Raw genomic sequence first — 288,358 nt, 5'->3', positions numbered from 1 at the left:
CCTCTTTCACTATGTTTTACCCTGATCGGTTAGCGAGCCCCCGACCCTCTGCTTTCTGCGGAAAGAATCTACAACAATCCGGTTTATATATCTAACATAAACAGTCACACAACATAAACATGAATATCCAGAGCTGTTTCTAATGTCCCCGTTTAATTAGGGGGCTATAATTAAGTGAAGTCATACCCCCATCCTCCCCCTCCCTCCCCCCCCCTCCACCCCTCTTCTGAGCGATTGCGAGAGGGGGAGGAGAAAGAGGGAGGAATCTTAACTTATTTTCACTTCATTTTCACCTCCTCCCATTTCTTCATTTCACATGGGCTGGAAGGGCCGGCGGCGTTCTCTTTCCCTTCTCCAGAGCAAAGTGAATGTGACTTTTCTAAGGGGGTCACAGGATGCCTGCAGGCCCTGTGGGTGTTACTGGACTGTTGCCTGCTCTCAGCTTCACTGAGGGGCTTGTCATAGATTTCATCTCCACAGAAATGAGCCGGGGGCCCTGGCCAGGAGCAGGCAGCAGAGGCAGGCAGCATTATGAAGGAGTAGGGCCCACGCTGCCTGCCTGGCTGGCTGATTACTTCCCTCTGACATCGCATCCTGAGCTTTCCGCATTAATCCCAGACAGACAAAGGCAGCCCTTCAGTGCTGCGCCAGAGCTCAAATTAGGAGAGGGAGGATAATGACCTTCTTGAGATCCTGTTCTCTGTTGCTCCGTTCTGTTATAGTAGAGAGAGTTCCTGTTGAAACTAACAATCCCCCCGTCTCTACCCCTTCCGACGACCCTTCCGCCGTGTTCCGTCCGTGACAGAATTCAGGTGACACAATTTCGGTACATGTTTTTTTTCCTACCTCCTTTTGATGGTGGCTTGGCCAGAGCTCTGCTGTGCTAGAGCCTGGTTGACTCGACTAGACTGCCAAAAAGTCTGAAACTGATAGCCAGTCAAGACTGGAGTGTCTGTCTCCAGCCTGATCTGGTCTGCAGGAGGGAACAAAGGGGGACTTACAGGGCTCCGCAGGGCGGATTAGTTACAGGGAGCCAATGGCAGGGCCTGTTCACAGGGGCAGAGAGACGAGGGCCTAATGTGGCCCTGACTGTGGGTCATAGCACAGACACCGGTAGCACTATCCCCCTACAACCCCTCAACAACCCCTGCGCTGAGAAGGATGGATTTTGAAGTGCTCTACTAAGCCAACTGGAGGGCTAGAGAAGGATGAAAGAGGACTAGAGGAAGGAGGATGTCGAATGAAGAAGGACTGGTGGAGAAGGACTGGTGGAGGTGAATAGAGGCTCTTTACCTTTACACCTTCTCAAACATCAGCCTACAGTATCAGCCCTGACATGGCTAGCCTCCAGTAACTATGGGACATTTACAGCTAATGGGTTAGCCATGCATCCCAGCCTGGCAGACTGAGCAGGGTCACTGTCCAGTCACCCAGACAAACACTGGATTATTCCCATTTTCATTACATTATTCCACTGTCACCATCACTTTGTTACTATGTTGCATCACTAGTCTCCTTCCTTTCACAAACAGAATAGTTTCAGAGCAGTAGTAATTCATCGCTAGTTGTTTGGGCGTGAACTGCCCATGTTGTGGTTTTATCCCTTTAAAAACAAGACTACAACGTTTAGTATTGTTGGGGAGAGTGTCAATGTAGGATGAAATTTCAGAACTGTAATATTGGCCAATATCAGGACACGCTTTAGCTTTTAAATGTAAAGATCCCAGTGCCTCTACTATGATGGAACATATTGTAGTGTAAAACATGCTCTGAGCTCTGAAATATCCTTGACAGGTTTACGAGCACACAGTTATCATCATCTAGACAGTTGGGCCATTTATCACATCAAAGGAACAGCCTTGTTTGTTGACGTACAACAACAATGGCAGCTAAATTGCCTGGACTTGTACAGTACTGTATAACCACACTGTCATCCTCCTATCTGTCTCTCCCAGGCAGTGCTGGGTGGAAAAGGTAAGGCAAGAAGAGATTTAATAGCAAGCAGTCTATTTTTCCATTTGAATTCATTTCACCTTCTTACTTTCAGGGTGTAGATCAGAAAAATGGAGTGAGGCAATAGAGCAAGAGGCATAGGAAGAGAGAGGGGAAAAGCACAAGGAAAACTGATGCCCTTTCCTACAGCTAAATTAACAGGAATCACGTGGAAAACAATCTGAGCCTCCAATGAAAGGGGGAACCATTAAAATTAGCCCTGAGCTATGGACTGCACCCAATATCACTAAAGCTGCACTCACTACAGATGTGGAGGCTGGCTTACAGGCAAACTATGCTCTGTTCTATAGCTACAATTAAAATCAACCTCTCTGCCAAAAAATAGGAGAGGAGAAGAGGGGGAGAAAGGCAGACATGGAACATCAAAGACAGATTGAAATGTGTAGTCAGTAATAAGACTGGTCTCCAAGCCCTCGGGTTCTCCACGGTCCCCTTGTTAATGAGAAATTTTGACCTCTGGTTTGTAAGTTAAACTTGTAATCTCGGTTAATGAAGTAAATCAATCCCAACTTAGAGAGTGCAGTTTCTCCCCCCCACCCCCCCTTCCTTCTATCCTCCCCCCGTACTCTCTTCCCTTCCTTTTCGCTCTCTTCTCCTCCTCTTCCTTCTCCTTCCCTCCCAACACGCTGCCTGGGAGTAAACGGCCAGGTCTTCAGCCAGACAAACAGGAAAGAGGCAGAGAGGAGAAAATTGTTCTGGGGGGAGGAGGGGACTGGGACTGGGCAGGCAGTCTGGCTGTTTGGTTAAGGCATGCAGGCCAGCTGCTTGGTTAGAGAGAGGGGACATCCACCACTCCCTCCCTCCTCCTCTCCTCCTCTCCTTTCCCCTGCCCATTCCATCCGTCCAGTGGGATTTCACTGAGAGCACAGTGGAAGAGGCTATAGGCGCGCTCCTCTATTAACCGTCCTTAAAATGTTGCTCAGGGGAGTAACTACTGTATTGCATCAGAGTGTTTTTCCCTTTGCTGTTACCATATGGAGGGTTTTAATGATATTTGATTGGTGCAGTCAATGTATTCATTGGCCTTGACCTCCAATTGGCTGTCATTTGAATCCCTCAACAGAAAGGAATGCAGCATGAGTAACATATGGAATTTTGAAGAGGTTCTGGAATGGAGCCCACATTTACATATGTAATGTGATGATATAATGAGCCATGCAGGAGGACTCCTGTGGGTTATCTCTACAGCTTTAACATGGAACATACATAGTCCTGATTAGAGGGGGCACCAAGAGGCTGTTATTGGCTGCGTAATGTCAGTAAGATCGTAATGCTCCTTTCACTTTTTGTCTTTAGGCAGTTCTATTTCTTTTTCCAGAGCGGGGACAAAGAGAGGAGATGAAGTTGAGTCTTTAAGAAGTGTTACAGGAGCTGCTGTACTTGGCCAGATGCCATGTTCTTAGAGCTGTAACATACTGCACTTTGCCAGCCAGCATCCCTGGCATCACAGTGCAATGCTATAGTACTATAGACTACTGATCGTAGGCTGACTGCTGGTTAAAGTCCTTGAATAGAAATGCAGCTACAGTTAACATCTGTTTGGGATCTTTGTCACTTGGAAAATATTTGTTTTATACTTTTGTCCTCTTAATAAGATTAGCTCTGTTATTGTGAGACAAACATCAGGCAACTGAATACAGTTCGAATTGAATACCATATTTTATTATCTTTCATATTTAAATGTTTCAATTTTCTCCAATGTATTTGTGTCATGCTCTTTGAATATGTATGGAATGCAGAACATATGAATTGATGAGATGGCCATCATCATGCATGCTGGTTAGGTTTTTTATAAAACTGTCAACACGGTTTAAAATCAATGTTTTTAATTCCCACATGAATGGAAATAGAACTAACAGATTCCAAGATCAGAAAGAGTTAAATAGTGATGAATCATGGTGTTAAAGATATGACACTCTGTGTGTGTGTGTGTGTGTGTGTGTGTGTGTGTGTGTGTGTGTGTCTGTGTGTGTGTGTGTGTGTGTGCGGCGAGTATATTGTAGACATGTGTATCTGTAGACATGACATTAAGTATCATTAATTACACTATGGGTCATTGACTATTACCAACCTTGGATCATATTCAATCAGGTTTTCCATGATAAGAACAACATTCCTATTGTGCTGATTAATGCACTTCACAAAACAATGCTTACAGGATGAAATAAACATTCCATAGTGATTACTCAACCCCTTACACATGTATAGACTTGGTAGCCTGTTTGACTGTGAAACTCCAAGGTAGTTATGTCCTTCTGTACATGGCCAGTCTGGAGGCCAGGTGGCTGTTGTAATAGGTGACAGTGTGTGGCTGGGGGCTCCTGTCCTCCTGCAGCTCCTGAAAGTTCTGCCCCCCTCCACACCACACTCAGCCCTGAAAGCCCTGGCCCCCTCCAGTCCACACTCAGCCCTGAAATCCCTGGCCCCCTCCAGTCCACACTCAGCCCTGAAAGCCCTGGCCCCCTCCAGTCCGCACTCAGCCCTGAAATCCCTGGCCCCCTCCAGTCTACACTCAGCCCTGAAAGCCCTGACCCCCTCCAGTCCGCACTCAGCCCTGAAAGCCCTGGCCCCCTCCAGTCCACACTCAGCCCTGAAAGCCCTGACCCCCTCCAGTCCACACTCAGCCCTGAAAGCCCTGGCCCCCTCCAGTCCACACTCGGCCCTGAATTCCCTGACCCCCTCCAGTCCACACTCAGCCCTGAAATCCCTGGCCCCCTCCAGTCCGCACTCAGCCCTGAAATCCCTGGCCCCCTCCAGTCTACACTCAGCCCTGAAAGCCCTGACCCCCTCCAGTCCGCACTCAGCCCTGAAAGCCCTGGCCCCCTCCAGTCCACACTCAGCCCTGAAAGCCCTGACCCCCTCCAGTCCACACTCAGCCCTGAAAGCCCTGGCCCCCTCCAGTCCACACTCGGCCCTGAATTCCCTGACCCCCTCCAGTCCACACTCAGCCCTGGCTGCCCACCAGCTTCGACAAGCACACCCCACAACTAACCACCTCATAATCACTGAGTAATAGAGGCTACAGGTTTCCAAGAAATTAGACCACAGTTACCATGTAGTCATGAGAGGCTACTGCCTAATGCCTTCAAGCTCAGAGGATGATAATGGCTTGTGAGGTGAGAGGAATGCCGGTGAAGATTTTGCCTAAAGGGTTAAAGAAGCACTGTGAAATTAAATGGACAGTTGCACCAGATTCCCACCTTATTAGCTGGATTCTCTGATGGCCCTATCATAGACATTGCAGTGTCCATGCTGAATGTATTTGCTAGCTGAGAGGACTCTGGACATAGTAGCAGCAAGGCTATTAGGTGAGTTGTCTCAGTTGTCCGGCAGACTGATGAACGGTCCCTGTCCAGACTTGCAGAGAGAGAGAGAGACATCAGGGAAGCTTTTCAACCCTTCCAGAGTAACACGCCTCCCACTGGCTCTGTGCTTGTAAAATACTTAGAACAGTCATCATCGCATCACATCGTTGAATTGAATGATCTTGTACACTGAGGAAATTGTTCAGTCAGAAACATTTACATATCGGAAAACTTATCATGACAAATGGTTTGATCACACATTGTTCTGTTGTAGGGTTTCAAACAGACAGCAGCGTACTCTGTCTCCTCAGACAACAACAGCTCTGTTACCTAACCACATTCCCTTGACTGTAGTCGTGTTTGTGTTTGTGTTGTAGAGCAGTTGGCTTCGTTTCTCAGACAATCTGCTGGGCAGTGTGAGATCCTGGCCTGGAGAAAGGTCCAGAACCAGACAATGGGCCAGTGTTAGAACCTTGGATCTATGACATGGAGACCAGGTGTGTGTCCAAAATGGCAACATATTCCCCATATAGTGCACTACTTTTGACCAGAGCCCTATGCAGACCCTGGCCAAAAGTAGTGCACTATACAGTGGGGAGAACAAGTATTTGATACACTGCCGATTTTGCAGGTTTTCCTACTTACAAAGCATGTAGAGGTTTGTAATTTTTATCATAGGTACACTTCAACTGTGAGAGACGGAATCTAAAACAAAAATCCAGAAAATCACATTGTATGATTTTTAAGTAATTAATTTGCATTTTATTGCATGTCATAAGTATTTGATACATCAGAAAAGCTTAACTTAATATTTGGACAGAAACCTTTGTTTGCAATTACAGAGATCATACGTTTCCTGTAGTTCTTGACCAGGTTTGCACACACTGCAGCAGGGATTTTTGCCCACTCCTCCATACAGACCTTCTCCAGATCCTTCAGGTTTCGGGGCTGTCGCTGGGCAATACGGACTTTCAGCTCCCTCCAAAGATTTTCTATTGGGTTCAGGTCTGGAGACTGGCTAGGCCACTCCAGGACCTTGAGATGCTTATTACGGAGCCACTCCTTATTTGCCCTGGCTGTGTGTTTCGGGTCGTTGTCATGCTGGAAGACCCAGCAACGACCCATCTTTAATGCTCTTACTGAGGGAAGGAGGTTGTTGGCCAAGATCTCGTGATACATGGCCCCATCCATCCTCCCCTCAATACGGTGCAGTCGTCCTGTCCCCTTTGCAGAAAAGCATCCCCAAATTATGATGTTTCCACCTCCATGCTTCACGGTTGGGATGGTGTTCGTACTCATCCTTCTTCTTCCTCCAAACACGGCGAGTGGAGTTTAGACCAAAAAGCTCTATTTTTGTCTCATCAGACCACATGACCATCTCCCATTCCTCCTCTGGATCATCCAGATGGTCATTGGCAAACTTCAGACGGGCCTGGACATGCTCTGGCTTGAGCAGGGGACCTTGCGTGCACTGCAGGATTTTAATCCATGACGGCGTAGTGTGTTACTAATGGTTTTCTTTGAGACTGTGGTCCCAGCTCTCTTCAGGTCATTGACCAGGTCCTGCCGTGTAGTTCTGGGCTGATCCCTCACCTTCCTCATGATCATTGATGCCCCACGAGGTGAGATCTTGCATGGAGCCCCAGACCGAGGGTGATTGACCGTCATCTTGAACTTCTTCCATGTTCTAATAATTGCGCCAACAGTTGTTGCCTTCTCACCAAGCTGCTTGCCTATTGTTCTGTAGCCCATCCCAGTCTTGTGCAGGTCTACAATTTTATCCCTGATGTCCTTACACAGCTCTCTGATCTTGGCCATTGTGGAGAGGTTGGAGTCTGTTTGATTGAGTGTGTGGACAGGTGTCTTTTATACAGGTAACGAGTTCAAACAGGTGCAGTTAATACAGGTGATGAGTGGAGAACAGGAGGGCTTCTTAAAGAAAAACTAACAGGTCTGTGAGAGCCGGAATTCTTACTGGTTGGTAGGTGATCAAATACTTATGTCATGCAATAAAATGCAAATGAATTACTTAAAAATCATACAATGTGATTTTCTGGATTTTTGTTTTAGATTCCGTCTCTCACAGTTGAAGTGTACCTATGATAAAAATTACAGACCTCTACATGCTTTGTAAGTAGAAAAACCTGCAAAATCGGCAGTGTATCAAATACTTGTTCTCCCCACTGTATAGGGAATAAGGTGCCATTTTCAGACACAGACTAGCTGTTCTGTCCATTCTACACAGCCCATTAGCTTAGTACACTAGATGGCCATGCCTGTAACAAGCCAGTGGAATGGAGCAGTCTGTCCAAGCTGTAAAAATATACAAACTTACCACACCTCATTATTTTAATTAGAGTGAAACTCCAACAGATTTTTATGGAATTCACAATATTCTTAGTCGACTTCTTTGTGGCATTAATAAATACATTTTTACATCTATATATGTACATAAATGGGTGTATTTGTGCTAATACTGTAAAATAATCGTTTAGATAAGAAACTCCTATATTTCCATATTCATGGTGAAATCAGTGATCCTCCGCTTTTCTCTGCCTTTAAAACTTTGCCCTGAAATAATGGTTAAATATACAGTTTTGACAACAAAGTTGAGCCCCAGGCAATTAAAAGATACCCATCTTAAAGAAATTAATTACCTCCCTTGTTAATCTTGATATAATTAAATTTCTGAAGAATGAAATTTGCTGCAGTTTTTCTTGTGCTACTGGTGCCATGGAGACAGGGCCGATAACGCCTGGTTCTTCAGCCCACAGACGCTGCCTGCTGGCCAGGGACATAGGGACATCCCAACATCCAGGGCCCCATCCAAACCCCCTCTCCCCATCCCACTGCCGTCCTCCAAACCTCCTCTCCCCATCCCACTGCCGTCCTCCAAACCCCCTCTCCCCATCCCACTGCTGTCCTCCAAACCCCCTTTCCCCATCCCACTGCTTTCCTCCAAACCCCCTCTCCCCATCCCATTGCTGTCCTCCAAACCCCCTTTCCACATCCCACTGCTGTCCTCCAAACCCCCTCTCCCCATCCCACGCCTCCAGTCCACTTACAGAGAAAGAATAGATAGAATACCTCTATAATAGCCGTCAGTTTCTAGTTTCTGGCTTCTACCACAGTCTCTCTGTTTCTTTCCCCAGTCCCAGAGGAGCTAGCTAAGAGCTCTGGGTCTCCAGTCTAAATTGCGCCTCTCAGTCTCAGTCAGTGATAACATAACGTGGTTGTATGAATTGAGGGTTTGGGAGGGCTGCTAATGAAGTTGTCGATATGAAGCGGCCTAGGCAGCCTGTGTAACTGCAGTGGCAGGACCCCTGAGAGATCCGTCAGAGAGTATGCTCCCTCCTCGCTGCTCTGACTCGCTCCAGGAACTCCTGTGTGTGTCTTTGTGTCACTTAGTGGAGTTATTTATAGTGTGTTTTCTCTCTCTCTCTGATGTTAGAATTAGCCGTGATTGGTTTGTGCAGCGTAGCATTGTGACATCACCGGGAAAGCGGTTGGATTTCTTGTTACTATTTATTAAAGTTAGTTTTTCTTTTGACTGGATTACTTTTGTCAGCTACATTGTCAGCTCTAAAGGTTGGAGCCTTGGGGAAAGAAACAAGTGAAAATGCTGCAAATGATCTTTCATTAAAAGCTGTCATGGGGCAGAGGGAACATTTTGTTGTTGAAATGTATAGCAGTAGGCAGAATAACTAGATGGCAGGAATGCCAACATAAACATAGAGATTCAAGTTTTCCACATCAGGATCTGATTTAGTATGTTTCCTTGTGGAGGTTAATGTATACCGCTCTAACTGAAGAAAAACAGCAGATCTGGCCTCAACTTTCTAGATAAGACGAGGTGACTGTATAATGAATGTTCCATCGTTATATAGTGTACTTATAGTGCAGCATTACTTACATGTGCTCTTTCTCTAAGCAGACTAGAGACACAAGTAGATGCTTTTTTCAGAATTAACATTCCACATACAGACAGGCTTAGTTTGCTTATTAGGATTTTTAATTTTTCTTTCGTTTTGGTTGATCTCAGTGCCTCGTGTCCGCAGCATGAGTTAGAAAGAGCATTCCTGGATATTACTTTTAATTTGAAGGGCCTTTGGTCGCTTGCCGGGGAAGGTTTGATTAAAAAGAAGGGCACCATATTGTTTGCAGATGGAGGCGCTTCAGGAAGACTCTAATTGAATTTATGCATTGAGATGCCAGGCTAGTCAAAGCACCTGTCTGGTACATACTAAGACAGCATGCATGTGGAAGTATTACTGGAAAATCTGTCAGCTGGTTCTCCACTATCAAATTCATGATATATGTTACTGTTTGCAATGCAGAAGAACTCAAAGAAGAACCAATGAGTAAATAGATTGTTGCTGGTGTGGTATGTAGATAATTCCCTCTCTATTGGAATAATTTGTTGTGGGAGTAGTCTTGGGTATATTTTTTCCATACCTTGCTTCACATCTCAAACATAAACATACTTCAATCATAAACAATCCTTTCAGCACCTTCTCAGTACTACATACTCTACACACAGTGAACAGTAGACCCCATCCACCCCCCTTTCACTCTCTAGCCTTCCACTGTAAGAGAACTTGCCTTGTTCCGGCAATTACTCTGCATCACCCCTCTAATATAGAGCCAGCCACCATTCCTTTATCTCATATCAATCAGTGCTTCATTCAAATGGCTGACATGCCCTTTAACAACCAGACTATAAAGAACCTTTTACATGGTTATGTATTGTACATTTCTATACATTTGTTGTGATGCAATTTATTCCTCTCATATTGTTATTTTTTATGATAAAAACAGTGTGGCTAAAATTAGCCCTCTAGAAAATAGAAAATGGTGCACGAGAATAAACAAGGCAGCGAGTGGCTCCGTTAGTGAGGATGGGTTATTGGCTGACTTGCCTCTTCTCATGGCGGCCCATTAAAAGTGGTAATGTCTGCCCGCAGCAGCGCCTGGGGGAACAGAAGGAGGCCATGAAAGGCATATTTCACATGCATCAGACACTGGAATTAAATAGACCAATGTTCCCTAAAAATACTGAAGTACATCTCTTTCTGATGTGCGTCCCGGGCAAAAATTCATTGATCTTGGAATGTCCCTTGGCAATTATAAAATATTAAATCCAAGTCACACTTTTCGGCTCCAGCTTAATTTTTTTTTTTTCTCGCTTTTCCACTGCTCTCCCATTTGATCAATTTAAATGGAATGGATGGAAATAAAAACAGACTGCACTAATAATAATACCATGCTCAGAACTGGACGTCCTTGTTAGGTTCCAGTGTTGTTTCTTCCTTCTTTTTTCCTAGATATTCCTGGACATTAAACAAGCGATATCTCCAGCAAAAACAGAACGGTCTACACACTTCACACTAGAATACCCCCGCAGTTCTATCAAGCCATGCAAATGACTTTCATTTCACCACACTGGTGTTTGAGACGTGCGTGTATGATATATTTATTTCTAAACACAAAGTCTGCTCAGTCTCTTATGTTCCAGAACTCTGGGGACGACAATTATTTGTCAGCTGCTTTTCATTTAGGTCGGTGGCCCCGGTGCCTCCCTCCCTGTCCCCTCAGTGTCCTCTGATATTAGAGAAGGGGTCCACAGTTAATTGCCCAAATCATTAAATGTAACGTTGATCTCAGTAAATATATTCACCCAGCTGTTTGATAAAGTACACGGTTCATCAAGCCCTGCACTTGTTTGTCGTTTGCCTAATTAAGATTTAGAATCGATCATTGAGTGTCGTAATGTACAGTGTAGTATAGCCTAGCCAGGCTTGTTGTACAGAGCCTGGGTGCCTGTCTTCTTTTTCTTGGGTGTTAAGGAAAGGCATCCGCTTGATAAAGCTCTACCATTTAGCATACTGACTGCAATGGGAATTAGACATCCTGTGCTAATTAACAAGCCCAATTAACTGTGAAATTCAGGCGTTTTTGACAAATAATCTCAGCAGAATTCAGACATCATCACCCTAGACGGTATCATCATCTACCTCTCAATGAAGAGAAAGAGAGGGAGAATAAAAGACTTGTGATTTTGGAGAGGTGCTCGACAATTGTTTGTTTTGCTCAAAGGTAATCATTTGTTGTAGAACCCCATAGGTTAAGTTGTTATTCGTCTAGTATATCACATTACAAAGGTTTTCATAGTCTGTCAGGTGGGTTGGATCAATGTAGCACACTTCCTTAAGAGGGCCACCACATACGTTACTGAAAACGTCATTTCTATTGGATGATGCTTTTTTTATCTGGTTGAATAGCCTAATTGCCGTTCTAGAACTGAGAGAAAAGAATTCAAATAAACAGACTGATTGCTCCTATTTCTGAGTGAAGCATTAACAAGCCAGAGGGAGCGTTAAGTCTTTGTTCTCTGAGGAGAAGTACGGTACAACAGAGCTTTGTTGTGGTTGGAAATGGTTGGAGTGAGATCAGCTGGCCAACATGTAACTAACTAACCCAAGGCTCTCCTGACCAGTTCTTACAAGTTCATTTACTGTTCACACGAAACAAAGAATTGTCATCGCCCGAGAGAACTTCGCTCTGTGGCTTTTGTGTCTCATTCCCATTTTGATTCATTATCACATGTATTTTTTAGATTGCATCAATTATGTATTTGTTGGACTAATGAACACTCTCTCGACTGATAGAACTTTGGGAGTTTGAGTTGTGAGTGTGAAGAACCGGATTTGGTCTGCCCAGATTGCGTCAGTGCGGCTGATTACATGTCAGTTGAGAGCAATAGATGTGGTCTTGCTGCAAGGCTTGGTGGGTCTTTGTCAGTGTTTATATAAACCCACAATGAAGGAGAGGGAGCCAGGGGAAGTAAACATACCTTCTGGGTCAGACTGGATTACTGTATGCACTGTGTGTGTGTGTGTGTGTGTGTGTGTGTGTGTGTGTGTGTGGTGTGTGTGTGTGTGTGTGTGTGTGTGTGTGTGTGTGTGTGTGTGTGTGTGTGTGTGTGGTCCCCGGTTGAGGGGCTGACCCGTTGACAAGCATTAAACAGGCCCCTGCTGGCTTTATTACCTGTCAATTACATCCACTCTGCTGTCTGACAGAGGACACTACTACGGTGTAAACCAGGCACATTACATCCACTCTGCTGTCTGACAGAGGACACTACTACGGTGTAAACCAGGCACATTACATCCACTCTGCTGTCTGACAGAGGACACTACTACGGTGTAAACCAGGCACATTACATCCACTCTGCTGTCTGACAGAGGACACTACTACGGTGTAAACCAGGCACATTACATCCACTCTGCTGTCTGACAGAGGACACTACTACGGTGTAAACCAGGCACATTACATCCACTCTGCTGTCTGACAGAGGACACTACTACGGTGTAAACCAGGCACATTACATCCACTCTGCTGTCTGACAGAGGACACTACTACAGTGTAAACCAGGCACATTACATCCAGTCTGCTGTCTGACAGAGGACACTACTACGGTGTAAACCAGGCACATTACATCCACTCTGCTGTCTGACAGAGGACACTACTACAGTGTAAACCAGGCACATTACATCCAGTCTGCTGTCTGACAGAGGACACTACTAAGGTGTAAACCATGCACATTACATCCACTCTGCTGTCTGACAGAGGACACTACTACAGTGTAAACCAGGCACATTACATCCACTCTGCTGTCTGACAGAGGACACTACTACAGTGTAAACCAGGCACATTACATCCACTCTGCTGTCTGACAGAGGACACTACTACGGTGTAAACCAGGCACATTACATCCACTCTGCTGTCTGACAGTGGACACTACTACGGTGTAAACCAGGCACATTACATCCACTCTGCTGTCTGACAGAGGACACTACTACAGTGTAAACCAGGCACATTACATCCACTCTGCTGTCTGACAGAGGACACTACTACGGTGTAAACCAGGAACATTACATCCACTCTGCTGTCTGACAGAGGACACTACTACGGTGTAAACCAGGCACATTACATCCACTCTGCTGTCTGACAGAAGACACTGCTACAGTGTAAACCAGGCACATTACATCCACTCTGCTGTCTGACAGAGGACACTACTACGGTGTAAACCAGGCACATTACATCCACTCTGCTGTCTGACAGAGGACACTGCTACGGTGTAAACCAGGCACATTACATCCACTCTGCTGTCTGACAGAGGACACTGCTACGGTGTAAACCAGGCACATTACATCCACTCTGCTGTCTGACAGAGGACACTGCTACGGTGTAAAGCAGGCACATTACATCCACTCTGCTGTCTGACAGAGGACACTGCTACGGTGTAAACCAGGCACATTACATCCACTCTGCTGTCTGACAGAGGACACTGCTACGGTGTAAAGCAGGCACATTGCATGGCGCTGTGCTCACGGTGATTTGGATGCTGTGCAGTAGCAGTTTAACAGGAAGTCTACCATTGACTGGGAACACAATGGCTTTGGGTGTGTTTGAATATCAGGCAGCGCTGGAGGTGTTAGTTGGCAGGGCGGGCGCCGGTGGGCACTCCCGCAGCCGCCCGCCCCTGGTGCAGGAAGAATGAAGCACTTCCTTTTATATGATATGTAATTATTATGGCAGACAAGGGTGTGGGTTTAATACCGAGTCAATATGTAGATAAGGTTTTATACATACACACAGTTAGATTAGCTGCCTGAGAAGACAAAATGCTGTTACTGTAGAACAGGTTGCCAAACGCTGTGCAGGTATACTGAGGAAGCCTTTAGGGCCACTGCAGGAGAAATCTTTTGAAAGAAATTAAGCTTCCAGTGGACGTGAAGAGGGCTGGGGGGGAGTGTGAGGATGAGTCCCAATAACTGAAGACAAACTGGGAGCTGCACATCTCTTCTTAACCTTTGACCCTGTGGGGGTCTCTCCTAATTGGCCTGAATGGAGCCTAGACTCATCCCCTAATCGCCTACAGTATGCTTCTCATACTCTAGAGCACTGTTCACTTTTTTCCACCTAGTCCCACAAAGCTGAACACCATGTCAAGAAAATAATGATTTTTAAATTAGATGGAAAATGTGCTGTAAATGTCCCAGGTTTGACAACCCCTTTCAATATGACACCCAGACTTGGGTAGGTAGGTCAAACATGCACATGGAGTTGCTCTTTAGAAATTAACTCCTCAAGTTTCAGTTGGTTCTTTCTGGGGCATCTATATAAAACATGAAGATCATCTCTGTCTGTCCCCTGCAGACCCAGGATGTTAATCAGAGCTGCTCTTCAGACGTAACCTACTCCCCCTGCCTTTAATGATACACTGTAGCTACACGCTTTATACACGCTTTTCATCAGGTGGGGGTTGGTGACAGGAGCAGTACAGGGACAGAGCGTACGACGGCTAAGGCGATAGTTTGCAAAAAGGACCCATTTATTTGAGATCAAGGACCTGTTTAGAGTTTGAACCTCCACTGGAAAACTCCTCTCTAATATCTCAGTGATCTGCATAAGCAGTCCCTTGGTGCACTGGGTTACATTATATGTTCCTTGGAAGTGAAAAGTGTCGCTTCTCGTATGTGGTTTTATGGGAAAACATTGACAGTTCTGGGTAGATGGGTAGAGTGTGGTGCTCTGGGATCTACTCGTGTGCCTATAGTTTCCTTCCCATTACACTGTGAAGTCAGGATCTATTAGTACCACAGTACGATGCTCTATAGCTCTCTAATGTTGGCCACCATTACGCTAGCCTACTTTGTTCTCCCCAATTAGGCCATTTCTGTCTGGGGCGTGTTCAGTAATGTGTTCAGTGTCTGGTCATCCTTTATTCTTTCCTGAGTAGCTTCTTTGTTTTTGTTCGCTGGTTCCTGTCCCTTCCTGTCCAAGTTTAGGAGTGATTCACTTCAACAAAGGCATCGGACCACAGCCCTCATTTGACATCTTTCTTAAAGGCCCAATGCAGCCATTTTTATATCAATATCAAACAAATTCTGGATAACAACATACTGTCCCTTAAAATGGAAAAAAATTGCTTTTTAGCAAAAACTTTCTCACGCAAGAATTTTGCTAGTACAGTCTGGGAGTGGTCTGAGTGGGGAGGGGAAAACTTAAAACAAGCTGTTATTGGCAAAGAAGTTTGGAACTGTCTTTCTTATTGGTCTATTAATCAATTTACTGAATGGTGATGTCATCATGGAAGCCGAAACTCCCGCCCTGTGTAAATTGTATTTTCAACCAACAATTATCACATTTTTTCACTCTTTCACAGTGTTAGCTTCATCTGGTGTTGTACAATATAATATAAAATACAGGAAAAACTGCACTGGGCCTTTAAAAGTAGCTAACCATCAGTTGAAAAACACCCCAACCAGTGCCTTGGTTATTTACTCAGTCACCACCCTCTCATTCAACTTGAATAAAAAATTTAAAACAGCAAGAAATGACACTGCCACACCATTTAAAGTGTGTAAAAACCAACAAGGGCTCATTAGCAGAGTACTTCTGAAGACAAGCATTCTGACTTGAGACTCATTACACTTTCCCCATTTTAACTCTAATTGGGTTCATTTTATATATGAAACGCCCTGAATATTTAATGCAGAAAAAGTTTGGCACAACTGATACTTTATGAACAGCAGTTCTGAAGATACTTGCTCCGATACATTACCCAGGTTATCAAGCATGTACAGTATTATCCTATTAGTAGTCTGTTGTGTTGCTCTAGATAGAACTTCAGAATGGGTTGCTAGGATGGATGGTGGTTCCATGTTCAACAGTTTAATAGTCTTATTGTTTAAATGTCCATGTCTTTTAATGTTAAAAGACAAAGACATTTCATGTTGGGTCTAATCAATTTGATTTAGGTAATAACAGCTCTGTTGTTGTACCACTGACAAACAATAGAGCTCATCTGACCATCAACCCCACAATGCTATTACCAACTTTAACATTGAGGATATAACCTAGTTAATATATTAAAGTCTCTTCATTTGGTAAGATAGTCACCTAGTCCAGCTAAGAGCAATGCAATTAAACATTAAAAAATGTGTTATGTTTTTTGTTTTAGTTTCTGCCATCTCCGACTCGCTCCTCAACCAAAATCTTTTGTTTCTCTGAGGTTGGAAAATAAAAAACAGCCCAGATTCTGTTTCCAGGCAGGGAAGTTTGAAGTTCTTTGTTTGGAAGGAAGGTTCCGGGTGCTGCACACTGTTTAGCTTGGTGACCCTGTGACTGTCTTCTGAGGAGTTGTATGAGCAGCCCTCCAGAATACTGCTTCAGGTTCAGCTTTCATCTTAGCAGTAACCTGTGGACTTTGAAACTCAAGGCGATGGAATTGCAGCTTTGTCAGTACACTACTAATTAGAAAATTCCTGACCTAAAGCAAGATGTTTTAATTATGTGTTGTGTCAACGAGTTTGCAGATTTAATCCATGGTTGGTACACACTCAAGTGTACCTCGAACTGTGTTGTTGTACTCACACCGTAAATCAACTGTTAGGGATTTGTTTTAAGGCTCTTTTTCCCTTTCCCTCTCTATCTGCCCCTATAACCTTCTACCTTCTCATCCTCCATGTTTGTTTTAAGCCATCACATGCTTAAGTAGCCAAACTAGATGGTGAGTTAATGTGTTAGCTCGTGAAAAAGCTGGTCTGATTTGCGTTGGTTTGTGTTGTGTGTGAGGCTGAACAGTGTGACAGCTAGGCTATAGAGCTGTAGCTGGGTGTAGACTACAGCGCTGGTCTGTTGCTGTGAGTCAGTGTGAGGAAAGCCAGGAAAGGGTTAAACAGAAATTGAGTGGGGATGCTGGGGGCAGCAGTGCTGCAGAACATAGCAGTGTTCGTGCGAAGGCAAGTCATTTCCCGAAACACTGCAGACACATGGCCTGCGGCGCTCTGAAACCTTTGGAGACCAAAATGGCTTGCAGGAGTTAGAAGTAATAAGGTGTTTTTTTGCCTTCTTTCTCCTTGACTGAAATTCTGCACGGTTGCTATGCATTATTGCCATGGAGCTGGGTAGCAGTTTTTATGTTTTATGTGGGTATTAAGATGCTCTGCAACTGGCATTTTTTTGTGGATTTGTTGTTCTTTTATCATGATCAGAATCCCAGACCGGAATCTTTTTCTCTCGTATTTGTTCAGGACAAAGGGAAAATATGAGACCCTTAAAATGACTATATTTACCTAACATGGTTGAACATGCCCCCTCACTCTCTCTCTCTCACTCTCTGTCTCTGTGTCTCTCCCTCTCACTCTCTCACTCTGTTTTATGATCATTGTCATAGTGCTTTCCTGCTGGTGTATGGTTTCCTACAGAATAGGACCTCTCTATGAGCCCTGACCCTCCACAAGGTCAGATAAAGAGCAATCTGTGTACGAGTCTGAACATAAACCTGCAGTATTAGTCCAGTCTTCCTCTGTCCTCTCTCCCATCCTGACCCCCTGATTACCAGCAGACTGAACCAAAGCCTTTTCATCCCCTGCCCTGGTTGTGTTAATCTTGGCTTGCCTTCTCTTTGTGGTTCAAAGAGGGGCTCCGGCATATAATCTGGTGTATGGTACATCTGTGAATTATTATTCTAATTCTTTTTACGTTTATTAGAGCTGAATAAACTCCACATCAAATACATCACTTGGGCGATGTCAAAAGGCCCGGGGCAAATCAGCCGACATCTGTTAACTCTTTCAAAATGGCCTCATCCAGCATGTCTGTGGGCGTATAGGGGAGAGAAAGAAAGAAGGATAGAGGGAGAGAGAGAGATGGGAACAGAGAAAACAGTGGGTGAGAGAGAGGGAGGGAGAAAGAAATGGAGGGAGTGGGAGAAAGAGAGGGAGAGAAAGAGAAAGAGAGAGAGGGGCTCTGTTGCTGATTAATGGCTGCCGTAGGAGAGAGGGAGAGGCGGTTGGGCAGACGGAGAGTGCAGACCGAGCGTGGAGAGAGAGGGACTGCACTCCCACGGCTGGGCTACACACTATAAACAGAACTGAGGGAGGGAGGGAAGAGAGGAGGAGAGGAGCGTTCCCTGGTTGAAATGCAGCGTGGAGGTGAACATGTGGGAAAGCTTTGTGTTCCTGGCACACTGTCAGTCAGTCAGTACGGTGGTGATGGGAGGGCCTTTTCCTAACTTCACAGAGCAGGGCGGCGGGCCGGGCTCTTTGACTAAGAGGGACTAACACACTAACCCTTTCAGCACCGTCTGACCACTGGTCCCCCATTAGATATTGCAGCCTCCTCTCCTCCCAGCCCCCTGTCTGCAGCCTCCTCTCCTCTCTACAGAGTGCTGATCCAGCAGTATTGGCTCTGCTGGGCCAACCAACCCAACCCTCTCTGTGCTGTGTAGAGCTGTGTGTATGCCAGGAAAAGTGGACCATTAACCCTCAGCCCTAAGGTGTGACCTGAGCCAAATCCAATATTGGCTCCAGCATCAAGGCCCAGTGCCACTCAAGTTCAAAGCTGCTGATCAGCAGAAAGACCCTAAACAGTAAAGGACCAAATGCTAATTCCTAAGACACCTAGGAGCTTCAACACCACCAGACAATTAGCCAGGAGAGGAGAGGAGAGGAGAGGAGAGGAGAGGAGAGGAGAGGAGAGGAGAGGAGAGGAGAGGAGGGGAGGGGAGAGGAGAGGAGAGGAGAGGAGAGGAGAGGAGAGGAGAGGAGAGGAGAGGAGAGGAGAGGAGAGGAGAGGAGAGGAGAGGAGAGAGAGAGAGAGAGAGAGAGAGAGAGAGAACATACATTATTAATCAAAAGTAAATTTAGTAAAGTGGGGACTAATCGTGGCTCTCTCTGCACCCAAGGTTGAACAGTAGATTAGGGAAGATAGAAAATATTGAAGGTAGACTGACCTGAGCTCAGTATTTCCTTACTGTGGAAGAAAGAAATCCTCCCTTTATGGTATAGATACTATCCTATGGTAATGAGTGAATAACACAGCAGTGTATGGAAGACAAATATCTAAATGATGGTAAGCATCCTCTTGCTGTCTTCCTGATCAGTTTGTGTGCTGAAATATGTAGGCGCCATAATGATACTGATTGTACACTATGCACATCATGTTAGTTGTATTGTACATGCACATCCACGCTCCCTGGTCTCTCCCAGCCAGGGTGAACTGCAGTGTGTCTATCCCATTGGCACAATGTCATGTAAGAGTGTGGAGGTGAGGAGGTAAGGGCTGTAGCCAGTGTTAGCGGACTGGGGCCCTTCTCTAGAGTATCCAGTCTCTATAGTCACCTCTCCTCTCAGCCCCCTGTCCTCTCCTCAGGTTCTCCACAGCTCTGTTTGTCTGTGTGTCTCAGGGCGCCAAACAACTGAAACGTCTGAAAGGATGTATCGAGGTATCCCTGTGTGTGTTGCAGGATGGATATGTCATGTGACATAATGCCTCGCAGCACCCATCACAGATAAAATGACAGATGCTGCTTTTTGCCTCGTGGATCTTTCTCAGCAGCAAAGACGATTTTGCAAAGACGAACTCTCTCTGTCTCTCTCTCTATCTCTTTCTCTCTATCTCTCTCTCCACGGTGACCTTACAAAGCGTGCCATTCTGCCGTTCATTTAATGTCAGACACCCTTACTATATAATTGCTGTTGATGGGAAAAGCGTGGTGTTTTGACTTCTCGCCTCTCCTTATATCTGACACTCAGCCATCTGCTTTGTTTTGTGTTTGTGAGTGTATTTTCCTATTTCCCCCCTTAACATGAGTCAACATGCATTTGAAAGAGGGATTGGTCTCCATAGATACAGACAACAACAGACCGTGTGTTTGGGTTGCTGGCAGGTTGCAGAGGCTTATTAAGATGAGGGGAGGGGAGGAGGAAGAGAAGAGGCTGCCTGCGACTCTGCTGCGTTAGCTAAGTGAAATCAGCTTGGCTCGCTGGCAGCAGGCTGACCTTTCTCCCTGTATTTGGATCACTTACCCAGGCTGAGGCTCGCCATGAACCGGGTCCCCACAGGAGCTGAGTGAGGCATTCTGGGAGCTCCAGACCACGAGGCCAGGAGGCTAGTAGTGATGTCCAGGGCTACTGCCCATCCCCACCTCCCTCCTCACCCCTCCATGCCAGCGGCCACCCGCCCCGTCTGTCCAGGTGGATGGATGGCTTTGATTGGTGGAGTGTGTTGCTGTGTCGCAGGGCGGTGGGGTGAGTGGCAGTAATTGGCATGGCAGCGGGCAGGCCCATCTTTCACGTGTGGTCAGTCGTGATTGGCCTGATGAGCCAGGCAGGGTGAGGGTAGGGGCGCTCCTTCCCAGTGAGGACCCTGGGGGCGAAGGAGACAGACGGAGGCCTGTCCCGTGTGCACCTCCACCCCGACTGGCCCTCCCGACTTGTCAACATCACTGACAGGAACAGATGTGTGGAGGGAGACATGGAAGGGACAAATGGAACTCTATTCCCTATAAAGAGCACTACTTTTTTCCAGAGCTCTATGAGTACTATAGTGCACTCTATAGGGAATAACTTTTGACCAGAGCGCTATGAGTACAATCAAATTGTATTAGTCACATGTGCCGAATTCAACAGAATTCAACCTTACAGTGAAATGCTTACTTACGAACCCCTAACCAACAATGCAGTTAAAAAAAATATGGATACGAATAAGAAATTAAAGTAACAAGTAATTAATGAGCAGCAGTAAAATAACAATAGAGAGACTATATACAGGGGGGTACTGGTAGAGAGTCAGTGTGCGGGGGCACCGGTTAGTTGAGGTAATATGTACATGAAGGTAGAGTTATTAAAGTGACTATGCATAGATGATAACAACAGAGTAGCAGCGGCTTAAAGGGGGTGGGGGGGCAATGCAAATAGTCTGGGTAGCCATTTGATTAGATGTTCAGGAGTCTTATGGCTTGGGGGTAGAAGCTGTTTATAAGCCTCTTGGACCTAGACTTGCCGCTCCGGTACCGCTTGCAGTGCGCTGGCAGAGAAAACAGTCTATGACTAGGGTAGCTGGAGTCTTTGACAATTTTTTGGGCCTTCCTCTGACACCGCCTGGTATAGAGGTCCTGGATGGCAGGAAGCTTGGCCCCAGTGATGTACTGTGCCGTTCACACTACCCTCTGCAGTGCCTTGCGGTCGGAGGCCGAACAGTTGCCATACCAGGCAGAGATGCAAGCAGTCAGGATGCTCTCGATAGTGCAGCAGTAGAACCTTTTGAGGATCTGAGGACCCATGCCAAATCTTTTTAGTCTCCTGAGGGGGAATAGGTTTTGTCGTGCCCTCTTCACAACTGTCTTGGTGTGCTTGGACCATGTTAGTTTGTTGGTGATGTGGACACCAAGGAACTTGAAGCTCTCAACCTGCTCCACTGCAGCCCCATTGATGAGAATGGGGGTGTGCTTGGTCCTATTTTTCCTGTAGTCCACAATCATCTCCTTTGTCTTGATCACGTTAAGGGAGAGGTTGTTGTCCTGGCACCACACGGCCAGGTCTCTGACCTCCTCCCTATAGGCTGTCTCGTCGTTGTTGGTGATCAGGCCTACCACTGTTGTGTCGTCGCCAAACTTAATGATGGTGTTGGAGTCGTGCCTGACCGTGCAGTCATGAGTGAACATGGAGTACAGGAGGGGACTGAGCACGCACCCCTGAGGGGCCCCTGTGTTGAGGATCAGCGTGGCAGATGTGGGGGCAGCTCGTCAGGAAGACCAGGATCCAGTTGCAGAGGGAGGTGTTTAGTCCCAGGGTCCTTAGCTTATTGAAGAGCTTTGAGGGCACTATGGTGTTGGAACGCTGAGCTGTAGTCAATGAATAGCATTCTCATATAGGTGTTCCTTTTGTCCAGGTGGGAAAGGGCAGTGTGGAATGCAATAGAGATTGCGGCATCTGTGGATCTGTTGGGGCGGAATGCAAATTGGAGTGGGTCTAGGGTTTCTGGAATAATATTGTTGATGTGAACCATGACCAGCCTTTCAAAGCATTTCATGGCTACAGATGTGAGTGTTACGGGTTGGAAGTCATTTAGGCAGGTTACCTTCGTGTTCTTGGGCACAGGCACTATGGTGGTCTGCTTAAAATATGTTGGTTTTACAGACTCGGACAGGGAGAGGTTGAAAATGTCAGTGAAGACACCGGCCAGTTTGTCAGCGCATTCTCGCAGTACACGTCCTTGTAATCCGTCTGGCCCTGCAGCCTTGTGAATGTTGACCTGTTTAAAGGTCTTACTCACGTCGGCTGCAGAGTGTGCGATCACAGTCTTCCGGAACAGCTGGTGCATGCATGTTTCAGTGTTATTTGCCTCGTAGCAAGCATAGAAGTAGTTTAGCTCGTCTGGTAGGCTCGTGTCACTGGGCAGCTCTCGTCTGTGCTTCCCTTTGCAGTCTGTAATGGTTTGCAAGCCCTGCCACATCCGACGAGCATCAGAGCCGGTGTAGTACGATTCGATCTTAGTCCTGTATTGATGCTTTGCCTGTTTGTAGGTTCGTCGGAGGGCATAGCGAGATTTCTTATAAGCTTCCGGGTTAGAGTCTGCTCCTTGAAAGCGGCAGCTCTAGCCTTTAGGTCAGTGCGGATGTTGCCTGTAATCCATGACTTCTGGTTGGGGTATGTACGTACGGTCACTGTGGGGACGATGTCATCGATGCACGTATTGATGAAGCCATTGACTGATGTGGTGTACTCCTTAATGCCATCGGAGGAATCCCGGAACATATTCCAGTCTGTGCTAGCAAAACAGTCCTGTAATTTAGCATCTGCATCATTTGACCACTTTTTATTGATCTAGTCACTGGTGCTTCCTGCTTTAATTTTTGCTTGTAAGCAGGAATCAGGAGGATAGAATTATGGTCAGATTTGCCAAATGGAGGGCGAGGGAGAGCTTTGTAAGCGTCTCTGTGTGTGGAGTAAAGGTGGTCCAGAGTTTTTTCCCCTCTGGTTGCACATTTAACATGCTGATAGAAATTTGGTAAAACGGATTTAAGTTTCCATACATTAAAGTCCCCGGCTACTAGGATCGCCGCCTCTGGGTGAGCATTTTCTTGTTTGCTTATGACGGAATACAGCTCCTTCAATGCTGTCTTAGTGCCAGCCTCAGTCTGTGGTGGTATGTAAACAGGTACGAAAAATACAGATGAAAACTCTCTAGGTAGATAGTGTGGTTTACAGCTTATCATGAGATACTCTACCTCAGGCGAGCAATAGCTCGAGACTTCCTTAGATATCATGCACCAGCTGTTATTTACAAGAATACGTAGCCCGCCGCCTCTTGTCTTACCAGACGCCGCTGTTTTATCCTGCCGGTACAGCGTATAACCAGCCAGCTGTATGTTGATAGTGTCGTCGTTCAGCCACGACTCTGTGAAGCATAAGATATTACAGTTTTGAATGTCCCGTTGGTAGTTTAATCTTCCGTGTAGGTCATTCATTTTATTCTCCAGATTGCACGTTTGCTAGCAGAATGGAAGGAATTTGGGGTTTATTCGATCGCCTACGAATTCTCAGAAGGCAGCCCGCCCTCTGGCCCCTTTTTCTCCGCCTCCTCTTCACGCAAATCACGGGTATCTGGGCCTGTTCCCGAGAAAGCAGTCTATCATTCGCGTCGGGCTTGTTAAACAAAAAAAAGGATTCTGCCAGTCCGTGGTGAGTAATCGCTGTCCTGATGTCCAGAAGATATTTTCGGTCATAAGAGACGGTAGCAGCAACATTATGTACAAAATAAGTTAAAAAATAAGTTACATACAATGCAAACAAACAAACAAAAAAACTAAATATGTTGGGACACGTAAAACGTCAGCCCTCTTCTCCGGCGTCATTTTATACTTTAGTGCGCTCTATAGGGAATAACTTTTGATCAGAGCACTATGAGGACTATAGTGCACATGTCTCTGCTAGGTAAAGCCCCGCCTTATCTTAACTCACTGGTCACCATAGCAGCACCCACTTGTAGCACGCGCTCCAGCAGGTATATCTCACTGGTTACCCCCAAAGCCAATTCCTCCTTTGGTCGTCTTTCCTTCCAGTTCTCTGCTGCCAATGACTGGAACGAACTGCAAAAATCTCTGAAGCTGGAGACTCATATCTCCCTCACTAGCTTTAAGCACCAGCTGTCAGAGCAGCTCACAGATCACTGCACCTGTACATAGCCCATCTGTAAACAGCCCATCTATCTACCTACCTCATCCCCATACTGTATTTATTTATTTATCTTGCTCCTTTGCACCCCAGTATCTCTACTTGCACATTCATCTTCTGCCCATCTACCATTCCAGTGTTTAATTGCTATATTGTAATTACTTCGCCACCATGGCATATTTATTGCCTTAGCTCCCTTATCTTGCACTCACTGTATATTTACATTTTAGTCATTTAGCAGATGCTCTTATCCAGAGCGACTTACAGTAGTGAATGCATACATTTCATTTCATGCATATTTTTTTTTATTTTTGTATTTTTTTGTACTGACCCCCCGTGGGAATCGAACCCACAACCCTGGCGTTGCACACACCATGCTGGCGTTGCAAACACCATGCTCTACCAACTGAGCCACAGGGAAGACTATATAGACTTTTTGTTTTCTTTTGTTCTACTATATTACTGACTGTATGTTTTTGTTTATTCCATGTGTCGAATTGCTATGCTTTATCTTGGCCAGGTCGCAGTTGCAAATGAGAACTTGTTCTCAACTAGCCTACCTGGTTAAATAAAGGTTGAATAAAATTAATAAATAAAATATAGTGAATAACTTTTTACCAGAGCCCTATGTGTACTATAGTGTACTCTATAGGGAATAACTTTTGACCAGAGCTCTATGTGTACTATAGTGTACTCTATAGGGAATAACTGTTGACCAGAGCTATATGAGTATTATAGTGCACTCTATAGGGAATAACTTTTGACCAGAGCTCTATGTGTACTATAGTGCACTCTATAGAGAATAACTGTTGACCAGAGCTCTATGAATACTATAGTGCACTCTATAGGGAATAACCTTTGACCAGAGCTCTATGTGTACTATAGTGCACTCTATAGAGAATAACTGTTGACCAGAGCCCAATGTGTACTATAGTGCACTCTATAGGGAATAACTTTTGACCAGAGCTCTATGTGTACTATAGTGCACTCTATAGGGAATAACTGTTGACCAGAGCTCTATGAGTACTATAGTGCACTCTATAGGGAATAACTGTTGACCAGAGCCCAATGTGTACTATAGTGCACTCTATAGGGAATAACTGTTGACCAGAGCTATATGAGTACTATAGTGCACTCTATAGGGAATAACTGTTGACCAGAGCTCTATGAGTACTATAGTGCACTCTATAGGGAATAACTTTTGACCAGAGCTCTATGTGTACTATAGTGCACTCTATAGGGAATAAGGTTATATTTGGGACGCAACCTAGAGACTACGGAGAGGCTGTGGCCACCCTTACTCTGCAGGGTATTTGAAGCTAGATACTGTCATGTATACAAAGTCTATAGGGTGAATTTGTACAACTGCACTGTAGTCTTGGGTCCTGTAAATCCATACCTTTCATATGCTTGCAATTAGGCTCTGTCTATACAACTGTATGTTTATAGAGCACTGCAATCAATGTAATTGTGGGAGGGTGTTATGGGGAGTTCCTAACGGAAATGACTGAGTGGGCATTTTGGTGGATTTGCCACCTGATGTTTTTCGTTTGGAAACGTAAACGGTTGTCTGTGATTTATATCAGGGTTCTGTATACACTCATTCTATATTTTAATATAATTCTTTGCATAGAATTGAACAAACAAGGAGTTCCTTTTCAGAATGGAAAAGTCAGCTGAAAATGTGTTCATTTCCAGGGCGACATAAAGAGCTATGAAGACAGTTAAATATGAACGATGTCTTCTCCCTCAGTCTGAGCACATCAAGATTGTTTTCATGATCTTCACATCCTGCTAGTTTAAGTGCAATGTAATGCTATACATTATTTCTTTGTTTACTAGAATGCACGTAAAGTTCTGGACTTTATTAATGAATCAGCGTTGATCTCGTTCTCTTACTCTACGAGAGGGTTTTACTTTGTTAAAACTGAAGTAAGGGCTTGTAAGTAAGCATTTCACTGTTCTATTCGGTGCATGTGACAAATCAAATTTGATTTGAATTAAGTGTATGTGCCTAATTGTTGAGAGAGGCTAGCCTATATGCAGCACTCAAATATTTCCTGTCTAACAAGGATGTGTTCATTTTTAGACATGGGAAACAGTCAAGGTATATCTTCAACAGCTTGGGTGACTTAGACACAGAGCAGTGAAGGCGTTCACAGTATTGAAAGCCTTGTCATGATTGGATGATATTGATGTTAGAGATATGTTGTCCCTTACCTACTTTACCTTCCCCTCTCTCTGTCTCTTCTCTCTCTTCTCCCTGTCTCTTCTCTCTGTCTCTTCTCTCTGTCTCTTCTCTCTCTTCTCCCTATCTCTTCTCTCTGTCTCTTCTCTCTGTCTCTTCTCCCTGTCTCTTCTCCCTGTCTCTTCTCTCTGTCTCTTCTCTCTGTCTCTTCTCCCTGTCTCTTCTCCCTGTCTCTTCTCTCTGTCTCTTCTCGCTGTCTCTTCTCTGTCTCTTCTCCCTGTCTCTTCTCCCTGTCTCTTCTCCCTGTCTCTTCTCCCTGTCTCTTCTCTCTGTCTCTTCTCTCTGTCTCTTCTCTCTGTCTCTTCTCTCTGTCTCTTCTCCCTGTCTCTTCTCCCTGTCTCTTCTCCCTGTCTCTTCTCTCTGTCTCTTCTCGCTGTCTCTTCTCTGTCTCTTCTCCCTGTCTCTTCTCCCTGTCTCTTCTCCCTATCTCTTCTCTCTGTCTCTTCTCTCTGTCTCTTCTCGCTGTCTCTTCTCCCTGTCTCTTCTCTCTGTCTCTTCTCGCTGTCTCTTCTCTGTCTCTTCTCCCTGTCTCTTCTCCCTGTCTCTTCTCTCTGTCTCTTCTCCCTGTCTCTTCTTTCTCTTCTCCCTGTCTCTTCTCTCTGTCTCTTCTCCCTGTCTCTTCTCTCTGTCTCTTCTCTCTGTCTCTTCTCTCTGTCTCTTCTCGCTGTCTCTTCTCCCTGTCTCTTCTCCCTGTCTCTTCTCCCTGTCTCTTCTCGCTGTCTCTTCTCCCTGTCTCTTCTCTCTGTCTCTTCTCGCTGTCTCTTCTCTGTCTCTTCTCCCTGTCTCTTCTCCCTGTCTCTTCTCCCTATCTCTTCTCTCTGTCTCTTCTCTCTGTCTCTTCTCGCTGTCTCTTCTCCCTGTCTCTTCTCTCTGTCTCTTCTCGCTGTCTCTTCTCTGTCTCTTCTCCCTGTCTCTTCTCCCTGTCTCTTCTCTCTGTCTCTTCTCCCTGTCTCTTCTTTCTCTTCTCCCTGTCTCTTCTCTCTGTCTCTTCTCCCTGTCTCTTCTCCCTGTCTCTTCTCTCTGTCTCTTCTCCCTGTCTCTTCTCCCTGTCTCTTCTCCCTGTCTCTTCTCCCTGTCTCTTCTCCCTGTCTCTTCTCCCTGTCTCTTCTCCCTGTCTCTTCTCCCTGTCTCTTCTCCCTGTCTCTTCTCCCTGTCTCTTCTCCCTGTCTCTTCTCGCTGTCTCTTCTCGCTGTCTCTTCTCCCTGTCTCTTCTCCCTGTCTCTTCTCTCTGTCTCTTCTCGCTGTCTCTTCTCGCTGTCTCTTCTCCCTGTCTCTTCTCCCTGTCTCTTCTCCCTGTCTCTTCTCCCTGTCTCTTCTCCCTGTCTCTTCTCCCTGTCTCTTCTCCCTGTCTCTTCTCTCTGTCTCTTCTCCCTGTCTCTTCTCCCTGTCTCTTCTCCCTGTCTCTTCTCCCTGTCTCTTCTCCCTGTCTCTTCTCCCTGTCTCTTCTCCCTGTCTCTTCTCCCTGTCTCTTCTCCCTGTCTCTTCTCCCTGTCTCTTCTCCCTGTCTCTTCTCCCTGTCTCTTCTCCCTGTCTCTTCTCTCTGTCTCTTCTCCCTGTCTCTTCTCCCTGTCTCTTCTCCCTGTCTCTTCTCTCTGTCTCTTCTCCCTGTCTCTTCTCCCTGTCTCTTCTCCCTGTCTCTTCTCCCTGTCTCTTCTCTCTGTCTCTTCTCCCTGTCTCTTCTCCCTGTCTCTTCTCTCTGTCTCTTCTCCCTGTCTCTTCTCCCTGTCTCTTCTCCCTGTCTCTTCTCCCTGTCTCTTCTCCCTGTCTCTTCTCCCTGTCTCTTCTCCCTGTCTCTTCTCCCTGTCTCTTCTCTCTGTCTCTTCTCCCCGTCTCTTCTCTCCGTCTCTTCTCCCTGTCTCTTCTCCCTGTCTCTTCTCTCTGTCTCTTCTCCCTGTCTCTTCTCCCTGTCTCTTCTCCCTGTCTCTTCTCCCTGTCTCTTCTCCCTGTCTCTTCTCCCTGTCTCTTCTCTCTGTCTCTTCTCCCTGTCTCTTCTCTCTGTCTCTTCTCCCTGTCTCTTCTCTCTGTCTGTTTGAGTGCCAACAGAAACATTTTTAACTTGAATTGGTTATTTAATTCTTACCAGCTACCTACAGCCGCTAGCCTTGGAGCAGACCCTCTACTCCTCTGCTCCTCTCCTCTCTCTGTCCTCAGGTGTACATGATGTTGAGATGGATCTGTTGTCCCAGGACTCACCCCCTGTCCTCTCTCTCTCTCCCTAGGTATCAGGCAGCTCAGTGGGGTCGCCGGGTGCCGCCTCCTCCCCCTCCACGTCGTCACAGCGGCAACGTCAACGCATCACCCGCGTCAACCTCAGGGACTTCATCTTCTACATGGAGCAGGAGAGAGACACAGCCCACTCACTTCTGCTCTACCGGGCTCTGCTCAAATAGCACCCTCTCCCTCCCAGCACCCTCCTCTCTCTCCCTTACCATCTCCTTCTACTCCTGCAACGTGCCTTCAATCGGGTCAGATGTTTCAGCTCAGTGTCTGTGTTGTGATGTTGATATTAACGTAGCTTTTGATATAAAGGCGAGAGAAAATACTCACTAAAATGTATTGTATGTGTCTTTATCTGTTTTAGCTTAATGATAAATACACTGAGTACCAAACATTAAGAACACCTTCCTAATATTGTCCTTTTGCCTTTTGCCCCCAGAACAACTCAGTTTGTCGGGGTATTGACTCTACAAGGTGTCGAAAGTGTTTCACAGGGATGCTGGCCCATGTTGACTCCAATGCTTCCCACAGTTGTGTCAAGTTGGCTGGATGTCCTTTTGGTGGTGGACCATTGTTGATACACATGGGAAACTGTTGAGTGTGAAAAACCCAGCAGCGTTGCAGTTCTTGACACAAACCGGTGCGCCTGGCACCTACTACCATACCTTGTTCAAAGGCACTTAAATCTTTTGTTTTGACCATTCACCCTCTGAATGGCACACATACACAATCCATGTCTCAAAAATCCTTCTTTAACGTGTCTCCTCCCCTTCATCTAAACTGATTGAAGTGGATTTAACAAGTGACATCAATAAGGGATCATAGCTTTCACCTGGATTCATCTGGTCAGTCTATATCATGGAAAGAGCAGGTGTTCATAATGTTTTGTGCACTCACTATTTATGTATTTAGAGTGTTGAATTTAAGGCCATGGTGATGCAAACTCCTTGGGTATTATTGGGACTGGGTTTTTAAGGAGAGATGTGTTTTTGTGTCTAAGGACCTGAGCCAGTACTTTTTCCATGTCAGTTGTAAATTTGATGTCCCAGGCGAAATTCTGAATGAACCATCTCAAAGTGATTTTCTTTAAAAGAATCATATTCTGAACTTAATACAGCCTACAATATTCTCTGAACGTATTTGTTGAACAAAGTTCAGTGAATATGGTTACACACAACTAACAATTCATAGAGTAGTCTGATTCTTTATACCAGAAAATGACCAGAGCAGCTTTTTGGAACATTTATCTTCAGAAAATGAATTATAGCAGAACAGAAATCGAGCTCTTTAAATGTAAATAGTCATTTTGAATACTTTTAAACAGCATGTATGATATTTCTACCACATGTAATGTTAATTACTCAGTACTGAGATATTCTGTAAAATCATGTGCATTGAAATTTATGTTATTTTATTTGGATCCCCATTAGCTGACGCCATCACGACAGCTAGTCTACCTGGGGTCCGACACGAAATGAAAAAGACATTACAGACAAAAATACTTTATAATTTACATACAGTACACTTAAAAAACATGAACAAATGTAAAATACCTGAAAGGTAACATTTAACTGTCATTAGGAAAAATTGTATTCTTTGTATTCTTTCACTTTATAAACTTTGTTTTAATGCAATGCAGATAGTCTTATCCAATCCAACAGGTCAATAATTAAACAATGATCAGAGTTACCACAGTCCACCAATATGGTGGATTCTGGCATGTCACCCTCACTGAGCAATGCACAGTAGTCTCTCTGTACCCAAACTTATGGAGAGACTTGAGAGACTCTTTTTTTCCTAGATGTCCCTATAGAATTTAGATGTTGGCCATCTGTCTCATTGTTTGTGCCCATTTCCACAATACTTTAGGTTGTCTGAAGAACTTATTGTGTGAAGCCAGGCCCATACCCTCAGCAGACGCCCAGAGTGCAGTATGGTCGTTCGACAAGCAGCTCCCATCTTAGGGTTTCCTCTGTTTCACTTCATGACTATTAACAATACATATCAGATGTGTGAGGACTGGACAGTTGTTGGAGTACAGTTTTGAGAATTCTTCATTTTAGCCTAATATTGACATTGCAATGTTTTTAGAGTTGTATGTTTTTATGTTCTCTCTAGAATGAGAGATAGGAGAGTAATGCCTCTCTGTCAGTAGCTATAGATCCTTGTCATTAGGGTCCAACTCTGCAAGGCCTCAGTGTTGTCACCTGTTTCTGACCATCCTATTATTAACATGGCCTTTCTCTTATTGGTTGGTTTTGAATACACTAGCCTCTATGCAGCTTCTGTCTTGTGTCGCTTTGTCATTTATTTGTTGAATGGGCAACATTTGAAATTAATGTGCATTGAAGATTTTTTCTAACAGCACTATTATATACTGTTTTTTTTATTACTTATACAATGAGAAAAAAACAGAACGCCGTGTTACCAATGTATAGAAAAAAATAGTTCCTGTCTCTTAAGCATCAAACAGTATTGTCAGTTGGTGTTGAAAGGGAAACGTATTTTTTAACTATTTATATATTTTTCTTTTGAGTTCTTTTTTCATTGGCATTTCATTTGCCACATTTTAGGCAATGCAATTTTATCTCAAAAGTACTTATAGTTGAAAAAATGGAAGTTTAAAAGAAGCACAAAAATACCTATTTGTTCAGTGGTTAATATTTGAATAATTATTTGTATGATTTCTGATAAATAAATAAGCAGGAGAACATTTCTACTACTTCAGCTTTTTAGCCAAAATATAAGGATTACTGATGTACCCAATTGGAAAATGTTTTAATGTATGGATAATTTGTAAATATTGTTTACAAGACCATGTGTTTATTAGGACTATGTTATTTTTGGTAAACTCTGTACATATCCTGAAAATGTCCTGTTTGTGTGAAAAACATACTTCTGTATTTGTACCTATTTTGTAAAAGAATAAATAAACTGTTTACTAAATTAAGCAGACACAGACTTTTGTGATTTGAGTACAATTTCTTTGAATATCCATAATATCCATATCCATCTGTAATATGTTTAGTAACACTTGATACCATACAGTACAGTTCTGTAGTTAAGCAGAGTAACTGGATTTGGTAGTACAGCTTTATTAAAGTACTGTACTTAAATTGTGTAGCTGTAGCTTAAGTGTTGTAATTACTGTACTATATAACAGGTTAGTATGTTAGCTACGCATAGTAGTCAGTTTCTCTTCATTATTTAAATCTAACTACAAAATCAACAGTAATGTTTTTACAAGACAGTTAGCTGTACCCAAACTGAAATTGACTAATGAAACCAACTTCATATCCATTTACTAGCATTACACATGCTAAGTACAAATTGAGTTAAGTACCAGTACTAGAGACCAAGAAGAAGTCCCCTCCGGATTCTACTGCTAATTAAGTGGCAGCATTTTGAAAAGACCAAAACGTTTAACTCGGTGCTAAACACAGGGATTTGGGAGCAGATTCTGGTGGATTTTTTTTCTAGATGCAGCAGCAGGCCCATTTGAAAGTCCCTTTGGCGCCTCAGAGTGCTGATCTTGATTTAACCCCTAACGTCCCCTACTTTACCCATGCAGGGACTAAACTGGTGCACTGCAAAGATATGTTTGTGCGGGGTCTGACATGTTTCTGGGGGATTATAGTATATTGAGAGTTCACTTCAAGTCAAACTGAAAAAGTTCATGACCACCTAAGAAACCACAAGAGATCTGTTTTACATGTAGCTGCATGAGGTGTACTGTATTTTCCCTCTTGAAAGAGACAGTGTTAGTGCAGATGAAAGGAGGAAAAAACAACACCCTATTATCCAAGAAATGACACAAAGGACAAGACAGAAGCAGAAAATATACAGTATATCCTTTTATTATCGCAAATATGCAAGAAAAATCAAATGGACACACTGTAAGTGAACACATGCCCTTTAATACCACAGTCTAATTATTAAAACATTTTAAATAATATACATTTTGTACCTTAAGTATACCCTTTTGAAATGTTTTTAATCCATATGTACACAACATAATGCTTGCAAATTGGAAATTATTTTCATTATTTTTGTTTCGTAGTGAGTGAGAGGACTTAGAGGTCTCTTTTTTAATTAGACGGTTGAGGGCTCAGTAAAAGCCAGAGTCCTGATAACAATTTAATATACAAACAATGGTACAACTGCCCTCCGGTCTCTGGACTTCACACCACACAGAGAAGTGGTAGGACTCCTTGTTAATTATGGTCTACCAACTTACTGACCACAAATTACTAAAAGAAAATGGTACACTCTCAGAAGAAAAGAGTGCTATGTGGCACCATGTGTCCCTGTAGGGGAACCCTCTGAAAAAAGGTTCCAGATAGAACCATTTAAGATCAAATAGAGCTATTTCTGGTTCCAAATAGCACCCTTTAACAGGTTCTATTTGAAATCCAGGTTCTATTTGGAACCCAAAACGGTTATATCTGGAGCCAACTTTCAGGGGGGTCTCCTACAGGGACAAATGGTGCTGCACAGCAGTCTTTTTTTCTGAGTGCATGTGTGAAAACATACAATATGTTAGAGAAAATGGCCCAATAATGTAATGAGGTATCTGTGAGAATCTGACACCTGTAAAAGGTATTGTTGAGTTGCTTTACTCTTGTGTCAACAAGGAAGTGAACTGATGAAGGTGAGCTAATGCTGCCACATACTGTAACTATTCAGAACCATTGAGAACTGAGCCGGTTACCTTCAGATGTAAAGTTGAATCTAGAGATACCAGAGGACATAAAGTAGGGAGGGAATGTTTGTTTGGTCTGGTGCGGTGCAGTCCAGTGAGCCATGGGGGTAACGTTAGGAGGGTGCTCTGTACAGAAGGGTCTGGGAATGTGATGACGCAGTGGGGGGCACAACCCTTGTCTCTACTGGCATTGCTGAGGAGCTGGGAGTGCATGGGAGCCCGGGGGACCTGCTGGGCTCTGAAGCCCCACATCCCTCAGCAACATGAAAGGCCTGGTTGGCCATTCCCTTTGAGGCGACTGGATACAAGGGCCCAGGCCAGTAGCAGGTCAGAACAAAGAGGAGCCTGATTGGGAGGGAGGCCCCCCAGGAGGTCTGTGCTGCCTTCTGGACTTCTTGGAGCTAAACTAACTAACTAACCCTGGCCATCTTTAAGAACTGAAGAAGTCCTGGGGCTTGTTTAATCAGTGGACATCCACAGAGAGGACACTGAACACTAGGACCAAGTGGAGAGTTGGTTCATGTCAAATTAGAGTACCATCCCATTTGAATTAAGATTTTTGTAATGTTTAGTGAAACACCCACCTTAGGAGGTTTCAAAACAAACTCATTAACAAGCCGGTGCTGAACCAAGATCAAAATGGGCCTCTTTTTAATCAATTATTTTGGAACGGGAGAAACACAGTTACACAGATATGACAACGTTATACTCTTTCTTGTTTCTCTCTTTGATCCACAAATGTAGAGAATCAAACCATGGAATCACAGCAGGATAGAGTAAGTGCCTCCCACTCTTTTTCTCTGTAAACAATGCTCTGATGCTCAGCTTACAGTTCATTTTAGGTTATGCTGCTGCAGACACGTGAAGAGTGATTGAAATAATCCTGCCTTAGAAATGAAATGACAGACAGTCAGCAAGACAAACATCAGGGGCTTCCATGATTGAAGTATTGAATTGAATTGTTGAAGTATTGAAGCATTCTTTCAATTGTCAGACTATTTGTACTGTGTTTGTTTGTATAAAATAGTTTTGAATTATCATAGTGATTTCTGTGTCAAATAAACAATTATGAAAAAATGAATTTTAAACTTTGTACAATCATCAAATAGGCAACTTAGCTTTATCACCGAAGCTCTCTCAACACATCAATATGTGCTAATTACTATAAACACAATGAGATAATGTGTGGGTTGATTTGGCACTGGTCATCAGGACATATACTAAGAACTTTTTTGGGGTGGCGGAAGTTTTGTAGATGATGGGTTATAAGTGCAAAGTGATCAAACATTTAGAGTACATCTCATCACAATCATGGAGATACACTGATCTACCTCAGTTCACATGTTCCTCTTCAAGTTAGGAACATTCTGGCATTCCACAACCAATCAGCAACACATTCAGAGCCTTCATATGCAATTTCATTCAAATTTTCTCATTTCACATTGCAGATCATTTTACCTTTTGACTTTTAACTTTTTAATAAATATATGTACTCTCACATTGTTAATCTTATTTGATTTAAGATGTGTTTTACAGCTAATTGCGACAAAGCCAATGCACATTTTATGCATGCTACAAATGTTTCCTCTGAAAGATGTAGAAATGGCCAGGTTCCCTTGCAGCCCCATTTAAACAATGAGACCTTCTCCAGCTCTGAATGCATTACCAGCCAGACTGCTGATTTAGCCACGTAGCCTCCAGACATAATAGTGTTTCTATAGCCACTGCCAAGTCTCTCTTTCTCTCTCTCTCTCTCCTCTCTCTCTCTCTCTCTCTCTCTCTGTCTCTCTCTCTCTGTCTCTCTCTCTGTCTCTCTGTCTCTCTTTCTCATTCTCTCAAGCTTTCAAACCTAATGACTTTGAATACAATGTTCATACATCCTTCATATAGGAGGGAAAAAAACATAAAACAATCCTATTAATAATTGTTTACATCATGTTGTGACAGAACAGCAAAAAAACAGAGAAAAAAGTTGTACTTTATAAACAACAATGAAAATAAGAAAGACAATCAATCGGACCTCCCTTGGCTGCGAGGCCTGGTTGCTGGCTATAAGAGCAATGTGGGCTGGATGGCTGTCACTTCCTCCTCTTCCTCTCTGCCAGCCCTGTCCCTTGTTAGGCCAGGCCTCCCTAAATAGCACCTGCCTTGTCCCCACTCAGCTGCACTGGACGGCGCACACAACACATGGGCCTCACACAGACACGTACGGGACTGGACGACACACCGCCATGCGCTGCACTGAGGGCAAGGGGGCTGTGCTCCTCACTGAGGTCAGGACACCTCTTCACAAGGGGTCAGAGAGCCTTACAACTGGAGGAAAAAGAGATCGGTCACGGTGCTTAAATGGTTCAAGAGATGGAGCTGCTGTTTCAGTCTTTCTGTTCATCATCATAGTCCTATATTTCTTTGGGTGTTATTAGTAAACAGAATCAAATCCTTTTGTTTTCTTTCTTTCCTTTTTTGTGTTTATTCTACATTCCCCTTAGAGCACTGAGTTCCTCAGAGCTGGCAACGTTATCAGGCGTCTGCTAATACTTAGGTGTTTCTTGCTGGGTTGGTTTTTGTGGTGTGACATGGAGGGATATTAGGGTTTGGGTTTGTTCTGTTCTGTCCAGTAGGGGGGTGAGGAGCCCCTCATGGCTAGTCCCTCTCCTCTCCTAAAGTCTCTCTAGTCCAGGGGCTCCTGTTTTATCCTGATGGGGGTGTTCATGGACATACTCCGCCGGTCCTCACGGCACAGCACGTACTCGCTGAACTGGGAGGAGTCCACCCCGCCGCCGCAGGACGCTGCCACACTGAAACCCTTCTGGAACAGACGCTCTAGAACCTGCAGGGACAGAGCAACAACAGAGGTTTAATCAATCAAATCTATTCATAAAGCCCTTTGTACATTAGTAGCCACAAAATGCTTTGCAGTAACCCAGACTAGACCCGAAAGACCCGAAAGTAGAAGCACAGAGGCCAGGAAAAACTCCCAAAGGGTTAACACAGACTTATCAATAATAATGACCTTGTCCACCCACCACCTCCTCATCAATCAAAGCACATTTACTGGTGATGAGTCACGTATACAGTAGCACATGTCACTAACCCAATCACATAGATGGATATGTGCCGGAGGGGCGGTCAGACATCACACTGTCTCTAATATTCATGGGGGTGGGTGGTGTTGAAGGATCTGCTGCTGAGCTCAAAGTGATGGAGGGGGTTTGGGGTGTATTAGAGAGAGTTAGCTAGGTGTGTTTGGAGGGAGCTAGCTTGAGTTCAGTATATGGAGAGATGTCTAGGGCTCCTAATTGGATTAATGAACAGTAGGGGTTGAGGAGTGAGGCTGAGGCCTGTAAGATACTCGGAGCTGTGAGAGGCTGTGAGGGGCTGTTAGGAGCTGTGAGGAGCTGTGAGGAGCTGTGAGGAGCTGTGAGGGGCTGTGAGGAGCTGTGAGAGGCTGTGAGGTGCTGTTAGGAGCTGTGAGGAGCTGTGAGGTGCTGTGAGGGGCTGTGAGGAGTTGTGAGGGGCTGTGAGAGGCTGTGAGGTGCTGTGAGGGGCTGTGAGGAGCTGTGAGGAGCTGTGAGGAGTTGTGAGGGGCTGTGAGGAGCTGTGAGGAGCTGTGAGGGGCTGTGAGAGGCGGCTGTGAGGTGCTGTGAGGGGCTGTGAGGAGCTGTGAGAGGCTGTGAGGGGCTGTGAGGAGTTGTGAGAGGCTGTGAGGAGCTGTGAGGGGCTGTGAGGAGCTGTGAGGGGCTGTGAGGGGCTGTGAGGAGCTGCGAGGAGCTATGAGGGGCTGTGAGGAGCTGTGAGAGGCTGTGAGGAGTTGTGAGAGGCTGTGAGGAGTTGTGAGGGGCTGTGAAGAGCTGTGAGGGGCTGTGAGGAGTTGTGAGAGGCTGTGAGGAGCTGTGAGGGGCTGTGAGGAGCTGTGAGGAGCTGTGAGGGGCTGTGAGGAGCTGTGAGGAGCTATGAGGGGCTGTGAGGAGCTGTGAGAGGCTGTGAGGAGCTGTGAGGAGCTGTGAGGAGTTGTGAGGGGCTGTGAGGAGCTGTGAGGAGCTGTGAGGGACCCGTGGTGAATGAGGATAGGGGGAGAATATGCCCCTGACTGGATAATGGAGCTGGAGGGAGAAAACTGAGATGTGAGAGGGATGGATGCACGTTAGTGAGGCTCAGATTTTTTTCATCTCCTGTAATCCTTCTGGGTTTTTTAGGAGAGGGAGTATCTCTAAATCCCAATGTGAGGAGTGCTGTGTATTTATATATTCCCCAGTTCCTTTAATGGAGTGTTGCAGCGTATGGAAATGAAAGGTCTCGCTCAGGGCTAGCCTCCCTCTCCTTATATTGCCAGATATGAAGCCAGAGACGAAGATCACGCAAAATACATGCGTTTCGCCTGTTGCCCCATTTAAACACACACTCGCACACACACATACACACAAGTGAGAGTGGCCTCTCTAATTGCGAGAGTGGTGGCCCCATTGGAGGGCTAAAGCGGGACAATTAGTCCTGGTGGTTGAGCCACGCAGCCTCCTCAGTCTGGGGGTTAGGATGCCTGCTGAGGAATTCACAGATCACACAGACTGATAGGACTTGTTAAACAGGCCTGCTCAACTATTAATGGCTGGTTTAGACAACCCCCTACCACCTCGCCCTGCTTCCCCCCCCCCCTGCCCTGATGCAAAAACAAGGCAGAGAGTGCATCCCAAATTACACCCTATTCCCTATGTAATGCATTACTTTTGACCAAGGCCCATAGGGTTCTGGTCTAAACTAGTGCACTATATAGGGAATAGGCCAGGGTGCCAATTGGGACGCAGCCTAATGTGGGCCAGCAGCGTTTTTCTTCTTTCACCTAACTAACTCCAATAATGATAACTACCCCCTCTCCCTCTCTCTTCTCCTCCCCTCCCCTCCGGAGCTCTGTGACGATGACGGAGTCAGTCATTTGTGGGAAAGAGAGGCGGCAGACGGCTGATGGTGAGCTTAAGAGAGGCACTAATTAAGAGACCTGCCGAAGCATCAAACGAACGCTCCCCAAATCCACGACAGACGATGGAGAGGAGTAACGATTATGGAAATGATATTACACTCTCTGCTTTGATCATTGCATCACATTGCATTTTCACCCCATATTTCTTTTCTTTTTTTCTTACATATGTGAGACTGTCACGTTAGTCGACGCGTTCAGTCACAAAGGAGAGAAGGGTTGATCAATAAAGATACTCTTAATTAAAACATTCTGATAATGAGGCATTATTACACTGTAAATACTGTATATTGCATTTAACCTCAAAATGTCATATTGAATTTCAACACATTGATCTTTGATTCAAAATGCCAAATGTACCAATGTTCAAGTGTCTTTAACCCTTCTTGCTGTAAATAAGGTATTGGCTCTTTCACAGAACCCAAAACTCATTGCCCAGGAGTTACAGTGGTTTCTGAAAGTTGCATAGTTGCATACAGTTCTTCACTTCATCCCCTGTGCACCTTCATAAACGTAGCCTACTGTAGCATACTAAACTATTCTCACTGTTGCAGGGTTGACTTGGCTGCAGAGGGATCAGCCACTGTCACATTCAACCCCCACCCCCTGTACAGCATACAGGGACATCACAGCGCTGCCACTCAAACCTGGGGTCGCCATGGGGATGAGCAGGGGATACGTATCAAGCTCGCTCCACTAACCTCCCAGCATCATAACGGAACAGAACGCAGTAGAGACACAAGAGAAGCCGGTGAGGCAGGAATCAAAGTGGATGAGCCTCATGGCTGGAAACAGAGCGTGATGTAATATTGATGGCCACCGGAGTGCACACACACACACACACACACACACACACCGGAGTGCACACACACACACCGGAGTGCACACACACACACACACACATACACACACCGGAGTTCAAACACAAACACTGGAGTTAACATACACACACGCAGGAATGCAGTCACACGAACGTGCGTACACACACACAAACACACACACATCTCCAGAGGGGCTAGAGATGCCTGTGCAGCACTCGTCTAAGTCTTCAGTTGTCAGGACGTAGGGCTGGGGGTCTAAGTCTCCAGTTGTCAGGACGTAGGGCTGGGGGTCTAAGTCTCCAGTTGTCAGGACGTAGGGCTGGGGGTCTAAGTCTCCAGTTGTCAGGACGTAGGGCTGGGGGTCTAAGTCTCCAGTTGTCAGGACGTAGGGCTGGGGGTCTAAGTCTCCAGTTGTCAGGACGTAGGGCTGGGGGTCTAAGTCTCCAGTTGTCAGGACGTAGGGCTGGGGGTCTAAGTCTCCAGTTGTCAGGACGTAGGGCTGGGGGTCTAAGTCTCCAGTTGTCAGGACGTAGGGCTGGGGGTCTAAGTCTCCAGTTGTCAGGACGTAGGGCTGGGGGTCTAAGTCTCCAGTTGTCAGGACGTAGGGCTGGGGGTCTAAGTCTCCAGTTGTCAGGACGTAGGGCTGGGGGTCTAAGTCTCCAGTTGTCAGGACGTAGGGCTGGGTGTGAGTGACAGGTAGAGCAGACTCAGAGTAATGTGGTGCTGCACAGAGGGAGTCTTACTTTGTTTAACTATACATGGCTATTAAAATGTGACAAGGCGCACCGCTGTTTCTACCGCATCTTCATTCTCCACTTCATCACAAGCATCAAAAGACCTATTAGAAAGTGGTTGTCTGATCACACTAAAGTGTTCCATTTCTAGGGGGGACAACTGCTGCCTTCACAATATAAGTTTGTAATAAGCACAGAAAAAAAAAAAAAAAATGTATGAGTTGTATGAAATGTATGCATTCACTACTGTAAGTCGCTCTGCTAAAATGACTAAAATGTAATAAAACTTTGACACAGGAGGGCCAGAAATAGTGTTGGTAGCTAAGTTTATCATGTGCTCTGTGTTTTTTATCCGGAAGGGTGGTGATGAAGGTGGTGATGGTAGTGGTGGTGGTGATGGAGATGGTGGTGGTGATAGTGTGGGTGATGAGGTGGTGGTGGTGAGGGTGGTGGTGGTGGAGATGGTGGTGGTGGTAGTGTGGGTGATGGAGGTGGTGGTGGTGAGGGTGGTGGTGGTGATAAGGGTGGTGGTAAGGGTGGTGGAGGTGGTGGTGGTGGTGGTGGTGAGGGTGGTGGTGGTGATGAAGGTAGTGGTGAGGTGGTGGTGGTAAGGGTGGTGGAGGTGGTGGTGGTGGTGAGGGTGGTGGAGGTGGTGAGGGTGGTAGAGGTGGTGGTGGTGGTGAGGGTGGTGGTGGTGATGAAGGTAGTGATGAGGGTGGTGGTGGTAAGGGTGGTGGAGGTGGTGAGGGTGGTGGTGAGGGTGGTGGTGCTGGTGATGGTGGTGGTGGTAGTGTGGGTGATGGAGGTGGTGGTGGTGAGGGTGGTGGTGATGGTAGTGTGGGTGATGGAGGTGGTGGTGGTGAGGGTGGTGGTGATGAAGGTAGTGGTGAGGGGTGCTGGTGGTAAGTGTGGTGGAGGTGGTGGTGGTGGTGGTGAGGGTGGTGGTGGTGGTGATGGTGGTGGTGGTAGTGTGGGTGATGGAGGTGGTGGTGATGGTGGTGGTGGTAGTGTGCGTGATGGAGGTGGTGGTGGTGGTGGTGGTGGTGGTGGTGGTGGTGGTGAGGGTGGTGATGGTGGTGGTGGTAGTGTGGGTGATGGAGGTGATGGTGGTGAGGGTGGTGGTGGTAGTGTGGGTGATGGAGGTGATGGTGGTGAGGGTGGTGGTGGTAGTGTGGGTGATGGAGGTGGTGGTGGTGGTGGTGGTGGTGGTGGTGGTGAGGGTGGTGATGGTGGTGGTGGTAGTGTGGGTGATGGAGGTGATGGTGGTGAGGGTGGTGGTGGTAGTGTGGGTGATGGAGGTGGTGGTGGTGGTGGTGGTGGTGGTGGTGAGGGTGGTGATGGTGGTGGTGGTAGTGTGGGTGATGGAGGTGATGGTGGTGAGGGTGGTGGTGGTAGTGTGGGTGATGGAGGTGGTGGTGGTGAGGGTGGTGGTGGTAGTGTGGGTGATGGAGGTGGTGGTGGTGAGGGTGGTGGTGGTAGTGTGGGTGATGGAGGTGGTGGTGGTGAGGGTGGTGGTGGTAGTGTGGGTGATGGAGGTGGTGGTGGTGGTGGTGAGGGTGGTGATGGTGGTGGTGGTAGTGTGGGTGATGGAGGTGATGGTGGTGAGGGTGGTGGTGGTAGTGTGGGTGATGGAGGTGGTGGTGGTGAGGGTGGTGGTGGTAGTGTGGGTGATGGAGGTGATGGAGGTGGTGGTGGTGAGGGTGGTGGTGGTAGTGTGGGTGATGGAGGTGGTGGTGGTGAGGGTGGTGGTGGTAGTGTGGGTGATGGAGGTGGTGGTGGTGAGGGTGGTGGTGGTAGTGTGGGTGATGGAGGTGGTGGTGGTGAGGGTGGTGGTGGTAGTGTGGGTGATGGAGGTGGTGGTGGTGATGGTGGTGGTGGTAGTGTGGGTGATGGAGGTGATGGTGGTGAGGGTGGTGGTGGTAGTGTGGGTGATGGAGGTGGTGGTGGTGAGGGTGGTGGTGGTAGTGTGGGTGATGGAGGTGATGGTGGTGAGGGTGGTGGTGGTAGTGTGGGTGATGGAGGTGGTGGTGGTGAGGGTGGTGGTGGTAGTGTGGGTGATGGAGGTGGTGGTGGTGAGGGTGGTGGTGGTAGTGTGGGTGATGGAGGTGGTGGTGGTGAGGGTGGTGGTGGTAGTGTGGGTGATGGAGGTGATGGTGGTGAGGGTGGTGGTGGTAGTGTGGGTGATGGAGGTGGTGGTGGTGAGGGTGGTGGTGGTAGTGTGGGTGATGGAGGTGGTGGTGGTGAGGGTGGTGGTGGTAGTGTGGGTGATGGAGGTGGTGGTGGTGAGGGTGGTGGTGGTAGTGTGGGTGATGGAGGTGGTGGTGGTGAGGGTGGTAGTGGTAGTGTGGGTGATGGAGGTGGTGGTGGTGAGGGTGGTGGTGGTAGTGTGGGTGATGGAGGTGGTGGTGGTGAGGGTGGTGGTGGTAGTGTGGGTGATGGAGGTGGTGGTGGTGGAGGTGGTGGTGGTGAGGGTGGTGGTGATTGAGGCAGACTGCAGGGTGGAGCCATGTTCTCCCTGTTACTAGCTGACCCAGTATGGATTGATAGGCTGGCTATGTGACATGACGTGTCAGAGAGAGTGACTGGGCCATGTAATGTCCCCGGCCCTGGCAGCCCTGGCAGTGAGAGGGGACAGGAAGGACAGGGGCGTCTCAGAGTAGTGTTGCTGTCAGGGTGATGAAGGAAGGATTGCGTTTGGCTTGATCACAGTGCTCCATCACTGTGATGTACGGAGGTGTGTACCGGCCGGCTCCTGCTTCGGGACTGTGTGTGTGTGTGTGTTTGCATGTGTGTGTGTGTGTGTGTGTGTGTGTGTGTGTGTGTGTATACACCTCTGTGGCTCTTTAGCTAAATGTTTTCCCACTTATGCAGCCCAGTCCTTTTTTCCCATGGCTCTACATCACAGGTGGTTTGCATTATTCCCCCTAAATTCCTTTCATGACTGGAGGAATGAATCGTTCACTCACCAAGGTGGGGTTGTTTATAGGTTTTCTCTTTCATTGGAGTTGGCAAGAACGATTTTTCAGACAAAATGAGTTAGTAAGCCGCCCAAAATCTTATTGGTGATTAATTATAATGAATGTACCTGCGCTTGTATCAGAAGAGAAATGCTGTAACTAAGGGCATCAGATGACTCTGTATTTAAAACTGAGACTGAAGAATCCAAACCAGGGCAACACGGAAATACACAAGTTCCCAACACTATTTTCCATCTCTTTCTCAAATCTTTCTCTCTCTTTTTCTCTTCTCTTTCTTCCTCTGTGGGCAGGGTGTGGTTGCATTCCCTTGGGTCGGGGTCCAGGACTGTAATCAGATCACAGGCACATTGTCTGGCCAGGTAAGATGAGGATTATTCTCATAACCTTCTCATACCTTCACGCAACAATGACACAGGACAGGATGAGGAAGTTGTTTAGAAAAATCTCCCCTTACACCAGAAAACACCTCCATCTGCTCTCTGTTCCCCTCACCTCCATCTGCTCTCTGTTCCCCTCACCTACAGCAGCTCAATGAGCCTATCTGCCAACCCCTGCAGTGTGCTTGTGTGTGTGTTTGTGTGTGTGCGTGTCTGTGCGCATGCGCGTTTGTCTTAAAGGGGCCAGCCCAGAGAGAGAAGGAACCCTGACGCGAACAACACCTCCCCATCCGGGCAAATGCTATACGTTGAGACAAAGCCCTCTAGAGCCCCACTCTGTCCCTCATTCACTAACACAAACATCACAAACAGGAAACCCTGAAGAGAAGGCAGGCTTCCGTTTCTACCAGCGCAAAGTCATTCACACGCTGCCTGAGCCCCAAATGACACCCTATTCCCTATATAAGGTGCCATATTCCCCACTATGTAGGGCATATGGTGCCATTTGGGATGCAGGCACTGAATAATGGGGTTTGTTTCACCTCAGCTCCACTGAGAGACAGTGAGTCTGTGGGTTTGTTTCACCTCAGCTCCACTGAGAGACAGTGAGTCTGTGGGTTTGTTTCACCTCAGCTCCACTGAGAGACAGTGAGTCTGTGGGTTTGTTTCACCTCAGCTCCACAGAGGGACAGTGAGTCTGTGGGTTTGTTTCACCTCAGCTCCACAGAGAGACAGTGAGTCTGTGGGTTTGTTTCACCTCAGCTCCACAGAGAGACAGTGAGTCTGTGGGTTTGTTTCACCTCAGCTCCACAGAGAGACAGTGAGTCTGTGGGTTTGTTTCATCTCAGCTCCACAGAGAGACAGCGAGTCTGTGGGTTGGTTTCACCTCAGCTCAACAGAGAAACAGTGAGTCTGTGGGTTTGTTTCACCTCAGCTCAACAGAGAAACAGTGAGTCTGTGGGTTTGTTTCACCTCAGCTTCACAGAGAGAGAGTGAGTCTGTGGGTTGGTTTCACCTCAGCTCCACAGAGAGAGAGTGAGTCTGTGGGTTGGTTTCACCTCAGCTCCACAGAGAGACAGCGAGTCTGTGGGTTTGTTTCACCTCAGCTTCACAGAGAGAGAGCGAGTCTGTGGGTTGGTTTCACCTCAGCTCCACAGTCTGTGGGAAAGGCCTGATAATGAAAACTAAAATAGGAGGGATCCTTCCCAGTCCATTTGAGACAGATGTACGGCGCACACTGAGACCAGACTCAGCGGTAAACATAGTGGGAAAATGTTGTGTTAGTTGATGCGGCCAATTAATTATATTGCAAGCCATTTAAAAATCTATAAAAGAAGTATAAACCGGTTTAGGCTGTTTGAGAAATTGTAAGTATGGTATTAAAAAATGCAATACGTGTATTTCAATCTCCCCGGGCGGTGTTATATTGGAGTCTTTTTAAAAAGAGGAGCTGTGTCTTAAAAAGGAGTCAAACGTAAATTATGCATATCATTTTTTTTCACCCCTCTCATTTTTGCGAGAAGAAAACATGGTCGCAGTGCAGGCAGACAGTGGAGAGGAGACAGGGCTTTGTCCCGCTGCTCAGGCAGCTAGGCAGCAGCCCCGGAGGTGGTCTCTCACATTGGCAGGAGGGCGGTGGAGGTGTCAGAGCAGAACGCCTGCCTGGCGTGTTGGGGGTAGTGTGGGGCATGCTGGGCGCTGGGTGAGGCTCCTCTATGTGTTGATCTGTATGGCTATTGGCAATGAGGTGTTGATGATACCACAGAGCTGTGGTGAGAGGCTGCTCCGCTCCTTAAAGCCTCATTCAAACCTTGGAGAGGGAAGAGTGCTTTCTGAGAGGAAGATTAATATTATTGCTGTGACATACGCCTACAAGTGGCTGAAAAAACATGTCACTATCTCCGAACATCTTAAACAAATTCACTCTAAATCACATCAGAGTAACTATTATCCCATGTGAGTTATGATGAGGGGTTGTTGCTACAGAACAGTCATCTTGTCTGTGGCTACACAAATCAGGTCACATGCCTTTACATGGACATTTCAAAGTGGAGTCCTTGTCCTATAGATCACCAGTGATGACTTTAGAACAGTCAACAGTCAAGTTCACACCTGTAAAACGTGATACACCACTATACCCACTGTAAACCCTGCTCCCTCAAGACTATAGGAAAACAGAAGTCACAGAGGCTCTCTGGGGTTTTCATCGCCAGGACAAAAAACCTTCTAGTGATGATTCAAGACGGCTGCCGACATTCATGCACAGACAAAACGTTATCTACCTGGACAGAGTTGAGCCTGCAGTAACCGTTGAGGGGGAAGCGGATGACGTGCGTGGGGTCCTGGTTCCAGCCGGCGTTCACCGAGTTGCACATGACGTCTCCAGTCTCGGGGAAGATCTCCTCGATGAGCACCTTCTCCCCGCTAAGGGCGATCCTCTCACCTAGGTCAGGCGTCACCCGCACCACCAGGCAGTCACAGGGCTGGGCCGTCCTGCGCTGCTCCCTCTCCTGCTTCCAACGCTCCAGCTCCTTAATCATGGGGGACAGCTGGTAGTACCGAGCCTCCTCGTACAGCAGGTGGAACTCCTGGATGGGACAGGATAGGAAACATGCACAAACACTCAAATCCAAGTCATTTTCATGACAGACCTCTTTGTCCTTTTCACGCCACTTCGATACGAACTGATTTTCTTAGCAAGTTAGGAGAGCATTTTTGCTAACCCTAACCCTTTCCCTAACCCTAACCTCAGACTTCTAACTTGCTACGTTAATTCTCCTAACCTGCTGTGTAAATTCTCCTAACCCTCAATGAAAAAAATCACTTCTGTATCAAAGTGGCTTTAAAAGAGTGTATTTTATAGTCCCTCATATTAATCTCATGGTATTTCCTGGTTACAAATGATCTCGGTTAGGCCCACATTGAACATTAAAATATCTCAGATTGAAGAATGATTCACTGGTAAACCAGATCAGTCTCCAGTTGATTACAAGAAAGGCCTGTATTTTTTTTAATTAACAGAACCACAGCCATGCTAACCATGGCCATAGCTGCAATCAGCCAGTCACTCTCTACTCCAACAGTAGCTGTTGGCAGGGCTGAGTAATCCTCTAGCATGTTGTATTGAGCTCTACTCTATAGAGGCCTGTGTCAGTGAGGCGAGGCTCAGCGAGCCCAGGCTGCAGTGATGTGGGATGGGATGGTACATTCCTGTGTGCAGACAGTCTAGCTGCAGCAGATTGCCTAGCTGCCTCCCCCCCCTGGGCTGTGCTTGCTGGGGGCCATTTGCCCCTGCGCTCTTGCCTCTAATTTCCCACAAGACCAGATGGCACCATCGTTCAACACTACCATAGAAAATACCAGGAAGACTGAGGAGGAAAGGCAAGCTATTGGTAGTTAGCTAACAGAGGGGAGGTGAGGGGAATATATATGGGAGAAGAAGTGAACATGAGGACAATTATAATATAATCCATGGTTGAATTTTTATGCATGCTTTGCACAGAGGGGATTTTATGGTAATGTCTAATGTGAATAGTGGCCCGATGTTAAGCTCTGATTTCACAATTCTATATTGTGTCAAATGAGTATTGTAAATGTGCTTGCAAAACAATCAGTAATTGATTTAGCTACCGGAAGCTCTAGCTGAAAATTTCACAAAGGTAAATTGCTACATTTATGGTAGCTGCATTCCTAAAAATGTTATTTGATGTATTTCCTGTACAAAGGGTAAGTCGAAAATACACAGAGCTTAAGATAACGTCGTCACAAACCTTGGACCTGTGCTGTTACTAACTAGCAGCAGCATTGCTAACTAGCATAGCTGGTCACATTGTTGAAAAGAGCTATGGGATATTAGAATCTTGTTCTCTTAACAATATTTCCCATGACATAGTGAGTTGCCATACCCTCCATATATTTGGTCAGTATCAGGACCTTCTAATCATTCTCTTTATAAAAGAATCTGGTTCAAGAGAAAAGTTGATGATCGCAGTGTATTGTAGTCTTTATGCACTTCTAAAGTAAGTTAGGGTTTGTGCAGAGGAAAGAAAGAGAGAGTGCCTGTTTCAGTCTGACTGCATCATCATTGGCTGTGGGTGTTGGGTGCTAGGGGTGCTGGGGGAACCAAATCTAAAAAGAGTTTTCCCTCGCCTCTCCAGAACACTGTTGGGTACAGAGTATGGTACGGCAATAGCAGCAAATAACATATTATTAACCCTGCCTGCCTCAGTCAGGATGGAAGAAATAGCCACTTTCAAATCCCCCTGCATGTAAAACCCTAACATGAAAAACCTTCTGCTTCTTTAACCCTCATTCAACCCCCCATCTGAAAACCAGGAATGGCCCAAAACCAACTCTAGCTGAAGCAGGCGGTGACGCAACACATCTTAAGCAGACATTCTAATATTTAATATTACAGAATGTGAAGAGGTGGGTCGGTCCCTTTTTTTCTCTCCCTTCTCTTGGCCCTTCTCATTGCGGCTGACAAAATACGTAAAGAGACGTTCCCCCTTAGGGGCTCTCTGTATCGAAGTGTAGCTCCTCATCCTTCACACGTCTGAAGCCAGAGATGGATGTGTTTTTAACAGAGGTCTGTCTGCGAGGCACTTTAGTTATCCTGAGCCTGAGCCGGGCAGAACAGAAAACAACAGAATAATCCTAACGTAATGCTGAAGTGAGGATGAGAGGGTAGACAGGCCCAACAGCTCTGTCTTGGCTGTATGCTGCCAGCTCCAAGAGACAATCTATCCCACAATCCTGTGTCCAGACAGGCCGGTTGAGTTCCAAAATAATGATCCAACCTGATCACCCACTGGCAAGGCAACATCGCAGGGAGGGATGGAGGGAGAATGGAGGATGGGGGGGGGGGGGGGGGGGTGGAGGGAGGGAGAGCAAAATAGAGAGATGGGGAGAGAGCGACAGAGAAGGAGCAGACAGAGAGAGATTATCTTGATCCAAAACAAGAACAAAATACTTTTTACAGGTAACTAAACCAACAAAATTAGAAGTTACCTTCTGCACTGTCATTTGACATGGATATGGCAATACCACTGACCTATATTCAGTGATAATGAACAAGACGATAATGAATGTGAAATGGGAAATGAATTAGCCGTAATATTACAATAACACTTTGTCTAGCACTGTGAGTGACTGAGAAATCTACTGGATCGTTCTGAGAAATAAAGAACTTACTCTTCATTGATCAAATAATATCATTGTAACATGCAAAAATACACCAGAATGCTTAAAGACCATCACCTAATTTGACTGGGCATTGCTTACACACTTTGTGATTCATTGTAGTCTGAATAATGTCTGAAATATGTCATGTGGAAAGCACATTAAGGGTGAATATTGTATTACATCTACTGATATATGCTGAATATTTGTTACTATTCTGCTAAGCAGGCTTTCACATTGATTTAGCTAAACACACAGCATGTTGGCTGCCAGCAGCAGAAGAGACCCAGGCCTGGGGCGACACCAACACTGATTGTGTTCAGATAAGAACATGCTCAAGTCCTCCTAACCATATTTGCATTTTTTTCAGAGTTCACACAAATTGAAAGGTATGCAGATCAACAGAGAGAGAGAGAGAAGGCTGGATGATGCGAGTGAATTCATGTAATGAGTTGAAACAATGAGGCCTGATGCTGCATTCGTTTGACTTACAGTCATTGACTGATTGGACTGTGTAGAATAGGAGTGGATGAGAACAGCTATAGCTTCCATACAGTACACTATACAGATCAAACCAAAACCAAAATGTAATTTGCCAAAAATGTGAAGGAAGCTTTCATGTTCTCACTGTTGTTCAGGTCAGTCCCCATTCAGCTGTAATGCTTAGCCCTGAGAGTTAGCCAGAGTGATGAACTACTCCAAGCCAACAGGGGAAAGACATGGAAATGTGGGTATAATAAGCTGAACTAAAAGGGATCCGGATGGACAGGAACAGATGGAGCACTGAATATGCTCTCCTTAGACATCATCAACCAGAACTTTACATTTTACTAATTGTGTTTTAGATCGATCAAAGTGGTTATATCACAGAAGATTTGGCCTGAGTCCATGATCGATCGTTGGCCTGAATCTTTGCTCTGTTACTAAATAGAATAACTTAGTAACAATAATATGTGTATATTTCCAGAGCCGGTTGTTTTGCTAAGCCAAGCGCATCCAGGAAGGAGTCTCCTCATGCGCACTCTGAAACAGGAGACAGGTGTGTGCAGCCACAGTGGGCTAACATGGACCAAAGTCGCTCCAGTTTCCCAGGTAGAGCACTGTATAAAAGTGTGTGTTTTTGTGTGTGTGTGTGTGTGTGTGTGTGTGTGCGCGCACAGGCGTGCGTGTGCGTGCGTGCGTGCGTTTGTGTCTGTCTGTAGACATCCCCTACAGTCCACTCCCTCCCCACACATTCCCTTCTGTCAGACTCAAGACCACATTATTCTCACCTTCTCTAGTATTCCTACTTCCCTCTCAAGCCCAGTTCCTTTAAACTGTCATGGCACTCTATTGAGAGCAGAGAGAGAGGCAGTGGCTGGGAGACTGGGTGGTACTGTCAGACTGGAACAAGTGGAACAGGGGCTATACGGCCTGTTTCACCTGGCCTCACCTCTATAGAAATCATTGTTTTGTGAGAAACAACAGCTCTGGGCTTTGGTTCACATCACAGAACTATGCTAAGTTTTAGACCGAATTTTCACCTTTCCTCCACTGTATATTAAAGGTTCAGTCTGAGATCTTAAGCACTTACAAATTTGTAACATATTGTCCAAATTGCATTAAAAAAAAAATATATATATATATATATATATATATATATAATATATAATAATTTGCAATTCGTAACATATCAAATTCAGAACTACTGGCTGAAATTATACAAAACCTTCAAAGCATCACTTTAATGATAAATCGGTGGGGATTAATTTGATTTGATTTCCAATGTTTTATTAATAAAACAAATGACTGCTGATATTGACCTATTGAATGTGAATGTAATGTTAATAACGTTTACAATATAAATTGATAGACAGCGAAAACTAACATGTTGGACATTCTTCTCAGATGAGAAGAACTTTGAATCAATCATCTATCCTTTGTATATCTCTACACTGTGTGAGTTCATACAGAGCACATACAGTACACATGATGCTATGGTGTGCAAATACAAATCATCATGTACCTTGAAGTCATCTGGGAGAAGCAGTTTGCAGGTCCTGAGGAAGCTGAGAATGTAACGGAATATTTCTCCATCCCTGTCGATGAAGTAGTGCTGCTTCAAGCTGTCCAGCACGATAGGCTCTGTGCCATTAAACAGACGGCTGATTCTGGAAATTGAAACACACACACACATATAATGGAATGAGGTTGAGTTGAGCGGCTGCCTTCAAACAATTACCCTCCATTTATTTTTCCACTTTATTAGCTCTAAGTCTGAAATATATTAGCATCCTGGTTGAAACAAGGGGCTTAGGGCACATTTCCTGTGTTCCAGGCCTGTTTGAAGTGTCCCTTCTGCTGTGTGATTAGGACAACATACAGTGTCTCGGCCGGCACTTACAGAAATTCATGTTATGGGTTCAGTTTAAAGCTCTATTACTAAAGGGTAAATCAAACATGTACCTGAAATATGATATATGTTTCTCTATAGTGTTTGAATCCATGATGCTCTGATGCTCATACTCTGATACCTATTTGTGTTTTAAATACAAATGTTCCACTGAATTATGTATTGATTTGGTTCATTGTTGAAAACAAGTAAGAGCCCAAGTGTGACTATTACACCTCGTGCCGATCACTGTAAAAATCAGCATTCACTCAAAAAGTAATCTCTCTAAAATAACTGACGCAGGTTTCCCATTAGAATGCAGAACAACAGAGGGAAATCCCATGAATTATGGACATAACTTCTAAGTAATAAGACACCTGTAGCTTGCCAAGCATCCATCCAGCCTCTCAAAATGTAACCTGGAGTGAATAAGGAGCAAGGCTAACACTGGAAATTGCTGTAATCTGTTAGCTTTCATCCCACCATATACTGTCGATACGATGCCTTGAGATAAGATTGGACAACTACAAATGTCTCTCATCTCTTGTGAGGTTGTCATGGTACAGGTGTAAGATCTTAATTTGATCACCCTGTTGCAGGAGAACTTTCCTGCAATGCAGGAAATAAAAAATGTGTAGTGTATTTGACGTTTACAAAGGCTTCTGAAGTCTGTAATTTCCACTTTTAAATTTCAGACTTGATTTTCCCTTTCAAAAAACAATCCCTTAATTATAATCCACATAATAATTCACATTTCCTGTTGCTGCAGGATTATTTTCCTGATGTAGCAAACTGGCCCAAATTAAGATCCTACATCATTAGCTACTGTAGCTCTCAACCATTAGTTCATTCATTTCACCTCAGATCTGCACTAGGTGTATAGTAGCTATAGACCTGGAAGGAAGAGAAAGAGGACTTTTATGTTGGTCATTATTAGAGACATGATCGACATGGTGTCTCAATCACTGTTTTTCTTAAGTATTTGTATGAGTCACTCAACAGTTTTCTGTAGAAGTGGCAGTTCAGAGTATTTAGAGTAACCTTTAAAATGGTTTCACTGAAACATTTCCCTCCTCTCTCCCAGAAACAGCTCTTGGCAGAGAGAAGGCTTCTCTGTTATCATTGTTCTGATGTAATCAGCTCTTTAATCATGCTAACAGCTTTTAGGTCAGCTGAGTACAGTTAAACCACAAAGAAAATCACCAGAAAGTCTAATTCTCACAAGCTGCTTTTGCCCAGTGACTGTTAAATCTTGTTATAAGACATAACACAAGAAAGAGAGAAGCTATGGGAATCTCTACACACACACACAGCTGTACTACATTTTAGTCATTTAGCAGACACTCTTATCCATAGCAACTTACAGTAGTGAGTACATGCATTTTCATACTTTGTCATACAGGTCCCCCGTGAGAATCAAACCCACAACTCCAGCATTGCAAGCACCATGTTCTACCAAGTGAGCCACACGGGACCATTTTATAGCTTTGACTTTATAGTTTACGTTTCTAAAGCGAATTGCATTTACTTTCCATTACAATCCTTTGCTTTGTAAAGACACACACAGTGCCTGTATCAAAGGGCTTCATCAGGTATAGACTGAATCCTATCATGTAGAATTTGCCCTGTTTTTCCTTTTCTGTTAACTGTATAAAGAGAGCCAGTGCAAAGATGCTCTCCCTCTCTTTCTCTCCAATCTATTTCCCTCCCCTTCTCTCTCTCTCTTTCTCTCCATCTTGCCCCTCTCTCTTTCTCCCTTTCTCTCTGAAAATCGATGCAAAATGCTTTATAAAAAACCAATACTCATCTCCCTGTTATGCCCGAGGTGTTCCTTTCTCATATGGTCTTGCAATTCTTCCAGCTAGAATTTCACCATACCCCTCCAGGCTAACTCTGTTTTTCATCTCCACTTTTTTAAAAAGCAATTAAAATGCTGCCTGTTTTTCTTTTCTTTCTTTCTTTTTCCCTCTCTCCATTTCTGTATCTCCCTCGGTCTCAGTGTTTCCTTTTGGTAAATCACCGATTGGGGGCCCTCAACACCTGAAAGACGGACCCCCGCCCTCGACCAGCTTTGTTTCTGTCATGTCAGACAGGTAGAGAGAAAGAGAGCTATACACCATCCATCCTGCCTGGCTCAGAGAGAGAGAGAGAGAGAGAGAGAGAGAGAGAGAGAGAGAGAGAGAGAGAGAGAGAGAGAGAGGAGAGAGAGAGAGAGAGAGAGAGAGAGAGAGATGGTGATAGAGAAAGAGAGAAGAACAGTGAGGGAGAGAGCGAGAGCGAGCGAGAGAGAGCGAGAGCGTGAGCGAGCGAGCGAGAGAGAGAGCGCGAGAGAGAGATAAGGGCAGAGTGGGAGTTTGTGAAGGACAGGAGCGTCTCTGATCTCCCATCCCAGCGGTGCTGAGTAGAGGCAGCGTGGTTGAGCAGGCTGTAGGTAGGCATCTCATGGTCCCACACATGTCAGACTAACAGTTTAGAGTCTGAAACTCATGGCTAGGGGTGTGGGTGGGTCAAGACAAGTGCAGCTTTTCACTCTCTCCAAAATGAAAGACCTGAGCTGTCTTCAATAGATTCCCAATTAATTCAGACATACATTGCAGGACATCTTACATATGTCTGTGAAAACAAATGCCCAGAGAGTGTGTTTGGATGAATGTATCAAACCCAACTTCAAGGGAGTACACTGGCTCTGTGAATAGATTTACAACTGGGTTGGGATGCCCATTGTCAAGTGTACACAGAAATTAAAACTGAAGGTTCAAATATTACTGAACTCTTGACTATCTCAAACTTTAATGAATAATGTTGTTCATGTGTAAAAGACATTCATAAAGGGGAGTAATAGTGCGTTTAGAGAGTGGTATATTGAGTGAAAGTAGAGTGTGTTTAGAGAGTGGTATATTGAGTGAAAGTAGAGTGTGTTTAGAGAGTGGTATATTGAGTGAAAGTAGAGTGTGTTTAGAGAGTGGTATATTGAGTGAAAGTAGAACAAGTGGTATAGTAGCACAGTACAGTGGTTTCCAAACTGTGGGGGTCCACCCCCCCACCCTCAAAAAAAAAAGAAAATTGTAGAATGCAATTTAGAAATTGGGTAGTGCATCATCAGTATTCCTCTTGTCATGTCAGTCATTGTGTACCTTAGAGAGATATTTATAACTTGTCAGAAATGTCCAGATCAACTAGCCCATGTCAGCTAAGGTTTTTTAGCTAGGTTTTTTTGCCCATAGATTTTGTTGTGATGTTTGACTCACTGAAATATTACATGAATACACATTAGACATGACAAAATGTGTAGAATTGCAATAAAATTAGCTTTATTCCAGAAAAATGTTCTCTCCACCAACAAGAGGGGTGTGAACAGTTTGTGTCATGAACAGTGCTTGTGCCCATAGAAATAGACATGGGGGGGTCCCAAATGCTGGAAGAGGGGCATAAGTAAAAATGTTTGGGAACCCCTGGCATTGTAGACAGTACCAGGGATGGATGCAGGTAGTTAGAGTGTTGGGCCAGTAACCAAAAGGTTGCTGGTTTGAATACCCAAGGTGATGTTTTGTTTTTGTTTTTAAGCTATACTATATACCATCCCTCATAGCTAATGGAAACAAGAGAAATTGTCAAAATAAGTAATAACTAGTGTCAAGTGTCATTTCAAAATAGTTTCCTTGTCTGTGTAATATTCTTCTCATTTACTTTCCTCAGCCTCAGTAGAATGGAGCTCTGAAGCTTATCTCCTTAACTGTGAACTCCCCAGAGCGGGTATCAATGTTTGATGACCCCTGTCCCTTAATGCAGTCTGTACAGAGGAAGATGAATACCCAGACATTAGTTACTAGACTAAGTTTCTCTACGCACTCTGCATTATTAACGCAGCAATCTATTAAAAGTAATCATCAACTTACAATTCTTTGAACCTTGTTCTTTAATTGTCAAGTTTCAGTGGATCATGGATGGCGGACTAGGACTAGACTCCTCCATGCACACCACACCGGATGTCCTCTAAAAAGACTGCATATAAGTCTGGTTATTGCAGTGTAATTGTTTTGCTTTCTGTCAGCCATTATCCTAATTCACACAAAAGGGCTCCTCCTCCACTGGCTCCAGAGGAAAGTGAACCCCTGAGGCAGACTGTGTGGAACACTGAGGAGGCAGAGAGAGAGAGAGAGAGAGAGAGAGAGAGAGAGAGAGAGAGAGAGAGAGAGAGAGAGAGAGAGAGAGAGAGAGAGAGAGAGAGAGAGAGAGAGAGAGAGAGAGAGAGAGAGAGAGAGAGAGAGAGAACTGGCTCTCACATACACAGTGGTATCCTGTCATTCCTCTTACTGTAAAAGCACTGCTACTCCCTACTATACAGCGTGTATGCTACATTTGTATGGCTTTTCACCCTCATGTATAATGTATATGCAATGTGTAACATCATTATGCAACATCATTATGTGAGGTCAGTGAAGGCTCCTCAGAGGAGGAAGGGAAGGGCCATTGTCCTCAGTGAATTTCATAAAAAAGAATTTCATAAAAATAAAAATAGTAAAACATTTAAAAAGTTATTATTTTTAGATACAACTATACTAAATATATTCACATCTCACCAAATAATTGATTAAAACACCCTTTTTGCAATGAAGGTCTACAGTAGCCTCAACAGCACTCTGTAGGGTAGCACCACGGTGTAGCCGGAGGACAGATAGCTTCCATCCTCCTCTGGGTACATTGACTTCAATAAAAAACCTAGGAGGCTCATAGTTCTCACCCCCTTCCATAGACATACACAGTAATTATGACAACTTCCGGAGGACATCCTCCAACCTATCAGAGCTCTTGCAGCATGAACTGACATGTTGTCCACCCAATCAAAGGATCGAAGAATGAGTACTGAAAGCATAAGCTACAGCTAGCTAGCACTGCAATGCATAAAATGTGGTGAGTAGTTGACTCAAATAAAGAGAAAGACAATAGTTGAACAGTTTTGAACAAATGAATTTCTTCCAACATGAAGGAGAAGCAAGAGAGAGATAGAGAGAGGGATTTCATCATTTTCACTTTCAATTTCACTTACGTAGCTAGCAAATGCTACCTAGTTTAGCCTAACACAACACTGGAACTCTTCCAAGTCAAGGTAAGCTTTTGATTTACTAATTTATTGCCACCGGGGCCCGACAGGGTAAGTGCTAAACTGCTTACTGACTGTACACTGTAACTTTACTGCATGATTGTAGTGGGTTTACTAATGTGTTAGTTCTATTAGCTATGTTGACTATGACGTTACTTTAGCTAATATGGTGACAACAATGTAGGCTGTGTGTAGCGGTTATGATATGGTTTGGCTTGGAAAGGTTTTTTCGCCTGGTCACATTAAAGCTGATGTGTTGTGCATTGAAGTCCACAAGTGAAGGGAAAAGGTGAGAGGAGGAGAGCGCATGGATACGAGAAGGAATACAATCTGGCTGATAGGAAAGTCAACTGTGTTCACGCATGATCAGAGGGGTATTCATTCTGCCGATTCTGTTGAAAAACGTTTCTTAGCAAACAGAACGAAACGTGGAAAAACATATCTGAATTTGTCCAATAGAAACTCTTGTTTGCAACTGTTGGACTAATGATTACACCCTAGATCAGCTAGATGCAGGCAAGAGTATGCAAGGCGGTATTGAAAGTGTCACTGTCTGTAGCCTCAAATTTTTCTCACGACCTGAGTGCACCAAAGTCATAAACCCTTCATTCATAGGCTAATTTGTAGCAACCTCATAATTGGTATAGGGAAAATTTTAGTATCATGTTGTAGCCTAAACCAATTGCTGTTACATTGAATTTGGTGATTGGAATATGAATGGTAGTCATCCAATATGCTGTAATACAAATAAGGCCATGTTCATTAAAAAAACGTCCTCCCTCATTTTAAACGGTACATGGTGTGAGGTACATGGTAGTGTAAAAGTTACATGATAAATAGTATAAACATAAGTGTAAAACAACACGGTATCATTTGCATAATGTACATCCGGGTATATGTGTGGCTGTATAGTGAGTGTATATGAAACAACCTGTATTTGAACATCTGGAAAGTCATCCAAATATATAAACTATTGATATACTGAAACTCAAATTCTATTGTCATAAAATGGTGGGTAATATGCACATAATGCTAGTAATAACTAAAACGTTCACTCAGGTATTGTGTACCTGCAGTGTCTTATCCTGTCTTGCTGTCCAACCCTCTTAAATGAACCAAACACACAGCTTATAGCAATGACAGGCATGACATAATAATACTAAGGATAAACAATGGCCTATTATAGGCATGGAGATTTTCTCACAAGATAAATCATGCTCGTTTATGGACATAGAAAACAAAGTAGTTGACAGTGATTTCCTGTCAGAGCTGTGTGAATATCCAAGGCTTATGTTGATACTTTTCCTCTAAGCATTTCCTTAGATTTTCCTACAAACTGGTGTATGTTAACCTTGGCTTAGCTGAAACTCTGGCTTCAAGTAATAGCAATTGACTAGAGCATGTAGTTCATGGAATATATAACATAAGGGGTAATTTCTATAGAAAGCATGAACTAACTTCAGCATAAACTATTAGCTTTACTATAAAGTTTCATGGCTGGTTTTAGTTGCAAATCATTTGGACATGGGTTAGAGATGGTTTTAGATAAATTGGTTTTGTTACTAGAATGGGGAAATAACAGCTGACATTTTCTCTCTCCATAATGTACAATTAAAGTGGATAAACCTGTAGCATCATTTCAGTGAATGAAAGAGTCAGCAACTGCAATTTACACATTTCCATGTGTTATAAACAGGTTATAATCAAATACAATTCAAATGAGGCCATATGGAGGTTAGGCTATCCAATATACAACATCAAACTACAGAGAAACAATCATTGAAGCAATCAAGTATATCACTGATATCAAAAACTTGTAATGAGGGGTTTTGGAGCATCATGTCCTAACAAAAGTGTTACTGAGCACAATGACTTATTTAAGTTTATGGTGGGAGACAATTTCAAGTACAATATATATCAGTAGGCTACACTCCTGTATTAAAAATGTTCAAAATGAATCCTACAACAAAAGCACCTTGGGTGGCACATCTTGGCACTGTGGATAATAAACGAGACAAACACATTTCACTTATTGAATGAGAATATCCGATTCCTTACCTTGAGTCTGGGTATTTGGTGAGAGTAGCCAGGCTACTAGTATACATGTGTCCCCCGACGTCAATGTGAACCGGAGCATTCGACTTTGTCAGTTGAGCCGGTAGAGGGATTCCTTGTGTCGACATAGGAGATACCGGGGACCGGGTCAAAGACAGTCGTGACATGCTTCTTCCTTCCTGAAAACAAGTAAATGGAAAAGCCATAGACATCATAAATTACTCGGGTCTCCAGAAAGTCTGTATCTTCCACTAGTGCGATCCTGAGCCTTATCAGATCACTTCCATGTCTGTCTGCTCGCATATTTAGTTTACAAATTATTGCCACCGTTCTAATGAAGTATGTTTGCATCTTTTCATTCAACGCCGGAGGGCAGGATAGGAGGATGATTATTACGGCTCCCGAAAGAGGAATGCTAGGTGTCAGCCTCTAGGGGGATAAAACAAACTGCAATATTCTAATTAAAGGTCGTGTTATGTGTTAGACGTGATATGCCCAGACACACCAACCACCAATCTAAGAATACGGAATCCAGGGCATTTGTTCCCGATGAACTCTGTTCCTGAACCAGACATAAGAAAACATTCACCCCTTACAAGACTGTTGTGTTGTTTTTTTATTTTACCCCCACACAATAATGTCCTATACATGTAAATGTAATACAAAAGTTACTGGTGCATCAAAAATAGCATCTCATATCAAACACTATAAAACATAACAGGACCAACCAAGATGTGAAGACAAACTACTTAAAAACTATAATATCTGTCATGAAAATGTATGTGAATGTACATGGTCAGGAGTTTTAATTAATTGCTCGGGAATCCTCCAATGACCTTTTAGAAACGTGGGCACGCTTTTGCCACATGTTCAACCGAGAAAGGACGCAAATCCTCAGGCTGGTTTGAATATTGGGGATGTTGGATGGAAGGCATGGGAAACATATGACCACTTCATGAATGTCAACTATCCGTTACATGAATCCCTCCCAAACTAGGTAGCATTCACTGGGTTGGCGCGCTTCAGGCCACAGCGCTGTCCGAGGCGCATGGATACAGCTCGTCAGAGTTCGGTTAAACAATGATGTAGGCTATTAAACAGACATTTGGGGATTGGGGATCATAGTTGCGTACAACCAATCACCACAATCGAATTTAATCAAGATTGATCAAAATAACATGTTTTCCTATGGGGATTTACTTTGTAATTTGCGCAAATTACGCACATGCCTGTCAATTAAATCCCAACATCTCAACTCACAAACGTTTAATTAATATCAGAGTCAGTTTCAGTGGAAACAGATATAGTTAGAAAATGTCAAGCAACTTACATTAGGATGTGGTTTCATGAAAAAATATATATCCATCATGTCTGCAAAAATGGCGGGTCGCTGGAATAAGCTAAATTATTATAACTTGAAAGAAAGGCATTTCATCAACTTGTTCTTCCATGCAAGAGCACATTTACTAAACTTTGAATGTTAACCATAAAAGGTCAACAGAAGGCAGTTGTTAGGGCTCATTCAGCCCTTTGCTCCAGGCGAGATGCCCTGGGGCACAAAGTGTTGTTGAAGACTACAGAATTTTCCAGGGTGTTGCCCGCCTCGCTGTGTACACCACCAAGCCTTCAGGAATAATGAACATTTAATACGCACGCTGGATGATACATTTCAGGCCCCAGTGAAAGAAAGACTTCAAAAGACTTAAGAAGTTTTTGGCGTATGAGGCTATCCCACCCCTTCATTTAGCCATGGGCCACAGTAACCAATACCGATAATATTGTTGGGGGAATATATACCAGATAGGAGGCGCACACACACACACACCACCACCACACACACACACACACACACACACCCGAGTTAAGATGGGAGGAGTTGACGGAGTGGAGGGTAACGTAAAATATTGGAAAACATATTATTATTATTATTATTATTATATATATATATATATATATATGGGGGGCAAAGATTATCATTATTAAAAGGCTATAAGCCAAGAAACTCGATTCCCTTATAGTCTCACAAGAGTTCTGAAATAAAAAAAGACAAATACCGGAACTATTACCATTGACTCGTTTGAATGAGATCAACTGACATCTGCTCCGTGGCTTTGTGTTATAATAGTTTCCTATTGACCAACATTCCAGCTGTAGTAACTCTAGCCAACAAGCCGGTTTGAAACGTTCACAAGAGTTGGGTTTCACTGTGGGCAACGGTGTACCAAAGAAAGATATTTGACTATTGTACAAAGCAAAGATTAGAATGTGCGTAATTGTTCTAAAATAAAATAGCCCAAAATAACATGCACAGTAGCAGAGATCCATAGTGTATCCACTTTTGCCCTCTTGAACACAGTTTACATGGATGCCCACGGATAGCCTACTTCTACCAGATGCACAATATGGCGTCTTACTAATTTCTACCAACAGGAAGTTATGATCCAGAGACGTTTGATTCAAAAGCGAACAATGCGTAAAATTAATGCGTAAATATGCCAACAGCATCAACAGACAACAAGGGAAAGACTACAGCCTAGACAAACATTCACACCTTTCCCAGACTGGACAAAACATAGCCCTACTACAAGTGAAGTTATTCCAAATTACCTGGTGTTGAGTATAGTTTGTTCGCTGATACTGCAGGCTATCATACCATGAGGAAATGCCGTATCTTAATATGAATTTAGTCATACCGTTTCAAACATCGTAGGAGTCCGAGGGAATCCGTGCCAGTATCTATCAGTCCCAGCTCATGACTGCGTTCCCCTTTTTCACATGCCCCGAGTTTCGTAGAACTAGAGTGCCATCTAATAGCTGATCCAAGCATTCTTCAAGTAGAATCCGCTCCTTTGGAACAAAACTGCCAACACTGTATCCACAAACTGTTCTAAAACATGTGAATCTACCAGTGAAAGCTACATTGATTAAAAAGAAGGGTCGCTGTGGCTTTAAATATCTATCTATAGCTGATGCTGGCTGACTTGCTCAGACCAAGCTCTTTCCACAAAAGCGGCACAGGAAGAAGCAAAGCAGCGTTCTTACCTTATACATAGATGAGATCTCTCCTTTCTCTTTTCGGTTCTTATTTGTATACACTTAAAATTTGAGTCGGTCAAAATCCTGCTTCGTATTTTAGCTTCTTGAGTGCCTTTTTGCTTAAATGATACTGCCGGTCTGTTATGAGAAGAAAGACAATAATCCTGTCCCTAAATAACAGAGCAGCGCTAAAAAACGAATTCTTGCTTCGGGCTGCCCAAACGCCTCTGGGGCAAGGATTAGGCTACAATTAGCTCAACTCTACTCGCACCCAGTCAGATTTTAAAAACGAATAAGTGATACTCTCTCCCTGTTACAAAAATGATGTCTATGACCAGATATAATAATGATTGCTAGGTTTTTCGTATTTTCCAGTAAAACATATAAATATACCAGCCCCTGTAACGGTTTAACGTTCTGGTTTGCAGGGGGTAACGGTTAAGTGCTATTCACTATCAAGCAAGTGTCACGTCGCTCAATATATTTAGAGCAGGAAAAAAGCAGATTTTAATCATTGTCATTTCCTCTGATGTAAAATTTCCCCAGGCATTTCCAGCTAGGCATACATTTCCATTCTCCAGTTGAATAAGTAAAACAGGGCACGCTTCCCTAGTCGTGTACTTACAGCTATTATAAAGGCACACTAGTAACTTGTCGACAAAGTGTCAATACAATAATAATATGTAGATATCCTTGGATACTTTTCATGCGGCGATTTTCCCCTGTCCCTTCTCCACTAACGTCTCCAGTAGTAACACCAAATGTCCTGTAGGCCATTAAAACCAAATGACGTCTATCGACATGCATTCTGCTATTGCAGAAAGCGCCCTCACAACCTGCCTCCAGCTAAACGCGCCATTTCAATTATAGCACAGGGCTAGATGATGTCTGCAGTGAAGATTTCCTATGCAAACAGCGAGGCAGACTGCTAGCACAGCTAAAAGATGTTACTAATTTACCGAAAGATGCATTATGTTCAATTAATATAACGGTTTGGCATTTTATTTTTATTTTGTTATATAAAACGCTACTATGCCCCCCAAAATATAAATCAATGTTGCATCACACGTATAGTAGGCTGAAAGGCACCCTGTGGAAGTCACAGTGATATCTCTTTGCTCTTCCTCCTTCCTGTACAGGTGCTCACATAGGCTTGTGATTATTTATTTATTTGCGTGTTTGTTTATTTGCGTGTAAATAACTGTGAATAATTGATGTTGCACTGAACACGGTAATTACTGTAGGCCTACTGTAGAATCCAGACACTCCACCGCGCTCAGCTATTTGGTTTCTTGATATTTGGCGCCAACCAGTGTGGGAAATGATTATTGGTCCAAAGAAAAAAAGAATAGTGAAGGAATACAATAATAATGTGAATTCGATTGCAATAAGGGTAGCCTTTTGTACTCCAATTTAATTGATTGATCGAATTAAAACGCGTCTCGTAGAGGAGGTGGTTTCCAGGTTCATGTCTGGTGATTGGCGCGCCAAACTGAACGGCTAGAAGAATTGGATAGAAATCAGAGCTGCCTTAGGAAGCAGCCCCCCTAACAGGGCAAGATAAACATGCCCTCTGGCATACATTTGTTGTCTTCAGGAGTACAAACTGGAGGCAAGAAGACAGGATTTTTTTTTCTCATTAAAGTAACAACCCTGCAGTTAGTTCAATTACATGAAGTATGCAGGGAAGTTGTAAATTTAAAGATTTAAATAGCTTACAAAGTTGCCCTGGGCCCCATCAGTTAATTTCCTTAATTTATGGATTTTAGAAGTGTGTCTGATGTGAAAAGGAGAAGTAGGTCAGCTTGAAGATTTGCATGTAGTGTAGACTTAATACAGGCCTCATATATGGCCCTCTTGACCACTAGAATAGCAGATTAATTAATATTTGGAGTTCACACACCAATAACAGTGTCAAAATATTGTAATTGAGTCTGTAAACGAATCAAAATGAGATCATTTTTAAACTAGCAGTGTGTTTCCTGAAACAATGATTGCTTATTTATTCAGTGGGTATCAGTCCAACCTTGAATGAAAAAAATCGCACCACTTGACCACTTAGTGAGCTACTGTAACACTCATATTTGCAATGTGTCAGACACAAACATAATCTTCCTTATGATCAAATGAAATAGTATTCCCTTCAAAAGCCTACACACTTCAAGTATTTAATGAAGTAAAATTAAAGTAGCCTACAATTACACAAAGCCAAATGAATATTAATACAGTGCCAGAGACAGTATTGTGAATGTATTCTGCATGATAGATTCTGAGTGCAGTGTACTAACACCAGGAAAACAGAGAAAGAAAAAATGAGTCAGGATTTGCTAGGCCTGTTGGAGAGATCATATGTTAATGTGCTGTATGCATTCATTCATGACCCTATGAGAATAATAAGAGCCTGGAGGTTTAAACCAGGTGTCACTAATAGTGATGCCCAAATCGACATGTTGAGGACTACAATATTGTGCTATTCTATTATCCAGCATTTTGTCCCTTTTGTAAAGGGTTATGCCTGGTTTGTAGGATTTCCTAGACCCATAAGAATATTAATTTGATAAAGTGTTTATGTGTGGTTTTGACACATGCAGTAATTGGAATGCTTTTTGGTTCTGGTCTGTACAAAAGGTACGTGAGGCTTTGCTCTTGGGAGATCCATTTGTAAGATGTGATGTGGGGCATGGGTGCACAGGAATTACAACATCCATCCAATTTGCCATCCTCTGCACTCAGCATTGTATAAGCATATGTTTGATTGGATGACATTTCAATATTGTGTACAGTGCACCAGGAAACATACTGTAAAGGCCAATCCATTATTTCAGATGTTTAATGTGCGTCTGCATTGAGGGAAATAGTATTTGAAATCTTAGAGGGACATTGAGAAAACTGTTTACATATTTGTTGGTGGTACTCAAGACCACATGAACCTGCTGAGCTAAAGTTTAGGAACATCTGGGAGTCTTCAGATCTCAGTCAAGGTGCCAAACCCAGTCTGCTATACTGTGACACTTCTCCCCTTTGGCTCATACACACTCTGTATGGACATCCCCTGAGTTACAGCACCAATGTAACAGGCAGGGTCAACCTGGATCATCGGTATAACACAAGTCACTAATCTGTTTACCATTCTGCTCAATTGCTTTTCTGCTCCAGTAATGGCCTGGGAGGTGCAACATAGTACTACCCTGCTGGGATCTTTGAAACATTGTCAAAGTAATGCATTTGAATATTCAGCCTGACCACAAATCACACATTTTGAATTGAAGCATTCTGTTCCTATATGCTTTAATGAGGTTCATCAAGTGAACCCTGTAACTGTATGAAACACTGAAGAGGAAACAGTTTGTTGTCGTACTCACCTTATCTAAATGCGTGCTTACTCTTCATAACTGTAACCTAACCCGAGTATTGCACCCCTTCTCGACACTCCTCTGTTTCCCCTGGCAAGTGTGGAGGAAGTTTTAAAAGAACATCCAGAACTTGCTTTTAGTAATATGCATGCTTTATGGAATCTCGCTCCTGTCAATTGCTCCATTTCTCAGTCATTTGACATTCTGCTTGATGTTGGCATGTGTCTGAGGTGCAGCAGCGACACTCATTGTTCATCATTTCAAAGGCAGTATGAGAGGTACCAGTTTATTAATAGAATTTGTGGAATTGTGTTGCGTATAGACAGATAGAGACACCTTTTAACAGGCACAGAGTGATTCACCCCAAGTCCTAAATGCTGGCAATTAAGTTGGGAAAAGTGCAGAACGAGGGCTGGTACTTTATCCTCGGTGAGAGTTTGATGCTGCTGTTGAATGTCAACTTAGTTTTGCAGACTAAACAGCATTTACTTGGGTTGGATCAAAAATGCAACATACAATTTATTGTCTCGAAAAATGCTAATAACATTTATAACATGGATTGGACTTTACCTTAACCCTAAGCATAGCTTCATTACCTTATGCTAGTTCATCCCTAACTCTATTCTCAAACCTAATCCTAACCATAGCTTCATGTCCACATCCTGGTTCAACCCCAAACCTAACCCCAAACCTAACCCCGACCCCAACCCTAACCCTAGCTATTCAGCTATTCCTGTTTTGTTTTTACCTTATTTCTATTTTGACATTGTTTGGAGAATCTTTTCCATTTATGTCAAGTCTTGATAGAGAATCCTTTCTAGTGCCATCATGTGGTCTATAAGACACTAATCACAGGGGAAAATGTTCAGTGATTCAGTTAAATCTCTCATCTGTTCACCTCTGTAGATGACAGGTCTATGTTGCATTCGGAAAGTATTCAGACCACATCACTTTTTCCGCATTTTGTTATGTTATAGCCTTATTCTAAAATGTATTGAATATTTTTGTTCCCCTCATCAATCTACACTAGGGTTGAAAGGGTCGGAAACAGTGCATTCTTCCATCACATGTGCAGTGCACTTTCCATCACACGTACTGCTGATATCCAAGACCTTGCACACTAATGAGATGCTACTGAACCCACACTACTACACTGTCTGAGCCAAAGACTACATGCTTTCTGGTAAGCTTTGATTACAATACTGGGTGGGGTGAATATACACTGCTCAAAAAAATAAAGGGAACACTAAAATAACACATCCTAGATCTGAATGAATGAAATAATCTTATTAAATACTTTTATCTTTACATAGTTGAATGTGTTGACAACAAAATTACACAAAAATAATCAATGGAAATCCAATTTATCAACCCATGGAGGTCTGGATTTGGAGTTACACTCAAAATTAAAGTGGAAAACCACACTACAGGCTGATCCAACTTTGATGTAATGTCCTTAAAACAAGTCAAAATGAGGCTCAGTAGTGTGTGTGGCCTCCACATGCCTGTATGACCTCCCTTCAACGTCTGGGCATGCTCCTGATGAGGTGGCGGATGGTCTCTTGAGGGATCTCCTCCCAGACCTGGACTAAAGCATCCGCCAACTCCTGGACAGTCTGTGGTGCAACGTGGCGTTGGTGGATGGAGCGAGACATGATGTCCCAGATGTGCTCAATTGGATTCAGGTCTGGGGAACGGGCGGGCCAGTCCATAGCATCAATGCCTTCCTCTTGCAGGAACTGCTGACACACTCCAGCCACATGAGGTCTAGCATTGTCTTGCATTAGGAGGAACCCAGGGCCAACCGCACCAGCATATGGTCTCACAAGGGGTCTGAGGATCTCATCTCGGTACCTAATGGCAGTTAGGCTACCTCTGGTGAGCACATGGAGGGCTGTGCGGCCCCCCAAAGAAATGCCACCCCACACCATGACTGACCCACCGCCAAACCGGTCATGCTGGAGGATGTTGCAGGCAGCAGAATGTTCTCCACGGCGTCTCCAGACTCTGTCACGTCTGTCACATGTGCTCAGTGTGAACCTGCTTTCATCTGTGAAGAGCACAGGGCGCCAGTGGCGAATTTGCCAATCTTGGTGTTCTCTGGCAAATGCCAAACGTCCTGCACGGTGTTGGGCTGTAAGCACAACCATCACCTGTGTATGTCGGGCCCTCATACCACCCTCATGGAGTCTGTTTCTGACCGTTTGAGCACACATGCACATTTGTGGCCTGGAGGAGGTCATTTTGCAGGGCTCTGGCAGTGCTCCTCCTTGCACAAAGGAGGAGGTAGCGGTCCTGCTGCTGGGTTGTTGCCCTCCTACGGCCTCCTCCACGTCTCCTGATGTACTGGCCTGTCTCCTGGTAGCGCCTTCATGCTCTGGACACTACGCTGACAGACACAGCAAACCTTCTTGCCACAGCTCGCATTGATGTGCCATCCTGGATGAGCTGCACTACCTGAGCCACTTGTGTGGGTTGTAGACTCCGTCTCATGCTACCACTAAAGTGAAAGCACCGCCAGCATTCAAAAGTGACCAAAACATCAGCCAGGAAGCATTGGAACTGAGAAGTGGTCTGTGGTTACCACCTGCAGAACCACTCCTTTATTGGGGGTGTCTTGCTAATTGCCTATAATTTCCACCTGTTGTCTATTCCATTTGCACAACAGCATGTGAAATTTATTGTCAATCAGTGTTGCTTCCTAAGTGGACAGTTTGATTTCACAGAAGTGTGATTGACTTGGAGTTACATTGTGTTGTTTAAGTGTTCCCTTTATTTTTTTGAGCAGTATATTTTATATGACATACATCATTTTTTTGTTAACTAGTAAATAGTAGCCCACAGCAAAGTGTGTTTAAATCATTTCTAACTTGTTAAGAATTTCTGCTAGTTAGTTTTTGCTACCATGTGGGTTTTAGCTTGCTTAAGCTGTCACGTCCTGGCCAGTATAAGGTTAATTGGTATTGTAGTTTGGTCAGGACGTGGCAGAGGGTATTCGTTTTATGTGGTTCGGGGTGGTGTGTTTGTTGAAGGGGCATTTGATTTAAGTATTCCGGGGTTTTTGGGCACTGTTTGGTTTTCAGGTATTCTATGTTTAGTCTAGTATGTCTGTTTCTATGTTTGGTTAATTGGGGTTGGGACTCTCAGTTGAAGGCAGGTGTTGTCTATCTGCCTTTGATTGAGAGTCCCATATATTAGGGTGTGTTTGTGTTTGTTATTTGTGGGTGATTGTTCTGTGTTAGCCTTATGCTTTGCCAGACTGTTTCTGTCGGTCGTTATTTCTGTTTGTTATTTTGGTGTTCATTTTGTATTCATTAAAACGGCGAGATGAGCATTCACATACCTGCTGCGTTTTGGTCCTCTTTAACCGACGACAAGCGTGACATAAGCCTGCTAACTGAGGAGTGTTAATTCACCTGTTTCCATACATGTTTCATTTAAAAACATTTATCTTACAAAGGAGTTGTTTAATCTAACTGCTTAACTATTTATCTGTACATAGAACTGTATTTTTTTTTTAAACAAATTTTTGTCTAATCTTTACAGGAAAATGCCACGTGCACTATCTGATGTGTGGAGACATTTCACTGCAGCTAATGTAGAAGGAAACGCTGTGTACATTTGCAAATACTGTGCCAAATCATATGTGAAGAATGCAACAAAGATGCAGAATCATCTGGCCAAGTGCATAAAGTTCCCTCAGCGCTCACAACAAGCAACCTCTGACAAAAGTCCCTCTACTTCTATTCGAGGTGCAAATGAAGAATCAGACACATTATCGATAGCAACAGCTTATGGTTTTTCTGGAATCAGAAGTTTTTTGACTCAATGGAGGAACGTAGTCAGAGAAATGCTGATGAATGTCTTGCTCAAGCGGTATATGCAACTTGTTCACCTCTGATGCTCACAGGCAATGTGTATTGGAAGAGATTTCTGAATGTTCTTCGCCCAGCATACACCCCTCCAGACAGAGAGGCTTTATCTACTCATTTACATGTTTGACACTCTCCTGGAGGGGAAGGAGTCTCTCCAAGAAATGGCCATATCACAGTCTGCCGATATGGAAAGCCCCATCAGGAGGATCCTCCTGGATGATATATTTTGGGAGAGAGTGGTATGCATCCTGAAACCTATAGCAGTAGCCATTGTATGGATTGAGGGATACAATGCCATCCTGTCTGATGTTCAGACTCTGCTTGCAGATGTAAGAGAAGAAATCCATACTGCCCTGCCCACTTCACTATTGATCCAAGCAGAAGGAACTGCAGTTGTGAAATACGTCAAAAAGCGTGAAGACTTCTGCCTGAAGCCCATACACGCCACAGCGTACATGTCGGACCCCAAGTATGCTGGCAAGAGCATCCTGTCTGGTGCAGACATCAACAAGGCCTATGGTGTCATCACTACCTTGTCTCGCCACCTTGGCCTGAATGCAGGCAAGGTTCTTGGCAGTCTGGCAAAGTACACTTCCAAGCAAGGGCTTTGGTATGGAGATGCAATATGGCAGTCGTGCCAACTTATCTCATCAGCCACCTGGTGGAAGGGACTTTGTGGATCTGAGGCTCTTTCCCTCTGTTGCCTCCATTATCCTCCAAATCCCACCAACATCAGCCGCCTCAGAGCGCAACTGGTCCTTATTTGGGAACAAACACACCAAAGCATGCAACAGGCTGACCAATACAAGTGTTGAAAAATTGGTGGCCATCCGGGCAAATTTGTGGCTTTTTGAGCCTGACAACGAGCCATCCTCAACAAGGTTGGAAAGTGACAGTGAAGATGAGTCTGATGTTCAAGAGGTGGACATTGAGGAGGTCCAGGGAGAAGACATGGAAGCCTGAGAGGAAGACAACCAAAGCTTTAGTTTCTATAGTTTTTACCAATGTATGTATCATTTTACCGATGTATGTTGAAAATGTTTTTGGGAGATTTTATGGATCATTGGGGATCATTCAATATTCCCTTTATTTTGTTTGTCAGTGAAATCATCCCATGTGTCACATGAGTTGATGCTGGCGAGACAAAGCAGGCATGAGGAGTCAAACATTTAATAAAGAACGGACATGGAACGAGACAGCAACAGTGTCAGCAAACTCGTAATACAGACAAAAAACAATTAATGCATCAGCAGGGAACAGTGCATGGAAACTGACAGATATAGGGGAGGTAATAAACAGATGATAAGTGAGTCAAGGTGAGTCCAACATCGCTGAAGCGCGTGACGAGGGAAGGCAGGTGTGTGTAATTGATGGCAGGAGTGCGTGATGCAGGGCAGCCTGGCGCCCTCAAGAGCGGGAGCAGACGTGACAGTACCCCCGTCCCCCCTCTAGGGGTGCCACCCGGCGTCCCACCTGGGCGAACCGGCCGAGACATGGGCGCTGGTCAAGCCGGTTGGGGCGTGGGAGCCCAACGAACCGACAGGAGCGTGAGAGCCTGGTGACCCGGCTGAGGCATGGAAGCCAGACAATCAGACTTTAGGCAAGACGCCTGTCGATCCTGCTGCAGCGAGGGAGCCCGATGATCCGGTGGAGAGTGACGTGGGATGGGAAGCCGCCGAGCCAACCGAGGCAAGGAAACCTCTCAAGCCAGACAGGGCGTAAAAGCCCGACGGGCTGGCTTAGGCACCCCCGGTTCCATCGGTGGCAGAATCCACCCCGACGTCACCAAAAAAAAAAAAAAAAAAAAAAAAAAAAACTCCTGGACCGGCTGGGCGAACAAGAACTGACGATCCGGCTGAGGCCCGACGTGGGATGGGCGCCATCCAAGCCAACCGGGGGAAGGAAACCTCTCGAGCCAGCTAGGGCTTGGAAGCCCGACGAGCTGGTTAGGCATCCATCGGTGGCGAACCAGAGCCGATGCCACCATACCAACCGGAACGCCAGTACTCCCCAATGCTTCGTGTGATGGCTGATGCATTCTGTCACATGAGTTGACACTGGAGAGACGAAGCAGGTACGGGGAGTCAAACATTTAATAACGAACGGACATGGAACGAGACAGGAACAGCGTCAGCAAACTAGTAATACAGACAAAAACAATTAATGCATCAGCAGGGAACAGAGCAGGGAAACTGAGAAACATAGGGGAGGTAATAAACAGATGATAAGTGAATCCAGGTGAGTCCAATATTGCTGAAGTGTGAGACGAGGGAAGGCAGGTGTATGTAATTGATGGCAGGAGTGCGTGATGCAGGGCAGCCTGGCGCCCTCAAGTGCCAGGGGAGGGAAGAGTGAGAGCCATGTGAAGAGTCATCTCATTTAATTAAAGTTCAATTCGTAACTAAATTGTATTTTTTATTTCTATTGGAAGAATTTAACAATTTGCAATTACGTCTACTTATGATAAGGTAAAAGGTTTATGTTTCTGTCTCCATATGATATGGTAAATATATCCAATGCAAAAAACATCTACATTTAAATGGTATTAATATTAATTTGCATGTATTTCCGTTTATTCCCATATATTCCCGTTAATTCCCAAGGAAAGTTTCCACCTCTGAATATTCCCCAAAATGTGCAACCCTAATCTACACACAATACCCCATAAAGACAAAGCAAAAACAGTTTAAAAAAATAATAATTTAGGCAAAGTTATCAACAACAAAAAACCATCTGAAATATTGCATAAACGTACAGTTGAAGTCGGATGTTTACGTACACCTTAGACAAATACATTTAAACTCAGTTTTTCACAATTCCTGACATTTAATCCTCGTAATAATTCCCTGTTGTAGGTCAGTTAGGATCACCACTTTATTTTAAGAATGTGAAATGTCAGAATAATAGTAGGGAGAATTATTTCTTTCATCTTTTATTTCTTTCATCACATTCTCAGTGGGTCAGAAGTTTACATACACTCAATTAGTATTTGGTAGCATTGCCTTTAAATTGTTTAACTTGGGTCAAACATTTTTGGTAGCCTTCCACAAGCTTCCCACAATAAGTTGGGTGAATTTTGGCCCATTCCTGCTGACAGAGCTGGTGTAACTGAGTCAGGTTTGTAGGCCTCCTTGCTCACACACGCCTTTTCAGTTCTGCCCACAGATTTTCTATGGGATTGAGGTCAGGGCTTTGTGATGGCCACTCCAATACCTTGACTTTGTTGTCCTTAAGCCATTTTGCCACAACTTTGTAAGTACGATTGGGGTCATTGTCCATTTGGAGACCCATTTGCGACTAAGCTTTAACTTCCTGACTGATGTCTTGAGATATTGCTTCAATATATCCACATCATTTTCCTTCCTCATGATTTCTCTACAGATCCTCTCAAGCTCTGTTAGGTTGGATTGGGAGCGTTTCTGCATAGCTATTTTCAGGTCTCTCCAGAGATGTTCGATCAAGATCAAGTCCGGGCTCTGGCTAGGCCACTCAAAGACATTCAGAGACTTGTCCCAAAGCCAGTCCTTCATTGTCTTGGCTGTGTGCTTAGGGTTGTTGTCCTGTTGGAAGGTTAAACTTCACCCCAGTCTAAGGTCCTGAGCTCTCTGTAGCAGGTTTTCATTAAGAATCTCTCTGTACATTGCTCTGTTCACCTTTCCCTCGATCCTGACTAGTCTCCCAGTCCCTGCCGCTGAAAAACATCCCCACTGCATTATGCTGCCACCACCATGCTTCACCATAGGGATGGTGCAAGGTTTCCTCCAGACGTGACGCTTTGCATTCAGGCTAAAGAGTTCAATCTTGGTTTCATCAGACCAGAGAATCTTGTTTCTCATGGTCTGGGAGTCCTTTATGTGCCTTTTGGCAAACTCCAAGTGCCTTTTACTGAGGAGTGGCTTCCGTCTGGCCACTCTACAACAATGGCCTGATTGGTGGAGTGCTGCAGAGATGGTTTTCCTTCTGGAAGGTTCTCCCATCTCCACAGAGGAACTCTGTCAGAGTGACCATTGGGTTCTTGGTCACCTCCCTGACCAAGGCCCTTCTCCCCCGATTGCTCAGTTTGGCCGGGCAGCCAGCTCTAGGAAGAGTCTAGGTGGTTCCGAACTTCTTCCATTTAAGAGTGATGGAGGCCATGGTGTTCTTGGGGACCTTCAGTGCTGCAGAAATGTTTTGGTACCCTTCCCCAGATCTGTGCCTCGACACAATCCTGTCTCGGAGCTCTACGGACAATTCCTTCAACCTCATGGTTTGGTTTTTGCTCTGACATGCACTGTCAACTGTGGGACTTTATATAGACAGGTGTGTGCCTTTCCAAATCATGTCCAATCAATTGATTTTACCACAGGTGACTCCAATCAAGTTGTAGAAACATCTCAAGGATGATCATTGGAAACAGGATGTACCTGAGCTCAGTTTTGAGTTTCATATCAAAGGGTCTGAATACTTATGTAAATAAGGTATTTAAAAAGAGAAGAAATTCTACATTTGCAAAACTTAAAAAAAAAAAGTTTTTGCTTTGTCGTAATGGGGTACTGTGTTTAGAATTTTTTTTATTTAATCCATGTTAGAATAAGGCTGTAATGTAACAAAATGTGAAAAAAGTGAAGGGGTCTGAATACTTTCCGAATGCCCTGTATACTTCTACTAATAGAGTAAAAATATTATCGTCTTCTAAGAGAACTATTCTCTTCAATTAATAATTGTGGGACATGATCAATCATTTTGGTAGAACATGAAGGGACCAATATAAAACAAATACACTTTATTTTGTTGCTGGCTGGTGTCTACTATTTTATTCACAGTAACAATGTGATGAGTGATGCTTCCACTCATGTCTAATATACATCATGCAAGGTGCCCGGTTAATGTTGCCTAGGGGGAGAAAATCAGCATTAGGTAGACCCAGAATTGTCATTTGGATGCATGTGTTAAAATGACACCAACCCCCTAACCTCAACTTATGCTTTACATTTATGATAATCCATCACGCCACAGCCATCTTCTGAATACTCACCATGTATGGGACGTGCTTTGAGTTCATACAACAGTCAGGGATCCTGTTTCGAACAGGGAATATAATATATTATGTCCCCTTGAGGGCCTTTCTGCTTTCTCTCTGTCTGTGGGTGTATAGTTCTGTTGTTGGGGCTAGTAATGGCCTAGGACTGAAACTTGGAGTCCTTTTGTTGAGTGTTCATCCCCTAAACGCAACCAGGGCCTGGGTTTGATGTGTCTTCTGAAGGCCAGCTGCTTTGTCAACACTCAGGCCTCCCTGACACTGTGGGAGCCCAGGGCCCCGGGGCAGTGGGGGGTCTCTGGGGCCTGGCGAGAGAGAGAGAGAGAGAGAGAGAGAGAGAGAGAGAGAGAGAGAGACGCAGACAGACAGACAGACAGACAGACAGACAGACAGACAGACAGACAGACAGACAGACAGACAGACAGACAGACAGACAGACAGACAGACAGACAGATAGACGGACAGACAGACAGACAGACAGACAGACAGACAGACAGACAGACAGACAGACACAGGAGGGGGGAAGGGTGCGAGTGTGGCCGTTGCCCGAGGCGAGAGGGGAGAGAGCTCTGTGCTGTGCAGCATGCTGGTTGATAGGGACTAGAGCTGCTAGCTGATGACATTTTATGGTCACAACATGCAATCCCACCAACTTTACATGGAAAAAACTGTTTTGCACACTGAACGTGCAACAAATCATCATGTTTTTGTTTCATCCTCATATGGAATATTACATAGTACTACTGTATATCATCATAGTCTTTGAGTTTGCCTTTGTTACAAGGAGCAGGATAAAGCATTGTAGACCCTAAGTCATTAGTGAGTGGTTATTATTACTCAGATATTATCATTAGGAAATGCTCAATATCAATTTTGGTAAACAAAGACAATGGCTGCTCCAAAACAATCAGTAGCATTCCCAACACTACAGTAAACCTCAGTTACAATAGAATATGGTATGTGTTTTCATGGGCCTGTGAGTCTCTGATGTGTCTCCTTTGAGCAGTGAATCACACTGTGAATGTGTTTGCAGTGATACAGACACTTGGCCAGAGGCACTCTTCTCTCTCAGGGCAGCAAGGCAAGCCTCTCCGCTGTGCCGCACTGGCCTGATGTCAGGCTGAAAGGAACGCTAGCCGGTCGGGGCGCATTCACTCTCTTCCCTGCCCTGTGGTCATAGATTTCTTTCAGTAACACTTTGCGTTAAGTAGCCATTAGTTACGCCAGGTTTCCATTGTGAGCAACCATACAGTGTGTGCGTTTACACATCTTAATGACTCAGTCATGTATGGTCTCAGTGCTGCTATCCACTCTGTTTCAGCCCTGACCTCATCCTGTCAGGTCCTAACTCAGAAATACATAAAGTTATTCTACTTCTGTGAGTTCACGTTAGACTAGCAGAGGTTTCAGTGGACTGGACTAGACTTTGATAGTGGGTATTAAAGTGAATATGTTTTTTATCTTCAGTTTCACAGAAACCTAACCACATCATTTTGAGGCACATTTGAAATGTGAATACTTCTATAAGGGTCCTCAGATACCTCAATAAGTTACTTGTGGTGTATCAGTTTACTCTCTAAGTTTACAGCCTGTAAAACTACCAGCCTTTAATTGCCATTCGTGAATACATCAAAAACATTTAGTTATTCTATATTGTAAAGAGTCTATGTATATGGTCTAAGACTGTACCATCGCGACCAAGAGGGACGAGGCAAGAGATCCTATCTCCTGCCCTGGAATGAGTTCCTGTTTCTGTGGTGGTGCACCTGCTCTCTCTCTCCCAGGCAGCCCTGATACACAGAGCCCTGACCCCACAGGCACTCTCTGGTAACTCCTGTCTGATTAGCTCCTCAGGAGGACATTGTTCCAAAAGCAATTCACTAGACTAGACTCCCCAGTATTAATTTAGTCCCACCAGAAAGGCCCATCCATCCTGGGTGGGATGGGCTCTGCTCTGGGCCTATCCCGCGGCCTGCTAATAGAACGCCACCGCCTGCCCTGTCACTATAACTGATAGTCCCAGGTAGTTTGTTGCCTCCGCGTGCGATTCTATCCCATCAGGCAGTGCGATGCGGGCCCCTCACTCTTCTTCCTCTCTTTCCCGTCCTCTCTCTGTCAGCAGTTGTTCACTTGTTCAGGGCCAGGTGTCTCTTCTGTCACTCTCATCCCTCATTCTACTTGATGGAGGAGATAGACAGCTAGGAAGGAAGGTGTCAGAGAATGGAAATGATTCACTGAATGCTGTGCTCGGTACGTCTCTCTCTCCTTGAAAGGAGCAGTAGGGGAAGGCATAGAGGGAAATAGATGCAGGGCTTTTTAGGTGTGTGAGATAATGATGCTGTGAGCCACGGGCAAGAAAAATAGCCTGAGTAAAACAAAGTATTTCAACCTTGTTAGTGTGCTGTAGGTGTTATTCAGACTGCAGTTTGAGTACTTCAGAAGACATGAGACAACTCTGATCTGTGATGATTAAAATCTAGGGAGACTTTTTTTCAATTGGTAAAGGAACCCTGCTGATTTCTGCATTGTGCTATAGGATACCTACAGATGTAGGATCTTCATTTTTATCACTGAGAAATTGTTATTGAGAATTTTCTTGCACAAACTTAAAAAGGCTTCTAAAGATTGTAATTTCCACTTAAATATGTATCAACCCCTACAAATGTTTCAACCCCCCCAAAAAATGTCCCTTAATTCAAATCCACATAATAATTCCCATTTCCTGTTGCCGGATTATTTTCCTACTGTAGCAAACTGGCTCAAATGAAGATTCTATATCTGTACCTGTTTGTTGGCTGTGCCTGGAGGTGAGGAGGTGTCGAATGGGGAACATTATACACCATAGACTAATTCTTTACAGAAGCTAGCCAACCTCTGCACCTATAGAGTAGGGCAATCCTGTCTGAGTAGATCTATTAATTCTACCCTCATAAGCATCACATGATATTTGAAATAGACATTCAAATACATACATGCATGAAATATGATTTAGTTTCATGAGACAAAAAGGAGACACCATTTTTTCATCATCAATGTGACAAGCATCACTAAGCATGCCTTTATGATCTGAAGGGTTGTTAATGAAATGTATAAATTACAACCAAGGACTAGTGGTTATATGAGCCAATCCTAGTGTATGTCTGTAAGATATGTAGGACGAGATACGTGTCTGCCAAAATAAAGGAAACACCAACATAAAGTGTCTTAATAGGGTTTTGGGTCACCACAAGCCAGAACAGCTTCAATGCACCTTGGTATAGATTCTACTTAGGTTCTGGAACTCTATTGGAGGGATGCGACACCATTCTTCCATGAGAAATTCCATAATTTGGTGTTTTGTTGATTGGGGTGGAAAACGCTGTCTCAGGCGCCACTCCAGAATCTCCCATAAGTGTTCAATTGGGTTGAGATCTGGTGACTGAAACGCCTATGGCATAAGGTTTACATCGTTTTCATGCCCATCAAACCATTCAGTGTCCACTCATGCCCTGTGGATGGGGCATTGTCATCGTATGCCTGCTGATCCTACAGGGCCATAGCCATGGCAGCCAAAATTATGGCCTGCCCAGAATTTTTATACTTGACCCTAAGCATAATTAACTTAATTAACTCACGCCTGTGTGGAAGCACCTGCATTCAATATACTTTGCATCCTTCATTTACTTAAGTGTTTCCTTAATTTTGTCAGTTACATGTACTAAACTTGTACTAACTGTTTACTCCGTCTACCAAGTGACAATATATTATCTTTGTCCTTTCCCTGTCTCTCCTCCCCACTCCTAGCCCTCTCTAAACCGTCTCATCAGAAAATACTTACTCCTGTCATCCTCATCACTGCACAGATGTTCCACACAGCCTAAATGTACTTTTACATTAAAAAAACATCTGCATAATGTCTTCATTAGGGGAATACTTCTGTTCCTTAGATAGTAACAGACACACAGGAGTATCTTTTTATCACCCAAATGTTGCAACGATCCAAACGAGCTTTATTGCCTCTGTAGAGAGATAGCTATAGCCTGAAGGTTAGAGAACGACTCTATGCCCACCCACCAGCTTGCGTGACCAGCTTAATTATAGATCCTATGTGTATTGATACAAGTTCATTAAAGTTGTTGCATAATTCATGTCAATGACATTATATAGCTTAGTTAAAAGTGTTGCAGCAGATTTTATGGACGTTTTCCTTTTAAATCTGAGCTCTGACAACAGCCGTGACAACTTTTGAATTATATGCTGAAACAAGTGGCAATTTTATTATACATGGCATGTGTATGAACTCACACTGTGGTTACATCACGTTCTATTGAAGCACTGGATACTACTGTCCAGTATGAAATATTTCTTTGTTCAATAGAATTTTCACATCATGCCATTTGTTTCAGATCATGTGCTGCCACCTTGTGTTCATGTTGGATTTGTCCAATAACAGGGAACAGTGCAATAATGTGGCCGTTGGTGTATGTGCCATAGAAATTAACATAAAATTACACAGATTCATTTCAGAAATGCTTATGTACTTGTCATGAAAGTGTTTATGTATGGCTTTTGAATATGTTATGACGTCCTTCTGTAGGTGCCCTTCAACTAAAGTGTTACCAAAGATTTTAACCGTGGAATAAATATCTATTCAGACATTGGCCAGACACAGCCTTGCCATCCTGCCAAATGCTGAACCAGGCCTGTATCCAGGCTCAACAGCTTGTTGGTGGATGAGCCAGTTAACTAAATGAGATGACGTCTTAAAGCAGAGTGTTTAAGGATATGTCCTCAATAATGATGTGTTCTGTGGATTTTCAATGGAAAAAGCTAAACATCGCTTATGTTTCGTTTTGCTTGGAATCAAACAGTTATTAATAGACCCCTAGCAAATCATTTTAATGAGCTTTACTCCCAAATAGTTCAATGCAGAGGACACATCTTGAGTGTGTTCCAGCACATTGTCAAAACAAACAAGAAATTCTTGTGAAAGTGAGAAAATGACTCTGGCATGCATATGAATCAGATGAGCTCACCCACATCATCAACCTTTGATGAAATATTATTTAGATAGATGTCTCTTGAATGTAACCCGCTGAATTGAGAAGTGAAAGCAAAGCAGCAAATATGTTATGGTAATGAATGGGAGAGTGGGCCAACCCGTTGATCTGATTCAGGTTGTCATGCCATCACAGTGTCAATCATTTATTTGTGTGTGTGTGTGTGTGTGTGTGTGTGTGTGTGTGTGTGTGTGTGTGTGTGTGTGTGTGTGTGTGTGTGTGTGTGTGTGTGTGTGTGTGTGTGTGTGTGTGTGTGGCGCGCGAGCACATTTGTGTGTGTGGGTATGGGAGCAAAAGTGTTTACGCTCACCAACAGAGAGCTGTGTTATTTCTTCACAGCAGAAACATTGCCACAATTTTCTTCAGCCATGTTAATGTTTACCTCACAGGCAGAATTAGAATGTTTAGCTGTGGGCTTAACTGACATTAGTAGAAAATATAATTATTATTGAAATTCAAATTATTATTATTTTTTATATCTAACACAGTACAATGTTTATGAGTTGAGAAGTTGTCTCTTTTTTTCACTTCCAGCAGACTTCTTGTATTCCTTGTTTTCTGTAGCCTGGAGCTGAAAGAACATAGAAGTTCTCTCCACTGTATGTCAAGCGATTTCTCCCACTAATGATGTAGATGGATGGTCTTTGTTTTCTGAATGGATTTAAACAGAATTTGAAACTTCCTGACTGTTCTCATGACTAATACAGAAGGCTGTTGTGGAAATCAGCCTACAGCGTTTATTCAAATTCTCTCTACTCTACATATTGATCAATTTGAGTTGACATATTCATCCACCACTCGGCTCCACTAAAAAACAAAGTTAAATGTGTAGAATTGTAGGAAATTACCTTTAAAACAGAAAAATTATATCTTAGCCTCATGGCAAAATGTGTAGAATAGCTTGAAATGTATTTTGAAACAGAACATTTTCTCTCAGCCCCATGGCAGAAAATGTAAAACTGCTAAAAAAGGAAGTCGATGGCCCAAGGGCCCCAAATGCAGTAGTCCGGCCCTGATTACATTCACAGGACCCATATACCTACTCCTTCAAGATAACATTTCTTGTGGACTGGGGAAGAGTATCTAGGCCTTCTTTCCTCGCCTATGAATTGAGTATACTTCCAATGGATGTTGGAATAGGTATATTTTGGAAAGACAAAATAAAGAGTATATGTAAACCAGGGGTGCACAACTTTGGTTTGAGTGTGTCTTATTGACTGTTTCCAAATGCGGAAACTGTTGGAGACAATAACATTTTAATGGTTTGTTGAGAGTGTTAAGCATGAAAAAGAAGCAGCATTGTGAAAATGCTAAAGACAGTTTATTAGTAGACACTCCAACCACCTGCAGAATGTCTTCCTGAAATACACCTTTTGATTGGCAGTGTAAAATAAGGCAAAGGGTTCCAGACCATGTACAGGTATTTATACACTTTTGCACCAACGATAAAACAGTTATACATTCACTTGTTACCGTAAATAGTTTTGATATATCTGTGTTGTACCCATAGACCCACATACTTACATTTCCAAGAAACCCCATAGAACAGGGTTGGTGAGTGAGGGAGCATTTTGTAGGTTAAAGTAACACCTATATTATGCTATTTAGCTTTGGAACAGAGTCTGGCTAACTATATAGAATCAGACTACCATCTAAACAACATATAGATTTTGGAACTGCAAAAGCCAACACACTACATTGACATAATCCTATAATATTTGCCATCATAAATATGTAATCTCTTTCTGTTTCTTCTTAAAAAATATATTAAAATCTCAATATAGTGTCTATATATAATTCAAATAATGTGCATTTCTTTGTAATTGGTCACATAGAGAAAGGCATCTCCCCCTGTGCTGTTTCCTTTTAGACACCCCCCTGGCTTGTCTGGGGTATTCATTCGGACTAGAGCTGCAGAGTAGAACACAATTGAATATGAGGATCATTCTACTTACTTATTAGAGGCCTATTCAGTTAAAAGCAGCAACCACGATTCAGGGACAAGTCGATAATATGACCTGACTTCACAACACAACAGCATATGCAATTGAGTTTCTTTCTGTTACACTATAACACTGTGTTACAGATGGATTTCACAAAGCCAACCAACCCAGCGTTCTAGCAGCCAGGGAAGAGTCATGTTTCTGACCAATCCAGGAAACTGTGTTTGATTGGCCCCAAGTGTGCTTGCCTCTCCCTGCCTTCCCACTGTGCAGAATAGCTGTGGTACTCTACTGTGGAGATATAAATTAGTGTTGTTCATAGGAGGTAAAAGAGGATATTTTGAAATACTGCTCCAATTGCTGGCTTCTCTGAACACTAGCTTTCTCACACAGATCCTACAACCCATAGCCTGTACAGTTTGTGGGACAGTAGATTATGTGTTATTATGGGTTGTGTAAGTTGTTACCCTGTTGAGAGATCTCATCGTAAAGCTGTCCTCACAGTTGTCTATCTTGTGTGGGACCTACGGTAGCAGGTCTGAGTGTGTCTGGGCTGTGGGCCAGGGCTCACTCCTCCTCAGAGCCATGAAAATAGATCAAAGCAGCAGCTCCAGTTGTTCTCTCTCACACATGTCTCGCTCTCTGTCACGCACGCACGCACGCACGCACGCACGCACGCACGCACACAACACACACACACACACACACACACACACACACACACACACACACAGAGAGATGGGTAGGATAAGCTGCTTTGCGACTTTGTCAGTGTCAGTATAAGAGATGGTGTCAGTGTTCTGCTCTCTAACACTGCAGTGATATTTCACTGCAGGGGCATATTGGGTAATTAGGGAAAGATTGGAGTGGAATTTCTACGTGTCCATGTGTTAACCATCATGTTTTACAACAGGGGTGTCAAAGTCATTCCATGGAGGGTCGACTGTATGCTGGTTTTTGTTATTTCCTTTATATTTGTGTCGAATTAAGACCTAGACAACCAGGTGAGGGGAGTTCCTAACTAATCAATGACCTTCATTGATCAGTCAAGTACAAGGGAGGAGCAAAACCCTGCAGACACTTGGCCCTCCATGGAATGAGTTTGACACGTGTTTTACAGGGTCTGATGTACAGGGGGACCCAAGAGGCCTAAATATAGTCAGATATTCTCTACACACACTCACCATATAATTACTGAAATAACAATCAGTGATATCAGAAATGAAAATCCCCACAAAGAAGCAGTGAATATATCCATTATAGAAATACATAGAAAAATATATATAGTCATCTGAATGCCCTTTGTACAGTTTTTAAATATTAGTGTCAGAAAAAGCCTTGATGACAATGATGAGGATGTGTATTCTAAAGGGTAGTGGGATGGTGTGGTAAAGCAGTACTTAGGGATACTTAAGGGGGATGCTCCCCTATAAGACCGTCCAGACACACTCTCCAGCATAGTCAATAACTTTTTGGAGAATTTGAAAGAATTTGCTACACTAAGTGCAAAAAATGATAGGTGGGTACCACTTCACGCAACACATTTTAAAGCATTGAACTGTCTTTTCACGTCACTGACTGTGCGGTGATAAATTGTTTGTGAGTTCAATGTTTTGCTGTTAGCCACCGGTATTTAATACAGGACCACATTGACATGCCTGACCGAGACATTGTTTTCATGTGATGATCTTCTAGTAATACTTGTAAAAGGAAGTCATTTTTATGGTGCGCTCTTCCTCTTAAAGCCAGGGGAGATTTGAGGACTCAAACAGAGATTAGAGAGTCAATCAATACAAATCTTTAAAAGGTTTGGAGTAGTTAAACATAAGGTAGTCCATGTAATAAAAGTCATAAGCTCTCTGTCTCTCTGAAGTGCTGAGCTGTGCAAAGTAGCGATGGGTTAAATGAGTTGAAGTCCTCTCAGCCTTGGGGTTCCTGTCTTTAAAACTGGGGAAGGTGAGGTTATGTGGGGCACCAGTTCTACGTAGTAAGAAATTAGCCTCCTCCTCCATGGTCTCAAACTTGCCGATGAAGTTGTAGTCCAGCAGACAGGGGCTGCAGAGCTGGCTGGTAGGCTCCCAGTGAATGTCCATGCCCACAGGCCTGTGCACATCCAGCAGATACTGCATGAACTCCTGGAAGGTCACTCCGCTGCCTGTCCTGAGGGCCACCTTGGAGGCGTTTACCCTGTACTTGGAGATGATGGGCTTCCCGAATACAGGATGATAGTAGGTGTTGGGGTTCTCAAACTTGTCCCTGAAGGCGGACACCAGCCTCTCCAGGGGTTCGCGGACAAACAGGACTTTGGTGTAGGTCTCCAGGCGATGCGTGATGCCCTGGCGGTCGAAGCTGTCCAGCCTCTTGAGGTGGTTACCGTAGTGGACAGCGTCGTGTTTGATCTCGTGGGTGGACGACGCCAGGCCAGACAGCACCATGAGGATCCTCTTCCAGTTGGAGCAGCCCGCCTTGGGCACCTAAAGAGATAAGATTAGATTTAAAAAATACTTTATTCATTGGTTTTTCAAATCATTGCAGCCAGGATCACAGTCACAATGACAAAAATACACCAATAATCAATAAGTTGTAAAAATATAGATAGCAGTATATAACAGCAAAAATCAAAAGTCCAATAATCAATATGCAATAATCAGATCATCAATAGGCCCACCTCGCAGTACAGCAGCTTGTACTTGTCCTCCACATAGATCCGGGACACGTGGTGAGGTGTGATGGTCCTGGAGATGCTGCTCTTGTACTTAGCACAGACCTCCTTCATCAGCCTCCGCCGAGCTTCCTGGATGTGGGACAGTCTGTGCCATTGCCAGCTCTCCTCAGGAGAGTCCGGGGAACCCGAGGAGGACGAGGAGGAGTTGTGTGAGTTGTTAGAAACCACAGGGCTGGTTTTCAGAAGTTTCCTGTGGCGCTTGGTGACGCGCAGGGAGCCCATGTCCTGTTCCCTAGAGCCAGGGGTGGCTGAATGTCTGGTCCACTGGAAGGCAGGGAACTGCATGGGGGGGATGGGGCTGGTTAGGCCTTCCACAGCCAGTCTCTGGTCCTGGCCTGGGCTGACTCTCACACCCTCACTGTCCTGAGTACACAGCGCCTGATGGACAAAGATAACGCATCGACTTTACAAATGGCGCTGACAGATGTAAAATGTATGCAAGACTTGTACATCTGCATTGCTTGGTCTTTGGTGTTTTAGGCTGGCTTTCTGTATAAGCACTTAGTGACATCTGCTGATGTAAAAATGCTTTAGAAATACATTTGATTGATTTGGTGTTGATTATTATTTAAAATTCTCCGGCATTCAAAATGAATATGAGTTTATTCAGTGAAACACTCTTTATAGTGTTCCGTGAACTAATTCACCAACCCTCTTTTAAAAACCTTTGGTGGAATAGTTTTTTATCTATACGTTCCTGATTTCTGCAGTGCTCAGACTCAACACTTAGTGGTGCTGTTTCTCTACATCTTGACCAACTCTCCAACCTTTCCGATTGAAATGCCACACACTGTAAATGACTGGGTGAACGACCAATAAATAGAGCTCTAATGTCATATAAATGTCTTATAAACACTTAATGGGAAATCTAAATTCAAATCATCTACAGGCAGATTACCATGGTAAAATGGCCTGAGGCTATCATGCACTTTGAAATTTTATTTAAATTAAAAGCCATTATGGCGCCATAAAGCCAATAGATTGCATGTATAATCCTAATTGTACAACGGATAATGTGATGGGAGCCCATCATGAATTTGTGCTCATCTCCTATCTGACATCCATTGGATCAGATGCCCAGTACTCCCACCGACATCCCCTGGGAAACCTCCAAAGGAGGAAGGAGTAGTAGGAATGGTTCCCTGACCGTTTCATGTTGGGAAGCGGAGCAGGATCAGCCACAGTGTAGCCAGCCCACATCAGACACCCACATGCAGGACTCACACTAATGGAAGTCTCTCATCTCCATTGAGAGCAGGACACCAGAGCAAACTGAGGTCAGCGGGAGGAAAGAGAGGAACCAGAAGGAGCGTGCCTGACATAGCAACCAGCCGTGGCTGTGCTCTTTCTCCTGCAGCCTCAAAGCCTCCTAGTCTCACACTGAACCCCCTCGTCTCCTGGCTGGTATTACAGGAGGTGGTAGTCTGAGCCCTGGATGTGCCCCCCCCCCCCCTCTCTCCTACAGCTACACACTGCCACAACCCCCTCATCTCCAGGCTGGTATTACAGTATCTAGTAGTCAGAGCCCTGGCTGTGCCCTCTCTCGCTTTCTCTCTCGCTCCTGCAGCCTCACACCAAGACCTCCACAGAGCCTTTATCCCCAGGCTCTCCCTGGGCTGGACCAACTCAGTAGCCTTGTGGTTAGAGTGTCCGCCCTGAGACTGGAAGTTTGGGAGTTCGATCCCCGGCCGAGTCATACCAAAGACTGTAAAAATGCGCCTCAGTCTGTTTGACACTCAGCATTAATGAGATAGATTGGGGGTAAGGCCCTGCAATAGACTAGCATCCTGTCCAGGGGTTGTACTTGTTCATCAAGCTGCCTCATGCTACAGAGACAGGCTTCTGCTCCTATGAGCCATTCCAGCTCGCATAAACCAAGACTACTTTACTCTCCATGGGCTGCAGAGAGCTGGCCCACCTCTGGCACACTGGGGGAGGCCTCAGGTCAGCCTCTCTACACTGATGTTATCAGACACAGAAACTGCACTGCCACTCAACACCATATTAGATTAAAAAAAACACATACACTTTCTCTCTGTTTGAAAGGAGGAGTAGTATTAAACAACGTACCTCTCTGGACTGCCGAGCTGTTCCTCTTAGCTTCACACCTGGGAAAAGAAGAGAGAGAGGGAGGGAGATAGAGAGGGGGAGGAAGGGAGGGAGAGAGAGAGAGTGAGCACTTAAGTAAACAAGACAACATGTTTAGTTATTGCTTGTTGAGGAGGAGAGGTAGTCCTTTGATGCATCAGACCCAGGTAATGGAGTGAATTCCTCCTGCTGTAATATCAGGTAGAAGGCCTGATGCTGACTCTCCCCTCCCCTCCCCTCCCCTCCCCTCCCCTCTCCCTCTCCTCTCCTCTCCTCTCCTCTCCTCCTCTCCTCTCCTCTCCTCTCCTCTCCTCTCCTCTCCTCTCCTCTCCTCTCCTCTCCTCTCCTCTCCTCTCCTCTCCTCTCCTCTCCTCTCCTCTCCTCCCTTACACACCAGCTGCTTTACACAGAGGGTGACACAGAGACAGGTAGCTATCTAGATCTATTTAAGTAATGAACCTGCAGCACCATGAAACGTTGGTAAATGAGTTGTGTTTTGATGGTCCTAGTTGTGGGGTGAGTAAGGAGTCTGAACAATTTGCTAGGTTGATTTCTTAGCAGGGTAGCTAGAAAAGATAGATTGGTTCTGCGACACAGAGAGGAATGTCTGAGCTGAGGGACAAACAGACAGACAGTTGGTGACGTGTCTATTGGCAGATGTGACTGAGCCAGTCAACCAGTGGGACAGGACAGACAGGCGTTGTGTTTAGTGTGTGTCCTCCAGCTGGACATCTCCTTTCCCGGGGTCCCCCATCCCATCCCCCGTCCCCCTCTCTCGTTGATGTGTAATCAGGCTGGATGCTCGGCGGATGGCTGTGCAGCTGCTGATGGGAGAGAGGCTCAGACACTTTTGCCTGAGTGGCCTGTCACTTCCAATCTACAGAGGGAAGTAATAGGAACCTGCAGAGTGAGGGGGCCCCAGATGTGGGTCACGGCCCACCACCCCCCTTAACTGGTGAGATCTGCAGGGCCCTTGTCTCCTCTAACACTTAGATACGTCTCAGAGGGGCTGAGAGAAAACCATACAACCATACAGCCAGATACAATGTTGTTTTAGATTAGTATGCACTGCAGAAGGGCTTGGGGGGTTGGTTGTTGTAGTGTCTGGGATTCTCTTTATTTCTCTGTAGCAGGTTTAGGGAGGTGATGGCACACAGTTTGACATTTTCTAATCTTGTTCAGCTGTCGGAGCCTTTTTTGATCTCCTAACCCTAATAATGGCTCAGTGCATCTTGTATGTCAGTTGACATTGTTGAATATAAAACACATGCATATCTAACAGGACACACCACACTATTACCAAGATAAAACTTCCACTACACACAGCAGTGCTAGGCTCTAATGGCACACACACACACACACACACACACACACACACACACACACAGTAGCATCTTTCTTGGACTATCTCATCTAGATACATGCTTCACCATTGATCAGGAACCCCATCAGCCCAGTAATTGAAATCTCCTGAGGTCTAATAACTGCTTCCTGCTAAGTGCTGTTCTTGTCGGGAGCACTGTGTTGTCACTCACACTGCTCTGCTCACTAGCCTGGTACCAGATTTCTTTGTAATGTCTGGCCAACTCCTACTGTATAGTAATTGTCACGTTGTATGGGGTTGGCAAGACACCACAAACCGATCTGGGACCAGGCTTTTGTCCGTGATGTTGCTCACTGTCACAACCATAGCTTTATCCATAGAGAAACGGTTTAATAGTGTTCTATTTAATTATGTGGCTTTAATGTGCGGGATTATAGCCAGCTTTACCCCTTGCTGGATTCTCCTCAAATTAGTACAATCAGTAATTCCAATGTGCTCCTTGTTGGGTTCAATGCAAGTTCACTTTCTGTCTGTTGAATTGAATGCAGTTGAGTAAATTTCTTGACTTGATTGCAATTCAATTTCTGAATTGCATTGAATTTAGATGAAATTGACTTTGTGGATAGGTAAATGCATGTGTAATAGATAGCTATAAAAATCTGTCTTTCACTGATTTTTCCATTAAAAAGGAAATTCATCTTTGCCTTTACTGATACATTTTCTCTCTCTTTCCCCTAGTTTATCTGGTTCCCAATGCAGTCTGGGTGCTAGGCAATGCCCTGAATAGCATCATAATGCCTTATAGTAAAAAACTGTGTGTTTAGTTTCGTAAACAACATGTCTATACCATGAATTTGGTTGAAACTAATATATGTTGCTGTTTGACTGCAATTTCACCCTTAAAGAAACTATTCTATTGATTTTCTCCAGGCTGTGAAACAATGATCAATTGTTCAAATTTGCTTCCTTATGAGGTTCAGCAAATTCGCTTCTACAAGTTAGGAATTCACAAACTCCGCCAATGTGATGCAAGTAAAAAGTGTATTCATTTGTCTTTTATTTCTGTGTCACAAATTGCAGCAATAGTACAAAACCCAGGTGAATCAACTGAGCATGCAAGTCCCCATTGACTTAACATATTCATTGTGATGGATACCATAGCTGAAATATACTTCCTTTCATTCAATAACAATTTTCTCAGATCTTTTTATCTTCCATTACAGTAGCTGACATTGAGAGCAGATTGAAGGTGGATAATGGATATTAATGCATTGTTATGTGATGTCCTCAGATGCATTGCCTTCCTGCCTAACACCTTCAGAGAACAGTTTACATTCCCACACCCCCAACCTTCAGCTTCCCAAGGTTATCCTTTCAATACGGGCCCTGAATATCCATGTTTTATGTCTCAAGTTTTATTAGTCGTATGTACGGGATACGCATGGTATACATCGTCCAACGAAATGCTTACTTGCAGGTTCCTTCTCGAAAATGCAACAACAATAAGAAATAATCAAATATAAAAATACGAACATAAAGTAAATGGTTCAGTAGAATAGAAAAATTGCAATAAAAAAGGAAAGTGGAGCAAGACACGTGACCTCCTCAGCGTCGCCATGGTAATCATAATCTTAATCAATGTAGAACCAGGTCGGTGTTATTGTGGGAGTCATGAAAGCAAAGGTCATATCATTAGTGGGCTCCATTACCGCCTTTCCCTCTGAAAGACCTCTGTCTCTCTACGGCTCTCCTCCGATACCAACACACATCAAACGCTTCCTTCCTTCCCCCGATCGCTGCCACCACAGCCGCTCGCCTCATGCAAACGCAGCCGCGGCAGAGAGGAGCATGAGGGACAAAAACAAGGTGAAATAATGAGCTTGTTAAATGAAGGATCACTGCCATGGACACAGGGAGGAACTTTTTAAATGACCTATTCTTAACCAGAGGAAACTCAGGAGAGAGGCTGGAGGAAGACGGAGAGACTTAGTGTCCAGGCCCCCTCTAGGCCTGTGCCCACGGTGGGTAAAGAGCAGCACAGCCAGCAGCCACTAGCTTTTCATCAGTCATTCAGCTCACAGAGCCTGTAGTGTCTTAGCTCTTATGACTTTAGCAGTATAATAAGGAAGTCCCCGAATACAAGGAACTTGAGCTTCACATTTACTTAAGTAATTAGCAATACAAAGATTAACGTGGCGCAACACTGCGCATGACCAAGGGTGGACCCCCCACACACAGACACGCTCGTGCTTCCTCAACGTGTGGGAATACACACTCCATCTTTTACACTGACTAACTCTGACGTGGTTTAACAGCAGAAATCACTCCAGACAGTGGCATTAGGTTGTAAACTCTGGTCCATTGATGTTGCAGGTTGTAATAATAGATAAAAAAAGACGTTACATCATTCGGCAGCCAGTGGCAAAATCCTCTCCGTTTTGGATTGTGAGACCTGCAGCTGTGAAGGGTTGGTAATGAGTGAGTTCTGGTTTGTCTGTGGGCCTATTGGGTGGTCTGTTGGATGGCTCTTATGAAGCAGGATGGTGATTGGCTCTTATGACCCTGTAATTACACATCAGGTCAGTATGATCTCATCACCTTGGTCGATATTGGACAGTATTTAAAACTGCTTGATGGCACAGCTAGCTGTATGAGGGAAAAAATGAGATTTCCTGTATGGTGGAAGTCATGGGGAACTGATACAGGGGGATGACCGGTTATGGGCGGTAGAAGATATTCAGAGAATTTCAAATGGGGATATTTAACTTTCAAAAACAGAGAATGTGATAATGAAAATATAGCTAATCATGGCTGATCATATGTCTTATGATTCTGGTATAATTAAAAATAAGATATTTCCCGAGTGAGTAAGGCTAGACATTCTTCTGATACATGTTGAAAAAAATCGCAAATATGTTGCTAAATTCCTCTGACCTCCTGCATACCCACTCCTCCCTAATTTCCATCTAAACACAATTCCATTTCACAGGTCCTCAGAGGGTACATGTAAGGATAGTGTTATTATTGAACACATAAATTACATCATATATGCGCTGCATGACGCTGCAAATGTATTGGCTTTTATTCAACCTTTGATCCTAACTGAAGGTCAGAGATTGGACAGGATTGCAGGGGTCGTAGGCTACAATCTTATTAGTAGAAGTCTGAGGGCAGGCCAGCATGTATACAAACAGACTTCATTAATCAGCAGCCCAAGAAGCATAAATAACACATGGCTTGACTCATATGTCTCAGCTGTAAGAGTATAAGCTAAGCATATTGAATCACATCAATATTCAGTGGAATACAACTGAAAGCAGTGGAAGCTGAAAGAAAGCTATTTAAAATAAAGTTGGAGATGCCTGCTGCCTCCACATGAACATCTTCAGTATATTGTTTTCAGAGTAGTTGACTTTCATGCTCTGAGGCATTACAGCTGTTCTAGCCAAGGCATCACCACACTGCTGCTTATTAGTTTATAACAAGCTCAAGGTAAGGAAATGCAGGCAGTCCCTTCATATAGCTGATTTCCATGGAAACTGGGCGTAACAGTGTTATGCTGTATGTAGTCGGATGGGAGGGGGCGGTTGTGTTAATATCATGCAGAGTCGTCAGAGGCATGGTTGGTTGGCAGCTCGTGAAAGCAGAGATGTGTAAACAAATGCTACCTGTCAGCAGTGATCCACGGGTTAAATGAATTATCTGGGCTGAAGCCGCAGCACCAGCAGGCTTTAATTGGCACATATCTTATTAGGATGCTTGAGAAGCTCTTGACCTAACAGCAGAGCACGCACGCCACAGCAGCACACGCCTCAGAGCCCCTCCCCTCCCATATCGATGACAGCTCAGACAGGGTGCTGGAGGTTGTTATAAAAGTTCAGAAAGTGGAGCACTTTTTGCACGTAATGTTTTAAAAGTTGGCTGGTTCGCTGCCAGATATTAGGAGAGGGAAGGGAGGAAAGTCTGCAGGGAAACGGCTGGCTGCTCTCTTGCCTGTGTCTGTGGTGGAGGCAACAGACGGAGAGGAGGACTGAAGAGTGGAAGGTGAAAGAAGAGAGAAAAGCTAGATGGAAGAGAGAGAAACAGATAAGAGGGGGATATTGCCCTCGGTGTTTCCATGTGGTGTCTGTGTTCAGACTACACATTATCTCTGAGCCACTGGACCCTCTCTCCTCTCTGCCGTAGTTGAGATGCTCTGCTCTCTTCTCCTCCCTTTCCTCCTCTTCTCCTTCTCCCTCCCTCCCTCCCTCCCTCCCTCCCTCCCTCCCTCCCTCCCTCCCTCCCTCCCTCCCTCCCTCCCTCCCTCCCTCCCTCCCTCCCTCCCTCCCTCCCTCCCTCCCTCCCTCCCTCCCTCTCCTCTCTCTCCTCTCTCTTCCTCCTCTCCTCTTGTATCTTCATTAACCAGTGGTGATCTACCTGCTGAATTCTATTTGCTGTGAGATAGGTAAATGGAATTGGCCCTGTCACTGTTTACCCTGGCCTCTCTTTTAAGTAAGCCCTGCTGTTTTCACTCACTCTGTGTTTTCCTGTCATTGGCCCCACTGATTACAGGCAGGCCTGATGAGGGTGGACATGTGAGTGGAGCTGTGGAACAGTGGGTGGAATGCTAAGTGAAATAGAATGCAGACGGGATAGCCCCGTCCTTGTATCTGTGGATAAGCTTCAATGCTTCTGCACTGACCACAGTTCAAGTCAGTAATCCTAGGAGGATGAGGAGTGGAGTGCCAAGGGTTACTATGGGTTATAAGGGGAAGATTGCTGTCTCTCAAAACAGGAGTAACAACCCACACTTTTGAAGGTGGAGGGGATTAGAGGAGATGCTGAAACAGCCTGATCGTATTGCTCCTTGACACTGACCTACACATGGGCATCGCTCAGATTGATTACCTGTCAACAGCAAACCTTGGAAGCTGTCTTTATGAGTTCAGCAGGAAGACAGGATAATGGCAACAGGAATGGTTGAGCTCGACACTTAGACTGCCTGACTTTTTCTGTGCTGTCGGAACCAAGCAAAACATTCATAACAAGCCCTGTAGACTCTGGGCTGCAACAATCACAACCTCAGCCTCCCCTTCAATAACACGCCAGGCCTCTATGGTAACTCCCCTTTAGCTTTAAGCCTCTCCTATTTTCTGCTATCTACCTTCCACCAGTCTCAGCCCTCTCCTATTTTCTCCTAGCTACCTTCCAGACCCTTACTTTACCTCTCCATGCTTGTATTCTACCTCTCCCCAGAGTGCCTCATCTCTCAAGTACCCCACCTTTGGCCTCCAGCCTTCAACCTATAATTTCTTCTCGCTTTGTGCTACATCTGGTTCACTCCAAAAACAAAACAACAGCAGCAGAAACAACAACAAACAACAACAACATACAACAACACTAATAGTACCTCCACTACTATTACTACTACTACTACTACCTCTACTACCTCCACTACCTCTACTACTACTACTACCTCTACTACTACCTCTACTATTACTACTACTACTACCTCTACTACCTCTACTACTCCCACTACTACTACCTCTACTACTACTACTACTACCTCCACTACCTCTACTACTATTACTACTACTACCTCTACTACTACCTCTACTATTATTAGTACTACTGCTACTACCTCCACTACCTCTACTACTACTACCTCTACTATTACTACTACTACTACCTCTACTACCACTACTACTGCTACTACTATTACTACTACTACTACTACCTCCACTACCTCTACTACTACTACCTCTACTATTACTACTACTACTACCTCTACTACCTCTACTACTACCACTACTACTACCTCTACTACTACTACCACTACTACCTCTACTACAATTACTACTACTACTACCTCTACTACTACTACCTCTACTATTACTACTACCTCTACTACCTCTACTACTACTATCTCTACTATTACTACTACTACTACTACTATTACCTCTACTACCTCTACTACTACTACCTCTACTACTACCACTACTACCTCTACTACTATTACTACTACTACCTCTACTACTACTACCTCTATTACCTCTACTACTACTACCTCTATTACCTCTACTAATACTACCTCTACTACCTCTACTACCTATATTACTACTACTACTACCTCTACTACTACTGCTACTGCTACTGCTACTACTACTATTACCTTTACTACCTCTACTACTACTACCTCTACTACCACTACTACTGCTACCACTACTACTACTACTACCTCTCCTACTATTACTACCACTACTACTACTACTACTACTACCTCTACTACAATTACTACTACTACTACCTCTACTACTACTACCTCTACTATTACTACTACCTCTACTACCTCTACTACTACTATCTCTACTATTACTACTACTACTACTACTATTACCTCTACTACCTCTACTACTACTACCTCTACTACTATTACTACTACTACCTCTACTACTACTACCTCTACTACCTCTACTACTACTACTACCTCTACTACTACTACCTCTACTACCTCTACTAATACTACCTCTACTACCTCTACTACCTATATTACTACTACTACTTCCTCTACTACCTCTACTACTACTACTACTACTACCTCTACTACATCTACTACTATTACCTCTACTACTGCTACCTCCACTACTACTACTACTACCTCTACTACTGCTACTACTACTATTACCTTTACTACCTCTACTACTACTACCTCTACTACCACTACTACTGCTACCACTACTACTACTACTACCTCTCCTACTATTACTACCACTACCACTACTACTACTACTACCTCTCCTACTATTACTACCACTACCACTACTACTACTACTACGACTACCTCGACTACAATTACTACTACTACTACCTCTACTACTACTACCTCTACTATTACTACTACCTCTACTACCTCTACTACTACTATCTCTACTATTACTACTACTACTACTACTATTACCTCTACTACCACTACTACTACTACCTCTACTACTACTACCTCTACTACTACCACTACTACCTCTACTACTATTACTACTACTACCTCTACTACTACTACTACTACTACCTCTACTACTACTACCTCTACTATTACTACTACCTCTACTACCTCTACTACTACTATCTCTACTATTACTACTACTACTACTACTATTACCTCTACTACCTCTACTACTACTACCTCTACTACTACTACCTCTACTACTACCACTACTACCTCTACTACTATTACTACTACTACCTCTACTACTACTACCTCTACTACCTCTACTACTACTACTACCTCTACTACTACTACCTCTACTACCTCTACTAATACTACCTCTACTACCTCTACTACCTATATTACTACTACTACTTCCTCTACTACCTCTACTACTACTACTACTACTACCTCTACTACATCTACTACTATTACCTCTACTACTGCTACCGCCACTACTACTACTACTACCTCTACTACTACCTCTACTACCTCTATTACTACTACTACTACCTATACTACTACTACCTATACTAATACTACTACTAGTACTACCACTACTACTACTTCCTCTACTACCTCTACTACTACTACTACTACTACTACTACCTCTACTACATCTGCTACTATTACCTCTACTACTGCTACCTCCACTACTACTACTACTACCTCTACTACTGCTACTACTACTATTACCTTTACTACCTCTACTACTACTACCTCTACTACCACTACTACTGCTACCACTACTACTACTACTACCTCTCCTACTATTACTACCTACTACCTACTACTACTACTAACTACTACTACTACTACTACCTCTACTATTACTACTACTACTACTACTACTATTACCTCTACTACCTCTACTACTACTACCTCTACTACTACCACTACTACCTCTAATACTACTACTACCTCTACTAGTACTACCTCTACTACCTCTACTAATACTACCTCTACTACCTCTACTACTACTACTACTACTACCTCTACTACCTCTACTACTATTACCTCTACTACTGCTACCGCCACTACTACTACTACTACCTCTACTACTACCTCTACTACCTCTATTACTACTACTACTACCTATACTACTACTACCTATACTAATACTACTACTAGTACTACCACTACCACTACTACCACTATCACTATCACTACTACTGCTACTGCTACTAATACTACTACTACTACTATTACCTTTACTACCTCTACTACTACTACCTCTCCTACTATTACTACCACTACCACTACTACTACTACTACTACTACTACTCTTACTACCTCTACTACTATTATTACTACTACTACTTCTACTACTAAAATGATGATGATAATAATACATAATTTTTTGGTGTTTTTCACAAAAGCAGCTCTACCTTCCTGTCTGATATTGATTGGGTGGCAACACTGTGTAGTGTTGTGTTGTGCTGTGCTGTGTCTGATACAGGCTGTAAGACAGGCTGGGCTGATCGTCACAGCATAGCAGCTATTACTCAGCTTCCTCCAGAGCTTTGTACTAATGAGAGCAGGGTGTGTTATGCCGCGCCACTCTGCTCCACACCACGGTGTCTGTCTCTCTGTCTGACTGATGCTCTCAAACGCCTGAAATAACTCTCCCACACGTCAGGTGGCTCGTGCCCCTGGGTCTCCAGAGCTGAGGTGTCACTGGGAGATGTGAAACACACACAGCTACTTGTGGATCCTGCTAGAGACGACATAGCCTTGCATACTGACTGCTACTGCCAGCACACTACAGTGCTGATGTACCTATGTAAGAGGAAACAAACCAAAAACAAAGCTCAGACACTAAGGCGTATAGTGAGTTACCTTAAATATGAGGGGAAAACAGCCTTGTAGAATCTGTCTGATCTGTCTGGGTCTGTCTGGGTCTGTCTGATCACTTGATCATTTAAAATGCTCAACCACCTTGTCTGCACACACATCCTGCCTGGCTCCACCCCTCTCCTCTCTCTCTTTGTGTCTCGCGTACCTTTCTGTCGGGAGGTGTGGGAAAGACGGGAGAGAGAGGTGCGGCTCGGCTCCCGGTGCTGGTAATTTGACAGCTAGCGGACTGGACATGCTGTAATTGGAATAATATTTACGTGTCACGCGTGACAGCCGAGGGATTTCTCCAATTTCTCCCTCCAACTCCAACAGGGGAGAGAGTCGGTGTGTCAAGCAGTAGTAAGAAAACACTCATGTTAAAGGCATGAATAGTGCAGATTTCACTAGATGTCTGGCTAAAGAGAACTGGGTTAATCAGACAAATGAGACATCTGGCCTTTTGTCAGATGTGTTTGTATCTGAGGCGGAGGGGGAATACTCTGTTGGACTGGACTGCTGCTGCCGATATGACTGGTCCAGATCGTGATGCTGCTGTGAAGAACATGCACAGTGCTGTTGGTTTCTGTTAGTTTAATGATTTCTGTTTAATGACCCCCCCTGTACTGTAAAAAATGTGCACACCGTCCCCCCTTATTGAATGACCTACAGTCATGGCTAAAAGTTTTGAGAATGACACAAATATTAATTTCCACAAAGTTTGCTGCTTCAGTGTCTTTAGATATTTTTGTCAGATGTTACTATGGGATACTGAAGTATAATTACAAGCATTTCATAAGTGTCAAAGGCTTTTATTCACAATTACATTAAGTTGATGCAAAGAGTCAATATTTGCAGTGTTGACCCTTCTTTTTCAAGACCTCTGCAATCCGCCCTGGCATGCTGTCAATTAACTTCTGGGCCACATCCTGACTGATGGCAGCCCATTCTTGCATAATCAATGCTTGGAGTTTGTCAGAATTTGTTTTTGTTTGTCCACCCGCCTCTTGAGGATTGACCAGAAGTTCTCAATGGGATTAAGGTCTGGGGAGTTTCCTGGCCATGGACTCAAAATATCGATGTTTTGTTCCCCCGAGCCACCTAGTTATCACTTTTGCCTTATGGCAAGGTGCTCCGTCATGCTGGAAAAGGCATTGTTCATCACCAAACTGTTCCTGGATGGTTGGGAGAAGTTGCTCTCGGACGATGAGTTGGTACCATTCTTTATTCATGGCTGTGTTCTTAGGCAAAATTGTGATTGAGCCCACTCCCTTGGCTGAGAAGCAACCCCACACATGAATGGTCTCAGGATGCTTTACTGTTGGCATGACAGGACTGATGGTAGCGCTCACCTTGTCTTCTCCAGACAAGCTTTTTTCCGGATGCCCCAAACAATCGGAAAAGGGATTCATCATAGAAAATGACTTTACCCCAGTCCTCAGCAGTCCAATCCCTGTACCTTTTGCAGAATATCAGTCTTTCCCTGATGTTTTTCCTGGAGAGAAGTGGCTTCTTTGCTGCCCTTCTTGACACCAGGCCATCCTCCAAAAGTCTTCGCCTCACTGTGCGTGCAGATGCACTCACACCTGCCTGCTGCCATTCCTGAGCAAGCTCTGTACTGGTGGTGCCCCGATCCCGCAGCTGAATCAACTTTAGGAGACGATCCTGGCACTTGCTGGACTTTCTTGGGCGCCCTGAAGCCTTCTTCACAACAATTGAACCGCTCTCCTTGAAGCTCTTGATGATCCGATAAATGGTTGATTTAGGTGCAATCTTACTGGCAGCAATATCCTTGCATGTGAAGCCCTTTTTGTGCAAAGCAATGATGACGGCACGTGTTTCCTTGCAGGCAACCATGGTTGACAGAGGAAGAACAATGATTCCAAGCACCACCCTCCTTTTGAAGCTTCCAGTCTGTTATTCAAACTCAATCAGCATGACAGAGTGATCTCCAGCCTTGTCCTCATCAACATTCACACCTGTGTTAACGAGAGAATCACTGACATGATGTCAGCTGGTCCTTTTGTGGCATGGCTGAAATGCAGTGGAAATGTTTTTGGGGGATTCAGTTCATTTGCATGAAAAATAGGGACTTTGCAATTAATTGCAATTCATCTCTCTTCATAACATTCTGGAGTATATGCAAATTGCCATCATACAAACTGAGGCAGCAGACTTTGTGAAAATTAATATTTGTGTCATTCTCCAAACTTTTGGCCACATGTCACAACGTCTACAGAAGGTGGCGCCTCTCCTCGGTCGGGCTGTGCTCGGCAGTCGTCGTCGCCGGCCTATTAGCTGCCACCGATCCATGTCTCTGTGTCTGTTAGTTATGTCTGTTTAAATTCTGCACCTGTTCCTTGTTAGTCATTAGTGGGGGGTTATTTAGTTTGTCTGTTTCGTTTGTGTATTCGTGCGGGACTGTTAGGCTACGCCGCGTATTTTTGTTAGGCATTAGGGTTGCCGGGCTGCGCCCCGTCTGTGTGGACTTTGGAGCTGTCTCCTGGTTATTTTGTTTGTGCACCCTGCCTTGCTGCGGCAATATTTTCTTGTGGATTATTAAAACCTTTTTTGTTCAACGGACCTCAGTCTCCTGCGCTTGACTCTACCTCATCCTGCTATCTAGGATAGCGTGACACCACGACTGTATAACTCAAAATAATGTTTACAACTACTGAGCTCACTCTGCCTGCCTGTTTCATTACACTACGATCAGAACCGGCTGCAGACTGATCAGCTAGGGGGGAATCAGATGTTCAACATTTTGATGCTATATTTACAATTATATAAAATATATGCAACGAATTTTCCACCAACAGGTTTCTGTACCAATGCACCACACAACCAATAAGCAAAGCATACCGACTTTGGGGGCTTCAACATCATGGTTTGCGTTTGAAACACCACAATCAAATATACTATGCAAATCTCAACAGATTCATCCCTCCCTACCTTCTACCCAGTAAAGAAGACTTGGCTTGACAATCTCCGAACGTCATTAAACTTGTTGGTGTTTTGTAACAGATGTCTCTTCCCATTCATCAAATGGCGTGGCTGGTGCACAGTTTTGATGCTGGAATGATATTTTAGATGAACGTGTGCAGGTAAAACATTGTGAATGGTTGTGTTTATGCCACACATAAAAGGTAATACATTTGAAAAGTTAAATGACAAATATTTAGGCTATATTGAAGCGTTAGGTTCTAGGTGCGCAAGGAATAGCCGCTCGGATTGGAGAGGAGGCAGAGCGCACGTTAAACTTTCCTGAATAACTAGGCCTGCTGGGATCATATGTGGCCACATTATTATAGGACGACTTCATTTGGGATAATTATGATCCATAACAGACAGAGCATCTCAGTATCAGAAGTAAAAATACAGCCAGACTGGTACTGTGCCTTTTTAGACCTTATAGACTGTCAAAAGTCCAGCCACAACTGATTCAAATTGAATGAATGGAATGAAACATTCAAATCACAAGGTTTTTGAGCCGTTATTCAAATAGAATTTTCACTACAGTTTACAGCCTAGAGTAGAATTTTGTACTCACTTGAAAACAATAATGCAATTCTTCATTGCATGGTCTTGTTGTAGGCTAGTCTAGGTCATTTGATTGTCCCTAAACACGATCAATAGGGGAGCATTTTGATTTGCGTGTCTCATGTCTTCGCTGTTCTTTCATGCGCAATGATGCACCTGGCCTCTCCTCTGTCTATCAGCTATTCCTCTATGTTCTTGTACATTTCTATTGAAAATTGGTGCAGCTTTGAATGATTTTCTGTGTGGTATGATTGCTAGTTAGCCTATTGCAGATCTGGACAAACGATCCATCTACCACTATTGTCACTATGAATGGTGGATAGAGGGCAGGATAGACAGTTAGACTGGTAGACTATGTTGAGCTGTGGCATAGTTTGCATGCATAAGGGAAGTACCACAACACCTTGATATGGGAGGCGCATGCAAGATCAATCAATAAAATGTATTTATAAAGATCTTTTTACATCAGCCGATGATGAGGAAATGGAAGACATTACATAGTAAAACCGGTGAATGTAAACGCACAACATGGCAGTATCAGTAGGCTACAAAGATCATTGAGTACCAGACCAATAGTCAAGTCACAGGAAATAAAACAAACAAACAAACAGTTTATCAAGCCCTTCCTGTGCTAACCAATACAGTCCAATCTCTCATTGGCAATTTAAGTCCAGAGATAGACCCCATGTAATGAAGCTGAATAGGGGCTATGAAGTATCAAAGGGAATCCAGTGAGCGGATGGTTATGCACACAGCAGCAGCCTGTCTTTTATTCGTGGCGTGGTGATCTGTGCTGTGAGCCCAAAGTGTCCCAGGCCAGTCTCCTACTGTCTGTCTGTCAGTACTGCCATCCTCCAATAGTGATCCTTCCATTGAGATCCTATGAATTCACTATATTTATGAGGATTCTATTTGTAATTTTACGGCTCCTTCCTTCCCACCTAGCCAAGGTCCAGCTCAAGTACACAGGCTTTGTGATGTTCAGATCAGTCTATGGTGTAAGTTACAGATACATGCATTAGTGTTCCTTCCTTCCTACACAGCCATGGTCCAGCTCACTCACCACCTGATGTGTACAAGTGCTTTTGTGTTCACTCACATCAGTCTATGGTGTAATTTACAGGTAGATCCATTAGTCTAAACATTTTGCCATGTTTAATATGTATTCATGTAATATTTGAGTAAATAAAAAAATTACAATAAAATCTATGGGCTAAAAAACCTAAATAAAAAAATGTCATCTAACATGGGCTAATTGACCTGGACATTTTTGACAAGTTATAAATAGCTCTCTGAGGTACACAATGACTAACAGTTTAGGAACCATTGATTTACACTGTGTAGAGGTAAAGAAGTGATCTACCCCTTAACATGTGGTGGTTGTCATCATAGCTACATTACTCATAACTGTGGGAGAAAAAACATCCCCAGCACTCCTGGTTAGGCACCACTGATGCGTATTTGATAAGAGCTCCATCAAAGGCTCCATTACGGGATATAAGAGGATGGAGTGGCTAGATGACTGGATGTGTGTTGTGCTCTTAGGGCCTGGCTCTGTGTCTAAAGGCAGAGATAAGGCTAAAGGAGACAGGAGGCTGAGGCACCTCTTTGCTCTGCTCCACTCCCTCAGGACAGACAGGCAACGGCCCAGAACAGCATCCCCCTCCTCTGCCTAGTTCAGCTACAGTAGGCTACAGTAAGGTGTGCAGTGTAGTGTAGTGCAGGGCAGTCAGAGAGAACAGAGTTGTCCATAGGAGGGAATCATGTCATGCAGGCACAGCAGACCTCGTGGGCACATTCAGACCTTCTGTCATCTGTGAATGTTTACCTGAGGGTAAGGCACTCTCTGACCATCTGTAGCTCCAGCACACTGCCCTGCCTGGCTATACACTATCTGGAGAATCTGAGGAGGGAACTCCTCTGTGGCACTTATATAGGGCCCTTTACTAATGTTATACCGGGCATCCCAGCTCACGCAGGTCGGGTCAAATGCCATTTTAAATTTGATCTCGTTAGTATGTCATGCTTAGGCAGTCATACAGTACAACCTCAACATATGGTGTGTTTTGTGGACCGGTAATTGAATAGCAAAGATAGCCCTATCTTTTATATGCAGAGTCTGATAGCAGGAAAACTCTTCAGCTATGCTCCATTAGCTAATTCAGTTTTAATGAAACTAATGATCAGACTTGAGATAATCCTACTGTGCCCTGACTGGGTTGTTTGTTTATCCGTTTGTTAAAAAAAAAATGATGTCACAGATATCCTTTTTTTTACTGAGAGGGAATTGTTTGTTGCAGAAAGTTCAATTTACCAGGCCAGAGTCTACTATCCTTTATTTTATTTTTGTACCTGGTGTATTTTTTATTGTATATTACACACGGCACACTCATCTACAGTGCTGTAGTGTTGTAGCTAGAGTTTGCAGTTGCCACTAGCGTCTCTACTTCGCAACTTTTACCATCGTTTATAATCTATTCTGCCTTGCTTACATTTTCCCTTCTGTGGAAGTCGCTATTACTGGTGCTTTACTGGACTTTCTAACTTCCAGATAGCTCTGCAAGCTGTGGCTAGCCATTGAATCTCCACTGTAGCCGCTATGAAATGTTCACTGAACGAAAGGACGAGGAGGAAGAGCGAATGCACTCGGGGCAGGGATTTGTCTGTAAAAAGCTCTTCCTGTGTGACCGGATGATGGATTTATTTTTATTTAACCGTTATTTAACCAGCATTGTCAATTAAGAACAAATTCTTATTTACAATGACAGCCTGGCAAGAGGCAAAAGTCCTCCTGTGGGGACAGGGGCAAAAAAAAGAGATTTAAGACATAACGGACATCACAGACAAAAGACACTGGCAACAGAACAAATAGAACCATTTTTATTTAACCTTTATTTAAGGTACAACAGGTGTAGACCTTACAGTGAAATGCTTACTTACCTAAAAAAATAAAATAAAGTAACAAATAGTTAAAGAGCAGCAGTAAACTAACAATAGCGAGGCGATATACAGGGGGTACCGGTACAGAGTCAATGTGCGGGGGCACCGGTGTCGAGGTAATTGAGGTAATTTATACATGTGGGTAGAGTTATTAAAGTGACTATGCATAGATAATAACAGAGAGTAGCAGCAGCGTAAGGGGGGGGGGGGGGGCAATGCACATAGTCTGGGTAGCCATTTGATTAGATGTTAAGTAGTCTCATGGCTTGGGGGTAGAAGCTGTTTGTCTCATGGCTTGGGGGTAGAAGCTGTTTAGAAGCCTCTTGGAACTAGACTTGACTCCTTGCCGTGCGGTAGCAAAGAGAACAGTTTATGACTGGGGTGGCTAGAGTCAGACGATTTTTAGGGCCTTCTTCTGACACCGCCTGCTATAGAGGTCCTGGATGGCAGGAAGCTTGGCCCCAGTGATGTACTGGGCCGTCCTTTGCGGTCGGAGGACAAGCAGTTGCCATACCAGGCAGGAATGCAACCAGTCAGGATGCTCTTGATGGTGCAGCTGTAGAACCCATGCCACATCTTTTCAGTCTCCTGAGGGGTTTTGTTGTGACCTCTTCACGACTGTCTTGGTGTGCTTGGACCATGTTAGTTTGTTGGTGATGTGGACACCAAGGAACTTGAAGCTCTCAACCTGCTCCACTGCAGCCCCGTCGATGAGAATGGGGGCGTGCTCGATCCTCCTTTTCCTGTAGTCCACAATCATCTCCTTAGTCTTGATCACGTTGAGGGAGAGGTTGTTGTCCTGGCACCACACGGCCAGGTATTTGTATGTTTCGGATATGCAAATATATGTTCGAACAACATGTCTCAATTCCTTTGAACTCCTCCAGGGACACCAGGTCCTGCAGTTTTAGGTTGACTGGGAGGGAATTCCAACACCAGGGGGCTGAGTAATCAAAGGACCTTTTTCCATGCTCGGTTAAAATGAGCATAAAACAAGATTGAGATCTGAGCTTGTATGTGTGATGACATCCGGCGGCTTCAGAGAGAAGCTAAAGCAAAGGAGCTAAAGCAAAGGGAGAGCCTCATCAACAAGTTCACCGACGTTGCTATAGCCCAGACTAAGCACATCTCACCTCTAAATCTCTCTCTCACCCATAGGAGTGGTGAGACGGGCAATACCGACCTGTTCCACTCCTCGGAGCAGGTGGCTTGCTTGACTCCGCTACAAAGGACTGGGCCAGTGTTGTTAGGTGAAATGGCCGAAAGGAGCCACAACCTGGATGGCCCCCTCCTGCCTTGGAAGATCTGCTATGCCTAACAAATAGCTTCCCACCACTGGAAGTGGACAGTCTGGCCCCAGGAACTAGCTTTGGTCCTGGAGACCCTCTAGCAGCCGATACCAGGCCAGCAGTCAACTACCTTCAAACAACCAGGTGATAACACCAGTCCCACCCATACACAACCATCCGAATCGCCTCCAGATGGCAGCCAGACAGCCCCCAACAGAGGTACACCACACCACTGGACTACTGCAGCATCGGTCCACCAAGCCAATGGAGAACCTCGTAGCTCCTCTCAACAGTGCCACTCTCCCAGGCAGCGGCCTGTCTCCAAAAGAGCAATATTCTTCCCTTTTTCCTGTCCTTTTCCCGGCCCTTTTTGTGTGACAACGTGTAATGAATTCACATTCTAGTACTGTATGCACCTTTCAATTGGTTGCGATCTGCCAATACAAATTTAAAGAAGTAGGAGAAGATAATAGGATCATCTTTGGGAGAGATGTGAGAAAGAGACTGAATAAGTGAATGAATAAAGTTTTTAGTGTCAATCAACTTTAAAATCAGCATATTTTGCGCTATGTTATCACAAACAAAGTACTACGGTAGTGAATTGATGTTAGCTTTATCTGTCAGCTAGCAAGGAAAGACTGTGTTATCTTCTGTGCAGCATGAGTGGGGAGCTAACATGATGCAGCTCAGACTCCCAGTGCAGGCTAGCAATGACTAAGTGGAGCAGGCCAAATGCACTATAATAAGGGGTCGGCTGCGCTGATAGACAGGCTTGATTCATGATACCCATTTGACAGAAGTACCGATAGTAAGAGAAATTCAAATTTCTTTGCATTTCTAGTGTCGAAAAACTACCGAAGTTTCGGTACACTGTGCAACATTAGTTTCTATTGAGAATACCAGAACCCTGTGCTTCCCTGGAGTGAAAATCCATGACATTCTAGTGATGTTTCCTACAATCCAGAAGCAGCTACCTGAGGCTGACTCTCTGGTAATACATGTGGGTTCGAATTACATTGAGCAGGGTAGCTCCGAATGCCTGAAGCAAGACTTCATGGACCTGATAGGAGCCGCAAAGTATGCAGGCAAGTGACTACTTACAGTATCCCAGGTCCACTTCTCTCAATAGGCCATGGGTCTGACACTTTCAGAAGACTCTGGCTGAAAACATACTATAACGTGCCACAGTGAAAGTGTCTTTCATTGACAATTTGGACCGGTTTTGGAAGCGGGTGGATTGTTTCAATGAAGATGGAATACACCCAAACGGCCGCGGAGCACACAGACTCTCTTTGAACATAGCACATTCGCTAACTCAGTGACTCTCTGACAGCCCAAACCCCTAGGTAATTCCCATTATTACTATTCAGTCCTGTGTATGGTCTGCTAGAAATTCTCTATGTTCTAGGGGTGCTAAAAATCTGTAATCGAAATCCTGTTGAGATACTTCTCCAATTAGTACTGTTTGCTCTGCCAGTCTGGCCCCTCCTTAGACTGTACACTCTCACAGACTTTAAAATGAGGCCAGAGCTTGGGCTGATGCACATGAATGTATAAAATATTATCTCCAAGATGGACATGCTGGACATTTGGGTCCAGGATACAAATCCCATAATTGCTCTGAAGCATGGTTAAAAAGCTCTGTTGAAGATAATTCCATTGTGCTTCATGATTATAATGTTTATAGATAGGCCAAAAAAGGGTGGCAGTGTAGCTATTTATGTGAAAAATAACTTTAAGGCTAACCAATCTCTCAATGTCTCGCTTCCAAATAGATTTGAGCTACTAGTTATAAATGTTATTTCCCAGAATGTTAATTTCTATGTTGCAGGGATTTAACCCCCTCCCTCCGCCACAGTAGGAGCAATTAATACTGTCTCTAAGCTGCTAGCCCAATTCATAGCCTCTGAAATAGTGATATTGGGGGATCTGAATCTCGATTGGCTTACTCCCTCATCTGATTGTCTTAAATCAGCATGTATTGATCTAAACTTAGTCTAACTGATTTCTGAGCCCACTTGCTTGAATGTAAAGAATCCTGCTAAATCAACACTGATTGATCTCATACGTTCAAATATTCCTCCTAAATACTTAACTAGTGGTATCTTTGCTATGAACTTCAGTGATCCCTATCTGTGTCAGAAACACAAAGTTGCCTAAAACTAAACCATACCTTATCACTAAGAGATAATTTTAAACACTTCCATGAGCAAGAGTCCTTAATGACCTTTACCATTCAGGTTTACTTAGTGTTAATGACACTCCGGAAGCGGAACTTGCTCATGAACAATTCTCTAGTATGTGTATCTCTGTATCTGATAAACATGCTCCTATGAATAGATTAAGAATTAAATATAGAGTCAACCCATGCTTCACACCTGAACTTGCTGAGTTAATTCAGCTAAGGAATAAAGCTTGGTCTGAAGCCAGACACACTGGTAGTGTGGCAATAAGTCTCGTACAAACTTGGACCCAGCCACAGAGAAACACAGCAGGCAGAGGTGAGGATAAATCCAGAACATTTACTGAAGATTAAACAGCAAAAACAACAACACACGGGCACATGAATCACTAAACAAAACAAGAGACCTGAGCAACTAGCCCAGTCCATAGAGGACCTAAACAGTCATACACCAGGTGAACCCAATAAGCCCAATCAGGCTCACCTGGACGCTAGAAAACATAAGGGTGCCCTCCAGTGGCACCCTCAGGGAGTACACTCAAAGGTGACCTGTGACAGGTATCTCTACTGACTGGCTCACATTCAGACAACTTAGAAACACATTTACTGCTTCCATAAAAAGGGCTAAAACGAACTATTTCATTAATTCAATTTCTGACCCTTGTGGCGATCCAGCTAAGTTTTGGAATGCTATTACATCGCTAAAAAGAAGCAGCCAGACCTCTCTGTCCAATGATGTTCTATTAAACTCCAATACTATAACAGACAAAATGAAATGTGACGCATTTAAACAACATTTTCTTGCAGCAGGCCATTTATTTGAAAGGGGAAATAGCAGCAATAAGGACAACTGAAAAGACTGCTCATCTCTGATGCACCCATGTTTAATCACAGACTTGCCTGCTACTGTAAATGGTGACCCACTGTTCTCTCTTCAGCAAGTCACTACTAGCGTGTTCTGGACGCTCTCTTAGTTATTGATGGAATAAAGTCCACTGGGGCAGACATGTCTGACCAGTGTCTTCTATGGCTTGCTGCACCTCTGATTGTGTAGCTGTTGAAACATTTTATCTGTCTATTATCTTGGGTATTATTCCTAAGGTGTGGAAAGCGGCCCTTGTTCTCCTGCTTCACAGAAGTGGGGATACTTGCAATCTTAATAATTATCGCCCTATTTGAAAACATTCATGTCTAGTGAAAACTTTAGAACTCTTGGTAAATTCTCAGCTGCGATTCTTTGTAGATAGAAAATGTATTCTGAATGCTCAACAGTCAGGCTTTAGGCCAGGACACAGCACCATCTTGGCTGCTTCTCTAATCATAAATTAAATAGTTAATGCACTAGACAGGAAACAGCACCACACTGCTCTTTATATTGATCTGTCGAAAGCATTTGATACAGTAGATCATGCACTCCTGCTACGGAGGCTATCAGAAATGGCTCTAGACCAAGCGGGCTGCGGCTGGTTCAACAATGATCTGCACGACAGAAGTCAATGTACATCTGCTGATGGAGTTCAGTCAGATGTTCTTAACATAACCAAAGGACTCCCACAAGGCTCAATACTACTGTAGACCCTTTATGGTTCACTATTGACATGAATAATGTTGGTCTGAATAATAATCACTGGGGCTTACATCTCTATGCGGATGACACAGTTATTTATTCCTACGCCCTCTCAGTGCAGCAGGCCATTCGCCACCTTCAGCTTGGCTTTGATTCATTTCATGGCGTTCAAATACCTCTGCTGTGAAGAAGTGACGTGCGACATACTATACGCGAGCTTTCTGAAACGGGTCATTTATATAGTTCTGTTGGCTGGGAGTCTCTGACTACCAGAAGGGCCCAACATTGGCTATTATTTATATATAAAGCACATCTCCAGAAACTCCCATACTACCTCACCTCACTTCTAAATTGAAAATCTAGTAACTATAAGACTCTCAAGACTGGTTGGTACTAGAGGTTCCGTGGGTCTCCTCTGACTTAGGGAAGACTGCTTTTAGTTACTATGGCCCTCCGCCCTGGAATTACCTACAGGTCACTCTAAAACTTGATTATTTGGTCCCAAAAGGTGAATTTAGAGCTCTGATAAAAAATGTGACCAATGAAAACTGCACTTGATTTCATTGATTGTAACATATTTGTTTATAATGCCCTTTTTCATGGAACATCATTTGAGATGTTGTAACTGTAATTTTTTAGTGATCATACTTAAATATGTCGCTCACTGCTTGAACTGTTATTCTCATGGCACCATTGGAAATGAGACCCTGGTTTCAATGGGTTCCCCTGGTTAAATAAAGGTTTAAAAATTGAACCTGAACCCATTGCAGGACTCTTAAGCAGTGAAAGCATCTCTTCCCTGTGCTGGCTGACAGGTCTGATGCAGTATGAAAAGGAGTTTCAGTGATGGCTCCCTAGTAAAGTGCAGCTTGTCGGTTGGTGCGATACAAGGGCACTGTCACAATAGGACACTTGTGTTATTGAATGGGAATCCATTTGAAGGCAGGCCTCCTCAGTGGCTGACAATGGACTTCTGACAGTGTTCTGGAACACAAGTCAGAGAGAGGCTCCATGGTGTGCACAATATGCTGCCACATCACAGAGAGAGATGGAGAGAAAGAGAAAGCAGTCAAGTGTGAATTAAAAAAGAAAAGTAAGAAAAATACCGGCAGTTACAATTAAGAGGAGGTAGTGTTGTCAAACTATTGTTGCAATATTGATTACAGCCTCAGAGGTGGTTGAAAGACCTTTTCAACATAGAAACCTGTGCATAGTAAGAGTCAGCGATGGTGTTACTTTCTGAGACTGTGCAACAAGGAGCATCTCTCCATGTCGCGCCTGTCATTAATCTCTCCTCTTCCTGTCTGCCTGCTGTGAAAATATCTAGGCTATGCGCCCTGCCACCGCACAAAGTGAACAACAGGGAGACGTTAAGGTCAGCTCTCAGGTGGAGGTGCTGTCAGTCGGGTGATTGACATGCTTGGTGTCGACTCAGAGCGGCTGCTTTAGATAATGTGGAGGAAGAGACCTCTTTCTCTCCAAGTTGGCCAGCTAATGACAGCAGTGGTTCACTAAATGACGCACGTACGGACACACACACACACACACACACACACACACACACACACACACACACACACACACACACACACACACACACACACACACACAACACACCTACCACAACCTAGACCTCCATAACAGCTGTCAGGATTGAGTTATTAATGACAGCCACCTAATGCCTTATAACACCTTCAGCTCATAGACCCTCTCAGGTTCTCCCCTGCTCAGATGCATGGCAAGGCTGCCCTGTGTGGCTGAAGTAATATCGCTACATCTATTACCAATCGTGGGAGTTTATATATATAATCGCTGATTCTTTTGAATGGTAGGTTTTAAATTCAACCACAGAACCTGCTCTTTCCATATGTAACAGTAGCCTATAAGTAAAATACAGGATTTAGAGCCTATGTAAATGTTGTTCCCAAGGACAGTTCTACTATCCAATATAACTAAAACATCTGGAGTAATACATGTCTTCACTGGTAGAGTAGATTTAATAGCAATCATGAATCTATCTATCCTGGATTTGTTAGAGCTATACGAGTGTTCTCTACTCTGACAGAGTAGTCCCACATCCACAGGTAAGCTCCCACAGCCTGTCAGCTGCAGTTAGCTTATCATTCATTTCAGTAATTTAGAAAAAAGAGAAAGTAGGACAGATTACTGTGACGATGAATCTTTCAGGCAGTTAGAAGTAAAGGAGACTTGGGAGAGAGGGAGTGTTGGGTTGCAGTACTTTAGGAGATTGATCCCCCACAGTGTTGTACAATAACTGCCTTGCCTGTCAGCATAAAATTTGGGCCTCATATTGAGTGTTTTTCATCATGCTGAACGTTATTGAACACTATCAGCTAAATTGGAACCTTTAATGTCATCTTATCGCCCTAAGGTTTGTCTCCGCTGACATCCGGATTGTCACATGACATTCTGAAATGGTAATGGTTCAAATTAATGAAACAACTCACATCACTTGTCAGAGCACTAAGTCCATGTTGATTTTCATAGTTGACTTGAAAAGTCAATTCTTAATTAGTTTGTCTCTCAAACAAAGTGAATCAACTTTGTGGTTCTGCAGTTCTATCAATGTTAGAATAATGTGATTCATTAGCACACTATGCTAAATAGAAAAGCGGTTAAAAACCTCAAGGGGAGAACACCCACTCACGACAAAACACACCTAACACACACAGTCATACGCACACCTAACACACACAGTCATATGCACACCTAACACACACAGTCATACGCACACCTAACACACACAGTCATATGCACACCTAACACACACAGTCATACGCACACCTAACACACACAGTCATACGCACACCTAACACACACAGTCATATGCACACCTAACACACACAGTCATACGCACACCTAACACACACAGTCATATGCACACCTAACACACACAGTCATATGCACACCTAACACACACAGTCATATGCACACCTAACACACACAGTCATATGCACACCTAACACACACAGTCATATGCACACCTAACACACACAGTCATACGCACACCTAACACACACAGTCATATGCACACCTAACACACACAGTCATATGCACACCTAACACACACAGTCATATGCACACCTAACACACACAGTCATACGCACACCTAACACACACAGTCATATGCACACCTAACACACACAGTCATATGCACACCTAACACACACAGTCATATGCACACCTAACACACACAGTCATATGCACACCTAACACACACAGTCATACGCACACCTAACACACACAGTCATATGCACACCTAACACACACAGTCATATGCACACCTAACACACACAGTCATATGCACACCTAACACACACAGTCATATGCACACCTAACACACACAGTCATATGCACACCTAACACACACAGTCATACGCACACCTAACACACACAGTCATACGCACGCACACATTGCAAAGTTACATTTGTAGGTGAGCAATCTACCTGGATAAGGATCTATACAACTCATCTTCTAATAAATATGTAAAAACCTGTCTGCCGGTCTGTAGCCGAGTAAGTGAATGATAGGGAACATTTGGCCTCGCTAAACAAGGAAAGTCACAAAACATAAGCTAATTACTGCAGTCTCACCATTAGTTCACCCTGAATGTGTGTTCAGTGCTGGTCCATTGGGTGTCCTTCTGTCATACAGAGAAGCCTAATAACTCCACAGCCACACAAGATTAGAGGAGACTGTACATCTGCTAATTAAACCTGGGAGGCATCATTCATTCATAGCTGCTTCATCTAGTTCTACACTACTATGGCTCTATTGAAATGTGTTGGGCTGTAACTTTACAGCAATGTAGAGAGTTGGGAGTGCTTCTGACTAGTCCCACTTTTCACATTTAGTTCCAATTTATTTCCCCTCACCAAAAGTTTGTGTTGTGGAAAAAAAAAATATGACTGAAGAAATATTTTGACAGTAAATAGGCACCCAGGAATAAGGTCAGAATGCAAACATTGGGACATGTTGGTTGGCGTAATATACCCAAGTAATCCAGATAAGCAGGAAGATGATCGTTTTCATAATTGCCAATCTCCAACTTTGCATTATCTGCGCTCACCTGGACGACTTAGCACCTCAGGGCTAATGAGCTGTTTTATAATGTTATTTGTTCCTGTTCTTTGACCAGAGTTATGGTACTTAATTACTATCATTTCAGGTGGAATATGTTTCCATTCCCTGCATAAATCCAATGAAATTCCAAGACTAAATGTAAAGTTTTGTTCAATAGTGCAAACAAGGGAGTAACATCACTACACCCTAGTCCAGGAAGTTAAACATGAGCAGATCATGTCAGCATCAAAAGAAAAAGAGTCTGTTGCTTGTTATTTCTGAAACCCTTTGTCTGGTGAAAACTGTGACTGATATAGGGGGAAGCATTAACACCACAATGACGGTTTGTGGTTTGTGGTTTAACACGACAGTAATGGTCTTTCACCATAGCACAACGAAAAAAATTAAGTAATAAAAATCAATAAAGGAAAAGCTTTTACTGAAGATGCTCAACAGTGCGGCCTTTCAGATCTTATATCCTGCAGCCTTACCACGGGAATAGAAAAGGTCACCTGTGTTTTAAAATGGAGGAGAGGAGAAGACTGGAATGGCAATGAATCAACTGGTGTGGAAACTGGAAACGGCTCCACCACCCAGTCAAGCCAGCCACTTCTGGCCATTTCAAAACTGGATATCACAACTAGCCACCACAGCCAGCTTTCTCCAATCACTCCACCACAGCCAGCCTTCTTCAGCTACTCCTCCTCAACCAGCCTTCTTCAATCACTCCACCACAGCCAGCCTTCTTCAGCTACTCCTCCTCAACCAGCCTTCTTCAATCACTCCACCACAGCCAGCCTTCTTCAGCTACTCCTCCTCAACCAGCCTTCTCCAATCACTCCACCACAGCCAGCCTTCTTCAGCTACTCCTCCTCAACCAGCCTTCTTCAGTCACTCCACCTCAGCCAGCCTTCTTCAGCTACTCCTCCTCCTCAGCCAGCCTTCTCCAGCCACTCCACCACAGGACAGCCAAGCTAGCCCATCCTATTCTGGACACTTCACACAAACACCTGAGGAGCTCTCCTCCACTCAGATCATCTACTCTCCACTTGGTCTGACCAGCCACTGGCAAATTAACCACAGAGAGTCTAGAGAGTAATCATCACACTCTCCAGGATGGATCTCCTCCCTTTATGGACTCACTTCTAGATCCTTCAATTGAATGCACTATTGGAACACAGTAATCATCAGCTCTCAGACCTAGACTCAGACCTAGACCACACACACCAAATACAGATGTTGCAGAGCAATAGGTTGACCTTCAAAAATTATTAGTAGGCTCCAGCCATGCTAGTTTGGTCATAGTCTCGTCCCCAGATTTCACGTTTCGTCTCGCACCAATAAAATATGCAGAAAATAATCTGAAATAGGGCAGATGTCAATACAAAATTGTCACTTGCGTTGGCTGACCTTTGTACAGGACTTGTAGTCTCACGGCCACGCTAGTCTGCCGTGTTGTGGAGATGTAGGTGTTGATGAGAGACCCATAAGGTGTCTCCTGTGACTGGTGACTGTCTGATTTGGTGGGAGTGTAGCGGTGCCTTTGGGTGCCACTGATATTTCGTCACATAGGAGGGTGAATATTCCGAACAGCAGCTTCCCATCCCAGACTCTAAATGGCTTCTAGGAAGGGAGTGCAGTACATTGTCCATAAGCGGGACAAATGCCACTCTTCACAAAGACTCCCGTTTCCTTTCATGTTCAGCTGAAAGGGACCTTCAAATATTCATAACATTTCCATCAATAAAAAAATAACCTTTGGTTAGAATGGCAGACAGAGAGATACATAGAGAGACACACACACAGAGAGAGGGCGAGAGAGGGCGAGAGAGAGAGGGTGAGAGAGAGAGAGAGAGAGAGAGAGGGTGTGAGAGAGAAAGAGAGTGACACTCACAAACAAGGTTGAAAGGCAGAAAGGTTGGGGAATGGCACTCCCACCGCTACTCCCCTCCTACACCATTGGACATGGGGTTCTATAAGTTAGCTAGCTCAGTCATTGATTGTCAATGCCTCTGTGATCTATTCTCAGATGCACTGTGTAAGTTGGCTTTGCAAATGCGTTCCAAGGTAGTGTGTTCCTGACTGCCTGTCTGTAGTCCCAGAGGACAGCTCCTGTTCACTCTCCAGTCTGTTGGCCTGTCTGTAGTCCCAGAGGACAGCTCCTGTTCACTCTCCAGTCTGTTGGCCTGTCTGTAGTCCCAGAGGACAGCTCCTGTTCACTCTCCAGTCTGTTGGCCTGTCTGTAGTCCCAGAGGACAGCTCCTGTTCACTCTCCAGTCTGTTGGCCTGTCTGTAGTCCCAGAGGACAGCTCCTGTTCACTCTCCAGTCTGTTGGCCTGTCTGTAGTCCCAGAGGACAGCTCCTGTTCACTCTCCAGTCTGTTGGCCTGTCTGTAGTCCCAGAGGACAGCTCCTGTTCACTCTCCAGTCTGTTGGCCTGTCTGTAGTCCCAGAGGACAGCTCCTGTTCACTCTCCAGTCTGTTGGCCTGTCTGTAGTCCCAGAGGACAGCTCCTGTTCACTCTCCAGTCTGTTGGCCTGTCTGTAGTCCCAGAGGACAGCTCCTGTTCACTCTCCAGTCTGTTGGCCTGTCTGTAGTCCCAGAGGACAGCTCCTGTTCACTCTCCAGTCTGTTGGCCTGTCTGTAGTCCCAGAGGACAGCTCCTGTTCACTCTCCAGTCTGTTGGCCTGTCTGTAGTCCCAGAGGACAGCTCCTGTTCACTCTCCAGTCTGTTGGCCTGTCTGTAGTCCCAGAGGACAGCTCCTGTTCACTCTCCAGTCTGTTGGCCTGTCTGTAGTCCCAGAGGACAGCTCCTGTTCACTCTCCAGTCTGTTGGCCTGTCTGTAGTCCCAGAGGACAGCTCCTGTTCACTCTCCAGTCTGTTGGCCTGTCTGTAGTCCCAGAGGACAGCTCCTGTTCACTCTCCAGTCTGTTGGCCTGTCTGTAGTCCCAGAGGACAGCTCCTGTTCACTCTCCAGTCTGTTGTAAATCAGCGCATTGAGGAAGTGTGATTAATTGATTAAAGGAGAAAGTCAGGACTCTGTCCAATACCCCCTCAATCAATAGTTCTCATGGTCAACAGAATGAAAGGATTTCCTAGCTATTTCATTTAAGTCCTCACCAGGTGGTGGTAGAGTTGATGTGTGAATGTGGAGGTGATAGCTAGTGAAATATCTTTGAGAGAGAATTCAATATTTCATTAGTTGTCAGACAGACACAATTCATTTTGGGCTAAAGTTAACAGGGGAGAAAGTTGAACAATAAAAAATGTGTTGTGTTATTTGAGATATCATGTCACGTTATGTGAAATTGTAGTGTTTTCATACAAGTGTCCTATGGCTAGATGTTATTGAGCCTTCATGCATGCACTTGTAATTATGCATGAGATAATTGCTGCTCTAAATGTTTTCATTCCCAGGCAAAATATGAATTTGCAAGTGAACATGACTATGATGCAGAAAATTAGACATTAATACAAGGATATTAGAGCGGGATTGGATTTCATAGACAAGTAAAGTTTTATGCTGCGAATTATTTCTGTCAAACATAGTTGGAAAACCATGAAGTTAAAAGCTCCAGTAAAGACGATGTGCCATTAGGATTGAGAATGATTGAATTATGCCATAGCACATCTCTCCATATTCAATAACGTCATTATATTCCGGGTTAAAAGCAAATCATTAGAGTCTGCTGAATTAGATCAAAAGTGACTTGCTGCATGAAATTGTCGACAAATTGATTATTTAGACAGACAAACTGAACACATTCAACATCAGTATGTCAGGTTTATAAAAGGTCTAGGTGTGTGTGAGTGCATGTGTCTGCTTATTTGTGTGTGTGTGTGTGTACGTGTGTGTGTGTGTCTGTGTGCACACCTGTGCGTGTGAAGTCTGTGCTTACAAAGAGAAGACACACAGCAGTAGCCCCATGGAACAGAGGAACAGAGGGAGGGAACCATGCCCATGGAACAGAGGAACAGAGGGAGGGAACCAAGCCCATGGAACAGAGGAACAGAGGGAGGGAACCAAGTCCATGGAACAGAGGAACAGAGGGAGGGAACCATGCCCATGGAACAGAGGAACAGAGGGAGGGGAACCAAGTCCATGGAACAGAGAAACAGCGGAAGGGAACAACGCCCATGGAACAGAGGGAGGGAACCAAGCCCATGGAACAGAGGAACAGAGGGAGGGAACCAAGTCCATGGAACAGAGGAACAGAGGGAGGGAACCATGCCCATGGAACAGAGAAACAGAGGGAGGGAACCAAGCCCATGGAACAGAGGAACAGAGGGAGGGAACCATGCCCATGGAACAGAGGAAGAGAGGGAGGGAACCAAGTCCATGGAACAGAGGAACAGCGGAAGGGAACAACGCCCATGGAACAGAGGGAGGGAACCAAGTCCATGGAACAGAGGAACAGAGGGAGGGAACCAAGCCCATGGAACAGAGGAACAGAGGGAGGGAACCAAGCCCATGGAACAGAGGAACAGAGGGAGGGAACCATGCCCATGGAACAGAGGAACAGAGGGAGGGAACCAAGCCCATGCAAAGCTCTGTCTCATTTATTCACCGTCATGCCCAAGCGCAGCCGATCTGATGAAGAAGATATTGTTTTATAATGCCGGGGTTAACCCCGTGGCATGCAATTCATTTGATACCGGAGATAATCTGAATGCTCCATCTTATTCCAGCGTGTCAGCTGTTACAGGCGGTACCGTGGTAGCGTCTGTCTGTCGTTAACGGAGGCGGTGTGTTAACGCACAACGTGCAACAATAAATCACCTCCCTCACTATGCTGGAGATGGATTATACTACTTTACACCAGGGACAAAATCACCTATATTAGTGAACAGGCCCCTGTTGTTTACCCGGCCAGAGATAAAGAGAAAGAAAATAGCTTATTCTGGAAGGATTTGAGAGGGAGCTGTGTCGTGTGCTGTGGACAGGGGAGCTGTGTCGTGTGCTGTGGACAGGGGAGCTGTGTCGTGTGCTGTGGACAGGGGAGCTGTGTCGTGTGCTGTGGACAGGGGAGCTGTGTCGTGTGCTGTGGACAGGGGAGCTGTGTCGTGTGCTGTGGACAGGGGAGCTGTGTCGTGTGCTGTGGACAGGGGAGCTGTGTCGTGTGCTGTGGACAGGGGAGCTGTGTCGTGTGCTGTGGACAGGGGAGCTGTGTCGTGTGCTGTGGACAGGGGAGTTGTGCCTGCAGGAGTGTGATGTGAGAATGAGCATTGCCATCATTGTGTGTGCTTTCTGAAATGTAAACCCACATTTATTCCCCTGGTCTCAGGCTATATAGGCCTTGCTCAATGTGTACTTATAGCTGCAGGACAGGCGGAGATTGCAACCACCTGCTGCTCAGCTGTAAGAAGAGAGAGACAGCAGGCACGGTACTGAGAGAGAGGAGAGGCTGGCCATGGTGAGGGGTGAGATGAGAGAGAGGGACATAATTACATGGCAGAGCAGAGGCTCATCCCTCCCTCCCCCATCCCCCCTCAGCCTCCCACCGTAGACGTCTCACTCGGAGAGAAAACTATCTATCAGTCAAAGGTCAGGCCAGACACCACCCTGTACTTAAGAGGCACAAAAGGCTGTAATTGTAAAATGAATACAACAGTAATCTGAATGGTACGACACATCATGGTACAGTAGCTCTAATACCAATGAAAGTTGTCTAGCTAAGGTCAGATATATGTTCGGTAAATCTTTTGCTGTTTGGAGTCGTGACACCCAAAAAATATTGTCAATAATATCAGTAGTTACATTTTAGTCATTTAGCAGACGCTCTTATCCAGAGCGACTTACAGTAGTGAATGCATACATTTCATACATTTTTTTTCTGTGCTGGCCCCCCATGGGAATCAAACCCACAACCCTGGCATTGCAAACACCATGCTCTACCAACTGAGCTACATGCAAACAGTTTGAATCCCATGAATATGTTAAAAGCTATGCACTGTAGGCCTATGTACAAAGGTGTGATATTTCCAGCTATTTTTCACACGTAAATTGGTTGGGTACACTGACTCGCCCACCCTCATAATGAAGAGAAACTCACTTTCCAAATGTCACTTCATAGACATGAGATGCCACAGAAACCAATAAATAATTCTCAAAATGAATGAAACCCAGAGAAAAGATTATGCTGCTTTTATAATGAATATCCAAAGCAATATTTTATTGCTATTCAAATCTTCTGGCCCATAGACAGTGTGTCATATTCCCCAGAGAAGGTGTTTTAATATCCTTCTAAATGAATATCCACAGCAGGTTTGTATCTATCCTCTATCTCACATTCAGCTGCGGCTCAGATGCTTCCATATCTGTGGTGGGGTTGACTTTGATGGGACACTAGTGAATAATGATTTCAAACCGCTGCTACTGTACGAGGCTGTTTATATTTTGTATCAACAGGGGTTAGGTAATGATTCATATTTTCAGTTCAATTGCTGTTGAAAATTGCATGGGAGATGGGGAGTTTTATATAACAGTTAGAGTTTGCCTGCCGCCCGCATCATTTCTCCTAACAGAGGGAAGGTCAATAACATATTTGACTTAATGGCATTTTAATTCCCTCTCAACAGTATTTATATTTCCATAACCTCCCCTAGTTGTGTCTGACAACACCCATCTTAACTGTAGCCGAGTGCTGTTTTGTGCGTTTAACAGTCAGGCCCTCAGATTCTTAGCTAGCCCATCGGTTGGCTGTAGTGTTTGAGCAGCCCCATGGGTATGTGAGGAGAACAAAGGACTGCAGAAGCTCAAACCCTCTCTGAGCTCTGTTTTGTCTCGTCCGGCTGGTCGGCTCTGCTCACCTCAGTGTCCTGAGACGGTAGATAGCGCCCCAGGGTGTGTGGGGTGTATTTTAATGACACTCCATTTCCCTCACTGTGTACTTAATGTCTGCAGCACACCTCGTTGAAGAGATGTTTTGGGAAGGTCTCATCGATTACATTTCAATCACTGACAGGTACTTGACACAACTGAACTAATTGCCAAAAACAGGGGGACTCATTGTGAGTCAGAAACCCTCCGCTGCAGCCTTGGAGCCGAGTCCTACTGCAGTACCTGCCTGCTCCATGCAGCCAGCCCTGGGCTGCAGGCACCACTGGTCTCCAGAGCGGATCATTAGGTGTTCAACTCAGCATTCAGGAAGCGGCCCCTTTCTTCTCTCTCCCTCAGTGACTACATAACTAGGTGTCTCATTAAATCACACAACAGAGCACTAAACAGGGCTTAGTACACCGTTGGGCCAATAAGGTGCTAAGTGAAGCAGTCTGCGGCGCCTTGCGAGATGCACTGAGCGAGACCACATCCAAAAACAAACATGCAGTCCCCACTCTGTCAGTCCATTAGCGGGAGACAACAACGTGCTTGGTGATTGGCCAGGGTAATGGGGAATGACTTCCTGTTTACTCCTGAGGGCTCTAGTGGGGACAAGTAGCTAGTCTCCAAACACTAATCCAGTGTCTTTTCATGTTGGGGCGGATAGATAGATTTTGTGGTGTGGTGTGATGGTGTATTCCCTCATCAGGAGCTGCAGTTCGGCTGTAATCTTTCCCACTTGTGTGTGAAGGTGGAGAGATTGGAGGCGGAGAGAGGCGGTATTAATTTCCTGCTTTTTGGCAGGGAGCCCCTGGTGGCTCCACTGGGACTCTAGCTCTAAAGCCTGTATTATGCTGGAGCTGCTACTGCTTCTCACACAGCCCAGCTGCTAATGAAATGAGGAGGTCCTCTGAACTTCTGTTGCCTAACAGTCCTTGTTGTACGAGGAGGAGGCAGCTCTCATCATGGCCATGCAGGGACAGTGTTCGATATCAGCGCATGTACACTCAGTGTACAAACCTTTAGAGCATGACATAGTCTCTTTCCATGTCATAGACTGACCAGGTGAAAGCTATGATCCCTTATTGATGTCACTTGTTCAATCCACATTTAAATGAGTGTAGATGAAGGGGAGGAGACAGGTTAAAGAATGATTTTTAAGCCTTCAGACTATTGTGACGTGGATTGTGCATGTGTGCCATTCGGAGGGTGAATGGGCAAGACAAAAGAGTGTGTCAGCAACTGTAACGCTGCTGGGTTTTATTTTTTCTTACCCCTTTTTCTTCCCAATTTCGTGGTATCCAATTGGTAGTTACAGTCTTGTCCCATCGCTGCAACTCTCCTACGGACTCGGGAGAGGCGAAGGTCGAGAGCCTTGCGTCCTCCGAAACACGATTCTGTCAAGCCGCACTGTTTCTTGACACACTGCTCACTTAACCCGGAAGCCAGCCGCCCCCATGTGTCAGAGGAAACACCATCCAGCTGGCGACCAAAGTCAGCTTGCAGGCGCCTGGCCCGCCACAAGGAGTCGCTAGAGTGCGATTGGACAAGGAAATCCCTGCCGGCTAAACCCTGCCCTAACCCGGACGAAGCTGGGCCAATTGTGTGCTGCCTCATGGGTCTCACGGTCACGGCCAGCTGTGACACAGCCTGGGATCGAACCTCAGTCTGTAGTGACGCCTTAGACCGTTGTGCCACTTGGGAGGTCGCTGCTGGGTTTTCACGCTCAACAGCTTCTCATGGGTATCAAGAATGGTCCACCACACAAAGGACATCCAGCCAACTTGACACAACTGTGGGAAGTATTGGAGTCAACATGGGCCCTGTGGAATTCTTACAACACCTTGTATAGTCTATACCTCCAACGAATTGAAGCTGTTCTGAGGGCAACTCAATATTAGGAAGGTATTCCTAAGGTTTTACACACTCAGTGTATAGGGAACAAAGAGAACTGGGTGAGATGACGTTTCACCCTCTAAAGCTTAGGGGGAGTTCTGAGGTTGACACACGTCCCCTGACTGTTGGCGGCATTCCTCCCATAACAAGCTATACACTTCACCATAGGGCAGGTAGAGGAGAGAGCTGCAGAAGACCAGGTACATCCAATATGTGATCATATGCAGCATATACCACATGGAGGTGTAGCAGAGTGTGATCAGGGTCAGAGGGGAATCTCACCGACCCTGAATATTGGTCATTACCTATAGGGTCCATACACAGTCACTTATAATAACCATGTCCTGTCCCTCGTCCTATCCTAAACCTTCCTGAAGATACCTGTCCTCCCCATGAGCATCACTGTGGCAGTTCTATTAGCTATTGCATCAAACCCAGCACAGGGAAATCCACTGTGATGTTTCAATAAACCTCCATTAGTTTCAATCACTATCCTCTCTCTATGAGGGGAATGGGAGTGATACAGAGTGCGGAGAACGGTGTGCACTGAAACATGTCATCTGTCATGCCTGGACGCGTGCCACCTCCCCTCACTCACTCTTACATGAGGTGACGGCTGAGCCAGAGCTGTCACCTCTATACTTCAACATAGCAACATACCATGCTGTGGCCATGTGCCTTGACAATGGGATAATTATTGGCTATCAACATAATAAACAAAAATCAACATGACCAAATCCCAAACACAAACTGCCGCTAACTGTGATCTGTCCTAACACCCTGATTCCACTTCCCTCCCATACTGTGTGCACTCCTGTGGGATATCACACTTTCCCTTCCCCCAGTTAGAGTCCACCTAGCTTGGGCCAAGAAAGCAGAGCAGCTCCTAGTCCTAGTGTCCACCCAGTCCAGCTGCTCTGTCTGTCTGTCTGTCCAGCCTGATGCCTGGCAGCCCCCTCATGGGCTGTGTTTATACAGGAATCCCAATTCTGATATTTTTTCCACTAATCAGTCTTTTGACCAATCACAAAAAGTATTTTCACATCAGATCTTTTTCAGAGCTGATCTGATTGGTCAAAAGACCAATTAGTGAAAATAAATATAAGAATTGGGCTGCCTGTGTAAACGCAGCCATGGTGCCTCGCCTTCTGTTCACAAATACTCTGTGTTTGCTCTTCATTCCAGCACTCTGTGCCGCCAACTGGTCCCTCTCTCTCTCCTGCCTCTCTTCCTTCCTTTACCGTGTTGGACTGAGGCCAAGTCTTCCAGAACTTAACTAATGTGCAGCCCCCCCCCCCCCCCCCTCTACTTCCATCTTTCTGAGGTAAGAGCAGTCTCCTCTACTGGAGACAGAGGGGTCTGTTCATCTCAGGCGTGCGCCCGCCCCAACCCTGTTGTTTTATTTACCAGTATGTGCATTATTCATGACAATTTAGTCATGCGCAAGTCAATGGAAGAAAATGACAAGCAATATTATAAGCAAGGTTGAGCTCCATCCTCAAAGAAAACATGATGAATAAAACACAGTGAAGGAATTAATCTGCTTAAATAAAGCTCTGTATGATTCATTGGTACAGCGCTGTGTTGGGCAGATAGATAAACAGGTTGAAGGCAGGACTGTCCTTTGTTTCCGCACAGCTGCTTCTGCTCAGAGGAAAGCTGACTGAAAATTGGGAGCAGCGCTACTGTCTGTCTGTCGGTCTTTAAGAGGAGAAGCAGTACTGTCTGTCTTTAAGAGGAGAAGTAGTACTGTCTGTCTGTCTTTAAGAGGAGAAGCAGTACTGTCTGTCTTTAAGAGGAGAAGTAGTACTGTCTGTCTGTCTTTAAGAGGAGAAGCAGTACTGTCTGTCTTTAAGAGGAGAAGTAGTACTGTCTGTCGGTCTTTAAGAGGAGAAGCAGTACTGTCTGTCTTTAAGAGGAGAAGCAGTACAGTCTGTCTTTAAGAGGAGAAGCAGTACTGTCTGTCTGTCTGTCTGTCTGTCTGTCTGTCTGTCTGTCTGTCTGTCTGTCTGTCTGTCTGTCTGTCTGTCTGTCTGTCTGTCTGTCTGTCTGTCTGTCTGTCTGTCTGTCTGTCTGTCTGTCTGTCTGTCTGTCTTTAAGAGGAGAAGCAGTACTGTCTGTCTGTCTGTCTTTAAGAGGAGAAGCAGTACTGTCTGTCTGTCTGTCTTTAAGAGGAGAAGCAGTACTGTCTGTCTGTCTTTAAGAGGAGAAGCAGTACTGTCTGTCTGTCTTTAAGAGGAGAGGCAATACTGTCTGTCTGTCTTTAAGAGGAGAGGCACTACTGTCTGTCTGTCTTTAAAAGGAGATGCACTACTGTCTGTCTGTCTTTAAGAGGAGAGACTACTGTCTGTCTGCCTTTAAGAGGAGATGCACTACTGTCTGTCTGTCTTTAAGAGGAGAAGCACTACTGTCTGTCTGTAAGAGGAGAGACTACTGTCTGTCTGTATTTAAGAGGAGAGGCAGTACTGTCTGTCTGTATTTAAGAGGAGAGGCACCACTGTCTGTCTGTCTTTAAGAGGAGATGCACTACTGTCTGTCTTTAAGAGGAGAGACTACTGTCTGTCTGTCTGTCTGTCTGTCTGTCTGTCTGTCTGTCTGTCTGTCTGTCTGTCTGTCTGTCTGTCTGTCTGTCTGTCTGTCTGTCTGTCTGTCTGTCTGTCTGTCTTTAAGAGGAGAAGCAGTACTGTCTGTCTGTCTGTCTGTCTTTAAGAGGAGAAGCAGTACTGTCTGTCTGTCTTTAAGAGGAGAAGCAGTACTGTCTGTCTGTCTTTAAGAGGAGAGGCAGTACTGTCTGTCTGTCTTTAAGAGGAGAGGCACTACTGTCTGTCTGTCTGTCTTTAAAAGGAGATGCACTACTGTCTGTCTGTCTTTAAGAGGAGAGACTACTGTCTGTCTGCCTTTAAGAGGAGATGCACTACTGTCTGTCTGTCTTTAAGAGGAGAAGCACTACTGTCTGTCTTTAAGAGGAGAAGCACTACTGTCTGTCTGTAAGAGGAGAGACTACTGTCTGTCTGTATTTAAGAGGAGAGGCAGTACTGTCTGTCTGTATTTAAGAGGAGAGGCACCACTGTCTGTCTGTCTTTAAGAGGAGATGCACTACTGTCTGTCTTTAAGAGGAGAGACTACTGTCTGTCTGTCTTTAAGAGGAGATGCACTACTGTCTGTCTGTCTTTAAGAGGAGAGACTACTGTCTGTCTGTCTTTAAGAGGAGAGACTACTGTCTGTCTGTCTGTCTGTCTGTCTGTCTTTCAGAGGAGATGCACTACTGTCTGTCTGTCTTTAAGAGGAGAGACTACTGTCTGTCTGTCTTTAAGAGGCCAGACTACTGTCTGTCTGTCTGTAAGAGGAGAGACTACTGTCTGTCTGTATGAGGAGAGACTACTGTCTGTCTGTAAGAGGAGATACTACTGTCTGTCTGTCTGTAAGAGGAGAGACTACTGTCTGTCTGTCTGTATGAGGAGAGACTACTGTCTGTCTGTAAGAGGAGAGACTACTGTCTGTCTGTAAGAGGAGAGACTACTGTCTGTCTGTCTGTCTGTAAGAGGAGAGACTACTGTCTGTCTGTAAGAGGAGAGACTACTGTCTGTCTGTAAGAGGAGAGACTACTGTCTGTCTGTAAGAGATGCACTTCTGTCTGTCTGTCTGTAAGAGGAGAGACTACTGTCTGTCTGTTTGTAAGAGAGGCACTTCTGTCTGTCTGTAAGAGCAGAGACTACTGTCTGTCTGTCTGTCTGTAAGAGGAGAGACTACTGTCTGTCTGTCTGTCTGTCTGTCTGTCTGTCTGTCCTTTAAGAGCAGAGACTACTCTCTGTCTGTCTTTAAGAGGAGAGGCAGTACTGTCTGTCTGCCTTTAAGAGGAGAGACTAATTATCTGTCTGTCTTGAAGAGGAGAGGCTGTACTGTCTGTCTGTCTGTCTGTCTGTCTTTAAGATGAGAGACTAATGTTTGTCTGTCTTTAAGAGGAGAGACTACTGTCTGTCTGTCTGTAAGAAAAGAGGCAGTACTGTCTGTCTGTCTTCAAGAGGAGAGACTAATGTCTGTCTGTCTGTCTGTCTGTCTGTCTGTCTGTCTGTCTGTCTGTCTGTCTGTCTGTCTGTCTGTCTGTCTGTCTGTCTGTCTGTCTGTCTGTCTGTCTGTCAGAGAAGAGGCAGTACTGTCTGATGTCTTCTCAAAGAGAAAGGTAATGTTTCTACTCAACACATAGATGAGAAGGGAGGTGTCAGTTAAAATGTGAAAAATAAGACTCCTAGTTTTGTATCGAAATGTGTCTCTGTTCATTAAGATTTGTTCTTTATAGCCCCCTGACTAATTAATACGGTGCAAGGTGGTCTTCTCGTACTCGGCATTAAAAAGTATTTCTGTGCATCATCAGGCTTTTTAATCCTGGCGATGATAGATATGTTAGCCATGTTAAGGGATCATACAGTACATGTATAATTTAACAGTGTTCTCTTTATTATTGCAGGTGAAAAATGAATTCTTTATCGCATGCCTCCCGGCTTTGAACCGAAACAGCTCCTCCCCAAACAGTTGAAAGGTAGCTACTGCATGATCCCATCTCTTTAAAACCATGTCTCAGTGGAACCCTAGATAAAAGTCATCCCTCCCCATCTGTCACTCATACCCAACCACAGGGTTGGGAGAGTATTCCTTGTTGGCAATGAATAATATGATGAGCATGTCATCAGCTGCATGTCCCATCTCTCCATCCCTTCATCTCTCAATCTCTCCCATCTCTCAATCTCTCCCATCCCTCCATCTCTCTATCTCTCCCATCCCTCCACCTCTCCATCTCTCCCATCTCTCCATCTCTCCCATCCCTCCATCTCTCCCATCCCTCCATCTCTCCCATCCCTCCATCCCTCCATCTCTCCCATCCCTCCATCTCTCCCATCTCTCCCATCCCTCCATCTCTCCCATCTCTCCCATCCCTCTCCCTCCCTCCCTCCCTCTCACCCTGCCCACCATTCAATTTAGTGGACGTCTAATTGATTTATTCATTCTTCCGCACCATGTGAGTGTACCATTAAAATGTGGTATTTCGTGGCGTTAGCTCCGTGAGAAAACCTATTCACTCTATCTGCGTTAGGTGAGATCAGCTGTGACTCATCATCAGAAGGAATCTCATTACAATCTCTTGGATGGAAGGTGTCTTTCTCTGACCCCTTTTCTTCCACCCAGTACTCTGGTGCAAAGATTTACAACCCCAGTCCCCTGTGGTAAAGAAAGGGTGGGCTGGGTCGCTCGGCTCCTGGTTGGCTCAGGTTCTATTCTCTATCTGGAACGAACTGTGAGTCTCAAAGAGACTGTGGGTCAAGGGAAGAGAACGGCAGGTTATGGAATGAACACACCCATGCGAGCACGCAAACATGCTCACGCATACACACACATATTCTTACACTCGCGCACACACATACTCACACACACACACGAACATACACATACACATACGCTATAAATAGCTAGCTCTGCCAACCTCCCCGCTTTTTGGGTCAGTTGCTGCTTGCTATTGATCTTTAGAAATTACAGTGAATAAAAACACCTTTGCCCTGACAGCAACTTGGTTGTTTCTGTGCTCGCCCCACGATGAGGTTGACCTTAAACTAATTCTGTGTGAATGAATGCAGTGGTATGGAATAGGGCAACGCCGCTCGGCGCCATCCTTCCTGATTTATAACAGCTAACCTCCCTACAGATTGATTTATTCTACAGTTAGAGACATACCATAGCAATCTCCTCTAAGAGGCTCTGGATGGCTACATGAGACTAGGTTTGCATCCTAAATGGCACCCTATTCCCTTTGTAATCCTTTATTATACTTTTGACCAGGGCCCATAGGGCTACATAGGGCTCTGGTCAAAAGTAGTGCACTATAGGGAATAGGGTGCAGTTTGGGACGAAGTTTCGGAGTTCCCAACGGCATGCTGATACCAGGGGTTTAAGGGCAGGCATGAGAAAACATGTCCAATCAAGGTGTGAGGGTGTAAGGCACCAACACCAACACTCTAGAAAAAAGAAACGCACACCTTTAAAGGCGAGGTGCTGGCTAGCGGAGTAGAACACTAGAAAATAAAGGAAAGCCGCACACTCTAAGAGCTCAGATGCAAAAATGTAATAACCAACGTTTCGACAGCGATACCCTGATGAAGACAGCTTCGCTGTCGAAACGTTGGTTATTACATTTTTGCATCTGAGCTCTTAGAGTGTGCGGCTTTCCTTTACCAACACCAACACTACCTGACCTCTGGGGAAGCGTGGTGAATCATATTTCTCCTCTTAGTTGTAAAGTGCTGAGGTAGTGAAAAGCAGGGAGCGTACAGTAGGGTACAATGGGTCTTTGTGTCGCCGGGTACTCTGGGTAATAGGATTGGTTGAGGAGCTGAATGTATCATGGTAATCTGGTGAACAGGGAAAGAAAAATGTGATTGGTACAATCTTCTTAGGGTCTTTTTCCCATGGTTCAGTAGAAATGTCCTATTTTTATACTACAGGTCTAGGATGAAAGGTCTAGGATGAAAGGTCTAGGATAAGAATTCTAGGATGAGTTTTTCTTCCTCATGCTTCTTATATTAATTTCCTCTTGTCACACAGTGAACTGTGTTCCTGTGGATAATGACATATCCAAAAGCCTTTCATTTTCAGCCGTCTGATAACCTGACGTAGTAGAACCAACATCAGCATATCGTCCTTTGCAATCCTCTTGTCTGCGGGACTTCTCTGATGTTTACACTTCTGATGCCACTGGCCCATGCTGTAAATGTTTCCATGGTGTGTCAATGTCATACAATTCTAGCAACTACTGTATGTACCAATAGCAATTGCATTACTGTACCTACTGTATCTGGGATTCAGTATTTCAACACTATATCTAACATCTGTTTTACCAGTCTTGTTTGGAGTCACAACTAAATGGTTGATCTGAAACATACAGTAGTTCTCAATAATTAGATTGTGCATTGTTGACAAAGGGTCTTTAAACTGCTTAAGGATTGTACCCTTTTTTAAAATCTAAAATGACCCAAATCATGTAAAATGACCCAAATCTAACTGCTTGTAGCTCAGGACCTGAAGCAAGGATATGCATATTGTTGATACCATTTGAAAGGAAACACTTTGACGTTTGTGGAAATGTGAAATGAATGTAGGAGAATATAATACATACAAAAAAAGGTGTTTTTTTAGTTATTTTTTGTTCCATCGTCTTTGAAATACAAGAGAAGCCATACTTTCAGATAGGAGTCTAGGTGTAATTTAGATTTTGGCCACCAGATGGCAGCAGTGTGTGTGCAAAGTTTCAGGCTGATCCAGTGAAGAATTAAATTACTGCACAATATTTTGTATCAAGTCCCATGGTCGGCGTCCAACTTCTTAGAGGGACAAGTGGCGTTCAGCCACACGACATTGAGCAATTTTCCCAAATGTGCCGAATTGGTCAATTGATACATTTTCAAGTACATAACTATAGAGAACACACAAAAATGCTATGGTAATACACATGTTAAGTTTACACACTCCCAGAAATGTCATACATGATGGATCATTAGCTTATACACTTACTTTCACACATCTAGATGGCCGGGTGGAGTGGGTGTGGAGTCAGACAGCAGTGGGATCAAACTGTAGACCCCAATTCATACATTTGAACATAAAAATGTATTTTATCAAACAAAACTAAGCTACATTTTATCTCTGGGGCCCTCAAGATGACAAATCAGAGCAAGAATACTGAATGTAAGTACATTATTTACTTTCAGAGGTGAATGTGTCAAACCAGTTGCCGTGATAAGTTTTTTGTTCTTGTGCACTCTCCTCAAACAATAGCATGGTATTTTGTCACTGTAACAGCTACTGTTAATTGAAGACTGTAGTTAGATTAGCAAGAATTTAAGCTTTCTGCCCATATAAGACATGTCTATGTCCCGGAAAGTTGGCTGCTGTATACAACATCATTCTAGTCACATTAGTGCACGTTAACAACAACCGTCCCGGTTTAAGGTCACCCATCCCGTAGAGGTTAAACTAGCACCCAAACAAGAAGTTATAAGCGTGTCAGTCTGATTATAGTGTTTGTCTCAGTTAGACTGCTGCTGTTGGAGTGTTTCTGTTGGGGTGTTTCTCACCTTCCCATCATGTTTTCTCTCGCCACAGCACACACTGCCGATGTGCACACTATAGAGAGAACGGGGCCATCTGCTTCAAAGCCTTCTCATGCTTCCCCCCTCTCTCCTTTTAGCAGGTATCTTTTATCCTCTTAACTGAATTAATGCAGTGGCTCTTTCTCTCAGTACAGCTGACGGCTGTAACATCTGCTCTACCAAGGCTGCCGGGCCAGTCAGTTCAAGAGGGAGAAGAGGCAGGAAGAAGCACGAGCCAAAAGAGGTTTTGGATTTTGTTACTTTGGTCCTGAATTGATAGATTCCTCAAAGCGTTTATCTAAGAAAAGTGTTTACAAACAAAACAAAAAAATCTTCTTCCCTCCTTTGTGTTTTAAGTTTATGTATGTATTCCATATCCATGTACACCACCGGTCAAAAGTTTTAGAACACCTACTCATTCAAGGGTTTTTCTTTATTTGGACTCCAGACCAAATGACACATTTCCACCAGTTTAAGCAAGTCTCTTCTTATTATTGGTTTCCTTTAGTAGTGGTTTCTTTGCAGCAATTCGATTATGAAAGCCTGATTCATGCAGTCTCCTCTGAACAGTTGAACAATGTCTGAGGCTGGTAACTCTAATGAACTTATCCTCTGCAGCAGAGGTAACTCTGGGTCTTCCATCCCTGTGGCGGTGCTCATAAGAGCCAGTTTCATCATAGAGCATGATTGCTTTTATGACTGCACTTGAAGAAACATTCAAAGTTCTTGAAATTTTCCGTATTGACTGACATTCATGTCTAAAAGTAATGATGGACTATCGTTTCCGGTTTGCTTATTTGACCTCATGAAGCTGGTTGAGAGAATAACAAGAGTGTGCAAAGTTGTCATCAAGGCAAAGGGTGGCTATTTGAAGAATCTCAAATATAAAATATATTTTGATTTGTTTAACACTTTTTTGGTTACTACATGATTCCATATGTGTTATTTCAAAGTTTTGATGTCTTCACTATTATTCTACAATGTAGAAAACAGTAAAAATAAAAAATAAAACCTTGAATGAGTAGGTGTTCTAAAACTTTTGACCAGTAGTGTACATATTCCCAAAACTTAAAAAACATACCGAACCATCACTACTTTATCTAGGTTAATTCTCCGGTACAAATTAAATCCCCCAAACTCACAGACACATCATTTTAGAGAGACAGGACCATTGCTTTGTTTCATCAACCATGATGTAGGCATCTGTCACAGATTATTTGAGTAAAGCCTTTCACACTCACTGCCCTCCCCCCATGCTAACAAAAAACTCACAAGAAGGATGTCATCTAAAGTAGAAGAAGTACATTTACCCAGTAGAAAACAGTAGAAATTGCCTATTTCATTCAATACACATACATACTGTACAGTTTTAGGATCTTCATTTGATCACCCTAATGTAAGGAGGACATTTAAAAAGGCTTCTGAAGATTGTAATTTCCACTTTGACATGTCAGACTTGATTTTCCCTTAGAGAAAATATATCAACGCCTACAAAAATGCCCATTAATTATAATCAACATGATAATTAACATTTCCTGTTGCTGCAGGATTCTTTAACAGATGTAGCAAACTGGCTCAAATTAAGATCCTACATCTGTAATGTTTCAACCATTTATTCCACATTTCCCACTGCAATATAAGAGGAATGGACAAGAATGAGGTTTAAGATATTAAAGCTGATGGACAAATGAAGAAGATATCCAGTCACTGGAGATGAGGGTAGACTGTGTAGGAAGCCTCTGAACAGGGCCTCAGATCCAAACTGAAATGCATTCCTAGAATGTGGACTGTGTACTGTGCAGTGTAGAGATACAGGGGAGTGGGGATATCAAAGGAGATTATGAAGGTTGCCTTTCTTATCATACTGTGTTTACAAGAGGAAAGGGAGACGCAGGGGAGTGGGAATATCAAATGACATTATGAAGGTTGCTTTCCTTATCATACTGTGTTTACAAGAGGAAAGGGAGTCTTCCTGTATGCTACAGATTGGCCTTCTCTATCACTGACAACAAGGGACCGGATAGACACAGACGCATTCCTCTAGTCGGTTGGGCCTTGAGTTACCCTGAAAGTATTGACTATGAGACACTGGGAAGGAATAATCATAGATCTACACAGACAGACACTTCGATACATCTCAAAGCCTCGATTGGAGCAACAGAGTCTGAAAACAGCTATTTTTAGGACTCTATTGTTGAAAATTCTGCTTTGTTCCCAACAAACTAGACCATTGAAATGTTTTTATTGTGTGTATCATGCATATTAATTGTTATGCTGTTTAATGCTGTTATTGTGTTCTGAGAAGAAATCCTTTCAGAGAACCTCTTCCCAGCTGCCCTAATTTCAGTTGAGAGGAGAGAGTGTTGGCTGCCAGTCAGTCGCCTGCCCGCCAGTCTGCACGGTTTTGTGTCGCTGTATTACGAGAACATTAACAGCATTAGAGAGGCGAGAATTGAAAAGGGCAGCTTCGCCCTCAAGATGCAGCAGCCTGATAACAGCACGCACAGATGATATGACATCAGAGAACGTGCTAAAGTGTTTCATGGTCCAGATGTCTTGATCTGCCTATATGACAACATACAGCCCAATGCTTTTACACTGAGCGTAGGCTATAGACAATAGGCATTGTTAGCTACAGCCAGGAGTGTGGGATAGTAGAGGAGGAAGTAGATATTTGTAATGGAGTTTAGGGCTCATCATTATATTCACAGTAGGACAGTTATACAGTTAGTTATACAGTGCCATGAACTTTAGGAATAAGATGAACCTGGATATCCAAAGCGATTCCTGAGCTGAATATGTAAGAATATGTGGAACTAACTCCCTTCACCTTTGCCACTGCCCTGGATAAGAGTTCATACACATGCTTAAAGATGTAATGAGGTCTTCTTGAGATATTATTCACCCTAGTGTCATTATTAATGGTTACGCTCCTCACAGCCGGTAGCCATATTATCATCATAGACAAATGCATATTAGCAGTGACAAGCACTGATGACCTTGGCAAAAAAATTCAGATTAAGCTATCTCTCTGTCTTATGATTGTATGTTTTTCCTGTATGCAATCTTAATGTAAGATTATCAGGGCCAAACGTCTACAGTATAGGTTTTACAGCTGACTAGATATTGTTACACAATATAATGTGGTTAAACATGTGTCAGAATCGTTCCATGTTAAAAAGAAAATAAGCCATCGAAAGGCTATAATCCCACAGTCACAGTACATAAAGAGGCTGCTGTCTATTCTCTAGGATGCTGCAAGTAAGTATTGTGCCTGGGGGAAGAAGAGGGGGTCCCAGCTAAAGATGTATTATGCAGAGTGAGTTACATTAATAAGGAATGAATAACTCAATAAATCTCATAGAAATGATGATCCAAGCATCTGAGAAGAGACCGATTAGAATTACAGGTTCATAAGTGATTGGTAAAGTAAAACCATAGAGATATGCCATAGAGATATGCAATAGAGAAAACATTTGAATCCCTTTGTTTGTACAGAATAGTGAGACAATTCCTTGCTGTTGAGACCAATCTGGCAGTGCCATACAAGGTATTTGTTAGGGTGACTGGAGGAACCACATAGGCATCTTGCTGTGACTATTCCTTTGGATATTAAAATCAAAAAACTATGTTTTAAGTGAGAATAGGCATTGGTCTGAAGCCAAAAAAAGAAAGGAAATTCACATGAGCACCATAATGCCTATCCCATGCTCTACCAAGGTTTTCCAGCACACAGCTTTGACCTACTACAGTAGCTATGTTGGTATTGTACTTCAGACTATGTGTAGGCAGGTTGCTTAGGGTTCAAACCTTCTCAAACAGCCTCATTCATACTCTTAGAGGAGGTAGTTCCACAATAATGTGATTTGTACTGCACACAAGGTCAAGTATTGGATTCTTAACATACCACAGTAAAATATTATCCCATTAAGCAACCTTTTCATGCTTTTTTTTTACTAAAAGAAAGCAAACTTTGCTTTTATAATTACAAGATACTGGGCCAATTTTTCACCGTCCTATGAGACTCCCGATCACGGCCGGTTGTGATACAGCCCGGGGACAAACCAGGGTCTGTAGTGATGCCTCTAGCACTGCGATGCAGTGCCTTAGACCACTGCGCCACTCGAGAGCACCTCTTGTATTACATTTTTAAAAATTAAAACACACTCCAACACTCAGACATCATTTATAACCAAAGCATGTGTGTTTAGTGAATCTGCCAGATCAGAGGCAGTAGGGATGACCAGGGATGTTCTCTTGATAAGTGCATGAATTTGACCATTTTCCTGTCCAGCTAAGCATTCAAAATGCATAACATGCAGTTTTCTGGATTTTTTTGTTATTCTGTTGTCACGATTCCCACCGACGGTGGCGCCCCCTCCTGCTCGGGTGGCGCTCGGCGGTCGTCGTCACCGGCCTATTAGCTGCCACCGATTCCCTTTTGCTTTTCCCTTTTTTTATTTTGTGACACCTGTGGTCAATTAGCCATTAGAGGGGCTATTTAGTTTAGCTGGCCCGCTCCTGTTCGTGCGGGATTAATGATTGTTTCTTGTTGGACGGCTTATGTTCGTGTCGACGTTGTTGGACGCCGTATGTATTTTCTCCCCTGTGTGTGGGAACATTTGTTTTTTGTGTGAGTGTATATTAAAAACACCACTACCCTGTGTTCGCTGCTTCCTGCGCCTCATTCCTCCTCCACAATTACCAAGCCGTAACAGAATCCCGCACCATGATAGAAGGCATGGAATCAGCGGGAGCAGCGGCCACTCCTCTGCCCTCGATGGAGGAACGCGTACTCCACCACACGACAGTCCTCCATCGCATCGGATCGGCAATGGACCAGATGATGGAGAGGATGGACAGATGGGAGAGAAGTGGTATCCTCTCTCCACCTCCACCTCCCCCGATACAGCCATCTTCGCCTCCCATGACGTCTGGCTCTGGCGCGCTTCGTCTGGCGCTCCCGAGGGAGTACGATGGGGCGGCGGCTGGGTGCCGGGGGTTTTTGCTCCAGCTTGAGCTGTACCTGGCCACCGTCAGACCTGCTCCCACGGGGGAGGAGAGCGTGAGTGCCCTCGTTTCCTGCCTGACGGGCCGAGCTCTGGAGTGGGCTAATGCGGTCTGGAACGGTCCAGACTCGGCGAGGGACCACTACCCGGAGAGCGGCGGTGGTGAACGGCTGTTCCACCTCAGGCAGGAGACGAGGAGTGCCCATGACTTCGCGCTGGACTTCAGGACCTTGGCTGCTGGGGCGGGGTGGAACGACAGGGCCCTCATAGACCACTACCGCTGCAGTCTCCGGGCGGACGTCCGCAGGGAGCTGGCCTGTCGGGACACAGCTCTGTCCCTGGACGAACTGATAGAGATGTCCATACGACTGGACAATTTGCTGGCTGCCCGCGGGCGTTCGGAGAGGGTCCTGCCCGTTCCACCCCCGTGCACCCCCGCCCCTACCCCTATGGAGGTAGGGGGGGCCGTGCCAAGGGGCACCGGAGGAGGTGGCTCCTCCTGCACCAGCTGTGGTCGGAGAGGACACACGGCCGACCGGTGCTGGAGGAGCCAGTTTGGGAGTCGAGATGGTAGGCAGAACACTTCTCGGTCACCTCAGGTGAGTCAGCACCAGATTCACCCAGAACCCCCTGTTGGTCATGTGTTTTTACCTGTTTTGTTTACTAAATTTTTTCCCTCTTCCCAGCATAGGGCGCTAGTCGATTCAGGCGCAGCTGGGAATTTTATGGACCGTGGACTTGCCATTAAGCTGGGCATTCCGCGGGTGCCGATAGATTCCCCTTTCCCTGTGCACTCCCTAGATAGCCGACCATTAGGGTCAGGGTTAGTCAGGGAGTCTACGGTGCCACTGGACATGGTAACGCAGGGGAATCATAAGGAACGCATTCTTTTTTTCCTTATTGACTCGCCTGCGTTTCCGGTGGTGCTGGGGGTCCCCTGGCTGGCTGGTCACAATCCCCGTATTTCGTGGAAACAGGGGGTTCTCCAGGGGTGGTCAGAGGAGTGTTCAGGTAGGTGTCTAGGAGTTTCCATAGGTGCCACGTCGGTGGAGAGTCCAGACCAGGTGTCCACCGTGCGCATTCCCCCTGAATATGCCGATTTGGCGATCGCTTTTTGTAAAAAGAGGGCGACTAAATTACCACCTCATCGACAGGGGGATTGTGCGATAGATCTCCAGGTTAACGCTACGCTTCCCAGGAGTCACGTGTACCCCTTGTCACAGGAGGAGACGGTGGCAATGGAGACATATGTCACGGAATCCCTGGGACAGGGGTACATTCGGCCCTCCATCTCACCCGCTTCCTCGAGTTTCTTTTTTGTGAAGAAAAAGGAGGGAGGTCTGCGTCCGTGCATTGATTACCGAGGTCTAAACGCTATTACGGTGGGGTTTAGTTACCCACTACCTCTCATCGCTACGGCGGTGGAATCATTTCACGGAGCACAGTTCTTCACAAAACTGGATCTCAGGAGCGCGTATAATCTGGTGCGTATCAAGAAGGGAGACGAGTGGAAAACCGCCTTTAGTACCACATCAGGCCATTATGAGTACCTCGTCATGCCGTATGGGTTGAAAAATGCTCCAGCCGTCTTTCAATCCTTTGTTGACGAGATTCTCAGGGACCTGCACGGGCAGGGCGTGATTGTCTATATCGATGACATTCTGATATATTCCGCCACCCGCTCCGCGCATGTGTCCCTTGTGCGCAAGGTGCTTGGTAGACTGCTGGAGCATGACCTATACGTTAAGGCTGAGAAGTGTGAGTTTTCCAAACGAGCCGTCTCCTTTCTGGGTTATCGCATTTCCACCACGGGGGTGGTGATGGAGTGTGACCGCGTTAAGGCCGTGCGTAATTGGCCGACTCCAACCACGGTGAAGGAGGTGCAGCGGTTTTTAGGCTTTGCCAATTACTACCGGAGGTTTATCTGGGGTTTTGGCCAGGTAGCGGCTCCCATTTACCTCACTGCTGAAGGGGGGGCCGGTGCGTTTGCGATGGTCGACGGAGGCGGACGGAGCCTTCAAGAAGTTGAAGATGCTGTTCACCGACGCACCCGTGTTGGTGCACCCGGACCCGTCTTTAGCGTTCGTAGTGGAGGTGGACGCATCCGAGGCTGGGGTGGGTGCCGTGCTATCACAGCGCTCGGGTGTGCCATTGAAACTCCGCCCCTGCGCTTTCTTTTCGAAGAAGCTCAGTTCGGCGGAGCGTAACTACGATGTGGGGGACAGGGAGTTGCTAGCAGTGGTTAAAGCTTTGAGGGTGTGGCGGCACTGGCTTGAGGGGGCTAAACACCCCTTTCTCATCTGGACCGACCACCGTAACCTGGAGTACATCCGGGCAGCGAGGAGACTGAATCCACGTCAGGCGAGGTGGGCCATGTTCTTCGCCCGGTTTAGGTTTACCATCTCCTATAGACCGGGTTCCCTGAATACTAAGGCCGACGCGCTGTCCCGTCTCTATGACACGGAGGACCGGCCCATCGATCCAACTCCCATCATTCCAGCGTCTAGGCTGGTGGCACCTGTGGTATGGGAGGTGGACGCGGACATCGAGCGGGCATTGGTGTTGGAACCTGCGCCTGCGCAGGTGCCCGTGGGGCGCATGTATGTGCCGCTCGGTGTTCGTGATCGTTTGATTCGGTGGGCACACACGCTACCTACTGCGGGTCATCCTGGTGAGGCGAGGACAGTGGGGAGTCTAAGGGGGAAGTACTGGTGGCCCACCTTAGCTAAGGACGTGAGGTCCTATGTCTCTTCCTGTTCGGTGTGTGCCCAGAGTAAGGCTCCTAGGCATCTACCAAGAGGGAAGTTACAGCCCCTCCCCGTTCCACAACGACCATGGTCGCACCTGTCCATTGACTTCCTGACAGATCTTCCCCCCTCTCAGGGGAACACGGCGATTCTGGTGGTTGTGGATCGGTTCTCTAAGTCCTGCCGTCTCCTCCCATTGCCCGGTCTCCCTACGGCCCTGCAGACTGCGGAGGCCCTATTTACCCACGTCTTCTGGCACTACGGGGTGCCGGAGGACATTGTCTCTGATCGAGGTTCCCAGTTCACATCCAGGGTCTGGAGAGCGTTTATGGAGCGGCTGGGGGTCTCGGTCAGTTTGACCTCCGGTTATCACCCCGAGAGCAATGGGCAGGCGGAGAGGGTGAACCAGGAGGTGGGCAGGTTCCTGAGGTCGTATTGCCAGGACCGGCCAGGGGAGTGGGCGAGGTATATTCCCTGGGCTGAGTTAGCCCAGAACTCACTTCGCCACTCCTCTACTAACATATCACCCTTTCAGTGTGTGTTAGGTTACCAGCCGGTCCTGGCACCATGGCACCGGAGTCAGACCGAGGCTCCTGCGGTGGAGGACTGGGTCCAGCACTCCAAGGAGACCTGGAGAGCCGTCCAGGACTCACTAAAGGAGGCCAGTGCGCGGCAGAAGAGGAGTGCTGACCGCCACTGCAGTGAGGCGCCCGTGTTCGCACCGGGAGACAGGGTCTGGCTCTCGACCCGGAACCTGCCCCTCCGCGTGCCCTGCCGGAAGCTGGGGCCGCAGTGTGTGGGGCCCTTCAAAGTCCTGAGGAGGATAAACGAGGTGTGCTATCGGTTGCAACTCCCTTCCTATTACCGTATTAACCCCTCGTTTCATGTGTCTCTCCTCAGGCCGGTGGTAGCTGGTCCCCTTCACGAAGATGAGGTGTCGGAGGTCCCTCCGCCCCCTCTGGACATCGGGGGGTCCCCGGCGTACAGCGTACGGGCCATTCTGGACTCGAGACGCCGGGCGAGGGGCCTACAGTACCTCGTGGACTGGGAGGGGTACGGCCCGGAGGAGAGGTGCTGGGTGCCGGCGGCGGACGTCCTGGACCCATCTATGTTGAGGGAGTTCCACCACCTCCGTCCGGATCGCCCTGCGCCTCGCCCTCCGGGTCGACCTCGAGGCCGGTGTCGGCGCGCTGCGGGAGCCGCACGTCAGGAGGGGGGTACTGTCACGATTCCCACCGACGGTGGCGCCCCCTCCTGCTCGGGTGGCGCTCGGCGGTCGTCGTCACCGGCCTATTAGCTGCCACCGATTCCCTTTTGCTTTTCCCTTTTTTTATTTTGTGACACCTGTGGTCAATTAGCCATTAGAGGGGCTATTTAGTTTAGCTGGCCCTCTCCTGTTCGTGCGGGATTAATGATTGATTCTTGTTGGACGGCTTATGTTCGTGTCGACGTTGTTGGACGCCGTATGTATTTTCTCCCCTGTGTGTGGGAACATTTGTTTTTTGTGTGAGTGTATATTAAAAACACCACTACCCTGTGTTCGCTGCTTCCTGCGCCTCATTCCTCCTCCACAATTACCAAGCCGTAACATCTGTCTCTCACTGTTCAAATAAACCTACCATTAAAATGATAGACTGATCATTTCTTTGTCAGTGGGCAAACGTACAAAATCAGCAGGGGATCAAATACTTTTTTCCCTCACTGTAATGATAATCATTATGGCCAAACAGTTCTATTTTTGTTTCATCAGACCAGAGGACTTTTCTCCAAAAAGTACAATCTTTGTCCCCATGTGCAGTTGCAAACCGTAGTCTGGGATTTTTATGGCGGTTTTGGAGCAGTGGCTTCTTCCTTGCTGAGCGGCCTTTTAGGTTATGTCGATATAGGACTTGTTTTAATGTGGAAAAATATCATTTTGTACCATTTCCTCCAGCATCTTCACAAGGTCCTTTGCTGTTATTCTGGGATTGATTTGCACTTTTCACACCAAAGTACGTTCATCTCTAGGAGACAGAATGCGTCTCCTTCCTGAGCGGTATGACGGCTGCGTGGTCCCATGGTGTTTATACTTGCGTACTATTGTTTGTACGATGAACGTGGTACCTTCAGGCGTTTGGATGAACCCAACTTGTGGAGGTCTACAATTTTTTTCGGCGGTCTTGGCTGAATTCTTTTGATTTTCCCATGATGTCAAGCAAAGAGGTGCTGAGTTTGAAGGTAGGCCTTGAAATACATCCACAGGTACACCTCCAATTGACTCAAATGATGTCAATTAGCCTATCTGAAGCTTCTAAAGCAATTACATAATTTCTGGAATTTTCCAAGCTGTTTAAAGGCACAGCCAACTTAGCGTGTGACCCACTGGAATTGTGATACAGTGAATTATAATTGAAATAATCTGTCTGTTACCAATTGTTGGAAAAATTACTTGTGTCATGCACAAAGTAAATGTCCTAACCGACTTGCCAAAACTATAGTTTGTTAACAAGTGTATTTAAACTTCCGACTTCAACTGTACCTACTGTAGTAGGTCAACGCTGTGTGCTGGAAAACCTTTGTAGAGTATGGGTGGCAGGTAGCCTAGCAGTTAAGAGCATTGGCTCAGTTACTCTATGGTCGCTGGTTAGAATTCCCAAGCCAACTAGGTGAAAAATGTGTTGATAATCCTTTCTTTTTCAGGTTCAGACCAATGCTTTTTAGTTTTTAATTTCCACAGGTGATTATGCAACATTATTGTATAACATTATAATTAAGCAATAAGGCACAAGAGGGTCTGGTATATGCCCAATATACCACAGCTAAGGGCTGTTCTTAGGCACGACGCATTGCAGAGTATAGCCCTTAGCCGTGGATACAGCCCTTAGACTTGGTATATTGGCCATCTACCACAAACCCCAGAGGTCCCTTATTGCTATTATAAACTGGTTACCAACATAATTAGAACAGTAAAAATAAATGCTTTGTCATACTCGTGGTATACGGTCTGATATTTTCCAGAGGGAAGCAAAAAAACAGAAACCCATTTAAGTCAATATGGAGTAAACTGGAATTTTATCCCCTGATCTCTCTTAAGACAATTGAACAAGCTCCTGGAAAATACATAAATAATCATGTACCCATTAACTATTTACATGAAAATGTACCTTAAAGTTTCCCGAAGGAAGCCCTAGTACTACATTCCCTGTATTAAAAAGGTGAGTTATCACTAAATGTAAAATGTACAACCAAATGTACACTGAACAAAAATATAAACACATGTAAAGTGTTGGTGCCATGAGCTGAAAAAAAAAAGTCCCAGAAATGTTCCATATGCACAAAAAGCGTATTTCTCTCATTTGCGCAAATTTGTTTACATCCCTGTTAGTGAGCAGTTCTCTTTTGCCAAGATAATCCATCCACCTGACAGGTGGCATATCAAGAAGCTGATTAAACAGCATGATCATTACACAGGTGCACCGTGTGCTGGGAAAAATAAAAGGCCACGTCAAAATATGTAGTTTTGTCACACAACACAATGCCACAGATGTCTCAAGCTTTGAAGGATTGTGCAATTGGCATGCTGACTACAGGAATGTCCACCAGAGCTCTTGCCAAAGAATTGAATGTTAATTTCTCTATCATAAGCTGCCTCCAACGTCGTTTTAGAGAATTTGGCCGTACGACCAACCGGCCTCACAATCACAGACCACGTGCAACTACGCCAGGAGAGGACCTCCACATCCGGCTTCTTCACCTGTGGGACTGTCTGAGAGGGGGTGGGGCGTGTGCTGAGGAGTATTTCTGTCTGTATACATTTTTGTTCATGCCCAGTTCTACCACTCCTGATTCTACTATTCATGGTCTTGATGAACAGCTAAGGTTTTGATGAACAGCTAAGTAGTAGAATGAGGTGTGGTAGCACTGGGCTTGAACAAAAAAGCCTGCATAACCCTGTGGAACTCCTGATACAAACACTGTAACAAATGCTGTGCACAGTGTAAGGGTCCTGTGTGTAGCTGGTGTAGAGAGTCAGGCGCAGGACAGCAGATATGAGTAATCAACGTTCTTTTACTCAAAAGACAAATATACAAAGTAACATACCGAGCCCACAAACACGGACCGAATTACAACAAACACTCACAAACACATCATGGGGAACAGAGGGTTAAATAATAAACAAGTAATTGGTTGAATGAAGCCAGCTGTGTAAAACAAAGACAGAACAAATGGAAAATGAAAAGTGGATCGGCGGTTGCTAGAAAGCCGGTGACATCGAACGCCGCTCAAACAAGTAGAGGGACCGACTTCGGCGGAAGTGGTGATACACAGCTTTCTAACTCCAGTAAAAGAGCACACGTCCTCATTTATAAATGGCAGTATACATGTGAAAACAAGTGGGAGAACAAGTGGAACAGAACATACATTTTAAGTATTGATCGTGTACGAAGTACCAGGTTTATGTATCCTCCAGGAGGCAAACCCACAATCTTCAGATACACCAGCGGTGCCTTTAGCCATTACTACAAACGCTGTACTTAAAACACTGATTTTGACAGACCATTTAAATGGGCAGTCGTGAAGCATTCATTCAAAAATGATTGTTCGTTTATTTCTCTTGCTTTGTTAAAATACAATAGTCGAAAACAGACGAATTTAATCACGTAGCTAACCAAGTTAGCAAGCATGTCATCTTCTTTTGACTGCACACAGCATGGCGCGCACAATTTAAGCAAGCAGAGAGGGTTTCGATTAATCTGGCCCGGTTATGGCCTGTTATGGTATGTGGTTCTCGGTAACAGACGGACGGCTCATGACAAGAGGCTGTAGTGTGTTATGTACCTCCAATCAAGTTGATTTGTGAATCGAGATTGGTGTCATATTGACTTAGATATGATGGTAGGGAGATTTGAATTTAATACTGAGCTTCAACCAATGCCTATAATAGACGTGACTAATAAATGGGCCACAGTCAAAAATCCTCAGATCAGATCCTGAATAGTGGTATTTATGCCAGGCAGACCCCAATTCAGAACCACTGCAGTGTTATGGAGAATACACCCCCACTTTCTTTTTACTGGGAGCTGAAGCAGAGAGCTGACATGAACACATCCTTTTAAGTTACTCGTGTAAGTAAACTAGGGCTGAGGAGACAAAGCATGGTGCTCTATGAATATGAATACAAATCCATGCCATGGGAGAGGTTCAGCGCCACATGGTTCTCGCCTCACAGAAAATAATAAATACAGGATATGTTTTGCTCCATGCACTCTTCAGAACCTGTCTGTTGCTCAGATGTTTGATTGCACACACACAGTATTTGTTATAAATTGAATGGACATCTGAGGGCAAACTAAGAGGGGTAGCAAGTGGGATTTTCAATTAGTGGCCTGTGCCTCTCCCCAAGGAGACCTGCATGGAGGGAGAATGTCTACAGTAAAGTGGACTTTTATTTCCATTTCAATCTCTGTTCAACTCACTGCTCTCTCCTCATGTCTTTGCAGACACGTGGCCTGGTAATAATTGCCCATAAGATGTAAGGGAAAATATATACACATGTTCTGCTCTGCAGAGATCAATTATGAAATGCTACAACAAAGCTCTGTGAAATAGGGTTCCTACGGTTGTTGCCCCTACTGTATCTTCACACTGAGCAGAGATGAGATCTACAGAGTCCTGTGTACCCTCACTAATATGAACCCAAATCAGACATGTATCGGTGCACCTATTGCTGCTCTCTTGATGCATGTTCTTAGATAGGAAACAATATTAACCCTTCTGTAGCCTCTGGTATACTGGTTATAGGGAATGTTGCTTGATCGTTGGTTAGGCTATTAGCTGGCCAAAGGTAGACTATATTAAAAGTGCAATACATTTAATATAAACCAAGTGTTAGGTTTTTCATTGAATTTATGTATATCACGAAGCTCATCTGCTTTTCTCAGCAACAAAAGCGTGATCAAATTAAGATCCTGCATCTGTAGTTGTGTCTTGGCTTGCCCTTCTCCAGACTGACTGCGAAAGGATATGTTAAAACACGCTGTTCCACAGAGTACAATACCTGGGCTATGTATAGACAAATATTGTCAACTGCCCAAATGTAAATCGTGATTCTCTAGGACTGTATAATCTCATTTGTTTGTTCATTTTCCATTGGATTCACCTATGAATACAGTTGTTAATCATCTAACCTACACTGCAAAACAGGAGGGACTACATTTTTCAATGTGATAATAAAAAATGACACGTAATGCTGATTTGACTATTACAACAAATCTTGCTCTGCTTCCAAACTAATTAAAAGCTTAGAGGCTGCACCCAGTACAGTCAAAAACATGATTTCACTGTGTTTTATATATATTTCCACACTGAGGTTCGAATAATACTGTGAAAATGATGATAATGCCCTTTAGTTTAAGAGCTTTTTGAATAAATACCTGAAATTTCAGCCTGTTTTGGTGGGACGGAGTTTTAGCCTTCCTGGTGACATCACCAGGCAGTAAATTAATTAATAGACTAATAAAAAAGAGAGTATTCCCCTCCTCACTCAGACCTCAAACAGAAAGCCCTATCAAAATTATTGCTTGAGAAATGCATCTTTGCTAAGAAGCTATTTTTGACCATTTTAATTGAAAACAATCACAGTAAGGTACTTAATTGTTACACAAAAATGATTTGATATTGAAAAACAGCTACATTGGACCTTTAATTCAAAGTCAAGAAAGTGTTCCAAGTATTTGCTTTCTGTGGGCTACTTTGTGAGTTGTTTAAAATGTTGTTTTAGCTAAACTTACAGACGGTAATCGCCATATTGAATGTGAGTGTGTTTGCCCTCCATCTGTACTGTGATTCTGTGCTGAGTCATGTGGTGTGAATTGGGAGACTAATTCAGCTGCTGCTTGATGAGATCTAGCACTGAAATGTGTTGCGTTTCTACCTCATTAGTATGCTGTACTGACGGTACTGAGAAAGATGCATTTAAAACAGCAGGGGGTCAGGACTGAGGGCTTTGCTGGTGGAAAGAGTGTAGGCTGCAAGGCACTATTTACATTTTCTTGGTTTAGAGTTTAGACAGCAAAAATCTGAAATATTTTACCAGAGGCACTAACATGATCTAGGCACTAAGCAAGGCAAGCCTCATCCTTTCCCCAATGGCTAAATATTGACTATGTTGGATAACGGCAGATGGCTTGGGCCTGAGCAGAGTGTTGGTTGGATGTGGGCTGTGCTGTGATGGTAGAGGGAGTGAGTGTGAGTGTTGGAGCGACAGACATCTGGTCCCTGTGCCCAGCGGACATCGTTCCTACATCAACCTGCCTCATTAGGACAAGCCAGGGCATTAGGAACCATTCTGCTGTTGGAGCCACTGCTGCTACAATGGTCCCGCTTCAAATCGTTAGTTTTTAACTCAGACAGGACCCTCACTGCCACGTCTGTTGTGCCTGCAAGTTCCACATCTGAGACTAACTTCTCTCTATTCTGCAAGGCTGGTACACCTGCCTCAAGGGTCCTACCTAGAGCACGTCCAGCTCAAGAATCCTGTTATTGTTTAACTGAGACAGGACCATAAAGACCATAGAGACACATTTTCTAGCTGTTGTGTCTGCAAGTTCCGCTTCTGAGACTAACTCTATATTCTGCCACGGTGGTACACCTGTCTCAAGGCTAAAATCTCTCATTTTCAACTGAGACGGACAGGACCCTTGTGTCAGCCACACTTTGTTGTTGTGTCTGCAAGTTCCATGACCATATCTGAGACTATCTTCTGCCAGAGTTGTACACCTGTCTCGAGGGTGATTATTTGTCCTAACGAAAACACGTGCCTCATCCTCTTCTCTGTCTGCAATAGAAGAATTATGACTGTCAGTTGTGGAAACGTCTCTGCATACAGAATCAACACACAGCTGGTACTCAGTAACCTTTGTTTTACCCAGGGGTGAAAGTAAACCGTTAAGTAGAGGTGGTATGCTGTGGGGGTAAACTGTGAGCCTATCACAATAATGATCTCCAAATGGCATGAAAACTATCTGCTATCACACCATTATTTAACATTACCGCCAGTGGTGTAGTGGAGGGTAAACACAAGTAAACACCGTTTACCAATCTTAGTTTTTTTGCTGGACAGTTTACCTACTGTTTGCAGAAAAATTCATTGAACGTATAGGGAGCGTTACTTTTTTCACCGCGACCGGCGAGTTTACCCAGCTATTTCTTTGTCACTGATTACAGCTTGTCAGACGCATGAAAAATGTGTGAATTGACTCGAAACCGGGTGCTATATGCTCTAAATTGCATTGTGGTTCGATGAGAACAGTTACATTTTGCCAAGGCGGAGATGAGTGGTGGAGACTGAGATGCGCGCAGACAGCAGTGGATGCATCAATTCAAGCTACAAGTGTAGGCTTAATGACAAATGCAGAATGTCATTACAATACATGTTGGTGTTTTGTAACAGATGTCTCTTTTCATACATCAAATTGCAGGTGCACAGTGCACTGAATGCATGCTGAAATTATTTTGTGAGTGGACGAACATTCGCGGGAAGCCTTTTTGAAGTGATCGTTGACAATCAGATGAAAACATCATGACTGGCTGTATTTATGCCACTTTAAAAGGTAATGCATGTTAAAAGTGATGTGACACTTTTACTAGGCCTCGGCTTCTAGGCCCACAGTGATCATATGAAATTAAAAGGGATTCTAAACTGAGTATACCAAACATTAGGAACACCTTCTAAATATTGAGTTGCATCCCCCCTTTTGCCATCAGAACAGACTCAATTCGTCAGGGCATGGAGTCTACAAGGTGTCGAAGGCTTTCCACAAGGATGCTGGCCCATGTTGACTCCAATGCTTCCCACAGTTGTGTCAAGTTGGCTGGATGTCCTTTGGGTGGTGGACAATTCTTGATACACACGGGAAACTGTTGAGCGTGAAAAACCCAGAAGCGTTGCAGTTCTTGACACGAACCAGTGCGCCTGGCACCTACTACCATTCCCTGTTTAAAGGCACTTAAATATTTTGTCTTGCACATTCACCCTCTGAATGGCACACATACACAATCCATGTCTCAAGTCTTAAAAATCCTTATTTAACCTGTCTCCTCCCCTTTAAATACACTGATTGAAGTGAATTTAACAAGTGACATCAATAAGGGATCATAGATTTCACCTGGATTCATCTGGTCAGTCTATGTCATGGAAAGAGCAGCTGTTCTTAATGTTTTGTATACAAGGTGTATATATAATTCTATGACTACACCTAGGCTATTAAAAAAAATGTGTGCGTGCTCTTGGGTATCCTGTACCGGTAAGACATCTACTTTAACCCCTGGTTTTACCAGTGAAATCTGGTCTGTATGACCATAGCATCAAACAAGAGAAGGATATACAGTAACTGGCACTATTTTCCCTATCTTAGACTGAAGTGTGCTGTCTGGTGAATCTTCAAGAGAAAATACATAGCACCTCCAAACCACAGTGCCCAGTGTTCCAAGGTTAGCAGTGAAACAAACAGGAAGCTGATTCCCTGATGGTCTTGAAGAGCCCTCTGGTGTTACAGTCGCCTGCATCAACTACCGGTAAAGATGTTACTCTCTGGTTCCAAGGCACAACTCCCATCTCTTCAGGGTCGCAATCATCTGAGGAACCCGTATGTATCATGGAGAGCCATTTGGATTACCACACCAGAGCTAATGGCAATCTGCCCATATAATGAATATCATAATCCACATCTCAAGATGGGATGAAACACCTCTCCATAGTGGGTTCACCTCTGCCTCATGCCAGCCATGCCGCTTCCTCCATCTCCACATAATAAATCTCTAAGGTATCTGAGAAAAACCATGCACATCACAAGCTGGGATGAAATGTTCTGCATCACTCCATAGTGGCTTCTACCCAGCCTCATACCAACAAGTGCAACCCCCTTTTGTTCAAACTCCTCCATCTTGACATACTAAATCTCTAGGACCTGATTGTAGGCCTGTCTGAGTTAAAGTCATGCACATTATACTGTAGTGTAATACAATCCATTCTAAAAAGCCATGCACATTGTGCTGTAGTTTAGTACTAACCCCCCTGTATTCTTACAGGCTGATGTGGATTCTGTCTACTGGCCTATAAAAAGCAGTGCTGATTTGCATTATTTTCCAGTGAGTAACAGTCTTCCCTGTCAGTGCAAATGAATCAGCTTCTATGGGGGAGAAAAATCTATAACAATCAGCGGAGGTTTGTTTTATTTATTTGAACGATAAATACGGGTTTACACTGAGGAAAAAGATTCATGTTTTCTCATTCAATATCTTCCTTCCATTACTTCAGACTGAATTATTATTGTTGTGCTGCTGTTTTCTTGGTTCTTGACCTTTAAACTCAATAAGGGCAGTAGGTACAGTCTGCTGAAGGACAAGTTTGTATAATGAGCTCAGTGTCTGCTATAATCAATTTCCTTTTGTGGATATACCCTCTGGTGGGTCATCGTAGGAAAATAAAATGTGTTTCTTGAAGAGCGACCAAATTATTAATAACAATTGCTAACTTAATTCCCTTTCATACAACAACAATGAAAACAGCAATATCATTTCCTCCATCTCAGTCACTTTAGAGATGAATGAACTTGAACAGCCTTGCTTCTATAACCAAGATGCAAGGTTCTTTCAAATGTGACAGAATCTCTATAGGAGAGGACACAGCAAATCCTCACACAAAATGATGAGAATAGAATGTAATCCATCACATAGTGCATTTCAATGTCCTTAACTGTTATGAAGATAACTCCTAATACGAATGACTTTATTCATTTAAAGGTATATGCCATTACATAAAAGATGGAATTCAGTTTGAAACTTTGCACAATATCTATGCATATAAAAATGACTTTGCTATCTTTGCAGACCTTGCTGGTTGTTGAGTAGGCCTAGACAACTAAAATGGACTACAAATGGAAAAATGCTCTACGGTGAACTGGAGCCTGAATGAAAAATGCAGAGGCCAGAATACCGTACTTGACATAAAAGCCTATCGGATGGACTGACATTGCCAGTGGCAGTCTATTTAATTCAACACAGTCCCATGAGCAACACATCTGACCTGATAAAATGCCCAATGTGAGGTCTTAAGAGGTTGCAAAGATGTGCTGGGGCCCAGTATATTAACAGGAGAAACCTACTGTGATGGAATATTGATAAAATGCTTTTTTGTTTGGTGCACATTGCTCAAAGAGTTGATGGCTCGCTGCTCTAAATCATAAAGCACACTTGGGCGTACTTCTGAGTCAATAACCAGTCCTCTCTCTTCTATTCTGAGAAACATCTCCTGAGCACTTCCAGGTGACACAGTACTGTTCCTAGTTACCAACACATCATCTAGAGAGACAATGTACATTTTAAAGGGACTTCTACTGGGCTTGTCGATGCTCTTTAAAATGCATTTTATGACTGCATGATCTGTCTAGTATAAGGTCCTAATGACAGTGCACAGGAGACCTACATGAGTCCCTCTCGTGCATAATCATCTTCTCGATAGGACACAAATACATAAACCTCATAAACCTGTACATTGTGTAGAAAGAAACTAGTGATCTGAAGTAATCTCAGGCAGAGACTTTGTTCAGTACAGATACTGAAGACAATGCCAATGTCTCTGAGAGCTGGTGACATGTCTTCAGTATGAATGAGATGTTTTCCCCTGCTACAGTACTACAGTGCAGGACGTTAGCTGCAGCAGCAGCCTGTGTATCATAGAGACGGAGGCTACAAGCAGCTGCAGCTAGACAGTCATTCAGGCAGAGAGGCAGGCTGCCAGGGGTGGAGAGGATGCAGCCAAGTACTGTTGTATCATTCTTTTACCATGAATTATAGAACAGGGCATGAAATGTTAACTGTACGGTTTCCAACTGATTTAGACATCACCTTAGTGAGTCATACTGTATTCGTCACACTGATTTCAGCGGACACTGTTTCCTTCACAGGGATTTCTTCAGTTGTGATGTAATTTGGTACAATGTAGTGATATGATAAGGATCCTGGGGAAAGCCATGTAATCTTGATACTTGGTTTATACAGTTGCAGACAGTCTGTTCTTCATATTGCATTTGGCAAAACATTTTATTAGACATAGATTATATAAACCTTTGATATGTAACCAAAACAATAAAGTTATATTGCTTTTTATCTCAATATAGCTAGATGGAAAATGGTTATGGCTTTGTTACTAAAAACTTAAACAACAATTGTGAACAGCGCCATGTTTTAAAAATCCACATACAATAATATCCAATCCAATTATATGACTGTTTGAGTTTTTAACAGTAGCTACAATAATATATTACAGTTACTTATCATAATTCCTGTCATTATTATGTGAAGTTCTTTAGGTCATTAGATTAGAGATAATCATCATTCAAATACTTGTGTATCATACTACACTTCAACCGAATGCAGCATCAGATCGGTGTCAAGTGTTTGGCTGTGCACTGATTGCCTGCCTGGAAGCAGACACAGCATCTCAGGAGAGAGAGTTGTGTTTATTTATAGAGAATAATGAGCCTAATTGGTAAATTGGTCCGATGATTGATCCAGTATTGAGTGTGGTGCTTGTCTGTCTGGGCTCCACAGTGAAGGATGCCATTAAATAGAAGAGACGACAAGCAGGAGGAACATGGATCTGTTATACTGCTGGTCCCAGGGAGCAGATATGTTTAATACTGTAGCTGTTAAAACTATTCTCTTCTCTTCAGAAGATTTCTTCCTGAGAACTCAGCTCACCCACAGTAGCCAATTATCTAGGCACAGAACAATACAGTGGAACTGTCACTGGGCTTAATACATTCCTATTTATGGAGTTTTATTTATGTTTCTTTTCTGTGTACAGTACAACTATAAATGCAGCTCACTGAGAAGTTTTTCTTCTTTTTTCTTCCTACAGCCCTGTGTCATCCATCAACGCCCAGTGGTTGAAATAATAAAGGACTCTGTCTGACCCAGTCAGCGCTGCCTCTACACTGTAACACACAATGACAGAAATAACGGCTCAAATAGCAGCTATTTACACCAATCATCATAAATGCATGCGGTTATTAATAGCCCCGGGCTGGGCTCTGTGACGATCGCATTCTGTGTCGGAGGTGCAAACTAATCTGATATTTCATAGCACCAACACCACTGTTCCATCGCTCTGGAAACTGAGCTCACTCTCCCCTCTCTCTCTCTCTCTCTCTCTCTCTCTCTCTATCTCTCATTCTCTCTCCTCTTTCCCTCTCTCTCTCTCTCTCTCTCCCTCTCATTCTCTCTCCTCTTTCCCACTCTCTCTCTCCTCCCTTGCTCTCTCTCCTCCCTCTCTCTCTCTCCCCTCCCTCTCTCTCACTCTATCTCTCATTCTCTCTCCTCTTTCCCTCTCTCTCTCTCTCTCATTCTCTTTCTCACTCTCTCTTTCTCCTCCCACTCTCCCTCCTCCCTCGCTCTCTCTCCTCCCTCTCTCTCTCTTCCCTCCCTCTCTCTCACTCTCTCTCACTCTCTCTATCTCTCATTCTCTCTCCTCTTTCCCTCTCTCACTCTCTCTATCTCTCATTCTCTCTCCTCTTTCCCTCTCTCTCTCTCTCTCTCTCTCTCCTCTCATTCTCTTTCCCTCTCTCTCTCTCTCCTCCCACTCTCTCTCTCCTCCCTCGCTCTCTCTCCTCTCTCTCTCCCCCTCTCTCCTCTCTTTCAGATTCTCTCTCCCAGCTAGTGCCATTAAATGTGTTTCCTCTGTCCCCTTAACCTTTCAATCAGTAGCAGCCCCGGTGACGAGCTAAATATAGACCTTAATTTAATAATTGTTATTTATCCGTCAATCTATCCGCTATATATTATTTCGAAGGTGGCAGTGTGTAGTTACAACAAATGAGCATTATGGTTCTCCCTGGTACAAAGCTCTCATTACCACTGCTTGAGAGGCGCCATAGATCAATTATTACTCAGTACATAACAATATTCCACCTTGCACAGAAGACTTAGCTCAGGGATCTATCCCTTCCTGGCTCCAGGTTTAAAATGAAATTACCCCATTGCCCTGGGTTGCTGCTTGCTGGAAGCAAATCATGGATCTGAGGTAACATTTAATGGATTTGAAATATAATTTGGTTCTGGGTTGGATCCTAAGAGACAGGCCACCATTACCCCTAACCACATTAGAGGTAATCAAAGACTCTTTTGAATTCGTTACCTAGACAGTAGACACAGAACATCATGCACTTTGAACATCCATGTGACTTCCATTTATTTTCCATTTAAAAGGCACAGAAGGGCAGATTATGAGAAAATATGGAACAATTCCATAGAAAAGACACCCTAGATTAGATATAATATCCTCTAGATATATTATATTTCCCTAAATTGTATATCTAATCAACATGTAGCTTATGTAGTGTAATAAGCAGACAATCTGTGATAGTTTAGAATCTTGAAGGTAGTTTGGGATCTTAGTTTGATGTGGTTTTGAGGTCTGAAATAGGAAAATATATTTTGCATTTGTTCCAACACAAACAGCCCACCTACGGTATATGAAATGCTAAGCAAAGCCTATATTTATCTGAAATGCTCAACACAGCCTAGCGGTATGCCACAATAGATCTATAAACCATGCGACCAAGCTGAGGTGACATAGTGAACACGCTACAGGCCAAGGTCTCAGACAGTCCTTTTTCATCTAATTGTAGGTTATTGCTTGCCCTGTCCTGTCCTCACAAGAAGCTGTGTGTGGTTTTCTGGGCTGGGAGGTGAGTCTACTTCCCCTTCCTTTAGACACCTGTTATTAATTCTCTCCTGTTTAATCAGAAAAACCTGGGAGGTATCAGCCAGGCTTCCGGCCGGGACGGGAGGATGATAAATGAATTGCCAGGTTAGAAAAATGTACTCAAATTCATTCTCTCCCGGAATTCTTGTTTCACATCCATGAGATGCATTGTAGCTCTCTTCCTCTCTCTGGGATAATGGATGGTGCAGCGCATAGAAGCACAGTGCAGAATGTCAATAAATAGTTAATGTTCTGAAAAGTCACCTTTTAGCTAGGCCTAGCTATCGCTGCAGCTCTGTGGCTCTGTACTGTTGGTATACGAGTAATTTACCTTGCAGCGAGGATACTTACGAAGGAAAAAGTCAAATAGGGGGAAAAAGGAAAAACAGACTTTGAGGTAAAACATTAGTTTGTGGTGCTTCTCATCTGAGAATAGATTAATAAAGAGGGGAGAACACAGAGGGAAACAGAAGCTCATTTATATAACTGACATGGTGCTCTTTTAAGGCCATTTAAAGCCCTCCTTTGCATATAAAGTGGTTTCATTATAATCAGTTTTTAAATCCTTTCGCCTTGCTGTCTATCCTCTGACGGTGAAGCTAGCTACCTGCAAATGTCACTGATGCTGTCTCACATACAAATACAATCCTTTTGCCATTCCTTTGCTATGCATCAGAGTTCACAACAGAGGAGACTCATTATGAAATATGTCCACAGAAAGAACACACATTGTAATAAAATCATTGTTTGGTCATTGGATATGGCATGGAATTTCACAGTTTGTCACTCTTGCTATGTTTCTCTGTAGCAATACAAATGAACAAAAGCTGTGGCTAGTTTGGATGGTTGAATCTATCTATTCTGTTATTCTGTGGATGGGTGTTTTGCTAGTAGTCTGTACCATGCTGTAAATTCATGCATATTGCCATGCTTCACTGCCTTATACCCATTTGCTTGATAATACACACTATATTGCTTATTAATGTCACGGCAGATGGATGAATTCTCAGGGCTCTTCTTTTAATAGTGAGGTGAAATACATTTTCAAAAAAAGAGAACAGTTACAAAAGTATTTGCCGAGAGTTGCATCACTTGAAAAAGAAAGGTTAAAAAAGTCTGCTATATCTGTGAATGGTTTCTCTTTCAAGTGTTTGAGAGACGAATGGATGTTTTTCTTGTCAACTGACATTTGATATAGAGCAGAAAGCAGGTCACCCTGGCCTGTCAGTCTGTTTTTCAGACGGTCTGGTTGTGGGGTTTTTAGTGGTAGTCCATCTAGGGTTGTGGCTCTAGACAGGCATTGGACAGTGGTGTTGGCTATATGGCATAAAACAGGGTTATATTCATTTTTCTTGTGACGAGATGTAAGCTTGCAGGTGGCTGTTTCTGTTGAGGATCACTGCATCATCTGTTTCTGCTGAGGATCACTGCAACATCTGTTTCTGTTGAGGATCACTGCATCATCTGTTTCTGTTGAGGATCACTGCAACATCTGTTTCTGTTGAGGATCACTGCATCATCTATTTCTGTTGAGGATCACTGCATCATCTGTTGAAATTCACATTACAGTTGGATGACAGTTGGATGATGATCTGTGACTATTATGGACAATCAATTGCACAATTTCACATAATTTAAAAAATATATTTTTTTGTACGTTTATTTAACTAGGCAAGTCAGTTAAGAACAACTTCTTATTTACAATGACGGCCTACCCCGGCCAAACCCTAACCCGGACGACGCTGGGCCAACTCTGTGCTGCATAAATCCATTTTGCATTCCCTCATTGCAGACAACTAATACCATCATCTGAGTTCCTGAAGCTGAAGGAAAAATGAGGGGAATTAATTGAATTTTTTGAATGAGCCCACACTTTAAGTCACTTTGAAAGTCTGGCTCAAACAAGATAACATTCCATAATAGAAAGGAGTTTAACGTCCTTCTAAATGAGAGTAAAGGTCTAGAAACCTAATTTAATGGTTCTATATACAAGGCCAAATATTTGATCGAATGAAGGGGATGGCAAAAAGGGAAACACAAATAGAATGCAGCCAGGATGCTTCTGCTGCAGTATTGCGTGGGCTTTTGGAGACAACTTGAAGACATCTTCAAAGCCAACGGGTGGCTGGCTGGCTGTATCGGGAACAGTCCATGTTCTACAGAACAAGCCCCCGGTCCAAAGTCCCTCCGAAGCTAATCACGACAGGGAAGGAAAAACAAACAGTACAACATGCTATAAGCTGCTAGTGTTGCTGGACTGGCTGAGTAAGACCTTTGTAGTTCCCTGAAGCTACATACATATCTCTCACCACCGTGGGAGGAGAGCACTGAGGAAGAGCATGAAGAATAATCAATGTCATAAAAACTAGAAAAAGATAATTATATACTGTAAATGAAAAGCAGCCTTGAACTTTACTTCCCATTCCCCATGTAGGCGGTTAAATGCAATATCTTGATAAAAGAAGGAAGTGGGTGCTATCCAAGGACTCAAGGACGCACATAATGTACCTTAAGGCTTTGTGATGGTGCAGCAACCCTTCCTGTAGTCAGATACCATAGAGAAAGCGTTGACAGGAACTTAGATATACAGATTGTGTAGGTGACTTATACGAAGGCGGCCGGGAGTGTACTTAAAGGGTATCTGTGTGTGTAGAGGGCGAGGTTGTTGATCAATTCCTCTCTGCCTTAATGCATTTTGTGATTTACAAAAAGGTCATCGTCTCCATGTAATTGACAAGCTGATGAAAGCATGTGGGGCGAAACCCTTCTGAGTGACACATTAGAGATGCGGTAGCTTCTAATTCACTGAGCCTGCAAATGAAACATGGCCTTATGGAGTCTTTGGTTCAGGAGATGCTATATCTCCCTTTGAAAAATGACTGGAGGCTGCCTAAGAGTCTGAAACCTTTAATACAGTTTGAGAGGTCTGGCAGATTGAAGCAATTTTCCCCAGACGTTGTATTGTTTTATGAGGTCACGGTCAGTTCTTGGATCCAGAATCCCTTGCCCTGGGTTTTGTTGAAGCATTACAGCGGCAAATAGCCACAAACGACACATCACAAGGTCATGGCTGGAAATTACAAATGTTTTGAAAAATAAAACATTCTCAAAACTATATTGAATATCTATGACTTAAAGGCTTATTTCACTATAGTGATGCTACAGAGCTTTACATTTTTCCTTCTGAACAAATTTGCACTAAACTATGAGTTTGAATATGACTCTAGAATCCCTCCTCCAAAATCAATCTTGTCAAAAAATGTGTCAGTGAGTAAAATATGGCACAAAAAGATGTTATCATGACAGCACATTAATGTTTCATGATATATCTTATTGTGTGTCCTCATCAAAATTTACTAGCAGCCCTCTTGACTGCAGATGTGTCGATTTTGAAAGATTTCCTTTCATTTAAAACCTTATATGAAGATGTTGCGATCTCTGGCACCAGCCATTGATCCATTCCTGAATACAAAGAGGGAGACAGAGCACTGGCACTCTAGACTCTGTGCCTCTCAACAACCCTAAACCCTTCAGTGTGTCCGCCCCTCCCCCCACCCTCCGCCCTCCAGCTCCCGCCCGTGGAGGTGAATGTCTCCGCCCGCCAGTGAGAGCAGGATTATGTGAAGGTCTGGCTGGTTCTTCCTCCAAGCCGTGGGAGTCTAACCCTGATACATCTCCCCCGGCTGTGAGGCAGCACGACCACGTTTTGTAGCGACAAGCTCATGGTATGGGTCCCAATTAATGGAGGAGAAGCTTCTCTAGCTGCTGCTCTGGAAGTTTGAGACTGGGGCAGAGCCAAGCAAGCGGAACAGAACAACGCAGACATCCAGCCTGTCTCCTCAGAGAGGAGCAACAAACTAGCTTCTTCACTCTGACAAAAACTTCTACCTCTCAACAATACTCAACAAGAATGTGTACGGCGGAAGCACTCTTTGCGAATACAATAAACAAGCTATTGGGTTGTGTGTAGTGCAATGGCTTAGAGAATGCAGGGAGGGAGTCACTGTGGTGGAGCACAGAGATGAGAGAGAGTGGGAGTGTCTGGTTCACAGCTTGCTGTATTAGGGTCATTCACCTACTTTAGTGTGTGGGTGATGTACAGTATGAAGACTGCATCAGTGGTATGAAAATCATATGGTACAATACCCAATAAACCTCTCTCTCTGCCGGTCTCTCTCTGTCGGTCTGTCTCTGTCGGTCTGTCTGTCTCTCTCTCTGTCTTGCTCTCTCTCTCTCCGTCTCGCTCTCTGTCAGTCTCTCTCTCTCTCTCGCTCTCTCTCACCTGTGAAGTTGAGTTATTTTACACCTTCAAACTGACAGTTTGTTTTGCAACTCAAGTCTTTGAAATTATGTCAGCTTTATTCACAAGGGTTACTTTTATCTTGGGGCTCATAAATGGATACATTTCTACATCTTGAAGAAAACCCCACCTAAAATAGAATACAAGTACTGTCCTCCTAAGTATTTCTCTAGGGGACAAACAGTAATTGCCTTGATGTCTTCAAACGAATGCAAGAATGCATCTTGACTGATACATTTCTGCTACACTGTGTTGTGCACAGGGATGCATTTAGCATATGTATTATGCATTATTTCTGGTTTGTCTCTTTGGGAATCAACAGTCAAGCTTTGTGCTGTCTTTAACTGTGGACTCACTGTCAAATATTTACAAGCAACAAAAAACAAACATAATATTTGATGATTCAAGTCATGTTGCTACTTCAATAGCAAAGTGTTATTTACTATTTTCACTAATGACACCATTTCCTGATGAATGTTCATGCCATCATTGTAGACTTTTCACCCACTGCATGTACTGTATGTCTTATGACGGTGTGTCTGGTAAGCTTTTAAATAAATAACCATGAAGCCCCCAAGCAATAGCTGGTTTAGATGCACTTAAACATAAACCGTCTTTTGACTGACAGGCATCTAAACAACAAGACATTCCCAATGATGTACTGTATAGTTTTCTCTTAGGTGTGAATACAAATCACATTGCCCCAGTGTCACGCCCTGACCACAGAGAGCCTTTTTATTCTCTATTTTGGCTAGGTTGGGGTGTGACTAGGGGGGGTGTTTCTATCTAGTGTGTGTATTTCTTTGTTGGCCTGGTATGGTTCCCAATCAGAGGCAGCTGTTTAGCGTTGTCTCTGATTGGGGATCATATTTAGGCAGGCATTTCCCCACTGTGTTTTGTGGGATCTTGTTTTGAGTTAGTGCATGTAGCACCTCTTATGTTACGGTTAGTTGTTTGTTTCCTTTTGTTTTTGGTAAGTTTCACTAAATAAAATATGTGGAACTCAGAGCACGCTGCGCCTTGGTCCGTCTCACCACACATCCGTGACACCCAGGTTGAATTGACACCTCTGGAGCCCCACCAGCCCTGTATGTGGTTGTGTGAATTGTCTTTAAAGCGACTGACACTGAGTGGGTTAACAGTTACTGTGGCTCCCTTTGGAGCTTTAGACCTTTTTTTAGACAGGGCGAATTATAGAAACCCTATTTCTTAGCCCCAAAATACACCAATTGAAAGGAATGCTAATGTCATTATGTTTCCTGTGCCTTTCAGCAGCCTTGAAAAATAATCAAGGCTCCCTTAGAGGTTTTGTGTCATTGAAGGATGTTCAGGTGAGCTACAGCAATGATTAGTGCAGAGGTTTCTTTCTTTAGAGAAAGGAGATGGGGGTGTTCATCTTTTCTCTATGCAACCCTTTGTTCTCCCACGTTGATATGGGGAACTAAATGGTCTGGGATTAGAAAAATTGAACTTACCTGTTGGATGCACACACAAAGAGAAGCATGAATGGCCACAGAGAGAGAGAGAGAGACAGAGGGGGGAGGACGAGAGACAGAGAGAGAGAGAGAGACAGAGAGAGAGAGAGAGAGAGACAGAGAGAGACACTATGGGCTCTATTCAATCAGCTTTAGCCAACATCCACTGTGTCGAGGGTGGAAATGCATTAAAGCTGTCAAATCCACAAGTCTCTCCTGGCATTATACCTAAAGCGCACATTGCCATTGGCTGCACGGAGTCGCATTAAGAGGAAATCCCATGCAGCATTGTTTACAAGTTGGAACACTGGAATGTGAGAAGTAATCTACACCTCGATTAGGCTGATAGAAATCCTCATTATTTCGTTGAATATTTTTCAATTTCATCACAATTATTTCCATATATCCTACACTTTCTCGTTCTGAACTTCGATCGTGAGTGGGACCGGTGTGGCTTCGTGACAATGATCAAGAGAAGCTGCTCACCGATTTGACAGCTCCAACGCAGTTACACCTCCTCCGACTTCGCCAAAACACTGTATCAGCTGTGTGGTTGTCGGTTGATCTGATTGAATGCAGGTCTATATTAGTATACACTTTCAACATTTTCACATAACTATTTTACAGAACAAATGGTTGATGTTCTCAATCAGCAACAACTGTGCAGGTGTGTGTGGTGTCAAGCTAATGTTGTTTCCACACGCAACTTACATTTATAGCACCATGCACTTTTCCACCATGCATTTTTCATACACATAACATATTATTCTAGAGACACTTTCATAGTGTGCGTGTTCCATTCCATTTCCACTCTTCTCATGGACACATCTGTATGAGTATGAGCTACTCCTCGTCATACTGCTAGAACTGAGAAATCTTCTGAGTGCATTCAGGACAGAGAACTATCCCTGCAGACTTTCCTCCCTAAAAGCGATTTCCCCCCACAAGCTCTAATTAATGCAACACTGCTGCCCTACAGCATCCATGCACCTCACTTCTCCTGTTCCCTCTCTACCTCTGCCTCGCCCACAGCCATCAGCCCCAGGGTGTGTGTGTGTGTGTGTGTGTGTGTGTGTGTACGTGCACATGTGTTTGTTGCTGGCCCTCTGCCTCCTCCTCATCATCCTCCTCCACCAAGGCAATACAGCTACCAAGGCCTCGCCCACGGCAAACTACCCATAAGTCAATAAATGACCAGTGATGTTGACGTGTGTGTTGGAATTACCAGCAGAGTAGAGAGAAGATATGAATGGTTTAGTAGATCTTTGGTAGCCATTTACACCTTCTACCCGTATACGGGTTGAAAATGGCAGTAATAAGCACCTAGAACATAGTGGCTGTACAGTAACATTATAATAAATACCGCTTTGATGTCATTCAAGCATGCCAAACACCCATGAGTCCAATTGTGCACTTCACATTTCCAAATCATAAAATTCAGTGTCAATTTTTTTCCCATTATGTATACTCACCTTTGGTCTAATCATTTCCCCATTATCTCCAAACTGTTGCCTTTCAATTGCCACCATGGTCATGCAAATTATTTTCAATTTAGCCCTACACATATAGGCCAATTCCCAAGGGTGTAAAGGGTTAATATCTGAGATATCTTACTGTACGGTGATGGAACTTAAGGATTTTGGGCACTGGCCAGCCGGGCTAGTAGACCACAATTTCTACTAGCCTGGGTCCAGAATCTGCTAAGCGATAATGGAAAAGACACATTTTCACCCACATTTACTACTTGCCCTGTCTGAAAAGTACCAGCCTCGGGTTAGCGGGCTAGCTTCATTTCCATGTTACTGTATCTTACTGTAAGCACATCAAGATTTAGCTGGAATATATGCACGTGTCATAACAGATGAATTCTAAAACTAAACTAAGTCAGTCATTCAGACAACTAAGACATTCCTTTCTATCTATTTTGTCATACGGTATGTGACTGCAGACCTCTACTCAACATTCCCAGGAGCCTGGCAATGACGTCATGCCATTAAACAGAGAAACCAGTTCTAGTCTCATAGCACCACACCCATATAATTATCTCAAACCTCTGCTATACTAATACTGCGTTGTTACAGTCATTATGCATTAATAATGATTGAAACAGTATATTAATATTTCATTACCTGTTAGGAGTGTGTATCGGAGGTGAAGTCAGGTGCAGGAGAGCAGAGTGTAGTGAACAGGCGCGCTTTTTATTCCGGTCAAAATGACAGCACAAAAAGAACATAAAATGTGCCCAAAACCCGGAACATAGACAAAAAGTAAGGCGCGTAACAATATCCACAATATCAAAATACACGTAACACAAACAATCCTACACAAAGACATGATGGGGAACAGAGGAATAAATACATATGAATTGATTGGGGAATGAAAACCAGAAAGACACAATGTAGTACAACATCACACAGAATCGCAGGTCTATGGAAGATGTCCACAATAAATAGGTTATTTCACTCAGCGCTAAGCCCCTGAGGTTGCTGACTAACAAGTCATTGTAGCATCAAAGACAAAGGATCGAAAGCTAGAAAATGGTTTTAAATAACCTTGACAAGCCTTCTTGGATTGTTGGATTGTTGAGAAAGATAAGTACCAACTATAGGTGAATAACATCCTCATATTTACACTTCTCCTACAGTTCACAGCTTCCACAAGGCCATCAACCATCATTCAGCTGAATTAAAACAGAACTGCAGATGTTGAACCATCAATCAAATGTATTTCAAAAGCTTTTTTTACATCAACACTCCCAAAGTGCTTTACAGAAACCCAACCTTGACCCCAAAAAGCAAGCAATAGCACATATATATCCTGTTTATATGTCACTCTTTTCTTTGTACCTCTTCATAGAGCGCATAGAGCACAGAGCGGTGACATTCTCATAACCTCAACTCCCAAACTAAGCAATTAAAATAATGATTCAGATTTTCTATTAGACAGCATTGTGTGCCGGAGAAAAGGGACAGCCCTTTGAAAATGTTCCCCAGACAGACGTAGCAGCTCATTATGTGGACGTTCTCAGAATCCCAGATCACCAGCATCGGCACGGCAACAGCTAGAATAATTAGGTATCATATTACAGAGTGACATATCTTATAAGACACCGGAGCAAACTGATTGTCATTGGTTGCTTTAGTTTTATTGTAGGAAGGGTAGAAGTAATGAACAGAAATATGCTTTTTGGTGCTTTTTTAAATGGAACTCACGTAGCATGACAGCATGGCCTTAGCGTGCTCTCATGCAGAACCACTCGCCAATTACCAGAAACCAAAGCCATTTGTTTTTACTGTACCTCCTGTAATGGAAGACTGAATAATGTCCACTGCCTCTTGTTTAGCATCATTGCACATCACTCATTCAACATTTCCACATTGAATGTCATGCCCATTAAAACGTAAACAGGTCTGTGATGATGATCTCTCTCCCACCAGCACAAATAGCCACGTAACAGTGGCTGGAGGCCCTGTGTGTCTCAATTGGGAGAGCATGGCGCTTGCAACACCAGGTTTGTGGGTTTGATTTCCAAGGGGGACCAGTGTGAAAAAGTATAAAAATGTATGCAGTCACTACTGCAAGTCTCTCTGGATAAAAGCGTCTGCTAAATGACTAAAATGTAAAATGTAAATGTAAGGCTATAATAAAAAGCTGGAGGGAGAGAGGATGGAAAACATTGAGCATAATATGTTATCAGTCTGTTGTGATGCCCTGGTGATCATAAGCCTCCAGAAATATAACATGGAGAAATTGTAACTGCTCAAGTCCTAATTGATTAAAGCAAGCCTGATTCCAACATCACAGTTTTATCAAGGCAAATCATCCACACAGCATTTGATGCAGTCTTATCTGAAACAAGCAATAGCATGCATTTGCCACTCTATCTTCTTCTGGTCTCTCTCTCTCTCTCTCTGTCTCCTCTCTCGCTCTCTCTGTCTCCCCTCTTTCTTTCTCTCTATCTCCCCTCTTTCTTGCTCTCTCTTTCTTTCGCTCTTTCTCTCTCTTTCTCTGTCTCTGTCTCTCCTCTCTCTCTCCCCTCTTTTCTCTCTCTCACTCTCTCTCCCCTCTTTCTATTTCTCTCTTTCTCCAGACAAATGCTAAATCACTTTGGGCAGGTGTCCCAGCCTTCACTCACACAGCACTACTACTGAGACAGAGTGATGAGAAGAGAAAGGAGGGTTCATATTATAGAGCTCTCCTCTTTCTTTGTCTGTCTGTCTGTCTGTCTGTCTGTCTGTCTGTCTGTCTGTCTGTCTGTCTGTCTGTCTGTCTGTCTGTCTGTCTGTCTGTCTGTCTGTCTGTCTGTCTGTCTGTCTGTCTGTCTGTCTGTCTGTCTGTCTGTCTGTCTGTCGGTCTGTCTGTCGGTCTCTCTCTCCTCTCTCTCTTCCCTCTCTTCCCTCTCTCTCTCCCCTTTCTCTCTCCCCTTTGCTCCAAGGGCCTCTAATTTTGCTTTAGTGCCATAAACGGTTCCTATTTTCTATTGCCATGGTTATGAGCTGGTATCAAACAGCCTTTGAACACTAACACAAGGCTGCCAGAGTGAGCCTTTAACCCTCCTCCCACTAACTCAGATGGGCAGCAAGCCGAAAACATGTCAGAAACATGTTTATTTCTGAATATACTGAGGGTTCACTATTATTTCAGTATCCCGCCAAGCCCAGAGCTTGACATGTGTATTGAATTAAAAGTCAGAGTGTAATTAATTAACTTCTCAATGCCTGAGTAATATCCATAACCATCTTATTTTAAACAAATTGAATTCAATAGCATGATTCATTGGGAATATTAAAATAACTTCGGTTGAAATACCTAATCTCACTACGCACAGTAAATCCAGCTAATGCATTTCAATGTACTGTAGCTAAGTCCCCAAGTACTTTAGCTACTGAATGCCTAAATAAATAATTATTTTATTTTATTGCGGACAATACAGCAGTTCTTTTCTCAACAGGAGAATTGTGGTTTAAAATTCAGTATTGAATGACTAATATTGTAGGCTGCTTCTTGCAAACTAAGTCTTGTCTTATTTAGTGCTGGCTTTTTCTGGGTTTAGAAACATAAAGCTTTGTGCAGTGCAGTTCACTGTCACAGAGGAGATAGGCTGTCACTCAAAGAATAGTTTCACGTCCAACCTATTTCCCTCTGAGAGGTTATTTCTTCATTATATGATGCCCTGTATCAGGTGTGAACAGCCACACTATAAAGCCTGACAGTTTGATGCTGGGAGGAAGAAAGGAAGATGTTTAGATGCCAGTGGATGAGTGTGTCAAGACCTCTCTTCTCCAAGGCCCTTCCCACTGCAGTGCTCTCCAGACAAATGGTAAATCACTCTGGGCAGGTGTCCCAGTTTTCACTCACACAGCACTACTACTGAGACAGAGTGATGAGAAGAGCAAAGAGGGTTCATATTATAGAGGTTTGTAGAGGTGGATGGCCAAAAGAGGATGAAGATAAGAAACCTACAGATTAGATTACTCACAAGGACCAGGACATGTTCGCTCAGCTCAGTCGGTTGTATATGTTTACTATTGTTCGGTTTCTTCAAGGTGAACATACAGTACTGACCTGGACACAGTAAAGCACTGCTATGGCACAGGATGTGACGCAGAGAGAGGTTGACAGTTGTCCCAGGAGTTAAAACAAAACCTTCACAACAGGTAATGAGGTGCTTTCACCTCTCTGTTGTTGTCTTGTACAATTCTGTTTCCTGTTCCAAGCTGATAGCTGATAGCTGAGATCTCACCTCAGTGCCTTTAGATTAATTGGACTGTAGCATCAACTTCCTCCACCACCATCTGAGACTGACAGATATTCTCTTCACATCTGCGGTTTGCAGGTTTTGAGATGCCACCATCAGAAGCTTCAGCAGCAGTCAGATGTAACTAGTATAGCCACTATCGTGCTACAATCTGACAGATTCTGTTCCCATATGGGGTTTCGAGATGCCACCATTAGTAAATTCAGCGGCAACCAGATGCTCCCGAGTGGTGCAGCGGTCTAAGGCACTGAATCTCAGTGCTAGAGGCGTCACTACAGACCCTGGTTCGTTTCCAGGCTGTATCACAACCGGCCGTGATTGGGAGTCCCATAGGGCGGTGCACAATTGGCCCAGCGTTGTCCGGGTTAGCGTTTGGCCGGGGTAGGCCATCATTGTAAATAAAAATGTGTTCTTACTTGCCGAGATAAATAAAGGTTAAATTAAAAATATATATATATTGCATAGCCTCGAGTTAGCGTAACATGTGAATGTAAAGGAACAGCCTCCACACATGTCTGTTTGGTGTAGAGATGGTGTAATGGTGACATACGAGGGATCACATTGCTGAGCGTGGAGAAATCCTCCACAGCAGACAAGGCAAACATCTCACAGCAGCGCAGCAAAATTAATGGTGTTGCACACGTTTTATATTATTTCATGTTGTCATAAAAATCAACATGGTCTTCTGGGCTGTATCTCATAAACCACCCCCACAGTGACTGCAGGCTTTTGACAGAAATGCCCAATCAAGGCGGTGAGGGGTCAGCCTCTATAAGACGCTGGAGGAGCGTGAGTTATGGCTCGGCTCAGAGTGTTATTTTAATGGGGCTCCAAGCTGCCGCTGTAAAACGCTGGCTGCTCTTTGGCACTGGTAACAGGCACCATAACAGGCAACAGGCACCATTCATGTGTATATATTTTCCACATGATATAAACCCCTACAGTATATGAGGTCTGTGGTTGTTAGGGGGATCTCAGCAGTACTGTCTACTGACCAACCAAAGAGACTGATGTATCTTCAATGCTGCTGAAGCTAGCTAATGACTAGTAGGCCTACTGCTAAGACAAGGTTGACGGAGGAGTCAACTGATTCCAAACAATTTGATTTTTAATGTGGCCTGTACCTTCTGTGTAGGAATTGTTAGGTCATTATGACGGTTTCATTGATATTAGATATACTTTGGTTAAATCTGTTTAAAGTGTGACCAATTATTCTATAGAACTTCAAGGCAGGGTTGGTAATTAACTATAGGGTCCCCAAGAGAGATCCAAAGCAAGGTGTACAGCAAAACGATCATCTTGTCTTGTGTTTAGTAAGAGGAAGGTACTGACATATGGTTAGAATGGATTGTTATTCTATGGTTACTTTAGAGTTGATGGTCCGTTCCCCCTCCTCATCCCACACCCACAATATGTTCATATGAATTATGCTTGACACTTTTCCTTTCCATATAATGCCTCTCCAGATGGCACATTGCCTGCTATTTTGCACATTCATTTTACTTTTCAGCAAGCTGAGTGGAGTGGAACTGAATAGTTTACTTTTTGAGTTATTGAAGTGAAATTCAGCAACTCTTGGACAGTGGAAGTTAACAAAATGCTTCTTTATTGTTTAAACCTGAAGGACATACGGAGTTATTGTAATGACTGCATGAGGAGTTATTGCAATGGTCTTATTGTAACTCATACAGTAGCTGTTTCTGTTTCAGACAGGTCAGGCTGTTTCTGTTTCAGACAGGTCAGGCTATTTCTGTTTCAAACAGGTCTGGCTGAATCAGGCTGTTTCTGTTTCAGACAGGTCAGGCTATTTCTGTTTCAGACAGGTCAGGCTGTTTCTGTTTCAGACAGGTCAGGCTATTTCTGTTTCAGACAGGTCAGGCTGTTTCTGTTTCAGATAGGTCAGGCTATTTCTGTTTCAGACAGGTCAGGCTGAATCAGGCTGTTTCTGTTTCAGATAGGTCAGGCTATTTCTGTTTCAGACAGGTCTGGCTGAATCAGGCTGTTTCTGTTTCAGACAGGTCAGGCTATTTCTGTTTCAGACAGGTCAGGCTGAATCAGGCTGTTTCTGTTTCAGATAGGTCAGGCTATTTCTGTTTCAGATAGGTCAGGCTATTTCTGTTTCAGACAGGTCAGGCTGAATCAGGCTGTTTCTGTTTCAGACAGATCAGGCTGTTTCTGTTTCAGATAGGTCAGGCTATTTCTGTTTCAGACAGGTCTGGCTGAATCAGGCTGTTTCTGTTTCAGACAGGTCAGGCTATTTCTGTTTCAGACAGGTCAGGCTGAATCAGGCTGTTTCTGTTTCAGATAGGTCAGGCTATTTCTGTTTCAGATAGGTCAGGCTGAATCAGGCTGTTTCTGTTTCAGACAGATCAGGCTATTTCTGTTTCAGACAGGTCAGGCTGAATCAGGCTGTTTCTGTTTCAGATAGGTCAGGCTATTTCTGTTTCAGACAGGTCTGGCTGAATCAGGCTGTTTCTGTTTCAGACAGATCAGGCTATTTCTGTTTCAGACAGGTCAGGCTGAATCAGGCTGTTTCTGTTTCAGATAGGTCAGGCTATTTCTGTTTCAGACAGGTCAGGCTGAATCAGGCTGTTTCTGTTTCAGATAGGTCAGGCTGAATCAGGCTGTTTCTGTTTCAGACAGGTCAGGCTGAATCAGGCTGTTTCTGTTTCAGACAGGTCAGGCTGAATCAGGCTGATTCGACTCACAATGCCTCCTCCAGTTCAGGATGTACAGCTTTGTCACCATTATTTCAGGAAGCCGGTCTCTGTATTCATGGGAAGTAACAGTGTTGTCTTCATCAGGAGATAATGTGCTCTATGTGTATTCTTCCCTGCACTAAATCCAGTTTGGAAATGAATCTGTCATTGTGGATGGTTCACATTGATTCTTCTGTGGACATCTCTTTCCATCATCCCATGGCTTGGGGTGAATCTCTGCTACTAGGTAAACACAACTCACTAGTCACACTACAGCCAGGATTACAGATGATACACACACATGCATGGATGCATGCACACATACACACGTGCACACAAACATACACCATTCATTCATTTAGGTATAAGAGTTTAACATAAAAAAATCGTTGTAGCCAATTTTTAATCTCCTTTCACCTTTTCAGTAATGATACATGTCTATCCTTTCACCTTTTCAGTAATGATACATGTCTATCCTTTCACCTTTTCAGTAATGATACATGTCTATCCTTTCACCTTTTCAGTAATGATACATGTCTATCCTTTCACCTTTTCAGTAATGATACATGTCTATCCTTTCACCTTTTCAGTAATGATACATGTCTATCCTTTCACCTTTTCAGTAATGATACATGTCTATCCTTTCAGTTTGTTAATCTTATTTTCTTCACCCATGAGATCATTTTATATTTTGGATGGACTTCTCTGATTTGCCATTTCAATATTGTCTAAAAAAAACAGTTGACAATACATATGGGGGTTGTAGACATCAGTGAGGGTGGAAGGAGTGAATGGCATGGCTCAGAGCTCTGGCTGCTATAGTAATAGATGATGACCGAGAGGACCAGCTCCCTAGTCATTTTACATGCAAATTGATTAAGACGTAATAGCCAGCAATGAGGAAATCACCAGGGATCAGACGTTCTAGTTTTCACTCAGTCTGTAATAAGACAAAAAACCCTGAACGCAAACTCCTATTAGTCCTAAAGATGGCTTGTAATCTAAAGTCATTTCCCACATGTAACGGCCTGTTGTATTTCCTCAATCAAGAAAATAAATCGGATGAATTGACATCATGGGCTGTGTTCTGTCTGGAGCCCCCCTGTTCCCCACACCATAAGAGATGTGTGACTACTGTACATTACTGTTGGGCTCTTACAGGGCTTTACCCCCCCCCCCCCATCTCTCTTTCTTTCGCTGTGTCTCTCTCTCTCTCTCTCTCTGGCTCTCTGGCTCTCTCTCTGGCTCTCTCCCTATCTCTCTCTTACTCTCTATCTCTCTCCCCCTCGCTAATTCCCCTCCCTCTCTCTCTCTCACCCACTATCTCTTTTTCTCTCTCTCTCTCGCTCACTCTCTCTCCATCTCTCGCGCTCTCTCTCACTCTCTCCCTTTCCCTCTCTCTGTGGGGCTTTTCTCTGTTCTGTCTCAGTAAGGCCTCACAAGGGAGCTCCTTTCCTGCCTGGCCAACTTCAAACAGCAGAGCAGATAAAGTATGAGACAGCAGGATAAAACTCAGCACACACTATTTAAGGCATATCTACAGGATTCATTAGAGCCCTGGATCATCAGATAAGACTGTATTACACTGAGCTGGATGATATGGCACTCTGGTGTCATAGCCACTCTCACCTACAGTATCTATTCACCCTGTATACATCTGGCCAGCTGGGTTTACTGAAATACCATGTAATACATTTAAGTGAACCAGGCATTATTGGACAGCAAACAGACAGTGTTTTTTCCACTGGCTTTTTTAGTGGACATTGAATAAGTACAGTGCCTTCAGAAAGTATTCATAACCCTTGATTAATTCCACATTTTGTTGAGTTACAGCCTGAATTAAAAAATTGATTAAATAAAAAAAATGCTCACCCATCTTCACACAATACACCATGATGACAAAGTGAAAATATGTTTTTAGAAATGTTGGCAAATGTATTGAAAAAGAAATACAGAACTATCTAATTTACATAAGTATTCACACCCCTCAGTCAATACTTTGTAGAAGCACCTTTGGTGGCAATTACAGCTGTGAGTCTTTTTGGGTAAGTCTCACACCTGGATTGAACTATATTTGCCCATTATTCTTAAGAAAAATCTTCAAGCTCTGTCAAGTTGATTATATATAGATCATTGCTAGACAGCCATTTTCAAGCTGATTTAAGTAAAAACTGTAACTAGGCCATTGAGGAACATTCAATGTCATCTTGGTAAGCAACTCCATTGTAGATTTGGCCTTGTCTTTTTGGTTATTGTCCTGCTGAAGGTGAATTTGTCTCCTAGTGTCTGTTGGAAAGCAGACTGAACCAGGTTTTCCTATAGGATTTTACCTGTGCGTATAGGGGCTCCCGAGAGGCGCAGCAGTCTAAGGCACTGCATCTCAGTGCTTCAGGCGTCACTACAGCAACCCCTGGTTCAAATCCAGGCTGTATCACAACCAGCCCTGATTGGGAGTTCCATAGGGCGGCACACAATTGGCCCAGCACCGTCCGGCTTTGGCCGGGGTAGGCCGTCATTGTAAATAAGAATTTGTTCTTAACTGGCTTGCCAAGTTAAATAAAAAAAATAGAAATAAATAATATATAGATAATTTTTTTTAACACCCTAGTCCTTGCTGATGACTAGTATACCCACAACATGATGTAGCCACCACCATGCTTGAAAATATGAAGCCAAACATAATGCTTTGTATTCAGGACAAAAAGTGTATTTTTTTGCCACATTTTTTTGCAGTATTACTTATAGTGCCTTTTTGCAAACAGGATTCATGTTTTGGAATATTTTTATTGAGTACAGGCTTCCATCTTTTCACTATATCATTTAAGTTAGTATTGTGGAGTAACTACAATGTTGTTGATCCATCCTCGGTTTTCTCATATCACAACCACTAACTGTTTTAAAATCATCATTGGCCTCATGGTGAAATCCCTGAGCGGTTGCCTTCCTCTCCGGCAACTGAATTAGGAAGGACGCCTGTATCTTTGTAGTGACTTGATACACCATCCAAAGTGTAATTAATAACGAATCACCATTCTCAAAGGGAAATTCAGTGGCTGCTTTTCAATTTTTCTTTACACATCTACCAATCGGTGCCCTTCTTTGCAAGGCATTGGAAAACCTCCCTGGTATTTGTGGTTGAATCTGTGTTTGAAATTCACTGCTCGACAGAGGGACCTTACAGATAATTGTATATGTGGGGAACTGAGATAAGGTAGTCATTCAAAAATCATGTTAAACACTATTATTGAAAATGGAATGAGTTCATGCAACTTATTATGTGATTTATTAAGCGCACCTTTACTCCCGAACTAAACATTTTTATTTATTTTACAAAATTCCACTTTCACATAATGGGGTATTTTGTGCAAATCAGTGACACATCTCAATTTAATCAAGTTTAAATTCAGGCTGTAACACAACAAAATGTGGAAAAAGTCAAGGGTGTGAATACCTTCTGAAGGCACTGTATATAGTAAAGCTCTTATCAGGCAATCGGTAATCATGCCCCCCACCACAGTCATGCTGTTTTGGTTTATTTGTACCATGCTTAGTCAGCTGCTTTAGAACATTTAAAATGACATTCGAATGTAATTGGAGTGACTGTGAACATATGATTGAATAAATAATGTACAGTTGAAGTCGGAAGTTTACATACACTTAGGTTGGAGTCATTAAAACTCGTTTTTCAACCACTCCACAAATATCTTGCTAACAAACTATAGTTTTCAAGTCAGTTAGGATATCTACTTCGTGCATGACACAAGTCGTTTTTCCAACAATTGTTTACAGACAGATTATTTCACTTATAATTCACTGTATCACAAATCCAGTGGGTCAAATGTTTACATACACTAAGTTGACTGTGCCTTTAAACAGGTTGGAAAATTCAAGAAAATGATGCCATGGCTTGAGAAGCTTCTGATAGGCTAATTGACATAATTTGAGTCAATTGGAGGTGAACCTGTGGATGTATTTCAAGGCCTACCTTCAAACTCAGTACCTCTTTGATTGACATCATGAGGAAATCAGCCAAGACCTCAGAAAAAAAATTGTAGACCTCCACAAGTCTGGATCATCCTTGGGAGCAATTTCCAAACGCCTGAAGGTACCACGTTCTTCTGTACAAACAATAGTACGCTATTATAAACACCATGGGACCACGCAGCCGTTATACCGCTCAGGAAGGAGATGCATTCTGTCTCCTAGAGATGAACGTACTTTGGTGCGAAAAGTGCAAATCAATCCCAGAACAACAGCAAAGGACCTTGTGAAGATGCTGGAGGAAACAAGTACAAAAGTATCTATATCCACAGTAAAATGTGTCCTATAACGACATAACCTGAAAGGATATGCAAGGAAGAAGCCAGTGCTCAAAAACCGCCATAAAAAAAGCTAGACTGCGGTTTGCAACTGCACATAGGGACAAAGATCGTACTTTTTGGAGAAATGTCCTCTGGTCTGATGAAACAAAAATAGAACTGTTTGGCCATAATGACCATCGTTATGTTTGGAGGGAGAAGGGAGAAGGGAGAGGCTTGTAAGCTGAAGAACACCATACCAACCATGATGAACGGGGGTGGCAGCATCATGTTGTGGGTGTGCTTTGCTGCAGGAGGGACTGGTGCACTTCACAATATAGATGGCAGCATGAGGAAGGAAGATGATGTGTATATATTATTTTTTTGTACCTTTATTTAACTAGGCAAGTCAGTTAAGAACACATTCTTATTTTCAATGACAGCCTAGGAACAGTGGGTTAACTGCCTGTTCAGGGGCAGAATGACAGATTTTGACCTTGTCAGCTCAGGGATTTGAACTTGCAACCTGTCGGTTACTAGTCCAACACACTAACCACTAGGCTACCCTGCTACCCCAGGGTAGAAACATCTCAAGACATCAGTCAGGAAGTTGAAGCTTGGTCGCAAATGGGTCTTCCAAATGGACAATGACCCCAAGCACACTTCCAAAATTGTGGCAAAATGGCTTAAGGACAACAAAGTCAAGGTATTGGAGTGGCCATCACAAAGCCCTTACCTCAATCCCATAGGAAATTTGTGGGCAGAACTGAAAAAGCATGTGTGAGCAAGGAGGCCTACAAACCTGACTCAGTTGCACCAGCTCTGTCAGGAGGAATGGGCCAAAATTCATCCAACTTATTGTGGGAAGCTTGTGGAAGGCTACCCGGAACGTTTGACCCAAGTTAAACAATTTAAAGGCAATGCTACCAAATACTAATTGAGTGTATGTAAACTTCTGACCCACTGGGAATGTGATGAAAGAAATAAAAGCTGAAATAAATCACTCTCTCTACTATTATTCTGACATTTCACATTTTTAAAATAAAGTGGTGATCCTAAGGGAATTAAAGGATTAAATGTCAGGAATTGTGAAAAATTGAGTTTAAATGTATTTGGCAAAGGTGTATGTAAACTTCTGACTTCACCTGTTCAGGTGGAGAGCTGTTCACAACATGTGCTGCATAAGAGGTGATCAAAGATTTTAGTCTATTTCAACCCCTTGAAATAATCAGGAGGGAATAATTGTGGAATAAACTCTGTCTGATCAATATATTTAAAGCAGCCCTGTAGTTTATACCCTGAGGTTACTGTATACCTGATGAGGCTCAGTCAATTCTCTGTGTACTGATTTGTAAATAGAAAACTGAAATAATAGTAATTAGATTAATGACCACCTCCCTGCTCCCATGATGCATGGCTGTCGTCTGTGTGTGTGTGTGTGTGTGTGTGTGTGTGTGCGGTCTCATAGCTACCACCACTGGATGTTTAGAGAATGTGGGTGGCTGAGTGAAGGACTGATATTTACATTAGCATACTAGAAAGGAACAATTACGGTGCCTATCTTATTCCCTCCCCCCACACATGTGGACAGTGGACGGCTCAGGCTGGGGCTGCCTGACACATGCGTTGCTGGTGAAGCCCAGAGATAATGAGCATAATGAATCTGTTCCACATATGGCACGTTTATAAAGGCATGTCGTGTCATTAATCAGGAGCATGGGGAAATGGGACAGTCTAAGGTGTGTGGTTTGATTGACAGGCTAATTTATTGCCAGGAACAGCAGCTTTTCATGGGATGAATAGGAGCTTTGGCTAGCTTTGCCTAATTAAAGGTGGGTATAGAGAAGGGCCCAGGGAGATTCTGCATGGGGTCAGTGAGGCTGCCAGGTGTGTGGGCCACTGCATTCCCTCAGGAGAGGCTGACTCTCTACTGTATGTTTCTTTGAAGCAGCTCAGATAGATACTGGGTGACTGGTTCTGGGTGGTGTTGTTAACTATGCTGTGCATCTGCCAACATCAAACATACAAGTACGGGTAGGGGTTTGCAGGGGGGTGAGCTATGCACTCTTTAATGATGCGACTCAGAGATGGTTGGGTTGGGTCTCTATGTCTCTGATATTTCTCAGTCATACTGGGTGGCTGCTGCTGGGTGATGGTGTTGACATGTGCCTGTGCATCTGTAAATATCAAACATATAAGCAAGGGTAGGGGTTTATGAGTAAAGCTACTTTATATCTGCTACTCAGAGACGTGACTATCTTCCATGGGTGTGCCTGTGCCTTCTACAAGGTTCTGAGGTTCTGATTCCCTCTGAGGTTCTGAGGTTCTGATTCCCTCTGAGGTTCTGAGGTTCTGACTCCCTCTGAGGTTCTGAGGTTCTGACTCCCTCTGAGGTTCTGAGGTTCTGATTCCCTCTGAGGTTCTGAGGTTCTGATTCCCTCTGAGGTTCTGAGGTTCTGATTCCCTCTGAGGTTCTGAGGTTCTGATTCCCTCTGAGGTTCTGAGGTTCTGACTCCCTCTGAGGTTCTGAGGTTCTGACTCCCTCTGAGGTTCTGAGGTTCTGATTCCCTCTGAGGTTCTGAGGTTCTGATTCCCTCTGAGGTTCTGTGGTTCTGACTCCCTCTGAGGTTCTGTGGTTCTGATTCCCTCTGAGGTTCTGAGGTTCTGATTCCCTCTGAGGTTCTGAGGTTCTGATTCCCTCTGAGGTTCTGAGGTTCTGACTCCCTCTGATGGCAGTAGAGTTAGTACAAGTTCCATATAGGGAGAGACTATATATATAGAGAGAGACTATATAGCTCTGATTAGGACAGCCACTGGATATTGAGCTTTGTTTTCGGTATCAAAATATGCGTTATCCCCCCTCTGAATTTCTTCTGAAATTAGCATCTCATCTGGCCTTACACATTGAATTAGCTCACATTGCAGTTGTGTGCCAAGCCCTGCTTCTGCTCCAATTGCAGAATAATCAAATCAGGGGAAGTATGCTCCATGCGTTATCAAAACATCTAACCTCTATTGAGGACAGCATCTTAATCATTTTTTTCTATTTTTTAAAAAGGGGATTCTGCTTCTATGTGTACATTGTGTATTATTTTCAACTTATATTGAGATATAAGATGATTTCAATGTTAAATATTTGCTTTTGAGATAACATTGTTGGAATAGCAATCTATCACCAAGCTAGACGGCAATTTGGCCGAGGGATGCTTTAATGATAGATCATTACACATGCTTTATGATAGCTTAAGAAGATAGCCAAGGCTGCATCACATTGCACTGCGGTGAAAAATATAAACATTAGCTATATACTGTATGCTGCAGGCTGGAAATGAGTAATGAGCATCAACTCCAGGTAATGTTCACATACAGGTACTGTAGTCTGCTGTGCAGGGAAAATACATCTAATTGGAAGAAGAGAGAGAGAGTATAGTAGAACATCACGGGGGGCTGTTGTTTGGGACAAGCATCGTGCAACCATACAATGGTACAGGTCATGCAGTTAAGCGGTGGGTGTCTCAGGTCTTTAAATCACATTATGCTTATGAAAATCCATGTGACTAATCCCAGTGACAACAGAATCCCAAAGAGATGTAATTTTGACTCGCTGGTGGTCAGGAAGGAACTTTCTCTGCACCAAGAAGCAAACAACAACAACTAGACATGGGTTCAAATAGTATTTGATTTATCTCCATTACATTAGCTGTGCTTGATTGGAACTAATGGAGTGTCCCACAACTGCCAACCCTGGCATCTGGCACTTCCAGACAGGCTCAATCAAACCCTTAAAGTAGTTGAAAGAAAACAAATGTTATTTGAACTCAGGTCTGAAGAAGGACTAGAGAGATGTGGAGTTGCTAGGTTAATGACCCAGCCTCAACCCCCACAGAACTCCCAGATCTAGCCTCAGTAACCTGTCATCTCCAGCACAAGACTCACCAGCGAGATGAGGAAATAGGAGAAAGAAAATCAAAGGCTAGCAGCGGCGATGCAGAGAGAGAGAGAGAGAGAGAGAGAGAGAGAGATGCAAGAAGGGAGTGGAAGATATTCTCAGCAGGCATCTTCACTAACATGTAGGAAGCCTTCCTCAACACCATGATAGTGTCAGCAGCAGCATCTTTCAAGGGCTTTTATTTATTTTACTGTAGGAAAAGTAATGTGGAAGGCTGAATCTTTCATTAAATGAGAGGTTATTTCATTATTTAGAAGGTCTTATTTTCCGCCTCAGTTCACAGGCAACGTGAGACGCAAACTGGCGACTTGAAAACCTATTTAAATGAATCTGATTCTGGTCCCATCTGAGTTTCTCTCTCTCTCTCTCTCTCTCTCTCTCTCTCTCTCTCTCTCTCTCTCTCTCTCTCTCTCTCTCCCTCTCTCTCTCTCTCTCTCTCTCTCTCTTTCTCTCCTCTTAGAGCGGGTGTGCAGACTTGCTAATTCAATCAGCTCCAACAAGGCAGGATAGCTTCTCTCTGCCATGTTGTCTGGTCTGCCATGCCTCTCACTGTGCCGCTCACCTGTCCTCTAGCCATGACCTCATCAGGGAGGATAAAGAGCCACAGGTATCTTTCATATGCTCAGATCAGTCTGGTAGCTCTTACACACAAACACGCATGCACACACCACTAGCCAGGAGTTTGACTGACTGACTGGCATACTGCTTCCTTTCTGTGCCCTGCCATGTGGCCCTTATCAATGGTCTGGCTGGGACTAGGTACTGTAGTGGGGGCCGACAGCCTCAGTGCGGGATCTATTTAAAGGATTTCCTGGCTTAAAAGTGATCGTTTGATAAGCCATGCTGACAGACAGCCGTGTATATCTAGTCGATAGTTCTCACTAAAATGACATGGGACCATGCATAATCATGTCATTTACAGTATTATAGTATTTTTGCTCCTCTGTGAATGAAATGAATGGGTGGTGTGCTCACTGGGGTCTGACAGGGTACTGTATAGAGCAGGGTTGTCAAACTAATTTGCCCCGCGGAATGCATTCGAGCTTCACTGAGGACCGGAGGCCCACACTTAAAATGTACTATATTTCCTCACCATCGAAATTTGCTACAAATATTCCTCTATTCATCGCTTTTGGAATTTTTGATGCTCCATGAATGTCTAGCTTTCGTTTAGATTACTGTTAGCAAGCTGGACAGTGAAAAGACTATACATGTAGGTCCATTATCATTTCTATACAGTTTCAATTTGGTTTTAGTAATTTCAATGTCGTTTTCCCTGGAAAAAAATGTATTCTTAAAATAAATGTTATTTACTCAAACCTCCTGCGGGCCAGAACAAATGGGCTCGTTGCGGGACGTATGTTTGACACACCTGGTATAGACTATCAGATGACATGCTTGTAGCACTTCCCTCTGGTAAGATATAGATAGCTATTCTTTTGCAATATGTCCTTCATTACTGGCAACATATTCTGTTGGCATTATTAGCTAAAGAATTCATCATGAGAATGCTGCAGTATGGAGCCTCATGTCTAATGACTTGTAACTGGCACTATGTTTTGTGTCGTCTCATTTTCTGCTGCGCCGTTAGAGGGAACTGAAATCCTCTCTCCGTAGGAACCCTCCTTCAGCGTCTAAGCCAACACTATGAAAAGGCTTTCTTTCTTTTCCTTAATTTTACAAATGACTCAGTAAATAAATCTCTGGAAACTAACAGAGCTGTGCATTCCACGTTATTTATTAGGGAATTTGTGTTGTATACATCAGAGTATGCAGAAAAGCCAAATGAAATGAAATAGTCAGCACAAGCCATAACAACTAAACTTCTGTTGACAACATCAGCAATAAGCAAAATATAGCCATAGATATGCATTTTCAATTTTAGTTGTTTCATTGTTCTTGATTTGCTCCATTTGATTAGCTCCAGAGCTGTTTTAAAGCTCTATGAAACATTACTGAGTTAATTAGATGATTTGGCTGCTTCCACTGCTGTGTCCCCAGTGAACGATGTGCTCTCTTGTTACGCTGATGCACAATATAATCTCCATACTTTGGCAGATGTCCTGTCTACTTCTAGTGTAAGTCTAATTATTCTGTACCAATACAATGCTGGGTAGCCCATTGCACATCTTCAGTCATACTACATAGGCCTAACACATACAAATGATATGATACATTATATGATACTAATATGGTAATACCGTAAAAACTCAGAGCTGTTAGAACATTCTAGGCAGATCTTTGGAAGAAGTCATTTTTGGAAGAAATAAAGGAACTTTCCCCCCTTAAATTAAGATATCTACCATCGATTTAATCTGAAAAGTTGGATGTGAAGTCAAAAGAAGACAAATTCCATTGAGCATTCAAATCAGATCCTTGGTTTTAGAGAGAGAGCGAGACTTAAGAACAGACACACCTATGACCTCATTTTCTTTTAAATGTTTCTGTCACATCAGCAGAGACAATTCACTGCTTTTGGAAATGTTCAAGCTCTCTCTGCACTTACAATTCTCTCTAGGACGTTTAGTGACACACATAAAAGTACGACTTGGTCTCAAAGCCTAATTTCTAAATCTTATGTATACAGTTTGTGTCCCACTGGCTCTTTCACAGGAAGTAATCAAAAACATAGTTAAGCAGATATAATAGAAGTGTAATTAGCAGTAATTAAGGAACCACAGGCCAAGCTGGGCTTGGGATGCTGCTGTCTAACACGAAACACAATCCCAAGGTGGTAATTACATGTATACACTACACCAAGCTGGGGATTACTTACTCAGTCTATTACTCTTTAGCTATTGTTGGAGATTCACTTTTTAGAAGTTGAACAAAGAGCAACGAGAACCTGTTTTTAACCTGTCTGGGCTAGGGGGCAGTATTTTCACGGCCGGATGAAAAATGTACCCAATTGAAACAGGTTACTACTCTGGCCCAGAAACTAGAATATGCATATTATTAGTAGATTTGGATAGAAAACACTCTGAAGTTTCTAAAACTTTTTGAATGGTGTCTGTGAGTATAACAGAACTCATATGGCAGGCAAAAACCTGACAAAATTCCAAGCAGGAAGTGGAAAGTCTGAGAATTGTAGTTCTTCTTTTGATTATCTATCGAAACTACAGTGTCTGTGGGGGACGTTGCACTTCCTAAGGCTTCCATTGGCTGTCTAAAGCCTTCAGAAAGTGGTTTGAGCATTTTCCTGTCACTGGGCAGATAATAGGAGCTCAGTTTATGAGTGGACTGCCTGGCAACAAAGGGATTGGATATGCTCGGTCCCGCGAGCGTGCCCCTCCTTCTTTTTCTTCTTGAATGAATATGCTATTGTCCGGTTGGAATTTATCGCAATTTTACGTAAAAAATACCATAAAGATTGATTTTAAACAGCGTTTGACATGCTTCTAAGTACGGTAATGGAACATTTTGACTTTTCGTCTCTCGTTCCGCGCTCGCGCGTTATGCCTTTGGATAAGTGATCTGTACGCACGAACAAAACGGAGGTATTTGTACATAAATATGGATTATTTCGAACAAAAACAACATTTCTTGTGGAAGTAGCAGTCCTGGGAGTGCATTCTGACGAAGATCAGCAAAGGTAAGAGAATATTTATAATACAAATTCTGAGTTTAGGTTGCCCCGAACTTGGCGGGTGTCTGAATAGCTCGCCGTGATGGCTGAGCTATGTACTCAGAATATTGAAAAATGTGCATTCTCCGTAAAGCTATTTTAAAATCTGACACAGCGGTTGCATCCAGGGGTAGTCTATCTATAATTCTTAAAATAATTGTTATATATTTTGTCAACGTTTATGATGAGTATTTTTGTAAATTGATGTGCACATTCACCGGGCGTTTTGGTGGGAATACATTTTCTGAATATCACGCGCCAATGTAAAATGCTGTTTTTGGATATAAATATGAACTTTCTCAAACAAAACATACATGTATTGTGTAACATAATGTCCTAGGAGTGTCATCTGATGAAGATCGTCAAAGGTTAGTGCTTCATTTAGCTGTGTTTAGGGTTTTATTGACACATGTCCTTGCTTGGAAAATGGCTGTGTGATTATTTTTGTCTATGTACTCTCCTAACATAATCTAATGTTTTGCTTTTGCTGTAAAGCCTTTTTGAAATCGGACAATGTGGTTAGATTAACGAGAAGTTTATCTTTAAAATGGTGTAAAATAGTTGTATGTTTGAGAAAGTTGAATTATGACATTTTGTTGTTTTTGAATTTTCCGCCCTGATATTTCACTGGCTGTGTCCCACTAGCGTCCCACCTAGCCCATAGAAGTTAATAAGGCAAAGGGATGATTAACGTGCTGGAGTTTTTTACTTGAACAATATGCCTTACCTAAAAGATGAATTACTATGGTGATGAACAAAGTCAATGTAACATCCTCAACATACTCTTGTTGTTCAGTATTTATCTGTGTATGTAATGTATGTACAGTTGAAGTCAGAAGTTTACATACACTTAGGTGCATACACCACATCTACTTTGTGCATGACACAAGTAATTTTTCCAACAATTGTTTACAGACAGATAATTTCACTTATAATTCACTGTATCACAATTCCAGTGGGTCAGAAGTTTACATACAATAAGTTGACTGTGCCTTTAAACAGGTTGGAAAATTCCAGAAAACTATGTCATGGCTTTAGAAGCTTCTGATAGGCTAATTGACATCACTTGAGTCAATTGGAGGTGTACCTGTGGATGTATTTCAAGGCCTACCTTCAAACTCAGTGCCTCTTTGCTTGACATCATGGGAAAATGAAAAGAAATCAGCCAAGACCTCAGAAATTGTCGACTTCCACAAGTCTGGTTCATCCTTGGGAGCAATTTCCAAATGCCTGAAGGTACCACGTTCATCTGTACAAACAATAGTACGTGAGTATAAACACCATGGGACCAGCAAGGAAGAAGCCACTGCTCCAAAACCGCCATAAAAAAGCCAGATTATGGTTTGCAGTTGGGACAAAGGGATATATAGGGACAAAGATCGTACTTTTTGGAGAAATGTCCTTTGGTCTGATGAAACAAAAATAGAACTGTTTGGCCATAATGACCAGCGTTATGTTTGGAGGTAAAAGGGGGAGGCTTGCAAGCCGAAGAACACCATCCCAACCCTGAAGCACGGGGGTGGCAGCACCATGTTGTGGGTGCTTTGCTGCAGGAGGGACTGGTGCACTTCACAAAATAAATGGCATCATGAGAAAGGAAGATTATGTGTATATATATATAGAAGAAACATCACAAGACATCAGCCAGCTTGGTTGCAAATGGGTCTTCCAAATGGACAATGACCCCAAGCACCCTTCCAAAGATGTGGCAAAATGGCTTAAGGACAACAAAGTCAAGGTATTGGAAAGCCCTGACAAAGCCCTGACCTCAATCCCATAGAAAATGTGTGGGCAGAACTGAAAAAGCGGGTGCAAGCAAGGAGGCCTACAAACCTGACTCAGTTTCACCAGCTCTGTCAAGAGGAAGGGGCCAAAATTCATCCAACTTATTGTGGGAAGCTTGTGGAAGGCTACCCGAAACGTTTGACCCAAGTTAAACAATTTAAAGGCAATGCTACCAAACACTAATTGAGTGTATGTAAACTTCTGACCTACTGGGAATGTGATGAAAGAAATAAAAGCTGAAATAAATCATTCTCTCTACTATTATTCTGACATGTCACATTCTTAAAATAAAGTGGTGATCCTAACTGACCTAAAACAGGGTCTTTTTACTAGGATTAAATGTCAGGAATTGTGAAACACTGAGTTTAAATGTATTTGGCTAAGGTGTATGTAAACTTCCGACTTCAACTGTATGTAGGCTGATCAGCGACAAAAGCCATGAAGGCCATTGCTATTGTCTTGAATGAGATTACACTTCACTCTTCTCTTTTTTTCAGACAAGGGGGAGAGAGACAAACTATTTGCTGTAATTCTAGTGATAGTAAAAGGTAACGATATGCTTCCCTGTCACATCACTTCAGCCAGTACTGCCCTCACTGTTAGGTTCATCTTGGTGGTAACCAGGTTTATAGTACAGTAGAAGAGTAGTGAGGCTGCCTCAGCCTACCTTCTGACCTGCCTGTGAACTGCTCCAATGAGGAAAGTAGTACTACTGTAGGTCTATATACGTATAGCGTGAGAGACCTGGCAGGAGACAGATACGTTTCCTAATCTTTTCTCAGTCTTTGCACTGTGGTACTGTAGGTCTGTGCTTGTATTCCTAAACTGTCTCAGAGTAGGGTTGTTGATCCAGGATCAGTTTAACTTTTTAGATTATAATGAATGGACAGGGGTGACCTGATCAGGGATAGGGCTGTTGAGGTCATTACATTTTATCAGCCGGTTATTGTCATGCAAATGACTGCTGGTCTCACCATAATTGACCATTCATTAACATAAACATGTTTAGCGTCTCCAGACCTCCATACATACAAGGTGTTGATGCACGCCTGAGATATTCTGTAGCTAAAGGTAATGTGTCAGTTTATTAATTATGGAAAAAAAAGCCCGATTACTAGGCTATTCCAAATCAAATACAAATTCACTACAATTGTAGGCTAACTCTGTAAGCTGCCCTGCACAATCAATGAAGCAATAGCATTGCCTAGGCCTAGACGTTCTCTCCCAGACTCATGGATAGAAAGCTGCGTAGCATAAGGTAACCAGTCCATCCAATATGCATAACAATACAGTCCACACTCAAAGGTGATTACTAGAATTTGTTTAATTTTGGAGTATAGGCTAGACAAATTATGTACCAAAGATATCTTATCTATGTTTTTTGGAAACGTTTTTCTGCCATGCGTAATATGCGGTAGGCTTTGTATTGTATAATGGCAAAATCTTTATTTTAATTCAGTTTTTTGGGGGGTCTTGGGCTCATATATAGGCATATGTATATTTATCAGCTCTAATATGCATATGAGTGTTCTAAATGTAACATTTTGAATTAACCTTAGAAAGCTCTGTCCATTTCATTCTGTTTGGCTTTGAAACTGTCACGGGCTGGCTCGAGGAACAACAGGAGAGGTAGAGTCAGGCGCAGGAGACAGAGAGAGTTCGTGACCACACTTCTTTATTTGAAGCACTGTACGTGGTCGACAAGGTATAGGGGCGCAGCCCTGAACGATTCTGCGGTGGTGTACACAAATAAAAGAAACCACTGGCAGAAGGAAAAACTAAATACACGTTCTTACGAACACACAAAACCCGGACAAGCAACACAATCACGTACAACCACATACATCCTACGCTAACCTAAATAACCCCCCCTTACTAATGACTAACCCAAAACAGGTGTGTGCCTACCTAGACCTAACCAAACGAAAGTGAAACAAAAAGGGATCGATGGTAGCTAGTAGGCCGGCGACGACGACCGCCGAGCTCCGCCCGGCCGAGGAGGGGCGCCACCATCCGTCACTGTCGTGACAGTACTCCCCCCCTGACGCGCGGCTCCCGCAGCGCGCCGACGCCGGCCTCGAGGACGCCCCGGAGGGCGAGGCGCAGGGCGATCCGGATGGAGGCTGTGGAACTCCCGGATGAGCGCTGGGTCCAGTATGTCCTCCACCGGTACCCAGCACCTCTCCTCCGGGCCGTACCCCTCCCAGTCCACGAGGTACTGCAGGCCCCTCGCCCGGCGTCTGGAGTCCAAGATGGACCGGACTGTGTACGCCGGGGGCCCCCCGATGTCCAGGGGGGGTGGAGGGACCTCCCGTACCTCATTTTCCTGCAGCGGACCAGCTACCACCGGCCTGAGGAGAGACACATGAAACGAGGGGTTAATGCGATAATAAGAAGGAAGTTGTAATCTGTAACACACCTCGTTTATTCTCCTCAGGACTTTAAATGGCCCCACAAACCGCGGACCCAGCTTCCGGCAGGGCAGGCGGAGGGGCAGGTTCCGGGTCGAGAGCCAGACTCTCTCCCCTGGGGTGAACACCGGGGCCTCGCTGCGGTGCCGGTCAGCGCTCGCTTTTTGTCGTACCCTGGTTCGTTCCAGGGATTCCTGCACAGCGTTCCAAGTCTCCCTTGAGCGCTGAACCCATTCCTCCACCGCAGGGGCCTCCGTCTGGCTCTGATGCCATGGCCCCAGGACCGGCTGATAACCCAACACACATTGGAATGGTGATATGTTGGTGGAGGAGTGGCGCAAAGAGTTCTGAGCCATTTCGGCCCATGGCACGAACCTTGCCCACTCCCCTGGCCGGTCCTGGCAGTAGGACCGCAGGAACCTGCCCACCTCCTGGTTTACCCTTTCCACCTGCCCATTACTTTCGGGGTGAAACCCCGAGGTCAGACTGACCGAAACCCCCAGTCGCTCCATAAACGCCCGCCACACTCTGGACGTGAACTGGGGGCCTCGATCTGAGACGATATCCTCGGGCACCCCGTAGTGCCGGAAGACGTGGGTGAATAAGGCTTCTGCGGTCTGCAGGGCCGTAGGAAGACCGGGTAACGGAAGCAGACGGCAGGACTTAGAAAACCGGTCCACAACGACCAGGATCGTAGTGTTGCCCTGAGACGGCGGGAGATCGGTCAAGAAATCCACCGCCAGGTGGGACCATGGTCGTTGTGGAACCGGGAGGGGTTGTAATTTCCCTCTAGGCAGGTGCCTGGGAGCCTTACTCTGAGCGCACACCGAACAGGAGGAGACATAGTGCCTCACGTCCCTCACCAAGGTGGGCCACCAGTATCTCCCACTAAGACCACGCACTGTCCGCTCAACCCCTGGGTGACCCGAGGAGGGAAGCGTGTGAGCCCACCGAATCAGCCGATCGCGAACATCGAGCGGAACGTACTTACGACCCACTGGACACTGCGGAGGAGTAGGCTCCGTCCGTAACGCCCGCTCGATGTCCGCGTCCACCTCCCAGACCACCGGTGCCACCAGGCAGGAGGCTGGAAATATGGGCGTGGGATCGGTGGACCGTTCCTCGGCGTCATGGAGACGAGACAGTGCGTCGGCCTTAGTGTTCCGGGAACCTGGGATATACGAGATGTTAAACCGAAATCTCGTAAAGAACATCGCCCACCTGGCTTGACGCGGGTTCAGTCTCCTCGCCGCCCGGATGTACTCCAGATTGCGGTGGTCAGTCCAGATGAGAAAAGGGTGACGTGCCCCCTCAAGCCAATGTCTCCACACCTTCAGGGCTCTGACCACAGCCAACAGCTCCCGGTCCCCCACATCATAGTTACGCTCCGCCGGACTCAACTTCCTAGAGAAGAAGGCGCAGGGGCGGAGCTTTGGGGGGGCGCCCGAGCGCTGGGACAGCACGGCTCCTACCCCAGCCTCGGACGCGTCCACCTCCACTATGAAGGGCAAAGAGGGGTCCGGGTGCGCCAGCACCGGAGCGTCGGTGAACAAAACCTTCAGACGACTAAAGGCCCTGTCCGCCTCCGCGGACCACTGCAACCGCACCGGGCCCCCCTTCAACAGTGAGGTAATGGGAGCCGCCACCTGACCAAAGCCCCGGATAAACCTCCGGTAGTAATTGGCAAATCCCAAAAACCGCTGCACCTCCTTCACCGTGGTGGGAGTCGGCCAATTACGCACGGCTGAAACGCGGTCACATTCCATCACTACCCCTGATGAGGAAATGCGATACCCCAAGAAAGAGACGGCTGGTTTGGAAAACTCACATTTCTCAGCCTTGACGTATAGGTCATGCTCCACCAGTCGCCCAAGCACTTTACGCACCAGAGACACATGCTCGGCGCGTGTAGTGGAGTAGACCAGAATGTCATCGATGTACACCACTACACCCTGACCGAGCAGGTCCCGTAGAATCTCATCCACAAAGGATTGAAAGACTGCGGGAGCATTCTTTAACCCATACGGCATGACGAGGTACTCATAATGGCCAGATGTGGTACTAAATGCCGTTTTCCACTCGTCCCCTCCTCGGATACGCACCAGATTATATGCGCTCCTGAGATCCAATTTCGTGAAGAAGCGCGCCCCGTGAAATGACTCCATCGCCGAGGCGATGAGAGGTAGTGGGTAACTGAAACCCACTGTGATGGCATTTAGACCTCTATAGTCAATGCACGGGCGCAGACCTCCCTCCTTCTTCTTCACGAAAAAGAAGCTCGAGGAGACGGGTGAGTGAGATGGCCGAATGTATCCCTGCCTCAAGGACTCAGTGACGTATGTCTCCATAGCCGCTGTTTCCTCCTGAGACAGGGGATAAACGTGACTACGAGGAAGGGCAGCGCCCACCTGGAGGTTTATCGCACAGTCTCCTCGTCGATGAGGTGGTAATTGGGTCGCCTTCGTTTTACTGAAGGCGATAGCCAAATCGGCATACTCTGAGGGAATGTGCACGGTGGATACTTGGTCTGGACTCTCCACCGTAGTCGCACCGATGGAAACTCCTATGCACCTGCCCGAGCACTCATTTGACCACCCCTTAAGAGCCCTCTGTCCCCACGACAGATATCTTAGGGTTGTGAGTGGCTAGCCAGGGAATCCCTAGAACCACTGGAAATGCTGGGGAATCGATGAGGAAAAGACTAATCCATTCCTCATGACCCCCCCGCATTACCATGACCAGAGGCACAGTGACCTCCCTGACCAGCCCTGACCCTAGTGGTCGACTGTCTAGGGCGTGCACGGGGAAGGGTTGGTCCAACTGGACCAGGGGAATCCCTAACTTAGCCGCGACCCCACGGTCCATAAAACTCCCTGCTGCGCCTGAATCGACTAGCGCCTTAAACCGGGAGTGAGGGGAGAAACAAGGAAAGGACACTGACACATACATGTGACGGACAGGGGGCTCTGGGTGAGGCTGGTGCTGACTCACCTGAGGTGTCAAAGGAGCGCTCTGCCTGCCCTCTGGACTCCTAGGGGAGTCTCCCCAGCACCGGTCCACAGTGTGCCCTCTGCGACCACATGAGGTGCAGGAGCGACCTCCCCCTCCAGTCTTCCTGGCTGCTGCCCCCCCTATCTCCATAGGCGTGGGAGCAGGAGGGCTGGAGGGTGGAATGAGCAGGGCCCGGGTCGGACGTCCGCGGGCGGCCAGCAGATTGTCCAGTCGGATGGACAGATCCACCAGTTGGTCCAGTGTGTGGGTCGTGTCCCGACAGGCTAATTCCCGGCGGACGTCCTCCCTCAAACTACAACGGTAGTGATCTATAAGGGCCCTCTCATTCCACCCTGCTCCCGCGGCCAGGGTCCGGAACTCGAGAGCGAAGTCCTGCGCGCTCCTCGTCTCCTGCCTCAGGTGAAACAGCCGCTCACCCGCCGCTCTCCCCTCCGGGGGATGATCGAATACTGCCCGAAAGCGGCGGGTGAACTCTGGGTAGTTGTCCCTGGCTGAGTCCGGACTGTCCCACACGGCGTTTGCCCATTCCAGGGCCTTACCCGTGAGGCAGGAGACGAGGACGCTGACGCTCTCCTCCCCCGAGGGAGAGGGACGAACGGTCGCCAGGTATAACTCCAACTGGAGCAAGAAGCCCTTACACCCAGCGGCCGTTCCATCGTACTCCCTGGGGGGAGCGAGTTTCACCCCACTGGTACTGGGTGCTGTGGGTGCTGGTGGGGGCGCAGGCTGTTGGCCTGCCGAGTTCAGGGGGCCGAGAGCGCGTCGGTCCCAGCTCTCCAGGCGCGCCAACACCTGATCCATGGCGTTCCCCAGCCGGTGGAGCAGGGTGGAGTGTTGGTCGACGGTTTCCTCCATGGACATGGCTGGCGCTGAAGCTCCTGCTGACTCCATTTAGTTATGGTACGTGATTTCTGTCACGGGCTGGCTCGAGGAACAACAGGAGAGGTAGAGTCAGGCGCAGGAGACAGAGAGAGTTCGTGACCACACTTCTTTATTTGAAGCACTGTACGTGGTCGACAAGGTATAGGGGCGCAGCCCTGAACGATTCTGCGGTGGTGTACACAAATAAAAGAAACCACTGGCAGAAGGAAAAACTAAATACACGTTCTTACGAACACACAAAACCCGGACAAGCAACACAATCACGTACAACCACATACATCCTACGCTAACCTAAATAACCCCCCCTTACTAATGACTAACCCAAAACAGGTGTGTGCCTACCTAGACCTAACCAAACGAAAGTGAAACAAAAAGGGATCGATGGTAGCTAGTAGGCCGGCGACGACGACCGCCGAGCTCCGCCCGGCCGAGGAGGGGCGCCACCATCCGTCACTGTCGTGACAGAAACAACATCCACAACCACCATGTTTTCCCCTCACTTTCAACCTGTTGTTGAACTTCTTTCTTCAAATTGATCATCACAGTGAGGTAAAAAAAAATGTAGCCTAACAGTGAGTTTTAAAAGCATGATACTGTTTTGATAAGTGTTTGATGTGATGTTTGATTGCATTTGCATTGATTTCAGTGTGGTTGGAGGGACATTATAAACTGGGTGTTTCGAGCCCTGAATGCTGATTGGCTGACAGCCATGGTATATCAGACAGTATACCACGGGTATGACAAAACATTTATTTTTACTGCTCTAATTTCATTGGTAAATGACAATAAGGCACCTCAAGGGTTTGTAGTATATGGCCAATATACCATGGCTAAGAGCTGTATCCAGGCACTATATAAGAACAGCCCTTAGCCGTGGTATATTGGCCATATACAACACCTCCTCTGGCATTATTGGTTAAATAGAGCACTGAGTACATCAGGTCCTTACTGAGTTGGGTACTACTTACGCATGTCCAGAGTGCATAAGAGGAGATTACCGTGACTCAACGGTCACGTGGAATTTGACTACAGTCATGACTCATGATTGCCTCTGTGGCGGTAATACAGATACACAAAACTGACATGCCTTATTAGCTATCAGCATAATTTACCTTCTCATCATCCAGCCAGGGCTCCCTCATTGTGACCCATATATTATTTCCATAAAGGGAAATTATATATGGGTCCATTAAAATGGCTTTCTTTGCACTTCAAGTCAAACCAGCGGCATAAAACATCAAATTTAAGTGCAGCTTTCACAAAGTAAATGTCAGTTACGGTTGATGTGAAATATTGCTAATGGTTCCAGCGTCTTTTATTTTACTGCGATAGCTTTAAAAAGAGATAACAAGCCTGTTTTAACTCATATAATACACTTTATATTCAAAGTGCTAGCGTACAAATGTGAAACTTGTACGGAGTTATGAAAAATAGAATGTTCCACAACGTTTGTACGCCAACAATTTTCAGTGTAAACCAGCCTGCTTTGACTACCTGTCTATTTCTGTCTAAACTCACATAGATGTCTGACTACTGCATATGAGTAGGCCTATTCATATACTCTACAGTAGTCCTATTACACTAGTATTTTCATCTGATAAGGTACAAGTGGGGGATTACAGATTTCCTGGTGTCCACACTCCACAAGATCACTCCACAAGGTAATGGCACACTATTAACTGAGGTATGCACTAGAGCTGGGGCAATATGAAAATAAATCTACAGTTGAAGTCGGAAGTTTACATACACCGTAGCCAAATACATTTAAACTCAGTTTTTCACAATTCCTGACATTTAATCCTTGTAAAAATTCCCTGTCTTAGGTCAGTTAGGATCACCACTTTATTTTAAGGATGTGAAATGTCAGAATAATAGTAGAGAGAATTCATATTTTTCAGCTTTTATTTCTTTCATCACATTCCCAGTGGGTCAGAAGTTTACATACACTCAATTATAATTTGGTAGCATTGCATTTAAATTGTTTTAACTAGGGTCAAACGTTTTGGGTAGCCTTCCACAAGCTTCCCACAATAAGTTGGGTGAATTTTGGCCCATTCCTCCTGACAGAGCTGGCGTAACTGAGACAGGTTTGTAGGCCTCCTTGCTTGCACCCGCTTTTTCAGTTCTGCCCACAAATTTTCTATGGGATTGAGGTCAGGGCTTTGTGATGGCCACTCCAATACCTTGACTTTGTTGTCCTTAAGCCATTTTGCCACAACTTTGGAAGTATGCTTGGGGTCATTGTCCATTTGGAAGACCCATTTGCAACCAAGCTTTAACTTCCTGACCAATGTCTTGAGATGTTGCTTCAATATATCCACATAATTTTCCTACCTCATGATGCCATCTATTTTCTGAAGTGCACCAGTCCCTCCTGCAGCAAAGCACCACCACAACATGACGCTGCCAACCACGTGCTTCACGGTTGGGATGGTGTTTTTCGGCTTGCAAGCGTCCCCCTTTTTCCTCCAAACATAACGATGGTCATTTTGGCCAAACAGTTCTATTTTTGTTTCATCATACCAGAGGACATTTCTCCAAAAAGTACGATCTTTTTCCCCATGTGCAGTTGCAAAATGTAGTCTGACTTTTTTATGGCGGTTTTGGAGCACTGGCTTCTTCCTTGCTGAGCAGCCTTTCAGGTTATGTCGATATAGGACACATTTTACTGTGGATATAGATACTTTTGTACCTGTTTCCTCCAGCATCTTCACAGGGTCCTTTGCTATTGTTCTGGGATTGATTTGCACTTTTCGCACCAAAGTACGTTCATCTCTAGGAGACTGAACTCGTCTCCTTCCTGAGCGGTATGATGGCTGCGTGGTCCCCATGGTGTTTATACTTGCGTACTATTGTTTGTACAGATGAAATTGCTCCCAAGGATGAACCAGACTTGTGGAAGTCGACAATTTTTTTTCTGAAGTCTTGGCTGATTTCTTTTCATTTTCCCATGATGTCAATCAAAGAGGCATTGATTTTGAAGGTAGGCCTTGACATACAACCACAGGTACACCTCCAATTGACTCAAATTATGTCAATTAGCCTGTCAGAAGCTTCTAAAGTCATGACATCATTTTCTGGAATTTTCCAAGCTGTTTAAAGGCACAGTCAACTTAGTGTATGTAAACTTCTGGCCCACTGGAATTGCGATACAGTGAATTATAAGTTAAATAATCTGTCTGTAAACAATTGTTGGAAAAATGACTTGTGTCATGCACAAAGTAGGTGTCCTAACCGACTTGCCAAAACTATAGTTTGTTAACATGAAGTTTGTTGAGTGGTTGAAAAACTAGTTTTAATGACTCCAACCTAAGTGTATGTAAACTTCCGACTTCAACTGTAATTTCGCAATAAATTTACTGAATTAACGTGATAACGCTAAATCAACAATAATGATATATTTTTTTTTACCAATGTAAACTACTACTAGTTTAATTATTCTAGCCATCAATTGTCCCATTAACAATCACACATAAGTAGCCTATACTAAAGAAATGTGAAGTTGTAAATTAAATACGTTAGCTAATATTATTAGCAAACTTATTTAATTTAAAACTTCACATTTCTCTAGTGGAGGCTACTTATCAAAATTAATGATATCAGCAAAATACCTGCAATAAGTGGCCGTTATGGTTGGTGTCAATAATTTTCAGTTTATCATCTCAGCTCTAGTATGCACTGTGCTTGTGGATTTATCCTAATGATCGCTTCTTAGGATGATTCCATGAATCAATGTCTCCCTGTTATTTGACAGTGAGTACTCAGAAGGACAGAAAGATCAGATACAAATAGATGTGAATGTGATGCAAAAAAAAATATTGGTTGCCAGCTCAGGCAGGGTCCTGTCCATTGTGCTCCTCCTCAGAAAGTGAATGTTTAGCTGTTTCAAGGTCAATGTCTTTGGTGCTGAAGTTCACAGAGTTTGTTTACATAACCCAGCATGCTCTTTGTCCTTTGTGCCTCCAATTACTAGAAGGCATTACCAAGTGCAGTATAATGGACTCAGTAATGGCTATCGCAATCAAACTCAATCAAACTGAAGATCTGGTGCTCCTTTGAGTATAATGAGTTCTTATGGCTACACCGTGTGCTTTAATAGCAAAATTCCCATGTACTTTGTTCTTTAAACTTTACCTCAAGAAATAAAATTAATTCACACTGAAATACCATCACTCTCAATTTTGTTGGATACCGAGAAGACCCACGATAGCTAGCGTAGCGACGACTGTACACACACGGAGATAGCATCAATATATTTGCATTCTGACAGGTTCCTCATCTCCTGGGTAATTAATAATTTACATTCTCGGGAGTGTCACCTGATAGGTCATCCTGCTGCGCTCGTCTTTGGCCTGGTCATTAATATGCTAATCTAAACCGCTGACCCATCCTGTCAGAGAGGAAGTCTCCTCATTATGAGCATCTCCGGTGGCCAATGAACCGCTCTCCAAGGAGACCCCTGCCCTTTCCCCTCTAGACACAAGTAACTCTACTGTTAACTGTAGGACCCAGGAGACGCTAGAGGCTGAAGAATGGTGGGAAAAGATCTCGGATCTCACATAAAACAGAGATAATTAAACTAGGTTTACTCAAACTGTACGCCCACGAAGGTACTGAGGGAGTGAAGGCCTCATTAACCAAATGTGATTTATTTAAACAGCTCTTTTCCACAAGTACTTTATCCTTTTAGTCTGTACGGTGTATGTAGTTTCCAATGGCTGATGCCATGACCTTATCAAAGGTAAAGGCATTCGGAAATTATTTAGACCCCTTGACTTTTTCAAAATTTTGTTACGTTACAGCCTTATTCTAAAATTGATTAAATCATTTTTTCCTCAATCTACACACAATACCCCATAATGACAAAGCAAAAAAGTTTTTTTGAATTTTTGCAAATTCATATAAAAAAACAACAACTGAAATATCACATTTACATAAGTATTCAGACCCTTTACTCAGTACTTTGTTGAAGCACCTTTGGCAGCGATTACAGCATTGAGTCTTCTTGGGTATGGGGAGTTTCTCCCATTCCTCTCTGTAGATCCTCTCAAGCTCTGTCAGGTTGGATGGGGAGCGTCGCTGTACAGCTTTTTCAGGTCTCTCCAGAGATGTTAGATCAGGTTCAAGTCCGGGCTCTGGCTTGGCCACTCAAGGACATTCAGAGAGTTGTCCCAGAGCCACACCTGCGTTGTCTTGGTTGTGTGCTTAGGGTTGTTGTCCTGTTGGAAGGTTAACCTTCACCCCAGTCTGAGGTCCTGAGCGCTCTGGAACAGGTTTTCATCAAGGTTCTGTCATGGTTCCACCTGTCACCAGAGGGCGGCAGAGACCATCCTAGAGACATTAACCTGTTAGGGCTAGGGGGCAGTATTTACACGGCCGGATAAAAAACGTACCCGATTTAATCTGGTTATTACTACGGCCCAGAAACTAGAATATGCATATAATTATTGGCTTTGGATAGAAAACACCCTAAAGTTTCTAAAACTGTTTGAATGGTGTCTGTGAGTATAACAGAACCCATATGGCAGGCAAAAACCTGAGAAGATTCTGTACAGGAAGTACAGAGCTTCTTGGCTCTGTTTATTGAAAATTTAGGCTCTCAGAACCCGGGAAAAAGCTGAATGATTTAATTCCAGCCGCTGGCTGAAAAACTTTAGCGCTTTTGGTTAAGTGGTCTATCAGAGGACAATGAGCTGAGGCGCGTGCACGGGGCGACACCATGTTTTTATTTTCTCTCTCTTTGTACTAAAACACAGATTCCCGGTCGAAATATTATCGCTTTTTTACGAGAAAAATGGCATAAAAATTGATTTTAAACAGCGGTTGACATGCTTCGAAGTACGGTAATGGAATATTTAGAATTTTTTTGTCACGAAACGCGTCGGGCGCGTAACCCTTATTTACCCTTTCGGATAGTGTCTTGAACGCACGAACAAAACGCCGCTATTTGGATATAACTATGGATTATTTGGGACCAAACCAACATTTGTTATTGAAGTAGAAGTCCTGGGAGTGCATTCTGACAAAGAACAGCAAAGGTAATAAAATTTTTCTTATAGTAAATATGACTTTGGTGAGGGCTAAACTTGGTGGGTGTGTAAATACCTAGCCCTGTGATGCCGGGCTATCTACTTAGAATATTGCAAAATGTGCTTTCACCGAAAAGCTATTTTAAAATCGGACATAGCGAGTGCATAGAGGAGTTCTGTATCTATAATTCTTAAAATAATTGTTATGTTTTTTGTGAACGTTTATCGTGAGTAATTTAGTAAATTCACCGGAAGTTTGCGGGGGGTATGCTAGTTCTGAACGTCACATGCTAATGTAAAAAGCTGGTTTTTGATATAAATTTGAACTTGATTGAACAAAACATGCATGTATTGTATAACATAATGTCCTAGAAGTGTCATCTGATGAAGATCATCAAAGGTTAGTGCTGCATTTAGCTGTGGTTTGGGTTTATGTGACATTATATGCTAGCTTGAAAAATGGGTGTCTGATTATTTCTGGCTGGGTACTCTGCTGACATAATCTAATGTTTTGTTTTCGTTGTAAAGCCTTTTTGAAATCTGACAGTGTGGTTAGATTAACGAGAGTCTTGTCTTTAAAATGGTGTAAAATAGTCATATGTTTGAGAAATTGAAGTAAAAGCATTTCTAAGGTATTTGAATAACGCGCCACAGGATTCCACTGGCTCTTACGTAGGTGGGACTATTTCGTCCCACCGACCCCAGAGAGGTTAACGATACTCAGGTGTGTCCTATTTACTCATTATGACTTCCCTGTTAAAAGAGATGTGTTTTCTGTTGTCCTTTGCTGAAGCTTGAATTATGTGCCATGTGGGTTTGTCTCCTAAGTGATTTATTTAACCTCTTGACGGTTGCCTAGGATAGGGGGCGCTACAGCGATTTTTGAAAAAAAATGGTGCCCATTTTAAACGGCCTCCTACTCAAACTCAGAAGCTAGGATATGCATATAATGAATACTTGTGGATAGAAAACACCCTAAAGTTTCTAAAACTGTTTGAATGGTGTCTGTGAGTATAACAGAACTCATATGTCAAAAACAGTCAAAACCCCGAGACCGATCGTAACAGGATGTGAAATTCTGAATTGCGAACTCAACTTCATCACTTTGCCTAGAAATCACACCGTGAGCAATGGTTCATTGAGCACTTCCCATTGCTTCCACTAGATGTCCCCAGTCTTTACAAAGTGGTTTGAGTCTCCTACTGTGAAAACTGACAGAATGAGAGGCTGTGGAAAGTGGTCACATGAGGAGGGCCATCACCATTATGACGCCGGCGCCCCTGGCTACCCTCCCCTTTCGAAACGTTTAGAAAGACAATGCAATCGTCCCTCTTGAATCTTATTGGAGCTGTGGTTGAAAAAGGCCCTAAAGATTTATGTTATACAACGTTTGACATGTTTGAACGAACCTAAATAAAATAAAAAAGCATTTTATTGAAAGAGGAGTCCCGCGGCCGACGGAACTTTTGGAGCAGCCTTCAGAACAAGCTAACAAGAACAAGCTATTGGGACGTAAAGGATGAACTTTTTCGAACGAAAATAATTTGTTGTGGACCTGGGATTCCTGGAAGTGCTTTCTGATGAAGATAATCAAAGGTAAGGGATTATTGACAATAGTATACAAGAGTAGATTTGATATGCGATTGTTCCAAGATGGCGCTGACCTGTAATGGTAGCCTATTTTTCTGAGTATCGCATCCCCTTTTATCGCAAAGTGTGATTACCCAGTAAAGTTATTTTTAAATCTGGCATTACAGGTGCTTTCAAGAGATATTCATCTATAAATCTTAGAATGACAATATTACATTTTAAAAATGTTTTCGAATAGTAATTTAGTCAATTGTAGCGCTGTTTCACCGGATGCATTTGAGGGAAAATAGTTAGTCAACGTCACGCGCCGATGTAAAATGCTGTTTTTATATATAAATATGAACTTTATCGAACAAAAGAATGCATGTATTGTGTAACATGATGTCCTAGGAGTGTCATCTGATGAAGATTGTCAAAGGTTAGTGCTGCATTTAGCTGTTTTTTGGTTATTTGTGATGCATGTGGTTGGTCGGAAAATGGCTATGTGGCTACTTTTACGATATACTCCTCTAACATAATCTAATGTTTTGCTTTTGCTGTAAAGCCTTTTTGAAATCGGACAACGTGGTTCGATTCAGGAGAGGTGTATCTATAAAACGATATAACATAGTCCTATATTTGAAAAAATATATATATTAAATTTCGTTATGCTAATGGCGATAGGATTTTTCGCTGGATGTCCGCATACGGGACGGAGCCCGCCCAGAGGTTAAGAGTTTGTTGTTTTCCAAGGGTTACTGTGATCCTTCCGTTACCATTTCTCAGTAAAGTGTTATGCTTATCCTTAACCGCTGATTCCTCGTCTGGTCTCTTCTCTGCACCTGAGTCCAACCTCACCATGTCACAGGATCTCTCTGTACTTTGCTCCGTTAATCTTTCCCTAGATCCTGACTAGTCTCTCAGTCCCTGCCGCTGAAAACAATCCCCACAGAATGATGCTGTCATGCTTCACTGTAGGGATGGTGCCAGGTTTCCTCCAGACGTGACGCTTGGCATTTAGGCCAAAGAGTTCAATCTTGGTTTCATCAGACCAGAGGATCATGTGGTCTTAGAGTCTTTAGGTGCCTTTTGACAAACTCCAAGCGGGCTGTCATGTGCCTTTTACTGAGGGGTGGCTTCTGTCTGGCCACTCTACCATAAAGGCCTGATTGGTGGAGTGCTGCAGAGCTGGTTGTCCTTCTGGAAGATTCTCCCATCTCCACAGAGGAACTCTGGAGCTCTGTCAGAGAGACCATAAGCTGCATGGCCGTCAGGTCCCATAGGTGTTAGAGCTGGTCTAATGTCTGGGAAGAAGCGTATAAATTGTGAGGCATTCTAAACACGGTGATACCCCATCCTCAAAACACTGATGACCTATCTGTTAAACATGTAGCCATCAATTAGAAACATGACACTGGGATGATTTGTCTACACTAGAGGGGGTGCCTGCTGCTAATCAGCAGTTTCTAACAGGTCTTCAAAGTAAGTGCTATTCAACAGCCAGTCAAAATTTTCCTCCACACATTTCAGTCCAGCTCAGCACTTGTTTAGTTACACTCACCCAGGCAGCAGCTACACTCACCGAGCTCTCCAACTGTGTTAACCCCACTGGGCATAGTTTGACCCTCAGACACATATGGTACAGTCAAAATGTCCACTAGCTAGCAGCTAACAGTATTTGTGTGTGCCATATTTAAATGTCAGACTGTACACAGTAAAAACAGGCTCTCTCTTCTCCCCCCCGACGGGTGTGAATAAACGGCTGTGTAAAGTGGTGTGGTGGTTTGACTCAGCTCCCCCTGGTAAGCAGGGAATGTAAGCATGCACATGAATGGACAGCTGCACAGCTAACCATGCATGCCGGCATTACAGACTTGGCCAGCCCTGGCGAAGGCGTCATCACACCACACTGCCTGGTGTGGCCATGGCTACTGCTTACCATCTACTGCTTACCATCACCACGGTGGGTGGGAAGTAGCCTTTAGTTTAGAGTGGGCCGGGAAATAGATTAGTTTCCATCTCGGTTAGCAGCTCTCACTCCCCCTCCTCAGACGAACTCACACGCCTATGTCCACATGCACGCACAAACACACACACCCTCCCCTCTGTTGGCGGTCTGTTAGAGGCAGCAGCAGTGCTGTAGTCTATAGCCCGTCAGGGATCACAGATGATGACTGTTTTCTGGCTGATTCCTGAAGAAAACACTGGCAGCATGACAGTAATTACCAGTGAGTTCCCTCCAATTCACCTCTCATTGATATAGCTGCCGAAAAAACATGCAGAGTTGCACAAAACAAGACACAGAGACAAAGTATTCCGTCAATAACAAAATCACTTTGAACAAAGACAGGGCAGGGCATAGCATTGTAAGCTCAACCCAGTCGTAAGCTATCATTGGGCTAATGGATGAGGCAACAGCATAAATATTTTATATATATATATATTTTTTTTTTACCTTTATTTAAATAGGCATGTAAGTTAAGAACAAATTCTTATTTTCAATGACGGCCTAGGAACAGTGGGTTAACTGCCTTGCTCAGGGGTATGACAAAATACTAAGTGCTCCAATTGCTGTCTGACAACAGTGACAAGTAAGTATAGCCAATACCTCATGCAGTATTCACAAGATGGCACCATATTACAAATCCATATATTCGACCAAAGCCTTATTTGACCAAAGCCATGGCCTAGCATGTCCTTTGACCTATAGATATACAGTTGAAGTCGGAAGTTTACATACACCTTAGCCAAATACATTTAAACTCAGTTTTTAACAATTCCTGACATTTAATCCTTTAATTCCCTTAGGATCGCCACTTTATTTTAAGAATGTGAAATGTCAGAATAATAATAGAGACAGTGATTTATTTCAGATTTTATATCTTTCATCACATTCCCAGTGGGTCAGACGTTTACATACACTCAATTAGTATTTGGTAGCATTGCCTTTAAATTGTTTAACTTGGGTCAAACGTTTCAGGTAACCTTCCACAAGCTTCCCACAATAATTTGGGTGAATTTTGGCCCATTCCTCCTGACAGAGCTGGTGTAACTGAATCAGGTCTGTAGGCCTCCTTGCTCGCACACGCTTTTTCAGTTCTGCCCACAAATCTTCCAAGGGATTGAGGTCAGGGCTTTGTGATGGCCACTCCAATACCTTGACTTTGTTGTCCTTAAGCCATTTTGCCACAACTTTGGAAGTATGCTTGGGGTCATTGTTCATTTGGAAGACCCATTTGCGACCAAGCTTTAACTTCCTGACCGATGTCTTGAGATGTTGCTTCAATATATCCATATAATTTTCCTTCCTCATGATGCCATCATTTTTGTGAAGTGCACCAGGCCCTCCTGCAGCAAAGCACCCCCACAACATGATGCTGCAGGAGGAACTGGTGCACTTCACAAAATAGTTGGCATCATGAGGAAGAGAAGCCAAACAGTTTTATTTGTGTTTCATCAGACCAGAGGACATTTCTCCAAAAAGTACGATCTTTGTCCCCATGTTCAGTTGCAAACTGTAGTCTGGCTTTTTTATGTCGGTTTTGGAGCAGTGGCTTCTTCCTTGCTGAGTGGCCTTTCAGGTTATGTCGATATTGGACTCGTTTTAATGTGGATATAGATACTTTTGTACTTGTTTCTCTAGCATCTTCACAAGGTCCTTTGATGTTGTTCTGGGATTGATTTGCACTTTTCGCACCAAAGTACGTTAATCTCTAGGAGACAGAATGCGTCTCCTTCCATGTGGTCCCATGGTGTTTATAATAGCGTACTATTGTTTGTACAGATGAACGTGGTACCTTCAGCGTTTGGAAATTGCTCCCAAGGATGAACCAGACTTGTGGAAGTCGACAATTTCTGAGGTCTTGGCTGATTTCTTTTCATTTTCCCATGATGTCAAGCAAAGAGGCATTGAGTTTGAAGGTAGGCCTTGAAATACATCCACACAGGTACACCTCCAATTGACTCAAATGATGTCAATTAGCCTATCAGAAGCTTCTAAAGTCATGACATAATTTTCTGGAATTTTCCAACCTGTTTAAAGGCACAGTCAACTTAGTGTATGTAAACTTCTGGCCCACTGGAATTGCGATACAGTGAATTATAAGTGAAATAATCTGTCTGTAAACAATTGTTGGAAAAATGACTTGTGTCATGCACAAAATAGATGTCCTGACCGACTTGCCAAATCTATAGTTTGTTAACAAGAAATTTGTGGAGTGGTTGAAAAACGAGTTTTAATGACTCCAACCTAAGTGTATGTAAACTTCCGACTTCAACTGTAGCTACTGAGAAATTATTACAAACTCATTAAATATTCATGTTAAAAGTCCTCTTTGATCCACACAAAGCAGATGCTTTCAATTTATTTGTGTGAAGGAGAAAGCGCTTGCTTTGGCTGGTGTTTAAAAATAGACTGGCATTAATACTGTCTATGACAATATTAATCACGTCAAACCGCCAACGGAGCAGACAGGAGAGGATTTCAGCATCGCTCGCATTCAACACACCGGCTCCACCACAGGTACTCACGTCTTGAGGGACACCGTAGCAAACAAATGGCTGCCATAACTGGAGACCTCAAACAGAATGGATGTTTTCTAAAGCAAAGGATGGGATAAATGGGACAAACTGGGCAGAAGTGATCTGTCACTGCATTAGATGGCAGTACTGTACGTCATGTCTTTAAAGTGGATCAGGTTTTATTTAGATAGTGTTGGCAGTTAAAAGGGTCTATGCTTTCCAAATGCTCTTATGTCACCATATCGTTTGGTAACATGACCTGGAAGAAGACTAAAATCAACCAAGAAATCATGAGGTCCACAACCAATTAAATACAATTCAGAGAATCTGTTGATGGTAATGACGCAAAAGCCCCAAAAAAGAACCACATTTGGGAGTGTAGCTAGCTACACGACCAGTTTAAAGAGAGAATCAATAATCCAAATATCAAGATAGGACTCAGTAGAGGGGCTGTATTTATCATTGTCTTAGTGGCACCTTACTTATCGACTACTTAACTTGGGTAGGAGTGATAATACAGCCATGATGTATCTGTGGTCAACAGAAAGGCTACTGATCACTGAATACTTTCCATGCATTATTCAAGCCTTCTCTAATCAGTCTGGAAGGGATTGTGGAGGAGAAGTGCTTATGTTTTACTTTTCTGTAGAGACCAATGAGAGAGAAAAGAGAGTTATTTCAATAGTTATTTCGTTGGCTTTAAACTTCAGGCACCTAAATCAGGTAAGTGGAAAATCGCTATTGTTTGCCTTACGATACTACTGATGTTTCTGAGGTAGAGTGGGACTATTGAAAATACCTACATTGTTTACCTTTTTGGATCTAAAATATATTGTTTGAAATGTTAACAAGAGGATATGACTGTACACAAGCCAAATAGATAGGGCTGCTGTACATTATCAGCAAACTGTACTGCTAGTGAGTTGCACATTCACTACAGAGGCTTAACCAGGAGACAGTAATGTGAGAGAAGTATAAGGTTGAACCAGAAGACAGTAAGAGTGTGCAGTGTGTAATATGGAGTGTGTTAATGAGGTAAGTAATTAAAGAAGGGGATATTGAGCCTGTTGACCCCTCTGGCCCTTCTGAGGACGGGACTGTAGGAGAGCCGTGTGGGAGAGCAAGGGGCCAAATTACATTGAGAGGATTCATTAGTTAAGCTTGGTTACATAGAGGTTCCTAAAACAGTTCATGTTCCTCATATACTGTAGGTACCCTGTACCCTCACTGTTACTACTGAGACGTGTTGAAACGAGGCACCCTGTACCCTCACTGTTCCTACTGAGACATGTTGAAACGAGGTACCCTGTACCCTCACTGTTCCTACTGAGACGTGTTGAAACGAGGTACCCTGTACCCTCACTGTTCCTACTGAGACGTGTTGAAACGAGGTACCCTGTACCCTCACTGTTCCTACTGAGACGTGTTGAAACGAGGTACCCTGTACCCTCACTGTTACTACTGAGATGTGTTGAAATGAAAGATCTAACTTTGTTTTTGGATACAGACCGGAAGAGAAAGGCCAAAGAACTGATTGATTCACTGACTGTTCATCTCACCTGGAAGGCTTTGTCTCTGTTCTCTGTCAGGATGGTGATAAACTGTTGGAGTGCGTAATAATAATAATGACACTGAATGAGACGTGTTGAAATGATAATGACACTGGTATGACCGTGAACTTGCAGAGTTACTCTACCTCAAGAATTGCATTTGGCGAAAGGCTCAGCAAACGCATACTCAGGCTGACTGGCTCTCGTTCAGGCAAATGAGAAATAAGTGCACTCAGGCTATCTGGAAGGCCAAAGTTAGTTACTTTAAGGAGCAGTTCTCTCTCTTTGGGTCTAACCCCAAGAAGTTCTGGAAAACGATTAAAGACCTGGAGAATAAACCCTCCTCCTCACAGCTGCCCATGTCCCTTAAAGTTGATGATGTGGTTGTTACTGACAAGAAGCACATGGCTGAGCTCTTTAATCACCCTTCATTAAGTTAGGATTCCTATTTGACTCAGCCATGCCTCCTTGCCCGTCCAACATTTCCTCATCTCCCACCCCTTCTAATGCGACTAACCCCAATGCTTCTCCCTCTTTTTCCCTTTTCCCCGCTCCAAAGTTTCTCCCTTCAGGCGGTCACTGAGTCCGAGGTGCTAGAGAAGCTCCTGAAACTTGAACCCCAAAAAACATCTGGGTCAGATGGTTTAGAACCTTTCTTCTTTAAGGTTGCTGCCCCTATCATCGCCAAGCCTATCTCCAACCTTTTTGACCTGTCTCTCCATTCTGGGGAGGTTCCCATTGTTTGGAAGGCAGCCACGGTTCGTCCTTTATTTAAAGGGGGAGATCAAGCTGATCCTAACTGTTATAGGCCTATTTCTATTTTGCCCTGTTTATCAAAAGTGTTGAAAAAACTTGTCAATAATCAACTGACTGGCTTTCTTGATGTCTATAGTATTCTCTCTGGTATGCAATCTGGTTTCCGCTCAGGTTATGGATGTGTCACTGCAACCTTAAAGGTCCTCAATGATGTCACCATTGCCCTTGATTCTAAGCAATGTTGTGCTGCTATTTTTATTGACTTGCCCAAAGCTTTTGATACAGTAGACCATTTCATTCTTGTGGGCCGGCTAAGGAATATTGGTGTCTCTGAGGGGTCTTTGGCCTGGTTTGCTAACTACCTCTTTCAAAGAGTGCAGTGTATAAAGTCAGAAAATCTTCTGTCTCAGCCACTGCCTGTCACCAAGGGAGTACCCCAAGGCTCAATCCTAGGCCCCATGCTCTTCTCAATTTACATCAACAACATAGCTCAGGCAGTTGGAAGCTCTCTCATCCATTTATATGCAGATGATACAATCTTATACTCAGTTGGCCCCTCCCTGGATTTTGTGTTAAATGCTCTACAACAAAGCTTTCTTAGTGTCGAACAAGCTTTCTCTACTCGTAACCTTGTTCTGAACACCTCCAAACAAAGGTAATGTGGTTTGGTAAGAAGAATGCCCCTCTCCCCACAGATGTGATTACTACCTCTGAGGGTTTAGAGCTTGAGGTGTCACTTCATACAAGTACTTGGGAGTATGGCTAGACGGTACACTGTCCTTCTCTCAGCACATATCAAAGCTGCAGGCTAAAGTTAAATCTAGACTTGGTTTCCTTTATCGTAATCGCTCCTCTTTCACCCCAGCTGCCAAACTAACCCTGATTCAGATGACCATCCTACCCATGCTAGATTACGGAGACATAATTTATAGTTCAGCAGGTAAGGGTGCTCTCGAGCGGCTAGATGTTCTTCACCATTCGGCATTCAGATTTGCCACCACTGCTCCTTATAGGACACATCACTGCACTCTATACTCCTCTGTAAAGTGGTCATCTCTGTATACCCGTCACAAGACCCACTGGTTGATGCTTATTTATAAACCCTCTTAGGCCTCACTCCCCCCTATCTGAGATATCTACTGCAGCCCATCCACATAGAACACCAGTTCTGCCAGTCACATTCTGTTAAAGGTCCCCAAAGCACACACATCCATGGTCGCTCGTCTTTCAGTTCGCTGCAGCTAGCGACTGGAACAAGCTGCAGCAAACACTCAAACTGGACAGTTTTATCTCAATCTCATTCAAAGACTCAATCATGGACACTCTTACTGACAGTTGTGGCTGCTTTGAGTGATGTATTGTTGTCTCTACCTTCTTCCCTTTGTGCTGTTGTCTGTGTCCAATAATGTTTGTACCATGTTTTGTGCTGCTACCATGTTGTTGTCATGTTGTGTGGCTACCATGCTGTGTTGTCATGTGTTTCTACCTTGCTATGTTGTTGTCTTAGGTCTCTCTCTATGTAGTGTTGTGTTGTCTCGTCATGATGTGTTTTGTCCTATATGTATATATGTATATGTTATTTATTTATTTTTTAATCCCAGCCCCCGTCCCCGCAGGAGGTCTTTTGCCTTTTGGTAGGCCGTCATTGTAAATAAGAATTTGTTCTTAACTGACTTGCCTAGTTAAATAAAGGTTTAATAAAAAAAAGAATAACAATAATACTAGAATAAATACAAAAGCCAAAACACATGGTAAAAAGAGACACATTTACAGCGGGAAACAGACTGGGACAAAGATGAAGGAATAATTCAGAAAAGTACTGGATTTATTTTAAAGACAAATTATTAATAATTATTAATTATTAATTAATTTTCAGTCCCTGCTGAATACATTAGTGAAACCAGTCTGTGAATAACAATGTCTTGTCTGAATTATTCTATTCTTCAGTTACCAACAAAATACATTAGCACCTCTGTGCTGAGAATATGTAGAAATAAATACATACTGTATATTATTTCTCTCCTCAAACTGTGATGTTTGAGGAGACCAGTACGGAAAAAAAGTACGAAAAAAAACAACATTTTTATGAAATGTATTCACTACTGTAAGTCGCTCTGGATAAGAGCGTCTGCTAAATGACTAAAATGTAAAAAATGTAAATGTGATGTTTTTGCTTTCTATACGCAGACGTCAATAGAAAATGGGCAGAGTTCCAGTGAATGACCAAAATATCTAAATCAATTGGTCCAATTTTGTATTAACACAACAATACCCAAGGCTATATCTTGATGGTTAGGGCTGTGATATTTCCACAGACAATGGAGTGCATGTGTTATCCTCCCTCTCTACACACAGCATCGTGATGAGCCTGCTGTGTCACTCCCAGGGTGTTGTCGTGGAGACGGCAGAGAGCAAGCGCAGAGCGCTGGGTTTCCAGATGGAGCAGCTGTCGGGTTTCTCCTGTGGAGTGGCTCTGTTGCTGCTAGAGCTTGGAACTTTACACAGTCAACATGTCTTCTTCCTTTCCTAACATGTCTCCTTTCCCTTCTCCCCTGTATCCCTGGCTCAGACAAATCTTACGGTGTCACTCCATCATGCCCCCCCTCCACACACGGGGAGCCGAGCTCAACCCTCCCTCTCACCCCCATCTCCATAGATCATGAGGCCTATGTGTTCACATCTGCAGAAGCAGCTCCACGGGGTCCCTCTCTGCAAACACGACACGCTCGTCTCCAGGAGAGCGTGGCCCAAAACTGACACTCACACCCTGCGCCTCATTAATCTTCATACCATAAAAGAGTCAAGAGTTTCTCCACATATTGTCTGTGTACAAGGTATCTCTGTGCTATTTTCCTCTTCCTAAGAACAGAATTCTGATAGGTAGAGATGCACGATAAGAACCCAGAGGGGCATCAAATATTCAAATTTGTTTTATTATTGTTACTTGCAAGGATTTCATAGCACCTATTTTCATATGAACAGAATTCACCACCTTGAAGGATGAAGGCATGTTGACACACTAAAAAGACTAGTGCATGGTGGGAATATAGATGAACGGCAAATGCGTCCTGTATTTGACCTTTAAATGCCTTATGGCATTTACGGAATTAACGTCTTAAGCAGCTTGTGGAATCTTCTGTCTTTTATTGCCAATACCTGCATGACCCTGCATACGGCAGGAAAGCGCAGTGTATGTCTGCATTCTCTACGTCTGCAATTGTGTGGGAGCCAATGTATGAATTTATACATGCACACGTTTGATATATCAAGCCTTTCTCTTGTCAATAGCTTGATATCAAACGCACAGTCATAATAACGAGCATGTATATTTGTGTTATCTCCTTGCAGTGAGATGTGGCCTTGTTCCAAGGATATGAAGCACACTCAAAAGGACACTGAAAAGGTAGATGGGTATAACGGAGTTGGTGCCCCAATTCTGTCAGCTTATTCTCTCTGTGAGTCTTGTCTCTCGTGTCTCTGTCTCTATGTAGTGCTCTGTCACCTGGCTTGGGTGTGTGAATCAATCAGTTCTTTATACACCTGGTTTAGGATGGCCCCTGCCCTTCTAGCTTCATTGACGTTCCTGATGCATCACAGAGGAAGATAGAGGGTTCTCATCCAGTCCTGTTCCTTGATATGAAACTGACATACGACAAAAAAATGAAATAAATTGGGATAATAATGATTGTCACTCAACAAGTCCTACACACCAGGTAATGTCAGTAAAACCTAACCCTAATAGGGTCTCTATGTCCATCATCAGTAAAATCTTCAATTCCTGGTATTTACAACGGTCTACTATTAAGACATCTCATTTACAGGACAGTGTTCACTGACACAGCCAAACAAACCACTGGTGTAATGCACAAATGCAGTAACAAATCATTTCAAAGGTCTGGCGGCCCGCAGGCATGGTTTTATTTGCCCCCCCAAGTTTTCTGCCAAGTTTTCTGACATTTATATAATTTTTGTTCCTTTGTTGGACATAAAAGACTGTACAAACACCAGGAAATCAGCTCCAAGTGATTTTCATTTTGGACATCTGTTCCCAAGTATTCCCACGCATAATAGAGAGACGCGTGTGATTGTATACAAATGTAAGCAAGGTTTGAAATGATTATGTTTCAGTTAAATATTATATCTGTTTGGGCTTCTTCCGGTCAATTTGCAGTTTACAAATTATTAGTAATTATGTTCCAGCCCCCCGACCATCCGCTCAAGAAACAATTGTTGATGATCCCTGGTCTATGACATGATGTGGGCTGTAGCTGTCAGGTCTGTGATGTAAGGTTGTGAGATAATAAGACCCAGTCAAATTAAGTCTTCACGTTTACATTCTCACACCCTGGGTCAGGTATGTGTTACCACAGGAACAAGTCAATGGCCCTGAAGCTGATCAACTGTTTGTTCCCAAATGAAGGGAACCTTTACAATGGTCACACACACCACTCTGTGGCTTGCGAACCCCACGGGCCACGCAGTCTGAAGGAAAACTACCATTAGTCCCAGACAGGCAGCATGAGCTGAATTTATATTGTCAGCTAAGGGTCAAGAGCTGTGACCTGAGTCCTATCCGGGTGGCAGACCTAAACGTCTCCAGCAGGGAAAATGACAAAGATTTACTGTCGCTCTGAGCTCAACGTCTCATAATGAATGCTACCTCACTTCCCTGGGTGGCTCCTCTGGCAGGGGGATTGACACACAAATTGATAGATTTGCCATTTAGGGGTCAGCCATTTGACGATGGGACAAGACAGCCCCGCCACTGCTTCGCACATAGCTACTGTAAGTCAGCTCTAAATCCACATTGATCTGTTGTTACCAGGGTTTTATATTATAATGTGCTCCTCTGAAAAAAATGAATAGTACATCTTAGAGAATCAATTATGTTACATTCCTCATATGTAAGAAATACATTTTTATCTTTTTTCTGGAACCAAGTGACTATGTGGAGTAAAGTGATGAAGAGACTAGCAATGGCTTTTCATGGGAATCAACCATATGGAACACAAACCCTCACATACAAGAACCTCAGTCAGAGGAGATAGTGAGAGATAAATACAACCCATATTTATGTTTATTTATTTTCCCTTTTGTACTTTAACCATTTGCACATCATTACAACACCTTATATATACATAATATGACATTTGTAATTTCTTTATTCTTTTGGAACTTCTTTGAGTGTAATGTTTACTGTTCATTTTTATTGTTTATTTCACTTTTGTAATCTACTTCACTTGCTTTGGCAATGTTAACATATGTTTCCTATGCCAATAAAGACCATTGAATTGAATTGAATGTTGATAGAGAAGATAACCTACAGTACACTCCTTTGAGGAGGGAAAGAGATTTCTTTAAAAAATTGTATGGGTGGCTGAACGCTGCAGGGATTGGGGAAAATACTTATGAACCCCCCCACAAGCACGCACAAACTGAAGGAGAGCTGAAGGAGAATGTGTTGGTCGTGGGCTGAAGAAAACATGCTGAGTGGTTGGAGCCAGTCACAGTACTGTACAGTACACCACAGCCTTGGAATGGATGGGCTGAGGGAGGCTTTGAAAGGAAAAGGCTCCCTCCTCCCACCTCTGAGTGGGCTCTGCAAATCCCTCCATTGAAGTGGGCTTATTTCGAAACGGTACTCTCTACCGTTCCTTATGGATCCTCCACAATCCTCTTTGCACATAAAACGCCCACAATGAAGTTCTCAAAAAATAAGTTCAATCATTAAATATAGTATTTCGACTCATAATCAATAGACTGAGACAACATTTATATTCATGGCTTAAAGGAGATCCCCAGAACCTGCAGATAAATGTAAAAATATAGCCACAAATATCAAAAACACAATGTGGGTGTATTGAATATGCCACTATGACATAACTGCTGTCTGTCAGTGACTGCCTGGGAACATAGAACCAGACGTCCTTATACATGTCTATAAGTCCCTTAGCCTCAGCTCCTCTCATTGAATCCCCATGAAATACTAGCATTACAATTTTCTGTGGCATAGAGGCTGACAAAATTCCTCACAGACAGGCAGACACTTATCCACATATCACAAAGTTGTATTAAGGGGGATATGCTTTTCTATTCTGATTCATACCATCATCAGAGAAAATGTCAAATTGGTAGGAAACGAATCAATTTGTCTTCATGTAATTTAATGGTGTATATTCTCATATGGACTCACTTCGTCTAATTCGGTAAAAACCCCACTTGTAAAAAAACGCCTTCGATTCATAACCGAGGATGTGTTTTTAGACAGCTGTTTGAAAGCTTTCCAATGTACCCTGAAAGTGGTGTTAAAAGGGCCAGGATATATACGCCTTTAAAACAACCACTCAGACACCACAGGCAAACGGCCCTATTCAACCTCAAGGATGTCAGGCAGCCAGCAAAATACGTCCTGATAACAATGTCAATGGCAGATAGGATACAGAGTCGGAAATTAGGATTATAATGGTTAGTAGCAGCCTCAGAGCTGACATTTAATGGCTTCTGGTGAAAAGCCCCTCAATCTCATCAGCCCAGAGTGAATATCCTTTCAAAACTGAGGCATTGTGGGAGGACAGGAGGCAAGAAGGAGTCCATATTGCTGGGGCTGGGTTGGAGGAAGGGGAAGTACCCCCCTGTGTGTACTATATGTGTGTGGGGAACATAATTGATGTAAAACATGTGCTTGCTAATTGTGCAGTTGCACCTGAGTGAATTCATGGCAGACACCCCATACAATATCTCTGTGCCTCCTCCTTTTCAGAGAGAAAGGGCGAGAGGGGGATGGGGAGAGAGAGAAAGACAGAAACTGAGAGACAAAGAGAGAGAGAGAGAGAAGAAGAGAGAGACGGGGTATGGAGTGTTTAGACGTGATGGAAACAGAGGGAGAGAGGATGGAGAGAGAAGGAGAGAGAAGAGAGAGGCAGGAGTATGGAGTGTTTAGACGTGATGGAAACAGAGGGAGAGAGGATGGAGAGAGAAGGAGAGAGAAGAGAGAGGCAGGGGTATGGAGTGTTTAGACGTGATGGAAACAGATGGAGAGAGGATGGAGAGAGAAGGAGAGAGAAGAGAGAGGCAGGAGTATGGAGTGTTTAGACGTGATGGAAACAGAGGGAGAGAGGATGGAGAGAGAAGGAGAGAGAAGAGAGAGGCAGGAGTATGGAGTGTTTAGACGTGATGGAAACAGAGGGAGAGAGGATGGAGAGAGAAGGAGAGAGAAGAGAGAGGCAGGGGTATGGAGTGTTTAGACGTGATGGAAACAGATGGAGAGAGGATGGAGAGAGAAGGAGAGAGAAGAGAGAGGCAGGAGTATGGAGTGTTTAGACGTGATGGAAACAGAGGGAGAGAGGATGGAGAGAGAAGGAGAGAGAAGAGAGAGGCAGGGGTATGGAGTGTTTAGACGTGATGGAAACAGAGGGAGAGAGGATGGAGAGAGAAGGAGAGAGAAGAAGAGAGAGGCAGGGGTATGGAGTGTTTAGACGTGATGAAAACAGAGGGAGAGAGGATGGAGAGAGAAGAAGAGAGAGGCAGGGGTATGGATTGTTTAGACGTGATGAAAACAGAGGGAGAGAGGATGGAGAGAGAAGAAGAGAGAGGCAGGGGTATGGAGTGTTTAGACGTGATGAAAACAGAGGGAGAGAGGATGGAGAGAGAAGAAGAGAGAGGCAGGGGTATGGAGTGTTTAGACGTGATGAAAACAGAGGGAGAGAGGATGGAGAGAGAAGAAGAGAGAGGCAGGGGTATGGATTGTTTAGACGTGATGAAAACAGAGGGAGAGAGGATGGAGAGAGAAGAAGAGAGAGGCAGGGGTATGGATTGTTTAGACGTGATGAAAACAGAGGGAGAGAGGATGGAGAGAGAAGAAGAGAGAGGCAGGGGTATGGAGTGTTTAGACGTGATGAAAACAGAGGGAGAGAGGATGGAGAGAGAAGAAGAGAGAGGCAGGGGTATGGAGTGTTTAGACGTGATGAAAACAGAGGGAGAGAGGATGGAGAGAGAAGAAGAGAGAGGCAGGGGTATGGAGTGTTTAGACGTGATGAAAACAGAGGGAGAGAGGATGGAGAGAGAAGAAGAGAGAGGCAGGGGTATGGAGTGTTTAGACGTGATGAAAACAGAGGGAGAGAGGATGGAGAGAAGAAGAGAGAGACGGGGTATGGAGTCTTTAGACGTGATGGAAACAGAGGGAAAGAGGATGGAGAGAGAAGAAGAGAGAGGCAGGGGTATGGAGTGTTTAGACGTGATGAAAACAGAGGGAGAGAGGATGGAGAGAAGAAGAGAGGCGGGGTATGGAGTGTTTAGACGTGATGAAAACAGAGGGAGAGAGGATGGAGAGAGAAGAAGAGAGAGGCAGGGGTATGGAGTGTTTAGACGTGATGAAAACAGAGGGAGAGAGGATGGAGAGAGAAGAAGAGAGAGGCAGGGGTATGGAGTGTTTAGACGTGATGAAAACAGAGGGAGAGAGGATGGAGAGAGAAGAAGAGAGAGGCAGGGGTATGGAGTGTTTAGACGTGATGAAAACAGAGGGAGAGAGGATGGAGAGAAGAAGAGAGAGACGGGGTATGGAGTCTTTAGACGTGATGGAAACAGAGGGAAAGAGGATGGAGAGAGAAGAAGAGAGAGGCAGGGGTATGGAGTGTTTAGACGTGATGAAAACAGAGGGAGAGAGGATGGAGAGAAGAAGAGAGGCGGGGTATGGAGTGTTTAGACGTGATGAAAACAGAGGGAGAGAGGATGGAGAGAGAAGAAGAGAGAGGCAGGGGTATGGAGTCTTTAGACGTGATGGAAACAGAGGGAAAGAGGATGGAGAGAGCGAGAGGAGAGGATGGCTCCAAATCCGACACAGGCAATATCTAATTTCCACTCTTAACTATGGAGTCGTGCCTTATGGGGTGATAAGATTGATTTGGTGTTCAGTTGCTGTTAGACACGGGCCAGAGTGCTGGAACAACGGCAGCAGCAGCAGCAGGAGCAGCCGCTTCACTCTGCCTCAGTCACTCCAGTCAGAAACAGCCAGAGACCCACTCTGTGTCCTGTTAGCTCCACACTCTGGAGCTCACAGTTAACACAGTACCTGATCAGAAACTGATCACTGCTACATCCCCGAGGAGTTAACCTCCAGGGGGTACGACCATGTTATGCATCCCATTCAACCAATTAGAGTGAGAGCAAGGTACAACAGAAGTCAATGCATGTCTGTACCGTCTCAAAACAACTCACACAACATCACTCTGCCGAACACTCCCAAAAGACCTTAACTACGGCATACCATCATTCAGCAAACGAGTCCGCTGCAAATCACACTGCAAACATCTTTAACTGTACCATGCTAAGACATCCCAGCTCAACTCATTACAGTACAATCAATCACCAGCTCACACACTTTGTTGTACACAGGGTCTTATTGGACTATACTATCAGTCCACACTGTTTGGGCTCCATCCCTTCAGGCCACTACACACACCTGTCTGTCCTGTGTGTGTGTGTTCTCTGTGTGTGTTCTCTCTCTCTGGCCTCTAGAACAACACCAGGAACTAGTCATGACTCTTACACTAGGGCAGGGCAGAGAATGGCTGAATGTACCCATTTCATACCATATGACTGATACTTATGGATAGATACTCACCACTCTTCCAGAGAGAAGCCCTGGCTCCAGTTTGAAATAAAATTGTAAACACCACAGCCCCAAATGTTGCTCTTTGTGACTAATTCATTCTCTGTGCCCCTCTCTCGCTGCCTCTGAGACCAGAAGGGGCTTTTTTTGTGAGGGACCAGAACATTTGATTTTTACCCAATTAGAGACATAAAGTAACTCCACCCGCCACACACATGCACGCACACACACACACACACACACACACACACCCTACAGATAAAAAAAATGGCTTGTAGATGTCTCTGTACATTTTACTAGCTGGCTGACAGCTGCTGCTTCACAGGGACAGGTCTTTCCCAAGCAATTTTATTTTATTTAAGTTTATAATTTCAAAGAAACAAAAGGGACATGAGGTCAGTTGCTTGGAAAAGAGAGGTTGGACCAATTAACTGCATGACAATCCCTTTGTTAAAGTCCTGGCTAATACCCATAGTAGATTGATTTACTAGATTCTACAGGTTCCTGACAATTCCCCAAATCACAGCGCTCTCTCTCGTGCTCTCTCTCTCCCCACATGAGTAAATACTACAATTTACAATAGAATACTACAACACTATACTGCACACTGTAGTAGTCACGTGTATTACTTTCTATATAATGTTGTAGAATACTGTACAATACTATAGTAAACACTATAGTACTATCCATGGAAAAAACACTGTAGTAAATACTACAGTAATGTCCGCAAAAACACTACAGTCTGCAAAAACACTTTTTTTTACTATAGTAAATGCTACAGTATTTAATTTGAATATACCCTTCCCATTCCCCTCCCCCATATCCCAATTTGTACCACCCATAAGTGAGAAACCTACATGCCAATATAGATCATATTGTGTTCCACACTTGTTATAGAAAAGAGAAGAATCGCTGAACTACCTACAGGTTATGGAAATGTTGTCCTTTTAGTATTTCTCCAGTAGGTTTACTCAAGGAGAAAGCCTCCACCTCTAAGTCAAAGATAATAAAATACTATAGTAAATACTACAGTAATGTCTGCAAAAACACTACAGTAAATACTACATCTCTCTCTTTCTCTCTCTCGCTTTGCCTGGCCATTGTGCACTAGGACCGCAACTTTGATTGGGCAGCAATATGACTTTTAGATGTCACAATCTGCAATCTGAATTCCGAGATTGAATTTGCTGAGAGCTGAGAGTCGATGCAGCAGTCTCGTTTAATAAAACTGAGAATCTCATCGCTTGTCTGTATCGTCAAGGAGTAATTAATGCCTATTATCCTCTGTCTATTGGCATCTTTTCTTCCATTTATCATCAGATAGGTTTATCACCCTCCACTTGTAATCTGGCTCATCATTGGGCAGGGTGGTTTCAATAGATATGTGTGTGTTTTAAAAGGAGGGGAATGATGGATCCCTCTGCTTTGACTGAGCCTTTGTTGGATTCACTGGCTGGTTATTTCTGAGTATCTGGCAGGGCCGGTGCTCCCTCTCCTCTTTCTCTCCTCTCTCTCTCCTCTCTCTCTCTCCTCTCTCCATCACGGCATGCCAGTCAGGAGATAAGCATCAGGCGGCCCACTCCAATGACACCGCCACTTCCTCCCAGAGTCAGCAGATTACATTTTAGAAGTTGACAGCCTGTTATCACTCTGGATGGCAGGAGAGCTTAATCTTTGGTCCTTCCAGGAGGGAAGAAAGGCTAAGGAGGAGTCGGAGGAGTAGGATGAGCTCGGAGGCTCAGGCCAGGGGGACTACTCCACTCCTTGTGGTCTGAGGAGTGACAGACATCTCCTGCGCCACATGGGGCGCTAAAACTCTGAAACACTTTTATTCTACTCACAGAAACCCTTGCCTTCCCTTCGGCAAATCAGACCTTGACTCTAGCCTCCTGCTTCCTGTTTACAAACAAAAGCTCAAACAGGAAGTACCAGTGACACGCTACAAGACTTCAATTCCCACAGTGACCATATACACGTATCCAACCCAAAAACCATGGATTACAGGCTGGGCTAAAGGCTAGAACTACCACTTTACAAGGAACAGGACACAGACATCGATGCATACAAGAAATCCCACTTCGACCTCCGACTAACAATCAAACATGAAAAAGGACAATATAGGAGGAAGATGGAATCCTATTACACCGGCTCTGATGCTCGTCGGATGTGGCAGGGCTTGTAGACAATAATGGATTACAAAGGAAAATCCAGCTGTGATTTTCCCAGTGACGCAAAACTCCCAAATGAGCTAAATGCCTTTTATGCTCACTTCAAGGAAAACAACACTGAGTTATTCATGAGAGCCCCAGCTGTTACGGACGACTGTGTGATCATGCTTTCCGTGGGTGATGTGAGTACGATTTTTTTACAGGTTAACACTCGCAAGGCCACCAGGCCAGACAGAATACCAGGGCACATTCTCAGAGCATGTACAGACCAGCTGGCAAGTGTCTTCACAGACATTTTAAATCTGACCTAGTCCCAGTCTGTAATCCCAACATGTTTCAAGGTGACCATCATTGTCCCTGTTCCCAAGAACTCCAAGGTAACTTGCCTAAATGACTATTGTCCTGTAGCACTCACAGAAACGTACCCACAGAAACGCATATAAGGCTCTCCCCTGCCTTCCCTTCGGCAAATCATATCATGACTCTAGCCTACTGCTTCCTGTTTACAAACAAAATCTCAAACAGGAAGTACCAGAAGTGGTACGATGAAGCAGATGCGAGGTTACAAGGCTGTTTTGCTAGTACAGACTAGGATATGTTCCGGGATTCATCAGATAGCATTGAGGGGTTTCCCACATTAGTCACCAGCTCAATCAATAAGTGCATCGATGACGTCATACCCACAGGGACCATAAAAATGTATTCATACCAAAAACCATGGATTACAGCTGGGCTAAAGGCTAGAACTACCACTTTACAAGGAACAGGACACAGACATGGACGCATACAAGAAATCCCACTACGACCTCCGACTAACCATCAAACATGAAAAAGGACTATATAGGAGAAAGATGGAATCCTATTACACTGGCTCGGATGCTCATAGGATGTTGCAGGGCTTGTAGACGATAATGGATTACAAAGGGAATCCAGCCGTGAGTTGCCCAGTGATGCAAAACTGTCTTTTATGCTCGCTTCGAGAAAAACAACAATGAGTCATGCATGAGAGCCCCTGCTGTTACAAAACTGTGTAATCTTGCTTTCCATGGCTGATGTGAGTAACAAGGGTCAGGTTTAACCTACATTATATTAAAAGTACATGATCCTTGGTTGGCTAAGTGCCAGTGGAACTTTTTTTCTAGGACATCCAAATCATCAATATGTTGCTAACTAGCAACACGATAGCCTAATGTTTAGACTTCAGAGTTTGTGATCTAGCTAATGATTAGCCCAATGGGGTAAATGCAGATGGGCAACCCTGAGCCTATTTATTTATAGCCACTATGCTGCATCAGGTGGGCTTCATCAGGTGACAATGCTTATTGCTAAATAGCACACCTGCCTGATAATATGGACCAATATGTTATTGGGCTCGTTTTTGGAGGGAGAAATTCTACTTTAGATGTCGACATCATTTTATTTTTATTCATTTTAGAGTAGAATGTCCTTTTAAAAAGCCACCAGAACTGACCTTCTCGCAGTCATTCTATACCCCAAAATGATAGGTCCCACAGCTGTGATATGTGCCTTTGTCAGTATTATATTGTTTAGGCTAGTATGTTATATGGTACTGGTACTTCCTGTATATAACTTCATTATTGTGCATTTTATACCTTGTGTTATTTTTTTTTTCTTATTTTTAACTCTGCAACATTGGGAAGGGGTTGTAAGTAAGCATTTCACAGTAAAGTCTACACCTGTTGTATTTGGCGCATGTGTCAAATACAATTTCATTTGATTTGACAGAAAGACAGATGGTAAATACCTATGATCCTCTCCCACAGCCAGACTTCAACTTCCTCTTACTTTAAGAGAGACGAGGTCTTTGTGAGGAGGAATTACATTGATGGAACAGTTATATCCATGTTCTGCATGTCCGCCCGCCTCCCAGCCCAACATTTTTTGGGTGATCGCAGAGGAAGACATACAGTGCCTTCAGAAAGTATTCACACCCGTTGACTTTTTCCACATGAATATACAATTGATGCAATTTAGATTTGTTTTCAGGGGCCTGCACATAATACCCCATAATGTCAAAGTGGAATTATGTTTTTAGAAATGTTTACATCCTAAATAAGTTCAGAGTAAAAATGTGCTTAACAAATCACATAATAAGTTACTTAGACTCACTTGTGTGCAATAGTGTTTGACCTGATTTTTGAATGACTCTCTCATCTCTGTACTCCACACATACAATTATCTGTAAGGTCCCTCAACCGAGCAGTGAATTTCAAACACAGATTCAACCACAAACACCAGGGAGATTTTCCAATGCCTCGCAAAGGTCACCTATTGGTAGATGGGTAAAAAAAAGCAGACATTGAATATCCCTTTGAGCATGGTGAAGTTATTAATTACACTTTAGATGGTGTGTCAATACACCCAGTCACTACAAAGATACAGGCGTCTTTCCTAACTCAGTTGCCGGAGAGGAAGGAAACCACTCAGGGATTTCACCATGAGGCCAATAGTGACTTTAAAACAGTTACATAGTTTAATGGCTGTGATAGGGGAAAACTGAAGATGGATCAACAACATTGTAGTTACTTAACAATTCTAACTTAATTGGCAGCGTGAAAGGAAGGAAGCCTGTTAGAATAAAAATATACCAAAACACGCATCCTGTTTGCAACAAGGCACTAAAGTAATACTGTAAAAAATGTGGCAAAGCAATTAACATTTTGTCCTGACTACAAATTGTTATGTTTGGGGCAAATCCAATACAACACATTACTTAGTACCACTCTCCATATTTTCAAGCATAGTGGTGGCTGCATCATGTCATGGTTATGCTTGTAATCATTAATGACTGGGGAGTTTTTCAGGATAAAACATTTATGGAATGGAGCTAAGCACAGGAAAACTCTGGTTCAGTTTGCTTTCCAACAGACACTCTGTCACGGATGTCGTAGGAATGAGAGGACCAAAGTGCAGCGTGTGTGTCGTTCCACATTTTATTTATACTGTGAAACTATGCAATACATAAATACACTGAATGAAAAAAAAATTAAAAACGTGACGCAAAGATGAACACATACACAACTCAAAATTAATCACCCACAAAACCCAGGTGGAAAAACCCCTACTTAAGTATGATCTCCAATTAGAGACAACAAGGACCAGCTGCCTTTAGTTGGAGATCACCCCAAACAAAACCCCAATATAGAAATACAAAACTAGAACCTAAACATAGAAATAGAAAACATAGACGAAAAAAAACGGTCACATCTTTCTATGGTCAGGACGTGACACACTGGGAGATTAATTCACCTTTCAGCAGGACGATAACCTAAAACACAAGGCCAAATCTACACTGGAGTTGCTTACCTGAGTAACCGAGTTACAGTCTTTACTTACATCTGCTTGAAAATCTATGGCAAGACTTGGGAATTGTTGTCTAGCAATGATCAACAACCAATTTGACAGAGCTTTAATTTTTTTTGTTTTAATAATGGGCAAATATTGTACAATCCAGGTAGGCAAAGCTCTACGAGACTAACCCAGAAAAACTCAAAGCTGTAATCGCTGCAAAAGGGGATTCTAACATGTATTTAGTCAGGGATGTGAACACTTATGTAAAATAGATATTTCTGTATTTGTTTTTCAAGAAATGTGCAAACATTTCTAAAAACATGTTTTCACTTTGTCATTTTGAGGTATTGTGTGTAGGTGTATAAGAAACAACATCATTTTAATCCATTTTCAATTCAGGCTGTAACATAACAAAATGTGGAATACGTCAAGCAGTATGAATACTTTCTGAAGGCACTGTACATCGACGTTCTCAGGAACTTTTCAAACGTCCAAAATCATAGTGTGTTAATAGTGATCAGTCTGCTCAGCCAGTCCAGGCCGACTCACGGGCACAAGTTCAAGACTGAATCACCATCTGATTGTCTATTCTCCTGGATAACAGTGCTGTGAGAAGGATACAGTTCCCTAAACTACCTCAGGGCTTTTGTTACTGGAACAATCAACTGAACACACGTCTGAAATCTTCACTCAAAATATCTCCCAAGAAGATAACAGAATTGTGAACACATCACCTTTGTAGCTGGTGCAGATATTGTCGGGAGTGTTCCTTTCACACTCTGGTCAGGGTAACTTCTGCCAATAGAAAATATGGTGGTATTTTTGTGGAGCCCACAATGTAATGGCATATAGAACTGTATATGATTTATCAACTGTAAAGGTTTACCCTTGCATAAAATACACATGATTTCACATGAAATGTAACGTGAAATCATGTGAAAAAGTGTTTTTGGAATACTTCACATGGTAACATGTTTTCACATGTAGTTTCATGTTATCACATGTTGCTTTACTTGTTGTCACATAAACTTCACCAAAGATCACTTGATCACATGAAAACGTGTTTTTGCAACACTTCACATGTGATCATGTGAAATTAATGTGTTTTCAGTAAGGGATACACTGGCAAGTATCATACCAAGTACATATGTACAGTACCAGTCAAAAGTTTGGACAAACCAACTCATTCCAGGGTTTTTCTTTATTTTTTATATTTTCTACATTGCAGAATAATAGTGAAGACATCAAAACTATAAAATAACACATATGGAATCATGTATTAACCAAATAAGTGTTAAACAAATCAAAATATATTTTATATTTGAGATTCTTCAAAGTAGCCACTCTTTGATTGGATGACAGCTTTGCACACTCTTGGCATTCTCTCAACCAGCTTCATTAGGTAGTCACCTGGAACACATTTCAATTAACAGGTGTGCCTTGTTAAAAGTTCATTTGTGGAATTTCTTTCCTTCTTAACGCTTTCTAGCAAATCAGTTGTGTTGTGACAAGGTAGGGGTGGTATACAGAAGATAGCCCTATTTGGTATAAGAACAGCTCAAATAAGCAAAGAGAAACAACAGTCCATCATTACTTTAAGACATGAAGTTCAGTCAATATGGAACATTTCAAGAACTTTGAAAGTTGCTTCAAGTGCAATCACAAAAACCATATAGCGCTATGATGAAGCTTAAAAACCATAAAGCACTATGATGAAACTGGCTCTCATGAGGACCGCCACAGGAAAGGATAACACAGAGTTACCTCTGCTGCAGAGGATATGTTCATTAGAGTTACCAGCCTCAGATTGCAGCCCATATAAATGCTTCACAGTGTTCAAGTAACAGACACATCTCAACATCAACTGTTCCGAGGAGTGAATCAAGCCTTTGTGGTCGAATTGCTGCAAAGAAACCACTACTAAGAAAACACCAATAATAAGAAGAGACTTGCTTGGGCCAAGAAACACGAGCAATGGACATTAGACTGGTGGGAATCTGTCCTTTGGTCTGATGAGTCCAAATTTGAGATTTTTGGTTCAAAACGTTATGTATTTGTGAGACTCGGTGTAGGTGAACAGATTATCTCCGCATGTGTGGTTCCCACCATGAAGCATGGAGGACGAGGTGTCATGGTGTGGGGGTACTTTGCTGGTGACACTGTCAGTGATTTATTTAGAATTCAAGGCACACTTAACCAGCATTCTGCAGTGATATCCCATCTGGTTTTTCGCTTAGTGGGACTATCATTTGTTTTTCAACAGGACAATGACCCAACACACCTCCAGGCTGTGTAAGGGCTATTTTACCAAGAAGGAAAGCGATGGAGTGCTGCATCAGATGACCTGGCCTCTACAATCACCCGACCTCAACCCAATTGAGATGGCTTAGGATGATTTGGACCGCAGAGTGAAGGAAAAGCGGCAAACAAGTGCTCAGCATATGTGGGAACTCCTTCAAGACTGTTGGAAAAGCATTCCAGGTGAAGCTGGTTGAGAGAATGCCAAGCGTATGCAAAGCTGTCATCAAGGCAAAGAGTAGCTACTTTGAAGAATCCAAAATATTAAATATGTTTTGATTTGTTTAACACTTTTTTGGTTACACCATGATACCATATGTGTTATTTCATAGTTTTGATGTCTTCACTATTATTCTACAATGTATTCTATTCTATAGTTATTCGATCTCTAATCCAAGATGGTTTAGCAGTCAGGCGTCTTTGTCTTTGTCTTGTCGTGTCCCATGTATATATCTTTTTATATATTTTTTCTTTGCATATATTTAAAAAATATATTTTTCCTAACCTCAACTTCAACATACTCTCCTGCAACCCGCCTCACCCAATGTGGTATGAATTTTCTATTTTCTTTACTTTAGAACCAGAACCCCATACAGAAGCTAGCCAGCTAACTAGCTACTAGCTAGTAGTCAGCTAACCTTTAGCCCGGACAACTCCTGACAGTCTGCACAGCGCGATTCAACCCAGAGCATATCGGACTTCTTCTTCTCCATATCTCCATATTCCTACCGCAAGCTCTGAACCTTTTCAGCTGGATCATCGCAGCTAGCTAGCTGCTACCCAAGTGGCTACTCCTGGCTAACGTCTCTGTCCCGAAGCAAGCACCAATTAGCAAACTGGATGCAGTCTATCACAGTGCCATCCGTTTTGTCACCAAAGCCCCATATACTACCCTCCACTGCGGCCTGTATGCTCTCGTTGGCTGGCCCTCGCTTCATATTCGTCGCTAAAAACTCACTGGCTCCAGGTCATCTATAAGTCTTTGTTAGGTAAAGCCCCGCCTTTTCTCAGCTCACTGGTCACCATAGCAGCACCTACCTGTAGCACGTGCTCCAGCAGGTATATTTCACTGGTCACCCCCAAAGCCAATTCCTCCCTTGGCTGCCTTTCCTTCCAGTTCTCTGCTGCCAATGACTGGAACGAATTGCAAAAATCACTGAAGCTGGAGACTCATATCTCCCTCACTAACTTTAAGCACCAGCTGTCAGAGCAGTTCACAGATCACTGCACCTGTACATAGCCATCTGTAAACAGGCCATCCAACTACCTCATCCCCATACTGTTATTTATTTTATTTATTATTTTGCTCCTTTGCACCCCAGTATCTCTACTTGCACATTCATCTTCTGCACATCTCTCACTCCAGTGTTTAATTGCTAAATTGTAATTATTTCGCCACTATGGTCTATTTATTGCCTTAACTCCCTTATCTTACCTCATTTGCACATACTGTATATATACTTTTTCTATTGTGTTATTGACTGTATGTTTGTTTACTCCATGTGTAACTCTGTGTTGTTGTTTGTGTCACACTGCTTTGCTTATCTTGGCCAGGTCGCAGTTGTAAATGAGAACTTGTTCTCAACTAGCCTACCTGGTTAAATTCATTCATTTTAATGCTCCTCATGCAGGTTTTGATAATATCGAACAAGATCTTCTTCATTTTAAAAACAGTAGGTTAGTATCAATGTGGAAACATTTACACAACAAAAGCTTTTGTTTGCAAAGTGCAATATATGGGTCACATTTAACAGCTACCTTTTTATGGTCCTCACTAACAACATGTTATTTAGTTCATGATTTCCCCTGTTTAGCAGAGAAAATATGATATTCTAGGCAATGGCGTAGAGACCTTGAACACTGGCATTATTCATGTTTTCCATATACAGCTCTACTTTGCTTTCCCAGGATGTCTCGGTGAAAGGAGTGTCTATTATAAGGTATATTTCTCTCTCTCTCTCTCTCTCTCTCTCTGTCTCTGTCTCTGTCTCTGTCTGTGACTGGTTTTCACAGCCTGTCTCCAGCCTGCTGGGAGATGCTGGCTGCAGAGAGCTCCTCTCACACGCTTTTGACTAGGAGGAACTCTGGAGACTTTGCAGTGGTAAAGACAAGTGTTCTCGCTGTGAGCTTTCTGAAGTGCGTGTTACGGTAAAGACAAGCTTTCTGACAGCAATTAAACTTTGAGGAGAACAACAGCCTCATAAGAAGAAGACAGTCCCGTCTGAGGAAAAATCATGGTTGCTACGCAACTCAGGCCCTCCCTTCCAGTATTTATTAAATCTGCTCTGTGTGGTGCCTTCCTTGTGACTGTCAGAACCTATACCTACCTACCGCTTCCCAGTCCTACTTTACCTGCTGTTCTACCTTTCATTACTTTTTAATCAAACTCTCATGCAAAAAAAAACACAAAACATAAGGGAAATTGTACTGACAAAAATAAGTATTCTTTTTGAAATCGTTATTTTATTCTGCTGTTGGTTTGGTGGTGGGGAAAAAGGGATGTTCTTCAGTTGGTTAGGGAGCGGGAGAGCTGGGAATGGATGGCTGTTTTGGCTCGATATTAGACATGTATATTCATGTTGCTGCTCATTACCAGGCCTTTGATAACCAATCCCATCCTGATTATTTGGTGCTCCCATGACGAGAGGAGAGAGACTGTCTCTTTCCCGAGACGGAGAGCAGAGGAGAGGAAATGGAGGATTGGTGTCAGACAGATAAGGGAATGACTAGGGACACTTATGGCCCGGGCCTTGTCATACTGAATAAGTGGCAGAGTGCCGTCTTTAATCAGCGACTGCGGCGGCTAAACTCTGTATGTCTGTCTGTCGGTCGGTCTGTCGTCTGTGGCTCAGCCAGCTCACCTGTTAATTCTAATTACCCCAAAAACATGATCTCATTATCATTTTTGTGCTGCAGTGGAGACGCCAAATATCTCCTTCTCTCCCCCCCAAAAAGCTCTGCATTTAATTTGCACTGCAGTGGATGAAGGTAGATCAATTGTGAGAGACTATATTTTAAGCGAGTACAAACTCTGAGTTATATGATAATGACTTCTGTCCAAGGCCTCCACAACTGCAATGACAAGTTTGTAAACAGTAAAAGCTCCAGGATGCTCTGAAAAGAGTTCTAGAACAATTGCCTCTGTGAGATTTCTGCTCAAATCTGTGTGTTTGAGGCTTTGGTCACTGAAGGAGTTCTCTCTGTGCTGCAGCAGGACAGTGTACAGTACGGCCCACCCTTGGCTGTGGGGTTAGAGTGACAAACCATGTGGCAGATTGGGTATGTTGAGCGGCACAGGCTCCAATAGCGGCCTTCAAAGACTTTAAAAAAAGTCACTTCTCTGTTAGATCTACCTGGTGCTCAACCCACATCCTGTTTTCAATCCTTTTGGAGTTTTTGAACACAGCCCAGCGTGCACTTGGAGAAAGGCCAGGCGGACACCCCCCACTACCACAGCTCATCGCTGCTCTCATCTGTCAGCTAACAATCTACAACATTTTTGCTGACGTGGGCTAATTAAGTGACCGTCAGTGTCACGCTCTGACCATAGAGAGCCTTTTATTCTCTATGATGGTTAGGTCGGGGTGTGACTAGGGTGGGTAATCTAGGTTGTTCTATTTCTATGTTGGCATGGTATGGTTCCCAATCAGAGGCAGCTGTTTATCGTTGTCTCTGATTGGGGATCATATTTAGGCAGCCATTTCCCCACTGTGTTTTGTGGGATCTTGTTTTGTTTTTGTGTAGTTGCCTGTGAGCACTCCAGAAAGTCACGTTTCGTTTGTTCGTTTATTGTTTTGTATTGGCTGTAGTTTCACTTTATAATAAAGATGTGGAACGCTACGTACGCTGTGCCTTGGTCCAGTTCTTAAGACGATCGTGACAGAAGATCCCACCACAACAGGACCAAGCAGCGTGCCCAGGATGAGAGAGTATCCTGGACTTGGGAGGAGATTTTGGATGGGAAGGGATCCTGGACTTGGGAGGAAATAATGGCAGGACAGGATCGCCTTCCTTGGCGGCAGACGCAAGGAGAGAAGGGAGGACAGCGATGACGCCGGGGTTTGCGGCCACAAAGAAAGCCCAAAGGACAGCCCCTAATTTGTTTGGGGGGGGGAGGGGGCACACGGGGTGGTCGGCGGAGCCGAGGAGCGTACCAGAGCAAATCTGGGAGAAGAGGGAGAAATTGCAGGAGAGTGAACGGAGAGAGTCAGAGACCGTCAGTGAGTTGATGGAGGAATTAGAGGAGAGAGAAATGAGAGAGTTGTTGTGTTGGTGTATGATGCATGACATTCGCCCTTAAGGAGCGTGTTATCTGTTCGATGCCACCTGAGTCAGCTCTCCGTACTCGTCCTGAGGAGCGTGCTAGCAGTCTGGTAAAAACTGTGCCAGCCCCACGTACCATGTCTCCAGTACGCCTCCACAGCCCAGTACATCCTGTGCCAGCTCCCCGCACTCGCCTTGAGGAGCGTATCATTTGTCCGGTACCATGTGTGCCGGCTCTACGCACCAAGTCTCCAGTACGCCTTCACAGCCCAGTACGTCCTGTGCCAGCTCCTCGCACTCGCCCTGAAGAGCGTGTCACCAGTCCGGTGCAACCTGTGGCGGTCCCACGCATCAGGCCTCCAGTGCGCCCCCCCCAGTCCGACGTGTCCTGTGCCTGCTCCTCGCACTCGCCCTGAAGAGCGTGTCACCAGTCCGGTGCAACCTGTGCCGGTCCCACGCATCAGGCCTCCAGTGTGCCTCACCAGTCCAGTGCCACCTGTACCGGCTCCACGCACTAGGCCTCCAGTGCGCATCAACAGTCCAGAGCTTCCGGCGACGGTCCCAAGTCCAGAGCTTCCGGTGACGGTCCCCAGTCCAGAGCTTCTGGCGACGGTCCCCAGTCCAGAGCTTCCGGCGACGGTCCCCAGTCCAGAGCTTCCGGCGACGGTTCACAGTCTGGAACCTCCTGCGACGGTCCACGGTCCGGAACCTCCTGCGACAGTCCGGAACCTCCTACGACGGTCCACAGTCCGGAACCTCCTACGACGGTCCACGGTCCGGAACCTCCTGCGACAGTCCGGAATCTCCCACGACGGTCCACAGGCCGGAGCCCTCCTTTGTGCCGGGGCCCAGTCCAGGCACGGCGTCCAGTCCAGCTCCATGGCAGGAGCCTTCCTCTGCACCGATGTCCAGTCTAGGCATGGCGTTCAGTCCCACTCCAAGGCCGGAGCCTTCCTTTGCGCCGGTGCCCAGTCCAGGCACGGCGACCAGCCCAGCTCCAAGGCCGGAGCCCTCCTCTGTGCCGATGTCCAGGCACGGCATCCAACCCAGCTCCAGGGCCGGAGCCCTTCTCTACACCGATGCCCAGTCCAGGCACGGTGGCAAACCCAGCTCCATGGCCGGAGCCCTCTTCTGCGCCGGTGCCCAGTCCAGGCACGACGTTCAGCCCGGCGCCATGGCCGGATCTGGGGTCTGGGCGGGGGTTACGACCTGCACCGAAGCCACCACCAACGCTAGATGCCCACCCGGACCCACCCCTATTGAGTCAGGTTTTGCGGCCGGAGTCCGCACCTTTGGGGGGGGGGGTACTGTCACGCTCTGACCATAGAGAGCCTTTTATTCTCTATGTTGGTTAGGTCGGGTGTGACTCGGGTGGGTAATCTTGGTTGTTCAATTTCTATGTTGGCCTGGTATGGTTCCCAATCAGAGGCAGCTGTTTATCGTTGTCTCTGATTGGGGATCATATTTAGGCAGCCATTTCCCCACTGTGTTTTGTGGGATCTTGTTTTGTTTTTGTGTAGTTGCCTGTGAGCACTCCAGAACGTCACGTTTCGTTTGTTCGTTTATTGTTTTGTATTTGCTAAAGTTTCACTTTATAATAAAGATGTGGAACGCAACGTACCCTGCGCCTTGGTCCAGTTCTTACGACGAACGTGACAGTCAGTGACTGACATAACAAAACAAAAAAAATCTTATGTACAACCATATTTTGAAATTTCACCTTGAGTATTCTAACTCGCAACTGTAAGTTGAGACCCTGACTGCGTTCCCCCGCAAAAATATAATGTCTTTTTTTATTATTGATCAGAGGGCCTTCAAAACTGGCATTCCGCCAGTTGCCCATGTCTGTACTAGTGGGAGGCTCAAAAGATGCATCTTCACCTTTGCACTACAGTTGAAAGGGAAAGATCAGAGCATCTGCTTTTTTTCTTTCACTCTCGGCTGGTCAATGTAGCTTCCTCTGTCTCATATGGATGCTTTCTAATCTGGGCTGCATTTTGTATTTCATGGCTTACTGGATAGCACCAGATCAGCTGTTTTGAAGAGTTTTATGTCCAGGACTGAGGAATGGTTCAGGGGAGATGTAACGCTCGCCCAAGACTCAGTGCTGCACTAATATGATTTGTGGCTGTGTCTCACACTGACTATATTCTCCAACACACAGAGAGCATTCTCTAAAGTCTGTGCAGTAAAAACACAACTGGCAAAAGCCAAATAATAATATGCCTCTCTTGCATAATAAAGTACAGTAAATGGCTTTTAGTCTTTTGGTAGAGTAATAGTATTGCTTTAGGTATAACATTGTATTTTTCTGGACGTCAGCCATTCACTGTAATGGAAGAAAGTGGAGGAAAAAATCAATTTGGAAACATATTGGCAGCCATTGGTTGTGGGATCAGATGGCTTTGGAAAACAGATTATGTCCAGACCAGAGAGCCCAGAACATGACCACAGGGGATTGATGTTAATAGAACACCACATGACCTTGGTGTTGCCACGGAGCAATTGTGATACCCTAGTAGGTTAGCAGACTGAGTTGGCAATGTGGACAATGAATACCTACAGTACCTACTGAGTACCTAGACGAATACCTACCTACTAAATGCCTACCTACGCAAAGGTAGGCTTCTGTATCCAGGGTGTCAGAGTTTCAGCTATCAAGGCCACTTTGATGGTTCAGGTTTCAGCGTGTTCTGCCAGACCATAATAGGCTATCCCTCCTCAGTGGCTGAGGTGTACAGAGGAGAATGGAGATCTGTAACATCTACGGCTTGGCATGAGCACAGGTTGCCATTGCACTCTCCAGATAACCATCCAGATTGTCATGTGATCCAGGGACAAAACCAACCAGCAGAAAACTCTTATTGTACTGTATGGTTGCACTGTTTCAATTAAGTTCTGTTTTTCTCACGAAATCCCCAGAGACAGTGTGTACCTACTATGTCAAAGGTCAGGGGTACATAGCACTTAGGGTTGTGTAAAATGACTGAGTGACGTAGCTTTCCCAATAATTAATTTCAAATGCACTGAACTGGGTGGGATGGAGTGGAGTGGAGTGAGAGTGGATGGTGCCAGGTCTACACAAGTAGTTGTTGTTAAGGGAGCGTTGTGAGGTGGACAGGCAAAGGATGGAGAGGAAATAATGTCATATAATATACATTTTTTTCCACAAACATCAACTGGAGTGAATTTGCATGGAAATATTGTTGCTCAGCCCCTCCCTCCACGCTAGGTCATCAGCACAATTTAATTACATTAAGAGACGGCTAAATTAGACTCTGCAAACATAACGGCTTAAAGGATTACTGGACCTCTGGTGGGGAGAGATCAAATTCTACCTTCCAGCTTGAAACAATATGCACTGTTCCTTGCATGTGAAGAGGGATTGATGGAGAGATGGAGGGAGGGATGGAGGGATGGGGGATGGAGGGAGGGTTGTTGTGGACCAGATGAGAGGATAGTTGTACATACATCCACAGTCAGTCCACTGGTACAGTGCCTTGCAAAAGTATTCATCACTCTTGGCGTTTTTCCTATTTTGTTGCATTCCAACCTGTAATTTAAATTGATTTTTATTTGGATTTCATGTAATGGACATACACAAAATAGTCCAAATAGGTGAAGTGAAATGAAAAAAAATAACTTGTTTCAAAAAATTATAAAAAATAAAAAACAGAAAAGTGGTGCGTACATATGTATTCACCCCCTTTGCTATGAAGCCCCTAAATAAGATCTGGTGCAACCAATTACCTTCATAAGTCACATAATTAGTTAAATAAAGTCCACTTGTGTGCAATCTAAGTGTCACATGATCTCAGTATATATACACCTGTTCTGAAAGGCCCCAGAGTCTGCAACACCACTAAGCAAGGGGCACCACCAAGCAAGCTGCACCATGAAGACCAAGGAGCTCTCCAATCAGGTCAGAGACAAAGTTGAGGAGAAGTCCAAATCAGGGTTGGGTTATAAAAAATATCAGAAACTTTGAACATCCCACGGAGCACCATTAAATCCATTATTAAAAAATGGAAAGAATATGGCACCACAACAAACTTGCCAAGAGAGGTCTGACCACCAAAACTCACGGACCAGGCAAGGAGGGTATTAATCAGAGAGGCAACTAAGAGACCAAAGATAACCCTGAAGGAGCTGCAAAGCTCCACAGCAGAGATTGGAGTATCTGTCCATAGGACCACTTTAAGCCGTACACTCCACAGAGCTGGGCTTTATGGAAGAGCGGCCAGAAAAAAATCCATTGCTTAAAGAAAAAAATAAGCAAACAACATTTGGAGTTCGCCAAAAGGCATGTGGGAGACTCCCAAACATATGGAAGAAGGTGATACAAAATTGAGCTTTTTGGCCATCAAGGAAAACAACATGTATGGCGCAAACTCAACACCTCTCATCACCCCGAGAATACCATCCCCACAGTGAAGCATGGTGGTGGCAGCATCATGCTGTGGGGATGTGTTTCATTTTTTCAAATTCTTGAGGGAAACCTGTTTCAGTCTTCCAGAGATTTGATACTGGGACAGAGGTTCACTTTCCACCAGGACAATGACACTAAGCATACTGCTAAAGCAACACTCAAGTGGTTTAAGGGGAAACATTTAAATTTATTGGAATGGCCTAGTCAAATCCCAGACCTCAATTAACTTGAGAATCTGTAGTATGACTTAAAGATTGCTGTACACCAGCGGAACCCATCCAACTTGAAGGAGCTGGAGCAGTTTTAACTTGAAGAATGGGCAAAAATCCCAGTGGCTAGATGTGCCAACCTTATAGAGACATATCCCAAGAGACTTGCAGCTGTAATTTCTGCAAAAGGTGGCTCTACAAAGTATTGACTTTTTGGGTGGGGGGTGAATAGTAATGCACGCTCAAGTTGTATATATCAAATGATACAAACCCCCCAAAAATCTATTTTAATTCCAGGTTGTAAGTCAACAAAATACGATAAATGCCAAGGGGTGAATACTTTCGCAAGCCACTGTAGATCATAGAGCAGTGGTATTCAAACTTTTTCAGAGGGTACCCCATTTTCTCTAAAATAATTTCTGGGCACCCCATTTTTGTTGCAAGAATTTATTGTGACCCCACCACACCACAAATTTAATGACACTACCTTAAAATCTGTAAAATGTGATTTACATCAACAAATAACCTTAAATTCATTACATTATCATCTCTTACCAAAATGAAAACAATAAATACATTTTGAAATTGTCATTCTCAAAAAAAACGTGTATATTGTCCCATCTGTACTCTTATTTGTTTGTTCCCCCCAAAAATACAATCTACACTACCATTCAAAAGTTTGGTGTCACTTAGAAATGTCCTTGTTTTTGAAAGAAAAGCTAATGTTTTGTCCATTAAAATAACATCAAATTGATCAGAAATACAGTGTAGACATTGTTAATGTTTTAAATGACTATTGTTGCTGGAAACGGCTGATTTTTTATGGAATATCTACATAGGTGTACAGAGGCCCATTATCAGCAACCATCACTCCTGTGTTCCAATGGCACGTTGTGTTAGCTAATCCAAGTTTATCATTTTAAAAAACCCTTTTGCAATTATGTTAGCACAGCTGAAAACTGGGTTCTGATTAAAGAAGCAATACAACTGTCCTTCTTTAGACTAGTTGAGTATCTGGAGCATCAGCATTTGTGGGTTCAATTATAGGCTCAAAATGGTCATAAAATAGTTTTATTGGCCAGTCTGAGATATGGCTTTTTCTTTGCAACTCTGCCTAGAAGGCCAGTTGCCTCTTCACTGTTGACGTTGAGACTGGTGTTTTGCGGGTACTATTTAATGAAGCTGCCAGTTGAAGACTTGTGAGGCGTCTGTTGGAGCCATGACTAAACCAGATTCAAAAAAACAGATAAAAGAACACCTTACGGCCTGGCCATGAAGAGACACACAGACATTTTAATGAAATTTGTGTTGTATTTTGCATTGTATTATGTATTGTATTATGTATGTGATACGTGGTTGGGGTATGACTGTGATATGTTGTCATCTCCAGATGAATGCACTAGCTGTGGGCCGCTCTGGATGGGAGCTTCTGCTGAATGGCTAAATTGTAATGTAAATGTAGTGCTGTGAATATGTATGTATATTGTGTATTTTATTTGTTATGTTGTTTCCTGTTTGGACCTCAGGAAGACTAGCCCTGCCTGGTCAGCAGCTAACTGGGGATCCTAACAAATACTAAGTACTAAATATACTCTATATATATAAATCTTGGGCGACACCACTACCGTTCCCCGACCCCAACTTTGAATACCACTGATATAGAGAAAGGTTTTATATTTCACCAACAAGACTAGGCTACATCTAAGGAAAAACACATGCATGCACGCATGCACGCACGCACACACACACACACACACACACAGGCTCTCGTACCTTAGTACATATTTTTCGTTCTCCATGTCATCACATCAGTGATGTGTGAAGTGTTCTTTGACTGCCTGGCGACATGCTGCATATAAAAGAGACAGTGACACTATCGTCTTCACTCCAAGCAGATGGCTTTTTAACCACGACTCCTCACTGTGGATGCCAAGCCATGGATCATTAAAGATGTCAAGGACGTTGGGTAGGATTTTCTTTGCATGGTAAGAGTGCAATTAGACATTAACTGGTAAACACACCACTGTGCCTTTGTTCAATTTGTGCCATTCAATGCATAGCACAGCAGTCCTCTGAAGTAAACAGAGCATCTCTATAGATTAGCTACTGTAACCGAGTCGAGCTAACATGCTCTCTTCCATGATATGATTATCAGAGGAGAAATGGGATGAGAAATGGATTAGTGCTATGTAATTATACTATAACTGGAACAAGAGAATAGTGGGTGACCTAGTCACGACTCAGCACGATCTCAGTTGAGTTGTGTAATACTGTACCAGTCCACTCAACGGGCCCTTGTCCTTTTTTCCGATGAAGAATGACTTTGCTTTGCCATAGGGTTTGTTCCAATGAGATGGCAATGATTTGTTATTGGTGTTTGAGTGAAGACACATGCCTTTACTGGAACACCACCATACAACTAGACCTTCCTCTCAGCCGTTGGCCCACACTGTGACAGCAAGGCTTTAAGTGTTGGAAAAATGCTCACTGGTCAAAATGTGTTAGCAATTTATCTCAGCTAGCTGCTAGGACTTTGAGCTATGTCTTTTCCCCAGGAGAATGGTAGCTAATGGGTTTCCCCTCGATTGTCCCTTAAACAGTTACTGTGGAGATCAGGAGAGACTGTTGCCCATCCTGTTAAACTGCTGGTTCCTGTTCGGTTATTGTGAGTGTTATCTTAACTACGGGGGACCAAAGCATTCCACTGACTGTGACTGTACTCCACAGCCAGACAAAGAGGATGAGCAGTGGAGAGAGGAAGATAGATAGAAGCTGACATCCAATGTATTAAAACTCAACACTATTAGAGATGAGCTTCTGGCGGAAGTGAGGCATCGTAGCTTAAGGCATAGATACAGTTCAGCATTATTTTCCCAGCGATGTAAGCTATACTGAAGTCACTGAATGTTCATTGTAACACTTCATGTGTCATACATCATTTGTGAAATTTGCATTGTTTCTTTCTAACTAAATCAGTGCCTGGATAGTGCTTGCATGCTTGCTTTTGCATGAAAATGGATACTCGTACAGTACAATTACAGTACAGTATGTCAGCAGTTTAATTATTTCAAATTCATTAAGTGCTTATCATAAAAATATAATATATGCCATTTAGCAGACACTTTTATCCAAAGCAACTTACAGTCATGTGTGTATAAATGTAACGTATGGGTGGACGTGGGAATTGAACCCACTACTCTAGGTTACAAGCACCATGCTCTACCAACTGAGCTACAAAGGACCACCCCACATAGTCACAAAATCCTCAATAAAAAAAGGCCATGCCACTATCTTGTCACCATGATATTGAACTTGGCATGGTGCTCCTTCTGAATAGACAAGCCAAAACATCTTGCCATTTCTACAATGTGTGTGGCCCACTAGCTCTGCAGTTTCCAGGTTAGACACACTCAACACTCGGCAGTGTGTGCGTGTGTGTGTGTGTGTGTGTGTGTGTGTGTGTGTGTGTGTGTGTGTGTGTGTGTGTATGATATTACCCGCACGAGCATCTAACAGGGGAATATTAGAGCCAGGCGAGTTCTCACTCTCCGTAAGTACCTCTTATTGATAGAGAGGCTGACACTGTACTCATCCTGTCTGATACTGATGATGACACACAGCACGGGTGACACATGATAGACCCACACACAGCGGTTCATAGAGCCTCCCCCATCTCTCCCTCCCTCTCTCCCTCTCCCTCCCTCTTATCTACATCCTAGCCCTCTCTCTCTCCCCAGCTCTCTCCCCATCTCCCTCCATATCTCTCTATCTCTCAGTGTGTGGCTCAGTCCTGTGGTGCTGTAGCAGGTGTTCACCATTGGTGCCCTCACAGTGCACCACCAAGGACATTGCCCTCATTTACGGTTGACATCCTGGCATTGTCTCATGATAACTCATAACCAATTGCTTCACCTTTTCAGTATGCAAACTTGGTACGGTTCTTATCAAACTTTAATCCAATAGAGGAGCAGGTTGACAATAACAGTAAGTATAGTACATGTGTACATGCATGTGAACAGATGTATATGGGTTTATTTGTATGTGTGTCACGCTTCTTTCACAACGTACAGTACTGATGATAGTATCAACCCATTCCAGTTTCAGGTCAGTAGAAACTGACTGTAGAATAGGGTAGAATCTCTCTCCCACTGACCTGGAGCCTGTTGCTGGACCATCTCTGAGAGGTCCTGGAGGTGTATGAAGAGGACGAGGCCTCCGGCCCCGAACAGCAGGAGGAACCAGAAGGAGCAGGGCAGCTTGACGGCCGTGGCCCTCATCCGTCTTCTCCCACGCAGGGCGTCCACTATCCTACACTCCACCCACAGCATCCTGCTATCCTGCCTCAGCTCAGACTGCTGCCTGGGGAGAGAGAACAGGGACAGAGTCAGCCCAGATAGGACAGGACATAAGATATAGGAGCACAATATAGGACATAGCATGACATGGCATAGGATTAAATAGGTTATAATGACATTAATATAGGTAGGCTAATCATGGTTCTTCAATAGTTTTCTTCTCATTGGATTACTACAAAATGTGTTCACCTTACTGAGTGACAACTATAGAAACACATTCTCTTTGTACTGCCAAATGCTTACCACCCAAGATGAATAAACATATTGTATGTAAATGACCAGAGATGTTACATTTTATAAGCAGGAACTACTTAAAAGACATACTGTGCAGTATTAATGATAAACATAGGCTCTTTAAAGTCTGTTTGTAAATTACATCAAACAACGTACGTCCTAATGTGTTAAACTGTGGACAACTTGACATGAAATCTAGAAGCCATGTTTTTTATGAATCAGTGAGCCAGTATGAAGGTCTGTGCTCAGGCTACAATGAACGATGGCCTGTGCACGAGAGAAAAAGCATCTAAAGAATTCAATGGGATCTCGCACTCAAACCATAAAAAGGAAAAAACCAAGGAGGCGGGATGCAAAAATATACTTGATGTAATCAATGATCGAAAGAATCCAAAAAGGTGAAAGTGCAAAGTGCTAAACATAAAAAGGAGCATACGTTTCAGCTGCTATGCCTTCATCAGTGCTGTACAAACAAATGAAGTGGAGACACGCACTTAAGAAGACGCACCTGCGTGTAACAGGTGTACCAGGTAACAAGTTAACTAGATACTGGTGAATAGGGGGTCATCAACGGCGTCTATAAATATACAGAATGAGACTAGAAAAATATAAATAATGAACACATATAATTGAAAATAAGAAACAATTCATCACGCCATATGAGTTAACTGATTCCATAACCTTGGAGACCAATAGCAGTCAATCAGATATCAAACCACTTTGGCTGGCCTTCAGTCATGGATAAATCAGCCAGTACAATCAGATATCAAACCACTTTGGCTGGCCTTCAGTCATGGATAAATCAGCCAGTACAATCAGCCAGGGACATATCTCATTCTTATATGCATCTATTGTTTTGCTGGGAACACACGCCCTCTGATCAACTGGATCAAACGCAGGGAAGTGTATGTATCCATCTGCTGAATTAATTAAGCAAACATAAAATGTATTCTGATTATAATGTTTCGTTTTCTACCATATTCCCAATTCCCATTTATGGGATATAGCTATTAGTATTTTGTATGCACTGTGGTCTTTTAAAGTATGATTACAGGAAAAACACACAAAAACTGTATGTGGACTGAACGTAGCACAGCTTGCAATGAAAAACTTGTATTCTGTTCTGTTCTGTATAACTTACTGCATATCTAACTTCCCTTGGCAATAATGAAACAGGTGGCCCAGAAACGATTTATGGTCAGAATTAAATGACTGGCACCATAACAAAGGGACAAAGAAAGATTCAGTTGGTGGCCCTATTCCATTCACTATTCAATTACTACCTGAGCCCAGGGTTTGACAGGGGTGAAATGGGAGGCAAAGTCATGTTCACCGCAGAGCTAATTGTCCTTATTTATGGCAGCTGGCTGATCTGTGGTCAGGAGTAATCCGTTCTGCTGCTGTGATGGAGATTACCCATCAGTAAATGAGATTAGCCACCAAACTGACTGTTATTCTGTTATGTAGAAAAAAACAGTGCTCAGATGGTATTTGTTTTCTTTCAAATAATCTGAGCAACTGACTGTGGCTGCCTGGGGCACCAGGTGGGAAGGATTTGCAATTTTGGGACTATTATGTTGTTTCCATTGTGCTCGGCAAGTTCAATCAAGCACAGCTAATGCATAGGTCTGTTTCTGCACTCCTTTGTTCCAGTTATCCAATTGGCTACAGTATGGTAGTGGCAATGTCTCGCTCTCTTTCTGTTCATGTAGCTGACATACGTAACATCCCACACTTCCCCCATCTAACATACAGTCAGCCCCACACCTCAGCCGGCAGCGGCCCCCAGCCACCTCACACATTCCCCTGCCCCCTGTGACGGTGACCTGGCTGCCCGTGGCTGGCTCTGCAGGGGACACGTACACCCAGACACACTCAGACAAAGGGCTGATGACGGCTCAGACGCAAACAGACATGCTCAAACACCCTCACAAATAACACCCAAACACCTTTAGAGTAGTTATTCTCTCTATGGTGCATAACAGCAAATGCTACAGATGAAGTCACAGGTAGGCTATTAATATACAGACAGCCCCTGCAGTAGTGTTCCCATGTTCAGGTCTGAAAAGACAGAATATATTACACAGCATGGCTGAGAGTGCCAATGTCCTAGCTACACTGCTATATGAAGCTTTGGACTTAGTGAATGCTTTTTAAACATCCTTCATTCAATAAATGAAAAGCCATAGTATTATTGTGTCCAATCACTGGACTATTGTCAATGCTGTTACATAACATTACAAGTTCAGAAAAGAGAGCTTCATATTCAGCTTCATAATAATGATTTGCACATTTGACTTCCTGACCTCTACCTGCAGAACATCTACAGTGTGCTACATGCAACATGCAAAAATTACACACACACACACACTATCTCGTTAAGACAATGGTCAAACAAAATGTTAATCTGGGTTTACATATCGATATTGTGCAAAATGCAGAATTATATTTAATGAGCACATTTGAGTAATATTCCAGCTATAGCAGCCTGAACCCCAGCAGACCAGCTACTGGGAGCTCATTAAAGAGTACCACAGCATGAGGCTAGAGAGGGCAAAGGAGTTGCAGCTGGAATTGTGAAAGTCTCCAATGAAAGACATTCATAGAATTATTATGGGGATGCAGTGGAGAATAGAGCAGAGGAAATGGAGGAAAGTTTGTTGAGGAAACAGTTTCTCAGTACAGTATGTGTGTGTGTCCCAAATGGCATTATATCCCCTATATAGTGCACTACTTTTAACCCTAGCCCTGTTGTCCCTGGTTAAAAGCAGGGTTTTTTCTGCATACAAAAGTTTGGGGCGGGTCGCCCTAGTGTTTTTTCAGACCGCTTATGTCCAAATAATATTATTATTATTATTATAAAAATAATAATATTACTATTATTATTATTATAAAAATGAAAATCGGGATAATTAAACGTTTTCAGTGTAAACTTAAAAGGACTAAAACCAGATATAAAGTATGTAGAAAAGATAATGGACCTATATTGTTTTAAATAAGAATTAACAATCACCAAAATAAAAGCTCGACAGTCAGGGAGAATCAAAAAATCTACAAATTATGCATTCAGGAGTAGTTTTGTCATGGCATGGGGCCCCCATTGATTTTGTTATAAGGTTGAGTCACTCAGATAGCATAAGCCATGGCAAGATGTGTAGAATTGCAGGAAATTAGCTTTAGAACAACTCAATATTGTCACTGAGACCAACAGGAGGGCCTCTAAAATGTTGGGTCGCCGACCGCACCATTGAACACCCCCATGGCCACGCCCCCACCACGCCCCTACCACCTAAGCCCCATTTTGATCCAGAAAAAAATCTAAAAGTAGTGAACTATAAAGGGAATAGGATACCATTGGGATGCATCCTATTACCTACACAGGAAGTCTTCCAAACCTCCCAGGTAATAGCATAATCACAGCACACAGCACAGAACGGTCTCTTTGTGTGTTGAGAACTTCTTATGACTCATTCTCCGCTACGGTACATAAACATCTCATTTTCATACAACTGAGGTATAAAAGGTAGGCATATACTTTTGTCATTTGAACCCCAAGAGCTACTGTATGGATTTCCATTTGTGAGAAGAATAAAATGAAAGAAGGAAAGCAGAGCTGGGTGTCTGGTTTGTTTGTACGAGGGTAAGAGATATTTCATGTTGTGATATGTGTTGCATAATGTGGCCATAGAGATAGGAGAATGTCTTTACTGTTGGTGCAAATCTTAATGCTCACCATCATAAAGTCTTTTCACATCTCCTTTTTTTGTTTCACGATAGTACATCCACTACCGTTCAAAAGTTTGGGGTCACTTAGAAATGTCCTTGTTCTTGAAAGAAAAGCACTTTTTTTTGTCTATTAAAATAACATCAAATTGATCAGAAATACAGTACAGACATTGTTAATGTTGTAAATGACTATTGTAGAGTCAGTTTGTGCTTTTCTGTGAAGGGAGTAGTACACAGCGTTGTACGAGATCTTCAGTTTCTTGGCAATTTCCCGAATGGAATAGTTTTCATTTCTCAGAACAAGATTAGACTGATGAGTTTCAGTAGAAAGTACTTTATTTCTGGCCATTTTGAGCCTGTAATCGAACCCACAAACGCTGAATCTCCAGATACTCAACTAGTCTAAACAAAGACAGATTTATTGCTTCTTTAATCAGGACAACCGTTTTCAGCTGTGCTAACATAATTGCAAAAGGGTTTTTTAATGATCAATTAGCCTTTTAAAATGACAAACTTGGATTAGCTAACACAACGTGCCATTGGAACACAGGAGTGATGGTTGCTGATAACGGACCTCTGTAAGCCTATGTAGATATTTCATAAAAAATCTGCCGTTTCCAGCTACAATAGCCATTTACAACATTAACAATGTCTACACTGTATTTCTGATCAATTTGATGTTATTTTAATGGACAATTTTTGTAGCTTTTCTTTCAAAAACAAGGACATTTCTAAGTGACCCCAAACTTTTGAACAGTAGTGTAATGTACCTGTTGATGTATTGAGCGTGGTGTCAATGAGGGAGGTGGTTACCAAGTAATGGTGCAGTGTTGGTCCTTAAAACTATAATAGCCATCTGTTCTTTAGCAAACAGTTGTATTTCAGCCATGATAACTGTTCATGTGTAGAATCTACACTGTAGATGATGAGTTAAAGAGACTAGTATTAAATTGCATCATACCATACAACAACGAATTGACAATGACTTCATTTGACATTCAAACTTCAACTGTCCCTGAGATTGTTGTTCCTGGTCTTCCTGGGTCCAATGTATACTCCCACAATGTCTGTTTGCCTGCATGGGTAAACACACATACTGATCAATAGAGATGAGTCTGTACTGACCTCCCGTCCCTCCCCTTTAATCAATGCTTAATGTTTTACAGACAAACAAGGCAGGAACCATTTTAAATCCTTGAAAAATAAAGTTAGTTAAACCTAAACCAGGAAGTTGAATGGAGATCCAAGGGCAACATGGAAGTGTCTAAAATGTTGTTTAAGTATAAGGCTCTGGCAAAGTCTTTATGAAGGTATCAATACGATCAAATTCATTCATTCACTGTCTGTGCTTTTAAACTGCATGAGATGGATAGGCCTACCACTGTTCTATTACTCAGATTTGAGATGTGGGTAAGGATTGTTTCTTTCCACCCTAACAAATTAGGTCTGACATAACAACATAACAGAAGCTTCTTTAGCCATATTGTCCGTATTGTCCCTGGACTCTGTTCACTCAAGATACTAATTCAAATACAAAAGGTTAGGTTCATAGAGAGAGAGAAAGTAAGAGAGAGAGAGAGACAGAGAGAGAGAGAGAGAGAGAGAGAAAGAAAGAAAGAAAGAAAGAAAGAAAGAAAGAAAGAAAGAAAGAAAGAAAGAAAGAAAGAAAGAAAGAAAGAAAGAAAGAAAGAAAGAAAGAAAGAAAGAAAAAAGAAAAGAGAGGGAGGGAGAGGTGTAACTCTATCACCTACCTGAAACCTAATGCAGAGGAGTCCCCTAAGCTGTGCTCTTTTGTACTGTCCTTTACTGAATAACGCTCTTCACATTCAATAAAATAATTGCAGCGCCAAACACAATAATGCTAATTACAGTTTAATTCAATTGAACACTGCTTTTCCTTCACAGTTGTATTCAATCAGCAACCCATATTAAAGTGAATACATAATGCTGTAATATGAAGCCACATCCTAATAGATCGTAGAAACTCATATTGCATTAAGTCTGACTAAGACCTTGGAAGATGTGCATATATTACACTAAATATGTGTCCTTCATTAGCTGTGAAGGGGCTATATCTAAACCTCATTAATAAGCAAGGCCAAAAACAGAAAGTCCTGAGAGATACTAGCGCTTTGTTTGATGTTGCATCAAATTTTGTCGGTTTGTCGGTTTGGACGAATTACATGAGCGTAATATGAGCGTAATATACAAAGTGGGCCAAACTTCCTCCACTGCGATGTGAGAGACTGATCAACAACTACAGGAAGCATTTGGTTGCAATCATCACAGCTAAAGGTGGAAAACCAGTTATTGAGCGTAAGGGGGCAATTACCTTTTCACATAGGGGTATTGGGTGTTGCATAACTTTGTTAATTAAATAAAGAAAATAAGTATCAATTTTTTTATGTTATTTATTCACTCAGTTTCCCTTTATCTAATATTAGGTTTTGGTTGAAGATCTGATAACATTCAGTATCAAAAATACGCAAAAATAGAGAAGAAATAGAGAAAATCTGTTCGTATTTCATATAATTCCATCGAAATTTGCTAAATTCACCCACATGGATTTCAACTTGTGGAGGCATCTTTTTGCCAGCATGGTTGGCAACATGTGTATGGCAGACTATTTATTTGTTCTTAAGCAGAGCGACTTTTAGAAAGACCCTGGCTGGCAAACTAGCCTTTCATGAAAGTGTTTGAGTAAAGGACAGACTGTAACTTACACCATGGGCTAGCTAGAACACTGTGTTTTTAAAAGGTTGAAACGGAAAGGCAGTGATGTGTGAGGCTAGCGTGTAGTCATGCTGGTCCGAAACCTTAAATGCGCTTAATGCACTTCAAAACCAAACCAATCCACACGGGACAGCCCACAATTCTACCTGGTGAAATGGTGCTGACAACAACAAACAGAATATACAGAAAGAATATATAGACGATAAACAGAATATACAGAGAATATATAGAAAAATATATGATGCTCACAGACCTGGTCAGTTAATACTACCCGCATGTCTAGGAGAGGCCTTTTTACACGTCTTGTCATGCTTGTCACTGAATGCAAAACAAATGCCATTCCCCACTGGGCACAGTTGTCAATTCAACATATATTCCATATTTCTAGTACTTAATGTTACCAAGGACCCATTAATTAATGAACTTCTTAAGGCTAGGGGGCAGTATTCGGAAGTTCGGATGACTGACGTGCCCAAAGTAAACTGCCTGTTACTCAGGCACAGAAGCTAGGATATGCATATAATTGGTAGCATTGGATAGAAAACACTCTGAGGTTTCTAAAACTGTTAGAATAATGTCTGTGAGTGTAACAGAACTGATATGGCAGGCGAAAGCCCGAGGAGAATCCATCCAGAAATTGTTTTGTTGTTGAGGTAACCACCCATTCAAATGCTTGTTTATGGGATATTCAAAGGAATTCCTCCCAGATTGCAGTTCCTATGCATTCTACTAGATGTCAACAGTCTTTAGAAAGGGTTTCAAGCTTGTTTTGAAAAAAATGAGTTAGTAATTGTAGTTTTTCAAGGTGTCTCTCATTTTGGACTGTAGTCTTGTGGTGCTTGTGGATGAGGGCACGCACTTTCTTATTTATCTCCGGTATTGAACATACTACATTCCGTCTTAAATTGTATTGTTTATTTACATATTAGGGTACCTGAGGATTGATTAGAAACGTTGTTTGACTTGTTTGGATGAAGTTTATTGGTAACTTTTGGGATTCCTTCTTTATTAAATAAAGAAAATAAGTATCCATTGTTTTTTGTTATTTGTAAACTCAGATTCCCTTTATCTAATATTAGGTTTTGGTTGAAGATCTGATAACATTCAGTATCAAAAATACGCAAAAATAGAGAAGAAATAGAGAAAATCTGTTCATATTTCATATAATTCCATCGAAATTTGCTAAATCCACCCACATGGATTTCAACTTGTGGAGGCATCTTTTTGCCAGCATGGTTGGCAACGTGTATGGCAGACTATTTATTTGTTCTTAAGCAGAGAGACTTTTAGAAAGACCCTAGCTGGCAAACTAGCCTTTCATGAAAGCGTTTGAGTAAAGGGGTGATACAAATTGTATTGTTTATTTACATATTAGGGTACCTGAGGATTGATTAGAAATGTTGTTGACTTGTTTGGACGAAGTTTATTGGTAACTTTTGGGATTCCTTTGTATGCATGTTGAACGAGTGGAACGGGTGGATTACTGAATCAAACGCGCCAACTAAACTGACTTTTTTGGGATATAAAGAAGGACCTTATCGAACAAAACAACCATTTGTTGTGTAGCTGGGACCCTTGGGATTGCAAACAGAGGAAGATCTTCAAAGGGATGTGATTTATTTTATCGCTATTTCTCTGCTGGTTTGGAAAATGTTTTTAATGCTTTTGTTCGCGGGGCGCTGTCCTCAGGTAATCGCATGGTATGCTTTCACCGTAAAGCCTTTTGAAATCTAACAAAGCGGTTGGATTAACAAGAAGTTAAGCTTTTAAATGATGTATGACACTTGTATTTTCATGAATGTTTAATATTACGATTTTTGTATTTTGAATTTCGCGCTCTGCAATTTCACGGGATGTTGTCGAGGTGGGTCACTAGCGCCCCACCTAGCCCAAAGAGGACCATGGGAAACAGCTGGTAGTACTGTATCACCCCATAAGTGATATTGTTCCAATAAAGACGCACCTCTTATTCAGCCTCCCGAAAAGTTACACATCATAAAAGTAAAATCAACATACACATTAATAGTGTGGCGGCAGCAGCCACTGCGATGGGAGATATTTGTAAAGCTCTGGGTTCCATGGCCATCCCCTTAAACAGTATGATTTACAGTCTTAAATAAAGCAGAGGTGACCTTTCATCAGATTTAGCCAGACAATATTTTGCTTGGGTGTCCAGCATTAATGTGGATTAGCATGACAGATGGGAGACATTCTGCAAAATCAATACTTCTGTCAACTCAACAAAGTCCCTCTCCAACAGAGAGGAAAAACAAACAAACAATGGCTGAACTGATTCTGACTGGTGGGCTAAAATAGATGTCTCTCCGAACTGAGTCTGACTGGTGGGCTAAAATACAGTAGATGGCTCTCTCTCGTCTCTCGTATCAATCAAAAGTAGTCAGCAGACTGAAAACAGCAATTATTGGCATCAAACTTGGCAGACAGTGTATTGAAAACCGTATGTTTCAAGTTCAACTGCAATATTCTGAATCACAAAAAAAGATCAATCAATTGTAATGAAAGTTATGTAAAAAGGGTGATGTACTTTCTCTGTTAAGCAGAATGCCTGTGCTCTGCTCAGCTCTGCTTTGTTAGCAGTGAGAGCTGTCAGTATGAGAAGTATAGTGATACACCACACAAGCTCTATATTTAACTCATTTCAATGGCAAGAACACCAGACTAGCTTTGCCAGTAGTTGGAGTTGTCAGTCTATGAAATACTGGACATACAGGTACGACACAAGATCTGTATTTGACTTAATTCAATCTGTAAAACACAGACAAGCCAGATTACCTCTGTGTTATTTAGTATTAGCTCAATCGTTGATTTAAAGGTCTGGAACAGACAGAAACACAATGTGGAAGAGAACCGGGGAACTGGACATATATTTTTTACATTTTTATTTAACCTTTATTTAACTAGGCAAGTCAGTTAAGAACAAATTATTATTTACAATGACGGCCTACCCCGACCAAACCCTAACCTGGACGACGCTGGGCCAATTGTGCACCGCCCTATGGGACTCCCAATCACGGCCAGTTGTGATACAGCCTGGAATCGAACCAGGGTCTGTAGTGACACCTCAAGCACTGAGTTGTATATATATATATATATATATATACACTGCTCAAAAAAATAAAGGGAACACTTAAACAACACAATGTAACTCCAAGTCAATCACACTTCTGTGAAATCAAACTGTCCACTTAGGAAGCAACACTGATTGACAATAAATTTCACATGCTGTTGTGCAAATGGAATAGATAACAGGTGGAAATTATAGGCAATTAGCAAGACACCCCCAATAAAGGAGTGGTTCTGCAGGTGGGGACCACAGACCACTTCTCAGTTCCTATGCTTCCTGGCTGATGTTTTGGTCATTTTTGAATGCTGGCGGTGCTTTCACTCTAGTGGTAGCATGAGATGGAGTCTACAACCCACACAAGTGGCTCAGGTAGTGCAGCTCATCCAGGATGGCACATCAATGCGAGCTGTGGCAAGAAGGTTTGCTGTGTCTGTCAGCGTAGTGTCCAGAGCATGGAGGCGCTACCAGGAGACAGGCCAGTACATCAGGAGACGTGGAGGAGGCCGTAGGAGGGCAACAACCCAGCAGCAGGACCGCTACCTCCGCCTTTGTGCAAGGAGGAGCAGGAGAAGCACTGCCAGAGCCCTGCAAAATGAGCCACAAATGTGCATGTGTCTGCTCAAATGGTCAGAAACAGACTCCATGAGGGTGGTATGAGGGCCCGACGTCCACAGGTGGGGGTTGTGCTTACAGCCCAACACCGTGCAGGACGTTTTGCATTTGCCAGAGAACACCAAGATTGGCAAATTCGCCACTGGCGCCCTGTGCTCTTCACAGATGAAAGCAGGTTCACACTGAGCACGTGACAGACGTGACAGAGTCTGGAGACGCCGTGGAGAACGTTCTGCTGCCTGCAACATCCTCCAGCATGACCGGTTTGGTGGTGGGTCAGTCATGGTGTGGGTGGCATTTCTTTGGGGGGCCGCACAGCCCTCCATGTGCTCGCCAAAGGTAGCCTGACTGCCATTAGGTACCGAGATGAGATCCTCAGACCCCTTGTGAGACCATATGCTGGTGCGGTTGGCCCTGGGTTCCTCCTAATGCAAGACAATGCTAGACCACATGTGGCTGGAGTGTGTCAGCAGTTCCTGCAAGAGGAAGGCATTGATGCTATGGACTGGCCCGCCCGTTCCCCAGACCTGAATCCAATTGAGCACATCTGGGACATCATGTCTCGCTCCATCCACCAACGCCACGTTGCACCACAGAGTGTCCAGGAGTTGGCGGATGCTTTAGTCCAGGTCTGGGAGGAGATCCCTCAGGAGACCATCCGCCACCTCATCAGGAGCATGCCCAGGTGTTGCAGGGAGGTCATACAGGCACGTGGAGGCCACACACACTACTGAGCCTCATTTTGACTTGTTTTAAGGACATTACATCAAAGTTGGATCAGCCTGTAGTGTGGTTTTCCACTTTAATTTTGAGTGTGACTCCAAATCCAGACCTCCATGGGTTGATAAATTGGATTTCCATTGATTATTTTTGTGTGATTTTGTTGTCAGCGCATTCAACTATGTAAAGAAAAAAGTATTTAATAAGATTATTTATTTCATTCAGATCTAGGATGTGTTGTTTAAGTGTTCCCTTTATTTTTTTGAGCAGTATATATACATCTTTTTTTACCTTTATTGCAGTGCCTTAGACCGCTGCGCAACTCAGGAGCCCAAATAGGGCTAGCACGGTGTGGTGTTTAACCAGACAGAATCCAGGGGGAATGCAGACGTTTGGAAATGTCAAGTTGCTGACATCAATAACAACGCAATGAACAGATTCGCCCGAAACTTACGCAACAGAGACGTGGTGCCATTTTCATTCATGGCTTTCTGGAGCAATCTCCTACGCAGACTGTTTAGGCAAACAGACACTAAGGTGTATTATAGAGCACTGAGACAACAGTAGGAACCTGCAACCCTCAGGATTACTGTGATGGATTGGGTGTCCTTAACCTGTCTGTCTGACAATGAGACCCTATATGAGTCTGACTTTGTTCCACTGATTACAGCCTTTTGAGACCAGGGTTTGTTTTTCCCTACAAATTGACTCCTTTACAAGTACAGTATGGCACTCTCGGGATTGTGACGGGTTTTCTCAGAAAATCTACCTAACAGGTATTGATGACACTGTTTATACTCTAAACACCACAAACAATTACTCATTATGCACCTGTGTTACTGTCATTATTTCCATAATCATTAGTGCTACTTTGGGGAATTAAACAATGGCCTTTATTACTAAACAAATGATTGGTTTACTCATGCCACGATTTACAGGCTCAAGTTTATGTATCTAACTCATTATGTGTGAATGAAAAGGTCAGTGGAATTCAGTGTCACCTACAGATATAGGATCTTAATTTGAATTATATTGTCACAGCAAAATAATCCTGCAGCAACAGGATTTTAATGTTTAGTCCATAATCTTGCTTGAGTGCAGGTTAAGCTATTACCTGGCTAAAAGTAGGCTACATGAAAAGTGCAATACTGTTAATATAACAATGTGTTAGTATTGGTTTTCAGCGAATTTATGTCAATCACAAAGCTCATCTGCATTTCCTGTGGTACAGGAAAATTATCAGCAACAAAAGAGTGATCAAATTAAGATCCTACATCTGTACTACAACATGGCATCTAAGATTAGATCATTCCAACCAGGACTTTAACCATAGGTTTACCACATGGTGGCGGTATGAACGTTTTGACAGAAAGCTCTGCTGTCTCTTCTGCCCCTGAGAAGGTAATTATCATCCTACAGAAGCTCCTACGCATCCATTTGACTTCAATTCACATGAAAGCCAGGTGAGATGGAAGGGACAGACTACTGAAGATTTGGTGAGACTTGTGTGACCCAGATACAAAGGAACTCAGACAGACACAGTAATGTTCTTTCAGGACTTCATCAGAAAACATCACAGTGAACTCTACTGAAAACCAGGACACAAATGTTGAGATGCACACATACAGTTGAAATCAGAAGTTTACATACACCTTAGCCAAATACATTTAAACTCAGTTTTTCACAATTGCTGACTTTTAATCCTAGTAAAAAGTCCCTGTCTTAGGTCAGTTAGGATCGCCACTTAATTTTAAAAATGTGAAATGTCAGAATAATAGTAGAGAGAATGATTTATTTCAGCTTTTATTTCTTTCATCACATTCCCAGTGGGTCAGAATGTTACATACACTCAACTCAAATTTGGTAGCATTGCCTTTAAATTGTTTAACATGGGTCAACCATTTCGGGTAGCCTTCCACAAGCTTCCCACAATAAGTTGGGTGAATTTTAGCCCATTTCTCCTGACAGAGCTCGTGTAACTGAGTCAGGTTTGTGGTCCTCCTTGCACACGCTTTTTCAGTTCTGCCCACAAATGTTCTAAGGGATTGAGGTCAGGGCTTTGTGATGGCCACTCCAATACCTTGACTATGTTGTCCTTAAGCCATTTTGCCACAACTTTGGAAGTATGCTTGGGGTCATTGTCCATTTGGAATACCCATTTGTGACCAAGCTTCAAGTTCCTGACTGATGTCTTGAGATGTTGCTTCAATATATCCACATAATTTTCCTTCCTCATAATGCCATCTATTTTCTGAAGTGCACCAGTCCCTCCTGCAGCAACGCACCCCCACAACATGATGCTGCCGTGCTTCACGGTTGGGATGGTGTTCTTTGGCTTGCAAGCGTCCCCCTTTTTCCTCCAAACATAACAATGGTCATTATGGCCAAACAGTTCTATTTTTGTTTCATCAGACCAGAGGACGTTTCTCCAAAAAGTACGATCTTTGTCCCCATGTGCAGTTGCAAACCGTAGTCTGGCTTTTTTATGGCGGTTTTGGAGCACTGGCTTCTTCCTTGCTGAGCGGCCTTTCAGGTTATGTTGATATAGGACTCGTTTCACTGTGGATATAGATACTTTTGTACCGGTTTCCTCCAGCATCTTCACAAGGTCCTTTGCTGTTGTTCTGGGATTGATTTGCACTTTTCGCACCTAAGTACGTTAATCTCTAGGAGACAAAATGCGTCTCCTTCCTGAGTGGTATAATGGCTGCGTGGTCCCATGGTGTTTATACTTGCATACTATTGTTTGTAAAGATGAACGTGGTACTTTCAGGCGTTTGGAAATGGCTCCCAAGGATGAACCAGAGTTGTGGAAGTCTACCATTTTTTTTCTGAGTTCTTGGCTGATTTCTTTTCATTTTCCCATGATGTCAATCAAAGAGGTACTGAGTTTGAAGGTTGGCCTTGAAATACATCCACAGGTGCACGTTTTAGACTGGTTATGGCATACCTCAACTGACTGACTAATTTTACAATTGAAATAACATTTTGTTTGCAGACAGACATTCTGGTGATGCATTACAGACAAACTGCGTCAGCTACCTTTTCTGACAACCAATTAAAAGGACAACAGTAAGTCCAAGACCAGTAGTGTAAAGTACTTAAGTAAAAATACTTGGAAGTACTACTAAAGTCATTTTTGGGGGTATCTGTACAGTACTTAACTTTACTATTTATATTTTTGACTACTTTTACCTCACTACATTCCTAAAGACAATACTTTACTTCTTAATCCATACATTTTCCCTGACACCCAAAAGTACTCGTTACATTTTGAATGCTTAGCAGGACAGGAACATGGTCCAATTCATGCACTTATCAAGAGAAAATCCCTGGTCATCCCTACTGCCTCTGATCTGGCGGACTCGCTAAACACATGCTTCGTTTGTAAATTATGTCTGAGTGCTGGCGCCTGCCCCTGGCTATCCGTAAAATAAAAAATACAAGAAAATGGTGCCGCCTGATTTGCTTAATATAAGGAATTTGAAATGATTTATACTTTTACATTTGATACTTAAGTATATTTAAAACCAAATACTTGACTTTTATTCAAGTAGTACTTTTCTGGTTGACTTTCATTTTTACTTGAGTCATTTTCTATTAAGGTACTTTTTTTCACCACTGTCCAAATGACAGAGATGAACCAATCCATCCTGATCAGCAAGGGTAATAATCTAGACTTGGACCTTGATGTTATCCAACAGCCTGTTTATTGGCACATTCTCTCCCTGTAATGATATCAGGGAAGGAAGAGCTGATTTAAAACTAATTGCTCCTACTTCTATTCCATTTCAAAGCCTGAATCTTTACTCTAAGTTCTCCCCCCGAGGACTGGCAGATAAAATAGAGCATGTTGATGGTGATGGGAACCGGATTTGATGTTTCCCTTGATATACTAAACAGTTCTTTGTGCTTAGCATAATTGGGCCGCTTGGTTCTCATACCAAACTTTGGAATTCACTCCTTACAGGGGTAAGTGAAACTCTTTTTACTCCATTCTACCATGCATTAGCGTTATGATGAAGCATGTCCAACGGGTGTGTTTTGCTGTGAATTGAGTTTTCACGGAGCAACTGGTGTCATTTGAAATAATGAGAGAGAGAGAGAGAGACAGACAGAGAGAAAGAAAGAGAGAGAGAGGGAGAGATAGAGACATAGAGAGAAAAAGAGATTTCCATAGCCAGGTGACAGGTCTCAAATTAGAGAGGAATTAAATGAGAGATTTCCATTAAGCATTTGTATTTGTATTTATTATGGATCCCCATTAGCTGCTGCCAAAGCAGCAGCTACTCTTCCTGGGGTCCAGGAAAATTAAGGCAGTTTATAAAATTTTAAAAACATTACAATATATTCACAGATTTCACAACACACTGTGTGCCCTCAGGCCCCTACTCCACCACTACCACATATCTACAGTACTAAATCCATGTGTATGTATAGTGCTGTGGTGTGTGTGTGTGTGTGTGTGTGTGTGTGTGTGTGTGTGTGTGTGTGTGTGTGTGTGTGTGTGTGTGTGTGTGTGTGTGTGTGTGTGTGTGTGTGTGTGTGTGTGTGTGTGTGTGTGTGTGTGTATGCATGTGTCTGTGCCAATGTTTGTGTTGCTTCACAGTCCCCGCTGTTCCATAAGGTGTTTTTTTATCTGTTTTTTAAATCTAATTTAATGAATTCAGGTGATTGGGATCTGGAGAGTGAGCTGCGTTCAGGGGATCTATGTGTTTGAGAGTGTGAGCTGGAAAGTGGGCTGGAAAGTGAGCTGCGTTCAGGGGATCTACGTGTTTGAGAGTGTGAGTTGGAAGCAGACATTACACCCATAGTCTGTTCTGGACATGGGGACTGTGAAGATACCTCGTGGCATGTCTTGTGGGGTATGCATGGGTGTCCGAGCTGTGTGCCAGTAGTTTAGACAGACAGCTCGGTGCATTCAACATGTCAACACCTCTCATAAATAAAAGTAGTGATGAAGTCAATCTCTCCTCCACTTTCAGCCAGGAGAGATTGACATGCATATTATTAATATTAGCTCTCTGTGTACACCCAAGGGCCAGCCATGCCACCCTGTTCTGAGCCAAGTATTGAGCCGTGAGGTATTGAAAAATATATTTGAGGGAAAATGCTTTTAAAAGCAATCTTAATCCTGGAAAAACGATCCCTGATACCTAAAATTCTCCTACTAAATCTAAACACAAAAATTGCTAAGATATGGCTGCTATAATTCGGCGACCGGACCGAATTCAAATTGAAATATGAGTTATAGATCTGTCACTCTCATTGAAAGCAAGTCTAAGAAGCGGTAGATCTTTTCTATGTGCACTATTTCTATGCTTCCAGTTAAGTTTAGTTTTTGCGTCTTTTACTTTCGGTTTTGTACACCAGCTTCAAACAGCTAAAAAATACAATATTTTTGGTTATGGAAAATACATTTCACAGAGGTTTAGATAGTATAATGATTCTCTACACAATGACTGCTTGTTGTCACATAAACAGAAATTAGGCATACTATTAGAATTTTAGCATCCAGAAAATGGTGGATGGATTTCTGCATAATGCACCGTTAAGAAAAATATACAGATGTCAGACCTTAACTTGATCAGTCTTTTGTCGGGGAGAATTTTCCAGATTTTTTATTCTTTCCTTTTTCTATTATGATACAAAAATACAGTCTATGCTTCTTCTAAATTACATAATTTCTAGACAGACAGACAGACACTATTTCCCAGGACGGGAGATCTCAAATAGCTAGTGGTAAAATCTGCCAGCTGAGAGAATGATCCTTTGAAAAGGACATACATCACAATAAGACAATCTTGGATGAACATTAGAAGGTATTGTGTTATTTGATATTTACCCTAGAGAGTCTTAGGAGGCTTACTGAGCCAACAATGAAGAAACCCATGCCACATATATTTAGATCCATCCCACAGATAGCAATGCAGCTGTGGATATTAAATGGAGAGAGAGGAAACATGAAATGAGGTACACATCAAAAATATTGAGACCATGTTACAGTAAAACACTTGGAATGAATCTTGTATTCTTTCATTCCATTCTCCCAGTGGAGCCTCGAAACGGAACCTCATAGAAATGGAAATACAAAACTATGACAACCAACCATGGAATTCTGTATGAATCACGTGAATCATATAAATTCATATATATTTATGGCAGCCTAAATGTGTCAGATAGATTGCGCCGGTTTGGCACAACATTCATCTAAATTACTGGCAGCGTAAAGGAGCCAGTGATATTGTGCAGGTCTGGCATGGCAGCTCAATAGCTTTCCCTGTCTGATACTGTATAAATGACCTGTGGTAATGTAATGAGTGTCAAGGACTTAAGTTCAGTGATGGCACCCAGAAAGGGGGACCTCGAAATTAGAAATCACTGGACTGCAGCCAATCTTATCACAATATCTATTTAGACTCCCATTGCTCTGAGCAGATTAGGACAACACTGTTGCTCCTTTAGGACCGAATTTGAATAGCATCTATTAAAGGAGCAGTTTCTCAGACTGGTTTGCCAGATTGGGTTGGTGCTTGTCTTTAAAAGAGAGAGAGACAGAAAGAAAGAGAAAGAGAGATAACAAAGAGAGAAGAGAGAGTGCGAGAGAAAAGAGAGAGTGAGAAATAGAGAGAGGAAAGAGAGAGAGAGAGCACTCCATACCAAAAATGCTGAAATTTCACTCAAATGCATAACAGCAGGAGAATGTCCCCAGCCTCAGACATTGATAACAGAATAATGCATTATGCAATAAAACCAATGGTCAAATAAAACTGTAAGTAACCCAGTGGTCGTGCCTTTGGTTTTAGTTAAATCATAGGATAAACCAAACTGATGTTACATCTCTGATTGAAACCAGTCACAATAATCATATTAGTACTATAACACCATGCCACAGACGATATGTGTTTGTCAAATCATATGAAATGGTTTGACATACACTAGTTATTATTCATGTGAATTGACTCTCTTGGTGCTGATGTCATTACAACAGGTTGTTGCCATGTGCAACCTCAGGGGAGTATGATACCTATTGGGATTGTTTTTTCTTCAGACTGTAACACTTTCTAATTACATTTCAGGCATGGAGATGAGAAATCTACAATATGTGAATATCCTGCTATAGTGTTAATACATATGTATTAAGCACTCTGGCAGTGCCCCTGTGACAACAATTTTGGACCCCCTTGTGGCCCCCCTAAATGTGGAGTATGAAATAATTTTTACATAACACATTTTTGCTATCATTCTTTTTTTACATCCGTTATTACACAGTGGCAACAATGATGATTATGAACATGGTCTTATGCCTGCTAATGCCTGCAATGCAGTGAAGAAAACGATATGACAACAATAACGTCTAATGTAACTGGCCCCAGCTTGGCCCCCCCAGTTGAAATGGTCTAGAACCGCCACTGCTCTCTGGATGGTGTGCAGTATATGACAACACAACAAGGAGAATGTAGATGAGAACATAGGAAGGAGACTTCTCCTCTGCTCCAGGTGCTTTACGTGGAAATGAGAAACAAGCTATACAGTAGATATGCCAATCAGTGACAAAGTGACTGAATACAACATTGGTAGTTTCCACACCTTTTAAAGAAAGATACTCATTTATTTGTGGAATTGCCGACATGTGAAGAGGTCTGCAGAACATCTGCCATTCTTGTAAAAACACAATTCACAATTTCAGTTAGCATGACGCAGCAACAGAAATCTCTGAGGCGTCATGCGACTCAAAATAAGTGAAGGTGCTCAACAAAAATAACTGGTGTGACAATCCTGAAGTACCAGCCCACTGCAAGCCTTGTTCTATTCCATGCTTTGGTATGTGAGATGTCACTGAAAAACACAGCCAGGTTATTTTTGACCTGTATCCGTCTTTACATTTCTGAATACATCAGGTATAAAATATACTTGACATCCCATTTCTTGGTGTCTGAAAAGACTTCCAGTAGCATTAAGAATGCAGTGTTTAGATACGCTAATTAAATATTACGTCTGTGCTTATCCTACATATAACGCTTGTTTCAAATTAAAAAGCAACGCTGAGATGCTGACTAATGAGTGATGGGTGGGTTGTTCTCTGTTTGTCTGAAATGAGCCTGACTTCCCCTCAGCTAAATGGTATTCAGCATTACCAAGCAGATCCCAGCCAGCACTGAGATGTTTGCTTTGATGGTGCCAGGACCAGCTGATTAAAACAGAGAGCAGGTTGGTAATTGCTGAAATTAGTGAGAGTGAAGCCTCACGCGGTGCAGCAGTCCAAACCCACCCTCACCCCCCCACCGCCCGCATTGTCCCTGCCCTTTGCTCCCAGTTGATTTATCCTTCAAACTGTCCACTGTGGGGTCAGATGAAAGGTGGTCCGATGTTGAGCTTTGGTGGGAAGACCGAGTCGTTTTCATCTTTTTCATTGCTTTGACAGCATTGTTAACCATCCTTCCCTATCACAGCTATTTCACAGTGGAAGCTACTGTACAGCACACTCTGTCCTCCTTACATTATCTCCCTAACAAAGTTGTCATTATTAGCACATGTCAAAGGAGAGATAAAATGGAAATATAATTGAATTTGGGCCAGACTCCTGTGAGGATTATGATTATTAGCAAAGCCATTCTGTAGCAGAGAAGAAAGTACTGTCATACAGCACAAAGTATTTGCTCTCTAGTTCCTCATGTTAGATGTTCCAATCTGATTAGATCCAAATGAGCAAAAGACTGAATATGTACACAGATAATGTTCCAAAAGGATCTGAAAAAAGATTCAGCAGCTTGATCATCAAATATAAAAAAAAAAAATTAAATTGCTGCTCTACAAAAATGAAATATTCCCTAGAAAAGATCAACTAGATCCACAGTAAACACTTGACCATCCATTATTTAACCTCACAGACTGTTTACAGCAACAAGCTGAGAAATTAGACAAGGTCAACATTTCTCGTAAATTACCTAGAGGACCCAGGCTCCACGCCAAATTCAATCCCCTGAGGTGTATTCACTAAATGGGAGAAACATCAACAATGTTTTAAAGATGATTATTATGACACAGTTTAGGTAACGGGCTGTGAATTAGTAACTTGGTTGACATTAAGCTCTCATGGCCAGCTGGGATTACTTTATGGTTGATTAATGACATTAATATTCTTATTGGGAAAAAACAGCAGATATATCTGCCTCATCATGATTATATATCTGTACTAGGCACATATTTTATGTTGTGGGATTAGATATACATTATTGAGATTTATACTCTCCTTTCCTGGTTAACTGAGCCGTTGATAGGCCATTGCTGAAACACAGTGTCAAGGTCAATATGCTAACAGCACCGGCGTGAACTATGAACTATTGAGAATGGTGCTGAAGGTCAGGTGGGACAATAGGTTGGAAGTAGGTTTTAGCCAATAAGGTTTTCGCATGTTCATTGTTGACAATTAACTTCCTCTGTTTAAGCAAGATTCCATTGGAATTTCAGTTATTTAGATTTCTTTGGGAGTTGGGGGACTCATTCAAAATGTATTCTCTTCTATTTTCATTGACAATATATACAATAGAGGCAGGTACATCTATTGTATAAATAGCTATAATATCCATACTCCAAATAGAAAATGTGCTGCAATGGCACTGTGCCCAGTCATGAGCAGAGATGCTGGACTTAAATGACCATACATCACAGTCTAGGTAAATGCCACTGGCTGAGCAATATTCATACTAAAAAGGTCAAGAGGGATAAAAGGGAAACTGTAGGTGATGCTAGAAGTTGCAGAGCACAACCAATTACTTTCCTGTGATGGTCTTGAACACTTTCAAGACTAGACAGAGCAATAGCTTTCACAAAAGCCCCAAATCCCTTTTAGAAGGTGGTAATAGGTCCAGTACTGTGATCTAACCAGCTCCAGGTATAGGACAAACCTACCACAGCAGAGGCTTTCTGTATTACAAGTTAACTTTCATAGACAAGAGTCCATTTGAACGGAATGAATGAAAATGTAAGGGGGAGCATTTTTCAGAAAGCAATTTCCTCTTGGTTGTTTGTAGAGAGTTTCTGTGGGACATATTCAACACAATATTGTCTGATAAAACATGTATTTAAAAATAACCTACTTCCTTCCTATCCCCAGTTCTGGAGAACAAAGGTAGCAACAGGTGACAATCAGTGGAACGGTATCAGTACCAGCAGCACAATGAATAACGATACTGCACCATACTTATGTAAAGTAGCACATTGTGGAACAATGTGGGATATACTATAAGAGAGTGCATTAAGCTTGGTTACAAAGCATGTTTGACTGCTCTTCATTCATTTGTCAGTGTTATGGACTGTACTGTAATGTACTGTACTGTAAATTGGCTCTTGGATCATCACATTGTCGTCAGTCACTAATGTAAAGTAGACATTGTATAATCTGTGTTAATACTGAAGACGGAGATTTACTACATAGTAATAGGCAGTCTGCTCTCCTGGAAGCCTGATCCTAATTGCAGATGTCAAGTCTTTGTATCTTTACCTGTTGTAGTCCCTCTTTGTCTCCAGAAACACTTCTACTAATAAAGTCTCCATTATTCTATCCATCGCTCATGCTTTCCAGGCCTGCCACTACTGGTGACTACTCACTCTGAACAAAACAGGCTCCATTTGAAAGCTGTCCTTTAGTATACGAAATTGACCGGCTGTAGGTAGCTGAGAGCGAGTAACCTCGTAGAGCAGCGGAACCGAGTGCAGACTACCAAATCTTTCATTTACCAGCATTGTAGAAAAGAAAGGGGCCGACTAGGAGTCACTATTACATATCTATATTATCTGATACAAGTGAAGATCCCAGATCTCACTCCATGTTGCGATGAATTATTTGTTGCAACATCGCGGTCTGTTCCTGCATGTTTTACAGATCGCACCCGCAACAACTACTATAGCTACATCCTTTGAATGCTGGATCTACCCAGTGTATAGGACAATGTATGGTAATGCTGTATCTACCCAGTGTATAGGACAATGTATGGTAATGCTGTATCTACCCAGTGTATAGGACAATGTATGGTAATGCTGTATCTACCCAGTGTATAGGACAATGTATGGTAATGCTGTATCTACCCAGTATATATGACCATGTATGGTAATGCTGTATCTACCCAGTGTATAGAACAATGTATGGTAATGCTGTATCTACCCAGTGTATAGGACAATGTATGGTAATGCTGTATCTACCCAGTATATATGACCATGTATGGTAATGCTGTATCTACCCAGTATATATGACCATGTATGGTAATGCTGTATCTACCCAGTATATATGACCATGTATGGTAATGCTGTATCTACCCAGTATATATGACCATGTATGGTAATGCTGTATCTACCCAGTATATATGACCATGTATGGTAATGCTGTATCTACCCAGTATATATGACCATGTATGGTAATGCTGTATCTACCCAGTGTATAGGACAATGTATGGTAATGCTGTATCTTCCCAGTATATATGACCATGTATGGTAATGCTGTATCTACCCAGTGTATAGGACAATGTATGGTAATGCTGTATCTACCCAGTATATATGACCATGTATGGTAATGCTGTATCTACCCAGTATATATGACCATGTATGGTAATGCTGTATCTACCCAGTGTATAGGACAATGTATGGTAATGCTGTATCTACCCAGTATATATGACCATGTATGGTAATGCTGTATCTACCCAGTGTATAGGACAATGTATGGTAATGCTGTATCTACCCAGTATATATGACCATGTATGGTAATGATGGATGTGCGACTGTGTGATGGTCAGGTCAATGCTTCATTAACAAATGATGAGCTAAGCTGTGACTCAGAGTTGAGTATAGGTGACTACACATTAATAGAAAAATAAAATGGTGAACCCCAGTTTATATGAGTATACAGTATGTCTTTCAACAGGTGCATCAATAAACATACCCGTACAAGGGAACAAGGAAAATAAAGATGGATTTAGCATCTCAACTGAATATATTGATTTACAGCCTTAACATACTCATTCAGAGTCTTCCCTTGGTCATGAGCTTTACTGTATGTACTCATGGACCTGTTATCATTGATAAAGAAATTCTAAAGATTTCTGAACTTACACATTGTCAGTGAGACACTGTGCTACCTTTGAAATAGTTTCAAATATGTATACACAGGTGAAAATAAATGTGTAATTCTGTTTTTATTGAAGACCCAGTGGGATCTCTGAGTAAATGTAGAATGGCATTGAGTTAAATTGTCAGAGGCAGCTGTATTTAAAGATGTTGGACTTTAGGCCTCTAACTCACAATAAAGTGTCAGTGGGCCAGCTAGACAGACCATGGCACAAGTTAGGAGTCACGTGCCATGTCCACTTCAGTAGATGCAATATTTAAGCCAATGGTTAAATTAATCCTTGACTGGGATAAAATGCTGTAGCTCAAATAGACATCATAGCATCGACTGTTACGTATTCTCCCGTGTGGCTCAGTTGATGGAGCATGGGGTTTGCAACATCAGGGTTGTGGGTTTGATTCCCACGGGGGACCAGTATGGGGGGGGGGGAAATGTATGAAATGTATGCATTCACTACTGTAAGTCGCTCTGGATAAGAGCGTCTGCTAAATGACTAAAATGTAAATATTCTGTCACCTGCAGTCAACCGCTGTTGGTATGAGAGGCAGATCTGTAAGGGGACAGTGAGGTGGAACTGTTATAGCATAGCTACTGTTTCAGTTGTTAAGGTCACCCAACAATCCCTACACATACAGTCACAACTGCTTAAGTTCAGTATGTGGTGGCCATTTTCAAGCACTAGGCTAACCCATGTTAGTCAAATCAGATTAGCAACTGATTACACAATAATGTAATGATTGTTTAATAACTGCTCAAAAAAGGGATCATGATGCAAATGGGATTGTGTGGGCTTTTGCAGACTGCAGCAACTCTGAAAGGCATCAACCTAAAGCTTGCCGTTGAACACTAATGCTTAATTTTAATGACAATCCTTCATTAAATATGAATACAAGGCACCTATGCTTTGGGAATAATAGGTCCTGAGCATAATTAGTTTAACTGTGGTGGGGCCCTATCATAACCAAACACTCAGAGACAAGCTTTAACGGCTACTGTAAAGCAGTGGCTCTCAAATGGTTTTGCCTCGGGATCCAAATTGAACCAGGTGTTTGTCTCAGTCGCGACCTAATATACAGTGAGGGAAAAAGGTATTTGATACCCTGCTGATTTTGTACGTTTGCCCACTGACAAATAAATGATCAGTCTACAATTTTAATGGCAGGTTTATTTGAACAGTGAGAGACAGAATAACAACAAAAAAATCCAGAAAAACGCCTGTCAAAAATGTTATAAATTGATTTGCATTTTAATGAGAGAAATAAGTATTTGACCCCCTCTCAATCAGAAAGATTTCTGGCTCCCAGGTGTCTTTTATACGGGTAATGAGCTGAGATTAGGAGTACACTCTTAAAGGGAGTGCTCCTAATCTCAGCTTGTTACCTGTATAAAAGACACCTGTCCACAGAAGCAATCAATCAATCAGATTCCAAACTCTCCACCATGGCCAAGACCAAAGAGCTCTCCAAGGATGTCAGGGATAAGATTGTAGACCTACACAAGGCTGGAATGGGCTACAAGACCATCGCCAAGCAGCTTGGTGAGAAGGTGACAACAGTTGTATCGAAAGGAGCAGACCAAAGTGCAGCTGGTTGTAGTTCCACATTTTATTAAATCCGTGAAACTTTGCAATACATAAATAACTGAATTAACAAAACAACAAACCGTGACGCAGAGAGAAACAAACACAACTCAAATATAATAACACACAAACCCCAGGAAGAAAAACCCCTACTTAAATATGATCTCCAATTAGAGACAACAAGGACCAGCTGCCTCCAATTGGAGATCAACCCCCCCCAAAAAAACATAGAAATAGAAACCTAGAACTTAAACCTAGAAATACAAAACCTAGAAAAACACAAAACACCCCCTGTCACGCCCTGACCTACTCTACCATAGAAAATAACCTCTTACTATGGTCAGGACGTGACAAGTTGGTGCGATTATTCACAAATGGAAGAAACACAAAAGAACTGTCAATCTCCCTCGGCCTGGGGCTCCATGCAAGATCTCACCTTGTGGAGTAGCAATGACCATGAGAACGGTGAGGAATCAGCCCAGCACTACACAGGAGGATCTTGTCAATGATCTCAAGGCAGCTGGGACCATAGTCACCAAGAAAACAATTGTTAACACACTACGCCGTGAAGGACTGAAATCCTGCAGCGCCCGCAAGGTCCCCCTGCTCAAGAAAGCACATATACATGCCCGTCTGAAGTTTGCCAATGAACATCTGAATGATTCAGAGGACAACTGGGTAAAAGTGTTGTGGTCAGATGAGACCAAAATGGAGCTCTTTGGCATCAACTCAACTCGCCGTGTTTGGAGGAGGAGGAATGCTGCCTATGACCCCAAGAACACCATCCCCACCGTCAAACATGGAGGTGGAAACATTATGCTTTGGGGGTGTTTTTCTGCTAAGGGAACAGGACAACTTCACCGCATCAAAGGGACGATGGACGGGGCCATGTACCGTCAAATCTTGGGTGAGAACCTCCTTCCCTCAGCCAGGGCATTGAAAATGGGTCGTGGATGGGTATTGCAGCATGACAATGATCCAAAACACACGGCCAAGGCAACAAAGGAGTGGCTCAAGAAGAAGCACATTAAGGTCCTGGAGTGGCCTAGCCAGTCTCCAGACCTTAATCCCATAGAAAATCTGTGGAGGGAGCTGAAGGTTAGAGTTGCCAAACGTCAGCCTCGAAACCTTAATGACTTGGAGAAGATCTGCAAAGAGGAGTGGGACAAAAACCCTCCTGAGATGTGTGCAGGAGAGATGTATGCAGGAGATAGCTCAGTCGGTAGAGCATCAGACTTTTAATCCGAGGGACCAGGGTTCACGTCCCTGTTTGGGCGGTACCATTTCCAATTTGTAAGTCGCTCTTATCCAGAGCATCTGCTAAATGACTTAAATGCAAACCTGGTGGCCAACTACAAGAAATGTCTGACCTCTGTGATTGCCAACAAGGGTTATGCCACTAAGTCATGTTTTGCAGAGGGGTCAAATACTTATTTCCCTCATTAAAATGCAAATCAATTTATAACATTTTTGACAGGCGTTTTTCAGGATTTTTTTGTTGTTATTCTGTCTCTCACTGTTCAAATAAACCTACCATTAAAATGATAGACTGATCATTTATTTGTCAGTGGGCAAACGTACAAAATCAGCAGGGGATCAAATACTTTTTTCCCTCACTGTACGCACTGCGAAAAATAATCGCCAAAATACAATCTGTAAAACAATGCTATATTGATAGTAAATGTAGCAATTATAGGACAAGGGCACAACATTCCTACCACTTTCATTGTCAATAATATCATTTTGACCATATTCTTGATGAAGAATGTTAATAAACTAAATTAAGTAACTTTGTAGGTTCATTAGAATTTTACACATTTTCTACCTGGTTTAATATGTTCAAGTTTTGACTGGATCATTTTTTCATTGTGTTTTTTATTTATGAAAAAAATTATTACTCAGACGCCCACACTGGTAGGAAATGAACAATGTACGGTAATAGACTTTGCTTCTTGGAAATGTTTTTCCCATTCCCAGTGTGTGGCAGAGGGCAGGGGAAAGCGCACTCATCAGTCATATCAGACCTTCTGCAGGGCCAAAGAGGGCAGTGATTGGTTGGTAATTAAACTATCTGGTAAATGAAATACTGATTGAATTAGCAGAGTGATCCCTTCACTGCCTCAAGTTCTTGTTTATTAATTTAATAGTGCAGAAACACTGGATAATTTTGTAGAATTAATTCACAAGGTGTGTTTTTCTAATTCAGGTGTGCAGTAAATATTGATAATGTATTTGGGTCTTTCCTAAGGCTTGGAATTAATTAATTTATGGGAAAACTACCCTCATAACCTCATAAAAAATGTACCTTAGCCTTTTATTACTTGTTATTGATCAATGCACAGTATTATACAGAGCCATGATCGCATCGAACTCCCTTCCAACCAATTACTCAAGCAAACAGCAAAATTACTTAAAAAAAACATAAACAACATTTCCTGGAACAGCGGGGGCTGTGAGGGGACACACACACACACACACACACAAACACAAGCACACACAGACACACTTTAACACACACATTTTGTAGTTGTATTATTTGTATATCATTGAATTTAAAATGTGTGTGACGGTCCTTGTCTATCAGTTTATCAGTGTTTTTGTCACGCCCTGATCTGTTTCACCTGTCTTTGTGATTGTCTCCACCCCCTCCAGGTGTCACCCATCTTTCCCATTATCCCCTGTGTATTTATACTGGTGTTCTCTGTTTCTCTGTTGCCAGTTTGTCTTGTTTGCTCAAGTCACCCAGCGTTTGTGTCTCAGCTCCTGCTTTTTTCAGTCTCTCTTTTCTCGCCTTTCTGGTTTTGAACCTCACCTGTCCTGACTCCGAGCCCGCCTGCCTGCCTGCCGACCTATACTTTGCCCCTCTCTGGATTACCAACCTCTGCCTTACCCTGAGCCTGCCGCCCGGTACCTTTGCCGCTACTCTGGATTATCGACCCCTGCCTACCTTGACCTGTTGTTTACCTGCCCCTGTTGTTGCAATAAACATTGTTACTTCAACACAGTCTGCACTTGGGTCTTACCTGAAACCTGATAGTTTTATTACTTGTTATATTTTGTGTTTTTTTTGTGGACCCCAGAAAGAGTAGCTGATGCTTCTGCAAAAGCTAATGGGGATCCAAATAAATAAATAAATAAAACAAATAAATATGAAGTGTGGTCAGAATATATACTACAGGGAGCAAGCATGTTGGAGTGAACGGCTGTGTGTGAGAGGCTCCTGCAACTTTTTTGCGAAATAATCTAACCTAACCTACTTTATAGCACTTTTTACAACAAACGTTTCTTTCTAATAGAATATTGTAACTTTCTATGTGAAAATGCCGAGTAATAAGCGACCAAAGGACAATAAATCCACTTCGGAGGCCCACTCCCCGCCAAACAACGAGACAGAAATGGCGGAAGGCACAGGTAACAACGTGACACTTACAGAACTTACCCGGGCTTTGGGAGAACTACGTGTTGCTATAGCTGAGGATCTTAAGGCTACTATTGCTGAACTGGACACTAAAATTGAGAGCACCATTCAAACGGTCGCCTCGCAGGGCCAGAGTATTGTGGACCTTGAGAAAGTTTCTGAATTCAACGCTGGTAGGATCGACGAGTTAGAGAAGCTATGCACGTCATTGCAGGATAGTGTGCAGAGGCTTTCTGTGAAAGTGGTCGACCTGGAGGGCCGATCCAGACGCCATAACCTTCGTGTTGTTGGTCTGGAGGCTGGCTCTCGCCCCACCGACTTCTTCGCCAAGCTATTGAAGGATGCAATGGGATCGGATGTTTTGGCTTCAGATCCCCAACTGGACCGTGCACATCGCACCCTTGTCCCAGTGCCTTGACCGGGCCAACGTCCTCGCCCAGTGATCATCTATTGTCACAGTTTCAAGACCAAGGATCTTATCCTGCGCAAGGCTCGAATGAGGGGCAACCTGTTACATAAAGGGCACCCCTTCCGTGTATATGAGGATTATGCGCCCGATGTGGCAAAGCACCGCGCCGGCTACAGAGATGTCATGACCAAACTCTACAAACTCCATCTTCGCCCAGCCTTGCTCTTCCCTGCAAGACTAAGAATTACACCGCCTTCCGGGGAGAAGATTTGGCTCTCCTCGGTTTTGGACGCAGGGAAGTTTATCCGGGAATATACGCCAATCCCCCGTACAGGTTAGAGTGCCTTGTCATTGTGTGTTAGGGTCTGCTCATGGACTCGAACCCATACTATACCATAACGGGTGAAACCGTACTAAACGGTCTCAACAAGGGCTGCCGAACATGTAACACGCTGAGCTGACCAATGGAGGGCGGTCAGAGCTCTCATTTAACGTTAATTTCACTTTAATTCTGACTGGGTTCAGGGTGATGCCTGTTTGGGAGGCCTTCCAGGTCTGATCATTGACACTTTCGGATGGATATACTTATATTCCCCAATTTTTGTTTTGTTTCGTTATTTATTTTTCAATTCTTACATTATTCCTATTACCATACCATTTATTTATTGCTTGCGGGGGTCTGGGGGTGATGGCTGGGAAGGGGCAGACGCAGACAGCTGGATAGCAAGTTGATGTTTTGTGCTGTTCTGCCTTTGTCATAGCCTGGTCCGCTCTCACAATTAGATTCCCACCAGACCTCCGTGGTGCTTGTGTCTGTGTAGGTGTGCGTACATATAATTACTATTTGTACGTTATTATTATTTTCTCTTAGCATTTTAGTATTAGGTATGTGTATATTTTAAATTAGTGTAGATTACTATTCTGGGGTGTGTATGTAGATGTGTGTGTATGGGTGTATGTATGTATGTATGTATGTGTGTGTGTGTGTGTGTGTGTGTGTGTGTGTGTGTGTGTGTGTGTGTGTGTGTGTGTGTGTGTGTGTGTGTGTGTGTGTGTGTGTGTGTGTGTGAGTGTGTGTGTATGTATGTATCTGTATATATTTAAAAATATTTATTTTTATAAGAATATTTTTTGGGTTGTGTGTGTATACATGTGTATGTATGTGTACGTAGATGTGTATGTGTGTAAATGTATGTGTGTATGTATATGTGTGTGTGTGTGTGCACGTGTGTACGTATGTGGGTATGCGTGTATATACTTGCGCGTGTGTGTGTGTGTATGTATACGCGCATGTGTGTGTGTGTGTGTGTGTGTGTGTGTGTGTGTGTGTGTGTGTGTGTGTGTGCATGTAGGTATGCACATGTGTGTATATATGTGGATGTGTGTGTATGTGTGTATGTGTGCACATGTGTATGTATGTATGTATATGTACATGTGTATGTATGTGTGTGTATGTGTATGTATGTGTGTGTATGTATATGTGTGTGTGTATGGGTGTATGTGTATATGTATATGTATGTATGTATGTATGTATGTATGTATGTATGTATGTATGTATGTATGTATGTATGTATATGTATATGTATATGTCTATATATGTATATATGTATGTGTGTGTGTGTGTATATATATATATATATATATGCAATGGGATCTATATATATATATATAGATCACTATTGTTTTTTAATTATTAAAAAATATATATATATATTTTTTTAAACATTTTTTATTTTTTGATTGGGGGGTACGTTCAATTTATCAAAATCCTTGTTCCCATCTCCTAACCCACAATATGTAATTGTACTGCTGTCTATGTCGGTTGCTGATGGTTTATGTTTAGACCGGCATTGCTTAGCAATGTAATCTTGTGATGCTATATCTTGCTTATCTCAGGGATTGACCCAAGATGAAGCTTAAGTGCACAATATGTTTAAGTTGCAACTTATTCTGTTTAGGTTTAATAGATGCTAATTGAACACTTTAATCGCGGGAGCCTCCTCAGTTCAGATGTTAGTAGAAGTTCTAGGATAGTGAGAAGTGAACGTATTGTTGGGATTTTATTTTTGTTTTACCTCTTGTTCGAGGTTGCGCCATGCTTTTTCGGCATCGGCCAGACAATGTGTTTATTATTTTTATTTTCATGTTTTTTTCTCTCCTTTTTGTGTATGCCTGTTAAATGTGGGATGATGGGAGGGGTAAATGTTGGGGAAAGTAGGGGAACAGGGTGGAGAGTAAAGGTGCTTGCAGGGGGGGAGGGGTGGGTTGGATACTGCTCGGGTGTAGGTGCTACATATGCTGATCGTGATGGTTTGGTACGCTTTCTTACCTTTTTAGTAACTTACATGTTATGCAGGCCACCATAGGAACTACAAATGAGAGGAGGGCGGGGCTTACATTCACTTCCTGGAATGTCAAGGGTTTAAACGAACCAATTAAGAGAGGCAAGGTCCTAGCCCACTTGAAAGCACTCTCGTCTGATATTATATTTTTGCAAGAAACCCATCTGAAAAACAATTCTCATAACAGACTTAAATGTAAGTGGGTGGGGCAAGTGTATCACTCTAACTTCTCTGCCAAAACGAGAGGCACAGCGATTCTGGTACGGAAAGGAATTCCCTTTCTACATAAAACTCTCTAAAGACACAGGAGACAATAATACAAGAAACAACACTTCTGTAGCTTGTCAACTATGTGTCTGTCTATCCCTGTTCTCTCCTCTCTGCACAGGCCATACAAACGCTTCACACCGCGTGGCCGCTGCCACTCTAACCTGATGGTCCCAGCGCGCACGACCCACGTGGAGTTCCAGGTCTCCGGCAGCCTCTGGAACTGCCGGTCTGCAGCCAACAAGGCTGAGTTCATCTCAGCCTATGCTACCCTCCAGTCCCTAGACTTCCTGGCGCTGACGGAAACATGGATTACCACAGATAACACTGCTACTCCTACTGCTCTCTCTTCGTCTGCCCACGTGTTCTCGCATACCCCTAGAGCATCGAGCCAGCGGGGTGGTGGCACTGGAATCCTCATCTCTCCCAAGTGGACATTCTCTCTTTCTCCCCTGACCCATCTGTTTATCTCCTCATTTGAATTCCATGCTGTCACAGTTACCAGCCCTTTCAAGCTTAACATCCTTATCATTTATCGCCCTCCAGGTTCCCTTGGAGAGTTCATCAATGAGCTTGTCGCCTTGATAAGTTCCTTTCCTGAGGATGGCTCACCTCTCACAGTTCTGGGTGACTTTAACCTCCCCAAGTCTACCTTTGACTCATTCCTCTCTGCCTCCTTCTTTCCACTCCTCTCCTCTTTTGACCTCACCCTCTCACCTTCCCCCCCTACTCACAAGGCAGGCAATACGCTTGACCTCATCTTTACTAGATGCTGTTCTTCCACTAATCTCATTGCAACTCCCCTCCAAATCTCCGACCACTACCTTGTATCCTTTTCCCTCTTGCTCTCATCCAACACTTCTCACTCTGCCCCTACTCGGATGGTATTGCGCCGTCCCAACCTTTGCTCTCTCTCTCCCGCTACTCTCTCCTCTTCCATCCTATCATCTCTTCCCTCTGCTCAAACCTTCTCCAACCTATCTCCTGATTCTGCCTCCTCAACCCTCCTCTCCTCCCTTTCTGCATCCTTTGATTTTCTCTGTCCCCTATCCTCCAGGCCGGCTCGGTCCTCCCCTCCTGCTCCGTGGCTCGACGACTCACTACGAGCTCACAGAACAAGGCTCCGGGCAGCCGAGCGGAAATGGAGGAAAACTCGCCTCCCTGCGGACCTGGCATCCTTTCACTCACTCCTCTCTACATTCTCCTCTTCTGTCTCTGCTGCTAAAGCCACTTTCTACCACTCTAAATTCCAAGCATCTGCCTCTAACCCTAGGAAGCTCTTTGCTACCTTCTCCTCCCTCCTGAATCCTCCTCCCCCTCCCCCCCTCCTCCCTCTCTGCGGATGACTTCGTCAACCATTTTGAAAAGAAGGTTGATGATATCCGATCCTCGTTTGCTAAGTCAAACGACACCGCTGGTCCTGCTCACACTGCCCTACCCTGTGCTTTGACCTCTTTCTCCCCTCTCTCTCCAGATGAAATCTCGTGTCTTGTGACGGCCGGCCGCCCAACAACCTGCCCACTTGACCCTATCCCCTCCTCTCTTCTCCAGACCATTTCCGGAGACCTTCTCCCCTTCCTCACCTCGCTCATCAACTCATCCTTGACCGCTGGCTACGTCCCTTCCGTCTTCAAGAGAGCGAGAGTTGCACCCCTTCTGAAAAACCTACACTCGATCCCTCCGATGTCAACAACTACAGACCAGTATCCCTTCTTTCTTTTCTCTCCAAAACTCTTGAACGGGCCGTCCTTGGCCAGCTCTCCTGCTATCTCTCTCAGAATGACCTTCTTGATCCTAATCAGTCAGGTTTCAAGACTGGGCATTCAACTGAGACTGCTCTTCTCTGTGTCACGGAGGCTCTCCGCACTGCTAAAGCTAACTCTCTCTCCTCTGCTATCATCCTTCTAGACCTATCTGCTGCCTTTGATACTGTGAACCATCAGATCCTCCTCTCCACCCTCTCCGAGTTGGGCATCTCCGGCGCGGGCTACGCTTGGATTGCGTCCTACCTGACAGGTCGCTCCTACCAGGTGGCGTGGCGAGAATCTGTCTCCGCACCATGCGCTCTCACCACTGGTGTCCCCCAGGGCTCTGTTCTAGGCCCTCTCCTATTCTCGCTATACACCAAGTCACTTGGCTCTGTCATATCCTCACATGGTCTCTCCTATCATTGCTATGCAGACGACACACAATTAATCTTCTCCTTTCCCCCTTCTGATAACCAGGCGGCGAATCGCATCTCTGCATGTCTGTCAGACATATCAGTGTGGATGACGGATCACCAGCTCAAGCTGAACCTCGGCAAGACGGAGCTGCTCTTCCTCCCGGGGAAGGACTGCCCGTTCCATGATCTCGCCATCACGGTTGACAACTCCCTTGTGTCCTCCTCCCAGAGTGCTAAGAACCTTGGCGTGATCCTGGACAACACCCTGTCGTTCTCCACTAACATCAAGGCGGTGACCCGATCCTGTAGGTTCATGCTCTACAACATTCGCAGAGTACGACCCTGCCTCACACAGGAAGCGGCGCAGGTCCTAATCCAGGCACTTGTCATCTCCCGTCTGGATTACTGCAACTCGCTGTTGGCTGGGCTCCCTGCCTGTGCCATTAAACCCCTACAACTCATCCAGAACGCCGCAGCCCGTCTGGTGTTCAACCTTCCCAAGTTCTCTCACGTCACCCCGCTCCTCTGCTCTCTCCACTGGCTTCCAGTTGAAGCTCGCATCCGCTACAAGACCATGGTGATTGCCTACGGAGCTGTGAAGGGAACGGCACCTCCATACCTTCAGGCTCTGATCAGGCCCTACACCCAAACAAGGGCACTGCGTTCATCCACCACTGGCCTGCTGGCCCCCCTACCTCTGAGGAAGCACAGTTCCCGCTCAGCCCAGTCAAAACTGTTCGCTGCTCTGGCACCCCAATGGTGGAACAAGCTCCCTCACGACGCCAGGACAGCGGAGTCAATCACCACCTTCCGGAGACACCTGAAACCCCACCTCTTTAAGGAATACCTAGGATAGGATAAAGTAATCCTTCTAACCCCCCCCCCCCCCCCCCCCCTTAAAATATTTAGATGCACTATTGTAAAGTGGTTGTTCCACTGGATATCATAAGGTGAATGCACCATTTTGTAAGTCGCTCTGGATAAGAGCGTCTGCTAAATGACTTAAATGTAAATGTAAATGTAAAACCACTATTGTGGACAAAGAGGGTTGTTATGTGATCGTAATAGGAGAGATCCACTCTACTTCTGTAACTCTACTAAATATCTATGGGCCAAACATTGATAACCCCTATATTTTCAAAAGAGTCCTTGCCCTGATTCCAGATATCTCCCATACTAACCTGGTCATTGGAGGGGACCTCAACTGTGTACTAGACCAATATTTGGATAGATCCTCTACCCGGCGAACCCCTACCTCCTATTCAAGCGAATTCTTGAATACCTACATAAAAAATGTGAACTTATTTGATATATGGAGGATCTCTAACCCTACGGGTAGGGAATACTCCTTTTACTCGCATGTTCACAATGTTTATACTCGAATTGACTACTTTTTGGTTGATGCTAAACTACTCCCCTATACCTGTAATGTGAGATATGATGATATTATAATCTCTGACCACAGTCCACTCACCTTCTCCCTGAGATTGGGTGACATCGTACCAAACGAGAGGGTCTGGAGGTTGAATCCTCAGCTCCTCACAGAACCAACATTCTTAAAGACCAAATTACATTTTTCTTTGATACCAACGACAACACAGAGACTTCCCCAGCATTACTGTGGGAAACGCTGAAGGCTTATTTGAGAGGCTGTATCATCTCCTTTCAGACTGCCAGGAGTAGGCAAAACAGAAGAGAATTGGTAGAACTGGAGGGACAAATTCACTTACTGGATAGGGAGAATGCTAGACACCCATCTAGGGAGAAACATAAAAAAATGATGTCTTTAAAATTTCAATACAATCAGATCCTCTCTGCTAAAATTGCTAAATCTTTTCTCTATGCCAAGCAAAAATATTTTGAGTTTGGTGACAAACCACACAAACTACTCGCCAGACAACTTCGTAAGAATGTGAGTGACTGAATGATTCACAAAGTTAAATCTGCATCTGGGGAATTACTCTCTTCCCCCAAAGACATAAATGACAGATTCCGTCAGTTTTATGAGACTTTATATACATCTAAAGCGGATCCTAACCTCCTTAATTATGCAAAACTTTTTGGAAGACTGTAATCTTCCTGCCCTGAACCAGGAAGACTCTAACTTCCTGAATAAGAAAATATCTCTTGAAGAAATTAGAGAAACAATAAAATCTCTAAAGAGTGGCAAGACCCCGTGCCCAGATGGATACGCTGGTGAATTCTCCAAAACATTCAGCAACATGCTCTCTCCCTACCTACACAAAATGTTGGTTCAGGCCAACGAGGATGGAGCGCTCCCATCCACTTTGGATGAGGTGTTTATTACAGTTATACATAAGAAGGGTAAGGATCCGGAAGAGGTCATACAGACCAATATCCCTCCTTAATACAGACCAAAAGATTTTAGCAAAAACTTTGGCTAACCGGCTTAGCACTTTAATTGGCAAATTGGTCCATTCGGACCAGACCGGCTTTATCCCTAACAGAAACTCATTCTTCAATCTCAGGCGCCTATTCAACATTATGTATTCTCAGAGGTTACCTAACGTGGACCTTGCCGTTATATCTCTTGATGCCGAAAAGGCCTTTGACCAAGTTGAGTGGCCCTATCTATTCAAGGTCCTACAGAAATTGAATATTGGAGATGGGTTCATAAAGTGGATCCAGCTTTTATATAGGAACCCCTGTGCGAGAATACTCACTAACCAAACATTGTCGCCCCGATTTAACCTTTACAGAGGGACAAGACAGGGTTGTGCGCTGTCGCCTATGCTCTTCGCCCTAATTATTGAACCTCTCGCTCAAGCGATCAGATCTCATGCAGCAATACACGGCTATAATACTAAAGATACTCTAAATAAGATTTCCCTATACGCAGATGACATTCTCCTCTATGTAACAGAACCCCAAGATAGTATTGCAGCTATTCTGGAGGTGATTAATTTGTTTGGTACCTTCTCGGGATACAGAATAAATTGGAACAAGAGTGAATTAATGCCCATACGGTTGCAAAACACCTCCTGGCTAGAACATCTTCCAGTTAAGCTATCTTCAGAAAAATGTACCTACCTTGGAATTGTAGTTACCAAACAATACTCCTTACTATTTAAAGAGAATTTCCCCTCTCTGATGCAAAAACTTAAGGCAAACATACAATTTTGGAGAACTCTCCCAATTTCTCTGCTCAGAAGAATTAATGCCATTAAAATGGTCTTCCTCCCACAACTGCTCTACCTATACCAGAACATCCCAATATTCATACCTAAATCCTTTCATAAACAACTGGACTCTATTATCAATCCTTTCATCTGGGATTATAAAACACACAGGATAGGTAAAAAAACACCTCTGTAAATCCAAGATGGAAGGAGGATTGTCTCTCCCAAACTTTATATTTTACTACTGAGCCGCCAACCTCCGCGCTGTTACGTTTTTGCTGGATGACGCACACCCGCCACCCAGCTGGCTTAGTATGGAGCGAGAGGAGTGCCACCCCTTCTCTATTGGTGCTGTGATTTTGTCACCTGTCAATCTGGAGATGTCACTTTACCGTAACATTCCTATTATACATAGCCCAGTCCGAATCTGGAAGCAAATTAAAGTCCACTTTGAGCTTAGACCAATATCTTTCATGCTTCCTGTTGCCAGGAATCCCTCCTTTGCCCCCTCTAACCTTGATAACACCTTTGAGCGATGGGGAGAGTTGGGGATAAGTACCATAGGGGATTTATATATAGGGGGGACCTTTGCTTCCTTTGAATTGCTGAGGGAAACTTATAATCTTCCCAGAAGTAACTTTTTCAGATACCTACAGATTAGAGAATATGTTAGAAAACACCTCCCAACATTTGGGAATGCTAAACCTTCCATGTTTGACGGATGCATAAAAATATGCCCCACCTCAGACAAACTGATATCTCGTATATATGACGCTTTTCAATCTGTTAGCGCACCGTCTACTGATGCCATTAAGGCAAAATGTGAGGAAGCACTAGGGACTGATATTTCGGTGGCAGACTGGGAGGACAGCTTGGAGTATATCCACACCTGCTCCATTAACTCCAGACATCGTCTCATACAATTCAAGGTATTACACAGATTACACTATTCCAAAACCAAACTGCATAGGATATTTCCTGGTACATCCCCTATGTGTGATAAATGTCAGGCTGAGCAGGGTACACTACTCCACTGCTTTGCCCTATGCTCTAACTTGTATGGTTATTGGTGTGGAATTTTTGGGGTCCTCTCTGAAGTTCTGGAGACTTCAATAGACCCAGACCCGCTTCTGATAATCCTGGGAGTGTCCGATTCCCTAAACGGATTAACCAACTCCCAAAAACAACTAATCTCTTACAGTCTCATTTCGGCAAAAAATGGTATCTTGTTGTTTTGGAAAAAGAGGGAAGCACCCTCTACCAAATTATGGCTCGGCGAATTGGCAAACACTGTACACTTAGAAAGAATTAGATATATTCTGAACAATAAATTATTAACATTTGATCAAATCTGGCAGCCTTTCCTCTTTTACTTGGACCAGGCGGCGCTGTGAATTTGCACTTTTTAACGCACTCTCAATTGTCATATGGTAATCTACCTTTGGGCAGCATGTGCTGGCCCCACCACCTGAGCAGTTGGGAGGGGAATAGGGTGGAATAAGGGGGGGATAAAGGGGGGTATAAGTGGGGGGGTTACATCAACCCTTTTTTCTTTCTACCTGTCCTTGTTTTGTATGTCTTATTTTGTAATATTTGTTTTGTGCCCAGAACTCTGGGTCTTTTGGTTAATGTCTGTTCTCTTATGTTTAGATAAGATCTGTAAACTTGTCTTTTATACCTATACACCATTCTTGTGTATGTGTTCAATAAAAAAATATTTGAACGAGAATATATACTACACACTGAACACTAGAGAAGGTGCTATATACGTTTGTAATATAAATAGCTCCACGACAATCCCAAGCTTAATTAGGACTACAAGAAATCATGTCACATTACACAAACCTAACATTAGTAACTTGTGAGAGGGTGAGTGAATGAAAATAACACGGGAGGATCTTGTCAATGATCTCAAGGCAGCTGGGACCATAGTCACCAAGAAAACAATTGGTAACACACTACGCCGTGAAGGACTGAAATCCTGCTAATTAGAGATACTAATTAGAGAGAGGGCTTCCCACTGGGCACAGATAATTCAACATATATTCCACATTGGTTCAACGTAATTTCATTGAAATGACGTGGAAACAACGTTGATTCAACCAGTGTGTGCTCAGTGGGTTGGTATCTCTATCTATGAAAGCTGTGGTTGAGTCATTTTTCTGGCTTCTAAGGAGCAATACGGAATAATATTTGGACGATGTAGTCTCCAGTGAACCTCCAACCATCTGTAGAAAGAGGTTTGTATGGGCAGTAAGATTTTCTGTTAATCTAGCTTTCAGAGACAGACACGTTTACGATACAATATGTCAAATGTAGTATTCAAATGGAAAGCAAATCTATGCACCAGCATTGTTAACGCATTTGAATAAAACCACAACTTTTAACCACCTGCCACACCTACACTTCTGCGTGAACCTGGTCTTTTGTGTCACAATTCAACTGAATAACCTGTGACTACGTTTTAATGTTTGCTGTTAAAGTAACATTTACTCTATTTTCACTCTGTTTTATAACACAGCTGATAGGTCTCTCAGAGAAAAGGTTCCCTCACTGAGACTACAGTGTACCGGTGTCTGTGTCTGTATCACAGAATGGCTGGAATGGCTTGAATACCGCTACGCTGCCAGCTAATAACTTGACAGGCTTTAGTGCAGAATACATTTGTGTAATTAACTTGGGCTGAAACACAGTTGCCTAATTGATCAACACCCTGGTACCTGGGCGTTGGGTTCTACAGGAGTTAAGCAATGCTTTGAGAGCCCCACAGAGGAGGGATGGAGGGAGAGTCCCGAGCGGAGGGCAGGCTGGGCTCTAGCTCTGTTTTCTAGGCACAGTGCCATCCATCCACAAACTAACTCACAGAGCACCTGGCCCTTGCCTGCTGCTCCCTCGGCCCTCAGCCTCCGAACGGTGACCTTGTCTGCCTGGAGGAAGATGTTCATCCCCCTGAGCAGCAATATAGCAATACACATCCCTGGCTCCCTAGATATACAGAGACACGCAGATCAAATCTGCTCCCCAGTTCATCCTCACCTTTATTTCAAGGCCAAGACAAACGAGCGCTGTCGCTAGGTACCGTACAGCAACATCAAACTCTGGGAATAAGGACATTATCTTCCTGAGAAATACTGACTGGCACAAAATCCACAATGATTTCTCAGAGCGTCCCCAGCAGGGAACCAAAATAATGTTTTCATTTCTCAATTGATCAGTTACATAACTAATACCTTGCCTGGCAGCTAAAACTACAGACAAATGAAACCTGTACAGGTACAATACACTCTTAGAAAAAAGGGTTCCAAAAGTGTTCTACAGCTCTCCCCATAGGATAACCCTTTTTTGGTTGCATGTAGAATCCTTTTGGATTCCATGTAGAATCCTCTGTGGAAAGGGTTCTACATGGAACCTAAAATGGTTATACTTGGAACTAAAATGGTTCTACCTGGAACCAAAAAGAGTTATTCAAAGGGTTATCCTATGAGGAAAGCCAAAGAACCCTTTTAGGTTCAAGATAGCATTTTTTTTTTCTAAGAATTTGGGTACTATTCTTTTGGAAGGTTCTTTAGATAAAGCCTAGTGCAAAGGCAAGAAAGCAATTACTGGTACTTTCTTTAAAAATTATTGTTTTAAAGCTCTGCATTACTCTGCAGGCAAGCACAAACAATCCATAGTTTGTGTCGGGTTGGTTTTCAATCTTACCTCAGTTCTAGCCCGTGCTTGACTTGGGCAGGGGCTCACCTCAAATGTTCTACTGCTTGAGCTCCTGTTCCTATTATAGAATATTAGCTTAGAAGTATTGTGGAGCTCCTGCACATAAATATAAACAGTACCAGCACCCAAAATGAGTACCGGCACCTATTTCATTCCAAGTCAAGTACTGGTTCTAGCAGGAAATACATTAATAAGATGTGTTCTCTTGATTGACAGACTGAGCTGAAGTATCCAGTAATGTATCCATAAAAACTCATCCCTCCTGAAGTACATTGTTAATTATAGAGATGTATTGATCATTTGGTGTTCTATTAGGGCAACAGGGAGTAAAGAGATTTTCTGTGTCCCAGAAATTCACTGCTATGAACATTTTATTATTCCAATTACTAGATTTCCTTCCTATTGAATTTGATCTTAAAAATCCACTGAGTATACCAGACATCAGGAACACCTAAATGTTGAGTTGCATCCCCTCTTTTTGCCATCAGAACAGCCACAACTCGGCGGGGCATGGACTCTAGGTGTCGAAAGCGTTCCACAGGGATAATGACCCATATTGACTCCAATGCTTCCCACAGTTGTGTCAAGTTAGCTGGATGTCCTTTGGGTGGTGGACCATTCTTGATACACACGGGAAACTGTTGAGTGAAAAACTCAGCGTTGCTGTTCTTGACACAAACCGGCACAAAACTACCATACCCCATTCAAAGGCATTTAAATGTTTTGTCTTGCCCATTCACCCTCTGAATGGCACACATACACAATCCATGTCTCAAGGCTTAATAATCCATCTTTAAACTGTCTCCTCCCCTTTCTCTACACTGATTGAAGTGGATTTAACAAGTGACATCAATAAGGGATCATAGCTTTCACCTGGATTCAACTGGTCAGTCTATGTCATGGAAAGAGCAGCTGTTCTTAATGGTTTGTATACTCAGTGTAGGTATGTCTAATTTCCCAAATCAATGTAGTTCCACTGCCTCCTCCATTCTGCTACCTGAGAGTCTGTCACGCTGGTATAAAGGATTTGAAGACAGGCGGAGGAATACTTCATCTGGGTTTTTAATACACCCAAACCAAGCACGTATACAAAACACAGGGATGTACCCAAACAAAAGAGCGAGGGTAAACCTCATAGAACGACACGGGACGAGCCCCGTAATACTATCAAGGCACAAGGCGAGACCCAGATGCAGACACAGGAGGCAGATGGTTGGAGTCTTACAATGTTTATTAATCCAAAGGGGTAGGCAAGAGAATGGTCGTGGACAGGCAAAAAGGTCAAAACCAGATCACCGTCCAGGCGGTACAGAGTGGCAGACAGGCTCGTGGTCAAGGCAGGCAGAATGGTCAGGCAGGCAGGTACAGAGTCCAGAAACAGGCATAGGGTCAAAAAAGGGAGGACTAGAAAAAGGAGAATAGCAATAAAGAGTACGGGAAAAACACACTTGTTGACTTGACTAAACATACAAGACGAACTGGCAGAGAGACAGGAAACACAGGGATAAATACACTGGGAAAAATAAGCGACACCTGGAGAGGGTGGAGACAATCACAGGAACAGGTGAAACAGATCAGGGCGTGACAAATACACAATGCACAAAACACGCAGCACAGGCTGAGACAACGCATAGGTACTCACAAGACCAACGGACATGGGAACAATAATCGACAGCCCAATGGGGAAACAAAGGGCACATTTATACAAACACAATCAGTGAGGAATTGGAACCAGGTGAGCGTAATGACACAGTTCAGTACAGCCTAGAAGGACGTCGACCTCCGGAACTGGTGAACAGAATGAGCAGCAGTACCGGGGGGATCCGTGACAGAGTCACGTATCTCTACATGTGCATCTCTGCATGTTCAGAGAACAGTCTGGAGGTGGTCTCTCTCTCTCCATCTCCCTCTGTCATTCTCTCTTTCTTTCTCTCTCTCTCTCTCTCCTCTGCCTCTCTCTTTTGCTCTCTTTCTCATTTCTCTGTGCCTCTCTTTTTCGCTCTCTATCTGCCTCTCTCTCCACCACCACCCCCCTCTCTCTGCTTCTCTTCTCTCTCTCTATCTCTCTCATGCCGAACAAAGAGCACATTTGCAGACTCTCCCCCACACTCGTCTGAATCCTCTCTGCTTCCTCCCAGCTATTCTTCCCACGGTAGCGACTCACATTACACCATTCTTCACTTTAATGCACTTTAATAGCATTAATATCTCCTTTTGCTCCTTGAGCTGCAATAAACATCCCTTACATATTAAGAAAGCTGCTTAAAAGCAATTGACAAGGGTAGTCTACCACAACAGATAGGGGGAGTGGGAAGACAACCATAATGATTCAGCTGTTTTAATGCATTATCGTTCTCTCCCTGCATGGAGCACTCTGTAAACAGGCATTAGAATATGTAGAAAAAAAACACGAGTCAGATGTCACCTTCTATGCCATCCCAAGTTTCACCAGAAGTGACAGTGAAGGTCGGGTCGGTGTAAAATGACAGGGGGCTCTAGCATAAAGATAAGGCTCTACTATGAAACATCCAAACCAACGAGTGTGGGTTCCTCTGGTTTTGGAGGAGGAAAGAGAATCCTCCTTCTGCATTATTCAATGGATCTCCTCCTCTAAATAACAGCGGCTGAGGGTTGTTTGACATCCCAAATGAATAATTAAGGGATGACCTTTTGTTCCCATTAGAGGTGATGGACCAATATCACATTCATCCACTTCCTGTTTGAGGCTCAGGCTGCCATCAAATGGCACTCTATTCCCTTTATAGTGCACTTTTTTTGACAAGACTGAAATATAACTAAACCGTTTGACATAGAAACACCAGATTTCTGGCTTAAAAATTATAATAATGTTTATTAATTATGAAATGATGAATAACATTCCACCCATGAGGCCACTAGAGGGCGCTTTGGTCATTCGACTGCAGGAACTACCCAGTAAACTCAACTGGTGTCTCTGATTCTCCAGCTCCAAACCAGTCGACAAGGCCATGGGTGTTGCCTGGTGATGCTGCGCTGTATTGAGTGCGAAGATTCCTGGCATTGAAAGAGGCTCAGTGTTCAAGGGAGCACATATTTATAGCCGGATGAGGAATAATTCATTGTAATCAGAGTGCAGATCATGCTCTTATTCCTTCACGGAACAGATGTGGCGGAATGAAAAGAGCAGGCTTCTTTTCTCTCTCTCTCCCACTCTGCTCTCTAGCGGCCTGCCAACTGGAAACGGCGAAGGAAGGTTAGCTCTTTGAAGCCACTGTGTGTGTTTGTCGTCATGCGCTCCTGCTCCACATTGGGATCTCAGGTGGTTCTTCTTTAAAAAGAGAGAGATCTTGTAATGTCGCACAAGCCACTGCCTACGCACTGAATCACTGTCCTTAATCAGACTCAAGAGTGATCCAAACCCCCCTCCCCCAGTCCAGGGTCACCTAGCTACACAGCACCATGGCTTCAATACATCCCCATGGTAGTAACTGATCATCTATAAGGATCTACTGTATATTATTCTAAATCCTATAGTAACAAAAACTGCAGATTCAGCTTGGAAACCAAAAGGTAAAGTAAGTGAATTACAGAAAAATGTCATGATTTCACATACATTTTTTATGTGAAATCATGTGAAAACATATGTTTTTGGAAAACTTCACATGTGATCACATGGTAACACATGTAGTTTCATGTTATCACATGTTGCTTTACATGATGGCACATGTTATCACATTAACTTCACATAAGATCACGTGATCACATGAAAAAAAAAAGTGGAACACTTCACTTGTTCACATGTGAAATTCATATGTTTTTTCCGTAAGGGACTAACAGGTGTGATGAGTAATTGCTCTGATAAACACACACACATGCCCACACATGCACACACTCTCTCTTACTCTCTCTCTCTTTCTATAACACACACAAGCAGGGTGGATGAGCCTTGGATATCCATAGATGGGCATGTTTTTTCACGGGACCTCCTATGTGTGCACGCGCTTGTGCTTTCACCATTTTTTTATGGGTGTTATAGTAAAGCCCATAGGCAGCTCTTGAGTTTCAACTTTGGGGATGCTTGCAATTTATCCTACCATTGCTATCCATCTTCGTAACAGTTATGATCCTTTTTATATGCACATTTTCGAGGAACAGTTTCACTTCAATAATAACATTTTAGTTTCTCAAAATAATTTTTATGTGGTTAATCATAAAGATCTGAAGTAAAATTCTACAATTCTAAAAGTAATAATGTAACTAAGGCGAGAGCACCAGCCTCTGCCATATGGACACATTGATACGCTGTGGCCCATTGGCGGCTGGAGAAATGAGTGCATAGAACTCAGAGATAGCCTATAGGCCAATGCAGCAGTAGGCCTATAACATCCATCGTCAACTAAGTAAAATGCATAAGCCTAAAGCCGACAAATAAAAACAGTAGAAAATCTCCTGATGAAAATTCTGGTTCTTTCAATCACATTAATTTCTCTACTCCAACAGTCTGCCTCCTTTGCTATCTGTCTTGACTTGAGCTATCGCTAGTGAAGTGCAACATTGTATCAAATCATCAACTGGGTCCGGCCAGAAGCTGGTGCTAACAAACTTGCAACATTGTGTCAACTAGCCTATTCCGGACCCTCAAAGTTTCCCGCACCAGTGAGCTCGAGACAAACAGCTGTTTTTATTACATTTCCACTGGATATATGGGATTATCAGATCATGATATTTTGCTCTTTCACTCCGAGGCTTGGGGATTATTGAGGCCGGGAATGTTGGAAAGATTTTTAAAATACTGAGGAACTATCATTCGCAATGGATGTTAATAAAAAACAGACTTTGTTGACAATGTGTGAGGTGAAAACAATCACTGAGAAGCTCAGCTTATTACTGGTGGAATTGGTGAGATAAGACAATCAGACATTGCCTAACGGGCACTTTCTTATATTTACACGCAGCAGGTTAGGTGGGCCTACTTCTATGCGTGCTCAGGCGCTCCTGAGAAACCAGACTCATGCTCATTGCTCATGGAACACTTCAAACAAAAGACAATGAAAAGATTGACAAAACTTGTAATGGTTATGAAATAAACCAAAACGTGTTTATCACAAGTGTAGCAGGTTGTGAACTCTGCAAACAACGTTTCCACTCCGAGAATGAGAATGGTAAATGACTGTAATTAATACATGCATTAACAGAAATTAATGTAACAAAATTAACGGTACATTTACTAGGCCTACTGGTGACAGATGTAATGGGGAATTGATAAAAAAAAAAAAGCAATTAAAGGGCAAACAATTCACAGAATGAAACAATGAATGCGCAAGAATTGATGCAAGACAGCTGAGTGCATTCTGGAGAGCTGAGTGTGTGCATTCTGGAGATAGACACGACATATCTTCGCTGCACACCCCTCCCCTTCTTCTTTTTGCAACATATTAAATTATACTCAAGACACGTTATCTTCACGCATATTTTAGATGCTTTCACTGACAGCCGCAACTCATCAGCTCGACATTATTGCAACACGCGCTGCCCAAATGGTGGCCTTCCCAAATAGGCATAGGCCTACACAGCTATGTTTTAAAAGAAGCTAATGATCCTCTGTGGCTAAGTCATGCTAAGTCATTCTATCTGGTCAAATATTTGTAATGTTTTTATTTATATAGGAGTTATTATATAATTTTGACAAATCATCAATTTACTTTAAGGGTAGCCAGCATCCTAACAGTGCACTGTGGACCCGCCAACTTACCTTTCCAATTTGCATGAGGCTGAAACCAGAGACCTGTATATAATGACGAGATCTCTCTGCCCTAACAACGGGAGTCGTTGTCCCAAAGGCGGGAAGGCAGGTGACAAGCTTAGGTCTGCTTATTATGCCCATAGAAATGCATTAAGCCTATTCTGGACAGATTTTGGAGAGCGTGAGCCCTCTTGCTTCGCCTCTTCCTCTTTGCTGAAACTCTGACCAAAGAAAACATCCGAGTGAGCAAAACAGCGCCCCTCTGTCTTACTATATTTAGCCCATATATCTGATGCTGTCTGGACAGAAATGGTATGACATTCCATAGTCTTTTGGTCCAGACAGAATCAGATACTGTACATGGTCTAGACATATTGAGACAGGGGTCTCTGTTTCACTCACTCAGATGCTTTATCTGAGATTGATGCATCTTTCTGTCAGCGCGTCTCAGTCAAATAAATAAATAAATAACTATTTAACTATTTTATTTGGATGGGCAAGGAGATAAGGTACGGCCCGCCCATAACGCCGGCCGTGCACACAAGTACACTCACTCACTCACACCGCAGTAAGGCATCCCTAGCTTCCAGCTGGGCTTGGACTGCACTCTTCCCTCCGTTCCACTGCAGAGCCATCTGTGCTATGTCCCAGCTTCACTGGGCCTCTGCCAGCCTCAGTATGAGCACTGCATCTTCAAGCACATTTTGTACATGTCAAAGCTCTGCTGTGTCCAATGACCCTGGCGCTGACAGAAGCCATTGCTTCTGTCACATGGACACCACCTCAAAGGGGGCCTTATTCTCTAGTTGGACAGCACCTGCATTCTCTGGCACCAAGTGAAAAGGGGTTGGGGGCCATTTTACAATTACACAATACTGCACAAATATTGCACATAATGTTTCTATAATTAGCAAATGTACAGAGTGGCTTCACAGAGGCCTAAATCTTGATGCCCAATAGGACCCCAATGACGGCAGAAAGCTGAGGTCCTCAAAAGAAGCCATTGAATACACTGCATCTATCAGGGATCAGTAAGAGCTGGAGTAGCCTAACAGATCATTATAATCATTTAAAATTACATCTTCCACAATGTGTCATACCCATGCTTATAGACTGGGTCACTTTTTCAGAGCTAGTAAACACAGCAATCTTCTGTGTTCTTTTCCACAAGATGTTTCTATTGTGTTCAGCAGAGCACCTAGCAGTAAAGTCATAGATTTGTAGGAGAAAAACATGAACTGGCCAAAGAACGGATCACTGACCTTCGTCATCTATTACCAAGAGCTTCTTTTTTTGGCACAAAACATAACATGTTTTTGGAAGCAAGGAGGGGAGAACAAATGGAACCCAGTATGCTGAACTCACTCACTCTTGGTCATAAAGTATAAAGTGATGTAGGCCTATTTAAGGGTTTGCAGTTTGCACTGCAGATAATACTGACACCTGATCCTTGCAACCATCGCCTTTATAATCCAACACACCCTCTGGGTCAGCTCCATAGGGCATCTCTGAGCCACATCTACTGTAGGTCAGATACAAACTGCAATAGTAAATGAAGCCTACACAAAACTTTCTATAAGTCATCCACGTCTGTTATCCACACAGGCACTTTAACCTACACAAATCCACAATATAAAGCTGATCCTCTCAACTCTATTGTCCCTTGGATCCTGTAATGCAGGCCCATAACCACACCTTGCTGTCACTCACATTCTTGTCTTTACCATGCATGCAGCAGGTGCTGTTGGAGACTTGCCCGTGTTTGTTTTTAATGACAGTTTTTAATTATTTTACATTCTTACGTTTAAAATGGTGGGGAGTGTATTTATTCTCAGATTTCTGTCTGCCTCATTATCTTGTAATAATGAGAAATTGAACAGAATCATGGTTCATTTGAAAGTGGAGTTAAACACAGACATCAATGTAATATATGCCATTTCAAATTCCCACAAAACAAGGTGAAAATAATATTCCGAACCAAATAAGAATGCTCTGTCATTTATCACAGAAAATATTTGCAGTCAGTCTACCTAGCCCGCTCTAACCTGAGACTTGAAAAATGACAGAGCATTCTTGAATCACAGTATGAATAATGGGATACTTTCCCCATGTACTCAGTGTATAATTAGGATGAACACAATTTGAGTTCATTCACTGACCACTTAAATTGAATAATGCATGCTTGATATGGCAGTCTGCAAGGAGCAACTAGGCATGACTCCAAATGAGGGAAAGACAGTGGCAGCATTCATTATGTTCAAACTTTGGGAGAGGAGAACCAGGGAAAAGAGGAGCAGAATAATACTATCTGTTTGACTAATGCCAATAATGGCAAGGTATAATGGATACCAGAGGAGAGCGCATGATCATTTCTTCAACAAACACATCTATCCACTGTAACTAGGCTATTGGTCTTATGTCACCTCTAAAATGCGCTGATGAAACCTATAGGTCGTTGCAATCCACTGTTTGATTCCTATGAGCAAAGAAATGTGTAGGAAAACGTTTCTCGCACAAAAGTAGGCTAGGAGATAGGTCTACTGTAGCGGCACAAAAACAATTGTATTAACAATATATATTGTTTGCCCAATTGTCACCTGTAGAGACGGTCATCACTAGTTAACACAGACACAAGTCCTAACCCCCCCTATTTCTACACTGTATCTTCTGAAAATCTGATGTTAAACCTAACCCCAACCTTCACCACACTGCTAACCTTATGCCTAACCCTAACCTTAAATTAAGAGCAAAAAGCACATTTTGGTTTTCATGAATTTTTACGATATTGCCAATTTTGACTTTGTGGCTGTGGTATCTAGTGGAAACGGTATGAGACAGTGAGACAATAAACAAATCAAGCAAATATGTGCTAATGAAGTTGTTATATTTCAATAATAACTAAATAGGCTAAATGTATCAATGTAGCCTATCAATATGATGTGTAACGAGGTTCTGTAACATTTCCAACATGAACAAGAACACAAAAACTTGACTGACTGAATACAGGTGAGATGTCAACCCAGACTACTATAGGATGTGAAGACAGTTGGCCTAGTTATGTTTTATGACGTAACTCGCATGACAAAAATATTATCTAGATACGTATGGGAATAAACTTACCTTAGCGAAAGCACCTGATATCATAAAGCTGACAAGACGGGGCAGAAAAGTGTGGGTTCGTGTACTGATTCTCCTCACTCGTAGATCAGCCAAGTCCTCCTATCTTCAGCACCACCGAAAGGGCGTCCGCCTATTTCTTAAATAATAGGCTTTTCCGACTAAACAAACCCGAGACAAATGTTAGCCTACTGTCTCTACAAGTTAGATGTCTCGTGGTCGACTCCTGGTTGCAATAGACCTGGTTAGAGCTTCGTCGGGTAGAACTAATGTGAAAACATGAAGCGATGGACGGTTCGCCAATCAGACAGCAGCAGTATTGCACTCCACTCTTGTGTCTTGCGCTTGAGTTTTGCATCCCGGGAAGCCTCCAAGGAGAGGTATCTCTTCTTTCCTCCAGGCAACCACTACAATAACAGTAATGTCTGGTGATCCGTTGAAAAACGGATGAATAAACTACATTTCATCTTGTATGTTCAATGCAAAATGTATTTTCATCTTTTGGATTTGAAGTGAGACAAAATATGAACATGACTACAGTAGCATACAGTCACCGAACCAGTGCGCGCCCTTATTATAGAATAAATCAGTAACTGGGAGCGGTTGTTTCCTGCTTACCTGAACACGAGTCGATGCCACAAATGCCAGGGAATCACCGTATAGAATCCATTTTTATCTGTCGAGCCTAGCGCGAAGCGGCTATACTGTAACTGTCTGAGATCAAGGTGTCCGCCCGTGCTGTGAAATAAGTGAAATAAAGCCGGCTACCACGCGACAGAGACAGGTGCGTCTGCTTGTCGTGCAATAAAGACAGAATAGTTAGAAAGTAAAAAAAAAATGTGTTGATATGGTGTTTGCACTATATGTTTACGTATATTTAATTACAGTAAAAACCCCAAGTGACATATTTTCATTCCCAAAATAATTTGACAATCTACATAATTGTAGAAGGGAAATCAGTCTGGACTGGATAGAGACATGCAGCCTTCTACTGTAGCCTAACTCACATATAGTCCAATAGAGAAAGTGGTAATAAAAGCCATAAAGGAAGTTGTATGGTTCTGAATGGAGACTTTGGTCCCACTAGTGGCGGTTGTAGACCATTTCAACTGGGGAGGCCAAGCTGGGGCCAGTTACATTAGACGTTATTGTTGTCATGTCGTTTTCTTCACGGCAATGCAGGCATTATTAGCAGGCAAAAGAAGAACCATGTTCATAATCATTAGTGTTCCGCGTTGCCACTGTCTAATAACTGATGTAACAAAAAGAAAGATAGCAAAAATTAGTTAGGTAAAAGTTATTTCATACTCCACATTTAGGGGTGCCACAGGGGGGTCCAAAATTGTTGTCACAGGGGCACTGGCTCCCCCTGCCCCCCCCCCCCCCCCCCCAGAACCGCCCCTGGGTCCCACACCAAAAAGTGCAGAAGCCCAGCCAGCTTTGCTGAAAATGTGATTATGTTGTCTCTAGGTGTCCATCATAGACCTCATCCCGGACAGGCACAAGACAGATGGTTTCAGCTACCAGGGGGATAGATGAGCTGACGTTTATTGATACATTGCCCTCCATGAATGATGTGATGTGAGAAGGGCACACTTTATTCAATAATGGCCTCAGGACAATAACATTTTCTCTTATAATGTCCTATGCATCAATGGCTGGCTTCTTGCCTGCTATGCTCAGAGAAAGAGGATACTTTTTAAAATAAATATTACAAATGCTGTATGACACGGAACGCATATACTGTATATACTGTACAGTAACCTTGCTGACCTTAACTCAAGCATATACAATAACTTACTCTGTATTCAGCAACATGCCTGGCATGGATTCAAGACTCAAGAGCCCCCATGTATGGTCCTGTCAGTGGGGTGCGATCAAAGTGTAGGCCTTCATCTGTAACCCCCGCAATGGAGCCCATGTAGAACAACTGAGTACCCACATCCATATCCACACATGCAGTCAGAGCCGGCACTGGCCCTTTGGGGGCCCTGAGCCAAATTTTGTTGCATGGCCCATGAGCTAGAAGAGCTAGTAGAACCTGCACAGTACTGTATGCAGAGCATGCTCTCCATTCTCAAACCAAAGGAATTTGTACCTTCATTCTCTCAAAGGGACACACTGACAGAGAAAAAAAGGTTTAATCAAAAAATGGAAAGGAAAGCCCTGCAGGGTGAAAATCAAAAGCCACTGGATCTACATAATTCATTTCCAGGCTACTTCATGAAGCTCGGCTGGCAGAAGGGGGTTTTCTACCTGTTTTTAGTGCAGCTTCCAGAATGTAAACAATCCTGATAGTGTGGGCACTAGCTAAAGGGGGAAACCATCCTTATTAATAGGACCTTCACAGGCAGTATGGTTTGCAGTGTTGCCTGCCAAAAGAAACAGGCACCTGATTAAACATTCATCCGCACAGTTGAGAAAAATTTACATTTTCTGTGTTTTGCTGTCATCGAGGAGAAACAGTATGATGTGAATTTACAGCAAAGTATCACAATATCTGTCATCTAGTATAGCTAAATACATCTAGTATGACTATTGTGTTTCACTGAATCAGATGAAATCCAATCAAAATGATTTTCCTTGAATGAGCCAGGAAGTGAGAATGAGTAAAATAAACACCACTTTATAATTTCATTGTTCATGTATCCAGTACAAGGCTGAATCTCAGGGTGTGGTAGAAACCACAGAGATTGTCAATAGAGCTGAGATATTCATCCTTACAAGAGCAGCACACCCCCCTCTGCTGGTTCAAAACAGCAAGCAAACTCACACAGCTTCGTTGGCAGATTCCACAGTTTATTATGTCCAACAAATGTGATCCAAAGCCATCATTTTGGCCAAACTAACAGTCTACTCTAAACCATGCCATCTAATCCACTGTACCACAAGCACATTTCAGTGTGTGTGTGTGTGTGTGTGTGTGTGTGTGTGTGTGTGTGTGTGTGTGTGTGTGTGTGTGTGTGTGTGTGTGTGTGTGTGTGTGTGTGTGTGTGTGTAGACTACAGATTGAGTCTACGGATCGCTTACTGGGGATATCAGCAGCACATCAGCACACTAATAATAAGACCAATAATGGCTCTTTTTCACAATCAATGAGTCAGATAAGAGACATATATTGATGAGGGGATCTGATCTGTGCTCTATATTTTCATGGCCAGGTATTTTGAAAAGATGAATGACATTCTAATGATACCATAGCCTAGCAGATTTAGACTTATTTTTACTAGAAAATGACACTAACGAGTCCCATGTAAATTTAGCCTGCACTTGGTAATTTGCTGAAGCTGATGCACAGATTCACAGAAATTTTACAAAAAGCCTAGTTGTTGAACAAAATAGATAATTTGTACCACATAGACTAATTTCAATATTTGCAGCTGAGTTGTAATTAGTATCGAAACTTACAAGAAGCTTCTCTCAATATCTTATCTCGAAGTCCATAGGATCATTGCACAACACCTCAGTGGAGAGTCCTTGTCTGATTTAACGCGTGTCAATGAACATGTAGTCTGCTGGTCAACTTGATTCGGATGGATGCTGGCATTTACTGTAGGAGCCTTGACACAATCCCCTGACCAAGAGACAGATAAGACCTTTATGGTGCGTTTATCAATACGCTCCTCTCTGCTCATCACTCCTCCTACTGAGGCGTCTGGTATCAGTCAAAATCAATACTGTTAGGTCTGGGAGGAGGCGGGGGGGTGGGGGCTTTTTAAATGATGACTGCCACTGCCAATACAATACAGTGACAATAACATGGCTGCAAATATTATACATTTTCCTAACCCTGAACATTTAAGATAAGTGTTCAAATAGTTGTTGTAATTTCAGGAGAGATACTTTACATCAGTTACATGACTGTAGCAGGTCAGGGGTTGTGGGTTGGTCATAGTGTACTCTACTATACTGTATACTATACTGTACTCTACTGGACTCTACTGTATACTGTACTGTACTCTACTGGACTCTACTGTGTACTGTACTGTACTCTATGTCTATGCGGTGACACAAATGTGTCATTGTAGTGAAGACAAAAACAAGTATCCCTCAGAGATTGTCCACATGAAACTACTGTATATAAAAACATATTAACTTATTCAACTTATTTTTAAATGATGACTGCCACTATACTCTACTGTACTCTACTGTATACTGTACTGTACTATACTGTAGCTTATATTGTACTCTACTGCACTCAGTTTGAGATGACTCAAACCTATAGTCTAATACTGACTATACTATACTGTACTCTACTGTATACTGTACTATACCCTACTGTACTCTACTGTATTCTACTCTACTTTACTCTACTGTACTTTACTCTACTGGACTTTACTATACTGTACTCTACTGTACACTACTGTACTGCACTGTACTGCACTATACTGTAGCTTATACTGTACTGTACTCTACTGTACTGTACCGTACTGTACTATACTGTACTTTACTCTACTGTACTCTACTGTACACTACTGTACTGTACTGTACTGTACTGTACTGTACTGTACTATACTCTACTCTACTGTACTCTACTCTACTTTACCCTACTATACTCTACTCTACTGTACTCTACTCCACTGTACTCTACTGTACTGTACTCTACTTTACTCTAATGTACTGTACTTTACTGTACTCTACTTTACCCTACTGTACTCTACTCTACTCTACTATACTCTACTGTACTGTACTCTACTGTACTTTACTCTACTCAACCTTACTGTACTGTACACTACTTTACTCTACTGTACTCTACTGTACTCTACCGTACTGTACTCTACTTTACTCTACTGTATTGTACTGTACTGTACTGTACTGTACGTCTACGCGGTGACACAAAAGTGACATTGTAGTGAAGACATAACCTCTGACAAAAACAAGTATCCCTCAGAGATTGTCCACATGAAACTACTTTACATAAACACTTATTTTCAGGATTCAAGTTGTGATTTCACTTATCCAGCCAGAATTAACCTGTTGACCAATAATTTTACAAGTTCAGTATGGATCTATTCTAATGAATGATTAATTAAACTGTGACAGAACCTCTGGCCCTGGCTCAGGATCTAATATCACCTTACATAATCCTACTCTAACTTATTTCTGACTCAGCTACGGCATAACTCTTAGCTGTAAATTACCTCTGCTGGCCCAGCCGTCCTCCGATTGATTATGATAAATTGGGATGAGCAACAGTTTAATGAATAACACCGGCAAGAGTAAATTCAACATTTTCCATCTGAGCGGTATGACACACTATATCATTCTGGGCTATTGACATCTACACCAGCCACATTAGAAATAGGGGTGTTTGCATCTTCAATGTCACCTGGGGTCACAGCCCTCAGCTTGCTGTCCTGAGTGGTTTGAATCTGTAACAACGTCACAGCTCAGGGAGGTAAAATTTGAATTATGGTTAAGTGTATCCTGTGGAGCTGAAGCACCCTGGAAATAGGCCTACAGCAGAGATGACTCAAACCTAAATATGTAGCTAGCTACAGTATAGTGCTTCAAGGCCTCGTTTTTCATACAGGATATTTTTAATAATTTAGTTCATTATCAAAACTGTTTTATCTGCTCAGTTCTTTAATGATATACAGGAATTCTGAATCGCCATCATGTTGCTGCAAATTCTAATGGCCTACCCTTACGCCAAATCCTGACTCTGCCATCAGCATGACGCAACAGGAACTGGGATTCCACTTTTCAATTGTCCAGTGTTTGTGATCGCGTGCCCACTGAAACCGCTTCTTCTTGTTTTTAGCTGATAGGAGTGGAACCCGGTGTGGTCGTCTGCTGCAATAGCCCATCTGTTACAAGGACTGACGAGTTGTTCATTCCAAGATGCCGTTCTGCACACCACTGTTATACTGCGCTGTTATTTGTCTCTTTGTGGCCCGCCTGTTAGATTTCACGATTCTTGCCACTCTCCTTCGACCTCTCTCATCAACTTAATTTTTGTTTGCTCACAGGACTACCACTGACTGGATGTTTTTGTTTGTTGCACCATTCTCAGTGAACCCTAGACACTGTCGTGCATGAAAAGCCCAGGAGGGCGGCCGTTTCTGAGGTACTGGAGCCACACTCAAAGTTGATCAGGTCACTCGTTTTGCCCCTTCTAACATTCAATCGAGCAGTAACTGAATGCCTTGATGCCTGTCTGCCTGTGTGCTAGTATATGGCCAATATACCATGGCTAAGGGCTGTATCCAGGCAGCCTGCGTTGATTTGTGCCTAAGAACAGCCCTTAGCTGTGGTATATTGAACATATACTACAAATCCCTGAGGTGCCTTATTACTATTATAAACTGGTTATCAACGTAATTAGAGCAGTAAAAAAAAATTGGGGTCATACCCGTGGTATACGTTCTGATATACCACGGCTGTCAGGCAAGCAGCATTCAGGGCTCAAACCACCCAGTTTATAATAATGCAATTTGTGTGATATTGCTCCAGTCTGTGAAGTACTGTAGATAGGGCCAACCACAACAACTGAATCTACTGCTTTCTCTGTATTACAAGGCTTCTCCTGAACCATCCAAATATGCTGCTGCACTCTGATGAAGATGAATGTATCTGTGTAGCGGCTCATTTGAGATTTCCAGTGAGGGCACACCACACAGTGCTACACTAGCGGTGCAGGAGTCAGGTCCTGATCAATAGATGTGGGGGCAGACATGGCAGAGCCGAGCAGAGTGTGGGCTAACCAATCCCCTGGCTGAGTGCTCCAGTGCTCTGCAGTCTGGAGAAGAGAGCATTAAGGCGATAGTGAGGGCTGAGGGCATGTGGAGGCTGGGGAAGAATTAGATACACCTGACTGACTCACAATATTGGGTGGACAACCTCTAGCTAGGGTATCATCACTAGCAGCTATGCCAGGGGAAGAGAAGGACAAATTCAATTAAGTTTAATTAACTGAACTTCATGTGACGACGTTAGAGTGAAAATGTATATTTCCTGTGTCAACTGTAATATAATTGTTTTTGTTAGTCTTCTTGGGCTGGTTTCCCAGACCCAGAGTACACCTAGTCCTGGACTAAGATGTATTTTCAATGTAAAGTCTCCATTGAGAATGAATGTTAGTCCAGGACTAGTATAATTCTTGGGAAGTCTGAGAAACCAAAATGTATTTATTGTTTTGTAGTGGCCTCTAAAAGAATGAAAAGTAGCAACAGTTGATGTGGCGATTGGTTTCTGGTTCAGATAGTGCACCTTGCTTAGGAGTAGGCAGTCTGGTCTGCTTTAGATGGCTTAATTTGGCTCAGGAGGATTCATGTTTGTGTCAGGGCCATAGGATGATCTGTCTCTCTGGCTGAGAGGGAGAAGTATAAAGTGATGAGTTGTGACTTCACTTGTCCTCCAGCCATATATTTAGCTCCAATATCTGGCTGGGTCGGCAAGGTGCGAGGCAACCAATTTTCTAGAGTTCCGGATCAGGACACACAGTGAAAATGAACATTAAATATTGATTTCAGGTTATATCACTTGCTGAAATACCCTTCCAGTTATGTACTGTATCTTTGGTCACTTCTACTTTAGTTGACTTCAGATACAAGTCAGAGTTGTTAAAAGTTAAGACACTACTTCTTAAGACTACTGTCATAGTATTGTACTTTTTGACTACAATGGGGGTCTGGTTGTACCATAACATTGGCCATTGATAGAAGTTAGGCCTATGCAGTCAGAAATGAACAGGGTGTTCGTTATTGTCGTTTCCTACAAAGTCTGGTGTTTGAAGTCGGGAAAGATAGTTTGATGAGAGATTCTTCCATTGAAGAGGTGGAATGGTGCAGTTCACTGCCTTCATCAGACCTAATGATGATGACTGTTAATACTAATGTACAATTTCCATTGAGGGTGGATTGAAATTAGTGGATTAAATCTTCAGGTTTTCAATCTATTTCCCATCTTATTTCATACACTGATGCACATCGTAATAATGTAACATTGTATAATTGCATAAAATGAACCGTGGAGATTATGATTCAAATCCTCCCAACAGAACATCAAACATCAAATTGTGAAGCACGCAGCAGTGTTTCCAATGATGTTAAAAATCCCTCAAGATCCAACCGTAATTCATTATCCATGGCAGAAATAACTGCAAAACTTAAGTTGGCATGTGTAGCAAATAGTTAATAACAGACTTCATACCACAAAACAACAACACACAATAGGGTCTCATCAAATGATGTGGAAATACCACAGTGAATGAGAAACAGCTGAAGGACTCTGGGTTGAGTGGAATTTTAAAATCCCAGCGTAGTTTAGGATTTTTAGAGGGATAGAGGATTACTATTATTATTTATTTTTTACCAAAGACAAGGACTGTATTCTATTCATACATGATTGGGTGTAAAGCCTACAACTTGATTTGAAATACATTATCAACACTTCAGAAATAAATCAATTCCAACTGAAATTGAATGTTTGAACGTCAGTATCAAAGGAGTCCTGGAGACGTTTCAAAGCCAAGGCAGCAGAGCCCCCCCCCATCTGTAACTGCTAGTGGACTACTAGGCTAGGCCCATCTCTGGTGGGTGTGTATCTGTGTGGAGGCGGCTGGTGGAGCAACACGTGTTTGGTGCCAAAGGGAAGACTTTCATACCGCACTGCAGCAGCCGCCGCCAGTGCTGCTTCTCCCTGCCTGCCTGCTACAGATCTGGGCATCTGCATAACATCACCTTATATCACATTCCCTCTGATCAGGGGAAACTAACCCCCTGGGGAGGAATGGCATGGGATTTAAAGGGGTGCACAGAGTTTAAATAACAGAGCTTTGAGAGTTTAGAAAGTGTTAATCAGTTTAACTGTGTTTGATTTGTTTTCGTAAGCCTAATATGTGGTATATAAATGCAGTAGGGGAGAGTGGGGTAAATTGAGCCATTTTTACATTCAGCATCCCTCCGTAATGGGAAATATAGTATTCTTTCTAACAAAGATGTCTACATATTATTTCAGGATGTTGTGTATCCCTGGAAATAATCAGAATTAATGTAAACATTACAGTTTTGAAAACATAGCTTGTCCAAAAAAAGTGGACAGAGTAAGATAAGCCGCTTATACATTTCTGTACTGAATGAAATATTACCACTACCTTTTTAAAACCATATTTCCCAAACACAATTCCAACACAATCAAACATTTTTTTTTGTCTTTTGATAATTTTAAGCATATTTTAACCAGCCCCCTAACTACATTTGTCATCAAACAGGACCACGTGCTGACACAGACCAATCACAGGCTGACAGGCTACGAGTAGGCTCCGTTTGACTCTCTCAGGCAGGACCAAAATAGCTACATCGAACATGATCATTTTTTTTATTTAAGTCAGTTAAGAACAAATTCTTAATTTCAATGGCAGCCTACCAGGTAACAGTGGGTTAACTGCCTTGTTCTGGGGCAGAATGACAGATCTGTACCTTGTCAGCACAGGGATTTGAACTTGCAACCTTTCAGTTACTAGCCCAACACTCTAACCACTAGGCTACCCTGCTGCCCCATCCTTTGCTGGTGATTTTTTTGGTGCCATTCAGCCCCATTCAGCAATATAGCACACTTCAAATAAAAAAAGATCTGGCTTCATGCGCCGTCTGCAGTATTTAGTAGGAATAGGTGGATGACGTAAGCGCTATCACTATCTACTGGTTTTAATGTCTATGATTTTGACACAGGCTTAACACCTCACAAACACTTTGTACTGTTTTAAACATTTTTAACATAGGTCAGTCCCTGTCGTTACC

General features: G+C 43.5%; 3 protein-coding genes across 6 annotated transcripts in view; 1 reads left to right on the top strand and 2 right to left on the bottom strand.

Annotated features, from left to right (window-relative positions):
- Positions 1-31,772, top strand: part of LOC106562390 (transcription initiation factor TFIID subunit 4) — a 97,217-nt gene extending 65,445 nt beyond the window's left edge. The window contains exon 14 of the mRNA XM_045689292.2: positions 28,814-31,772. Within this exon, the coding sequence (XP_045545248.2) occupies positions 28,814-28,984 (171 nt within the window). The 3' untranslated portion in view covers positions 28,985-31,772. The remainder of the gene's footprint in view (positions 1-28,813) is intronic.
- An 880-nt stretch (positions 31,773-32,652) lies between these two features.
- Positions 32,653-61,982, bottom strand: LOC106562374 (BTB/POZ domain-containing protein kctd15). Of its 4 annotated transcripts, none has more exons than XM_014127223.3 (5): positions 61,146-61,982; positions 58,107-58,282; positions 50,582-50,726; positions 45,678-45,983; positions 32,653-36,343 (listed from the first exon to the last, which is right to left on the bottom strand). In XM_014127223.3, the coding sequence occupies exons 1-5, from the start codon at positions 61,152-61,154 to the stop codon at positions 36,185-36,187; spliced, it is 795 nt and encodes a 264-aa protein (XP_013982698.1). In that variant the 5' UTR covers positions 61,155-61,982; the 3' UTR covers positions 32,653-36,184. The 4 variants fall into 4 exon arrangements, with proteins under 4 accessions (XP_013982698.1, XP_013982694.1, XP_013982697.1 ...); XM_014127219.3 differs by lacking the exon at positions 61,146-61,982 and adding an exon at positions 60,711-61,123; XM_014127222.3 differs by lacking the exon at positions 61,146-61,982 and adding an exon at positions 60,797-61,122.
- Positions 61,983-79,826: 17,844 nt separating this feature from the next.
- On the bottom strand, positions 79,827-279,512 carry LOC106562373 (carbohydrate sulfotransferase 8). Its single transcript, XM_045689291.2, has 5 exons — positions 278,619-279,512; positions 229,311-229,516; positions 85,162-85,199; positions 83,035-83,469; positions 79,827-82,840 (listed from the first exon to the last, which is right to left on the bottom strand). Exons 2-5 carry the CDS (start codon positions 229,483-229,485, stop codon positions 82,154-82,156), a joined length of 1,335 nt encoding a protein of 444 aa, XP_045545247.1. The 5' UTR covers positions 229,486-229,516; positions 278,619-279,512; the 3' UTR covers positions 79,827-82,153.
- Positions 279,513-288,358: the final 8,846 nt, after the last annotated feature.

The sequence above is a fragment of the Salmo salar genome, chromosome 11 (genome assembly GCF_965601325.2).
Source record: "Salmo salar chromosome 11, fSalSal1, whole genome shotgun sequence".
In the NCBI taxonomy this organism is placed as follows: Eukaryota; Metazoa; Chordata; class Actinopteri; order Salmoniformes; family Salmonidae; genus Salmo; species Salmo salar.
The sequence above is the reverse complement of the archived record's forward strand: the minus strand, read 5'-3'. Positions and strand labels throughout refer to the sequence as shown.

Coding starts and splice junctions, on each gene's coding strand:
- LOC106562373 (XM_045689291.2), bottom strand. CDS start 229,485: ATGCTGTGGGTGGAGTGTAGGATAGTGGACGCCCTGCGTGGGAGAAGA. Junction 85,200..229,310: donor GGTCCAGCAACAGGCTCCAG/GTCAGTGGGAGA, acceptor TTCTTTTCCCAG/GTGTGAAGCTAAGAGGAACA. Junction 83,470..85,161: donor CAGCTCGGCAGTCCAGAGAG/GTACGTTGTTTA, acceptor TTTGTCCATCAG/GCGCTGTGTACTCAGGACAG.
- LOC106562374 (XM_014127219.3), bottom strand. CDS start 60,794: ATGACTAAATTCATATTAAGATACGGCATTTCCTCATGGTATGATAGC. Junction 45,984..50,581: donor TTCTCCCAGATGACTTCAAG/GTACATGATGAT, acceptor TGTCCCATCCAG/GAGTTCCACCTGCTGTACGA. Junction 36,344..45,677: donor GCAGGCTCAACTCTGTCCAG/GTAGATAACGTT, acceptor CTGTCCCTGCAG/GTTCTAGAGCGTCTGTTCCA.